This window comes from Mirounga angustirostris, unplaced genomic scaffold, assembly GCF_029215605.1.
Source record: "Mirounga angustirostris isolate CCGP_5_RB_7025 unplaced genomic scaffold, mMirAng1.0.hap1 SCAF_5, whole genome shotgun sequence".
NCBI lineage: Eukaryota > Metazoa > Chordata > Mammalia > Carnivora > Phocidae > Mirounga > Mirounga angustirostris.
In genome coordinates this window covers 68,702,389-68,990,746 of record NW_026991713.1, presented here as the reverse complement: position 1 = coordinate 68,990,746, position 288,358 = coordinate 68,702,389, and the positions used below count along the sequence as shown (strand labels likewise).

Here is a 288,358-nt window from a genome sequence, read left to right as displayed (position 1 = left end):
TGCTCAGGTCATGCTCCCAGCATCCTGGGATTGAGTCCTCCCTGCTCAGTGGGGCATCTGCTTCTCCCTCTGCTCCCCTCTACCCTGCTCATGCTCTCTCTCTCACTCACTCTCTCAAATAAATAAAATCTTTTTTTTTTTAAAGAAAGAAATGGAAAGTAATACAATAGTAAGGGATCAATGGATACATCAATGGATAGATCATCCAGACATAAAATCATTAAGGAACCAATTTCTTTGAATGACACATTGGACCAGATGGATATAACAGATATATACAGAACATTCCATCGCAAAACAACAGAATACCTATTTTTTTCAAGAGTGCATGGAACATTCTCTTTTTCAAAAAAGATTTTATTTATTTTTCAACAGAGAGAGAGTGAGAGAGGGAACACAAGCAGGGGGGAGTGGAAGAGGTAGAAGCAGTTTTCCCGAAGAGCAGGGAGCCCAATGTGGGACTCGATCCCAGGACCCTGGGATCATGACCTGAACCAAAGGCAGAAGCTTAATGACTGAGCCATCCAAGTGCCCTGCATGGAACATTCTTCAGAATAGATCACATATTCTGCCATTAAAAAAAGCTTCAATTAATTTAAGAAGACTGAAATCATACCATGCATCTTTTTTGATCACAACAATATGAAACTAGAAATAAGTCACAAGAAAAAAACTGGAAAAAAATACAAACATGTGGAGACTCAATAACATGACAATAACCAACCAATGGGTCAACAAAAACAATCAAAGAAGAATTTTTAAAAATATGGAGACAAATGAAAATGAAAACACAGTCGTCTAAAATCTTTGGGAAACAGCGAGAACAATTCTAAGAAGGAAGGATAATGTGATACAGGCCTACTTCAAGAAATAAGAAAAAGCTTAAACAAATAATTTAACCTCACACCTAAAGGAACTAGAAAAAGAAGAACAAATAAAGCCCAAGGTGAGTAGAGGGAAGGAAATAATAAAGATCAGAACAGAAATAAATGACATGGAGACTTAAAAAAAATAGAGAAAAATCAATAAAACCAAGAGGTATTTTTTTAAATAAATAAAATTGACAAACCCTTAGATTCATCAAAAGAGAGAGAGAGAGAAAGGCCTGAAATAAATAAAATAAAAAATGAAAGAGGAGTAACATTTGACACCACAGAAATACAAAGAACTATAAAAGAATACTATGAAAAATTATATGCCAACAAACTGGACAACCTAGAAGAAATGGATAAATTCCTAGAAACATACAATCTTCCAAAACTGAGCCAGGAAGAAATATAAAATCTGAACAGACTGATTACAAGTAAAGAAACTGAATCATTAATTTAAAAACTACCAAAAAATAAAAGTCCAGGACCAGATGGGTTTGCAAGGGAATTTTATCAGACATTTATAGAAGAGTTAATACCTATTCTCCTCAAAGTCTTCCAAAAAATAGGAGAAGAAAAGCTTCCAAATATATTCTACAATGCCAGTATTACCCTGATACCAAAACCAGACAACGACACAACAACAAAAAAGAATACTACAGGCCAATATCCCTGATGAACATAGATACAAAAATCTTCAACAAGATATTAGCAAACCACAAACAACAATACATTTAAAAGATCATTTACCATAATCAAGTAGGATTTATTTCTGGGATGCAAGGATGGGTCAATATTTACAAATCAACCTTATACACCACATCAGCAAACAAAGGATAAAAATCATATGATCATCTCAGTAGATGCGAAAAGAGCATTTGACAAGATTCAACATCCATTCATGATGAAAACTCTCAACAAAATGGGGTTAGAGGGAACATACCTCAACATAATAAAGGCCATATATGAAAAACCCAAAGCTAACATCATCCTCAATGGTGAAAAACAGAGCTTTCCAACTAAGTCAGGACTAAGACAAGGATGTCCACTCTTGCTACTCTTATTTAATATATTACTAGAAATCCTAGCCACAGCAATAAGAAAAAGAAATAAGAGGCACCCATATTAGTACAGAAAAAGTGACACTGTCATTATTTGCAGATGACATACTATACACAGAAAATCCTAAAAACTCCACCAAAAAAAACTACTGATAAACAAATTCAGTAAAGTGGCAAGATACAAAATTAATATCCAGAAATCAGTAGCATTTCTATATACTTAATAAAAAGGTAACAGAGAAATTTTAAAACCCCACCATTTATAATTGCACCAAAAAGAATAAAATATCTAAGAATATACCAAGCCAAAGAGGTGAAAGACCTGTACTCTGAAAACTATAAAATTCTAGTGAAATAAAGTGAAGATGACACTAACAAATGGAAAGGTATTCCATGCTCATGGATTGGAAAAATTAATATTGTCAAAATATCCATATTACCCGAAGCAATCTACAGATTCAATGCAATCCCTATCAAAATACCAACTACATTTTTTCACAGAACTAGAACAAATAATACTAAAATTTATATGAAACCACAGAAGACCCCAAATAACCAAAGCAATCCTGAGAAAGAAGAAGAAAGCTAGAGGTATCACAATCCCAGATTTTAAGATATACTACAAAACTATAGTAATCAAAACAGTATGGTACTGGCACAAAAATAGACACATAGATCAAGAGAACAGAATAGAGACTCCAGAAATAATTATATGGTCAATTAATCTATGACAAAGGAGGCAAGAATATACAATGGGGAAAAGACAGACTTTTCAATAAATGGTGCCAGGAAAACTGGATCACTTTCTAACACCATGCACAAAAATAAACTCAAAATGGACTGAAGACCTAAATGTCTGAAAGACATTAAAGACCTGAGACCACAAGAATCCTAAAAGAGATGGAGGTAGTAATTTCTCTGACACCGGCCATAGGAACATTTTTCTAGATATGTTTCCTAAGGCAAGTGAAACAAAAGCAAAATTAAGTTGGGACTACATCAAAATAAAAAGCTTTTGCACAGAAAAGGAAACCATGAACAAAACAAAAAGACAACCTACTGAATGCAAGAAGATATATGCAAATGATAAGTCTGATAAGGGATTAATACCCAAAATATATAAAGAACTTATATAACTCAAATCAACAAAAAGAACAATCTGATTTAAAAATGGACAGAGGACCTGAATAGACATTTTTCCAAAGAAGACATTCAGATGGCCTGCAGACACATGAAAAGATGCTCAATACCATCAAACATTAGAGAAATCAAAACCACAATGAGATATCATCTTACACAGTTAGAATGGTTAAAATCAAAATTACAAGAAATAACAAGTGTTGCTGAGGATGTGAAGAAGGAACCCTTGTGTACTGTTGGTGAGAAGGTAAATTTGTACAGCCACTGTGGAAAATAGTTTCAACAGTCCTCAAAAAGTTAAAAATAGAAGTACCATATGATCCAGTAAATCCACTATTGGGTATTTACCCAAAGAAAATGAAAACACAAATTCAAAAAGATATATGCACTCCTATGTTTATTGTAGTGTTATTTACAATAGCCGGGATAAAAGCAACTTAAGTGTCCATCAATAGACAAATAAGGAAAATGATAAGGAAAATGTCACACACACACACACACACACACACACACACACTGCAATATTACGCAGCCATAAAAAAGGATGAGATCATGCCATTTGAGACAACATGATGGACCGAGAGGGTATTGTGCTATGTGAAATAAATCAGACTGAGAAAGATAAATACCATATGATTCCACTCATAGATAGAATCTACAAAAAAAAAAAAAAATGAATAAACAAACAAAATCCTGAATTAGACCTATAAGTACAGAGAATCAACTAATGGTTGCCAGATGGGAGGAAGTGGGTGACTGGGCAAAATGGGTGAAGAAAAGAGGGAGATACAGGCCTCCAGTTATGGAATGAATAAGTCACAGGAATGAAAGACACAGCATAGTCAATGATATTGTAATAGCGATGTAACAGGACAGAAAGTGGCTACACTTGTAGTGAACATAGCACAATGTATAAACTTGTCAAATCACTAATTCATACACCTGAAACTAATGTAACATACTGTGTCAAGTATACTCAAATAAAAAATAAAGTAGATTTAAAAAAGCAAAGAATGGGGGAATCCCAATTGTTAGCTTGTATCACCATCTTCCAAAGTTCTTCTTTCTATCCTGTTGCACGTCCATAAATTAAGCAGTAGTACTATTGTTTTATGATTTACCTACATATTTACCAATATCTTTAGATTCCTTTTTTTTTTTTTTTTGGCATTCCAATACACTAGTTGGAATTTTTTTTTTTTTATGCTTGAGCATCTCACAATTGCTTTAGTAAGAATCTGTTGGCTTTCATTGGTGTGATTAAGAAGTTGATCATCAGTATAACTACCATTTTTTTAAGGATTTTATTTATCTGTTAGAGAGAGAGAGCACACGAGAGCACAAGCAGGGGGAGTGGCAGGCAGAGCGAAAAGCAGGCTCTCCACTGAGCAAGGAGCCCAATGCGGGACTTGATCCCAGGAGTCTGGGATCATGACCCAGGCCAAAGGCAGACACTTAACCAACTGAGCCACCCAGGCATCACATAACTACCATTCTTTTATGACCTTGCCTTTTTTGTTTCAGTTTTACTATAATGTTTTAGGAATAAATTTATTTTTATTACCTAAGTTCCATTGGGCTTCCTGTGTCTAAGTGTTGATGACTTTCAAAATTCTGGAAAATCTTCAACCATTGTCTGTTCAAATATGGCTGCTTCTTCCTTTTATCTCATTCTGAATCTTCCATTAAATGTATGTTAGACCTTGTTATTTTATCATCTTCAACACTTAAGTTCTTTTAATTTTATATCATCATTTCTACTTGGTTTTATGAACAACTTCTTCAAGCATAACTTTTCCACATCTAAATTTAACTAGCTCTTCATTGGTTATTTTACTTTACCATTTATATTTTCTCAAATTTCTAGAATTTTTTTTCAAATTTTCTTTGCATTTTTGAGTCTTTCTGTCTTGCTTACATTTGCATACTTCTCTTTAATTTCTTTGAACAGATTAGGTAAATTTGTCTCTCATGATTTCAATATTTTATATTTGAGAGTTAGATATTCTTTGCTCTTTTTCATTCTTTCATTTAATGACTTATTTCCATGTGTTTTATGATTTTTGAGTGCAAATTGTTCATTTTCCTTAGACTTCTTAAACTTTAAAAACAGTGTTCCTCTAAATAGATTTCACCTTTGCTTTTAAAAATTGGCTTTAAACTAAACCAAAATGACTCTAAAGTGAATTTTAATCCTAACCTTTCACAGACCACATAGGTAGTATTAATTCAGGTTATAAATTCATTAGAAGGCTGCCTTCTGGGGATGAAATCTCAAGGAAACTTTTTGTTATCCTTTTTACAGAATTTAAATCTGAAAATTATTTTCCTCACTACATCTTCTGCACAATTGGTTTATTTCTGATACTGAGTGTATGGTCCTTTAAGGCCATACTTTTATGATGAGGTCTCCAGGTAGAATCTTAATCCCAGAAGGGCCTTAATCTTTATCATTTGTCCTTTCTCCTTTTCAGCTATCAAGCCGATTTAAGATTCCTTGAACTGAAATGCTTAGGGCAAATTAATCTTTGGTATTTAGTTATCTTACTGAGTATTTGTTTTTTTTTTTTTTTAAAGATTTTATTTATTTATTTGACAGAGAGAGACACAGCGAGAGAGGGAACACAAGCAGGGGGAATGGGAGAGGGAGAAGCAGGCTTCCCGCGGAGCAGGGAGCCCGATGCGGGGCTCGATCCCAGAACTCTGGGATCATGACCTGAGCCGAAGGCAGACGCTTAATGACTGAGCCACCCAGGCGCCCCCTGAGTATTTGCTTTTGCTTTATTTTTGGCTTCTGAAGAATTTTCTGCATGCTAATTCAGCAACGCATTTAAAGTAAAACATTCTAAAAAATATTTTTATTCAGCATTTTTCCCATTGGGAAGTTTATTCAGATAACTTATTCTGTTATATGCTAAAAACTAAAGGTATTATTTTGATTTTTTTTCTTATTTGAGTTAGTCATAAATTTTTAAGGTCAATTCATGTTGCTATCTCTTTCTTAAATGTCTTCTTTTTTTTTGTCTTCTGATTGGAATGTTTTCCACTGTGGGATGGAACATATGGGAAAAAAATTAATGTCTTTCATTATAATGTCTTTCACTATACACAAAAATTCACTAAAAATTGGTAATAGGTCTAGATGTAAAATCTAATAATATAAAACTTGAAGAAGAAAATATAGGGTATTATCTGTTACTTTGGGGTAAATAAAGATTTCTTAGGACATTAAACACAAACCATAAAATTGAAAAAAAAAAAACCAGATGTAATCAAAAGCAAGAACTTCTGCTATTAGAAGATAGTAATAAGAAATATTAATGGCATTTTATCCTATTCTTATTCTTCCCTATGGAAATGAGCTGAGTTACTTGGGTGGTTGATGACAGCCATGGGTCAACATTTCTCCCCTAGTTGGGGCTAATTTAACTAAAGTTCTAGCACAGGGGATTTGGTCTTTTTTTCTTTCTTTCCATTATTCTCCCCAAGCAGGTCAGGTCAGAAACTGAGCCCATTTGTCTGCTTTACAGATTCAAATTTGCCTTCAGGTGGGACAGAGAATTAGCAAGACCATTTGACCCTCACATTAGGCTTCATCTTATAACTCAGCCTTCATCAGTAATAAAGATGATATTTTGATCTTCCCTGTGCCTCATTAATTTGTTTTATTTCTTATTTGGTAGATTATTAGAGTGAGGCAGAAGGATGCTTTTTGAGGGGCTGCCTTTAAAAATGCATATAGTAGGGCGCCTGGGTGGCTCAGTTGGTTAAGCAACTGCCTTCAGCTCAGGTCATGATCCTGGAGTTCCTGGATCGAGTCCCGCATCGGGCTCCCTGCTCAGCGGGGAGTCTGCTTCTCCCTCTGACCCTCCCCCCTCTCATGTGCTCTCTCTCATTCTCTCTCTCTCAAATAAATAAATAAAATCTTTAAAAAAAATGCATATAGTAGATTCTTATACAGCAATTTAAAAACATGAACTTGAGATACACACTAAAATAAGTTTCAAAAATGCAATTTTGAAAAAAAAGGGAAAGTGTTACAAAACATAGTATGGTACTACTTATATAAAGTTCTAAAGCATGAAAACTACTGCTATAAATTTTTAGTACATAATCATGTTGTAAAATTTTGAAATTATACATGATAATGATAAACACTCACTTCATAGTAGTTGTTTCTTCTGGGAGAGGAAAATAGGAGTACCCAGGAACTTCCATTTCATCAACAGTGGTTTATTTATTTTTTTTTTTAAGTTCTGATACATCAAGATTTGACAAAAAGGTTGCTGCATACATAAGTGTTCGTTATATAATTTCATTTTCTTGTGTGTTTGAAATATTTCAGAGTAAAGTATGAACTAGAACAAAACATAAATAGTATCAACTAATTCCCTTGCTCAGAACTTTACAATACCTTCTCATTCTACTTCAGATGAAATCTAACACCAATGCTCAACTAGGTAGAAGTTATAATTAGACATGTCAAATAGGATGGCAATATAATACGCATTCTAGAATATTAAAGGTGAGTGACACCTTAGGAACCATCAGACTCAACATTTTCCCCATCTAAATAATTACCCAAATCAGAACCTCCAGACATAGAGCCCCAGGAAACTGTTTTTGGTTTTTGTTACTCCTAATGTTTTGTTTTGTTTGGTCTTTAATTTCTCCAGAAGTTTCTGATAACTTGCCAGGTTATAACTATTGATTTCTCCCATTTTACAGAAAAGCTGGAGCTGAGAGTAAAAAAACATGCAGAGAAGAGGAGCAAGGCAAATTCACATTTACTGAACACCTATCATGAACTGAGTGTTGTACTAGGGTCCAATATTTCATTAAACATAGAATTCCCTTAGCAACCATTAAAAGTAAAATGTTTTAGCTTTACTTTTGAGAATAATTATACAAAATTTTTAAAATATAGTGCATACTGTTTATAAAATTTTTAAAAAACTGTAGAAGAATATAAATTAGAATGGTTTGTATTGATTATTTTATATTCCCCACCCTGGATAAACACTTAAAATTTTGAGCAAACACCTTTTGGCTATGTATTTATACATATGTTCATGTGTAAATAAACTACTTGGGATCAAACCATGAATCCAGTACTCTAACATTTTTATTCAAAAATATGTCAAATATTTCAACAAATATATATCATGGAATTGAATATAAGTATCTTTACCAGTCCCTAGTGAATGGAAATTTGAAGTTTTGGTGATTTTTTTTGTTTTAATATACATGATCATCACCTTTGTGCATAATCTATAATTCAGAGGTCAACAGGTATCAAGTTTCATCTTAAGATCTAGACATAATTTGTTCAATTTATATTCCACAAATTATGGGAAGTTCAGTGCCTCTCCAAGGATTTCTATATATTCAGATGGGGTGTTACTTTCATCATTACTCGTAGGTTGAGTTCCTGCTTCCACTGACTTGGTTTACTGTTGTTTCATCACTCTGCTTATGTTCTTTCTCTTCTGTTCAAACTCATCTTCCTGAACATCCTCCCAAAATACCCTACTTACAAGTTATCATTTTTGTGAGGCATAGAAGGTTTGGGGAGATGAAAGGAACTGTATCATAACAAGGCAAACAAGTCCACATTTTATATCATGTGTTCATATTGTTAAAAATGGCTTGCCATTCTTAAACTCAGGTTTCAACTTCCCATCATGCCACTCCTTCAATTCTTCTGAGTTTTATCCCTCTCCCCCATATTACTGTTGATTCCCATTGTTGACAAATGGCTTTCTCTTTATAACCTTGCCTCCAACCCCAACTTGAACAAATTATGGTATTTTCTATCTGACAGTTCTTCTTAAAGGATAGATTACTTTCAAAATTGGTAGGATTATGTCCTTTGGGTTACTTTCCAACCTGATATCCATTTGTTTGGCTCTTGTATGCTTAACTTCTTAGACATTTCTTACATAAATGGTATTCATCTTCTACATTTTGATACACCTTACCAAACTACCATGCTAAATTTGAACCAATCTTTATGATATTTTTCAGGTGAGCTTCAAAGAAGTAGACTCTAGTTACAAAGCTAGCGACTTAGTAGATGGGATATTCAAAATCAGCCTCTTCTTGGGGTGCCTGGGTGACTCAAATGGTGAAATGACTGCCTTCAGCTCAGGTCATGATCCCAGGGTTCTGGGATTGAGCCCCACATTGGGCTTCTGACTCAGCGGAGATCCTCCTTCTCCCTCACCCTCTGCCTCTCCCCCTGTTCATGCTCTCTCTCTGTATCTCTGTGTCTCAAATGAATAAATAAAATATTTTTTTAAAAAAATCAGACTCTTCTCTGTTATATCCATAAACATTATTGAAATTTATGATCACCTTAGATGTTGTAAGGATTAATTAGGATAACATGTGAATGTAGAAGATCCTCAATGTATCTAAATACTAAATAAAAAATTCTACATTTTCCACATCACTACTACAAATTGTGTGACAGCACTAGAGTATTCCTATTTCTCCACTTTGATCTTGTAAGGCCAGCATAACTTTGGCATTCTTATACTACCTATCACATTGGAACAAAACCATTCTAGACACATGGATAAAATCTACCACATACCCTATGAGCTTGTTTTGGTCCTTTCCTAAAATCCTATACATCTTTCCTTAACATCTTGAAGATGATTCTGCAAGCAACTTACTTCAGTTCTCTACACACTGGTTCTGTATCAGTTCCTGCACAAATTTTCCTTTAGGTCAAGTTATTAGTCTCTAACGTATTAGCTGTATAATATTGTGAAAGTAACTAACTCTGAACCTGCTTCTTCATCTATAAAATAAGGTTAGGGTATCTGTAGGATTTTTGTGATGATTAGACAGGCAACAATAGGTTAAAACCAATGTGAATAACCTTGCCATTCAAAACACATCAATTTCCTCTTTTACCTTATCCTTTATGTTGACTATTAACTGCTTCTTTTTAACAATGATTAAGTCCATTAAACATGGAGGAAAATACTTTTTTGAGAGTTGATAGAATGATAGAGTATAAATAACAAAAGATTGAAGTCAAATACGTCTAGGTTTGAATATTGACTCTGCCACGTCTTAGCTCTGTAACTTTGAATAAATTACTTAACCTTTTAGAAGTCTGCTTCTGACAGAGCTAATAAAACCTTATTCCTAGGGTTGTCATCAGACTTTAACTTAAAAATGGCCCAGAGAAGGTTATGCATAGTTGCCTACTTATTCCAACTGAAAGGGTGATGTGGATTCACCTCTGTTGTGTTTAAAGTGGTTGCCAACTCAGACCTAAAAATATCAAATTAGTCTGGTCCATTAAAGCATCAAGTCTATAAAATATCTACTTTCAATCTTCATCTGATTATATATGTATCTCAGGAACAGAAAACAAAATCCCATAAATGTTCTGTTTCACAGCAAAGACATTCATATGCAGTTACAGATGAGCCAATAAATGAGGAACTAAGCAGTGACATCAGCATTTTATTTGGGGGACCGGTCCTCTGACATATTGGTCAAAATACTATGCAGTCACTTACCTAAGATACTAAAGTAGTCAAGACAACTGATTTGCAACCTGATTAAAAACAGGAAAGAATACAGTAAAATATTTGAAAAGGAAATTGGTAATGTAAACAGTCTTCCGCTTTTTGTTGAAATAAAGCAAATTATTTCTAGTGGTGCCACATATGGAGTTCTCGTCACCATCTGCTCACTTGGGAGTCACCTTCTTATGGGACCAACAGAACTTTGCTTTTTGTTTTTGTTAAGAGAGGCATAATCTATTAAATGAGTAAGGCTAAAAGTGATTAGTATATAGATAACATTCCTTCATTGCTGAGCTGTTTTAAGAGGGGATGTGTGTGTATGTGTTTCATCTTTCCCTTGAAACTATCAAACTCCACTATCAAACACCATTCACTATGAAAAACAATGTCTTCATCTCTGTCTTAGCCTTTGGGACTCTGTCCTGAATCCCCAAAGAGCCTATAAAGAGTGCCCGTTGTCTAGATGGATGGAGAACAGGTGTGCAAGTGTTATTCTCATGGGCACTTTATTCTCCAGCTGAAAAGTGCTCAATCTGTTCTTGTGTCACTGGTGCAAACCCATAAAATCTGAGACTGGGGGTCCTATATGTTCATGGAAAATGATTTAAGCCAAGAAATTAGGTCTGGAATGATGACAATAGCCTGGATCTCAAAATTGGTATGCTATCAGCTTTGAGGTCCTCACAAAGTTGATAGTCATTAATATCAACGATAGGTTTATGTTGACTACTTCCTCCCTTGCAGTGACAACAAACTAGTTCAGGCCTCAATGAAAACAACAAAGTGACCCTGAAAACAAGAGCATTAAAGCAGATGACAGGAAGAGCTACTATTTATTTCTATCTAAGCGGTAGTCAAAGAAAAATTGCCAGGAATTTTCAGAAATGAGTAGCTTGTTTTGCTTAATCTCAGACCACCTACTAAAACATTGAATGCATTTTAATTGCTAAATTGTAGAATTTATTCTTACTTTTTGTTTCTTTTTTAATGAGGACTCCAAGACTTCCAGAAACCAGAAAAAATGACTGATGATACAATATTTGTGAAATATAATTTAATAATTTTACTTTGAGTGGATTTATGTCTTATCAGATATACTAAGTAGATTCTTTGACTCCAAAATTTTGTGACACAGAAAAGATAAGTTGAACTATATAAAGCCCTCCCTCTCTGAAGAATTTTTACTGGGAAGTACATCAGTACAGCAAGGCAGAAAGTAAATGTTTCTGCTAGAAAACTGGAAAACAACTCAAATACATTCTCTTGTGATTTAATTTTTAGGACATAACATGTACGAGAGGATCTTTTGAATAGAGTTGTTATGCTTATTAGGGTCCTAAGACAACTATCAAAAATTGATTTAGGCCTGTTAAAGCAGTAAAAACAATTTATGTAGAAAATTTTGAAAGATACTCAGAATCATGTGGAAGGTTAGAGAATGGAGCCCTCAAATCAAAGGGAGGCTGGGTGGCTGGAACTCAAGGCAAATAAGGCCACACCACTGTGCCAACAGGGTTACGAATCTGCACCACTGAGTACTGGAGGCTCAACTTGCTTCACTAGCACAACTGATGCTGAGCCTTGGACATCACTCCTGCAACTCACACTCCTGTCACTTCCTTCCTAGAAACTGAACACTGCTGTCAACACTACTGCCCCCAAAGGAATTTGCCATTGTCTCCGTACAGGGGCCTGAGAAAGTAAGTATGGAGTGGTGGGGTTTTATTTATCTATTTATTGATTGATTGATTCTATGGTAGGAGAAATGAACCCCTTTCTCCATAAAAACCAACAAATAGCCCCTTCAATTCATCTTGGCACAATATTAAGATCCCTGGTTTCTTCCTACTTTAAATCTTAAGAATGACAACTTCATAACAAAATGCAACCATTGTTCATATAAATCCAAGCACCTTTGCCCTCTCAACAAATGAAACACCTCAGTTTCTCATTAGGGGGAGCTCAATTCCATGTTCAGAATTTTGAGGGTGAGATCTATTCCTCCTCTAGTTCCATCAAGATACTGATTCAATATCATACCAGCTATGGACAAAATTCTAAAGTTGATAACCATCCCAATACGTACACTATAAACAATGACATAGGAAAAAATTATGACGGTGTATGTATGCACACACACATACATGTTGTGTATAAACTTAAGTGCTCACACAAGCACATAATATATAGATACATCTGCGCGTATATGAATGCATGTAAACATACACACACGTATATATAAACACTTAAGGAGTAACTATAATTCTTATTTCTACAGTTTGTTGTAGGTCTTAGCTGTCTATTTGAGTTCCCTTTTCTACTTTATATTCCAAGTTCCTTTAACTCTGATGTACATTTCAGTTCGTTGGGATCTAATCCTTTTGTAGTATTCTTCAACATTTTGTACCAGACATGGCAAATCCCCAGAGATTACCTGTGTCCCACCCACAGTCCTCTTCATCCTCACCAACTAGTAGCTATCCCACTTCTCCCTGATAGTAAGGATCAATTACCCAAACAACATCTTAAATCTGCTTTTACCTATTCAGCCAATGGTGTGAAAAATCCCCAAATGGTAGCTGGCAGTTTTATCTTCCAATAGAGACACTGTGTGTCATTTGGTTAAATATAAAACAACAGAGCCAAGAATCTTGGGAATACAAAAAAACATTTTGTGAGTGGATTATTTGATATGAGAAATTTCCCATGTCCACCTTTTTATTCTCTGACTCCTATATCATGTCTACAGAAGAAATAGTATAATTATATTGGTCACTGGTTCAGAACCTATACCCTTGCCTGCAGGACAGCATCCCAACCTCACAAAGCATTGTTCCCAGATGGTGGGATACATGAGTCTTTTACAAAGCACTCAGCCATTTCATAAGGCCAGCTGCTTGTAGGAAATGGAGTCTTCTTAAGTATGAATGATGAATTTATGGGTTCAGCCCTAGGCTTTGAATCTTTAATTGTAAAATGAGGAGAATACATGTGGTATGAAATATGATAATGGCATATAAAGCATTAGTAAGTCCACTGATAATGGTGCTGGAAGCAAACTCATATTTACAGTAACTATCTTCCAAGGAGGACAGATTCGAATAAGTGCTTCCACCCATGAGGAAAGCATTCCATTATAATTAACCAGCCATCAGGTAACTAACTAGTTGCCCTGAGACTATGAAAACTCCTGGTAGTTGGCTATTGCTTGTAAAGTGAGAAATCAGTGATGGCTGAGTCAGCCTTAGTGAAAGCAAGTCATTTTGTGGAGTCTGTGCAAATCATTTATCCCTGAGAATATGACCCTTTCCATCAAGGCCCTCTTCTACTATGAGGCAATGATAGAGGAGTTTCTTTACATTTCGAGGCAATGGCTATTACACAGAGGTATAAATATAATACTTTATCTTTGACCTGAAAGCCTATCACTTTTGACTAGGTCCAGAGCAAGAGAAGGAGTTCTACTTAGCCCAGAGTGCAATGCATGAAGTTATTACACTCAGAACTTCTGCTACTCTGCCATGAACCCACTGGCAATGATTGAGAAATGAGGCTAAAGGACATCTACAGAACTTGTCGACAAGTGTGGGCTTTTTGGTGGGCACTCATATGGGACACATTCTACGATCATTCTAGGAATTTTATCTCCATATCTCTTCCTAAAAATTTGCAAGTCACAAACTTAAGATTTGTATGTATGCTTGATTTAGACCATCATCTCTCCTTCCACTGAAAAAGAAAAATGATGATGGTTACCAGAGGTAGGGTGGGTGGGGGAATGAGTTAAATAGATGATGGGGAGGGGAACCCTCCTACACTGTTGGTGAGAATGCAAGCTGGTGCAGCCACTCTGGAAAACAGTATGGAGGTTCCTCAAAAAGTCGAAAATAGAGCTATCCTATGACCCAGCAATTGCACTACTGAGTATTTGCCCCTAAGATACAAATGTAGTGATCTGAAGGGGCATGTGCACCCCAATGTTTATAGCGGCAATATCCAAAATAGCCAAACTGGGAAAGAGCTGAGATGTCCATCAACAGATGAATGAATAAAGAAGATGTGGTGTACACAACACACACACACGCACGCACGCACACACACAATGGAATATTATTCAGCCATCAAAAAAAAAAAAAGGAAATCTTGCCATTTGCAACAATGTGGATGGAACTAGAGGGTATTATGCTAAGCGGAATAAGTCAATCAGAGAAAGACAAGTATCATATGATCTCACTGATATTGGAATTTGAGAAACAAGACAGAGGATCATAGGGGAAGGGAGGGAAAAATGAAACAAGATGAAACCAGAGAGGGAGACAAACCATGAGACTCTTAATCTCGAAAACAAACTGAGGGTTGCTGGAGTGGAGGGGGGTGGGAGGGATGGGGTGGCTGGGTGATGGATGTTGGGAAGGGTATGTGCTATGGTGAGCGCTATGAATTGTGTAAGACTGATGAATCACAGACATGTACCTCTGAAACAAATAATACATTTTTTGTTAATAAAAATAAATAAAATAAATAGATGATGGGGATTAAGGAGTACACTTGTGATGAGCACTGGGTGCTGTATGGAAGTGCTGAATCACTAAATTGTACACCTGAAACTAATATTACACTGTATATTAACTGGATTTTAAATAAAAACTTTAAAAAAAGAAAGAAGAGAAAAATGAAATATTTTACTTAATTTTTTTTACACTGGACGAATATCCCTTCTTCATCATCTACTATTGTCACACTTTACTGGCCATCCACAGGCCATTTCCAGCTGGTGTCAAAATATCATAAAAATATACTTATAAAATAAGTTAAATTAATTATTCCTTCTCAGTCATCTCATCCTGGGGAATACCTCCATGAAACCACAAGTGGAATAAGGACTGGCAAAGCAGTAGATATGGGAAGGCAAGAAATATAAGCAGCTGGTTTATACAAGTTATTTGTTTCCACAGTACCAAGTCAGATCCAGTCCCTTTTTTCCCCCACTTCTACTTGTTGATGAAGTACTGCTTAGAATGTCTGAGTTTATGTCTATGTAGATTATAGAGCATTCATTTCATGGTAGGAACGTTAGGTTGCATGGTCACCTAGTTGTTAAATGCTTACTGGATCAACACTGTTCAAAAGTAAATAGTTGCCACAGAATTTAAGGCTGTGCTCTGAAATCCTAGGGCCCTCCACTACAATTTTGCTACTAGTTCATGCCATGTGCTTCACATGGTCTTTTAATCTGTGAGAAACACCCTGAGAACCACTGAAATTACTATGTCAGGTGAGTGGCAGAACTCCATTCATTGTTGCCTGAACCAACTGGAGCACTTTTTCCATGGGCCCAATCAAACTGGCCTTTTGGGCCAAAGATAAAAATGTTATATTTATACCTCAGTGCAATATACCTTGCTTCCAAAATGCAAAGAAACCCACTGATTTCTATTTCTTTCTTAGGAGCAACCTCTTAATTTTAAAGGGGACATCTTTACATGCTCTAGTCATATAAATTAGGGATTGGCAAATTACAGCCTACAGGTCAAATCTAGCATGCCCTTTTTTTTTTTTCTTTTTTTTCTTTTTTTAGTATCCTGTGAGAACTGCTTGAAGGGCTAGTACTGTGAGCCACTGGAACCTACCTAACACTTGCCTCTCTAGTGAATCTCTTGCAGACAGCATATAGTTGGATCGTGTGTTTTTATCCATTCTGCCAATCTCCGTGTTTTGATTGGAGAGGTTAATCCATTTACATTTAAATTAATTATGGATATGGAAAGACTTACTCCTGTTATTATGCTTTTTATATGCTTTATAGTTTTGTCCATTTCTCACATTGTTTTTTATGTTCAGTTGATTTTTTTTTATAGTAAATGTTTAAATTCTTTTCTCATTTCCTTTTGTGTATATTCTAAAGCTATATTCTTTGTGGTTACCATGGGGATTTCATTGAACTTCCTAAAGGTAGGACACTCTAATTTGAATTTATACCAGCTTAACTTCAATAACATACAAGAAGTCTGCCTCTCTAGCTCCACCCCCACCTCTTTGGTTGTTGGTATCACAAAATTACATCTTTATACACTGTGTGGCCCATTACATAAACTAATAATTTTTTTAAAATGTACTGGGCTCTTAAACTAATAAAAAAAACAAGATTTGGAGAGGCAAACCAAAGTTACAATAATGCTAGCTTTTATAATCACCAATGTATTTACCTTTATTAAGATCTTTATTTTTCCATACAGCTTTGAGTCACTGTCTCATGTCCTTTCATTTCACTTTACAGGACTCCCTTCAGTATTTCTTGCAGGGCAGGTCTAGGGATCTTGAACTCCCTCAGCTTTTGTTTACCTGGGAATGTTTTAATTTCACTTTCACTTTTGAAGGACAGTTTTACTAGATATAGGATTCTTGACTGACAACTTGTTTTGTTTTGTTTTGTTTTGTTTTGTTTTGTTTTTAGCATTTTGAATATATTGTCCCACTATCAGTTGTTCTCCAAAGTTTCTGATGAGAAATCTGCTGATATTATTGAAGCTAGTTTGTATGTGATGATTCACATACACTGATGCTTTTAAGGCTGTGTATTTGGCTTTTGAAAATGTGATTATGTGTCTTGATATGGGTCTCTTAGCTCCTCTTACTTGGAGTTCATTGAACTTCTTTGATGTTTATATTCATATTTTTCATCAAATTTGGGGAGTTTTCATCCATTATTTTTTCAAATATTCTCTCTGCCCTTCTCTTTCTCTTGTCCTTCTGGGACTCCCACAATGCATATGTTGGACTATTTGATGGTGTTTCACAGGTCCCTTAGGCTCTGTTGACTTTTCTCAATCTTTTTTCTGTTTCTCAGCCTTGATAATTTCCATTGTTCTATTTTCAAGTTGATGGATTCTTTTGCCTGCTCAAATTTATCTTTGAGTCTCTTTAGTGAATTTTTTATTTCAGTTATTGTACTTTTCAGCTTTTCAGAATTTGTTTAGGTTTTCTGCCTCTTTGATATTTTTATTTTGTTCACACATTGTTTTGATTTTCTCTACATCTTTCTTTAGTTCTTTGAACATCTTTTTAAAAAATTTTAATAGTCTTTTTCTAGTATATCTGCCATTAAGTCTTTTTCAGGGACAGTTTCTGTTGATTTTTTTTTCTTCTGAATGAGCCTTTGTTCCTTTTTTTGTATGCCTTGTGATTTTTTGTTAACCATTGGATATTTGAATGTAATAACGTGATAACCCTGGAAATCAGATTCTCCCCTTCCCCTAGAGTTTGCTGGTTATTGTTTTTGTTTGTTTTTATTGTTCCTGCAGGGTGTCTGCCTGCCAAGGATCAGCCTGAAGTATAAACATAAGGTCTTTTCAAGTCTTTTCTGAGCCTTCTCCTGAGCATATATGGTCACTTTCAAATTTTCCTTATATATGCAGTTATTTTTGAAAGTTCTAATCTTTAATGTCTGGCTCTTCAAAGGGAAAAAAATGTGAAAACTAAAGGGAGGGAAAAGGTGCTGGCCCTTTAAATTCCCTGGAAGACACTTCAGTTGGAGGGGGAGGAAGGAAGGGACTTACAAGGGGGGGGAGGGGAGAGGGTATAACAACAATGGATGCTTCTTTGTCTATACCTCTGTGACCAGAAGCAGCAAATAGCAGTCAGAGCACAGATTCCTGCTATTTGGAGGATAGGGTCCTTTTTACCCTTCTTGGATCCCAAATGCTATGTGCTGGCTACTCTAGGACATGTGCACAGCTGCCTGCCAAGTAGCTGATGGGTAGCTGCTACTGTGCTCAGAGCGAAAATTGACCAAAATGAACTACAACTTACCATCCACATCTTCCTTTGGAAGTTGTAAGCCTTCAATAGACTGCAAAGTTCCAAAATACTTACATCAGATAGATTCTGCCAGTGAGATTTTTGTCTAGGTGGGGGGACCAATTCCTGGTGCTTCCTATTGTCATCTTCTTCTTGTAACAGTTTTGAATTCAGGTTTTAGTCAACCAACTAAGTGAATTAGAACTACTTTTACATGTTTAAAATAGTACATGGAATTTCTGATAAGTGCTCACAATGTGTAAACTCACCCTGAACTAAATAATGCTTTGCTCTCATTTGTCTAGCACCCTTTTAATTCATTTTCACAAATATTTACTGATACAAATTAGCATTCTTTGCCGTTCTTTTTCAGCTTGATTTGTCATTTTCCTCCTTTATTAATTGCCTCTTTTTGACAAGAGCTGTACTGGGAAGTCATGATAAAAAGTCCACACGCTCAAGGAGTCTGTAGTTTGGTGGTATTGTCATTATTTAATCCACTCAAATAAAATCCACACCTAAGAACTGAAATCCATTGGTTTAAAGCTGTGGTTTTTAATTTAGGAAGATTTTATACACTAGGAGATATTTGCTAAAGCCTGGAGCTATTTTTGGTTGTCCCAATTGGAGGATGCTAATAGCATCTAGTGGGAAGAAACCAGGGATGCTGCTAAATATCCAAATATCCAATAGCATCTAGTGGGAAGAAACCAGGGATGCTAAATATCCAAAAATACACAGGGTCATTATACTCGCCCCAACAACAAACACTTTCCAGCTCCCAAATCAACACTGCTGAGTGAGAGACCTTGATACTAAGATTGCAATTGGCTATCTTCACTCCCCTTATCAAGAATATTTTACTGATTGCTTTTTAATTATCATTCAAAATATATCTGAGGAAATCTGATTTATCTGACTCTTAATGACAAAGTACAAATAAAGACACTTTCTTAAACTATACTTTATGTAAGTCCCTCAGCAAATTTCCTGTCTTTAGATTCTATTGGATAGGTGTTAGTTTAAACATAATCTGTTCCACTACAACAATATGCTTGACTTCAGGTGAGACAAATGTATTTTAAACTCATAAGGGCAGATCGCTAACTAACCTAACAATTAGCCTTTTGTTGAAGCAAAACTTCCCTTGAAAAGTTAATAGTATTCACTTATTACTTTTAATGCTTAGAATTTTGCATTTGTATTTTCTTATAGTCATATAGAACCCCTACCTAGTGTATTATTTTACTCATCTAAGTGAAGGAAAAGAATTACCTTGTTGTTACTATTCTTCCATCTTCATCTAAGGTGTTTATTAACACTATAAGTTAATTACCATTGCACTTAAACTAATACTCTTCATCCCTACCTTCAGATGCTGACTTTCAAGCTAATAACCTGTTTAATATTTTTCTAGATATGCACGAATCAGATATATAGTTTCATCAAACTGTTGGATACAAGTTATATATTTCAAACTCTATTTTAAACCAGGCTTTAAGTCCTCATTTCTTCATAAGATCTGTTAAGTCTTATAATAAAAAAGATGATACTATATCAACCTAAGGAATTTTCAAGATTAACTTCTCGTCAAATCCTTCTTAAAAGATTTATTTCCTCAAACAAATAAAGACAGAGCTTAAAAATACGACGCTCTTTCGGAAAGTTTAGTGGTGAAAATGTGTTAATGGATTAATCGTTGCTCCAGGGGAAGGTGTAATTCACATTCTGAGAGGAGCAGCTGTTCCATGATAAATGTACTGGGGGTTATGCTTCTGATTTTTGAGATGGCAGAACACCTGATCGACAGCTAGCAAGAGTTGATCAGGGGCGCCTGGGTGGCTCAGTTGGTTAAGCGACTGCCTTCGGCTCAGGTCATGGTCCTGGAGTCCCGGGATCGAGTCCCACATCGGGCTCCCTGCTTGGCAGGGGGTCTGCTTCTCCTTCTGACCCTCTTCCCTCTCGTGCTGTCTCTCATTCGCTCTCTCTCAAATAAATAAATAAAATCTTTAAGAAAAAAAGAAAAAAGAGTTGATCAGATCAAGTTTTGGCGTTTTTATTGTTTCTTTCTATCCCCTACAATATGGCTAGTTGCATTAGACTAAAGAGCCTGATCATTATGCCTTTCACGTAGCAGTGGTATTTCAGCTGGTATTAATTTTGTTGTCAGAGATACAGTTCTTGTAGGAAATATTTTGAATTTTTAGTACCATCTGGTGTGCTGAAGGAAGAAGTAGTGCTCTGAGCATTGGCATCAATCCACTTTCTAAGTGGGAAATATTAGTGCTTTGAAAAGGGGGCTATCAAAATGGGAGATGAGAGAGTCCTTAATTTAAACTGTTTTCATCCTTGTATTGCACTACAAATATCGCAGTGCACCAATTAAAAATTTTTGCATGTGTGCATGTTAAAAATCCTTCAGGATAGAATGTCATTTATATGTATTATTAGTAGTAGTTCATGTCCAGAAACTTAGATATCACAATAAAATACAACTAAAATGGTAGGCACCAGTGAGAAAAGGAGGATGTGTGAAGGTTGGTCCTTACTTCGTTAAGAGAGGCAATAATTTGGTACTCAGAGTTAAATTGGTTTTCCCTTCCGGCATTCTTTATCATTGGATAGCTTATTGAGAGGTTCACTGAACTCATATTTTCCCCCAAAATAGATATTGAGTCAGTATAAACTAAAAACATGCAATTACTTATGACATAATTTCTTTTGCCTCAAAGAGTTGGGGATCTTTTTTGCAATTATGTCAAAGATGCCCAGAGATCAAAATATAGTATAAATAAGATAGGCACTTGCTTAGAACACAAGCCTACACAGAGTTCTAAAATGTCATTGGGGAATCATACATGTAATAAAATAAAGAAAATGTGTATACCAGAATGCTTATACAGAGAAGTATAGGTGGTCAGGGCACTTTGGGTATGGGATGAGGAACACTCTCAAGGGGCATACTTAAATAAGTTTCCTATTAAAGTGATTTTTATGATAAGTGTATCGGCTTTGTTTATGGAGTAAGATATGATTTGAGGGATCCATGGCTAAATTTTTAGAGAGAACAGTTTGAATGATGGTGGTTTACTTCTGTCCATTCTCCATGCAACACTCATGCTGTTCTCCAAATAAATGAAAACTTACCTGAAGAGTATCTTTTTGAACAAATACAAAATGAGTAGCTTCGCAGGGCACTTAGAGGTTTTATGATAACCCTGAGTCAGAGAGACATTATATGAATTGTAAAGTCCTCATGCAAACCCCTATGGGCTAAGGGGTACATCTGAGGCTTAAAGTGCTATGAAGTTTCAGAGGAAAGTAGACTTTTTATTCAACTGGTCAAATGGGCTGAATTAAGGAAAAAATATCATAGAAGAATAGATACTTTAGCTAAATCTTCAGAAAGAAATAGTATTCAATCATGAGAAAAGATGTCTAAGCAGAAAGAAAATATGAGCTAAGACTCAGAAGAAAATTCAGAGTGTTTCTGAAGCAGCTGGTAGTCTAATGTTGAGATATGAAGTCTTTGTAGGAAAATAATAGGAAATAAAATCATAAGAGTTGGATATAAATAGGACATGGAAGAGCTTAAGGGGTGGATGTGACTATTTATTGGGACTATATTGACTATCTCTAAAATTTTTGAGACAGTATACAGCAACATGGCCACAAGTAGGAAGATGCTGGGAGGGGATAAGGAAAGAGTAAAAGTGGGTTACTCATTAAGTGGCTACTGCAATGATTTAAAGTTGATGATGGTTAAAGACTTGATAACTTGAATAAAAATAAATGAACATGGAAATGCAGAGACAAATACAAGCAATACTTTGGAGATGGTGGCAGTAAGACTTAGCAACAGAGCAGATGTTGGACTTCTAGTGGGTTGGGGGAAATTGATGAATGATGGAAAGTCTACAATGGTAAATGGAATAAAGCAATCAGAAAATGAAGTGGTCATGGAAAAAATGTTGAGGTAGTGATATGATGAGTAGAGTTTGGTATAGATTAAGTTGGTTTTCATATGACTTAACATCATTCCTCCTTTGTAGCATATTATGATAGAGGGGCATCTTGGTGAAATAATAACTACATTATTAAGCAGCTATAGTTCATCAGTTATAATGTAAGATGTTTTACAAATGCATCCCTTCTAAACACCAAAACAACTCCAGAATATTAATGTTCACACATCCTCATCTTAAGATTATGGAACTAAACCTCTGATAGGTTAAATTATCTGATCAAGGTGATGTTAATAAAAAGGAAATGTGGAATTTGAATCTATGTCTACCTGACCTTATTTTTTTTTAACATATAATGTATTATTTGTTTCAGGGGTCCAGGTCTGTGATTCATCAGTCTTGCACAATTCACAGCGCTCACCATAGCACATACCCTCCCCAGTGTCCATCACCCAGCCACCCCATCCCTCCCACCCCCCTCCACTCCAGCAACCCTCAGTTTGTTTCCTGAGATTAAGAGTCTCTTATGGTTTATCTCCCTCTCTGGTTTCATCTTGTTTCATTTTTCCCTCCCTTCCCCTATGATCCTCTACCTTGTTCTCAAATTCCACATATCAATGAGATCATATGATAATTATCTTTCTCTGATTGACTTATTTTGCTTAGCATAATACCCTCTAGTTCATCCACGTTGTTGCAAATGGCAAGATTTCATTTTTTGATGGCTGCATAATATTCCATTGTGTGTATGTATGTGTGTGTGTGTATATATATACATATACATATATATATACACATATACATATATATATATACATATACATATATATATATATATATATATATATATATATATATATCACATCTTCTTTATCCATTCATCTGTTGATGGACATCTAGGCTCTTCCCATAGTTTGGCTATTGCTGCTATAAACACTGGGATGCACATGCCCCTTTGGATCACTACATTTGTATCTTTAGTCTACCTGACCTTATTAAACAGAAGAACTAAAATACGATGAGAAGAAGATAGTCATAGGAGACTATCAGAGGAGCATTTAACTTTAGACAGGGGGTTTTATCTCTAAACTGGAAAGAAAATAAATAAGAGGGACTGAGAAATTCTCCTGAAAGACAGACTTGTTCTACACAGTTAAGATAGCACATGACAGTCTTCTGATTGATGGCCAGTAAGTTATTGAAGTCTTCCAGTACTTTCAGGACACACCTGACTTTAGCTAAATCTTCAGAAAGAAATAGTATTCAATCATGAGAAAAGATGTCTAAACATTAAATCCTGAAATAGGCATTTTAAAAATGGAAACTATATTGTTGTATTGTATTGTATCCAACTTGTATATTGTATCCAACTACGTTTTATGAAACTATATTATGTTATATCCAACTATGTTTTGTGAAACTATATTATGAGGTTGGCTATTGTTTTAAGATTAATACTGTCACTAGGAGGAAGAGTCCTTCTATTCCTAGCTTTATAAATTTTATCTATTTTGTTGTTTTTAAATAAGAGATGTTGGATTAAATAATTTTATTACAGCTTTTAGATAAGCATATATTTATTATTTTCTTCTTTTAATTCCCCTTTTTTGCCACCACTTACAGTTAGTCAATCTACACGGGTTCCCCATTTTACTCCCTAGATTATCTCCTAAAGCTCTCCATTTGTCCCAGTCCCCAATACTGTTGTCCTCCCCCATCTACTATTGGTCTTGAACACATTCTTGCTGTTTTACAAGCCACTCTCTCCACTGCAGTCCTTGTGATTATTTAAAAGTGTAAATCCCTCTCTTGCTTAAAACCCTTCAATAGATTCTCACAGCATTTTAGATAAAGATCAAAATCCATAAAATGACCCAAATTGAAGTTTGTGGGACTTGGGATCTACCAGGCACAGTCAGTGGATATGTCAAAGAGAAATACTGCCTTCTGGGGCTGTCTTTCCTATTCAGGATCATGAAAGTTAGGCATATTCATGGACTGCAAAAAGGATACAATTAGTATCAATATTACCTGGATTTTTGACACATTGGTTTTTCTTTACTTCTTGGGATTGATGCCAGTTTTGGTCTCTATGTATACATCCATGGACATTTTAACTAGAATTCAAGGGAAAGAGGTTGACAGTTGGAGTTAGGAACCAACATTTTAGATTTTCCATATTAAGCTAACAATCCTCCTTGCTGTTTCAAAGGCCTGTAGCAGGTTTAAATCTTTGGTGAGCATGTGTTAAGTCAGAATCAAAGACAAATAGTTGAGATAATGGTTCCAGTGGAGCTAACTAACTTCCTTCTCTTACCATATTTTTCTCTTCAGAGTTTCAGAGTCAGGTTCAGCCCCCCAGGGTACACAGATTGAAGGGAATCTTAGAAACAAGCCAACATAAAGGCTTTGCTCAGCTAAGATCTGTGTTTCTGTAAACATCAAACTTTAGAGCTCGATTGTATAAGCAAGGATGTTATACGTTCAAGTTATATTTTATTATACAGCTTATATCTAACTTAAACTCAAAACATGAAAGCATCTCATTTTTTTTTATTGGAAATATTTACAGTCTGTACAACCAAAGACCTTTACTTTGTTCCATGTTCAAACTATTTTCTGAGGGTTAAAATCACCAGAACATAAAAATAAACTATGTTACGGGAACATACAGAGAAATGAAAAGGAAGGTGGCAAGAGAATGGAACTGGAACAACCTGACCAAACTCTTATTTTGGAGATAAACACAACATCAAATGGAATTTACCAGAACAAGCCTAACAAAACACTGAATTAATTAAGTAGGCACCGTTCTCTCAAGAAAGAGTGGGCAGGGCTCATGTTTTCTGTGTTGAGCAGGGCTTCTCTTGACAACACTCCTTCTTGGATCAAAACCCTTGCCATATACCAGGTATGTGCCCTTGAGTGGTGTTGTAATATATAGAGTAGTGTTCCAGAGGGTCCTCTAGCAAAATATTTCCCTGCCCAGGTCCAAAAAATTGGCTAATAATGATGTTGCATGATTTCAGGAAAACTATGGAAATTGCCCCTCCTGCTGACCCCAAATATATCAACACCACCTTAATCTCCTTTCCCAACTTGTGACTGAATCTCAAATTCTAGAACTGAAATTTCACTAAATATACCTCCTTTGCAATGAAAATTCAAATTCAAATTTTAAATTTGTAAACACCTAGGAAAAATAACAAATTAGACTGCTAACAACAGAGTAGTATTGTGAGGAAATTAGGTATCTAGAAAAGGGTTTGGGATATGTGGGATAGATATCTGTTTTCCTCTCTGAAGTATTTCTCCTCAGCCTAAACTTTGAGCCCAATAGTAAATGAAATGTCTTTAGATCCTTGGATTCATCAGAGATCTTTAGAGAACAAAGAAGATATAGGTGTGGCAGGGCGGGGAGGGGTGTGAGGACATATACAAGGAGGAAGAGGAGGAATGTTAGAGCCTACACATTTGAATTTCTGCTATACACTAAGCCAAATCACTTTGCCTTTTAATATCACAGAAATAAGAGACACCTCTAGATAGTCCACATAGAAGATCCTTGTAACAATATCTTAATAAGCCTCAGACAGGGCTCAGGGACAGAAAAATAAATACAGGAGTTGAAGCGCATTTAGTTTCATGCAGGAACATCAACTCAGCAGGGACGAGACATGAAAGAGACCTATGGTTCAAACATACCACTGAGTATCTAGACTATTTCCTGAAATGAGCTTCTTGGATATAAATAGCATGGTAATACAAATATACATACTTTTTACTAACCTAACTTTACAGCTTCTGGACTCTGCTTTGTAAAGAATCTGAAAATGCAATGCACTAGGTTAAGGAGAATTGCTTTTTGAACCTTAATGAACATTATGGCTAATGGAACCATGCTTTAAAATTCTACTTAGAGACAAGACAGTGAAAAATAATATGTTTTTTACTGATAATCCCTTCTGTTTTTATTTGTATGTTACATGTAGACAAATTCTTCACAAATTAATGTAGTAGGAAAAACAGACAGCAACAGTTAATAATTTGGTTACCATTATTAACTGATCAGACAGATTTCATTGAACAGATGCATCATTATTTATAATCATGAATGACTGCAGTGGTCCCTTGGATATTAGAAAATTTAGAAAATTTTTAGATGGCATAAAGAGACAATTTTAAAAGCTTTTATTTTGTCACATGGAAATAAATATTTTAGCATTTTGATGTATTTCCTTCTAGAATTTTTCCTAGGAGATTGAGTATATAGTTGGTTTTCTGATTGCAAATCTAAATGAAAATAACAGCTACAATCATCCTGATTTGAACAAATAAACTTTTTGGTTCAAATCACCAAAAAGATATTTGATCACATTTAGTAATAATTGTTGTTTTAAATGTAATAATGTTATTAAAATTATGTTTTAAAGATAAAAAGTAAATTTTAATAGTTGGAATGGTAGGAGGGCTGGGATTTGCTTTAAAATATTCCAGAGTGGGATGAAATGAAGAGGATAATTGAAGATGAATAATGGGTACATGGAGGTTCACACCTATTTTTTAATAAAAGGTTTAAAATATTTTGTTACAGTCTATGATTTGTGGTATGTTACATATACATTTATCAACACCTTTAACCTCACTAATTATAACTTAATTTCTATACTCATTTATTTCTATGCCAGTTTGAGTTGTTAAAGCTGAAATAGGTGTGTAATGTCACTCAAAACATTGTGTTTGGTTAAATTTTTTTCCAAGGTGTTTTTGGTTTGTTTGTTTGCTTGCTTTATCCTGAAATTAGGTTATTTATTCTAATGAAATAGGTCATTGTTCTTTCTTCATTTATGTGTATACAATATTTTGTTGACAGGTCTCTAGTCCCACTTAATTTTTTGCCTTATGTTTTAACTTCTACACTTATTTTTTCTTTTGGTTTTTGCTGGATAATTCTTGAGTATCCTTTTGTTGTTCTGGTTGTTGTTTAATTTCTCTGACATTTTGTCTTTAGATTTTCTGCTTAAAAAAGTATTTTTTTAAATAAATGTGATTGTATTGAGTAAAACTGATTATTGTTTTCTTTCATAAATTCTATGTTAAAATTATAGTTTTTATCTTGAGTTGTGTATTTTTCATTCACTAATACTCCACATGGATGAATACACATACACATACGTATATGTATAAACATATGGACCATTTTTATTTTCTTTTAAACTCTGCAGAAATTTGGTAGTTATATAAACTGCTTTTAGTTCTCCTAGTAATAAAATTTAAGTACTGTAAAACATTCCTTAACCTTGTTTCTATAAATTTGAAATCCAGGAATGAAAAAGTTTAGCTTAACTTTGAAGATGAGAAATTCAACATATTTTTATTTCCCTCTCCACACCCTGCCCATTTACTATTATTTGTTGATGTAATATAGGGTGTGGTTCCAAAATATTGTTATTAAATTGTTTATACAAGAAATCTTCCCTTTCATGTTGTTTTGATTCATAATTCATTTCTGTAGAATGTATAACAGAAGTATCTAGATAACATATTTTATTGAACTTTGATGCTTATCTGTAATTTTACATTATGACAGATCTTTTATATGAAACATCACAATGTGTATATTATAATGCATTATGAGACACAGAACTCGAATCTCACTTTGTAGCTTTAATTTCTAAACCTATAGTATTAATAGAATTTATTTTCTTCAAAGGAACTATAAGAGGAGGGTACACTTCCCTACTCATTCTGTGAGGCCAGAAATACTCAGATATCAAAACCACTCAAAGAAATTACAAGAAAAGAAAGCTACAGACCAATATACTTTGTAAACTTAAGAATTTTGCATTTAAGGAAATTTAGCAAATGGAATCCAGAAATAAGTTTTAGCAGATAATATAGCATCACTAAGTAGGGTTCATTTCAGAGATACAAGGTAGTTGTATCATTTGATAATAAATCAAAGAAGTTTACCATATTAACAAACAAGAGGGGAAAACCATATTTTGTCAGTAGATACAGAAAAACCATTTGGAAAAACTTAACACTCATTCATGATAAAAATAGTAAACTACTAATACACTGGAACTTCCTCAACCTGATAAAGGCCATCTAACATAAACCTACAGCAACATATTTAATGATTTTTTACTATAAAACAATGAAGTTGGTGCTCATCCCTAGATGAATTGGGAAGGTAGAAGTAAAACAATTTTTATTCAGAGGCAATATAATCATCTATGTATAAAATCCTAAAGAATTCACAAAAAAAACTAGAAATGAGAGTCTAGCAAGTTCACAGAATGTAATATCAATACCTTTTTCATTTCTAGGTACCAGCAAAAATGAGAAATTAAAATTTTTAAATACTATTTATAGCAGCACCAATAATATGAAATATGTAGGAATAATCTGACAAAATATATGGAAGACCTATTTACAAAACTCTAGAAAATATCACTGAGACAAATTAAAGATCTAAATAAGTGGAGAGTTTCATCACGTATATTGATTGGAAGACTCAATATTGTTACAATGTCAATTATCTCTCTTTTGATCTATAGATTCAATGCAATTCCAACCATAAAGCTATATTTTAGAACTTGAGAGTTGCATCTAAAATACATGAGGGAAATGTGAAGAATATAGAATAGTCCAAAGAATTTTTAAAATGAAAAACAAAGTTGGAGAATGTACCCTTCCTGAGTTCAATATTTACCGTAAAGTTGGTAATTGGGACGATATGTGATTGGCATAAGAATAGACTTATGAATGGAACAGAGATATCACAAATAGATCCACAAGTATTTGATAATAGGATTTTCAACACATGTTCTAAGGTAATGAGGAAAGGATAGTCCTTTCATCAAATGATGCTGAGACAAGAGATATCAATGTGGAGAAAGGAAGATAGGTAGAGAGAAAGAGACAGAGACAAGGGGAGGAGGAAACTCTGATCTTTACCTAACAACATACCTAAAAATTAACCAAAGTGGATCATAAATTTAAATGTAAAAGCTAAAACTATTAACTTTCTAGAAGAAATCAGGAGGAAGGCTTTTAACTTTAGAGTACACAAAGATTTCTTAGATAGCTCATAAAAAGTACAAACCATAAACAAGAGAATGAATAGATTGAACTGCATCGAAATTAAAAACTTTTGGGGCGCCTGGGTGGCTCAGTCGTTAAGCGTCTGCCTTCGGCTCAGGTCATGATTCCAGGGTCCTGGGATCGAATCCCACATCGGGCTCCCTGCTCGGCGGGAGGCCTGCTTCTCCCTCTCCCACTCCCCCTGCTTGTGTTCCTGCTCTCGCTATCTCTCTCTCTGTCAAATAAATAAATAAAATCTTTAAAAAAAAAAAAAGAAATTAAAAACTTTTGTTCTTCAAATGGCACTTAAAGACAATCCACCAATTGAGTGAAAATGTTTTCAAAATATATGATAAAAGACCTATTCCAGAATGTATACAGAATCTCAAAACTCAGTAATAAGACAAACAACTCAATTTGAAAACTGGGTTGGAACACTTTTCCAAAGAGATATGAATGGCAAATTAACATACGAAATGATGCTTACTATCCTTAGTTATTAGGAAAATGCAAATTAAATACAATGTGAGATACCATTTCACGTTCACTAGAATGGCTGAAATGAAAAAGACCGACACTACCAAACGCTGACAAGGATGGGGAGCACCTGGAACGCTCATACATTGCTGATGGAGATGCAAAATGGTACAGTCACTTTGGAAAACAGATTGGCAGTTTCTTATAGCATTGAATATTTACCTATAAGATGACCTAGTAATCCAACTCCTAGGTATTGGTCAAAGAGAAATAGAAACCCATGCTTGCACAAAGATATGTTCCAACGTTCATAACAGCTTATTCAGAAGAGCCAAACTAACAAATTGTCTATCAGCTGTGGAATAAACAAATCATGGCATATCCATAAAAGGAAATACTCAGCAATAAAAAAGAACTACTGGTACAAGAAACAAGAACAAATCTCAAAAGGATTGTGCTAAATGAAAGGACATGCTGTATGATCTTACTTATGCCACAATCTAGTGACAAAAGTAGATGAGTAGTTTCCAGAGGCCAGAACTGGGGGGAAGGAATTAACTATAAAGGGGCATAAGGGAACTTTGCAGTGCTGGAAATGCTTCATAGCATAATTGTGGCACTGGTAACATATCTGTATATATTTGTCAAAATGTACGAAAATGTAGATTTGGATTTTATTGTATGTAAGTTACAGCTCAATGAAGTTGTTTTTTTTTTTTAAGAAGAAAGAAGTCTTCTAAAATGAAGACATTTCAGACCAAAAAAAAAAAAAAAAATCCTGCAAGTCACTCTTACTCTAAATACATCAAATTTGAATCACTTTACATTATCCCACAGCAATGAAGGCAGATGAGATGAGAATAAACTAATGCATTTATTAATATCTTAATATATTCAAGTATTTACTGAGTAGCTATTATGTATATATAACATTGTACAAGATAATGGAGATACAATAATTAATCATAGCATTGATTTCCTGTGCCTGAAATTTTAGTTGAAAGATGGACCCATAAACAAGTAATTGCTTTACCATGAAGGCAAATGTTGAAGATATTTTGGGAGTGCACCACAGGTATAGTGGACAGAGTGACCTTAGCCCATTCCTCATTTTATTAGGTAACTCAATACATAGTGATCTGTTGATTCAGTTCAAATGCTCTTGACAGAGTCTATGCCCTGTGCCTAGGACTGTCACTGTTGCTAAGAGGGATATGTCCCAGTAAGCACTCAGTTTCTGTAACTATTTCATCTTCCCTGAAATTTCTTGGAACTCGATATTGGACACATCACCCTTACCTCTCCTTTAGGAGGACAGAATAGGAGAATGAAAATGGAAACTAGTCACATGACTGTCCTACTCTGGGATGTAAACATCTCAGTTTGCCTTGCCATTGTGATAATGTTCTGTTTTGTTGACAGTATCACCCAGTTCCCTCCCTTGGGGTGAGCACTGTGGCCATTGGCTGCCACTGTACTGCCTAAGACTCTTCCCTCCAGGCTTCCGGGCTCTGGCAGTGACCTGAGTGCTCCCCTGGGACCATTGCTCCCAATTCTCTCCACTTGCTCCTACTTCCTGCGCAGGTGTATTTCATCTACAGAGCATTTACTGTTGAGCATGACTTTTTTTCTCTTCAAAGTATTAGTGTTTTTCCTTTTATGAAAAAGCTTTCATAGATTAATTGCTTCCTCTTTTGTTATAAAATTTCTTGGAATGTCAAACGTATTGAGGAGCACAAGCTCTTTAACTCCCTTCTGTCTCAGGGAATTAAGATTCCCAGCAGACTGCAGACTTCCTCCCTAGTATGCTCTCTGCTTCGGCAAAAAATTAACAAGTAGTTGAGTGATGAGTTAGTAATACTCAAAGTAAGACTCCAATGTTTTAAAAATCCATATTTTAGCCATATAATGTTTTCCATCTTCTTTACAAATATCATAGAGTTTCAGAACTAACTATCCTTCTCTTCAAGTAAAATTATGAATCATGCAATAGAGTTTATCTGTATATTTCTCACTATTGGTAGCTAAATGCACATACCCTTATCCCCCATATGAATAGCTTCATACTTTTAGTTACAAACATAATCACAGATCTTTTATTTTTTAAATTTCCTTGATCCTTACATGCTATAATAGCAGAAAGTCTAATTTCCTACTCACTTCTTGTCTAAAAACTCTAAGGGCTACTGAAAGGGCTCACTACATCTTATCTTTTCTTACTAGCATGTACTTGTTTTATTTTCCCAAATATCCTGACAGATAATACTTGTCCACTACTGTGAAGGATGATTCCATTTCCTTGGTAATTCAGTAAAGGGTGCCCTGTGCATGCATGAGCTCCTATGGGCGCAGCTTTAGTCACTCATCTCTTTTAGTTCAAATTTCCCAGCAGCTCCCACCACATAAGCCTAGAATCCTCATCCTCCATTTCTTTCTGGCAACCACATGCATTCCACTGGGGCCATTCCTCATACCCAGAACTATTAGAACTCCCCTTCAAAGGGACACTGTCTTCAGCAATCCCAAAGTGATTTCCTATTCTCTGCACCTTGATATTGCTGGCCATTTTTCTTGTTAAAAAAGAAACACACATATTTCTGGTGGGACAATGCCTTCAATGGGATATCTTCTCATTTGTGAATGGAATGGTATTATATACATATGTATATACTTATACATACACTTATATATACACATATGTATTTAAATGTGTGTGTGTTGATTTGAGCTCATTAATTGACTAAAAAAATACCTGCTAATTGAGTACCTATTATATACCAGCTACTAGATATAAAGATTGTAAGGAACAATCTCTAAAGAAATGTAGGAAATCATATAAGCAATTTTGATCCTGTCTGATAAGTACTGTTTCAGAGTTATGCATGGCATACAAATACCTGGAACAACATGCAAGGATAAATTTTACAACGAAGGAGCAAATTCAGTAGAATCATGTTGTTATTGGCAGATTTTACTCCATAATTAGGCCATGAATATGTCACTTCCGTCTTGGGTTCCTGAATACAGAGAATTGTTCTGTGTGTTTTGGTTTTTTGTTATTGTTAAGTTTTATTTCTAACAGCATACAGATTCTAGTTTAGTACTTGCATCTTTATTTCTGGTTAAAGCATACAGTATAATCTAAATAACTATATATTTTATAAGGCTTGAATGAATGGACACATTGCATTTTGGGTAGTGATGGTATAGGGGACCTGTATATTGTAGAGGTTTGTGATCTAACTGTATTCAATTTAACTAAAACTTCTGGCACAATCCATTTGTTACATTCAATGAGATTATTTGTCAAAACATGAGCTGACCACCACTTAAAAAATACAGTGTCTTATAGCTTTGTAATAACAAGCACCAAGAAGAAGTAAGCTTATTCTACTCTTTTTCGTATTGGCATCCATAATTCTATATGAACACTGACAGTGGCAATCATAGCAAAAGATCCAAATGGTGTCAACCCCATGCACATATGGACATGCAAGTTATTTAACAAAGTTTCATTACTATTGCTCTATTTTGACACAAAATCTTGGTAAAAGTTAGAAATCTTGGGGGGTTTTTTTAGTGATAAAGGAATTATTGTTTTTAAATGTTTTATTCTATTTTGGATTTTTATTATGAACATTTACATGAAAAGGGGAGAAGAGAGAAAGAAAAAACACTTCATAATTAGAGTATAAGGATTTTGAAGATTTATTTGAGAGAGAAAGAGAGTGCGAGAGAGCGAGAGCATATGTGGGAGTTGGGGGAAGGGCAGAGGGAGAGGGTGAGACTTGGGGCTGGATCCAGGACCCCGAGATCATGACCAGAGCCAAAACCAAGAGTCCGACACTCAACTGACTGAACTACCCAGGGACCCCAGTATATAAGGATTATAATCTATTTTTTGTAACCAAAAATGACTGGCCTGTTTATTAAGTACTTCTGGGAACTTCATCAAACGCTGAGCAACACCAGAAATACCACGAAAGTGGTTTAGCCCCATTTTACTTGTGTGCGATTGTGTGTGAGTAGGTCTGAAACACTCCATAAACAGGTCTTTACATAAAACTTCAATGACTACATGTTCATTTAGCAAACTGTGAATAATTTTGAGTGGAATAAATACCTTAATGATTTCAGCGATTGCATGATGTCATCTGGGGTGGGGTCAGAGAAGGGTTTGGAAAGAGATCAGGCTAATATTCACCTCAGTCATGCTTAACCCAATGTCTGCGTTTAACAACGATTTTCAAAATATGAGAATATGATGCCGTTTTTCGCCTATTGTGATTCCACTTGAAAACTTCAGTTCGATGGGTACCTCTTTTGCAAGCCGGAACATTGCTGGGGAAACGAGCAGTGCTCCAGTCACAAGCACTAATAAAACGATTAGGTCAGAACGGACGTGTGTAGGCAGTCTTGGGGGCATGTGTATGCACCCTGTTGGAGGATAGGTTTTGGCAAGATGTTGGCAAGATGAGCAAGTGTTGGGCAACATGTTTACAGAATTCGCAACAGAGCCTCCAGGAGAGCACCGACAGCAATATTTACTCAACACTACTTTTCATTCTTTTAATGTTCTTTCTCCCAAGAAGAGGTAAAGACAAGGCGTTTGGCATTTGTTTTGTTTGGTTTTAAAGTAACAGCTACCTTGTTAAACCTCAAGTTTGACAGTGTGCGCTTGTAGGTCAGGTTATACTAGTTCAGCTTTGTCGACTTGTAAGTGGGAGGAATTCAAAGAAACTCCCTGAAGTAAAGCTCAAAGTGAAAGCAACTTCCCAAAGTACGGGGGGAAATTATCCCAAAAATAAATAAATAAAACTACAACATTTGGTAAAACTTCTTTCTCCCAACTGCTTGAACCGTATTTGCTTTATTAGTACCCAAAATTATGGTTGTGTCAGTTCCGCAACTGAGAGTGGTTTGGTTCAAACCAGAGTCAGCGGCAGCTGCAAAAATAAGGAAACATCTCGTCTGCCACCCCGAGAGGATTAGAGTCTAACTCCCAGCAAGCCAGCTTTATGCAGCCAATCTCGGGTTTATCATGTAAGAATCAAAGTCACATGTCTCTGCATGAGCCATGTTAGCTGAAAACCTTCCAGCCTAATAAGCAGAGAAACGTAACCACAAAAACCATGAGGCTTTCTACATTTCAAGGACAAATGAGCGAGGGAGACATTTTCTTCTTACAGAGCAGTTTCTACCCCAGAAGCCTGTCCCGTCCCATTCCGGCAGCCCATAATTGCCCCCTTACCTCTCTTCAAAAGTTCTCCAACGAGAAATTGGTTAGGTAGTTGCTTCCAGTAATACAGGGCTCTCCTCCGAGAGAAGTGCAGTCTGCTCTTTAGCCTCTACTGCTCATTCATAACCCCTAGACTAGTGTTCAAATGCTTTTGTGCATAAGCACAGCAAGAAATCCATTTTCATCCAGATCCAGTATACATATAAAACTGTAGTGAGAGCTTCATGAAAAATATTTACCTTTACTGCATGTGATGCACTCTGAGAGTTTCCATTATATTGTTTAATTTTTATATGGTTTTTGCAGACCACCAAATTGACTTCACTACATACAAATACATCATGACCCACAGTTTATAAAATACTGCCAAAGTTCATTACTTTTCATGTCCAGCTGTGTATCAAAATCACCTGGGGAGTGTTCTCAAAACAAGAAGCCAGGGCTGGGGAGGGGAGAGTGGGGAGTGACTGAACTAAAAGAAGGCAGACCGTTTCTCCCAATTATTTGCTGTGTGACCTTGGATAAGTTACTTAAGCTCTCTGAGTTTCAATCTCCTCACTTGCCAAATGATAATAGAATCTCCCATACAGATTTGTTCTGTGTATGTAATGAAGCAAAATGCTTTGGTAAGAAGGCATTAATACTATTTTTAATAGTTAGGTTGCATTACTGATGTCTAACGGGGTTTTTTCATAACATGCCCTAATCTGCCTTACACACTGTGCCTTTCCTAGAGCCAAAAGTGGATTAGAACTCAGCCACCTCATTAATACCTTGCTGGGCTACTAAATTGGAGGTGCCTAAATAAGGTAATAATGAGTTGACCAAGTCTTAACCTGATTTTGGCCCACACTAGAGGTATTAATGAGGTGACCAGGTTTTAACCTGTTCTTGGCCTCATGTATATGTTGGTTTTCAAAGCAGGTGAGAACCTGTTTTTAAAAGGCTATTAAAACATCAAATCATGAGCCTAGTTTTTTGGGTTTTTTTAAGGGAACATCAATGAGAGATATAAAGGAAAGAACTAGAAAGAGTTCATCACAAACTCCTAATATTAATCATTCACTTTGCCTTGTACCCATTTTCCTAAAGAACTAATGTAGATAGCAATTCACATTAAGTAAATATTGGGCTTCTCCCGTGAATAATTTTCAATCTTGCACAATATTCTAAATCCATAGGTCCTAAATTGAACCAAGTAGCAAGTATTTATTGGAAAAACCTACACTGGCCACACTAAATTAAGTACTATGAGGACACCAAGAAAATTTGAAACGTAGTCCCTTCCCTCAAGGTGCTTACAATCCACTTGACAGAAACTGCTTTAAAAGGGTATTAATAGAGGGCGCCTGGGTGGCTCAGTTGGTTAAGCGACTGCCTTCGGCTCAGGTCATGATCCTGGAGTCCCGGGATCGAGTCCCGCATCGGGCTCCCTGCTCAGCGGGGAGTCTGCTTCTCCCTCTGACCCTCCCCCCTCTCATGTGCTCTCTCTCTCATTCTGTCTCAAATAAATAAATAAAATCTTAAAAAAAGGGGGGTATTAATAGAAACCTTGCAGCACAGTAAGACCGCCAGATCAGGAGACCGTTGCCATTGAAAAGAGTCTGTTACTCACAGTTCCCAAGCAGAGGAGGACACACACAGCATGAAGGGCCACTCCAGGAAGCATCTGTGGGGAGGCAGGGAGATGGAGGGACTGCGGGGCAAGAGGCTTTGGTGCAGTTCCTACGGGAAGAAACAGGTGAGGCTGGGTAAGCCGCTGTATGATTGGCTAGTTTGAATCATTTGAGCATATTTAAGACATAGGAGCTCTCTCTCCCTAGTTGTCTGATACCTGACTCGGGGGTATGGGTAGATAGTGCAGTCGGAGTGTAAAAGCCCAGTGAAGGAAGTGGTTGGAGGGGTGGGCTCTGAATTGCTTGGTTTGTATTGGAAAAACCCTCTTGCGGGCGGAGTTGTTTACCACTTCTAGGAATTGACTAAACCTAGGGAGGAGGTCTCTCCGGGGTCAGCAAAGCCCCAGATGTCAAAGCACCAGGATACAGAAAATAAAAGACATGGTGAATACAGAAACAACCCAAAACTTGGATTAACAACACAGTTTACCACTAATACGTGTATCATATACCAAAAGAATAGAGGAATTTAGAGAGAGAGAGTTCTCAACCTTGGCAATACACTGGAATCACCCAGAGAATTGTAAAAGTACTACTCAAATCTCTATCCCGGATTCTGACTTAATTTGTCTTGGGTGCAGCTGGGCGTCAGGAGTTTTAAGAGCTCTCCAGGTGACTTTAAGGTACAATCTAAGTTAAAAACCACTAAGTTAGAGCAAATGTGAACAGGACAGGTGGAGACAAGTGTATTTGGACCTTTAATACCCTAAAGCTGGCCAGTTTATGCCTTATCTTTTGCAGTAGACAGGAGGGACAATAGAGAAGGAAGATAATAGAGAATAATGGATTTAACATGTATTGAGTAACTGTTACGTGGCAGGTCCATTTCAGTACTTCAAATACATTATCTAATTTTCTCCTTAAAAGCGTAAAAGAAAAAGAAAAATTCTTCCATTTTCCTGAAAGGAAACTGAAACCCAGAAAGGGTAAAGGATTTGCCTATAATCCACAGCTAATGTGTTGATAAGTACATATTTCTTCTCTTCCAAATTTGAATCAGTTGTTTTTTTTTAAGAGGAAAGCCTGTTTTCTCCCCAAGTAACCAATATTTTTCCTATCTGATAAACCAAACATAATGTTTTCCTTTGTATCCAATTTTAAATACTTCTTGCCTTGACCAAAGAGCCCAGAGAAATCTGTGAACCTTGACACAGTCATTATTTATCATCTTTTTTCTGTCCAGCATCTCAATTCCTGTTAGGCTTTACCCCACCCTCGTCCCGCCTGGTTATGGCTGGCCCGGGAATGACGGTAGCGGGCATGGGACTGGGGCTTATCTAACCACGGGACTCCGATGTTTTATCAGTAATGATTGGGCGAAGGCATGGTCACGTGACACAAGCTGAGCCAATCGGAGTGCTTCCACAGAGACTCCGAATGTAGGTGCTGGAGAGTGTGTTTATTCCTTGCGGACTGTAGGCTGTAAGCACAGAGACCAGACTTTCCTTGATACCCTGTCTCAGGCATGAAAGAATGAGGCCAACAGGAAGAGAGACGAAAAAACAAATAGATGTTTGGCTAGATCCAAGAGATGGATAAGCTGCTATTATTGTTTGAGCTTCTGGATTTAATCAGGCTTAAATGCAAACATCTCCACCCATGGACTTAACAATTGTACGAGCCAATAAATTTCCCTTTTACTTAAGATGTTCTGAATTGCTTTTCTGCCATTTGCAACTGTTACTTACAGAAAAGTACACATTATTTGGGGCACAGGCCTATTCAGTTTAATGGAAGGTACTCAGTGAATGAACTCAAGAAGAGTGTGAACTAGAGTGTGCTTTTCTTATATGGACAACTATTGCCTTGCAGTTTGCAGGTACTCCAGATGAAAGTGTAGTATAAGACTGTAGGGCAAGTTCAAAACCAATGATATATTATTTTGGAATGAGGCTTTAGACAAGAAGACCTGAGATCCCAATGACAAATCAGCAAGTTAAATTCAATTACTAATCATCTGCTATGTGTCAAGGAGTATGAATTGTACAGGGAGGCTCTAAAGCTGAAGAGGACATGGCCACTATTCTCACTGGGGCACTTGGGTGGCTCAGTTCGTTGGACGTCTGCCTTCCACTCGGGTCATGATTCCCAGGGTTCTGGGATTGAGCCCCATGTCAGGCTCCCTGCTCAGCGGGGATCCTGCTTCTCCCTCTCCCTCTGCCTGCCGCTCCCCCTGCTTGTGCTCTCCTGCTCTCTCTCTCTGTCAAATAAAATCTTTAAAAGAAAAAAAAAAAAGCTCACTGCTTGTGGGAAAAAATATGGACCCAAAATAACCAGTGTTGTAAGGTAATGAATACATGATATGTTGCCAAATAAGCAGTATGAAAATATTTTAGAGCTACGTATGTTCAAAGGAATGAGCAATAGCCAGGATGGAGGCGGTCAGGAACACGCCTTTTTTTTTTTTTTTTTTTTTAAGAGGCCCTGTAAGCCGACCTGTGCCTCGCAGAATGGGAAGATTTGGGAGAGAGATTATCTTTGCCTACAAAGAGAAAATTCCATACAACATACTTGGGCTCTATCTGAAGAATGTAATACTAGATTTTATTAGTTCAAGAATCTAATACTAGACCAAAGGAAGTAGAATATAATGTAGCATAAAAAACATCTCTCTACCTCTACCCCATACTATTATTTCTTGGTTTTTATTCTTCAAAGTGGGAAAAAAAATCCCAGCCTTACTTTAAAAATATAAGTTACATAATGATCCAGACAGTCATGATTCTTGCCTGTTAGGGGTTTTAATCTATTTAGAAATTTCGGGAAAGTAGAAAAGTCATGTTTTGAGCAATACCCAGAGGACAGGGCACCTCATTCAGGTTAAGGAAAGTCAGAGTAGGATGTTTAGAGAAAGTAGCATCTAAACTAAAATTTTACTGAAGGCCAAGTAGGAGTTAGCAAAGATTCTGAAATGAGAAAAAAGTGTGACATAGTTGAAGGAAGTTCAAAGTGGTGATAGCAAGGTACCTGTGAGAGTAGAAGGGGTAATGAATGAGTTTAAACTCTGTAGAGGAAATAAAAGGCATAAGGCTGCTGTTGTCTATGAGCATGGGCCTTTTGGGCTCCCTGACACACTTTCAGGGAATCTGTGAAGTCAAGTAATTGTTATAATAATGCTAGTACATTATTTGCCTATAAAAGCTCATTTTCTTATGAGTGTATAGTGGAATTTTCTACTGTACATTTGGCAGATCTACATAAAAGAATGAACCAATATGTTCCAAATAACAAGTCATGATGTTAGAAAGAGCATGCATGGATAAAAAAAATATATTCAAGGTGCAAGATAGGCCAATGTAACAGACTACAAAAAAAAATTATGAATATGGCTTCAGAATCTAGATGACAACTGACCTTTAAGAAACTCCCACTTTTTGAATTTTGAAAGGATAGTATGAAAGGATAGTCATAATTATCTAAAATGGCTATTAAAATACTCCTTCCTTTTCCAACTCTTTATGTGTGAGACCAGATTTTCCTCATATACTTCAACCAAAATAACAGATCATAACAGATTGAATGAAGAAGCAGATACGACAATCTAGCTAATTTTGTTAAACCAGACCTTTAAAAGAGGTTCAAAGTATAAAACAATTCTACTCTTACAAGTAATTTTTTTGTGGGGGGGGCAGGGAGGGATGTAGTTGTTTTGCATAAGAAAATGTTTATTACTATTATTATTTTTTTAAGTAAATTAAATATTCAATTTTTTTGTTTTAATTTCTTTTTTTTTTTTTTAAAGATTTTATTTATTTGACAGAGAGAGAGAGAGGGAGAGAGAGCATAAGCAGGGGCAGTGGCAGGCAGAGGGAGAGGGAGAAGCAGGCTCCCAGCAGAGCAGGGAGCCTGATGCAGGGCTCGATCCCAGGACCCTGGGATCATGACCTGAGCCGAAGGCAGATGCTCAATGACTGAGCCACCCAGGCATCCCTGTGATAATATCTTTTTTTTTTTTAATTTAAGCTTTTTTTTTTTTTAAGATTTTATTTATTTATTCATGAGAGAGAGAGAGGCAGAGGGAGAAGCAGGCTCCCAAGGAGCAGGGAGCCCGATGCGGGGCTCGATCCCAGGACCCTGGGATCATGACCTGAGCCGAAGGCAGACGCTTAACGACTAAGCCACCCAGGTGCCCCTCAGTTTTAATTTCTAAGCTAGTTAATATAGATAGATATAACCCACATAAGCTTTTTAGGGTCCTCATCATTTTTAAAAGTAGAGATTCTGAGACCAAAAGTTTGAGAATGAGGGCCACAGAGAGTGTCAGGGATTCTGTTTCATGTCTCTTTGAGATCTCTTCTCTTCTTGACCCTGTGTGATTGATGCGCACTCAGTAAGCCCATCGATAAACGTTGAGTCACTTCACTTCCATTCACTCACTCCCTGTGTCTAACTGCCCATTGTTGTAAGCCTGAATAAATAAATGGATCTTGCTTTCACATCACTACCAGCTTCTATTTGTCCTGAATCCTCATTTCCCATTGATAATGCGTCAGAAGTAATAGCCGCTATTAGGACAATTTAAGAGAATCATGTAAGGATCAATAAACAAGATCAAATTCACAAATGCATCCATATCTCTGTCATGATAAAAGCTGAAATTAACTGGGGAGACAGTGCTGTTTCCCTGTGGTTTTGAGCGTCTTACATTATAAGAGGCAAGAGTAAGAACATAAAAACATTAGAATATTTAAAGGTAGCAAAAGTTATGACTTGTTCTCCAACTCTGAACCAAATACTTGTGGAAAAGATTATAATGAATAATCCCTTATCTTTAGGGGGAAAAATGTCTGATTTCTTTCTCTTCTTTGAAGCCTCTGATGAGTTCTGGCTGTTTGCCCCACATTTTGATCTTTGGATAAGGATGTTGTCCTCCGGGCTCCTTTCCTTCTGAGGTCCACCAGGAATGTCTGTCTGAAGGCTTTTACTGGGATTTTATATTTAACACTTGGCGGGTAAATGATTTCAGGAGAAGTGTAAGCCTCCGCTCACATGCAAGCTCTGTGAGCCTCTGCAGAAAGTTGGACTGGACATGGACTCGAGCGGCACCAGGGGCAAGAAATGACATGTACAGCAAAGCGCTCAGCGCCGGCTCTGCCCCTCACCGCCCTCCTGGCCTGGGCAGGGAGGTTCCAGATGCCCCTCAGTGGGCTGGTTCAAAGGCAGCATTAGGCTGCCCTTGGGAAAGGGTAAGGTCCTCTCTTTGCAACTGAGTTGAGATGACCTCATTCTTTTCAGTTACAGATTTTGACGATTTTGATTCCATGTTATCAGTCAGAGGCCATCCTTCCTTTCAAGTCCAAATCTAGCTTCTGCCAAATTTTGATGAAACAGAAGTCTTTCTCGTTCTTTTCAAGTAGTATTTTTTTTAAGGCATGCTCATTTCAGATCGAATTAAAATCAAGTTTAGTAGCAAAAAATGTTTGTTCTTCTTTGAATTTGTTTGTCAAAATCCCTTTAAAGTGACATATACAGTAATCTTCCAAAAATTCTCCTTTCCTGCTCGCTTTTATTTATAAAAAATAGTATGTTTGTATCACTGTCATATATTAAGTTTTCATTTTTTCCCAAGCCTTTTTAAAATGTATTTTTAAAAATGCAATAAGGATGGTTAGTCAGTCCTTTAACAGCTGAAAAAAAAAATTATGCACAATTATATATGAAATACATGAGTGCCCTCTCTTGTCCACTTCAAAGTAAAACAGTTTTAGTAATCAGAGAACTTTCTCTCTGTGGTGGCAGGAAACAAAATCAGCCCCCTCTAATATAAGCGAAGTTATTTGTCTTCCTTCTTTGAAAATCTGATCTATAAATGCATGACATAGTCCATGGAGAGGAGTGAAACTTATTGGAAGAAAATGAATTTTAAAGTAAACACAACATTTTTTCTGAGAAGTTAAAATGCTAGCCTCTTTTAAACAATGCTGGTACCACTTTTCATTTTTCTTTCTTAAGTCTCAGGGGGTATTTCTGAATTCAAGTTAACCTGGCTTTTAAAATGAGTTTAGTTTTCATTTTGACTGAAATGATTGCACTGTAAGCAAGTTCTAATTTCCCAGGATGGGAAACCTATAAACAGTCATATTCTGATTTTTACTTTTTTTATTTTTTAACAACTGAAGGAAAAGCAACAAATAAGCCGGTTGTTTGGAGCCAGTTATTTTTTATATTGCTGCTCGGTCACGAAGCTGCACAAGAGGACATGCTATGGTGCTATTACTTTTAAAGTTTACTTCCCATTTCTATAGCCCTCCAGTCTTCCCAAGAAGTTAGTGAAGTGGGCAAAGTGTACATAGGTCTTCGTGCCTGGTATGGAAGGCCGACTTGAGGTAGAGGTTTCAGGATAAAAGGATCTTAGATCCGAAGAAATTGAATGACCAGGACTAACTTTCATTCTACAGTCAGTGAGGGTAATGAGGAATGTTCTGCAGTTTCAAGAATCAAGCCATTTCAATAGCAGTTCCTTGAACGTTTTGAGTAAGCAAAAAGAACATTCGGCCCTGCTTTGTTGCCTCCTAGAGCCTCAGATGAAATAATTTTCATCATAAATTCTTCACATCCTATGAAACACGTTTCCTGAAGGCATGAAGGGGAGTTGTATTTAATGGAGAGGTTTTTCGAAAGAGCAGTGCAGGTTTCTAAATCTAAGAATCTAGACCCCTCTCAGCTCCCATCCCCCCTCCACCCCATAGTTTTACACTCCTGTCAAGTGCGCCGTTTGCCAAATGAGGTATCATAGTGCTGCTGTCACTGCGAATGTTGTGTTGACGTCCATCGGGTTGTAGACAATCCTGCTGGGGATTAGATCTCTCCACACTGCATCGGAGAGGAGAGTCCCTCAGTAGCTGGCCTGTAGTAACCATTGGCAGAGTCCAGGATTACATGCTCAAAGATGATGGGATGTTCATTTCCTTCTAGAATATGCTGCTGGTGGTGTTACCTGAGTCATTTCAGTATTCCACTTCATAAAGAAAGCCTGCCAACTATGGTAAAAGTGAGATCACCAGTAGGAGAGGTGAGCCAGCTATGGTGCCGTTATCAGGAAAATCCACATAGTGACCAGAGTTACCTTTACAACTACCCTGGAAAGCAGAACTAATTATCGCCATCTTACCCAGAGTAGTTAAGTAACTTCACCAGTGCACGTGGCGAACTCCACTGGATGGAGCTAGAGTTTGACCTCAGCGGTCTAGCCCCGGCGTCTATGTCATACCTTAGCTCTTCTCACCCCACTGAGCTACTCTTTAGGGCTCTGCCCGAACACCACATCCTCTCAGAAGCTTTCTCGAGTCTCTTAGCTGAGCATCATCTCTCTCTTCTGAACTCTCATAACACTATCTTTGGTCTTCCTCTAATGCCAGCTTGCGTCTGGTGGGTTTATTGTTTATCCATTTCTGTCTTCGCTCGCCACCTAAATTGTAAGGTCATCAGGGCAGTACCCAAATGTAATTCATTTTTGTAGGAAAGGACACTTACAAATCGGGTAGGTAATTCACCAAACAGCATTTTAAATAAAGTTATTGGACCAATAAGCTCTCATCAGTCTATTCCTTCATTCTACTAATATTTATTAAGATCCAATGATATGGCAGACCTCTTTCTGGGGGTTACAGTGATAAGTCAAACTGCAGATGAGCTATTATGATATAACTAATAGATTAACTGTTCCAAGATTTTGAGTCACAGGTCTTCCATTAATGCACCTTTTTAACTAATGGTTAGTTATTAATAGAAAAGTAGTTTGCTGATTGAACTTACGCCATTCTCGACAGAGTAACTCAGAGATTGTTCATTATATGTAAGGAACTTCGTTTTAGTTTTAATTTTAGCATAAAATTTAGAGGCAATATAGACAGAAAAAGGAAACAAATCATTTATACAATAGCAATGGACCAACAGTGCAAATAATATAGAATTTTCTGATGTTAAGATATGGATAACCACTTGGAAATGAGCTTCAGATGATATTGTAAAAAACTGGCAGAAAGCATGCAGAGACCTGGAGCTCTTAAGAAAAAATGAACCAGGATCCAGTTCTGTTTCATTCATCCAGTAGATCAAATATCCTCCTTTATGGGTTCAATTTGACTGGGAATTTAACATTATTCCTTTCTGGGTGAAGCTCTGGGTGAAGCTCCACCCCCCGCCAAAAGAACTCTCTTTAAGGTGCTGTCCAGACCCAATCCTGTTTATCAGATAAAATTAAACCGAGTAGTCTCAAGTTGTTTTGACTGCCGATGGATGAGATTTGGAAAATGACAGTCTGGGGTCCATGAGAAATTGGTTATGTTGACTTGATTATGACTGTGTATGGTACACATGTTGATTTCTTCTGCTTGGTCCATCTCAATGGATAAATTCTAGCAAATTCAAATTTGCAAAACAAAATAATCTGACAACTTGTAAGGGTGGGAAAGGATGTTGGTTCATTTCCCTAAAGACTTATCTCATAGAGAAGCCATATATTATATGAAAAAGAAATATAATTCAACATTTCTCTGCCAGAAAAGGCAGCCACATTTTTTTATATTGTTCCAGGAAGAAAATGATCTTTCTGCAATTTCCATTTACTCCTTCCTTACCAAGCCTAGAACTTTACTCTTTTGGAGATGGTGATGGTATTGCAACATTTTCAGGAAGTGAAACTTTAAAGTACAAAAAAGTTTTATTGCACAATCCCCCAGCCTCCATCCTTTTTCTCAGTGGAGACCTACTGTTGTCTTTAGTCTCTCCGCTCTGGGTTTTGGCTTCCTGGTTACCTACATTCTGTTTCTGTCATGTCTGACCCTTCACCGAAACACTGTGGTGTTCACTGTAATAACAGGTGGGCCAAAATGAGCTCACGCTGATTAACATAGAGCATGTAATTTCATAGGAATTTTATTATAATTGAGCAATAATTCTTGGATACCCATTTTTAAAATTTATCTGGAAAGCAAATTAGAGTAGAGTATTTCCCCAAGGCTTCCAATAACATTATCTGTTTTTAGGAATTCTTATTCATGCTGGTACTCTAAGCTAATGAGCTCAATAGTCTTGATAAGAAAAAAGATGAAAGAGGTAGAATTGTTTAAAAGTTATTTTTAGTCCAACTCTGGGTTTATTACTATAGCAATGTGTCTCTATTGTGCTACCCTAGGGCATCCAAAATAACCAGAGTGGAATGGGTAGGAAACTAAATTAAGAACCAATAATCTGCTAAATACCTCCATTATTTTACCCCTATCCTCTTTCTATATTTCTTTCTTTATTACAGGAAGGGTAAGCAATTAGTTCTCCCATTCAGTAGCTTGCTGTAGGTTATTTTCTTGTTTGTTTTTCCTGGGTATGTTGCAAAAGGGGATGGCTATCGGGAAAGGGCTCAGGGTGGAAAGGTGAAAAAGAAATATTTATTTGTTCCCGTATAGATATTAAAGTATGCTTTACACACATCCTCTCATTCAAGCCATGAGTCAGTTAATACTGCCTCTTATAAATGAGCACACTGAGTTTTTAAGAGGACAATGCATTCCAATCTATTGTTAATAGTTTTTATGTGTTTAAATGCTACAATTCCAAGCAGAGATTTATGCAATAGAAACAGTTTTCTTCCCCATTCTTCTCTCTCCTCAGTTGCTCTCCCAGACGCATGCAAAGACACACTTGTGTGCATGCACACGCTTAGAAAATTATAGACCTATACCCACAAGGCTCAGGAAAGCCTACCATCCTGAAGTGGAAATGCAGTTAAGCATCTCAATTTGTAACCCCTAATAAAGCAGTTGAACTCTCAATATGATTAACAATTAACTGCCCCAAATGGTACTTCTTCACCCCCGCACGCTAGGCCTTGTCCTGTTGTTCCTCACGTTCCATGGAGCCATCCCTACCCCTCTCACATCACCAGTTCTTCGAATGTGTTGTCCCAGCCAGGCTGGATGATTTTCCTACGGATTCTAATAAAAAGTCAAGTCGAGCAGGCCTGGCCTTGGGGAAATGACTGGTAACTCTCTCCACACAGTATAAGACCCGTCGATGACAGAACAGAACATTTGCTTTCTTTTCTTTGTTCATTTTGTTATTTCTCCAGCAATCCAATGAGCTCTTTCTTTCCTAATTCGCTTTCTGCTCAGCGGCTTATCAACGTTGTCTCTTTTAAATGGCATAGATCAAACAACGCGAGATTGTTGTCAAGAGAAAAAAGTTAAATCGTTTAGGGAGAAGGTAAAATAGTTCTAACTAAATCTCTGCTGGGCTTTGGAGAAAACTAAAATATGCTCATTTTTCTTTCAAATTGACTGGCTGGCTTCATTCTTCGTTTCTAGCATGACAGTAAAGTGCATTATTGTTATTATTATTATTATATATTTTTTTATCAACAGCATGGTGGTGCTTAGATAAAGCAGGGCAACCCTAGTCAAACTTTTCCCTTTCCAGACAAAGACAAACAAAACAGCATGCTTTGTCAGTATGGATTTTTCTCCACCAAGATAGTCCTCAGCTCAGTTCTATGTAAATGTTATTAAACTCCACATTAAACAGCATGTGTGTGTGGGTACTGAGCCCAGAAGTGCTTGACAGCTAATGAATAAACATATACTTTATTTCTAGCAAGTCTTTTTTAAGGATACGGTGCCTGAATACTTTTTGGCAAAAAGACCCATTTATTTTGTTTAAAGAACACATATGCTCACATGGAAACGCAAGTAAACCAGGCAGAGGGTATCATTCCAATTCTTGAGTCTTGAAGTAAGTCAGTGTCTGATGATTTTACCTGAAGCATGTCGGGGACTAAGTCCCGTTCAGGTCGGAGAAAACACTGCTGCAGCACTTCCTGTACCAATCCCACCGCTCAAGAGCCTGGTGTCACTTACCCGTCTCAGGCACTCTCCGGAGTGCCTAGCTCTTTTTCAAAACACAAGCACTTGTGAATACAAAGTTCAAAGGGTTTTCCAAAGCAGAGCCATTTAGCCCTTATTTGGAAAACGAAACACGGTTAAAAAAAAAAAAAAAAAAAAAACCAACTCTAACAAAGACAGCAGGTATGCTTAACATAGAGCTTAGAGCTAGAAGTTTCATCCCATCTCTGTGTGTAAGTATCTTTATTCGTATTCCTTGTTGGCTCACATTATTTTACGGCTTCATGAAACATATATGTGCCTAGATTAAAGAGTTTACCTTCTTTTAGCATCATGGTAAAATAAAGGATTACTTTTATTTTCTTCTATCTCACTATTACTGAATTTATTCTCCACGTTTCCATAATTTATCTGGGGGATCTCAGGTGGTTGATAGCCGAAGATATTAGCACAGAAAGCTACTTACTCTAAATGTACAGCATGAAGTTTATGCATCCAAATGGTGTACGGGGAGCTAATAAAACTCGAACGGCAAGTGCCGTATAAATATTACATGTATGCGGAATTTTCAAAAACCAAGACTACTTCTAACCACACCATAGTCTCTCCTGGTTTACCAAAATAAGAGGAACTATTGTGGTAACAACTGCTTTTATGGATGGCTGAAACTTACATCACCCACCAAGTACAATGCAGCGTTTGGGAGCCGAATCCCTGAACCGATGAGGACCTGCTCTGAAGGAAATCCAGGGCAGTCACGGCTGGTGACCGTTCCGTGGACAGTGTCCTGGGCTCATCTTTTCATCATCACCTTGGCACTGGACCTGTGATTAACAACCGGTCAGCCTGGGTCTGTGAGCCTCTTAATGAACTCTGAGCTTTAGAACAAAGCTATCATTCTAAGGAGTAGTTTAGTGTGTTATAATGAACTGAAGGAAGGCAGAAAGTAAAGGCAGGGAGACACGGGCACTCTGCTGGAAAGCACGGTCATTAAAAATAATGAGCAGTCTTTCACTTCCTTCTTTTTATTAACTTTCTGCAAAGGACAACCCAACACTTTATTATTTAGCACAGTCTCCACTTTTACTAATATCCGTTAGCAGATGGCTAAGAAATTTTTCCACAACATGCTCCATAATACTTGGAACCATCCTGGAAAACACTCAGGGTCTTTTCCTTTCCCTTTTTTGTTCTGTACATCTTAGAATTGGCTTTTCCAATAACTGCCTCTAAGCTAAACAAAAATTTGCCATCCGTCTCTACTTCTAAAAAACCCCACAAAGGTAGCATTTTAGGTGGAGAGTTGAAAACAGAGGGCAAGGACAAAGAAAAGGACTTCACGTGCTCATCCTAAAGTACTATTCGTTCCAAATTTCTCCTTCCAATTGCCTATGCAGTGCTAATTTATGTCTAGGAAGCTCTAGGAATGGTGTTGACACTTAATTGCTGGCATCGTTTTGTATTCAAAATTCTGATAGGAGAGGATAAGGCTGAATGAACCGGATGGTTGGTAAAAGGCCAGAATTTTAGTCTGGAAGAGATTTCTAGAATGAATTATGAAGCTAACTGCTCTGAGTTAGTACTTTGTTCCCTTGGTGCCAAATAGCAGAGCTGAACTCTGATCTTTTTCCCTTGTAGTTAATAACTTAAGCCAAGCTTGTGATCAAAGGGAAGGAAGCACAACAGCTGAGACCCAGGGAAATTGTTGGCTTGACCAGAAGTCTCTGTGACTTGTGGATCCAAGTGACTGAAGGTTTCTATTAAGCAGAGAGTGAGAGAGGAAAGTAGTATTTGAACACCTATTATGTATCGGGCACGTGCCAGGTACTTTATTTACGCTATGTCATTTAGCTCTCACACTCACCCCAAGTAATTAGCTTTTTTAATCCATGAGTGATATATAGAAAAGTTAGGATTCATCCATCCATCCATCCATCCATCCATTCATTCAACAAATATTTATTGTGCAATATAACCATGTTCTAGGTGTCATGCTGGATGCTGGGGATACAATGAGAAATGAGACAGAGTGCTTTCCTTCACCGAACTCACAATTTAATGGAGATGATGGAGATTGCATAAATATTCAGAAGCCTGATGAACATTACAGAAGGGGCAGCAGGTGCTTGAGCAGGTAGGTATAGAGAATAGAGGATTTACTGAACTATTCAACACAGGATTATTGGAAGGCCACAGGAACCACTAACTTTGAAGTTTACTGAAAATGTTTATCTTGCTCTTCTGGAAATGTTTTTGTATCTGTGTTAATACATAGACATGTGACTATTGAATTCCATGTAACTGAGGGACTGAATGTTTTATTTTATCTAGTTTTAATTAATTTAAAATTTAATTATAATAGTGATAGAGGGTTGGTAGCTACCGTATTTGACAGCATAGAATTCCCATGGGGCTGAGAGTATTTTGAAACTTGTCTTCTCTACCATTGCCTTTGGAGAGATTTTGGTATGAATCGGTCTAGGAAGCCTAGGGAATTTGTTTCTGTTGTAGTTATATTGAGACCCCCTCCAATTTACAGGAGACTTATATTTCTGGGGTGGCCCCAAGGAAGATATAAAGTAGCTCTAAGAAACCAACTCCAATATAGACTCCAATTAGAGTCAACCCCAAATAGACCTGGATGAGTTCTTATACCAAAGTATTCTGCTGGGTTAGTCAATCTAGAAATAATTCAGCATTGGGTCATTTCAAGCAAGAGCAGAGTCCCAGGTTACCCTGCAACCCATCAGATATGGTGGGTCCCAAGCTCTGCTTTAGTCCCAGTTAGAGGAAGAGATGAAAAGGCTGATTAATCTCTGGTATATCAGTGACATAAAAGGGAAGAGGAGTCAAGTCTTCCCTAAGGTCAGAGCAGTAATTGTAGGAAAATATCACACACGTGCACAAAAATGGAAACACGGGCACATATATACTCAAGGCGGGCACATACACACACTTGCCTTTGGGTGTGGTTGTCTCTATCAGAGTTGGTGATATATGCCAGATGTGCATTTTTCGCTGAGAGTTTTAATCAGGAGCTCAAGTAAAAGAGTGGTTTAAGCCTAAATAGAAATGGAACTGAAAATGCTTTAGATCCTTTTGCCAAAGCACCTACTTATTATCTGAGCTTGGTTTAGGTTAAAAAGAGGCTATCTATCAAGCAATAAATAAAATTAGTCTTTCCAGATACTTAATCATTTATGACAAAATTTACTACTTCGCTGCTGACTGAAGCTCCCATATTTGATCCGTCATTTGGCTTCAGAGACATATTCTCTTAGCTCCAGACTACTTTTTAGAATAACATACAGTCAGATATACTTCATATTGCCTCTTGGATGGAAAGAACTATTTGTCTTTCTCTACCAAACGTTATCTTCTCAGCCAGCCACTTGACCTTACAATCCCCCACCGCCACCGACTATAAGATGATGCATCGTGCTTCTGACATTACTGCACCTTATTACTCACTCAGGCCATGACTGACGGACTACTGCCTCCAGGCTTGCCATGCAATCTGGCAGCCACATCAAGAAGCAACAGGAATCAGTCACAATTATATCTTGCTCTATTCTTACAGAAAGGAAAGGAGTCAGACCATTAAAAATATGATACATATTGTATTTTCGTATGCTTGCTAGTTGCCAATTATATTCTCAGAAATTGGTCTTATGCAAGCACTATTCAGCAGTAAATTGGCTTGGTGCATGACTGACCTCAGATCATTTCATGAGATAGTAGCAATAAAAGCTCCCATTTATTGAAAGCCAATAATGTGCTAAGATATTTATTACACACATTCATCATTGTATTCAGTTTTTACAACAACCCTAAAATAGGAACTATTATTCCAGTTTTTCAGGTGAAAAACACAACATCCATGGGCCAACACAACTCGTGTAAGATCACACAGTTTGGAAGTCACAAACCCATTAACTCCTGTACAACTCCATGCTCTTCCATTTCACCAGCCTCTCTTCCTGTGAGTCAGGTCCTTGGGAGGAGGGAGGTAGAAATGAAAGGGACAGAGGGGCAGGGCAGAATGCCGAGTTATCTCATTTCTTCAAGTTAGTGGAAAGTGGTAAAATGGCTGTCTTTCAACATATGTCCCTTACCTTTGCCTAGCACAATGAGGTATTTATTGAATGAGACACGTTTTTAAAAATCTGTTCTCAAATATTCATCTGAAATATATTTTTGAGTGTGTATTATATGTAAGCATTGTGTTAAGTACTAGAATACTGGAGAGAATAAGAAAGAAAAGGTCCTTGCCTTTGAGGGCTTATATTCTGGTAGAGAAAAGAGAAAAAAAAGGAAAAAAAAAAAAGCACGGCAATGAACAATATAATTCCAGGTGGTGCTGAAAGGTGTGAAGAAAGTAGAACAGAATGATGTGATCTGAGGCCCAGGAGTGACTCTGAGGGGCAGGAGTGCTAATTCAGACGGAGTGGTCAGGAATTGCTCACTGGGGAGATGGCCTTTGAGCTAAGAGCTGAATGCCAACAAAGAAGCATCAAGATCTACGAGGATCTTGAGGTGCCAAGGAGAGGGTGCCAAGCAAAGGGATCATCCTCCTGCATGGACAGTAGGGGAGGGGAGGAAGCAAAGATGCTGCTTGGAGTTTGGTTTCAGCAACTGGGTAGGACATTGGCCATTCACAGAGACTGGAAAACTTGGAGGAAGCAAGCGGTATGAAGGAGAAACGAGTTCTATTTAATTTCCAGAGGACATTACTGTAATGCTTACTTTTACCAGGTAGACCGAAAAAAAATCTTCACTCTGGTGATTTTATATGAAGATTTTATACATTTAGTGAATCCGTCAGATATTTCCATTTGAAACAAACAAACAAAAAATACAAGAAATGTTTGTAATTACTCTTTTATCATTAGCTTGATTTTGAAGTTTGCCAAAAGGTACAAACTTCCAGTAATAAATAAATCAGTCACTGGGATGTAATGTCCACCACTATGTCTATAGTTAATAATACTGTATTGCATATTTAAAGTTGCTAAGAGGGACGCCTGGGTGGCTCAGTGGGTCAAGCGTCTGCCTTTGGCTCAGGTCACGAGGATCCTGGGATCGAGCCCCATGTCGGGCTCCTTGCTCAGCCGGGAGCCTGCTTCTCCTTCTGCCTGCCCCTCTCCCTCTCTCTCTCTCTTTCTCCCTCTCTGACAAATAAATAAATAAAATCTTTTTAAAAAATAAAAAGTAAAAGTTGCTAAGAAGGTAAATTTTAAAAGTCTTTATCACAGGAAAAAGAATTTGCAACTTTGTAAAGTGACAGATGTTAACTAGACTTATTGTGGTGATCTTTCACAATATATACAAATATCAAATCATTCTGCTGTACACCTGAAACTAATAAATTGTTACATGTCAGTTATAAGTCAATTAAAAGATTAGCTCTATTTTACCAGTTTTAATAGAGGAAAACAGAAATCTTTGGAAATGTCATTTGCACTTTTTCAGACTCTAGAGTATTTTTTAACTACTCAGTAGCATTCCTGAACATGCTTTTTTTTTTTTTTAAGATTTATTTATTTATTTATTTGAGAGAGAGCGTGTGTGCGTGCTTGTTCAAGTGGCAAGGGGCAGTCGGGGTGGGGAGGGAGAGCAGGAGGAAGAGAATCTCAAGTAGATTCCCTGCTGAGCAGGGAACTCGACACAGGGCTCAATCTCAGGACCCTGACATCACGACCTGAGCCAAAATCGAGAGTTGGACACTTCACTGACTGAACCACCCAGGCGCCCCTGTGAACACGTTTTGAAAAGAAAGTCTGTGTTCAATCAAAATTCAGTTTTTTTGTTGGATCCACTCAAAAAGGTACATAAAAGTTCATAAGAAAATTCCTTTTTTACATGCACCTTTATTCCTTAAACTCGAAGATTACGAATTGGTAAAATCTTTCATTTAAAAATACAATGACTTATAAAGTCAGTCTGGAAGACAGAATGTCATAGCTACATTACTACAATGCACTAATTACAACAGATGTGGCAAGGAAGAGACTCATCCATCCTTCGTGGGGAAAGGAGTCAAACCTCTTAACCCAGTCTTGAAAGACAGTGTTTCCTTAGCAGCAAATTGTTGGTGTTGTGGGAAAGACATCCTGGGCCAACACAAGCACAAAAGCTTGAATTTGGGGGGGAGCACAATATGCCACATAATTTAACCTTCTCCAGGAATATGTACCTTAAAAGAAAAAAAAAATCATTTGAAAGCCTTGGGCAAACAATGGGAATCATGGGAAAAAAAAAAAAGAAAATCAAAGTAATCACCACATTAACAAAATAAAGATTAAAAAGAAAAAAAAAAGAAAGCCTTGGGATCTGATTTTCTTGAAGTTTTGTTGAGTTTTATAAAGCTCCTTTTCTTTCCTATATTTAAAACTATTTCAGAACATCAGAAATGATAGCAGAATTTTAAAGGTAGATTGACTTTTCAAGTCATTACTTATTCCTTTAAAACTATTCCAAAGATATTATTTGATAATTATAAACTTAATTATCTACTTATTTGGAGAGATATTCATTTGTTGTCAGCGTTCTGACATTTTAATAGACAGAACAAATGACAATTGGCTGAAGTTTTTATTTTTTTATGTTTTTACTTTTTTTTAAGATTTTATTTATTTATTTGCGAGCACATGAGTGGGGGCAGGAGAGTGGCAGCCTCCCCACTGAGCAGGGAGCCTAGCAACCTGACATCAAGACCTGAGCCAAAGGCAGACAGACACTTACCCAACTGAGGCACCCAGGCACCCCTGAAGTGTTTATTTTTTAATGAAGTATTTTGGATTTATGCAATACTATCCTCTCTAATTGTATCATTTTTTAATATAAATGCCTTGTCATTGTAACTTTTCATGTACTTGGGGATTCTGCAAGTAAAAAGACATTCAGATACAAACTTAATTTGAATATAAAGAGTATCTTAACTAGTTTCTTGGCCTAATGATTCAATCTCCCTAAGTTATTAGGAATACTGATTCTATTTAAAGATCATTATAAAATCTAAATAATTTAAAGCCTGTATGACTTGGTCAATTTCTGCTGGCTAGTAATTATAAAAATTAAAAATATATATTTGCTAATGATAGTAGTCTAGATAAATTCTAATTTCCCTTCTATACTTAGATTTAGCTGGTAGTCATTGTTTATAGAGTTTGATGATTCCTCGTTATTCTAATTGTGCATGCAGTAGAGTATGCAAATTACCAGAAAAATCTCCTACTGACAATGCAAATGAAACATCAGGTGAGTGGATATATTCTTTTGTGTCATTAATCAGTTGATTAAACTGTCCTAAAATGCAAACTGACAGGGCTGACCCCACCTTCCAAGCCTCCAAAGAATCATTTATGTTGCCAATAATGTAGCCAAGACAATAAAGCATATTCTGTGTGTTTCCTTTTAAAAGCCTGAAGGCTTTCAGTTATCCTTGGGAAGAGCCCATACTATAGATAATCTAGAATAGTATTTATAATAATAGCATTAGAATCCCAAAGCAAAACCTGGAGTGAGTGAGCTGCCCAACATGCAGTGCGATAGTAGATGAGTTTTCCAGACAACAGTTCTGAGGAAGAAGACCTGTAGGAAAAGAGAGGGAAGGAGTTCAAGCATTGTTTGTTTTCTTTTTTAACTTGGCTTTTCTACACTCCTTCTACTAAGATGCCATTTGTACGTACAAATCACTTCAGTTTATTTTCAAAACCCACAGAGAGAGATATTGTTTTGTTGTGGTTACATCCTAGTCAGTAGAGGCCCAAAGCCTCCCATTGTGAGAGGAAATGAAGCCTGGCTGAGTCTTTAAGAGGCCTCGGTCTACATGTGGCTCCTTTCATCTCAGGCTTGTAATTGCTGTGATTCAGCCCCAGACTATTTCCAAAGGTAGCCTACTGAGAAAATCCTCAGTATCTAACCCAAGATACATTAAAGAAGTTTGGTCCCACAAATGAAGCAAAGATGGCATTTAGGTTAACAAGCAAAAGGGCAAAGTCACTTCCCTCCCTCATCTGAAGCTGTCAGTTGTCCCAGTAAACTGCATTGCTGAAGTCATCCCCCTACCTGGAGAACCAAGGCACGTTGATAAAACACAACAAGACATCAAGACAGATCAGATCCCAAAGCTTCCAAATGAATTCTTTTTTTGAAGGTGCACGTCCTGGGGAAGGTTGTGTTGTAGATTACGTTCTCTCGGTAGTTCACGTATGCGTGCCTGTGTTGGCCCAGAATGCCCTTCCCACAATCCCAGCACTTGCCTGCTAAGGAAATGCTTTTCTTCCAACATCGGACTGAGAGTATCCTCAAATCAGATTCCCTTCTCCTAAAGGGTAGAGGATTGCCTTCCCTCTCACTACCATTGTAGCAAGCGATTGTTATGGGTGTGTTACTGTTTTGCAACCCGGCCTTCAGATCAGATGCCACCATAAATTCCCTGAGGACGGTGGCACTCTTGCCCCGTTTGCATCCCTTGCACACAGCACGGGCTAGACCTAAGTAGGGATGTCATGAACTGAGAAAGCATGGTCTGACCAGGTATTAAAATTTAGATTCGGAAAACTGGATCCCTCCAATGCTGATTCTAATGTCTTTGGGTGATGATCCATTTTCTGACAACACTATCAAGTGAGTACAAACGTGTCTCCCCTGAATGGGGCATTTAACCACTTCAGAACTGCAGATGTTCCTTAGAAACAGAAGAGGAAACAAACAGCTAAGGAAAATGAACTGAAGAAGGAGGGAATGATATTATTAAACAAAAAAGAGTAATGTGAAAAATCTTTTTTTTATTTTAAGATTTTATTTATTTGTTTTTGAGTGAGAGCACAAGCAGGTGGGAGGGGCAGACAGAGAGGGAGAAGCAGACTCCCGCTGAGCAGGGAGCTTGACCCAGGGCTTGATCCCAGACCCCGGGATCATGACCTGAGCTGAAGGCAGACATTTAACTGACTGAGCCACCCAGGCGCCCCTAATGTGAAAAATCTTTATAAACTGTCAGCTCTTACACTGTCATTTTTAGAATATCTGACAAGGCTAGCAGATTTCCCCACCTTCCTTTATTCCTTTTTGGGCACTGCAACTGCAGATTGCCTAGAAAACAACATTTTGGGTTATTTGGGAGAAATTATTCCATCCTTCTTTGTAGAAATATATTTTAAGAACCTATGTGGGACATTGCTACCCTCGTACCATGGTCTCTCTAATGCCTATCCTTGCTTGTAATTAAACATATTTAACAGCTGGAAATAAGAATGTAATATAGAAGTAATTGCTAAATCAAAAACATTTGAAATCTTTCTTATTTTTGGAATAAACCAAGGTACAGATAATATAGAATTCCTTGCTAAGTGATATGAGTCATTGTGCCCATAGATCATCAAAGCATTCTAATAATTCAAATCATTTGTTGAATTTTAGAAATTATTGGTGGGCTCTTTTGTTTGATGTCACTGTTACTAGTTCAAAGATGCTGCTATCTGGGGGCGCCTGGGTGGCTCAGTCGGTTGGGCGACTGCCTTCGGCTCAGGTCATGATCACAGGGTCCTGGGATTGAGTCCCACATCGGGCTCCCTGCTCGGCGGGGAGTCTGCTTCTCCCTCTGACCCTCCTCCCTCTCATGCTCTCTGTCTCTCATTCTCTCTCTCAAATAAATAAATAAAATCTTAAAAAAAAAAAAAGATGCTGCTATCTGAACTACAACTGGACAGAGGGAGCCTGATTTCTCCCCATTAAATTGGTAGTATTCGGTTCCTGCTGGTACTGTGTTGCTGCTGGTGAGGGGCTGCGCACTCTGAGTCTCCATCCAGACACCTGACCCAACCAGTGTCACTCCCACCTGTCTGCTCGGTTATGGGCCTTGCCACCCTCATCAACTCTGGGCCACTCCAGAGCAGCAGATACGGGACGTGGATGTTTCTGTTATTGGCCATCTCAGTCCACTCTGCAGCTGCTGAGAGTCGCCCTCACCTGCAGGCACTAAACACCTGGGCTCAGTATCCGACATCATTTACCATCTGGTACGGAAGCCCTGTATTTCACTACTCGTGTGGCCAGGATGTTTGTAGAGGTGCTTACCAGCTGAATAGCAGCACTGCCCAGCAGGCTCGGGTCTTCATAGCTAACTCCGTGGTGAAAGTCTAATTTTCTTAAATTAGCCAAGTAATCATCTAGAGCCTGCATCATAATTTCTAGAAACTTGGCTTTGACACTCGGGAACTGAAATGAGAAGGCCAAATAGACAACTACTTACACTGTCCAATTTCCATGAATCAAATAAAAATAAGTGCTTAGTACAAAGCAAGAACTAGCTATCTTTTATCGCATTTAATCCTTCTATCATCTCTGTTTTGAGATATCATTATGATCATTTTATAGGTGGGAAAACTGAAGCACAGAAGAGTTGATGAAATTGCCCAAGGACCAGTACCCTGGAGGGAGAAAAGACAGAATTAAAATTCTCATGACGTGTCTTCCGAGTCTGTGCTTTTAACCACTGGGCTCTACTGTCTTCCTAGTAAGTAAAGTCATTTTCTCTAAAGGACCAGCTCTGTGTGGTGAAATGCACAGAACTCTCGTCTCATCACTTACTGGTTGAACCATTAGCAACACTATTGCATCACTGTAAATTTCCATTTTCTCACCTCTAAACTGAAAAGCATAAAACTTTCCTTGAAACAGTTGTTATAAGAGTTAGATAATATAATTCATATCATAATTCTATTGTACCTGGAACATAAAAGTACATCTATTGTACCTGGAACATAAAATTCTATTGTACCTGGAACATAAAAAGTACATCTATTGTACATGGAACATAAAAAGTCTTTGATGAATATCAGTTCTACAGTCTAAATACAATGCCTCTCAGTGCTGTGAAGGCAATTGCCCAGATCTGGTTCCTTGCCATAATTATAATGACAATCATTCTCTAACTACTTCATGCAAGCTTAATAAGGTGGCAGGCACTGTTCTTAATCTTTCACTTACATTGATTTGTTTGATCTCAATTACCTTCAATATGCATGAGATGTTATTATTATTACCATCCCCATTGTACAGGTGAGGAAATAGGAGCAAGAAAACGAAGAAACTTGCCCCAGGTCACACACAGAGAGTGAGTGGTAGGGCCTGGATTTTCACACAGACAGTCTGGCTCCAGAGTCTGCACTCTTAGCCATTCTGTTCATTCTTAGCATTTACTAGGGTTTCAATAAATATTTGTAGAAAGAATGTATAATTCCTAAAATTGCACAATGATTATTTCTCTCGTTAGCTTTATGCCTTCCAATCCCGAAGTAATATGAATCCTAACCGTAGACTGCTATGATTTTTGACTCGAACTCATGAATTTGTTTATTGGTCCCATAAGGATAACAGATTTTGATAGAATAAGAGAGAGAAAATCACAAACAACAACAAATACGACTAACAGAGACCCATTTAAGAAGCTATATTAAAACATGAGATTCCAAATTTGGGTTCCAAATTTTCAGCAAATGGGTAAAATAAATTACAAATCAGAAAATAATTGAATTGCCATTCATCTTTTGGTCTGGATTGTCTCCGGAATGAATCAAATTATTGTAAATAATTGTGCATTTTACAAAAGGAAAATCTTCTTTGATAAAAATATATTTTTGATTACTTCACCTAGATTGTCCTTCAACTGACTGGCAATTTAGAACTTGTTTATACATCATTGTCCAAGTTAGCCATCTGAGAACTGTTAGATACAAATACTAATAAGCCTAGTTCTTCCTAAACATAAAAACCCATTCTTTGCCATGGTTCTTTAATATCTGTTGGTACTTTTGAGGACTTAACACAAAAAAGTATAAGTCCAAAACAAACTTCTAAATATCTTCAATGATTTTTAAAAGATAAAGCTTCCCTGATTAGATCTATTTTCTCCCCTTTATTGATATTATCAGTGAAATCATTCCATGTGTTAAATTTGCCACTAAATTTTCTCACATTTACTGTGTTGAGGACCCATAAACCTGACAAATGGGAATTGATTTTAACTATACTATCCTTTATGGTGGTAAGAATTCCTTTTAGACCTGAGAGGTTGTCTAATTGACCAAAGTCACATAACTAGTAATTTCTGAAGCTAAGCATCATCCCAAGGCCATCTCAACCCAATGCTGCAGTACTAAGTACTCCACATGTGTCCAAATGTCCGACTATCCAAAAAGTGTTCCATGGGTAAGGAAAGGATCTAAAGACTGTCAGGCCTTAACAAACTAATAACCCAGAATTTTGGCACACATCAATTTTTGAAGCCAAAGTTCTTCAGGAGAGATGTAAACAATGCTCATTTCTTTAGGTCCAATTTTGAACTCTTGGGTGAAAAATAACAAATGAGAAATCAAGTACAACCTATTTTGAGCTTCAGACATGCTTTCAAGCGGAAAATTCAGAAGTCGTTTAGAAAGACAAACTACACACTGGTACGATCATGGGTTCTGGAGTCAGGCCATCCTAGGATAAGTCTTGCCTCTCTCTTTATTGAATCTCCTCTTAGGTCTCCTCATTTTTAAGGAATGCTGTAAAAATTAAAAAGAAGGAACACATGTAAAGTGCTGAATACAGTGCCTGGCCGAAAACTCTCCAACCCTCCCCCAGACCACCCATCTGCCAGCTATTTGAAGGTGGGCAATTCACATACTTCACATACTGCCTCAATTTCAATTCTTATGTAAAAATAGGAAATACAATACAAATTTTAAGGGTTTGTTTTAAGAGTTAGGAAACATACAAAATTTCTGACATTTAGGAGGGACTTAATAAATAGTAATTGTGATTAGTATTAAGCAAGTCTCAATTCTGCAACATATACCATGTATGTATATAGTGTATCATGTTTAAATTTTACTCTACAATTTTTAAAAGAGCTCTTGCAAAGCTAAAATGCAGCAGGGAAAGTGAACTTGTACCTCTGCAATGTTGATGTGTATTTGAATGAGGAAAATAGTTAAATAAATCCCGTTATTTTAGCTTAAATATTTTCAGAAGCAGTCAAAGTACAGTCCTAGAGGAGAAGCTGTTTTCAAAGGTCAGGCATCCAAATGATTTCTTTAAAGGTATCTTCAAAAGCTCCACATTATACAAAAGGCACAAACTCCTCCTTTTGGGTTCTGAATTAGTCAAGCAGAATACTTTATAATTTAAAAAGCAATTTTCGGGCGCCTGGGTGGCTCAGTTGGTTAAGCGACTGCCTTCGGCTCAGGTCATGATCCTGGAGTCCCGGGATCGAGTCCCGCATCGGGCTCCCTGCTCAGCAGGGAGTCTGCTTCTCCCTCTGACCCTCCCCCCTCTCATGCTCTCTCTATCTCATTCTCTCTCTCAAATAAATAAATAAAATCTTTTAAAAATAATAAAATAAATAAATAAATAAAAAGCAATTTTCATATCTCTGTGTTCTGGATGTTCCTTTTGATTCTTTTGAATTCCTCTTCTTGATTTTTGGCCCTTTGAACTATGGTCAGTGTTGAAATGATTCATGATTTTGTCCCAATAAGGGAGGACTTCTTGAAGTCTTTCTTGTCTTTTCTTGGTTTTACTTCTACTCAACACAATACTCTTTGGTGAGAAGCACCACCTGAGCATGAGAAACTATTTTTTTAAAGCTTGTTACTTTGTTGAACACTATAGAAAAATAATAAAAATTTGACTTATAAAAATAAAAGTACTAGCTATATTCTCCCCAAACTTAAGCAAACAAAACATGCAAATTACAAGCTAATGTGGTTTCATTGTCAGCCCTTATGAAGGCACAAGATGGCTACGGCATATCCAGATCCTTCATCTTCATCGCAGAAGAATGACACCAATGTACGAAGTCCCAGATCCATTTGGATTGGAGCTTCATGGATGGGTTTGAGTCACAAGCTCATCCCCAAATTTGTGCTAGAAGGATGGCCTTTGTTGATTGGCTTAGGCCTAGGTTACAATCCCTCCCTTAACTGGTCAGTGGGGTCCATCAAACCACCTAGTCAGAGAGGGGGAAAGAGTTGGATCCCTAAACGAAAATCAGGGGTGACTGCCATACAAGTCAACAATCAATGTCTATCATTAGACATACATACTATTTACAGAATCAGTTCAAGTTTCTCTCTCATGACGAGAAGGTTAGTTCCTGAGGGCAGGGTTACCATCCCAGCCCCTGACATGCAATAGGCATCAAAATAGTACATTTCTGCAAGCTTTCTTCCCTTTAGGTTTCTTCTCAGCACAGTAGGCAAAGTGATCTTGTAAGGGTACAAATTAGATCTTGTTGCTCCTAGTGTCTTTCCAGTTCACGCCAAGTAAAAGCCAAACTGACTGCAAATGACCCAAAGGGCACCACATCCCACCACTGCCCTCATCTCCTATTTCTTTATCTATGCTCTGCTCCAGCCAGTCTGGCCCCACCACTGCTCCTGTGTCCAGCTTCCAGTGTCCCTCTGCCTGGATGGCTCTTCCTTCAGATAGGAAGGAGGCTCACGCCTTCTCCTCAAATTCCCTTCAGTTAACCCCTTCCCAGCCAGCCTAGCTCTGTTCTATCTACTCCATAAACTCCCATTCCTTCTTCCCTGCTGCCTTTATCACCACTGAAAACACCTATGTTATTTATTATGTTTGTTGTTGTTCCCATCACTAGAATGTAAGTGCCGTGAGGTCAACGGCTTCAGACGTTGTACTTCATGACTCTATCCATTGAGTAAATATCCACTGAATGACTGGACAATGTTCATTCATTCCCTCAGGCCTTAGTGTGGGAAATGTCCCTGGCACTCCATGTCCTGGGAAAAGTGAGGAACTCCTATCCTGTACTTCAATAGCACTTTCTCCATCACTCTTGTCTCCACAACATGGATGCTTTTACCCTCACTCACTTGTGTTTCCCTAATGCCTAGCACAGTGGACATGCTCAGTAGATATGTAAATAAAGTTGCGTGAATAACGGATGTTTTGAGTGTAGCATTAACGGTGAATACTCAGAGAGATTTCAGGAAATCTTATATTGTACTGAATTGTCAGTTATCCCAGAGAGAATAGTAAATTCACATGAAAGCAAATTTTGTCATGTGACTATTTGGGCTATTATATCATCCCACTCACAAGAAGTTAGGTATAGGCCCTGATGAGCTTACTCTAAATCAAACCAAAGACTCAAACTTTTTCTAGCCACTTCTGTTGCCTATTTTTCCTTCAATGCCCTTCCCCAACATACACACGCACACACACACACACACACACACAACCTGAGAGTTAATCATCTAATACAGCATATTGCAGCAATACATTCATTAACATGAGTATAGTGACAGGAACTATAAAAACTGCTAAGTCTCTGTTGCTTTCACAAAGTATTCTGAATAGTGGAATAAGAGGTAGAAGTCTGATCTAACATGAGAGAGGGTGGGAGGGAGGAGGGAAAGGCCCAGAGGGGATGCAGCTACGTAGACTCCCACTTTGGTCCAGTAAACCAGGCTGGCCTCCAGCATGACTCAATTTGAACCCCCCTCAGAAGACTTGGCTGACATTACTTCCTGCCCCAGTCAGAGTTGGCTCAAGAACTGGAACAGGCCAAAACCTGCTAAAGAGCCCATTAGTAGATCCAACAGGAACTGGGGGCAGGGAAAGAGGAATAAGGCAAGAACTGAAACTTTCTGTTAAAACAATATTAATTTCCCATAAATGTCATCTTTTATCAACAGAGCTCACATTGAAGACTTGTGAAAGGTCTGAAGTTCTAAAAAGGATATTTTGTGCTGGACACTCTTCCATACCTAATATATCCAATATAAGACCCAGGATAATGTTAAATTTCTAACAATTATAAACTTGAAAGTTTTAGAACATCAAAAGTTCCCCAAAACACAGGGTCCACAATAATCTGACCCAGTTATTCTAGTCCACCAAGACTATATATGAGTAGTTTAAAGATATCTTGTTTAGACATTTGACTACATCTTTAGAGAAACAAATACATCTATAAATGTCCAGTGAATTGGGACAGAAGCCAGTTACATATGCAATTGCACTGAGAAACAAATGTAGGTCACTCAGAACATCAGCTTCCAATACTGCTTTTAAGACCTTCTAGGTAAACACTGAATTTTTAAAAATTGCAGTGCTATCTACCTAGAGTATTGGGAAACTTCTTGATTTTCTTGGATGATAATACTATTACAATATGTCAGAAAAGACATCCTGAGAGAGTGGAGATAATTCATTTAATCCTCGTGACAGCTCTATAATGGAGGCATGTTAACGTTATCCCCCCATGTATAGAACTGAACAAACAGAGGCACAGGGAAAGTAAGTAGCTGTCCTCACACAGCGAGCCCCCTGCAGAGCCAGGACTTAAACCCACACTGCTGGCTCCTAAGATAATGATGTCAACCATCTCACTGTCCATCTTCTCAGTGAGTAATAGCCATTTTTAGTCATCACTGAATCCTTCCAGCATGGAGATTAAGAGATTCTTAAATTGAAAAGCCAAAGATGCTGCTTAGGCATTCAAGGCTATCCTCCACCCTTTGAAAAGAGCTAAATCTCAGTAAATTACTGCCTTGCTGGAAGCATGTTGGGCCATCTGTATGTCCTTCCCAAATTCCCATTCTGTGATGATGTGCTACTTTTTGGTTGTTCTTGGCCTTGGCTCTTATTCATATGTCACACTATTATATTTGTTCTATTTGGCTCTTGGATCTTCCTCTCGTATCAGAAAAATGACTTTGCTTCACATGTCTAATGTGACTTATCTCTCAGAACACACTTAGGATCTGCTTCTCTCTGTTCTGCAGCTGAGATAAAACAATCTGGAGACCTAGAATCAATTTGAATATTGACAGTTCCATAAACCAATATACAATATGCTGGAGTGTCTTACAGACACATTTTTCCCCATGGGCCATGAGTATTTATGTTTAGGAACATTCTAAATGATTTTATAACAATTTCTCAAAATGACTGAGCTCATCCTTAGGCTCTTCTCAAATCTTCTGAAAAGTGACAATTCTGTGCCAGGCATTTGCAACTTACAAATTAGCTCTCCTTTGGCTATTTAAGCTTCGTTGAATTGTAGAATGGAGATTTATGCAGATGTCACTGTCCTATATCATTCTAAACCAGTCAGTGGCTTACTGGGAGAGGTTAAATAGCCACCATTGTCAGCTTTCTTTATGTCCCAGCTATGATTTTTATGAGCAACGGCGCCAAGAGTTACAAAAAGGGAGCCTGGACATCTCACTCACTGGTCTCTAACCAGATTTAGCTAAAACTTAACAGACAATTATTATTTTGACTTTGGAATTAATTCAACAAATATCTGTTAAATATAAATTATACACAAAGTGAGGTGGTAGGGTGTGGAGATACAAGAACAAACCATAATAGTAATAGTAATGGTAATAGTTACTATTTTTACATCTTTCTATGCTGAGCACTAAAAATTTATTTATTGCCTTTGATCCTCATAACATTATAATTATATTATGATGATCCTATTACCTCATTCTATAATGAGGAAACTGAGGCACAGTGAAATAAGTTATCCAAAATCACACAGCTAATATGTGAAGGAGCTAGATTCTAATTCTGACTTCAGTCTGAATCCAGGGTCCTCACTTTGACCACTCCATGTACACACTTATTTATAGACTAGAGATGAAATAGATGTGCATTTAAATAATTTTATTTATTTAGGACTGTTTCTGCTTGTTCTTGGCTCACGAATTTAAAAATCCCTCTCTGGGGGCGCTTAGGTGGCTCAGTCCGTTCAGCAGTCTACACTGAGAAGTATGGGAGCCATTACTCTCCAGTTATTTTAAGGCAGCAGAACAGATAGAAGCATCTTATCCATGACTATGTGACCTTGGGTCTTGTATTATAAGTTGTGTTGACTAAGGCCTCAGAGTGAAGGAAACAACGGCTGTTGTTTGTTGTTCGTTTACCACTGTAGATCCTGCCGTGTAGGGTCACATACTACTTCCCCTCCCACCAATGTGTTACCATTGGAGCTTCTCACTGGACTGTCATCAACCCGACTGAAAAAGGTTTCCCTGAGATACAGGTGGCTATGGACTACTGGGCAATTCTGTCCATGATTGGTAATGTTTTTATTTCTTTTCGGTTATTAGAGCTGTTGACTAGAGAGTTAAAGCCTAGAATCATGGCCAGATACCAAAGAGCTTTGCAGGCCATGCTGAAGAGTTTAGGATTTATATCTTATATCATTTTATTCCAAATGCTTGACACTCTAACATGGTTTCTTCCCAAGGGCTAGCCACATATTTATACTAACATTTGATAAAGTCTCTCTCTCCTTGGCCAAACCTGAGTCAGATTCCTCAGAGACCCTTTTTGATTAGGTCCCAACCTTAGGCTCTGTCCTTGGCGGACTTAGGCCGGTCTTAGCAAGAATCCTACTGGGTCAGTTTAATGATATCTAATCACTCTGGCTTACCTTCCGCAAGAATCCTGTCCTGACAAACCCCCTTAGCTTTGGTATTCCCTCTTAGTAATTTTCCATCCACTGTCCCCCATCCTGTACTTTGGTTATAAATCTCTACTTATCCTTGTCCTATTTAGAGATAAACCCAATCTCTCTTCCTAATGCAAAACTCCCTTGACAAAAATATTTCCTACCATCTTTAGCAAGTATCCTGAAAAATTTTTCGTTAACACTTTTTAATGCTTTTCTTCTGTTTCATTAAAAATATCTTTTGGAATCAACCACTTTTTGTGAATTTTTGATTCATTGTGACAGCTGTGCCATGTGTTCCTGCAGAATTTTAAACTTCATACCATTACCTTTCCAAATGTTCACAGAACCAAAAGAAATTGATTTTTAAAAATACAGACTCAGTAGAATTTTATCTAGTAAAGCTGCTTGGAATATTTTATAAATAATGGTCTGAAATCTGTCAAGTCCCATAATTAAGCTTGCAAATAAACTCATAATGATTGTCAGTTTTCTTTGATAAAGAAGTAATACTCAACAGTGTAAAAAAAAATTTGGTCTGTAAGTAAACTCAAAGTCAAGTAAAAGAGCTGAGCATCTTTAATTTGGAAAAGAAACATTAGGGCTCCAATCAACTTGTAAACTTATGCCGTTTTTCCTCAACATGATATTGTAGTTAAAGTAGTTTTAAAATCTTTTTAATTTAAGAAATTTTCACATAATAAAGATGTTGTTTTGAAAACTGTATTTCAATCCAGAAAGTGAGACTTATTATAATCATACCAAAAAATAATATTTCCTTTCACTAGAATAGATTTTCATGTTTTCTTCTTACTTTCTGAAAATACGCGTTGGTAGGTTATAACCGATGGACCAAACCCAGAGAATGGAGAAGACCAGTGGAATAGTTAACATTCCACTTTCCTGCCTTAATCTCCTTAATCTGATTGTTCAGATCACTCATACAAGGGTCCTAAACCACATTTAAATTACTACCCGGGGGGCATTTCTAACTACTAATGAGATAAACAGGATGTGTTGGTTGTAATTCTAAGAGGCTTGCATAACTCAGCTAGGGCCTCTGGCAGTTAGCTTACCAAGCTGTTTTTAGACTTCAGGATCTTCTCTTCTTTTTCTTCAAGAACTTCAAGCATAGGAGCAGACTCATTCCATATAAACTCTACCTAAAGTCTACTTTTAAAGCTGGCATGAGGTTGACAGACCCCTCTTGCAAGGATATTATTTTATGGGTGATTCCAACTTTTACTACAGGGAGCTGTGAGTAGACTTTCTCCAGAGGATGAAGAAGGATTCCAAAAGATTTTGTTGTGTAAGTTCCTGAAACTATGATTTGATTTTCTAGAATTATGAAAAAAATCAAGCATCAAATATAAATAATAAATAACCACTCATGCACCCACAACTGAAATTTATCAAATGTTGGCATTTTTGCCTTAATTTTTTTAAAATCTTTTTTTAAATAAAGTATTTCAGATTGTTGAAGCTTACAGTGTACCCTTTCCCCAGTTTACTTTCTTTCCTTCCCAGATGTAACCACTATCTTAAATTTGTAGCCAATTATGCCCATAAATATTTTATAATTTCATCACAAATATATATATTCATTAACAATATGTTGTATCTTTTGTATGTTTTAAAGAATTCTATTCTACATATATAATCTTTGTATACTTAAAATTATATGCCATATATATAATTTCGGTTGGTATGTTTTTAATGTTCCATATTGTTTTATACCCATTTTCCCCTGCTGATGGACATTTAGGTAGTTTCCAACTTTTTCCCATTATAATAATTCGATTTAGGTAGTTTCCAACTTTTTCCTATTATAATAATTTGACTTTGATGCTTTCAAGTTGAATGCAAACAATTTCGCAGAATGTCAACATCAAACATGGCCATTCCATGGTGGTGATGGATCAGACCACAATTAGCAGTGCTTACTACACAGTTAAGTAACTCATGCCTGAATATAGACAAAAACATGAACACTGGTCAACAAAAATGACCAAACATCCCTCTCCAGCTAATATGACTGACAGCTTCTTCTGTATCAATTACATCTTTAGACTCATTCTAGACTTCTCTCCTTCTAAATAAGACTTAATAAAATACATGATCATTCATTTGTCCCACTCCTATACAACTCAGAGTGAAGCCACCCTTCTTAAGCCCTCTCCCAAACCACCTAACACAAGGCTAAATCCACAAGGTCTTTCTAGCCCCTCTTACTTGAGTACCTCCCGGTTCTCCAAAGTGAGCATCGTCCTTCGTGCAACAAGTAAGAAACCCAAATTGTTCAACCCTGGGTATGTTCCTGGTGGACTGTGACTGGAGAGCATGGACACTAATGAGGCTGAACATCTTTTCACACTTACACTGGTCAGAATAACCATCAGAGGTGCAAGTTGATTTTGTCTCCAAGATAATCAGAGAGGCCAAAGCTCTCTAGGGTCTACTTTTGTTTTGTTTTGATTTTTTCTGAATTGTCTGTTTAGCCCTTTGACCATTTTTCCATTGCCTTATTTTTTCATTTTGTTATATATTTATAGTTCTTCATATTTTCTAGAGATAAAAACCTTCATCGATTATACTGAAAATGTATATTTTTATTTAGTCATCCTTATAGATATTTTAATGGTATACGATCCTTGTGACCCAAGAAATTCTTCCCTATATAAAGGTCAGGAATATATTCTATTTTTCTTCTATTTCTAATACTGAAGTTTTTCTTTTTTTACAGTTTCACTACTAATCTCCTGCAATTTATATTTGTGTATGGTGAAAGGTAATAATATGATTTCATTTTTTCCCAATCTGAGTAACAAACTATTCTTTTCTTTTTTTAAGTAGGCTCCACACCCAGTGTGGAGCTCAATGCATGGCCCGAACTCACGACCCTGAGATCAAGAGCTGAGCTGATATCAAGAGTCAGATGAGTAACCAACTGAGCCATCTAGGTGCCCTGAATGACAAACTATTCTGATAAAATATATTGGATAGTCTTTCCTTTCTCCATCCCTTTACCTGACATTTATCAAGTTTCTAAAGTTGTGTGAATCTGGTTCTTGATTCTATCCTGTCTTATCCTAATATACATTAATTTACACTGTTTTCATCATCATTGTGCCCTATTCCTTTCCTTCAAAACACCTATAATTTGTAGTTAAATGTTTATGTGTAACATCTAACTTCCTCATTAGACATTAAGTTCTACATGGTAGACTCTGTTTTGCACAGTGCCCCACACACAGTAGAGACTCAGTGTATATTTATTGAATAAATGGATAAATTAGTGGAAGAATAAATTAATATTAGAATAGAGCCAAAATATGAAGTCAAATGATCTGACCTTTATTTGCCTGTGGCCCCCTGCATGTCCAGTTCTCAACTCTTCTGATTTGGGCAGATTATTGGGGTTCTACAGATGCCTTCTCAATTTACTTCTTTTTGTTTTTGCTGTTCCTCAGAAAGAAGAGTTCCAAGTTTGGTCTTATTGCTTCATTTTTATTGCATCCCACCTATATTTTATCAAAACAGAGATACTTAAATTTTCATGCAGGTGAAGATTTTCTTATTTTTTCTTTCATGCTCTTCAAAGTTTTCCCTGGTATTTGCAACAACTCCTTCCTTTATATAATAATTCCTTCATAATAACAACCCTAATACTAATATAGTGAGTACTATGGGCCAGCGTCTGCTCTATATACACTGTAAGTATATTAGCTCATCTAATCTTCACAAATATACCATGGGGTATGTGCTCTTTTTATAGAGGAGGGAACTAAGGCACAGAGAATTGAAGCAGCTTGCCTAAGGTAACCCAGCCACTGCATGGTTAGAACAGGATGTGAACCCAGGCAGTTTGGATTGGGGAAAGGAGAGAATTTAAAGTCTGTGTTTGTAACTTATTTTATATAGACATTGCTGATTCTATACTTTAAAATGTATTTCTAATCATATTACTTTTATAAAGGTAATTTGTTAATTACATAAGGGGGGTATCCAGGGGATGGATCTTGCTTCATTCCTGGAAACTGGAGCTGGCCTCTCCAAGCCTGCACAGTTATGGCTTAAAATCCTAAAGGAAGAAGGATCCTCCCTCTTTCAGAATCTCTATATTAAATAGTATCACACATACACATGCACAGATATACATTAGCTTTTATTCTCTTCTCTGAATTACCTGTTTCCTCTCGAGCAGATGTTCTCGAGTGTTCAACTGATAAGCTTCCTTTTGCATTGCATGGGCTGGGAGCTGGCAGGTGAAATCAGGACTAACCACCACTAACCCCCCTAACTTGCCCTCCTCTGCATAGTTTTTCATCTCTTTTAGAGGATATTTGTTTAGCCTGCTCTTAAGGTCTTTGTATGCATTAGAGTTGGGGTTGGAGTTTGTAGATTTAGTTTGTATTTAATAATATCTTGTTTTCCAACAAATGTTAGCAAGGATGTGGAGAAAGGGGAAACCTCTTACACTGTTGGTGGGAATGCAAGCTGGTGCAGCCACTCTGGAAAACGGTATCTTGAGGTTCCTCAAGAAGTTAAAAATAAAGCTACCCTATGATGCAGCAATTGCACTACTAGGCATTTATCCCAACGATAGAAATGTAGTGATCTGAAGGGGCACCTGCACCCCAATGTTCATAACAGCAATGTCCACAATAGCCAAACTGTGGAAAGAGCCGAGATGTCCATCGACAGATGAATAGGTATATATATATACACACACACACTATACACACACACACACAATGGAATATTACTCAGCCATCAGAAAGGATGAATACTTACCATTTACATTGACGTGGATGGAACTGTAGGGTATTATGCTGAGTGAAATAAGTCAATCAGAGAAAGACAATTATCATATGGTTTCACTCATATGTGGAATATAAAAAAAGGGCAGAGGATCATAGGGGAAGGGAGGGAAAACAGAATGGGAAGTCATCAGAGAGGGAGAAAATCCATGAGAGACTCTTAACTATAGGAAACAAACTGAGGGTTGCTGGAGGGGAGGTGGGTGGGGGTATGGGATAACTGGGTGATAGGTGTTAAGGAGGGCACGTGATGTGATGAGCACCTGGTGTTATACGCAACTGATAATTTATTGAACACTACACCTGAAACTAATGATGTACTGTAAGTTGGCTAATTCAATTTAAATTAAAAAAAGGAAAATAAATAATACCTTGTTTTCAAGCATACAGTCCCTTAATCAATTTATAGCCTTTTTTTCCCCCTCCCATCACTGTCCCAAACAGAAATAGTGGAGGTTCTATCAGGAAGAATGAATTCCCACTGGTTTGTGCTTCAGAAAGTTTTAAATCTCACACCTATCTTTCAGTTGGGATTCCTCATCATCTCTGGGCCACTGATATCCCTGTGCTGTTATAGACTTATTTTCTTTAGTGCATCTTTACTGTACTTTAATGAGGTTGAGGGGCATGGTAAATTAAACACATATGCTCTATCTGCCATCTTGAACTGGTGATCAGAATAGAAATAATTTACAAATCCTTGAGAGAGATTTCAAATTTCCTTAGATGAGTCATTTGACTTTTACAAGTATAGAAAAATTAATTTATAAATGAATACCCTAAACAAAATAGAGCCATCTACTATAACATAACTAGAAGTATGCCAAAGTTCACAAACTAGGTAATATTTTGCAGGAGATTTTTGTGATTTCCCACTTGCTTCTAATACGTTCTGCCCCTTGATTTCATTTGCTCATTTTATTTTGGAATTAATTCTAAAGGGTGGTGTGAGCTCCTTTTTTCCAGAAAAGGTGAAACAAAGAATAAAACATTTTTCTAAAAATGTACTAAGGTAGCAATGTATATATATATTTTTAAAGATTTTATTTATTTATTTATTTGAGAGAGAGAGAAACAGCATGAGAGGGGAGAGGGTCAGAGGGAGAAGCAGGCTCCCCACTGAGCCGGGAGCCCGATGTGGGACTCGATCCCAGGACTCCGGGATCATGACCCGAGCCGAAGGCAGTCGCCCAACCAACTGAGCTACCCAGGTGCCCCAGCAATGTATATTTTTAAAAATCTGTCCACAGCCTTTAACATAGCTAGTTCGATCTATCAACCTCAAGGCAAAGTATAGGAAATTATTTTTAGTAACTTTTTTTACTGATTATAAAAGTAGTTCATGTTCATTAGAGAAAATTGGGGAACACATACAAGCCTAATGAATGAAATAAAAACAAAAATATCTCCTAATTCTATCATTAGAATGAAGAATTTCTTGAATCTCTGCTTGACCTGTGACTTCTCAACGTGTTTAATAATGATGCCAAGGAATGGTTCAGACATTTTGCTCATCTGGTCTTACTAATGATCAGTCAGTAAGTTGCTTTCTCATAATCATACAGAAAGCTGCCCTAATGAAGACTGTAGAATCACTTTTCTTTTTCAAAGGCATAAGTTAGGCTCTAAAAGATTTGACAAATTATAATTCTTTTAAACATTCTCTCTTTCTCTCTCTCTCTCGATCAAAATAGGGATTCTTCAGCCATTTGGTACTGACTCTAAACGTCAGCAATTCCAAACCTGGTTTGTCTGTATTTTTCCTCTTTTTGTTTGTGCAAGTAAGATTTGAAAAATGCATGTGGGTTTTGAAACTCCTGCTGCGCCAGCCACGATTTCCCATAAAAGGGGGAACATTTATTTGTGTATATGAAGTCCTGGACAGCAGTACTTGGTCAGACGTGAGACAGATGTATGTGTGCACAGCTGTTTGTGTTTAAGGACAGAATACAGACATAAATAAGGTTAGATATCCTTGGTTTGATGCTAGAATATTTTCATACACCATATTCAAAGGAATATCTGTCATAACTGAAAACAAGGGGAAATTTATCAGAAACAGAGCACAGACCCTTTCCCCAGAGCCAGGATAAACAAAACCAATATGGGTCTATCAAGCTATGGTCTTGTAAAATAAACTTCATTGTACAAAAGAAAACCACCTTATTTATTCATAAAAATATTGTCAGATATTAAAGTCAGATAGGACTGTCTTCTATGAAATTAAAGAGTAGAGCTAGAGTTTTCTGGCTTGTCTGTCGGTATCAGCATTACCATTATGTTTGAAGCTAATAACTCTAGAAAAGAATGCTTCATGAAAGAGGACCATGGCTGTTTTTGCCAGTAAGCTTCCTTTCCTAAGATAGACTAGCAACCTTTTTCTTTTCTATTAGAAAAAAAGTTTATTTTGAAACAAAACTGCTGCTTCTATGGTATATTCCAATGCAAAATAATTCCCAGAAAGATGTTTTTCTCTGCATGACACAAAAAGCACAGAATAAAAATGACAAATCTGAGACCTAAGGTCACAGAGATTTTTAGTCTTAGAATTTATTTTACAGCTATGATGACCCAGAAATTTGAGGAGTGCCTCAGAAAAAAAAAAAAAAGGCCAACAGGGAATTTTGCTAATTGCTTTATTTATTTAAATTCTAACTCCTTGGCCTAATCTAATTAAGAACAATCATTCACATTACACGCTAGCTGGGTAAAATAATTTATTTGTAAAGCAAAATTCATTCAAATGAATTTTTCTAATGGATGGTCTAAATAATACTCATTTTCACACTATATCAGCCAAGATTTTCACATCTCAAACTCTCCTTTCCCTCTCCCCAGGTTTTCCCTCCAGGAAAATCCCATTAAAACTTCAGAGCAGGCCTTCAAAGTAACTGCACACTTTGTTTAGAAGGTACTCTTATTTTGATGAAAATCCTAAAACAATTCCTTTAAAGGGTTTGTTTAAAAGAATCCAAGACACAGAGATATCCATAAGACTGAAATGCTACACTTTATTTACATAAGTTTGGACTTTGAAGAAGTGTTTTGTTTTGTTTTCTTGTCAACCCAATAAATCATATTGAGAATCATGGGTGACTTACAATGTTCAAGACCCAAAGAAGACAACTTAGTCTGTCCTTTTAACCTCACTCTGGTAACTTGGCCATTATTAGTTTAAGTCATATGATGAAAACAGAGGACTAAAAAATAGAATTTGCTGTTGCAATCTTTGCCTGGATAATTAAGGTATTCCACACTGTGTCTAAAAGTGGATACTTGCTAAACTTTTATAGGCCTTCAAAAATTATAAAATCTCTTTGATACATATCTATATCACTTGTGTAACATAATTTTTAGAAGTACATATTTTGTGTCATTATATATACAGAAAAATATAACAGGAAAACAACTTGAAAAGGGAACAAAATTATGGAGCAATGAAAAGTCCTTTTTCCCCCCCATAAACTTGAAATTAATACATGAAGTAATGTTAGAAAGAATTTTATACTATAAAATAAGATGTGCTTTTTATTGCCATAGATAAACGGTAGCATCATAATTTGGAGGGGGGACGATTACCCTAAAGACTTAAATATTTTCAAGAGGAAGCTTTTAAGTTATATTTTGTATAATTTGTGTATGTTCATTTTCTGATTTGATTATTTTATTCTCAATCTATTGTCACTCAGAGTATTGTGTCAACAATAAAGACTGAAAGCTGCTAGCAGAGAAAGAAAATTTGCAAATTTACAAGGTAAAACACTCTTTCAAGTCAAAGGAAAAACCATGCAATCTATGGTGATGCAAAGGATTTTTCTGACACCTGCTTAGTGCCACGCCCACCAGCATAACACTGACAACACCTCATAACAATGGCTTATTTGCTTGTCTGTCCTTACCCCGCTTCCTATGTACTGTGAGCTCCACGAAGGAAGACAAGACCATATCTTAAGTCATTCTTTTCTTCCACACACTTGGACAATGTTAGTTTTCAGATAAAAGAGCCAGTTCTCCCAACATGGAAAATAAGAAAAATGTGTCACATTCCATCTGCTGGTGTCCCCACTCCCGAGAGTTCTGTGTGGAGCCTCCTTCATATCACTGGAGCATCATCACTCCATCCTGCTTCCACAGACATGTGTCATAAATAGACCCTCTTCTTTGGTCCCTCTCCCTATGACCCCATGCCGACACAGACACACACACACACAGACACACTCACACACATACACATACCATTTACTCTAAGATCCCTGAGTCACCAGGAGAATAACTGGATTGGGCTCTGATTTCTCCTCACTGGGCCTGAGCAGTCTCTCTGAAGCCCACCCTTTGGTGCATTTGACTCTAGAGTTTTGTCCAGTGGCTACTTCCCTGCCATGACCCATCAGTGGCTTGCCTACCCAGCTCCTGGCCAATGAGATGTGAGTGTGGTAGAAAAGAGTGACTGAGAGCTGTGTCCACCTCATTTTAAAAGAACTATCCCAAACATACAGTAAATTATGATATAATGAATATCTGTGTGTAATCACCACCAGTCCTATTAAATCTCAATATTTTGCCATATTTTCCTCAGATCTCTTTCCTTTTTTTATTTTTTAAAAAGATTTTATTTATTTATTTGACAGAGAGAGAGAGAGAGACAGTGAGAGAGGGAACACAAGCAGGGGGAGAGGGAGAGGGAGAAGCAGGCTTCCCACTGAACAGAGAGCCCAGTGTGGGACTCAATCCCAGGGTCCTGGGATCATGACCTGAGCTGAAGGCAAACACTTAACAACTGACCCATCCAGGCACCCCTTCTTTCCTTTTTATTTTTTTTTTTTTTTTTTTTTTTTTTTTTTTTTTTTTTTTAAAGATTTTATTCATTTATTTGAGAGAGAATGAGATAGAGCATGAGAGGGGGGAGGGTCAGAGGGAGAAGCAGACTCCCCGCCGAGCAGGGAGCCCGATGCGGGACTCGATCCCGGGACTCCAGGATCATGACCTGAGCCGAAGGCAGTCGCCTAACCAACTGAGCCACCCAGGCGCCCCCTTCTTTCCTTTTTAAAGCATAGAATAGATATGGTTAAGCTCATCATGCCACCCACCCAGAACCCATCTCAAACCTCCACCCATGACATATATGAAGGTCAACACTAATCCAAATTTGGTGTGTATTATTCCCTTGCATGACTTTGTACATTTACTAGAACTGAATACATCTATAAACATTATATAGTACTGACTTGCTTGTTTTATACAAATATATAGGTTTCATATTTTACATTGAATTCTACAACTTTTCTTTCAACATGATATGTTTGTGATTTATAGATGTTGATTTTGAGTTATCTCTATGTTTGTACTCAGAAGTATATAAATAATTTAGAACCTAAAATGTGCTCTTTTTAATGTTTATGCATTCTGGAAGGAATACATTCATTGTAAATAACTAAAATCTTTTTCCAAAATATTGCATGTAACTTCAAAAGTATGTCTTGTTGCAAAACTGCCAAATTAAACTTCATGTTTGTCCATTTTGCTAGTAGACAAGAGATTATTTTGTAGGAAATTTCCCCAAGAATGAACAAGCAAGTTGACATATGACACTAAATGGCATATTCATTCCTTACTTAGTGTTTTTGTTTTCTTTTGAGAGAGAGAGAGAGTACGAGCTGGGGGAGGAACAGAAGGAAAGGGTGAAGCAGACTCCCCACTGAGCAGGGAGCCCCATGGGGAGCTCAATCCCATGACCCTGAGATCCCATGACCTGAGCTGAAGGCAGACTGAGCCATGCAGGTGCCCCTCATTCCTTACTTGTAAGATACCAAGAGTCTGGATAACTGCCAATATTCATCAGAATAATTTAGCAAAAAGGGTTTTCTTCAACAAAAATATTTTTTAAGCAAACAGAAATAAGAGAAACTAAATATATGCACGTATATCTATACTATTTGGAGTGAAATACATTGACAATATTAATTTTAATTATTGAAATGTTATTTGGTACCCAAAAAATATAATTATCTTTCCTCAATTTATGTGAAAGAGTACATCTAGTATTATTATTGGTTTTTACAAATAAAGAGTACACTGCTTATATTTCTTAAATCAGTTGTAAAACTTATAACCACAGGAGAGAGCCTTGAATGAAAAATCCATGGATTCACATTTTTGTTCTTAAATTAGTGATGCAATGATAGTAAAGAACCAAACATAAGAAGGAAGTGGTGGACAAAAGATAGAATATTGAATCAGCTGTTTTATATGTTCCATTAACACATTGTCTGAAAGCTTATATGTTGTCAATTTTTTTTTAAGATTTTATTTATTTATTTGACAGAGAGAGACACACAGAGAGAGGGAACACAAGCAGGGGGAGTGGGAGAGGGAGAAGCAGGCTTCCCGCGGAGCAGGAAGCCCGATGCGGGGCTCGATCCCAGGACCCTGGGACCATGACCTGAGCCGAAGGCAGACGCTTAATGACTGAGCCACCCAGGCGCCCCTATGTTGTCAATTTTCAACCAACGGTTTTTGTTAACTAGGCTTAGAAGTTCCCTTTGACTTGTAATATATTATTAGCACTGGCAATAACAATAAAATTCCTCTTGTTGAGCTTTTAATATATTCCAAACACTATGTATAGTGTACATAGTATACACATAGTGTCTTATATGCAGAAAGATAACATTTTATAATAAATATCGCATAATTTTCTCAATAATTCAGTAAGAAAGGTTTTTGTGGGATTTTTTGGTTTGGTTTTTCATTTTGTTTGTTTTTTGTTGTTGTTGTAGTTGCTGCTTCATTTTATGGTTTGGGAAGTTGAAGTTTAGAAAGGTGAGGAAAGGGGAGCCTGGGTGGCTCAGTCGGTTGGGCATCTGCCTTCAGCTCAGATCATGATCTCAGGGCCCTGGGATCGAGCCCCACGGCAGGCTCCCTGCTTTGCGGGGAGCCTGCTTCTCCTTCTCCCCCTGCTCATGCTTTCTCTCTCTCTTGCTCTCTCTCTTTCTCTCTCTCAAATAAATAAAATCTTAAAAAAAAAAGGTGATGAAAATAGTAGAGAGCATGTGTAATCCCACCTACCTGGTGAATTCTGGATCCTTTTCCTTTCCACCTGAGTTTTTTGTAATAGGTTTATCAATTTCTTCAAAAATGCCTGTTAGGACTTTAAATAGGATTGCACTGAATCTACAGATTACTTTAAGGAAGATTGCCAAGTTAACAAAATTGAATCTTTATTTCATAAAAATGGCCTTGCAATTCATGAAACAATCCCTCCATTTATTTAGGTCATCTTTATTTTATAAAGTTTATTTTTCAGTCTCTCATTTCCATTTGGTTCTTTTTATGGTTTCCTTTTTTTTAAAGTTTTTTAAAAATTTATTTATTTGACAGACAGAGAGAGAGATCACAAGTAGGCAGACAGGTAGGCAGAGGGAGAGGGAGAAGCAGGAGAATTCTTTATGTTTCCATTACACCATAGTCTTTCCTTTTTACTATGGCCGTTGACCTACAACATCAAATAATAAAGTTGGAAGTAATAAACTCCTGGTCATTACTTTCAATAAAAACAAATAGGAGAGAAATTGGCCAGTTTTGACTATAGTGAGATTTAAGAAATTCCACAGGACCTGTTTTCCCACATTAGCCTTCATCCTTGTCCCTGTTTTAGGTGTACAGCCTGCTCTCCCAAGTTTCTGCTTAGAATTAACTTTAATCTCTCTCTTTTTATTTGGTAGGATTCACCAAATTACTCATTGCATATTTATTTTCTCAACTTTTACATCTTCCCAATTGTATTTTTTCTCTGCTATTTATCTCTATTTTCCATGTTTACTTCACTTTTAATGGACCACCCACCAAGCTTGTGGCCTACCCATGATAAAGCCTTTTTAATTGAGCAGTCCTTGTATTCTTCTTTCATTCTCAAATCTCTATAGGTTTTTGGCAGAGACAGGTTATGAAAGCCTAAATTTCTTTCCTTCTTGACATCATCCATTTTCTCCCCACTAACTGAGAGTAGTTCTTGAAATAGTGTAAATATTTGCTTAGGATTTTATCCTAATACCCCACTCAGTGAGACATCAGTGCTAAAAAAACCCCAGCAGGGACATGTAACAGGGAATTTTCTACATTCTACAACTTAATGAGTAAAGGGAATCTTTATTTAATTAAAATTTTATATCTGTCTTATTTCCGCTCATAAACAACACTGAATTTCTCAGGGCCCTTATTTGCATTTTCCATTTCCTTTACATTAATGATGTCTTGAATTCTTGGCTAAACCTCATCAGAAAAGTCATTTTCCCTTGAGTATGAGTAGCAAATGAAGTATACCTCTTAGACATACTCTACATTTCCCAAAAGCTTTGGAATACAGCAGGTCACTGCCAGGGCCATCATCAAGGGGTGTCCAAAATCCCATAGGTCTAGACATCTAATCAGAGAGGTCAGAGAAGACAAATAACCTGTCAATAATTATGTTTTTTTTTACCTGTAGGTTAAAAGAAAGATAACTTGCAGTTCTATATGAATTGAAAATAGTTCTGCAGTCATACTCCATGTGAGACACTGTTTAAGCACTTTACCAGTATTAGCCCAAACGTGGTGGGTCCTATTATTATCCTCATTCTGTTAAAGTTCAAAAACTTGTATAATATCATACACCTAGATTTGGCAGAGCTGGGGTCTGAATCCTGGTATTTGGCTTTAGAGACTGTGTCCTCATACACTACACAACACTGCTATCTTAGTTTGTGTCATTTATATCTTAATAGAGAAGAGCACTCGCCAAGAAAGGACTCAAATCCAACAATCAATGAAATAGAGATGCCAAGATAAAATAAGGTACTCAAAAAATCTTGGAATAGATAGGTAAATGTAAACGAATAGTAATAAAGTGAATGGAAACAGGTAATGTAAGTATCAGATTGCACCATATAAAATTGCTATTTTTATATCTTGAAATGGTCTGGATATCAACAATTTCAAATGGTTCAAATATTAAATCAGGATACTTGAAATAGATATTCAAAGGAAAAATTGAATAGTAGCTTGGAATTAAAAACATTAGGCATTTTTTGGGGCGCCTGGGTGGCTCAGTTGGTTAAGCGACTGCCTTCGGCTCAGGTCATGATCCTGGAGTCCCGGGATCGAGTCCCGCATCGGGCTCCCTGTTCAGCAGGGAGTCTGCTTCTCCCTCTCACCCTCCCCCCTCTCATGCTCTCTCTCAAATAAATAAATAAAATTTTTTTAAAAAATTAGGCATTTTAGTACGATCTGAGAGTTAATAAGATGTGGCTGAGTGAGATGGCAGAAGTGAATTATTCTTAAAGGTCTCCCCTGTCAACGAGGAGGCACAGGGAAGTAAAACTGTGCTCAGGTTTTAGCTTAGTGAGGAGACACACAGCTGGGAACAAGAATGCCTTAGTGCGGTAGGCACTGGGTTAGTATCTTATTTTTGCAGAAAAGGGGAGAAATATGTGTTTGATTACAAGCATCAAAAAAGGAAGGGTGTTTCTGAGGAACTGACCTTCACTGCAGGCATGTAGCCAGAGTCTGGAGAACAGGCAGGTCAGGAAGGGTGGTGGGTGTTCAGGACCCCACCCTTTGCAAAGCCCGTTGGGAATGGCAAAAAGGAATTTCTCACACCTGGTCAGAGCCTCACTCTCTGTGGGTGGTATCATCCACAGCTGTACATAATCTAAATATGCTAGTGTCTTTTATGAGCTGCCTCTGGTGGAACACAACGACGTAAAAAAATTGTGACCTAAAGAAACTGCCCCACTTTGAACTCTAGGCAAAGTTGTAAACATTGCCGACATTTCTTGATGTCAATTTGATTGTATTTTCTAGCATTCTTTCTTAATTGGTTTTGACTGGACTGAGACATACTGATGACTACAGTAGTCTTAATTACATCTACAAATTTGCAAAAGTCTTCAAGAAACTAGAGCACACTACTAAAACTGCTTGAGATAAAAATTTAAACATGATGTTAATGCTAATGAACATGAATAGTTAGAAGAGAATTTGAGGTAAAATCCAAAGAACTGTATTTGTCTCTAATGGCCATTAGATTTCCCTTATCCATTGAACAGGATGCTGAGCTATCATGCATTCTTTGCTTGTGTGGTATTTAGAGTGTCCTTGAAGAGTTGGAATTTCCTTTTTACTTTCTGTACAGAATTAGTATACTTAATGGAAACAACACACTTAGATCCAACTCCAGGATTATTGAAGAGGGAGATGGACAATTCAAAAATAGGGAAAATACTAATTTGAACACACTGTTTGATATGTTTATTCTAGCGTGGTATACCAAATCTAGTGAAAAGAGAAAGAAGTGTATTAATAAACTCTTATATTAAAACAGAGTGAAAAAAGAAAGTTACTTGAATCAGAAATAGTAATATGATTTGTGACCTTCTGGGAAAAGGGGGCTAATTGAAATCAGTTGAGCCTGCCATAGGCTACATGTACATTAGAAAGCTTGAAAAAGACAAAAAATATAAAGTATGCTAGAAAAAAGTCATACCTACTGATCAAGTGGTCAGTGATTGATTTCTACTAAAAATGGAGCAGGTTCAGAGAAGATAAATCATTCCATTAATGACAATGATCAAATATACCTAACCCTTGAACACAACGTGGGAGTTGGGGCACCAACCCCCAACACAGCCAAAAATCTGGACATAACTTTTGGCTCCCCAAAATCTTAACTTCTAATAGCCTACTATTGACTAGAAGCCTTACCAATAACAGAGGTGATTCACACATAGTTTGTTGTTATATGTATCATATACTGTATCCTTACAATAAAGTAAGCTAGAGAAAAAATGTTAAGAAAATCATAAGGAAGAAAAACTACATTTATAGTACTGTACTGTATTATTGAAAAAAAAATCCATAAATAAGTGGACCTGTGCAGTTCAAACCAATGTTGTTCAAGGGTCAACTGAATTTTGATATGTTTAAGTGATAAATTACATCCTCTTCCTTATACTCTGGCTGTGATGTGAAAAATATTAAGGAGACAACCCAAAAAAGAAAGAAAGAAAGAAGAAGAAAAAGAGAAGATGAGGTCTGTTGAGTTGACACAGATGGAATTTTAGGGACTGGAATGGGTAACAGCAGCCAAATGCAGAAAAACTGAAGCCTGAATCTGCTGAGCAATGCTCTGGTTTTTTTGGGAAATTGATCTTTGTTTCACCCAATATCTCAGTAAACATTCTGGAATGTGCTAGAATTGTTTACATCAGCCACTTGCTTCTCATGAGCGGGCCAGTCTTCCAACAGCCAGGTGTGAGGGAGCTCAAGAAAAAAGCCTTCCATGAGAATTACAAAAGGAGCTTCTCTGTCCAGTAGAATCCTCATTCCTTGTTAGCCATATTCACATTCCGTATCCTTTGTCATTAAAAACATTTTGCATCTTCTTCTGTTGGCATCTCTCCATTAATAACACCATCACCTCATTGTAGCAAACATGATAAAATTTAATGACACGTGGAGTGGATGCCAGAATTAAATTCTAAATTAGCAAATTGAATAAAATGTTTAAGTAGCAAAGTCAAATATACAGCAATATAAAGAGGGCAAAAATAAAAGCATATACATTATTTATGTTGGGGAGAAAGCCTTCCCCTGCCCCCAGGGTCTTTCGAGCTGGACTTAGAATCAAATTGACATGAAAGAGATAAACAGGAGAAAATGAAATTTAATAGGCAAATATTCAGGGAATCCACACAGAATGAGATTCCAAAGACAATGAGGCAACATGAAGTTTATAAGGGCTATGGAGAGGGGCAGGACCTGCGGATTCAACGGGGAGAAAGGCCATTAGCAGGAAGGTGAAAGGAGGTGTTTGGAAGAACAAAGGCTATCCTATTATCCTATTATCCTATTATGCAGATAAGTCCCTTAGTTAGAGGGGAGCCTCTTCCTGGTACAGCCTCTTCTTTTCCATGTAAATTTAGGTCTTGAGGAAGAGGCAGAGAGCTTTTCCTGCTTTTGCTGGGTTTTTATTACTTTTAACTCAAAATAATCATTACGCCAAAGTGGCGCGTTCTGCGTGTCTCATCCTGCACCCCTTCAACCGAAAAACTAAAAGTGATCAAGATTAATTTCTCTCTTTACAGGTTTTAAATTGTACTGATATAAATGAAAAATCAATTATTTTGCTACACAGGAAGCCTAGATGAAATCAAAATAGTAGAGATTTTACAGATCATAAATCATAAATGTACTGATCATAAATCAGTAAGATATAAAAAGGTAATGGGGAAACTTAATTACATAGAACTATCTGGAAATTAAGAATTATCTTTCTAAAGAAACTTTAAGTCACAAGCTAAAAACTAAAATTTCAAAGCTATATACTGTAAAAAGAGATAATATTATACCAAAATATAGGGTAGAGCTAAAGCGGGAATACGTTCAAATTTAAAGAAGTTACACAGTGTAAAATTAGAAAAAGACCAGCAAAATTAACCAAAAGAAAATACATAAGCAAAGTTAATAACAAAAGTTGGAAAAGCAGAAATAGAAAATAAAATATTTAAGAAAGTATAGATACACCCAAATTGCATTATTTGGAAAGGCCAACAAGAAAACAATTCCTAGCAAGATTGATTAAGGGAAAAATACAGAAAGAAAAATGATACAAGTTTAGAAGTGAGAAGATATCATGCAGTTGATAATATAAGAATTATAAAAGAATGCCATCTACAAATTATGATAAGCATTTTCAAGACCCAGAGGAAACTGATTTCTTTGCAAAATGTAAAAATTAACCCAAGGAGTAGGATGCTTATCTAAACTGATTACAAGAGAAGGGATTTACAACATGTGGTAGATTCCTCACAGTACATACATCCACACCCTAGTCATTGTGCATTTTTTCACCTCTTGACTTTAGGCTTGGCAGTGAGACTTTCTTTAACCATGAATATATGGGTGAAGGGAAAACGTGGCACCCTGAGCCTAGCCCTTCAGAGGCTTCAGGTGTTTCTGCTCTCTCTCTTTGCCTCTGACACAGCCCCACAAAGGATATGGCCTCGCTAGCCATGTCTCTAGGGAGGATGTGAGGGACACATGAGACAGAGGTGCCAGCCAAGCCCAACAGAAACCAGTGATCCCCAGCACATGTGTAGATGAATAAGCAATATCTCTTACCCTGAGATAAGCAGAGCTGCCTCAGATGATGTGCAGAACTCTGAGAGCAAAACACCATTGTTTAAATTTCTAAGTGTAGGGTTGGTGTGCTAGGCAAGCATTACTGAGTAAAAGGGAACACATACCAATGCTATTAAATTTCTTCCATCATAAAGGGCACAAATACAAGGTTTCACAGCTGATTTTCCCTAATCTTACATACAGATAATTTCAGGATAAATTGGATCTTTCCTAGACCATAGCAGAAGAATGTAAAGCTTCTTAGTTCATTTTATCAAACCAGACACCTTAATACCAAAAACTGCTATAGCAACAAAGAAAGAGGGAAAAAGAAAGAGGCAGAGAGAGAGAGAGACAGAGAGACAGAGAAGAGGGGGAGGGAGGGAAGGACAGAGAGATAGAAAAAAAGGGGAGAGAGAAAAAACTATAGGTCAATCTCATTTTTTAATTCACAGCACAATTTATAAATACAATATTAGTTTAAAAAATCTGATTAGTAACTGAAAAAATTAACATATTACGACCAAGAGTGGTTAAGGAATGTAACATTAGTTCAATTTTTTCGCTCTTCTCCTTTTCTATCTTTATTAAGCTGACTGATGTTGTCCCACAGCTTTTGAATGCTCTGTTCTCGTTTCAATCTTTTCTGTCTTTGTGTTTCAGTTTGGGCAATATCTTTTAACCTGTCTTCAAGTTCACTAATGCTTTCCTTAGCTTGTTGAGTGTACAAATGGGCCCAACAAAGCATTCTCCCTTTCTGTTACCATCCCTGTTACTCCTAGCATTTCCATTTGATTTTATTTTGATAAGTGTACCATGTATACTTGAAAAACAATGTGATTATGTTTTATACATGTGCTAATTAGATCTTCTGTACTTTCTATATCCAACTGAGAAAGGTGAATTAAAGTCTCCCCTAAGATTGCAAGTTTGTGTTATTCATATTTGGAAACTATGCTATTGGATTCATACAGATTTATGATTGTGATATCTTCCTGCTGGAAGCTATCATTATGAAATGTTCCTCTTAATCTCTAATAATGCTTTGTGCCTTAAAGTCTACATTTTCTCTGTAAGTATAGACACACCTGCTTTCTTTTGGTTATTATTTGTATGATACTGTTTTTTCCCATCATTTTCTTCTTGAGCTTTTTTGTGTACTTATATTTAAGAGGTCCCTTGTAAGTTGCCTGTAATTATCTTTTGGTTCTTTACCCAGTCTGACAGTCTTATTGTTTCTTTTCTTTTCTTTCTTTTCTTTTCTCTAAGTAATCTCTACACCCGTCATGGGGCTTGAACTCATCACCCCGAGATCAAGTGTCTCATGCTCTACCAACCGAGCCAACCAGTCACCCCATGGCAATCTTATTCTTTTACTCAAATTATTTAGTCGCTTTGCTGGTGGACACATAGATCTTCAGGAAAGGTCTTGTTGCCCTGCTGCGGGGAGCATTATCAGCAGATAGCCTCCTGCTGTTAGCTCCTTCAGTGTCAGCCTCAGCTGCAGAGAAGCACTTCACCCAAGTCCTGCTCTTTCTAGTGTCACATGCATCTGGGGATTGAGCAAGCTCTAAAGGCCCTGGCCATTTCAATCCAACAGTAGACAATTCTGTTGGCTATACCTGCTCCAGAGCCCCCTGTCAGTTGGCAGAGAATTTGTTGGGCCTGAATTTCAGTCATCCTCTCCCCTTGCCCTATTCACCTACCTCTGAGTCTCCCCTGTTCCTAAGCCATGCCCTGTGATGGAAACTTGACAGATCTCTGTCACCTCAACCCTGTCTGTTGGAGATCCAGCTCTGTTCTTCAGAGTTTCTAACCTCTGTGCAAAGGAGCTCAAATCTGTCAAATTTCTTGAAAGAGGGCCTGTGGAATCCTTTGAGATGGGTCTGTGTTTCCTAAGTACTACAATACAGTTATTCTGCCTATAAAGCCTGCAGGCCTAACTCCTGGCTTCCTGCACATAGCAGGATTCTGCAAATCTGTGGTGGCAGTGGGGGGGAACAGTGAATTTGAGTCATCACACCAAACCCCTAAACCAGTACAAGCTTTGCTGATTATCTATTCCCCGAGCAGAGATTCTTTCTGCTTAGGTAAGCCCAAAGTTGGCCTATGCCCACACTCAGAATCAGCAAAATCTCCAAGCAGGAAAAAAAGAAAACGATGAGGATCATCAGCTCACCTCAGGAAGGTTCTGTCTCTTTGGAATTCCAGTTGTTCTAATAATCTGTACTTACACAGCTGTCTGATGATTTTTAAAAATTATCCAGCTTCTCTAGTTGTTACAGCAGGAATATCGGTTTGCTGTTACCTCCTACGTCTTACTCAAAGTGGAAGTCCCAGTTACTGATAAATCTTAATATTATTATGTTCCTTCTTGATCCATTCCACTGCCAAGTCCCATTGATTCTGTTTCCCCAAGGTGGCTTGAATCTTGTCCTGTCTTTTTCTTTCTGTGGCCACCACTTTAGTTTGGTCATTCCCAGATGATCACCAATGACACCAGTTTCTCCTGCATGCCTCCCTAGATTCTTCTGTAGACTATGCATTGTTAAACACAGATCTAATGATTTTGACTTCCAGCTAGAATTTTGCCCCAAGATCTCTCTTTTTTTATGATTCCTATTGTTCATGCTTCGCTCAAACCAGACTAGTTAGGGTTCCATTACCATGCTCCACAAACTGCCACTCGTTGCCCTTTGTCCATGTTACTCTCTCTACTCGACAAGTTACATTTAATCATTTTCCCTCTGAACATCTGCTTATAGAAATCCTCCCCATGATTCAAGCCACTGTTTAAATGCTGCCTCACCCATGAAATCTTTTATTTATGCGCCAACAAGTTCTCCTGATTTTGCCTTCCTTTAAATCTTCCTTTAATCTAGTTTTAACTTGTCTTCTGGTGCTTACTAAATCTATCTTACCTTATATTTGTGTACCTCCACTACTAAAATGTAAAATTTCAAGGTCAGGGATGTATTTGTACTATGCTGTATAAAATACACATTAATTAAACACATTTTGCACAACGAAGAATAACTAGCATTTGTAAAGGAAAAAGGGAGTCACATGGGTGATCAAAAATAAGCTGGTGTGTAATTGTATAATATATACATTGTATATATTGTACAGAATCATCAGCATTTGTATAGAATTCTATAAAATTGTATAATTTTAATAAATTTAATTTATATATGGATAATTTATTAAAATTGTATAATTGTATAGAATTGTATAACATTGTATAGAATAATCAGCATTTGTAAACGAACAAGAGAGTCACATGGGTAATCAAAAATAAGCTCATGTCTAATTGTATAGAGAGATTTTCTGATGTGGGAGCCCATTCTCCCCCTTTTTCACTTTTTTTTTTTTAATCGTATCTCTGTGATATTGGGTGTGGGACATATTCAGATTATCTGCAGTGGGTGCTTGGACCAAGGTAAACCTGCTTGACTTTTCTTTTTAGCTTGATCACCTTCAAGCCATTGTTAGAGAGAAGCATGCTTTGGAACAAGTACAAAATATTGCTCTAAGCAGCATAATATGTTTGTCTTAATTTAAAAGTCAAAGTTTAAAGATTCAGTATTTGTCCGCAAAGTGCTTTCAGCACCTCAGAGGAGTAACATAATCCAAATACAAAGCACCATTATGTTGTTATCTTCAGCTTCCCAGTTTATGAGGTCATGCCTATTACTCATGAAGTTGGATACTTCACATTTCTACAAATCCTTCCCAGAAATAGTCCCACCCTATGTAAAACTGTTCAAAGTGAAGATCCTTAGTTTTAAAGTAAAAATAAATAAATGATGAAACTGGGTAAAATGATCTGTTAAACTCCACTAGGAACAAAGGAACATCGATGAGAAACTGCACAAATGAAGCAGAGAGACATTTACTTGTGCATCAGCTAAACTCCTTTTCTATCGCCTGCAGAGCATCAACTGTCATGTTCTCTAAAACCGTGAGTTATGAGTTGCCAACAAGCACTTATCATTGCCCGTCATCAGCCTATGTGGACTTGGACTTGGGGGAAATAAGCACAAGGGTCTCAAGTTTGAAATGATTAATAACATAGTCGAGAGAGATTACAAAAGGAGAGTTCTTTCCGATCGTTGCATATTCTGGTATAAGCTATTTTGGTTGTGTCTACATAAGAAAAAATAAAACTACGTAATTCAGTAACTTGGTTTAAAAATAGACAAATTAATAGATAATAGAAGCTGTGCAGCCTATATTTGATAATGTAAATCACGTAAATAAAACAAGATATATGTTCCACAATTTGAATAATTTTAAACCAAGTACCTTTATCTCCAAATTTCAGGATTAAATTGAAAAGCAGCTGAGGGTGAGCAGAAGGGTCAAGAGTGTGGACTCTGAAACAGGACTGCCTAGGTTCAAATTCCCAGATCAACAATTAGCTAAGCAGCCTTCAGCAAGTTAATTAGAATCAAGGTTCCTGAATACTGCTTGCCTTGATTGGGGTGTTGGTTACTGGGTGTTTACATTTATTAAAACCCATTTAACTGAACACTTAAGATCTGTAGACTTTATCTTATATAAATTTTACCTCAATAAAAAAGAAAAAAGTTAAAATTCAGCATTCCTGTAGGAAGGGAAAAATCACAGCAGTTATTACATATGTTTGTTGTATAGATTAAATAAGATAATGCATATAAAATGCCCCCAAAATCATAACTAGTATCATTTGAATAAGTGATCAAAATTTTACAAGGTAAATATTCCTTTTTTTCCCCTTTAAACTAATGAGGAAACAAAGTCTCAGAAATGTGCACTACCTTGTCAAAGATTTGAAGTTGAGCTTTAAATCCTGATCTGTTAAATGCCAAAGTTTTCTCCATTCTAAAAGAAAATTAGTATGGACTTTTTAAAGGAAGTTCAGCTGGAATGAATAAATAGTTTAGTGAAGATCCTGTTCTTTCCTTGTAGCTTAACCCTGGGAAAAGAGCTCAAATGATTCAAATGTTTTAGTTAGAAATATTCTGTTCACAGAAAATTCAAATTTGAAAGTTTGCAATTGAAAACCTTAGAATAGGGTACAATAGGGAGGGAGAGTAACATTATGGAAGATGGAAACTTCCATCTTGCTTTCTGTTAGCTGCTAAAGGAATATTTTGTTGTTTCAAATATGTTTAGACTGGTAATTTTCAGACTGACAGACTAGTGGATGATACTACAAAACAGATAAAGACACTTTATGGATGTCTTCCTTCAGCATGTGGTGGAATATACATAAACATGGAATTGGCTACAAACATGTTGTTTATATGGTTTGAATAAAAAGAAAACCACCATGAACTATTTGGTTTGCCTATGTGAACCTACTTCCAAATGATACTTTGCAGGTTATAAAATATTCACCTAAATTATTCCTGTATAAAATATTTCTGTAAAAAAGGTTCCCACATTTCTGTTAAATCACAGTTGAATTTAGTTCCACTTTTTAGCTCATCACCTTTTGCCATATGAATGTGATCTTGAGAATTAAATAACATTTTAAATATATCATCAGCTTTGATTCTATATAAGTATTATAAACTTATTCATATCTTACAATTCATTCCGATTTTTGAAATTCTGACATTTTAAAGAAATATGTAAACGGTTTGGCTATTCTTTTGGAACCTCATTTAAAATACTTAAGTATCAACATCTTCATATAAAAAAATCAATGTGTTTCTTCTATTCACTCATTAAAATAGGCTAGCAATCACATGCAGAAAGAAAAGAACCTGCACTAAGTGTGGTAGGTGTACAAAGGCATCCTTAAAGAACTTTCAATTTAGCAAAGGGAAATAGAATTTATGCTGAAGTGGCTATAATAGAAATCAGTATTTAAGGACATCATGTAACCCAAGAGCAGTGGGAGCAAAGCAAGAAAGGTATTTCTGAAAATGCAATTTATTCTATACAGAAAAAGTACAAATTTGAAAATCTTATATTTAATAAAGTAACTAAAATAAGAAGAGACAAAAGAACACAAGAGCAGAGACTCAAGAGTAGGAAAATAAACAGGAAGATTAATAGCAATTAGTCTACACAGTTCAGGTAGTAGAGAAATGGGAGATAAGTATTAGGATGCTTGCAACCAGATTGTGAAGGTCTGAGAATGCTACAGTACATAGGCTGGACTTTTGTTCCCCAGCCTGTGAAATCCTGGCATTATCTTTGTTCTATGTAGTGGTTCTTAAAGTGTGGTCTAGAGAACACTGGGGGCCTCCATGAGACTTTCAGAGAATCAACACTTCAAAATTATTTTAATTACAATACTAAGACTTTAGTAGTCATTGTCACTCCCATTGTCTCACAAGTTTACTGTGGAGTTTTCCACAATGTGTGATATTACAAAAGATGAATGCAGAAGCAGATATAAAAATCTAGGTGTCTTTTCTTAAGCCAGACATTAAGGAGATTTATAAAAACATAAACACATACCATACTTCTCAATAACCACATTTTTGGAGATTATAGTTTTTTTTCATAAGAACATTATTTATATTAACATGTAATGGTTTATTATAGTTGACAATAAATATATTTTAAGTTGTCACTTTTACTCTTAATTATATATCTATATATATAATATATAGATATAAACCTCAGTAGATATAAACCCACCTAAACCAATGCTGTTTGGAGTCTTCACTAATTTTTAAGAGTTTAAAGAGATCAACCCAAAAAGTATGAGAACTATTACTCTAATAGTAATTTGGCTTTGATATAGACTCAATCGTGACCCCTAGTGGATACATCCAGCAATTGTGGGATAAACGGAATCTGATTCAATCACCAAAATAAAAGGACATCATTCGGAATTCCACAGTCAATTTTTCCTGAGACTTCACTCAAACTCTTCCATCAGGGGTGCCAAATCCAGTTTCAATTAGATTGGTTAGGGCAAGGATCCCCCAAGATATCCCTGGACTGGACCTTCAGGATCACCTGTGAAGCTGGTTTCAGAGGAGGAATCTTGGGTCTGCCCCAGGCCTCCCAACCATCTCTTGTGGTAGATCCCCTCTGTGTTCTATCAAGAGTTCCATATTGTTCTTATGAACACTGCTGCTTAAGATTCTCATTTTCATATTTTGTGGTGTACTTAAGTTTACAAAGCGGCATCACAAAATGGTCATTAAAATTCATGTGATATCAGACATTTCCACTCAGAATCTCAGTTGCCATAGACTTAGGTGTTTTGCCACTAGTAGGTAACTTATTGGGCAAAAATTGAGAACCTTGAAGTTTACAGGGCTTGTTCAGGGAAAAACGAAGTACCTGTGCTGAGACCTTAATTCATCAAACACCACTCTGCCCTCATGGAGCAGGGAAGTGTGGATTAAACCTGACCGTGTAAGATTTGCATGTGAAAGGGAATCACCAGAGACTGCAAAACCTAAAATATTTACTACTGACCATTGACAGAAGAAGTTTACTGACTCCTCTTCTAGATCAGTGCTTTTTAAACTTCGACAAATTAATCTTCCAGGGATCTTGTTAAAATGCAGATTTGAGGGGCTGCTGGGAGGCTCAGTAGATTAAGCACCAGACTAACTCTTGGCTTCGGCTCAGGTCTTGATCTCAGGGTTGTGAGATGGAGCCCCAGCTGGTCAGGCTCTGAGCTCAGTTCAGCGGGGAGTTGGCTTGAAGATTCTCTCCTTCTGCCCCTCCCCCCACTCACATGTGCACATGTCTCCTCCCCACCCCACCCCCAAATAAATCTTTAAAAAAATACAGATTCAGATTCAGTGGACCTGGGGTCAAGATTCTTATTTCTAATTAGCTCCTAGGAGATGCTGCTGGCTTACTGGCCACCACAGAAAAGGTTTGAAATGCAGAACCTCAGGCCCCACTGCAGTCCCACTAAATTGGAAGCTGCATTTCACCAGGATCCACAGATGATTTCCGTGCTCATCAATGATTACACCAGAAGTACTGGGGTAGATTTAAAAGAAAGAGAACAGCTTTTGACTTCAGACAAAGCTGAATTGGAATCTCAGTCTTCCTTACTAGGTGTGGGAATATCAGCATGCAATTCAAGTGCTCCACATCTCCTTTTCTTCATCTTTTAAAGTGGGGACAAAAATACTTTCTCCATATACTTTATAACTGTTAGGAAAACCAATGTGACCACAGAAACAATTTATAAATAATAGCTAACATGTCTTGAGGGTTTACTCCATGTAAACCATAATGGTGAATAATTTACAAACAAATAGAGGTTCTGAGAGGCGAAACAACTTGTTCAAATTCACATAACAAGCTGGAGAAGGGCAGAACCGGTATTCAGTCCCAGCTAGTAGGTGCCTGCTCCTACACGCCTTATAATCATAACTGTGCCACCTTGAGGGGCTTCCAGCCCTATTCAAATATCTGTATCAATGATGACTTTTCTTCCTTTTTTGCAAACATATCCCAAGACACATCTCCCTGCATAAGTGAAAGAAATATATAATCTGGGCCTCTAGGCAAAATGCTGCAAACTATAGTACACACATTGACCTTCCCCAAAAGTCAAAAAGCAGTGGAGTAAATCAGAAGTTGTCCTAACCCACGTTCAAACAGCTTTGTTTAATTAAGTTCAAGCTTTCAGAAAACCAGGAATGGTCAACTTTTATGATGACTAAATCATATATTGAAGAAGATAGCAGTGTGCAAGTACCTCAATTATGTCGTTTCCTTGTCTTTAAAATCACCTTCGAGTATTATTCTCAGGACAGTTTTGGCACCAAAGCCTCCATCTGCTTATAATTTCCCTAGTGTTTTCATGGCTTTTGCAGTCCTTGCTGTTTTGCTCAGCAGGAAGTCAAATTGCATGAATCATTTTCACCAGGCAGTCCCCATCTCCGCAACTCACTTTCATTTTTCCTTCCTGCCCTTCCTAAAGGGTCACAGCCCTGGGAAGCTTTCTTTGAAAGAACTCTTTATAAAAGATGCAACAGCATCCTCTACTGACAGTGGCTCAAAGTGTCAACAAGGGGCACTAACTCACTTCAGTATTTGGGTGTAGCTTGGATCATTCCTCCTTTAGTGCGTTTATTAGATTTTATTTTCTTATTTTATGGGGGTTTTGACTGAAAATGAAATATTGCTTTTTAATCTTTCAAACCACTTTACTGAGGTATGACTAACATATGAAAGCTGTATGTATTCAATGTATACAACTTGATTAGTTTGGAGATAAGTATACATCCAAGAGACCATCACCACAGTCCATACCATCACATCCAAAAGTTTCCTTCTGTCCTATTTATTATTATTATTGTTATTATTGATAGGAATACTTAATATCTGCCCTCCTAGCAAATTTTTAAGTGCACAATACAATACTGTTAACATGGGCTCAATGCTGTACAGTAGATCTCTTAAGATTTATTTATTTTGCATACCTAAAACCTTGTACCCTTTGACTATTGCCTCCCACTTCCCCCTCCCTCAGCTTTTGGTAATTGCCAGTTTACTTTCTGCTTCTATGACTATTTTAGATTCCTCATATAAGTGGCATCATGTAGTATTTGTCTTGTGTCTAGCTTATATCACTTAAAATAATGCCCTCCAGGTTTATCCATATTGTTGCAAATGGTAGGATTTCCTTCTTTTTCAAGGCTGAATAATATTCCATTGTATTATATACCACATTTTCTTTTTCCATTTATCTGTCAATGTACATTGAGTTTGCTTCTATATCTTAACTACTATGAATAATGTTGCAATGAACCATATGGCTTCCCTGGCGAATTCTACTAAACATTTGAAGGATTAATGCCGATCCTTACATTCTTCCCAAAAATAAGAGGAAACACTTCTAAGCTCATTTTATGAAGCCAGTATCACCCTGATATCAAACCCAGAAAAAGACACCATAAAAAAACTACAGGTTAATATCCTTGATGAATATGGATGCAAAATTCCTTAAGAAAATATTAGCTAATCAAATTTAACAGCCCATTAAAAAAAACGCCATGATCAAGTGGGATTTATTCCTGGGATGCAAGAATAGTTCAATGTGCACAAATCAGTCTGATACACCACATTAACAGAAAGGATAAAAATCACTTGATCATTTCAAAAGATGCAGAAAAAGCATCTGGCAAAATTCAACATCCTTTCATGATACAAACTCTTAACATATTAGGTATAGAAGGAACTTCTATCCACACAATAAAAATCCACATATGACAAACCCACAAATAACATCATACTCAAAGGTAAACACTGAAAACTTTTCTTCTAAGATCTGGAACAAGGCAAGAATGCCCACTTTCATCACTTCTATTCAGCATAGTACTAGAGGTCTTAGCAATTGTCAAGAAAATAAAAGATATCCAAATTGGAAAGGAAGAAATAAAATTATCTGTTTGGAGATGCCATTTTATATATAGAAAACCCTAAAGACCCCACCAAGAAACTACTAGAACTAATAAATGAAATCAGGAAAGTTGCAGGATACAAAAATCAACATGGAAAAGTTGGTTGTATTGCTATACATTAACAACAAACTATCTGAAGAGTGCTTTTGAACAGTGAAATATAATTGTTTTCAGCATACCAATGATTTTGAAAAGCATACAGTTCTTCTCTCCAGATGGCATAGTCTTGCTCCAGAACCTCAGGGCCTTGCACTGTGATTCTTCCACTAAGTCTTGTTACAAAATTCACATATTTTCCCCCGCCACTGATACCTCCAACACTATAGATTCTGTTGGATCACATGGCCCAAGTGGCAGGGTTACTTTCCCAGCTCTCTGCTCTGGGATCCATTCAGAGATCTCAGACTGTCACATAACCTAGTGTAAGGGCCAAAGTAAACTCACATAGCACCTACAGCACAATAAGTATGTAAGCAATATTTCTTAAATGAGGGAATAGTTGAATAAATGACATGTTTTCAGTCTACTTCTGAAATTTAATTATAGTTTAGACATTTCCCAGACTTTCTTATTAAGGTGCATAGAATAGAATCTCAATAAAATAGAGCTCTGCCATTGTCAGATATATGTTTAACTCAATAAAGAGAAACCATAACCTTCTTGATAACAGTAGTAACAGTATAACTAACATTGTAGCACTTCAAGAGGAACATTTATATTGTGTTTACATTTGATACTCATCCTCAAATGTAGCTGTAGAAAAGCTATCCTTGGAACAGACAAGATTGGCAGCAGATAGGTCCCACTAAAAATCTTCAATTGGATATCAGGTTTTTATTTTTAAATAAGACTCATGTATTTTTAACTTTAAAAATCTTTCAGAGACTCAGGCCTTTTATCTTGCCTAATTGTGAAACTCTTATCTCTATCCTCAAATTTTATTTAAGAAAAAATCTAAAAGACTCAAGAAAACCATGATGCCCAAGAAAATAAATTTAACTATTTTGGTGGATTATGATTTGACATAAGCTTAGAATTAGAAAAAGAGCTCTCTCTCTCTCTCTCTCTCTCCACTATTCAGAGAACTATCTCTAGCAACAGATTGATACTAAGTAGGCCTGCATAGTAATCGTTTTGTGTTTTGTTCCTCCTTGCTTCAGAAACTGATTCTGATTTATTCAAGACAAAAGAAAGTGTATCTGGTTGAGCCAGGAAAAATGGCCCAAATCATTCCCATAGTTGGTGTATTGAAGCTTCACTGACATAACAGCAATGCACGGGTCTCCTCAGCTTGTTCTACTGATACAGGAGGCTCCCACGAGAGCTCCCACTGCTGCCTCTGGGCCTTGATGGTAGCCATCACCAACATCACCACCTGTTACTGATCTGGATTCTGCACTGCGTCCACTTCCTGGAGTCACTAACTTCTCACTAAAATCAGAGATGGTGCTTCTGATTGATAGAGTAAGAGTCATATGACTGAGTCTTAGCTGCAAGAAAGGTCAGGAAAGCGAATATGTGATATTTTCAGCCTCTACACAGGGAAACATGGCCCACCTGGTAAAGTAACTTTTATTTATTTATTTTAAATATATTTAAAAATGTATGTTAGAAAAGTTACTTTTCTAACATAGAAAAGTTAGTTTAGAGGCTGTGCACCAAAATAAATGATGACTGTCCTCCAGAGTCTGTCTCCGGCAAGATTTTAAGGTAAACTATCCTTGTTCTAGATTCTGTGCAACTTTCCTTTTCAGTTTCTTCCTCTCATATCTCAACCAAAACCCCAAGTCTAGGATTTGCCCTCCTTATACTCCAAAGACACAATGATTCATATGTTTTTTATGGCCAGTCCTAACTAAAACAAAAGGGAAGCAGAAGAAAACGCACACGCAAAAATCTCTCTACTGCTTACGTTATTAGAAGGTTCTGAAAATCTATGTACCAAATTACATACTGTGTGATGGCAGGGACTGGGTCTATTTGCGCAACCATTCTTAGCATAGTGTCTGGGCCAGAGTTGGTTTCTATAAACATATGCATAATGGCTTAGGGAAATTCTTCTCTCCCTAATTAGACCACAAGCTAGGCTCTGGAAAATTCAGTTCCTCCTGGCTAGCTACATCTTATTTAGAGAGAACAGAGAGGTATCCCATTATGTGGCAAATGTGATAAATTGGTAGTGGTTACCCATGGAACTATACTAAGGAGAATTTTGAGGATACAGCTGACTGATTAGTAGAAATGACTTGAATGATTAATGCTTACTGGGTGTACCAAATGGAAGAGTGTTGGCACATTTCCTGGTATCTGCCATCTCTGGCATAGATATAGAGAGATTATTATTATTTTATATTTTATTAGTGCAAAGCAAAATAGGGTTTCTTCAAAAGACCCCTTTTATAAAATGATGTAAAGACAGAACCAAAAGGAAAAATGAATACTAACTTATGGGATAGATAAGTGTCTCCCTCTAAAGGTAGTCTTTATGCTAGTGTAAAAGAAGTTGACTATCTTCTGGCTTGGCGGGCACTTTAACAGACATCATACGGAGATCATCTTTTTCTGTCATCCAGGTTTGATGAAGCTGCTGAGAAATCACTCAGCATTACCTTCTAAGATGGTGTTATAATAGGTCACACTGTTGCATTCATTATGTGGTATGTTGAAAAGGAATAGAAATCAGGCAAGGGAAAAGAGCAGATGAATAGGGGAAAGCGTAGAGTCAGAAGGGACAGAAATGGCAAGTGCTAAGTGAGACCAATATTGAGAAATCTAATCTACAAACTGGACTGTGGCAATTATTTCCAAAGTGAGGGGCGGTACTTAATTTAGAACAGATCAGGAATATAAGTAGTGGTGTTGAGTAGATGAAAGCATCAGATTTAGGTCAGATTGCCCATGGAGATCTAACTGGAAACAACATATGAAAAAGCAAAAAGCCTTTCCACTACCCTGAGGCTTGAGGTTACCAAAGAAGCACACCCACCACCTCCCTACACATGTTTGTATATGAGCTGCTGCTGATCACAGAGGTACAGAGAGAGAGTCAGCCAGCCATTGTTGCCCACACCCTTACACACACACCCATTGTTTCAAGCCCTTCATCCTCAGGCAAAGCAATTTCCAGGAGATTTAAAAAGCCAGTTCCTTTCTCCTTTTGGGAACTAGATATTAAAGAGTAGGACAGTAAAAAAACAAAACAAAACAAAAAAGCACAACAACAACAACAACAAACAACTGCTTTTGAATTTACAAAGCTAACCTGCATGTTCAGGGAAAGGCACAGACTCAGAAAAGACCTGAGAGGACTTTAAATTTATACCCAGGCTGATTCTTGGCACAGAAACAGCCTATGTCAATTAAGATCAAAACAGAAAAAAATAAATAACAAACCCTGGGTAAAGAGGAGAATCTGATTACCAGAATTATCACATAATTTGAATGCCCAGTTTTCAACAAAAAAATCATAAGACATACAAAAAACATAGGATGGTATGGACCATTAAAAGGAAAAAAATAAACCCATGAAACTACCCCTGAAAAGACCAGATGATAGATCTACTAGATAAAGACTTTAGAATAGTTGTCTTAAAAATGTTCAAAGAGGGGTACCTGGGTGGCTCAGTGGGTTAAACATCTGCCTTTGGCGTCAGGTCATGATCCTGGGGTCCTGGGATCGAGCCCTATGTCCCTGCTCAGCAGGGAGCCTGCTTCTCCCTCACCCTCTGCCACTACGCCCTGTTTGTGCTCTCTCTTTCTCTGTCAAATAAATAAATAAAATCTTCAGAAAAAAAATGCTCAAAGAACTAAAAGATGACATAAAGTCAAGAAAACAATGTATAAACAAAGTGGAAATGTCATTAAAGAGAAAAACCTGATTAGAAAAAAAGAAATTCTAGAACTTAAAAATATAATTTATGAAATACAAAATTCACTGGAGGGATTCAATGGCAGATTTGACTAGGCAGAAGAATCTATGAACTTGAAGATAGGACAATTAAAATTATTAAGTCTGAAAAACAAAGAAAAAAAGAATGAAAAAGTATTAATAGAGCCTAAGGGACCTGTGGGATGCCATCAAGTGGACCAACATATAGATTGTGGAATCCTAGAAGGAGAAGAGAAAGTGGCAGAGAAGTAAGGGCCAGAAAAATTCCCAAATTTGATGAAAGACATTAACAAAAACATCCAAGAAGTTCAATAAACCCCCAGATGAATTAAAAGAGATCCACACTGACACACATTATAATCAAACTTTTCAAAGCCAAAATCAAAGAGAAATATCAAAATAGAAGAGAGAAGCAATTCATAGTGTACAATAATCCTCAGTAAGATTATGAGCAGATTTTTCATCAGAAGCTTTGGAAGTCAGAGGCAATGGGCTGATGTATTCAAAGTGCTAAAAGAAAAAACAAAAACAAAAACAAAAAATTGTCAGCCAAGAATCTTACATCTGGGCAAAACTACCCTTCTGAAGTGAGGAAGATTAAGACATTCCCAGATAAATGAAAGCTCAGGGAGTCTCTTACCATTAGACCTGACCTGCAAAAAAATAAATAAATAAAATTTTTAAAAAATGCTAAAAGGACTCCTGAAGGTTGAAATAAAGAACACTAGCTAGTAATTCAAAGCCATAAGAAGAGATAAAGATTTCAGTAAAGGTAAATAAATGATATATTATAAAAGCTAGTATTATTGTAATAATGGTTTGTAACTCCACTTATTTTCTACATGATTCAAGAGCCTACTATATTATAAAAACTAATTATCAGGTTATGTTTCAAGACACACAATGTATAGATATAATTTTCTGACATCAGTATCTGAAAGTAGTGGGAAGGAGCTGTAAAAGAATAGGGTTTTTGTATGTTATTTGAAGTTAAGCTGATATAAGTTCAAATTGATTGTTATAACTTTAGGATGTTAAATGTAATCCTCACAGTAACTTCAAAGAAAATAGTTATAAAATATTGCAAAAGAAAATGAGTAGAAAATTAAAATGTCCACTACAAAAAAAAAAAAATCAACTGAATACAAAAGAAAACAGTAATACCGGAAATGAGGGACAAAAAAAAGCTATGAGGTATATAGAAAAAATAGCAAATAGAAGACGTCCTTATCAGTAATTACTCTAAATGTAAGTGGATTAAACTCTCCAGTCAAAAGACAGGTTGGAAGAATAACTAAAAAAAACATGTTGTCCTGTTTTCATGTTGACTGCTATCTACAGGAGACTCACTTTAGCTCCAAAGACACCAATAGGTTGAAAGTGAAATGATGGAAAAAGATATTTCATGAAAACAGTAATCAAAAAAGAACAGGAAAGACTATACCAATATCAGACAAAATGAATTTTAAATCAAAAAAGTGTATGAGACAATGACATTATACATTAATAAGAGCTTCAACAGCAAGATATAATATTCAGAAACATTTATGCACCTAATAATTGACCATTGATATACATAAAGCATATATTGGCAAAACTGAAAGGAGAAATAAACATTTCTACAATAATAGCTGGAGATTTTAATACTCAACTCTCAATAATGGATAGAAAAACTAGACAAAAGATATTTGAGGACTTAACACAATAAACCAATTAGATATAACAGACATATATGGAACATGCTACATAACTACAGAATATACATTCTTCTCAAGTGCACATGGGACATTTTCCAGCAAGGACAATGTGTTAGGCCACAAACTAAGTCTTAATAGGGTTTAGAAGACAGATACCATACAGAGTATCTTCTCTGACTACAATGAGATGGAGTTAGAAATCAATAACAGAAATAAAACTGGAAAACACACAAATTTGTGGAAATTAAACAATATACTCTTAAACAACCAATGGAACAAAGAAGAAATCACAAGAGAAATTAGAAAATAATTTGAGATAGATGAAAATGAAAATAAAACATGCCAAAATTTATGGCACGTAGCAAAAGTAGTGCTAAGAGGGAAATTTACAGCTAAAACACTTACATTAAAAAAGAAGATCAACAATCTAACTTTACAACTTACAAAACTAGAAAAAGTACAAACTAAAATCAAAGCTAACGGGAGGAATGAAATAAAGATCAAAGCAGCAATACATGAAATAGGTAATAGAAAAAGAGAGAAAAATCAATAAAGCCAAAAGGTGGTTCTTCAAAAATATCAGTGAAATTGAAAACCTTTAGCTAGATTAAGGGGAAAAAAAGAGAAAAGACTCAAATTACTAAAATTAGAAATGAAAATGGAGACATTGCTACCTATTCTATAGAAATAAAAAGGATTATAAGAGAAAAATATGAACAACTGTGTGCCAACAACTTGGATAACCTAGATGAAGTGAACAAATTCTTGGAAACACAAAACCTTATCAAGATGGAGTCACAAAGATATAGAAAACCTGATCAGACCTGATTAGAAAACCTGATTAGATTAGAAAGACAAGCATCGTATGATCTCACTGATATGAGGAATTTAAGAAACAAGACAGAGGAGCATAGGGGAAGGGAGGAAAAAATGAAACAAGATGAAACCAGAGAGGGAGATAAACCATAAGAGACTCTTAATCTCAGGAAACAAACTGAGGGTTGCTGGAGTGGTGGGGGGTGGGAGGGAAGGGGTGATGGACATTGGGGAGGGTATGTGCTATGGTGAGCCCTGTGAATTGTGTTAGACTGATGAATCACAGACCTGGACCCCTGAAACAAATAATACATTATATGTTAAAAAAAAAAAAAAGATAGTAGGAAGGGAAAAATGAAGGGGGGGAAATCGGAGGGGGAGACGAACCATGAGAGACTATGGACTCTGAGAAACTGAGAGTTGTGGGGGTGGGGTTGGGTGATGGGTTAGCCTGGTGATGGGTATTAAAGAGGGCACGTGGGGCACCTGGGTGGCTCAGTTGGTTAAGCGACTGCCTTCGGCTCAGGTCATGATCCTGGAGTCCTTGGATCGAGTCCCGCATCGGGCTCTCTGCTCGGCAGGGAGTCTGCTTCTCCCTCTGACCCTCCTCCTTCTCATGCTCTCTGTCTCTCATTCTCTCTCTCAAATAAATACATAAAATCTTTAAAATAAATAAATAAATAAATAAATAAATAAATAGGGCACGTATTGCATGGAGCACTGGGTGTCATATGCAAACAACGAATCATGGAACACTACATCAAAAACTAATGATGTAATATATGGTGACTACCATAATAAAATCTAATTAATTAATTAATTAATTAAAAAGAAAACCTGATTAGACTTATAACTAGTAAATAGATTGAATCAGTAATCAAACACAACTCAACAAGGAAAAGTCCTGGACCTGAAGACTTTTTTGGATTCCACCAAACATTTAGAGAAGAACTAACACCAATCCTTCTTAAACTTTCCCCAAAAAATTGAGGAGAGAGCACTTCCTGCCTCCTAATTCCTCCTTTGAAGCCAACACTGCTCTGATACTAAAGCCAAACAATAATGCTATAAGAAAATTGCAGACCAATAATCTTATGAACACTGATGCAGTCTATGCAGTGGGAGAAAATATTTGCAAATCATGTATTTGATAAGGGACTAATATCCAGAATATATAGAGAATTCCTACAATTCAACAACAACAAAAAGCAAACAACCTAATTGAAATATGGGCAAAGTATTTGAATAGACATTTCTCCAAAGAAGATATAAAAATGACCAATAATCACATAAAAATACTCAAAATTACTAATCATTAGGGAAATGCAAATCAAAACCACAATGAGAAACCACCTTATATTCATTACTATGGCTACTATCAAAAATAAATAAATGTTGGTGAAGAGAAATTAGATCCCTTTTGCACTGTTGGTGGGATTATGAAATGGTGCAACCACCATGGAAAAGAGTATGGTGGTTCCTCAAAAAATTAAACACAGAACCACCATATGATCCATCAATTCCATTTCTGGGTATACACTCAAAAGAAATGAGTGCTGGGTCTCAAATATTTGTACACCCATGTCCACAGCAGCATTACTCACAATAGCTAAAACATGGAAGTAACCTAAGTGCCCATCGAGAGATGAATGGATAAACACAATGTGGTATATTCATGAAATGAAATATAATTAGCCTTAAAAAAGGGAAGGATATTCTGACATATGCTACAACATGGATGAAACTTGATTAGGGCATTATTATTTAACAGATAGTGTTTCGGTTTTACCAGATGGAGAGTTCTGAAGATGGATGGTAACAATGGTTGCACAAATATGAATATACTGAATACCATTAAACTGTATATTTTTTAAAAAATGGTTAAGGTGGTAAATATTATGTGTATTTTACCAAACAAAAATCTAAAGGAAAAAAAAAACTAACTTAAGTTCATGACCTAGTACCAATATTTTATAGATTAATATTTTCAGCAACAAAATGAGAAAGATACTATTAATATCTCAAATTTATAGCTGCTACCATGAAATTTGGAAAGACTGAGGGATTTTTTCCAAAGTCACAGAGCATATATAACCAGAGCTGGAGTTTAGACGCCCCCCACCCAGAGCCTGCCTTCTAGTCACTACAGTACTTTCAGAGCTATCTTCTCTATTTAAAATGAGGCGGTGAAGCTAATTTAGTACTTTCTACTATTCAAAACACTTTCACAAACAGCTCATTTGACCTCATAATCTTTATGTTAGGAAGATAAGCAAGGCAATTTTTTTCTATCCATTTTACATTTCACAATATTTAGGTTCGGATCTCGGGCTTTGTTTTGAGACACCACCACTAGAAACGAGCAGAGCATGTCAAAAACTCAGGTCTTAACCATGAAACACTGGGTATTAAACTGCGAGAGGAGCTTATCTTTGCTTTGTTTGCTAATTTGAACACTTTCTGTATAGTAAAAGTGGAAGAATATAGAGGTGATTACCCTCACACAGAACTGTGTTTTTTACTCACATTAAATACTAAATAGCTTTATCTATATAACAAAGAGTAACTGCCAATGAATATATCAGACACAAATTATATGTATAAACTTTTAGAGCTGAAAAGCAACTTAGAAGTTATTTATTTTAAACCCTTTATTTTACAGCTGACCAAACACACTTAAAGTTTAATGTTACACTATTTATTAATATTAGAGTATGGTCTAGAAAGCTGGGGTATCCCCCAACCCTTGATCCCATTTCAAGTTTCCTTTGTTTATATCATAAAGATTCGCCCCCCAAAAATTATTGCATTCAGAAACAATTTCTTTATTTGCTCTTGGAAGCCATGGAAGATTTTATGTTGTTAAGAATGTTGTCAGATTGAAGGAGTGAAAAGAATACATGTGCATTTATAGGACAAGGATATAGATATAGATATGATATGGATAGAGGTATCATTGTTAAATTGTGTTAAGAATAACTCAAAGACATTGGGGAGGGTATGTGCTATGGTGAGTGCTGTGAATTGTGTAAGACTGTTGAATCACAGACCTGTACCTCTGAAACAAATAATACATTATATGTTAAAAAAAAAAAAAAGAAGATGATAGTAGGAAGGGTAAAATGAACGGGGGGAAATCGGAGTGGGAGACGAACCATGAGAGACTATGGACTCTGAGAAACAAACTGAGGGTTCTAGAGGGGAGGGGGTGGGGGGGTGGGTTAGCCTGGTGGTGGGTATTAAAGAGGGCACGTGCTGAATGGAGCACTGGGTGTTATACGCAATCAATGAATCATAGAACACTACATCAAAAACTAATGATGTAATGTATGGTGATTAACATAACATAATAAAATTTTAAAAAAAAAGAATAACTCAAAGACAGTTTGCCCAGTGCATAGCAAGCAGTTGCTCCTCAATCTTTTCAGAAAACTGCAGAGGAAAATCCATTTGACATTTTTCTTTATTCCACTGAGAAATAGTTAAAAGTGGCCAGCAGATGCCACTGTTGTCAGTTGTAAATAATTTTTTACATTTCATTCCAATTTTAGTATACGTGCTGCCGAAGCGAGCACAATTTTTTACATTTCAAATAAAGGAGGTGAGTCATTACAGAAAAAAAGAAATAGGTTAAGTAACAAAAATGATCATGTTATCTTAAAAAAACAAGTGACAAAAGTAATGCATAATTGGATGTTTTTGTTTACCTTTAGTTAGACACTTGGCAACTAAAAGACATGAACTAAATTATTATAAAAAATTAAGGAAAACAGTCTTCTTTGTTGGAAAAAAATGCTCATGCTTAAAAATTAGAAGTTGACGGGATGGCCAATGTTGACTGATAGCTGTATCTGATAGCAAAGACAGACTGTATCCTGATGAGTGACAACAAAGAAATGTAAAATTAAAAAAAAAAAAGAACTTCTGTTGTTATTTTGCATGGTAAAACAGTTTTGTATTTATCAAACCTATACTCAATTGAAAACGAGTTGTTACTGCAAATTTATTATTATGTTACTATCTTGTATTTCCATCAATGTTTGTAGGTATTAAATCTTTTTAAAATAATTTAAAACATATAAATTAAGGCAGACCTACATAGCTCATTACTTGAGGAAAAAGTATTCATGGTGGCTCTTGCTTACTTCTAGGATGATCTCACAAATTTCACAGTAGCACCTGATTAAACTCTCTAGGAATACCTGTATTTTCCTGAACATATTCTTGGGATGCCTCTTCATCATTTTTTAAAATATCAATCCCACCAAAATCTGTTAATTATAGTTCATATAGATTTTCTCACATATTTTCATATGGAATTGAATTCTTGAGTATTTTAATTTATTCACAATGAAATATCAAATCTATACTGTAGAGTCAACACTCTAATAGTTGCTATGAGGGATTCAAAATAGAACAAACATAGGTTCTGTCCTTAAGCAAATAATAAGGTGGAGTGAAAGAAAGGCTTTGTGTTTGAACAGAGCCGCACTTTGCTAGTTTCTGTCATCACACGAAATGATCTGTAAGATGGTGATGTTGCATACCATTGTTATAAAGACTGAATTAGATAAGGATGTAAAGTGCCTCTCAGTATCTGGCACGAAATAGTAGATAAATAAGTGCTAATTTTTACTCAAATATCAGTGACCACATGAGTGGTCAAAACCCTAATCATATACAGAGTAACAAAAAATAAGGGAGATAAGGGATAGAATATATGCAAAATTAAAATTAAAATATTCCAGGGAAACCTGGGTAGTACAGTCAGTTAAGCGTCCAACTCTTAGTTTCAGTTCAGGTTGTGATCTCAGGACCATGAGGCCAAGCCCTAAGTTGGGCTCTGTGCTCAGCAGGGAGTCTGCTTAAGACTCCCTCTCCCTCTACCCTTCCCCCCGCCACTGTCTCTCTCTCTCTCTCTAAATAAATAAATAAATAAATAAATAAATAAATAAATAAATATTAACAAAATAAAATAAAATATTCCAGACAGAACAGTCCCGGAACTTTTATGGACGAGGTCACATTGAGCTCATACTTGAGAGAAAATCAAGCATTTAAAGTGCAGAATAATGTGAGATAATTTAAGATAAAGAGTAGAATATGAGAGAACAACCAATGAAGGATGGCACTCAACCCAATCATCATTCCTACTAGCAGATCCAAAATAGTGTATTTTAAAGTCTGTTTAGAAATTAAGTGGTGAAATTTCTGAATTTCATAACTATATTATGGTTATTTTAGAGATTACCTGTTTTCTTAACAAATACCTACTAAAGTATTATGTAATAAAAAGTCATGAGGTACTCAGTCTACTCTCAACTTATTAAGAATAAATAATATGTGTATATATATGTGGGTGTGTATATATTAAAAGAGGAAGAATGGTGGAGCAAATGTGGCAAAATGTTAAAAATTAGTGAATCCAGCTAAAGGACATATGGGAACTATTTGTGCTATTCTGGGAAGTATTTGTAAGTTTTAAATTATGTCAACATTTATAGATGAAGTTTAAAACTATGAGGGTGAATTAAAGACATTGAGGTAAATGAAAGCTAAATTTGTGCCAGCAGACTCAAACTGAAAGAAATTATGGACAAAGTTTTTCAAGCTGGAGAGAAATTATAATAGAAAGAAACTCACATCTATAGGAAAGAATAAAGATCAGGAAATAATAAATATGTGGATATATATAAAGAATAATTTTATGATATCTTATTTATTTTAAAAGACACTTGGCTAAGACAAAATTTTTATATAAAATGTATTTTGGATTTATAACATTCGACGTAGACTGTGATATGTTAGGGATATATGTTGGAATCCCTAAAGCAAACACTAAAAAAAAGCAAAAGGGGGATACATAAAAAGAAAATATAAAATTGAGTACAAAAATAATCAATAAATTCAGGGCGCCTGGGTGGCTCAGTTGGTTAAGCGACTGCCTTCGGCTCAGGTCATGATCATGGAGTCCTGGGATCGAGTCCCCCATCAGGCTCCCTGCTCCCCAGGGAGCCTGCTTCTCCCTCTGACCCTCCCCCCTCTCATGTGCTCTCTGTCTCTCTCATTCTCTCTGTCTCAGATAAATAAATAAAATCTTTAAAAAAAAATAATCAATAAATTCAAAAGAAGGCAGAAAAGGAGGAATAATAGAAGAATGTATGAGACAAATGGAATACAAATAAAATGGTAGACTTAAGTCCAACTATATTAATAGTTGTATTAAATGTAAATGGCCTTATATTCTTCAAGAAAAAAAACAAATTTCAAGCTGGATTTAAAAATTTAAAAAGCATAGAACAATTATAAGCCATTTACAAAAGACATTTTAAATATATAAAGATATATATTGGTTAAAATTGAAGGATGGCAAGAGATGTATCATGCAAATGCTAATTAAAAGAAAGCTGATGTAGTTATTTCACTACCAACGTAAACTCTAAGGGAAGGAGTATTACTAGAGATATATAGGAACATTTCATAAGGAGAAGGGTGTCAAGGTATACGCAGACAATGAATCATGGAACACTACATTAAAAAAATTAATTAATTAAAAAAAAGAAGAGTGTCATTTCATCAAAAAGAAATAACACTCATAAGCATATAGACACCTAATAACAGAGCTTCTAAATTCATGACAAAATTTGGCAGAACTAAAGGGAGAAATAGACAAATCCACAGTTATAGTTGAAGGATTTAACATTAATATAATAGAACATCAATATTAGCATTATACTAATAGAATAATTTATCAGTACTATAGTTAGAAAAGTAATCAATATTACAGTTAGAAAAAACTCAATACTATAATTGACACTACAATTTTAAAAATTGTATCTCTCGATAATTGATACTGCAATTAGAAAAATAATAAAAATATAGAAAAGATTTGAACAATAGAATATTTGCTTACATAAATCTACACAAAATTACTGCAGAATATGCAGTATTTTCAAGTGCACATGGAACATGCACCGAGCTAGATCATACACTAGACCATTAAACAAATCACAGCATTTCATGGAACTCTCCCTCTCCCTTGCCAAATGCTATTCAGAAGTTAAAAGGGAAAAAAACCAACAACAACTCAGAATATGTAATTGGGGACAGCTGGGTGGCTCAGTTGGTTAAGTGTCTGCCTTCGGCTCAGGTCATGATCCCAGGGTCCTGGGATTGAGCCCCGCATCGGGCTTTCTGCTCCATGGGAAGCCTGCTTCTCCCTCTCCCACTCCCCCTGCTTGTGTTCCCTCTCTTGCTGTATCTCTCTCTGTCAAATAAATAAATAAAATCTTTAAAAAAAAAAGAATATGTAATTGTGCTTGGCAATTAGGAGTTCATTATGATTTTAGTGAAAGCAGTATCAATAAAATATTGAGGGTTGGAAGTCATGTTATAATGGACCAATGCTTGAATGAAAGGTGAAGATGAAGAGACCATGAGAATAGTAGTTTCTCTCAGAAGTTTCTCTCAGAAAATAAGAGGAAGAACAGTGAGTAGTGATGGGTGAGGGGGGAGACATATTTTTGTTTTAAAATAGAAGAGGACCTAGTGTATCATGCTAAGTGACATAATTCAGACAGAGAAAGACAAATACTAAATGATTTCTCTTATATGTGGAATCTAAGAAACAGAACAAACAGAAACAGACTCATAAATACAGAGAACAAACTGGTGGTCCACAGAAGGGAGGGAGATGGGGGGAATGAGTGAAATATACTTCATAACTCCTAGTTATAAAATAAACAAGTCACAGGGTGAAAAGTGTAGTTTAAGAAATAAAGTCAATAATATTGTAATAAGATTATATGGTGACAGGTGGTGACTACATTTATCATGGCTAGCACTGTGTAATGTTTGGAATTGTGGGATCCCTATGGTGTGCACCTAAAACTAATAAACATTGTAAGTCAACTGTACTTCAATAAAATTTTAAAAAATAGTAAAAAATAAAATAAAATGGAGAGAATTGAACATGTTGTGTTTTGGATAAGAGAAAGAGCCAGTGGGGAGAGAAAGGAAAGGGAGGGAGAGAGAATAATCTCTGGGGAAAGGTTCTGGAGAATTCAGAGTGAGAAGAAATCAAGAGCAGAGGTTGGGGGACTGGACTTCAACATGAGCAGAGAAATCCTGCTCCTTAAAGAGTGGGAAAAGTAGATAAAATACATGTAGAGAATGCTTCATCTTAAATGATAAACAAATATAGAAAATTACTATATACTGCATATTAATATTTGCAATTAATTTAAGGTAGAATCAAAAGTATGCTTTTTGATAGGAGATTCTCAAATGTTTTAAATCACATTCACATAAAATGCTTTACTCCCTCATGTTTGTTTCTTTTCTTTTTTTTTTTTTAATGAAGTGAAGAGTGGGATGGGGAGTATAAGAAAGGGGGTATGGGAAAGTTGGGGGAGAAGAGAGGCAAAGAGAATAAAAAATGATCAAGCAATTCTCAGAAAAAGAAACCTAATAGCAAAATATGTATATAAGAATCCTCATCCAATCTAGTAATCAGATAAATATAAATATTCAAATAATGCAATACTATGCTATACCCCAGCAGATCAGATTTTTTAAAAATTCATGTACCATTGAGGATGTGGATACTCTAAAAATTTTTACACCTTACCAGCAGTGATTTAAATTGATTTAACTGCTTTGGATAGTACTTTGACAATTTCTAGGGAAGTTGAAGATGGATGGGTAAAACATATTATTGTTTACAAGAATATGCTCCCTCCCCTTAGGAGAGAATTCTAAGTCCTCAATTCCCCGTGCCTGGCAGTCCTTCCCTGTAGGAAGAATATATTTCCCTGACCCAATGACTAGTTTCCCGTGCCTGGCAATCCTTCCCTGTAGGAAGAATATATTTCCCTGACCCAATGACTAGGATTTGGTTATATGATTGCATTTGGCCAATTGAATATGAGTATATATTCAATGACATGAGTATCCCTTGTATAAACAGAAGCTTTTAAAAGCATTGCAAGTTTTTGTCAGCCTCCTGCCCGTATTCCCTCTGCCATGAGAAGGGTGTATAGCAGACATGAGCCATTTCCATTCCAATTGCAACAATTTGAATAAAAAGTTATTTGAGGGTGCCTGGGTGGCTCAGTCGTTAAGCGTCTGCCTTCGGCTCAGGTCATGATCCCAGGGTCTTGGGATGGAGCCCTGCATCGAGCTCCCTGCTCAGCGGGAAGCCTGCTTCTCCCTCTCCTACTCCGCCTGCTTGTGTTCCCTCTCTCTCTGTGCCTCTCTCTGTCAAATAAATAAATAAAATCTTAAAAAAAAAGTTATTTGAATTTCTGGAGTGGTTTTAGGGTTATAGATTTTTTGGTAAAGGATTCTTTTTTTTTTTAACATGTAAGGAAAATGAAAACAAAATGCTAATGTATCACACAAATATGTTTATTATTTAAATGTTTATAAGCTATAAGATTTTATGAATGAAAACTTTTCTAGAAAATGTTACACATTTTGTATTAATGGTTGTAACTGGTTTAAGGCACATAGTGCAAAATACTTCATTTCTGATACAGAGATCCCTAAATGTTTATCTAACCACATTGGCACAAAATTGCTTTAGTACCTTATATGGTACAATATATGTTTGGGGAAAAAATGTTTGGGGAAAAATAAATAATAATAAATCAGAAAAACACTTTGTGGATAAAACTAGTATACTACTATTTACTGGCAAAAATCTATTAGTAGATTCATTTTTTGGTTTACAAAGTAAGTTGCCTTAGAAAAATATTGTCTATGATTCTTTTAAAAATCATATTGTTATATAATACACAAATTATTCACCTGAAAAAAAATCTCTTACAACCTGAGAATTTGCCCACGAATAGTTAATTTTTATACTATCTTTTAGGTTTTGGCTTTGAGAAACCTCAGATATAAAATAACTTGAACATCTCTAATAAAAATTTTGCTTATGTAAACATAATTTTGTCTACCAAAATAAGAGTTTCAAAATTTCAATAATTCTAATTTCTTTACTTGATTAATAAAATACAGTACATAACTTTGAGAAAATAGATTTTTTAAGAGTTAATATATACATATATGAGTTATAGAGACAGAATATAAACATTATAAAAACAATGTATTGCTCTTATAAGTACAATCAAATTAGAGGTAGGTGTTTTAAGGAAAATTCTATTATATCGTATCTTCTTCTGTTTTATATCCACAAATTTTCATATTTAGTATTTAACCCAAGCATGTATTTTTAATATAAAAGTGTACTGCATTTTTAGGATGATTTTTATTTGAAGCACCATAACCCACAATTTAAAATTTAAGGAAATATAAAACAAGGTATCTAAGCTGTATCAGTAGAAAGTATAATGGCTATGTACTTTTCTGATGTGACTATGGATTTGCTACTTATCTGACAGATTCAATAATGTTTATAGGCATTTTAAATAAATTCATTTTCCTAATTTTTACTTGCTCCATTTTAACAAGTAGAATAAACATTCATTGTACAGTACAATACTGAGTAGAGATTTATATGTGTGTTTGTAGGCGTAATATAACTGTGATCCAGTCCAAGCCGTTTGTTAACAGCAACATTATCTTGGTATAATTCATTCAAATATCTCTGTACATTATACCATAAATTATCCTGTCCTTTTAAAGAGTTCCTAATTAGAGTCACATATCTGTTAAGTTTATTTTGAAGGCTTTGGAAATATTAAGCAGTGATTTGATTCCCTGATGAGCACCCTGAAAGAAAAAAAAAAAGCACAGACATTTTGGACATGGAAATCTCAGGAAGGGAAGAGTAAGGAAACAAGCACCAGTTATTTGCAGATATTCCAGAGAATATCTCCTCATACTTCCCACTTCTGAACGTTCATACTACTTGAATTGGGAGACCAGTAGTCATGTGAGGAACACACTTTCCACAGAACCCTCCACATCTGCCGTAGACTTTGATTCCATCCTGAAAATAGGAAGAGGCAGAAATATAGGAGAATCGGGCACAAGATGGTATCATCGTACATAGGCAGAAAAAGCAAATGCTTTGAATCATGCGGCTGAAATCATTAGCCAAAGTTTCCTATATTACATTTGAGGTCAAAGATCATACCATTTCAGGATTAGTTGAAATTGGTGGTCATGGGAATCAGATAATCTGAGATTCAGATTAGCTACTTGATGATTATAAACCATATTAAAATTTAGACAATTCATCTCAATCCACATATTTTTCATCAAGGTGTCTATTTGCTTCAGTGAGGTTGTTAAAACCTCTCCCAATTTGCTGTCCAATATTTACATGATGTTATATAAGATTCTCACAGGCTAAATAAGAAATATACAAATTTATAATATAATTACTGCTTTCAGTCCGGTTTTCTCCCCCCATTTTATCACAAATTCTATACTTCAAGCTGTGTTTCTAAGGCTTCCATGAGATGTTTGAGGTTAATGGGGGAAAATATGACTTGTATACAGTTAAGGTCAAGTATTAAAGAGGGCACGTACTGAATGGAGCACTGGGTGTTATACGCAAACAATGAATCATGTAACACTACATCAAAAACTAATGATGTAATGTATGGTGATTAACATAACATAATTAAAAAAATTTTTTAAATAAAAAATAGAAAAGAACTAAGAAGGGAGATTTTTGTTTGTTTGTTTGTTTGAGAAAATCAGAGCTGTTCATTGAGGAATAGGTTGACAGAGGCTGGTGAGAGGGGTGGGACGATGTTCTCTCTAGACTCCTTTCCATCCTTGGTCCAAAAGTCAAAGGACTGAGGACAGTTTGATAGGATGAGGCAAAAACAGTTTGAGCTCCTATATGACTTTCTGGAGAAAGTGAGGGTTTTTTTGTTTTGGGGGTTTGTTTTGTTTTTGACCTAAAGAGGGGGAGCAGAGAAGGAAACTGAGTTCCTAGAACATTTTGGGATAAAGACTGTTCTGAGATCAGGGGCTTTTGAAGTTGCCTTTTCTTTCAGAAATTTTTCTTAGCTCTCAAGAATCTAAGTAAACAGAGAAGAAAAGAATGGCAGTAAAAATTCCCATTTATGTACATTCCTATTCCCAGATTGTTTAAGTAAAAACCTAATCTTGATTAAATGTCCTGGCAAATGAAAAGAAGTTTGCATTTCCATGTGTACATGTGGGTTCCACCAGTCTCCGCTTCATACCAGGCCACAGGTTTCAGGAAATATTTTCATGTGCAATATTTTTGGATCAAGCTAGAGATTCTCGGTAGATTAAATAATTACTTAATCTTTAGAATGGAACTTAAATAGAAGCAAAAGGAATGATCATACTGAATATTCATATCTACTGGTGACCTCTTTATAATTAACCAAAAGATATCTAAAAGCTGGATAAGTAAGGTCAAACTATTTCATTGAGCTCTTTTACACTGAGACCTGCTCAGAATATACTTTAATTAATTTATTCCCATTCTTCTACCAAAAGGGATTAGACCTAAATATGCCAAATAAAAATTTAAAAATAGCTGTTTGTCCTAAAAGCTGACTTCTTACCCAAATGACAGAAACAATACAAAATTTAAATTCTTCGTTCATTAAAACTCAGTTTTGTAGTCTTCAGAAATAGAATGTTTTAGTCTATGAATATTAGAAAATTGAATTTCATTACAAATAATATTGATACAAATGTAAAAAAAAGTCACTTGTATCCAAAGAAAGAAAAACCATAAAACAGAATGGGCAGGGGCCGTTGACGGTGCTGATTGACTAGCAACATAGGTGAGAACACTTAGAAAATAGCTCCTAATTTATGCTAGATAGAGTCAAGCTATCTGAGACACGGTCACTGTCAGTAACAGGAGCCATCTCGTGAAGTGTATGTGCCAGGACACTATTCCAGCAAAATTAGATGTGTCCTACCTGTAAAAGCCAAGTATAATGTTATCCGCATAAAGGCAGAGGAAAATATGCACACAATCATAAAAATAGTCCTAATTCTTACAGAAACTGTAAAGACTACATGCTAAATGAAAAATGGCCACCCCATCACTAAATCCAAACAGTGAGGTAAATAAACCAAACACCTACTCCTCACTTTGAAATATTAAAACCAACAAATCTTTAATAATTAAAATATAGCTAACAGTACTACCTCTTTTTGAAGTACATGGATTTCAAGTCATTAGCCCCAAACTTGAGCTAGATAGAATCTATATGCCCTGGCATTTGATATTTCAGGTTCAGATATCAGTAGCCTATACATGAATTTATATGCATATAAGACCACCTATGTATATTATAAAAATCACCCCAGTCTCATTATTTCATAGATTAGTATTATGCCCCATCATATGTAATATGCCTCATCTATGCAATAACTCATTAGTCATTAACTTTGTAACTCTAAAGTTAAGGTAAAGGACCTTTAATTCTAGTTCACAGCACAGAAGTATTTCAAACAAGCGTTTTGGTCCAGCAGGACTTACTTGTGACCTGTGTATGATGACAGAGGCATAACTGCCCTGAGCAAGCCACTTTGCTGTGCTGGATATCTTCATTCCAGTTCCTGCCAAGTTAATGCTGAACTGTCCCTAGATGGTAAACAAAACAAAATAGATGAAATTCATAAAATATTTAAAAATGCTCGAAAGAAACACCTGAATTTGAATTATATAAGAAAGGCCTCAAATTGCTTTTGAGGAATTTGAGGAAAGGAGGACCTTTAAAAAAATGAAAAAATTGGGCGCCTGGGTGGCTCAGCTTGTTAAGCGACTGCCTTCGGCTCAGGTCATGATCCTGGAGTCCTGGGATCGAGTCCCGCATCGGGCTCCCTGCTCGGCAGGGAGTCTGCTTCTGCCTCTGACCCTCCCCCCTCTCGTGTGCTCTCTCTCTCTCATTCTCTCTCTCTCTCTCAAATAAATAAATAAAATCTTTAAAAAAAATGAAAAAATATATTTTTTTAGAGAGGGAAAGAGAGTGGGCACAGAGGAGGGGCAGAGGGAGAGGGTGAGAGAATCTTAAGCAGGCTCCAGGCCCAGTGCAGAGAGAGAGGAAGGGCTCAATCTCCTGACCCTGAGATCATGGCCTGTGCCAAAATCAAGAGTCGGATGCTTAGGTGACTGAGCCACTCAGGTGCCCAAAATGAAAGAATACGGATACAACTTCACTCTAAAGGAAATGGACCAGCTAACATTTTTTTTAAAAAATTGATTACAAATAAAAAAAAAACTGATTACAAATAACGTCTTCTCAATACGAGGTATCTGAATCAATACGGTATAATGTGATTTGTGCACAAGTAACTCCGTCCAACCCTAGGACTCTAAGACTTGACAGCTAGAGTTAGTGTTCTCGGAGCAATAGGCAAATCTTAAGAAGGGATGTTCGTAGGGACTAATACCAGACTTAACATTTCTCCAATTTCTATTTTTGACCCTTTCTTGCTAACTTCCCTGATAATAATTCCCCTGTTTAATGTATTTTCTAGAATCTCCTGTCAATGTGCCCTTCTCTGTTGCCATAAAGATATTACTTCTTAACCCCCCACACAAAACTACGGAAAGTATTATCATTGTCCCAGCTATTACGTTCTTTTTCAAGTACGCAGAAGTGTATATGGGATGTGCGATGCCACATGATTTACACGCAGTGCGTGAGCCCCCTAGTGGCTTTATGATCGAATTCTTTTCAAGACACAAGAACCTTTTTCATGTCAAAATACTTCAGACTATCTCTGTTAAAAATTAAACCTTAAATGTCTGCTAATTGAGAAAATGTGTTACTAAAATGGGTAAAATTCTGGCACATTTATATGATCTTGCAGTACAGCATTACACATTGAAAAATAGAATTAACTAATGCTAATTAAGCCTATTGCCAATGTTCAAATATACAATAGATTCAGAGTGATAATCTTGGATCACATCACTATATCCCATAACAGCCTAAGCCTCATGAATCTTGAGCAAGACTGTGATAAAATATTAGGGGTTACATTACATTATATGAATGAAAATATTATCTTGTCATGAAAGCAAAAGTAAAATAGATTTCAAATATATATATTGTAAATTATTACTATTGCTAAAATAATTATATATCAATTTAGTTTATTGCTAAGAAATCTATTTCTTAATTAAAATAAAAATAAATTCAATACATTTATAATACAATTTTAATAAATGGAGAATTTTCCCTATAAGAGAAATAATGTTTAGACAAATTTCAAACAAAAATTTATTACATACATCATTTAATTATAATTTAGAACATGACCTAGATATTTCATTGCTGTATTCTCAGAGTCCAGAATAGGGCTTGGGTACTTAGTGGTTTTGAATGAATTAAGTGCATTATAAATATTAAATTTTAGTATTACACATAAATACACAACCTACACATCTAAACCTTTCATATGCCATGATAATGAATGACATTAACACTAGACACGTTGGTATTTTATACTGGTAAATACTTAAAAAAGAACTAATTCTAACTACTCTAATACTTGATAGTCAACCTGATACAAGTTTTGCATTGAATATCTTCATCCTACATTAACTCATAAGTAGGTTTCTCACCAAATAAAGTTCCCTTAAAATAGAAATATATTCTGTGATGTAGGTTTCCTATGACCAGGCACTTATTGAATGCCCCACTGGGGTCATAGAATGTTTTCACAACCTAACATTCTACACTTTCACTAATCCTTTACCGGCAACCCCCCCCCCCCCCCCCCCCCCCCCGCCAAGGTTGTTAGGAAGCATTCAAATGTACATACACTGGAAGTGAAAGGAAAAAATCCCAACTGACTATTGCGAGACTTAGGTGGTGTTAACACAATTGGTTGGACTAGAAATATCTATTGCTCCATTTCTCCAGACTAATTTTCATGAGCTTTACTTATGTCCTTAGTCTTCATTAAAAAGCAACATAATATAATCTCAAAGAAATGGTAAAACAATTCATCTGAAATTTGAGATAGTATTGATAGACATAAAAATACATTTCACTTACTCGTTCAAGATTACCTGAGTGACAGACATGGTGTCAAGTACTGTGGCAGTACAAAGACATATCTCACTCTAAATCTTTTTTTTTTAAAAGACTTTATTTATTTATTCATGAGAGACAGAGAGAGAGACAGAGGCAGAGGGTGAAGCAGGCTCCCAAGGAGCAGGGAGCCCGATGCGGGACTCGATCCCAGGACGCTGGGATCATGACCTAAGCCGAAGGCAGACGCTTAACCATCTGAGCCACCCAGGCGTCCCCTCACTCTAAATCTTTTAAGTGAAGAACAGATTGGTAGTTGCCAGGGAGGTTCAGGGTGAATAGGTCCTCACCCATGGTCAAAAGATACAAAGTTCCAGTTACAAGATAAATTCTGGGAATGTAATATGCAGCCTGGTGATTATAGTTAACAATTCTGCACTGTATATTTGAAAGTTGCTAAGAAAGTAGATCTTAAAAGTTCTCATCCCAAGAAAAAGATTTTGTAACTAAGTGAGGGGATGGAAGTTAATTAAATTTCCTATGGTGATTATTTTGCAATATATACATAATTAAATCATTATCTTGTACACTTTACACTAATGCAATGTTATATGACAATTGTATTTCACTAAAACTGGGGAAAAATAAATAAGTAAAATAGTATATGTATATAAATAAATGTAATGAACTGTAGAGAATTACAGGACATATTTACTTATTTCCATATAACATAAAAAAGGTACTGGTATGTTCCTATGGAACTTCAGAAGTAATAAATGATTGAATAAATTAATTATTTCAGTTCCTTAAACCTAATCTTTAACTTAAAATTAGTTCAACGTAGCTACTAAAAATTTGTTTTTTAAAAAGTAGTATGAGGTTTACCACCTCTTCTACTCTCAACATTTTTTTAGATTAGGCAACCATAAGGAATAAAATTCTAATAGCAAAATCATGAGTGAAAGGTGATCCAAAGATCCAATAATTCAACAGTTTGGAATATCTGTCCTTGAGTTATTAACTGCATCAAAGAAAAAAGTACTAATGGGTATAAGAGAAGAACCATAGAGGTAGATACAAGTTTTAATGTTCTACTTCTCTTATTGACTGGTTGGTTCATGGGTGCTCATTACACCATCATGCTTTTATAATTTTAAAATGTGTTGTACATATTTTATTATGAAAGGGATCTATAATCTAATGCAATTATAATAAAAATTCCACTGGGGGGACGCCCGGGTGGCTCAGTCGTTAAGCTTCTGCCTTCGGCTCAGGTCTTGATTGAGCCCTGCGTCGGGCTCCCTGCTCAGTGGGAAGCCTGCTTCTCCCTCTCCCATTCCCTCTGCTTGTGTTCCCTCTCTCACGGTCTCTCTCTCTGATAAATAAATAAGACCTTTGAAAAAAAAATTTCATTGGGAATTTTTGTAGCTCTAGAGAACTGATTCTAAAATTTATGTGAAAAGACAAAGAAATTAATATAGTTAAAACAATTTTTAAAAAGAATAAACTTGAAGGACCCATACTACCTTATTTTAATGCTTATCAAAAAGCTACCATAACCAAGACACTGCCATGAGAGGTAGGTAGATCAATGGAACAGAATAGTCCAGAAATAGACCCACATAAATATGTCCACTTGGTTTTTGACAAAGGTGGAAAGGCAATTAAGTGGAGAAAATACTGTCTTTTCAACAAATGGTTTTCGGACAATTGGATGTCTACATGTAAAAACCATCAGACTTCACACAAAATTAATTCAAAATCAATCATAGGTCTAAGTGTGAAACTAGAAAACTATACAAATTTTTGAAGGAAACAGGAGAAAATCTTTGTAACTTGGAGTTAGTCAAAGAGTTCTTCAATATGAAACTACTTGCATAACTCATATAGGAAAAAAATAATAAATTTGATTTCATTAAAATTTAAGATTTTTGCTGTGTGAAAGACACTTAAAAGAAAGACCAGGAAAAAATATTTGCAAATGTCATATGTAACAAAAGACTTGTATCCAGAATATGTAAAGAACTCTCAAAATTAAACAGTAGGGAATGAACAATCCAATTTTTAAAATGAGCAAAAGACTCTAACACACATTTTACCAAAGTAGATATGCAGATGACCAATAAGCACATGAAAGATATTTAACATCTTTAACCATTAGTGAAATGCAAATTAAAACCACAATGAAAGTCCACAGAATATTGGGGGGTGGGGGGCAGAGGGACAGAAAACTTGACAATACTAAGTGCTGACAGGGAAGCAAAGCAACTGCAATTTAAATCTTCACTAGTGGGAATACAAAATAATAAAGCTACTCTATAAAACAGTTTGGTAGTTTCTTATAAGTTAAACATACACATACCATATGACCCTACAATCCCACTCATAAGGTACTTATCCCAGAGAAATGAAAATGTATGTTCACACAAATACCTGTACACAAATGTGCATATCAGCTCTATTCATAATCTCCCCAAACTGTAATCAACCCATAGTCTTCCAGTGAATGAATGGACAAACTATAGGACAACTGTACAACATCTGTGTGATAGAATTATTTTCTCAGCAATAAAAAAGGAACAAATTACTGACACCTGCAACAACACAGATGAATCTCAAAGGCATTATGTTGAGTGAAGAAAGCCAATCTTAAAAGGTCATATACTGTATGATTCCATTCATATGACATTTGTATGACATTCCAGAAAAGGCAAAACTATAGCAACAGAGAAGAGATCAGTGTTTACCAGGAGTTAGGTCCAAGGCAGAAATTGACTCCATGAAGGGAGTGCGAGGGAACTGTCCTATATGCTAATTATGATGATGGTAAAACAAATCTGTACATATGTTAAAACTGTATACTAAAAAGGGTAATCTTTCTGTATGTTACAAAAATTTTTTTAAATGTGAATGGGTGTAACATTTTACTTAAAGAATAAATTTTTCAATTCACTTGCAAATGAAACCCAACATGTCATATGTAAGAGACACACTTAAAGTGATTCATAAAGGCTAAAATTAAAAGGATAAGCAGAAAATGTATAAGGAAAATGAACACAAACAAAGAAGAGGGGCAGCAATCCTAAGGGACAAAGTAGAATTCAAGCCTCAAATCAGGAAAACATGACAAGTAAGTATTAGAAACCATTATCTACAATGAAGAAATAACACATAAATATTATGAATTGAATAACACAGCAAATTTTATGAAGCAAAACTACAGAAGATGAAAGTATACATAGATAGATAGAAACCCCCAATAGGAAATTTTAATATACCACTTTTAGTAACAAGACAGATCAAGCAGGCAAAGATAAGGAGAGAGATAATCTAAACAATGTAATAAAAAAGGTAGACCTTGCAGATATATATCAAACTCTATTTTCTTATAGTAAAAAAATACATGTTCAAAATATTTAACTGGCTCTGAATATTCAAAATAGATGCTGGCCATGATCTACTGACATTGGCTGAATGTGGTTATTTCTCTTGCTCTTATGTGATCAGTATTAATTACAAAACAGCTGAAGAAATACACATTAGGTTTTATTGTCAAAGTTTTGCGGCTCTTTGAAAAGTACCAAACATTTTACTTTACTTCACTTTTGATATATGTATTCTAAAGTCACATCACACTCCTTAACTTCATCTTATATTGCAATGTGGCAAAGTTTATTTTCCCTAAAGAGTGCCATATGTATCCATTCTCTTTTTAGCATTCATGTCCCAGAGTGCCCTGTCATATGCAAACACAGAGGATGTGGTTTTGATGAATCCCAAACAAAAGAAGTTCTTTCTGTGACATCAAACATCTGGAGAGTATTCATGCAAATGTTGTATAACTTAACACAGAATCTGGTTTATATATTTGACAGAACATCTCTAAGAATACTAGATATTTTTTTAAAGATTTTATTTGTCAGAGAGAGGGAGAGAAAGAGCACAAGCAGGGGGAGCAGAGAACCCAATGCAGGACTGGATCTCAGGACCCTGGGATCATGACCTGAGCCGAAGGCAGATGCTTCACTGACTGAGCCACCCAGGCTTCCCAGAATATTAGACATTTTGTATTTTTGGTAACAGAAACCTCAGTCAGTTGAATAGAGAATGAATATAGATGGGCAAAGTTCCTACTGACAGCACATACCTATCTATGCCCGATAACATCTAACATGGGAAATAAAACTTTGCATTCTAGAAATACTGGAGAGCTTTGTGAGGGAGGCATCTCACTTTGATGAGTAGAGAGGAATATTTTATTACTGTACTGGTTCTGCCTCTGTCTTTCTCAAGGATCTTGGGTAGGTTATTAACATGGAATGCCTGTTTCTCCTAAGTATAAAGTGGGATTACCCAGTTTACATCTTTCTCAAGATATTACAGGGAGGAAAAAGGGGTTACATTGAAATTTAAGAAAAGGAGTTAGAAATTAATGGAAATAGCTATCTTACCATTTGAAAACCTGATTGTGCTAACATCTCTTATTCAGATTCCATGCTCATCAAGAAATATTCTATTTATAATAATTAACTTTTCTGTTATTTCCCATTAGGAAAGTTAAACGAGATAAGAGTTCTGATTCCACTTGACAGGTATATGATTTACTTGAATATCAGCTCTCTTGTGAATTTTGTTGATGTCTCAGTGACCAGACCTTACTCAATTCAACATGTAATAAAAAGGACTGGATTCCCAGAAATGGTAAACTTTCCAAAGTAATGGCATCTTTGAGCCCTTGTATCAGACTTTCCACAACTCTATGTGGCATTCTCAATTTACTTCTCCTTAATCACATTTTTTTAAAAGATTTTATTTATTTATTTGACAGAGAGAGACACAGCGAGAGAGGGAATTCAAGCAGGGGGAGTGGGAGAGGGAGAAGCAGGCTTCCCGCCGAGCAGGGAGCCCGATGCGGGGCTCGATCCCAGGACCTGGAATCATGACCTGAGCCGAAGGCAGACGCTTAACGACTGAGCCACCCAGGCGCCCCCTTAATCACATCTTTGATGAAAAGGCACAGCTTACAAGAAGGATGCGTTGCTGGACAAACTTGATCAGTCTTGACATGGGTTGATCATTGGAGAATGAATAATCTCTACTTAATCTCTATTAAATCTCTACTTAAATGGAAATGTTATTAAAAAAATCCAAACATGAGTAAAAATTTTGCTGAGGGGCACCTGGGTGGCTCAGTCAGTTAAACATCGGACTCCTGATTTCGGCTCAAGTCATGATCTTGGGTTGTAAGATCAAGCCCCAGGTTTGGCTCTCAACTTAGCAGGGAGTCTGCTTCTCTCCCCGTCTCCCTCTCTGTCCTCTTGTGCACTCTCTCTCTCTAAAATAAATAAATAAGTCTTTTAAAAAATTGCTGAGAGTGCTAAAAAGTTTAGATTACACATCTTGACTTTAGAAGACGTGTCTAAAAAGACACAGTATAAGACTTCAGAGTTCATCAAGGTAAGGACAGTCTTGGGAAGAGAACTGAATAGAAGATGTGGGTCAGAGAGTCATATTATGGGAAGTAGACCTATCATCTGGCAGACCAATATGAACGAAGTGGGAAAGAGGAAGAATGGACATGGATAGAGCTAACCAGCTTCAAAGAGCAAATAAGAACATGAGCCTCCCTTGCCAAGTTATTTACCTTTAAAAATATAGCCGAGGAAACATTCTTGGAATGGCAACTTGAGGAGCCCTGTGGCCTCACTCTCCAGCGAAACAACCATAACTGGTGAAAATTATAAAATATAACAACCATTTAAGGTCTCTGAAAACTATCCTAAGGTTCTACAACAAATGGAAAACACTAATTCACAAAAATTTATATCTAGGTAAAAACAGTGTCTGTGACATTTGAACCATGACCTGCCCCTCCTCCTACCTCAGCAAGATGACAGTTTTACTCTTGATGGGAACACAAGACTCTATTTCCCCAGCTCCCTCTTAGGGTTAGTTTTCTCCCTGGGAGGGACAAACCACCAGCAATTCTCATCTCACCCAGTTCACAGAAGTTTTATTACAGGCAAGAGTGGATGAGGCTCTGCCACTCAGTCCCTACTCATAGAACAGAAGATCTACCCCAGGCATAGTAGGTTAAGAGCACAAGACTCAAATCAACCCTGTTCAAAATCACTGGTAGGGCAGAGGTTCTGTGCTGAGAAGGGCAAGCCAAGAAGACCAGGGACTACGGCTATGACTCAGCATTCTGCTTAAAAAGTGGGATTGTTACTCTGAGAAGTTGGTCCTATCCCTAGATCCACAGAATTGGTGCAATGTATCTTCCTTAGGAGAGAGTCAAGATGTAAGAACAAAAAGTTCCATAGCTTTTTCTAAGGGATATGAGCTTATCTGAGAGAGGCCATGGGAGAATTTCAAGCCTAAAGATGCTATTGAAAACAAGATTTTAATGGTGTGCAGCTAAGAGGAAAGGGGTGATAGTTCAATGAGAGCAACAAGCAAAATGGTAGATCAAATTGGATTTTAACAGAGAGAACCAAGGAAAGAGACAGCTAAGAAGGGCTCCTTTTGAGGTCTTACCTGACCTCAAAGACTGACCTGTAATACTACCCTGGCCAAAGGGCTTAAATTTAGTTGAATCAGACCATAGAGTAATTTACTCCTCTAGGATGTTATTGAAAGAATAGAGCAATCATCTAGCAATTAGGGGAGACTAAGAGCTGAGTATGGTATCAGTAGATTCAGACCAGCTTAAAAACTTAATGGGGAGTTGGGAAAGAGACAGAGATCCCAGCTAAAAACACTATCATTCCAGGAGGATCAGAGTGACTGTGTACATGTCCAAGGCTGTGCCTTCCAAGGAGTGACATCAAAGACTGCACAGGGAAAATAGATGTCACTGAAATAGTCCCGCCAAGGAACTAAGCAAATAAATAAGCAAGCAAGCAACAAGTCCTATAGGGGAGGGGGAGATTTAGTGTCCACAGTTACTAAAATATATGATCTAAAATACCCAGTTTTCAACAAAAAATTGAGATATGCAAAGAAGCTGGAAAGGATGACTCATATTCAGGGGGAAAAGGCACTAGAAACTGCCTTTGAGAGGTTTCAGATGTCTGGCTGAGCAGATAAAGACTTCAAAGCAGCTATTATAAATATGTTCAAAGAGCTAAAGAAAACCATGTTTTAAAGAAAGGTATGATAATAACGTCTCATCAAATAGAGAATATCAATACAGAGATAGCAGTTACATTTAGAAAAAGAGGAAAAGGAAAATTCTGGAGTTGAAACGTACAATAACCAAAAAGAAAAACTTCACTAGAGGGGCTCAAACAGTAGATTGGAGCAGACAGAAGAAAGAATTGAACAGATATCAATAGTGAAATCTGAAGAACAGAGAGAAAAAGAATTAAGAAAAATGAACAGAGCCTCAAAGAAACAAGAGTACACCATTAAATGCACCAACATATGCATAATGGGAGTACCAGAAGGAAAGGAGAAAGGAGCAGAGAATATGTTTGAATAAATAATGCCTGAAAAATTTCCAAATTTGGTGAAATTCATTAATCTATACATTCAAGAAACTCAATAGATTCCAAGTTTGGCAGATACACAGAGATCCACATACAAATAGGTGATACTAAAGATGATGAAAGTCAAAGACCAAGAAAATCTGAAAGCATCAAGAGATAAATGACCACATATATAAGAACCCCAAAAGATAAATAGCTGACTTCCATGTTTTTATCTAGAAGCCAGAAGACAGTGGGGTGACATACTTAAAGTGCTGGAAAATAAAAACTATAAGTTGAGAATTTTATAACAAGCAAATCAATCTTTCAAGAATGAAGGCCAGGTGCCTGGGTGGCTCAGCTGTTAAGCGTCTGCCTTCAGCTCAGGTCATGATCCCAGGGTCCTGGGATTGAGCCCCAAATCAGGCTCCCTGCTTGGCGGGAAGCCTGCTTCTCCCTCTCCCACTCCCCTTGCTTGTGTTCCCTCTCTCGCTGTCTCTCTCTCTCTGTCAAATAAATAAGTAAAATCTTAAAAAAAAAAAAAAAAAAGAATGAAGGCCAAATAAAGACATTTACAGATAAACCAAACAGAGAAGATTTGTTTATTAGTAGACCTGTTTTACAAGATATGCTAAAGGAAGTTCTTCAAGTTGAAATCAATACCACACATTAATACAAAACAACCAAAGAGTACTGATAAAGGTAATTCTGCAGGTAATTATAAAAGATGCTGTAATTGCACATTTCTTTTCCTTTCTACCCTTAACTTATTTTAAAACAATTGTAAAAGCTAATAAGTATACGATTATATTAGTGATCTATAATGTATAGAAATGTAATATATTTGATGATAATGACAAAAATGAGGCAGGTGGAAACAAAGCTGTTTGGGAATAAGGAAATGACACCAGCTAATAACGCAAATCCACAGGAAGAAAAGAAGAAACCTAGAAATGCTAACTATAACAGTTCAAATAAAAATTTCTATAAATATGTAATTTCTCTCATTACTTCTCCCATACTCTCTAAGAAACATAAAATTATATAAAGTTATTATAAAAATGTATTGTGGGTTTGTTACATATGTAGATTGTATAACAAACATAACATCACAAAAGGAAGAGGAAATAGAGCACATAAAGGAGTAATGTTTCTATATTTCACTGGAATTAGGTAGTATAAATCTGAAGTCGATTCTGATAAGATGTATTTTGTAAACTCTTAAGCAGCAATTAAGAAAGCAATTAAAAATATAGTGAAAAATTTATTAAGGAAATTAAAATGCTATACTCAAAAACATTCAATTGATAAAAAGAAAGCAGTAAAGAAGAAATGGAGGAAAAAAACAACATGAGACATATAGAAAACAAAGTAAAATGGCAAATATAAATCAAGACATAATATCAATATCATTAAAGAATTCAAAGGCAGAGATCCAATAAAGTGCCCTCTATAGAAGATACTCTTAAGATCCAAAGATGTAAATAGGCTAAAAGTAAATGGGATAAAATTATATATCATGTACTATCTGTGAGCTGAGTGGCCATTCTAATGTCAGATAAATTAGACTTTTAAAACAAACAAACAAACAAAACATGCTACTTCAGATAAAGAAGAACATTTTTTAAAATTTCTTTTAAAGATCTTTTTTAAGAAGAATATTTTATAATGATAAAAGTGTTGATATATCAGGAAATTATGAAAATTATAATCATATACCAAAAATATCCCAAAGTAAATGAATAAAATACAAAGTAAATGAAACAATAAGATTAAAGTGAGAAATAGACAATTGAATAATAATTGCAATGTTTCAGTGAATAGAACAGCTAGGCAGAAGATCAACAAGGAAATGGAAAAGTTGAACAATACTTCAAACCAACTAGACCTGACAAACGTCTATAGAATATTTCACCAACAACAGAATATACATTCTTTCCAAGCACATATTGAACATTTTCCAGAATAGCCATATGCTATGCCATAAAACAAGACTCAATGCATTTAAGAGCATGTATAAAGAATACAAAGTGTATTTTCCAATCACAATGGGAAGAACTCAATAACAGAAGGAAATTTGGGAAATTCACAAATATGTGGGAATTAAACACTATACTCTTAAAGAACCAATAAGTCAAAGAAGACCTCACAGGTGATCATGGAAAATACTTTACGATAAATGGAAATGAACACATGGACATTGTACACGTACAATGTACCAAAACTCAGAGGATGCAGCAAAATAAATACATAAGAGAAAATCTAAATCGGGAAATGCTTAAATTAAAAGAGAGAAAAAAAAATAAGATATATCAATAACCTAACCTTCCACCTTAAGATACTGGAAAAGAGCAAATTAAATCTAAAGCAAGAAGAAATAAAGAAATGATAAAGAATGGTCTGAAAATTGATTAAATAAATTAAAAAATAGAGAAAATAAACAAAATCAAGTGTTGGTCTCTTTGTTCTTACATATAACCTAGCAAAGTTAAAGCAGGAAGAATAGAATATTTGAACAGACCAATTAGCAGAAATAAAATGGAATCAATAATCAAAAACTCTCCCAAAACAAAAGTCCAGGACCAGATGGCTTCACAGGTGAATTCTACCAAATATTTAAAGAGTTATATTCTACCGAATATTTAAAGACTTAATACCAACTCTCCTCAAACTGTTCCAAAAAATACAAGAGGAAGGAAAACTTCTAAGTTCATTCTATGAGGCTAGTATCACCCTGATACCAAAAACCAGATAGACACCACAAAATAAAAGAGAACTAAAGGCCAATATCTCTGATGAACACAGATGCAAAAATCCTCAAGAAAATACTAGCAAACTGAATCCAACAATACATTAAAAATATTATTCACCACAATCAAGTGGGATTTGTTCCTGGGATGCAGTGGTAGTTCAATATTCATAAAACAATCAATGTGATACATCACATCAACAAGAGAAAGGATAAAAACCATATGATTATTTCAACAGATGCAGAAAAAGAATTTGACAAATTACAACATCCATTCCTGATTAAAAAAAAAAAAAAAACCTCTACAAAGTAAGTCTAGAGGGAACATACTTCAACATAATAAGGACCTTAGGTGAAAAATCCACAACCAACATTATATTTAACAGTGAAAAATAGAACTTTTCCCCTAAGACCAGGAATAAGACAAGGATGTCCACTCTTGCCACTTTTATTCAACATAATACTGGAAGTCCTAGCCACAACAGTCAGACAACAAAAAGAAATAAAAGGCATCCAAATTGGTAAGGAAGAAGCAAAACTCTATTTGCAGATGACATGAGACTATAGAAAAGCCTAAATACTCTTCCAAAAAAATACTAGAACTGATAAATGAGTTCAGTAAAGCCATAGGATACAAAATCAATGTACAGAAACCTGTTGCATTCCCATATACTAGTAATGAAACAGCAAAAAGTGAAATTAAGAAAACAATCCCAATTATAAGTATACCAAAAAACAATAAAATATCTAGGAATGAACTTAAACAAAGAGGTAAAAGACCTATACTCTGAAAACTATAAAACACTGATGAAAGAAATTGAAGACAATACAAAAAATGGAAAGACATTCCACACTCAAGGGTTGGGAAAAGAAACATTGTTAAAATGTTTATACTACCCAAAGCAATCTACAGATCTAATGCAATCCCTGTCAAAATACCAACAGTATTTTTCACAGAACTAGAACAAACAATCCTAAAATTTGTATGGAACCACAAGAGATTTCAAATGGCCAAAGTGATCTTGAAAAAGAGGAACAAAACTGGAGGTATCACAATTCCAGACTTCAAGTTATATTACAAAGCTGTAGCAGTCAAAACAGTATGGTACTGACACAAAAATTCATAGATCATTGGAATAAAACAGAAAACCCAGAAATAAACCCAAGAATATATGTTCAATTAATCTTTGACAGAGGAGGAATGAATATTCAATGGGAAAAAGATGGTCTCTTCAACAAATGGTGTTGGGGAAACAGGACAGCTACATGCAAAAGAGTGAAGCTGGGCCACTTTCTTGCACCATACACAAAAATAAAATAAAAATGGATTAATTACCTAAATGTGAGGCCTGAAACCATAAAAATCCTTGAAGAGAGCCTAGGTAGTAGTTTCTCTGACACTGGCCATAGCAACATTTTTCTAGATATGTCTTCTAAGGCAAGAGAAAAAAAAGCAAAAATAAACTATTGGGACTACATCAAAATAAAAAGCTTCTGCTAGCATAGGAAACAATCAAGAAAACTAAAAGGCACCTACTGAATTGGAGAAGTAATTGCAAATGACATATCCAATAAAGGTTTAGTATCCAAAGTATATAAAGAACTTGTATAGGGCACCTGGGCAGTTCAGTCAGTTAAGTGTCTGCCTTTGGCTCAGGTCATGATCCCAGGGTCCTGGGATCAAGTCCTGCATTGAGCTCCCTGCTCAGCAGGAAGTCTGCTTCTCTCTCCCCTTCTGGTCCTCCCCCCTGCTCATTCTCTCTCTCTCTTTCAAATAAATACATTCTTAAAAAAAAAAAAAGAACTTATATAACACAACACCAAAACCCCCAAATAATCCAACTACAAAATGGGCAGAAGACATGAACAAATATTTCTCCAAAGAAGACATATAGATAGCCAACAGATACATGAAAAGATGCTCATCATCACTCATCATCAGGGAAATGCAAATCAAAACCACAATGACATATCACCTCATACCTGTCAGAATGGCAAAGATCAAAAACACAAGAAACAACAGGTGTTGGTGAGGATGTGGAGAAAAAGGAATCCTCGGACACTTTTGGTGAAAAGGCAAACTGGTGCAACCACTGTGGAAAACAATATGAAGGTTCCTCAAAAAATTAAAAATAGAACTACCATATTATCCAGTTATCACCCTAGTGGGTATTTATCCCTAAAATACCAAAACACTAATTCAAAGGGATACATGCACCCCTATGTTTATTGCAGAATTATTTACAATAGCCAAATTATGGAAGCAGCCCAAGTGTTCATCAACAGATGAATGGATAAAGAGGAGATCATGTCAGCTATATACAGAAGAATGAAACTCCACCGTTCTCTAACACCATACACAAAGATAAACTCAAAATGACAAAAGACCTCAATGTGAGACAGGAATCCATCAAAATCCTAGAGGAGAGCACAGGCAGTAACATCTTTGACATCGGCCACAGCAACTTCTTTCAAGATACATCTCCAAAGGCTAGTGAAACAAAAGCAAAAATGAACTTTTGGGACTTCATCAAGATAAAAAGCTTCTACACAGGAAAGGAAAAAGTCAACAAAACAAAGAGGCAACCCACCGAATGGGAGAAGATATTTGCAAATGACACGACAGATAAAGGGCTAGTATCCAAGATCTATAAAGAACTTCTCAAACTCAACACCCAAAAACCAAATAATCAAGTCAAAAAATGGGCAGAAGACATGAACAGACACTTCTCAAAAGAAGACATACAAATGGCTAACAGACACATGAAAATATGTTCATCATCATTAGCCATCAGGGAAATTCAAATCAAAACCACATTGAGATACCACCTTACACCAGTTAGAATGGCAAAAATGGACAAGGCAAGAAACAAATGTTGGAGAGGTTGTGGAGAAAGGAGAACCCTCTTACACTGTTGGTGGGAATGCAAGTTGGTACAGCCACTTTGGAAAACAGTGTGGAGGTGCCTCAAAAAATTAAAAATAGAGCTACCCTCTGACCCAGCAATTGCACTACTGGGTATTTGCCCCAAAGACATAGATATAGTCAAAAGAAGGGCCATATGCACCCCAATGTTCATAGCAGCAATGTCCACGTTAGTCAAACTGTGGAAAGAGCCTAGATGCCCTTCAACAGACAAATGGATAAAGAAGATGTGGTCCATATATACAGTGGAATATAACTCAGCCATCAGAAAGGATGAATACCCAACTTTTACATCAACATGGATGGAACGGGAAGAGATTATGCTAAGTGAAATAAGTCAAGCAGAGAAAGTCAATTATCATATGGTTTCACTTCTTTGTGGAACATAAGGAATAGCATGGAGGACATTAGGAGAAGGAAGGGAAAAATGAAGGGGGCGGAAATCGGAAGGAGAGATGACCATGAGAGACTATGGACTCTGAGAAACAAACTAAGGGTTCTAGAGGGGAGGGGGGGTGGGGGGATGGGTTAGCCCAGTGATGGGTATTAAGGAGGGCACGTACTACATGGAGCACTGGGGGTTGTACGCAAACAATGAATCATGGATCACTGCATCAAAAACTGGTGATGTATTGTATGGTGACTAACAAAACATAATAAAATTAAATTAAAAAAAAAAAAGAGGAGGTCGTGTATATAAATATATACACAATGGAATATTACCCAGCCATAAAAAAGAATGAAATCTTGTCATTTGCAATAACAGGGATAGATCCAGAGAGTATAATGCTGAGTGAAATAAGTCAGAAAGACAAATTCATATGATTTCACTCATATGTGAGTTTAAGAAACAAAGGAAAAAAGAGACAAACAGAAAAAAAGATTTTTGACTATAGAGAACAAACTGATGGTTACCAGAGGGGAGGTGGGTGGGGAGAATGGGTGAAATAGGTGATGGGGATTAAGAAAACATTTATCATAATGAGCATTGAGTTTGTATAGAATTGTTGAATCACTATATTGTACACCTGAAATATAACACTGTATGTTAACTATACTGGAATTAAAATTTAATAAAAAGAAAAAAAAAAGAATTAATTATTCACAAACTCTTCCAAAAAAGTAGAAGAGGAGGGAATACTTCCCAATTCACTTTAGAAGACCAATATTTCCCTGATATCAAAACTGGATAAGGACCTCACAAGAAAATGACTAGGTCAGTATCTCTTATGAAAATAGTTGAGAAATTCCCAACAAATCAAATCAAATCTAGCAACATATAAAAAGAATGATATTACATGGCCAAATGGGATTTCTCCTAGGAATGCAAGGTTTCAACATACTATAGTCAACCAGTATGCTATATTGGTATATCTGGTACAGTAATGGACAAGAGCCACAGGATCACCTCAGTACATGTGGAAGCATTTCAAAAACCAATACCCTTTCATGATAAAACCACTTAAATTAGGAATAGAAGGGCACTTCCTCAACTTGACCGGAGGCATCTACAACACATTCACAGCTAACACACTTAATGATGGACTGAATGCCTTTCCCTTAATATCAGGAATAAGAGAAGTATATCTACTCTCATCACTTTTTTTTTTTTTACTCTCATCACTTTTATTTAGTGATGCTCTGGAAGTTTTAGACAGGATAATGAGGCAAGATAAAAAATAAACAGCATCCATATTGCCAAGGAAGAAGTAAAACTATGTTTATTTGTAGATGACATCACTGTGTATATAGAAAATCCCAAAGAATCCAATTAAAAACTATTACAACTAATAAATGAGTTAAGCAGGGTTGCAGGATATAAGACCAATTTATTAAAAACTACAGGTAAAAATTAGTGAATTATTTGGGTCCCACATCTGGGGGGTCTTTTTACTGGACAACTCTCCCTTGTCAGAAACCTTCTTTATCTTGAGCTGGAATCTTCTGCTCTATTAATGCCTCCTGGAATAACACACTGACGTCATTCCTCTTTCATGGGTATCTTTAAATATTTAAAGATAGTTACCATAACCTCCCATTATATTATATTATAAGAGAGGGCTCTGGCAAACCATTAGCTACTTCTCTTGAAAATATCAATATTATAATTATTACTTCTTGCACACGATTTTTTCAATTAGTGATGAATCTGCCTAACCATGCTACATTAATCTAGCTTACATTTCTCCATCTTATCATAACACTGTTGTTCACATAGACTTTATAAAATCTCTTGTTAAAGATGAGATAGTAAATTTCTTCTAGAAAGCATACTCTATACTAGAAATCACAGAGATGGCATAAAGAGTGTGTGAAGAGAATTCTGGAAATAAAAAATAAAACAAGAATAAAGTCATGGAAATACACTATTTCACAAATAAAAGTTACTCTGGGATTGGTACGGACCCAGACAGCTAATATAACCAATTTTAGCAGCAATGTATGGAGAGGCCACATGGTTGTGATCCATTCCTTTGTTATGTATATCCATTCATTTCCATAGACTGGGTGGAAAGATTAAAAATGAAAATGCATGACGGAAGGAGACATAGGCTCTGAACAATTTGAAATCCTTGTAATGGCACCTTTCAAACAAACCTAAAATTGGCAGGGAGATGTTTTTCCTCCAAAATTTATCTATAACCTTTGAAATAAAATTCATATAGGAAATTTGCATTTTTCTATTTACTTATGTTTCTTGCAATATTCTGGTCAAGAAAATTCAGAGAAACAGTATCCGTTTTTTTTCATGGTGAGGGAAAAACAAACAAATATGAAATACCTGTGGGCATCTGGCAGCACTATAGCAATCTCCAGCTGTGGCAAATGGCACTGCTTTTCCAAATACTGTCTGGGCAAAAAGAAGATCTGTGGCTAAAATAAATAATTGAAACTTTTTAGCACTGAGGTATTGCATATTTTTGAATCTTCATTGCAAAACATACAGTCTTCATATTATATTCTTAAATATATTTATATAATTAATTCAAAATTTTAAGCAAATATGCTATGCAGTTATAGTACATGTGTCAGGTTTTCAATAAATAATGTTTAATACAAAAATGTTTATCTCAAAGACCGCCCTAAAAATGGCAGGCACATGTGTAAATTAATCCAGAAGTTTAAAAAAACTAAATATCTTGTTATATTTTACATTATACTGAATATCTAAAATAAAGTGGGTTCAGGAGCAAATTATAGAAGAAAAAAACATTAAAGGTTAATACATCACGACAAAGCCACACATAGGTGCTTATAGACCATATATATATATGATGTATATATATCAATTCATTTAGGCAACTCAAACAAAAACATCCAGCTAAAATATTTGTTATTTTGATTTCTAATATTACTGCATTATATTATTATTTTCTTTTGAATCTTACTTTTGCTAACATCGTTAGCAAAATTTCCCGATTGGCAATAATGCTGGAGATTCTATATGAAGTATCAAAAATAGAGTCATAGGATTAAAGACAGGTTGGAAGGAACCCTAAAAGTCCATTGGTCCAATCAGTTATTCATGCTTGAATCAAATAATAGTCTAACCAACAGTCTTCCAATCAGTGGCTCTCACCTCCACTAAGGTTGTTTCAAATCACTTCACTTTTCAACAAGACGGAACGATCACTGCATGCCCCCATGATGACACCAGTTCCCTACAGGCAATCCCCAAAAGTAGCATTCCTAGAGATACCGTATCACCACAGGCAGTTTCCAAGGCTAGGAGGCTTTCAGTTATGTGCCAGAGTCAGCTTGTACCAAATCATGAGAACCAGCTGGGTGTGTCTCTTCCCAACATCATGTACAATGAGCTCGTGTTGGTAGCTTAAGGTTGGCATAGTGGGAATATATATAACCATGGACACTGGCAAATGCTATAAATCAGACTTTGTTTCCTGGTTGTTAAATGCTGGTTGTTAAACATTTATCCACACATCACTGCTTATGCTGGCACTTACAGGTTAGGCTGAGGCACAGCACACACAACTTTCAAATCAAGCATCCTTTGCTACTGTCTTCCCCCCATCATTACCTGGATAACTCACAGATAGCTCTAACTCAACATGCCCAAACTAAATACATTATCTTTTTTTCCAAACTTATTTCCTCTGCTATATTTCTCATTTCACTGAACTATGTCACCATCCACCCTGTTATTTTGGAAATCTTTCTAAATATTCTTTGTTGTTAATCCCCATATTCCTTGTCTAAAAATGCTACAGAGTGTACCTCTTTAATATTTCTCAAAGGCTCCCTATTCTGAACCATGCCCCTATTTTAAGCCCGTATCATTTTCATCTGGATTATTATATTAGCTTCTTAACTATCTTCATGGATATAATTTGTTCTCCTTCCAATTCTGGTTCCTCTTCTGCTGAAACTTTCCCCCAGTGGCTCTCATAATTTATAAAATTCAATTGTGTAGTTAGTACACATTGTTCTTTATGATCTGCTCTCTGGGAACTTCTCTAACAAGCTGCAACCCCCCAATATCCATTTAATTTATGTTTACAGAAAAATGGACTTTTTTAATGGAACCAAGATGACTCACCTTTCCAGGCTTTTGTTCATGCTGTTCCTTCCTCCTGAAACTCCTTTTCTCCACTTCAGTTAACTCAAATTTGTCTTCAAAATTTCCTCAAGATAGCTTCTTGAGGAAAGTTAAAGACTTTTTACTCAACAAATATTTATTTAAAACCTATTGTGAGGGGGAGCAGAGCAAGATGGCAGAGGAGTAGGAGACCTGGATTTCGTCTGGTCTCAGGAATTCAGCTGGATAGGGATCAAACCATTCTGAACACCTACAAACTCAACAGGAGATCGAAGAAAATAGCAACAACTCTCTGAACAGAAAAGCAACCACTTTCTGGAAGGTAGGACGTGCGGAGAAGTGAATCCAGGTGATATTTGGGAGGATAGATGGCGGGAGAGGGGGCCTCCGTCCTCCGCTTCTGGCAAGTGATAGAGCCGCAGAGCACAAAATCCGAACTTTTAGAAGTCGGCTCCGCTGAGGGATGTCACTCCAGTGGCTAAGCGGGGGGGGGGAACCCTCGCTGGGACAGTGTGGTCTCAGGACCATTGGGGTCACAGAAAGACTGGGCATGCCTGAGTGCGGCAGAGCTCCCAGGTATCAGAGTGGGGAAGCCGGCTGCAGAGATGGAGCCAAGGCATGGGCTCTCAGCTCGGGGTTGCCATAAACTGTGATCTGCGGCACAGTCGGGCCACTGCTCTTCCAGCGGGGACCCAACAAGCGGCAGATCTGGGGAGACCCCCATTCCTCCCCCAGGAGGAGCAGCGCGGGAGCTCACCACAGGGATCTGCTGGGTTTGGAGACTCCAAACGGGGTCATGTGCCAGAGATATAAATGCTCGGTGACAGGCCGGGTGAGCATGGACTGCAGCTGGAGACCAGGGAGATGGGAGTGACTGACTGCTTTTCTCTGGGGGTGCACTGAGGAGTGAGGGCCCGAGTTCTTGGCTCCTCCAGGGATGGAGATTGGGAGGCCGCCATCTTCATTCTCCTCCTCCAAAGCTGTACAGAAAGCTTGCAGGGAACAAAAGCTCCCAAGAGCAAACCCAAGCAGATTACTTAGCCCGGACTGGGCAAGGGTGGGGCAATTCCACCTCCGGCAAAGACATTTGGAAACCATGGCAACAGGCCCCTCCCCCAGAAGATCAGTGAGAACAGCCAGCCAAGACCAAGTTTACCAATCGATGAGAACAGCAGAACTCCAGCGCTAGGAGAATACTGCACATAGAATCCATGGCTTTTTTTTTTTACCATGATTCTTTAGTCTTTCAAAGTTAATTTTTTTTAACCATCTTTTTTTTTTTTTAATTTTTCTTTTTCCCTTTTTCAACCAACATCTTATCAATTCCTTTTTTAAAAAACATTTTTATTTTTCATTTTTAGAGTCATATTCTATCCCTTCATAGTAGTTACCCTTATTTCTGGCATATATATATAAGTTGTTCTCTCTTTAAAATTTTGAGACACAGTTTCTTCTAACAGATCAAAATATACCCTAAATCCCTAGTGTTATGTCTTTGTTCTAGTCTCCTGCCTGATCACATTCTCTCCCTTTTCTTTTCTTTTTAAATCCTTTTCTTTCTTTTTTCAAACAATTTCGTATCAATTCCTTTTATAAAATTTTTTATAATTTTCATCTTTACAGTCATATTCCATCCCTCCATTGTATCAACCCTTATTTTTGTACATATATAAGTTTTTCTTTCTTTAAAATTTTGGGAGGCACTTTCTTCTAACAGACCAAAATATGCCCAAAATCTAGTGTGTGGAACTGATCTATGCACCAGCCTGATCACATTTGATCATATTCTGGTTTTTTTTTGTTTGTTTTGTTCTGTTTTTGTTTGTTTTTATCTTTTTCTTTTTTTTTTCTTTTTTCTTTCTTTCCCTTTCTTTCCCCCCGGTTTCAGGTCTTTTCTGATTTGTTTAGAGTATATTTTCTGGGGATGTTGTTACCCTGTTAGCATTTTGTTCTCTCATTCATCTATTCTCCTCTGGACAAAATGACAAGATGGAAAAAATCACCTCAACAAAAAGAACAAGAGGTAGTACTGACTGCCAGGGATCTACTCAATACGGACATTTAGTACAATGTCGGACCTAGAGTTCAGATCATGATTTTAAAGATACTAGCTGGCCTTGAAAAAAAACATGGAAGTTATTAGAGAAACCCTTTCTGGAGAAATAAAAGAACTAAAATCTAACCAAGTCGAAATCAAAAAGGCTATTAATGAGGTGCAATCAAAAATGGGGGTGCTAACTGCTAGGATAAAGGAGGCAGAAGAGAGAATCAGTGATATAGAAGACCAAATGATGGAAAATAAAGAAGCAGAGAAAAAGAGAGATAAACAACTACTGGATCACAAGGGCAGAATTTGAGAGATAAGTGATACCATAAGATGAAACAACATTAGAATAATTGGGATCCCAGAAGAAGAAGAAAGAGAGAGGGGCAGAAGGTATATTGGAGCAAATTATAGCAGAGAACTTCCCTAATTTGGGGAAGGAAACAGGCATCAAAATCCAGGAGGCAGAGAACCCCTCTGAAAATCAATAAAAATAGGTCAACACCCTGACATCTAATAGTAAAACTTACGAGTCCCAAAGACAATGAGAAAATCCTGAAAGCAGCTCAGGAGAAGATAACTGTAACCTACAATGGTAGAAACACTAGACTGGCAACAGACCTATCCATAGAGACCTGGCAGGCCAGAAAGGACTGGCATGATATATTCAGAGCACTAAATGAGAAAAATATGAAGCCAAGAATGCTATATACAGCTAGGCTGTCATTGAAAATAGAAGGAGAGATCAATAACTTCCAGGACAAACAAAAACTAAAGGAATTTGCAAACACGAAACCAGCCCTACAAGAAATATTGAAAGGGGGCCTCTAAGCAAAGAGAGAGCCTAAAAGCAACACAGACCAGAAAGGAACACAGACAATATACAGTAACAGTCACCTTACAGGCAATACAATGGCACTAAATTCATATCTTTCAATAGTTACCCTGAATGTAAATGGGCTAAATGCCCCAATCAAAAGACACAGGCTATCAGATTGGATAAAAAAAACAAGACCCATTGATATGCTGTCTGCAGGAGACTCATTTTAGACCCAAAGACACCCCCAGATTGAAAGTGAGGGGATGGAAAACCATTTACCATGCTAATGGACACCAAAAGAAAGCTGGGGTGGCAATTCTTATATCAGACAAATTAGATTTTAAACCAAAGACTGCAATGAGAGATGAGGAAGGACACTATATCCTACTTAAAGGGTCTATCCAACAAGAAGATCTAACAACTGTAAATATCTAGGCCCCTAACATGGGAGCAGCCAATTATATAAGCCAATTAATAACAAAAGCAAAGAAACACATTGACAACACTACAGTAATAGTGGGGGACTTTAACACCCCCCTCACTGAAATGGACAGATCATCTAAGCAAAAGATCAACAAGGAAATAAAGACTTGACATGACACACTGGACCAAATGGACTTCACAGACATATTCAGAACATTTCATCCCAAAGCAACAGAATACACATTCTTCTCTAGTGCCCATGGAACATTCTCCAGAATAGATCTCATCCTAGGTCACAAATCAGGTCTCAACCAGTACCAAAAGATTGGGATTATTCCCTGCCTATTTTCAGACCACAATGCTTTGAAACTAGAACTCAATCACAAGAGGAAAGTGGGAAAGAACTCAAATACATGGAGGCTAAAGAGCATCCTACTAAAGAATGAATGGGTCAACCAGGAAATTAAAGAATTAAAAAAATTCATGGAAACCAATGAAAATGAAAACACAACTGTCCAAAATCTTTGGGATGCAGCAAAGGCAGTCTTAAGAGGAAAGTATATAGCAATACAAGCCTTTCTCAAGAAACAAGAAAGGTCTCAAATACACAACCTAATCCTACACCTAAAGGATCTAGAGAAAAAACAGCAAGTAAAGCCAAAACCCAGCAGGAGAAGAGAAATAATAAAGATCAGAGCAGAAATCAATGAAATAGAAACCAAAAGAACAGTAGAACAGATCAATGAAACTAGGAGCTGGTTCTTTGAAAGAATTAACAAGATTGATAAACCCCTGGCCAGACTTATCAAAAAGAAAAGAGAAATGACCCAAATCAACAAAATCATGAATGAAAGAGGAGAGATCACAACCAACACCAAAGAAATACAAACAATTATAAGAACATATTATGAGCAACTCTATGCCAGCAAATTAGATAACCTGGAAGAAATGGATGCATTCCTAGAGATGTATCAACTACCAAAACTGAACCAGGAATAAATAGAAAACCTGAACAGACCTATAACCACTAAGGAAATTGAAGCAGTCATCAAAAATCTCCCAAAAAACAAAAGCCCAGGGCCAGATGGCTTCCCAGGGGAATTCTACCAAACATATAAAGAAGAATTGATACCTTTTCTTCTGAAACTGTTCCAAAAAATAGAAATGGAAGGAAACTTCCAAACTCGTTTTATGAGGCCACCATTACCTTGATCCCAAAACCAGACAAAGACCCCATCAAAAAGGAGAATTACAGACCAATATCCTTGATGAACATGGGTGCAAAAATTATCACCAAAATACTAGCCAATAGGATCCCACAGTACATTAAAAGGATTATTCACCATAACCAAGTGGGATTTATCCCTGGGCTTGCAAGGTTGGTTCAACATCCACAAATCAATCAACGTGATACAATACATTAACAAAATAAAGAACAAGAATCATATGATCCTCTCAATAGATGCAGAAAAAGCATTTGACAAGCTACAGCATACTTTCTTGATCAAAACTCTTCAGAGTATAGGGATAGAGGGTACATATCTCAATATCATAAAAGCCATCTATGAAGAACCTACAGCGAATATCATTCTCAATGGAGAAAAACTGAGAGCTTTCCCCCTAAGGTCAGGAATGCAGCAGGGATGTCCACTATCACCACTGCTATTCAACATAGTATTAGAAGTCCTAGCCATGGCAATCAGACAACAAAAAGAAATCAAAGGCATCCAAATCAGCAAAGAAGAAGTCAAACTCTCACTCTTTGCAGATGATATGATACTTTATGTGGAAAACCCAAAAGACTCCACCCCAAAACTGCTAGAACTCATACAGGAATTCAGTAAAGTGGCAGGATATAAAATCAATGCACAGAAATCAGTGGCATTCCTATACACCAACAACAAGACAGAAGAAAGAGAAATTAAGGAGTCGATCCCATTTACAATTGCACCCAAAACCATAAGATACCTAGGAATAAATCTAACCAAAGAGACAAAGGATCTGTACTCAGAAAACTATAAAATACTCATGAAAGAAATTGAGGAAGACACAAAGAAATGGAAAAACATTCCATGCTCATGGATTGGAAGAACAAATATTGTGAAGATGTCAATGCTACCTAGAGCAATCTACACATTCAATGCAATCCCATCAAAATACCATTCACTTTTTTCAAAGAAATGGAACAAATAATCCTAAAATTTGTATGGAACCAGAAAAGACCCCGAATAGCCAGAGGAATGTTGAAAAAGAAAAGCAAAGCTGGCAGCATCACAATTCTGGACTTCCAGCTCTATTACAAAGCTGTCATCATCAAGCCAGAATGGTACTGGCACAAAAACAGACACATAGAACAATGGAACAGAATAGAGAGCCCAGAAATGGACCCTCAACTCTATGGTCAACTGATCTTTGACAAAGCAGGAAAGAATGTCCAATAGAAAAAAGACAGTCTCTTCAACAAATGGTGTTGGGAAAATTGGACAGCCACATGCAGAAGAATGAAACTGGACCATTTCCTTACACCACACACAAAAATAGACTCCAAGTGTTTGAAAGACCTAAATGTGAGACAGGAGTCCATCAAAATCCTAAAGGAGAACACAGGCAGCAACCTCTTCGACCACAGCTGCAGCAACTTCTTCCTAGAAACATCGCCAAAGGCAAGGGAAGCAAGGGCAAAAATGAACTATTGGGACTTCATCAAGATAAAAAGCTTTTGCACAGCAAAAGAAACAGTCAACAAAACCAAAAGACAACTGACAGAACGGGAGAAGATATTTGCAAATGACATATCAGATAAAGGGCTAGTATCCAAAATCTACAAAGAACTTATCAAACTCAACACCCAAAGAACAGATGATCCAATCAAGAAATGGGCAGAAGACATGAACAGACATTTTTCCAAAGAAGACATTCAAATGGCCAACAGACACATGAAAAAGTGCTCAGCATCGCTCGGCATCAGGGAAATTCAAATCAAAACCTCAATGAGATACCACCTCACATCAGTCAGAATGGCTAAAATTAACAAGTCAGGAAATGACAGATGTTGGCGGGGATGCGGAGAAAGGGGAACCCTCCTACACTTTGGTGGGAATGCAAGCTAGTGCAGCCACTCTGGAAAACAGTATGGAGGTTCCTCAAAAAGTTGAAAATAGAGCTACCATATGATCCAGCAATTGCACTACTGGATATTTACCCCAAAGATACAAATGTAGGGATCCGAAGGGGTAGGTGCACCCTGATGTTTATAGCAGCAATATCCACAATAGCCAAACTGTGGAAAGAGCCAAGATGTCCATTGACAGATGAATGGATAAAGAAGATGTGGTATATATACACAATGGAATATTATGCAGCCATCAAAAGGAATGAGATCTTGCCATTTGCAACGACGTGGATGGAACTGGAAGTTGTTATGCTGAGCAAAATAAGTCAAACAGAGAAAGACATGTATCATATGACCTCACTGATATGAGGAATTCTTAATCTCAGGAAACACACTGAGGGGGTGGGGGGGATAGGGTGGCTGGGTGATAGACATTGGGGAGGGTATGTGCTATGGTGAGCACTGTGAATTGTGCAAGACTGTTGAATCACAGATCTGTACCTCTGAAACAAATAGTGCAATATATGTTAAGAAAAAAAAAAGATAGCAAGAGGGGAAGAATGAAGGGGGGGAAAATCGGAGGGGCAGATGAACCGTGAGAGACGATGGATTCTGAAAAACAAACTGAGGGTTCTAGGGGAGGGTGGTGGGAGGATGAGTTAGCCTGGTGATGGGTATTAAAGAGGGCACGTTCTGCATGGAGCACTGGGTGTTATGTACAAACAATGAATCATGGAACACTACATCAAAAACTAATGATGTAATGTATGGTGATTAACATAACAATAAAAAATTTTAAAAAATAAAACCTATTGTGAATTGGATATTATTTTAAGTACTCTAAGAACGTATCAGTGGAGGAAAGAGACTGATGGAACCTGAGTCCTACCAGAGTGAGACAGGTAATAAAGTAAATATTACATTATATTAAGGGTGATAATTGCTATAGAAAAAAATAAATCAGTTAAAAGAAGGAGAGAAAGGGATTTTAGTAATGGAGAGTGGTCCAGGATGGCCTGGTTGAGAAGGTGAAATTAAGCAGAAACCCAAAAGAAATGAAGGAGTAAATCATACAGGTAACTGTAGCACAATTGTTCCAGGCAAATAGAACAAAGTGCAAAGGCCTTAAGGTGAGAGCATGCTTGGTGTGTTCAAGGAACAGCAAAGGGACAAGTATGTCTGGAGCAGAGTGTGCAAGGAGGGAGCAGAGAAGTGATGGAGGTGGGGAGGTCATGTTGAGCTTTGTTGACCGTTGAAAGGATTTTTTATTTTACTTTGAGTTTGATGGTAAATGTTCAGAGAGTTTTGATCAGAGTTCAGGTTGTTAAAAAGATGAAATATGGAAATGTATAAAATATGATGTGGCTTATGTTTTATAGGATTACTCTGGCTTCTCTGTTGAGAATGTAGGTCAGGAGGCAGGAGAGTGGTACAATACTGAAATAGGAATTCTACAATTTTAGTTGGCTTAATAATCCAGGGGGAAATGGTGTGGACTCAGATGAAGGTGGTAGCAATGAGGTAGTGAGAAAGTGATATTTGATATGTGTCTTAGCTCAAGCTGCCGTAACAAACCACTGTGAACTGTGGCTTAATCAACATAAATATATTTCTCTAAGATCTGGAGGCTGGAAGGGGGAGATCAGTGGGCCAGTATGGTCACATTCTGGTGAGGGCCCTTTTCCTGGCTTGCAGATGGTCATCCTTCTTGCTGTCTCCTCATATGGCAGAGAGCGCTCTGGTGTCTTTTCCCCTTTTGATAAAGGCATTAATCCCATCAGGAAGGCCCCACCTTCATGACCTTATCTAAACCTAATTATCTCCCCATAACCAAATATCATCACATTGGGGATTAGGACTTCATCATATGAATGTTGGGAGACATGATTCAGTCCATAGTAGCATGTATGCTAGAGATTCACCTGACAGAATTTGATGATGGATTGCATGTAGGTGTGAGAGAAAGGGAGGAGCTAAGCTGTTGCTAGATTTTTAGCTGGAGTATCTAGGAGATTATATGTGCCATTTCCTGAAATGATAAAAATTTGAGATAGAAAGAGTGGATGTGAGAAGAAATACTGAAAGTACAGTTTTGGATACATTGAATTTGATATGCCTATTAGACATTCATGTGGATTTGCTGAGTCAAGAGCTGAATATTGGAGTTTAGAGTAACAGTCCAAATTGAAGATATACATTTGGGACCATCCCTTGAAATCTATAAATAGAATGAGATTCCCAAAAGGATCTGTGTCCTAAAGCTCTTCAACATTCAGTGTTGTGGAAGATGAAGAATAACCAGTCAAGCTGAGAAACTGTGAAAAAGACAGGAGAGAGTGTCCAGGACAGGAATCAAGTAAGATGAAAACCAAGAACTTGTCACTGGATTTCGAGAAATGGAGGTAGAATTGGTCATTTAAGAGGGAAGGGAAAGTTTGCTGAGCAAATGTTCTCGAAACTTCCCCAATGCAGGAACAGTGGGTGTTCAGTTTGCTGAGCAAATGTTCTCGAATAGGTACAAAGTGATGAGACTAAAGAACAAGAGAGGGTTGCCTTAGGTGGGAGTGGGAATAGTTCACCCACAGTAAGCAGGAGAGAAGGAAAAGTCTGTAGGTGAAGATTTGGGTAGCTTGTAGATGGGATGGTGGTAGGTTGTGGAAAAGCTCTTCCGGTAGTTTTATTTTCTTAGTGAGACAAGAAGCAAGATCATCAGCAATGAGTAGATAAAGTGGAAGTGTTGGAAATTTTAGAAATTTGAAGCTAGAGGAGAAGGTGTTAGTTAGGCATTTAGGGGTGTGGGGGTGGAAATGAACTAGGGAAGGGCAACAGGATTACCCAAGCAGCATGTAGCTTAGTAGTCATGCATTTAAGGGGAGATCAGTCAGAAGGGCAGTATATAAGGGGCTACACTCATGTTTCATGTTGCAAGTGCAGTACAGGGGAAATGTTTAATCAAGACCGGGTTTTTGCCACCCAAACTGGAGGAAAGAAAAGAGAGACCAGAGAGTTGAAAATGTATACATTGTATTCTCAGGGCCCAGCCTAATGCCTGGCAAATAGCAGTTGTTTGATAAAATAACAAAATATAACTGCTTAATAAACAGCAAATAAGTTACCAAGTTCCCCTTATGTACTTAGCAATGCTACAAGATACATTATTAAGTAACAACCAGCATTTATCGAGCATTTACTATATGCAAGGCACTTACTAGGTATGTTACAAGTATTATCTTTTAATCCTCAACCGAAAGGAAAAAGAAAAAAAGAAGAAAGAAAAAACACCTGAGAGGCAGCTTCTCACTTTACAGATTGGGGAATTTAGGCTTAAAGAGATGGTTCCGAGGTCATGTAACTGGTAAATGGATGCAAAGAATTTACTCCCAGATGGTCTAACTCCAGAGTCGTAAACATAACAGTATAATGCTTCCCCGATGCAGTAACAGTGGGTGTTCAGTAAATGGTAGCTATTATTACTAACAATAACAGTTCATCATCATGTGATTGTGATATAGAGATTATGTACTCATGCATTCCCTGTCTCAATAAATTTTTTGTTTCTTTCTATAGTTTATGGACCATGCTAGGTACTGGTGATTCAACTGCAATATAGAGTTTCTGCTTCTGAAATGAACTTCATTGCCTTTTCTTGTAGGTATGCAAGTTCCAGGATGAAATGCTGCATCATGTTCAGTGTATATTAGCTTCCATAAATATGTTTTGATTTTATTATACTCTGAATTACTTCCTAGAAAGGCACCAGGTATGGGCGCCTGGGTGGCTCAGTCGTTAAGCGTCTGCCTTCGGCTCAGGTCATGATCCCAGGGTCCTGGGATTGAGCCCCTCATCGGGCTCCCTGCTCCATGGGAGGCCTGCTTCTCCCTCTCCCACTCCCCCTTGTTTGTGTTCCCTCTCTCGCTGTGTCTCTCTCTGGCAAATAAATAAAATCTTAAAAAAAAAAAAGAAAAGAAAAAGATCAAATGAGACAATTTATGGGAAAATACTTGACAAATTGTGAACTGAAACTAATGTTAATTATTACTTTAAACCCTGCAAAAGGCTTAACAACTATATTGAGGATATTAACTTCCTTGTCCTTAAGGTAACTGGGGATTTTAAGGTAGAGGCTTATATCTTAGAAGGGCAGCATCTTATCACTGTCATTACCACTACATTTTTATTAAGGGTCCCTGTTATTGCAAAGGAATTATGTACCCAATAAGTTCTTTTTAAAAAATTAAGTAATTATTGTACAATGCTAGGCCCTTCTCTCTACCCTGGTTACCACATATGCCAACTTATTGTTAGAATTTCATTAGCAAATAGAAACTTTCTATTTTAGAGATTCAGCACTTACTTTTAATTTGCATGGAATTGAGATCAATTCTTATTTTGCTGAAAACAGTGTGCCCAGCAGCCAGGTAGTCATTTTTACACACACAGTCTTGCCTCCTACTTCCATTAAAAGGACATTCATATGGATTTTGTAGTCTGAAACAACATTAGAATATTTTTAGTATTAGATGTAGTAATTCCCCCATCATGTAGATAAATGGTAAACTTTGGAAGTGAGAAGATACACTCTTCAGTATGATAGTGTCAGTAAGTTAAATGAGAAAGAAGTAAAAATCACTCAAGATTAACATATAATTCTCAATGGGAAGTTCAAGAATGGTTTATGGAAAATAATTCAGCTATAGTTCTCCTAGATTTTATTACTAGTATTAACTTTATTTCTATTAAAATACACCTAGCTCTTAAACTCTTCTCTGTTGTTTCACAGCTCACCCTCAGTATTCTTCTTAGTCAGTCTCTCTGTGAGCACATGTTAATACTCAAGTCCTTTGTATTCAACAGACATGGACAACATCTGGCTTAGGTCCTAATATGTCCACATGCTCCTAAATTACTTGTCCCACTTGTGAGACACCCAAGTGTCACTCTGAAAGCTGGAACTTCTAATTCTCTTGATGGACCATAAAAATCCACAGATAAGCCAAAAATCACATACCTAACACCATACACTTCAGAAAAGTTGTCTTCTTCACCTTTGACCAATGATATGTATTCCTTGGGGTTTTCCAAGTGCATGTCTGCACAATAGATCTAAAGGGAAAATGTGAACATTTAGAAAAGCTTTTTCCAGTCAACAGCCAATGTTAAAATCAAATGCAAACTGTTTTCAAAATACCTTTAGTATTCTCCCATTAATGTTAAGGTAATAGTCACCATCCTTGGTAATGTTGTTTTTCACTTGGATTTCTTTGCAGCTGGTAAATGTTTTACCTTCAAGGACAAGTGAATACAACTTATGGACAATGAACAAATTACAAACAGAGCATGAATTTAGCTCAGTCACACAAATATTAATCTACTCTGAAAAAACAAACATCTTGTTTTGTGGAGCATATGACTGCTACAAATATTTACCTTCAAATTTTAATGAAAACTTCCTAGGAACACTTAGGTACTAGGTAGATTTTTAAAGTCTATTACTTACAGTCATTGACGTAACATTTCTTTTGAGCATCTGGTTTTAAACGCTTTAAACATAAGTTACTGGACCAGCCACTTTCAGCCATGCATTCTACTCTTCTCTCCATTGTCCCAGCTCCACAAGTCACTGAACACTGTGAAAAGGGTACAGTTTGGCGGTGAAGTATATAATGGTTAAAAGGACGCTGGGATCATGACCTGAGCCAAAGGCAGAAGCTTAACTGAGTCACCCAGGAATCGCCTGATATGCATTAATTAATGATGATTATTAAGACTACAGAGTTTTTCTCATTGTTATATGCTAAGATTGCAATGCAATATTCATTGCTTTCTATCAAATTGGAAATGGAATATAGTGCCAACAACTTTCATTACTCATACGTTAGATCTATTTACTTCTTTACTTAACCAATAAATATTTCTTAAGCATCTACTCAAAATGCAAGCCACTGTGAAAGACTCTCAGAGGAACAGAAATAAGTTATGAGCTATGGTCCCTGCTTATAAGCAGATTATAGGAAGCATAGAAAAAGAAATATTTATACAAGTAACTGATAGTGGTTTTTATAGACAGAAGGGGTAGGAGACAACTCTGAGATCTAGTTAGACATGCAGATTACCAAGCATTCTACACCTAGAAAATCTCATTCAAAAGACTTTCAATTCATAATTATATACTAACCTTGCTCCATTTCCCCACTTTCCAAGTGGCCACATGCAAACAGTTCCTAAAATTGCATTTGTAAACCTGAGGAGAAGGCAGCACAGGACATTCTTGATAGTCTATAGGCCAAAGTTGATGAAGCTTATATTTCTCAGTAGGCCAGATTGCAATGCAATATGTAATCCTTTGTCGGTAACTAAATCCACAGTTACCTGCACACTGAAAAATACACAATTATAAGGGGAGAAAAAGCCCTTAAACTTAATTAGAGCCTACTACTTGCCTATACACTAGGCTATATCATCCCCACAATAATAATCTTATTCTTTAGCGCAATTTATAGATGAGTAAACAAATATTCAGAGACATTAGGTAACATTTCCAGAGTTGAGCCAGTAAATGGAAAGGATGCAGATTCATGCTAGACTGTCTATTTGTAGTGCCTATGTTTTTTGGTTTTGTTTTCCATTACACTGCTAAGAATAGTTTAATTGGATGAAGCTTTATCTCTGGTAGACACAACTTCAGAGAAATGGAACATATTATGAGTTCTTACCTGAAATAAAGAATAGTTATTAGCCTTAACTTACTAGTAACTATATATGTCAGCATACATTTATCTTAAACCATATAATGTGATGTATAATACCATTTGACTAAAATAGGTAAGTGATGTAGACATCAATTAAAGATCAAAAAATGGGCAAACAGATTTTGGCTTCCAGCAATAATGGAGTGACAAGAAATAAGTTGTCTTCTAACCTGAAGCAATAAAAACATCTGGAAAAAATATATCAAACAATGGCTTTTCAGACACTGGACACTAGGCAATAAAATGATACCTGGGAGATGGAAATAAAACAAGTGCTCCTATAACTGCTCCAGTCTGCTACCTTGAGAGAGCTTCCAGGTCTTGGAACAAGAAAAGGAAACACAAGGGGACAGCAGAGTTCTGACCAGTGCATACACACATGTGAGGACACCAAGTGAGGCTAAAGAATGAACCAATTAAAAGACAGAAATTACTGTATCTGGTACTCACATGGGACCAAATAGAATGCCAACTGCCTCCAGCCAGACTGGAAAACTTTATATACATGGGATAATAGGTAGAGTACTCAAAGGGGTCTTGCCACAGAAGAGGGGAATAATTAACCTTAGAACAAATAATGCACTGATCCGACCTAACAAGTCTTAAGAGCAAGGCAAGAAAGGATCAAACTGTTCCAGAAAGAATAACTTCATTCCAGAATGAAGCTCATGATATATGCATAGGAATAAAAATATCTGATAGCCAAAAAGATAAAAATTCATGTCTAACACGCAATCAAAAAATTAGCTGGCAAAAAAAAAGTTAGCTGGCATGCTAAGAAGCAGGAAAATATAACCCATAATGAGGAGAAAAATCCATCTCTCAAAACAGACCAAGAAGGTGAGTGAAAAAACTAAGTAAGGGCCTCTGAAAATTCTTTCCTCCATAAAAGCAATGAAGAAACTGGCAAAATTTGTCGAATTAACTTTCCCAGAACATTGAAAATTAACCAAAGGCTTGCAGCAATCCAGGAAGTATTTATTTAAGAAACAAGGCTGTCCGGCGCATGGGTGGCTCAGTTGTTAAGTGTCTGCCTCCCGCTCAGGGCATGATCCCAGGGTCCTGGGATCGAGTCCCACATGAGGCTTCCTGCTCAGTGAGAAGCCTGCTTCTCCCTCTCCCACTCCCCCTGCTTGTGTTCCTTCTCTCGCTGTGTCTCTCTGTGTCAAGTAAATAAATAAAATCTTTAAAAAAAATAAAAATAAAAATAAAGCAAGGCTGTCTCCGAATGAAGAGGGAGATTTGTGGTCTTTTGACTCACGCTATATGCATGCTTCCCTCTCTAGCTCCATAGTAGCCTTCAAAATCAATAGTCCTTTTTTTTTATTATGTTATGTTAATCACCATACATTACATCATTAGTTTTTGATGTAGTGTTCCATGATTCATTGTTTGCGTACAACACCCAGTGCTCCATGCAGAATGTGCCCTCCTTAATACCCATCACCAGGCTAACCCATCCCCCCACCCCCCTCCCCTCTAGAACCCTGTTTGTTTTTCAGAGTCCATCGTCTCTCATGGTTCAATAGTCCTGCAAACATGGCAAAACCCAGCAGCCTGGCAGCCACAAGAGAGGCGGAACTGGGTTGAACATCCTTCAAAGTCTCTTTCCCATAGAATTGTCATAATTTGAACTGTTTGATGGTTTTCTAGAAAATCCTGCTTGCAAGACTATCTTTATTTGACTTGATTCAGAGCTTGCCCAGTGCTAAAAGCGTTTTCCCTAAGGGTATTTGTTGAACCCAATTAAAGGCCACTGTTTAATTTTGCAGCTTCCAGAGCAGGGACAACAGATGGAGCAAAAAATAAGCTAGTTGAAAAGGCTTAAAAGGAAAATCTGGGAAATGAAATGTCTGTAACAGCTTTGAAAAGCTCCAATATATTCATAGTAATCTAGAAACATGTGAACATGCATAAGGTTGTGCACCTGTCCAGGACTCTACACATGCCCAGGAAGCACCTGGGAAGGGCCTACACTCTCATCTCTGACTGACATCCAAGCTATGCACAAAAGCAGGACATTAAGCTTAAGGAAGAGTTGTCAACTCCCTGGCTGAGTGTTAAACATGCCTACACATACAGAGCTTCTTAGCAGAGGCTAGAGATTGGTTCTAGGTATGTAAGGAAATCACTATCCAATTATTAGCTCACAATTAAATTAATCAAGCAAAAACTTCAGTGACTACATGTGACAAAGGATACAGACTTTACAGTGAGTTAAAAAAAAAAATCACTAACCAAGCAAACAGCAACAACAATACACTCTAGGATGGAGAGAGAAAGAACAGAACTATAACAAAGAGATTGAATTAATAACCAAAAACTTTACACAGAGGAAAGCCCAGGACCAGAATCTTTGCTGGTAAATTCCATCAAATGTTTGAAGAAGAATTAGCATTAACCTTTCCAAAACTCTTGCAAAAGAAAGAAGAGTAAGGGATACTTCCTAATTCATCATACAAGACCATTATAGCCCTCATACGAAAACCAGGTAAAGATACCACAAGAAAACTACAGACCCATATCTCTTATGAATGTAGATACAAAAATCCTCGACAAAACACTAGCAAGCAATTCCAGAAACAAATAAAAAGGATTATGCACCATGACCAAGTGAGATTTATTCCAAGAGTGTGTAAAATCTGTAGGATTGCAAAATGGTGCAGCGACTGTGGAAAACAGTTTCGAATTTCCTCAAAAGATTAAAGAGTTATCATAATACTCAGAAATTTTACTTCTATGTATTTACCCAAGAAAACTGAAAACATTCATTAAAAAACTCGTACACAAATGTTCTTAGCAACATTATTCAGAATAGTCAAAAAGTGAATCAACCCAAATATCCATCAACTGATGAATAAACAAAATGTAGCATATCCCTAAAATGGAATGTTATTCATCCTTAAAAAGGAATGAATGATGGCTATATACTACATCGTGGATGAACCTTAAAAAATACCATGCTAAGTGAAAGAAGCCATATACAAAAGACCACATATTGTATGATTCAATTTATATGAAATGCCAAGAGCAGGAATATACATAGATGCAGAATATAGGTAGGTGGTTGTCTGGGACTCAGGGGAAGAAGGAAATGAGAAGTTACAACTAATATATATGGAGTTTCTTCTTGGGGTGATAAAATGTTCTAGCATTAGATCATGGTGATGGTTGCACAAACTTGAGAGTATACTAAAATTCTCTCAATTGTAAATGTACATACATAGATGTCAGAATTAGCAGAGAAAGACATTAAAAAGTTATTCCTAATTGTAGCATATTCGAAAAGTAGAGACATGAAAGAACTAAAAAAGCTAAAATCAAACTTCTAAAGATAAATATTACACTGCCTGAGATTAAGAAAAATAGAGAGGATGGGAATTAATGGCAAATCAGACATCACAGAAGATTAGTGCCCTGGAAGCTATCCATATACTGGAATATTATTTAATAATCAAAAGGAATAAGCTATTGATACATACTACAACCTGACTGAATCTCAAAATATGTAAAATCATCAAAATAATTAGACAGGGGTGCCTGGGTGGCTCAGTTGGTTAAGCATCTGTCTTTGGCTCAGGTCATGATCCAAGAGGCCTGGGATCGAGTCCCGCATCAGGCTCCCTGCTCAGCAGGGAGTCTGCTTATCCCTCCACCCCTCACCCCACTCATGCTCTCTCTCTCTCAAATAAATAAAATCTTAAAAAAAAAATCAGACCAAAAATAGTACATACTGTGTGATTCTGTTTATGCAAAACTCTAGAAAATGCAAAATAATATAATGAGGGATCCCTAACATAAAAAAACAGATTAGGTTACCTATAGTTGGGAGGGAGAGGGGAAGGAAGTATAAAGTAGCACTAGGAAACTTTTGGGGGGATGGAGATGCTCTTTATTTTGAATATAGTAATGGTTTTATGGGTGTGTACACCCATCAAAACTTAGCAAGTTATACACTTTGAATATGTGTGGTTTATTGTTTGTAAATTATGTGTCAAAAAAGCTGTTTTTAAAAAGCAGGCAACTCCTCAGGGCCAATTTGCCAAACTGTTCCTGGTAGTTGATTTCACAGTTGGTCCCAACTAACACTTCAGAACTGAACTAGAACAGAACTGAACTACAGTTTAACATACATGTTGCTATTACTCTCTCTGCACCATCCAACTGTCAGTGGTTCCATTCCCTAGATTGATATGCATACCATTATCTGCCCCTGTATTCAAATTTATTTTTTTAAGATTCTACTTATTTATTTGAGAGAGAGAGCACATGCGAGCAGTGGGGAGGGGCAGAGGGAGAAGCAGACTCACGGCTGAGCAGGGAACTCCATGTGGGGCTGATCCCAGGACCCCAGGATCGTGAACTGAACTGAAGGCAGATGCTTAACTGACTGAGCCACCCAGACGTCCCCCTGCCAAGCCCCAGATGCAAATTTAGACCCAGTTTCAACTGCATCAAATTTGAGACTCAGGTTTTTTTTTTTTCCCCAGGAGCAAAATGTCTTAACTTTCTTTCTTTGCCTTACCTGTGATGAGTCTCCTGTTACCACAATATACCTGCAGGAAGGGTTCCTGCACTTTTTGATTGAAAGAGGTCTGGTTGAAGGATCACAGAAACTCTCATTCACGTGAACATTTTGTGCATCGGTGCACTTCACTTGCCGATGTGTCTCTGTTTTGGTACATGATGTTGAACACTAGAAGTGCAATGACAAAATGAATAACACATTCTTTCAGGCAGTGTCTTTGAAAGTTTGCTTGTCAGTACTCACGTTCAGCCACTCTCCTGCTACCCACTGGTACTGTTTGCAGTCCTGACGCCAACACTGCTGCTGAAAATAAGGCCGGGTGGATGGATCACACACTTCGTCAGCCACCCGACCAACGCCTCTGAGTCTACAGTACACATCCCTTTGCTGAACTCCCACGCCGCAGGTCACAGAGCACTACAGAGAAGCCCAAAGGGTTTGAACAATTAGCTAACAAATATCAAATTACGTAAAGATGGTAAAATAGTACCATGGCCTATTTTCTTGTTTCTTTTAAACATAACTTAACATTACATCAGGTACTAGATAGAAAATATTATGCAATTAGAATTTTTCTAAGACTGTCTAGTGTGAAGCCTCCTTACAAATGTGCAAATAATTTTTTTTTATTTTGCAATACCTACTTAAGCCTTATGGAAACTATGACAAGTTATATGACAAGTTGTATCAGTCCCTCCATCCCAACAGATAACTCTCTATTCTGACTTAAACGCTCTTAATATCTTTTCAACTTGCTGCACAATGCAACTATTCTGCTACATTGCTTTAAAACATCATTTAAATCCTTAGGCTATATGCATAATCTCCCTCGAAGGAACAAAAATTTCCAAGATTGTGTTATACTCATCTTTATACTTGCAGCATCTACTACAGTTTGGGGGTCCGAATATTTGCTAATCTGTTGATTCATGATTATCTGTCAATGGACAAGTGCTTGGGGAAGCTGGTTGTATAAACTAAACTTAGACCATCTTGTCTTAGCCTCTCCAGGTCTCATTTTTCTTATGTGCACAAAGAAGATTCTGTATTATTTGTAAAATTCCATAGAACACTTCCATACATTTATTCTTGATAACAGTTCTACCTCTGACAAGCAGTGCTGAGGACCTGAGGCTCAGAGATGGTAAGTCACTTGCCTGAGCTCCTGCTTCTGGTTAGCAAGATGAAGCTCAGTTCTTCCTGATTCCAGACGCCGAGCTGTCATTGTGCTGAGGGGGATGGGGAAGGATTTGGTAAACTCTCAGGGCCTTTGCAGCTCTAGAATGCCAGGTCATCTTACAACAGAGCTTGGCTACAACCAAAAGCTATGGTGCCAACATTAAAAAGTGTGGAGAACGCCCAGGGGTATTTATTTAATTTGCAAGTTTGGTTTTCTATACCCCTTGTGATTCCAGAAGGGATTGGAAGTCCTACTGAGGAATATCTGTGGTCTCATCGTTGTTCCCTGTGATACTGTAAGGGTAAAAAATCAGGTCCTTTGGGGCACCTGGGTGGCTTAGTCAGTTAAGCATCTGACTCTTGATTTCCACTCTGGTCATGATCTCAGGGTCGTGAGATGGAGCCCCATGTCAGGCTCTGCAGTGAGCGGGGAGTCTGCTTGAAGATTCTCTTCTCTTTGCCCCTCCCCTCATTTGTTCTCCCCCTCTCTGTCTCTCTTGAAAATAAATGAATAAATCTTTAAAAAAAAATCAGGTCCTTCACCAAGTTCTATATTTCTGCAGGAGTCTCAGAGCGACCAATTTCTTTTTCCACAACAATAAATGTATATCGGCAGAATATGGATTTACCATGAATGAAAAAATATTTAGATCCCACAATAACTAAGAACTTGGTTCACCTTGTAGACTTGAATTCCTCGTACAAACTGTTGTAGCATTTTACTCTAAATGAACTTGAAAATTTACAATTACAAGCAATATAAGCGGTGGGTATAAGCAATGGGTATAAGCAGTAATCGCTGACTTGAAAGAGAATTTATATATATATTTTTAACCTATGAAGAACAGTATTATCTACATAGCTTACACTTACTTTCATTTTATGCTTAGGCAGTTGAATTTTGCCCCCACTGAGTGTTTTCACAAGAAAGAGCTCCATTGTATGGAGACAAAAATAACTTAGTATGTGTTTTATGCAGGGCACAATGTTAAGTAGACTAAAATGTCTGGAGGTAGTTTAGCTTATCTGAACCTCTTGTGAAAATGTTTAGCCTATAAAATAAGGCTCCTGCAAACATTTTCCAGGGATAATTTCAGAAATATAAGCTACATTTCGAAAACTTCCTGGCTCTAAACCTGAAAAAAAAATTTCCTGGAAAAACATAATTCACAAAACACAGCTTAGCAAGAAGTTCTAGCAGACAAATATAATTTTCTAAAATTCAAAAATCCCCATAGTTTATTGGTCATAGCACATGTTTAGAAAAATCTACTGTGACCATGGGTAACTACTATTGTGGATCTCTTCCATAAAAGGAAAAAAAGATGGTCTACAGCTTGGAAGAAAACAAGTAACTTTCTGTTTTTCAGGTTTTTTTTTAAAAGAGTACAAAAAAGTAAAGTGATGCAATTTTAGATTTGAACAGAAAAGAGAATATATGGCTTAAATGAAATATTTCTTAACCCAATGTCATCAATAACCCTAACTGCCAGATCCAACAAAAACGTTTCAAATCTTTTCTTAATCTCATGGACACATTCAGCAGCATTGACCACTTTATGTGGAGCCATTCTGGCTTCTGTGATTGAAATCTCCTCAGGTTCCGGGTACTCTACTCTTCTTAGATTGCTCCTTCTCAGAGTCCTTTACTGACTTTTTTCTCAGTTAAGCCTTAAATGTTAGCATATCCTGGGATTCTGTTTATAACCTGCTTTTCTTTATACCCTGTGAGTACTCTGAGCAGTTTCTTCTATGCACCAGTTTTCTAAATCTGTTTTCTCCAGCCTTGATCCTAATTCTGACTTTGACATTTACATTTGCATGTGTTTACAAGAATGTTCTATGTATTTACAGAAATTTCATGTGTTTTCTCCATTGATATGTCAAAGGTACCTCAAATTCAATATTTCCAAAGCAGAATCTTTGCCCGGCCAGGTCCCCCTACAGTGGTGGATGCTGTGAAGATAGGATTACTCACTCTTTAGTCGAGTGACTTACTAGCATGAATTCTCAAGGTACACCTCTAACTCTAAAACATGCACCCTTATTTAATAGCTTCATAGAACTACATACTTAATAAGCATGTTCTATATTTTTAAAAAATCCAGATATCTAATGTGAAGGTAATGTGAGACTATAATTACAACACAAATGATTGAATACACTAACTCACCAACACTGCATAATTTAATTCAGACGGGAAAAATCAGCCAAATATCCTATTTACATGTAATATACTAGAACACTGCACAGACTGACACTTGAAAGACTGGACAGTGGAATTGGAGAAGGTGAATTCTAGCCAACCCACAGGTACTATAGACATTTTAGCTACTGGAGAGCAGGCTTAAAGAAATGTTAGAATGTGCATTGTCAAAATAGGTTCATCAAACTGCTATTTCATAAATCATTTAAAATGCAAATATGCAATGTTCTCTCTGGGTGCATTATTTCTTATTTCTTATTAAGATTTAGGTCTTGATTTCCTCATAGTTATTTGTAACTGTGCCTTATTTCAAGTGAGTCAATAGTGAGGCAGTAATATTAGCAATAGTAGATAGAGCATTTGGAGTTAGGAGAGACTCTAGGAATATGTAACTTCAATTTCTCTTCAATTTTGAAATTCCTTTTACAGCAATAGTAAACGAAGGGCCATCAAACCTACCCATACTTTCCTACCCTCAATCCGGGTACATTCACTACATCCTGAAAGCAGTCATTCCATTTTTGGTTGACTCTAAGGTTAGCGAATACTCAGCTATTTTGTGCTGAAATATTCTTCTTCAAACATTTACCATGGTCCAGAATCTGCCCTCCTTCCCAACACAGAACAAATCCATATTCACTTTCATGGGAGAAAGTATGAAGGTATAAGGCCTAAAAGAGTGAGAGCTATTTTCTGACCAATAGGAGTTGACCAATAAAATTGCAGAAATGCCAGTCCAGCATTCTGACATTATGAAGCAGCTGAATCAAACCCAAAACCAGTGATCTAGTTTTGTTAGGTAAAGAGGAAATGTCTTTGAGTTTAAGCCAATAATCATCAGGGCTTTTCCAACTTGCAATAGAACACAATGGACCTGACAAAATACTTGTAACCTTTTGATTGTACTTCTCTGGGGATTTGGGAAATTTGTCATTGCTTTTCTTAAAGCGTGGGTCCTCTGGAATAGGCACTGCTCCAAAAATGTGAGCAGGATCCGTGCCAAAGATTTGAATGCTATCCATCAATAATGTAGCCTAATATGTTGCTAGTAATTTCAGCAACTACATCATATTTAATGTATGATCAACTAAACTCTGTTATGCTCCATAAGCTGCAAAATGCATATATATGTTATACTTATGCAACATACGTTTTAAAAATATAAACAGCTTGCAATGGATTCAGTAAAACATAGACATTTCTATCGAATGCATTACTATGTGTGATGCAATGGCAATCTACAATTGTTGACTTTAGGTGCCCTCGTAAGAGTGACAGTATGTTGCTCAGGAAATATAAGGATGAGCTGATGTATAATGATAATAGTGAAATGATTATGACAGCAACTATAGTAAGGAAAGCTCAAATAGACCTGTGTTCAAGTGCTTCCCCCCCCCCCCCACACACACACACTTTTGGTCTGTGACCTGTACAAGCTACGTAGCCTCTTTAAGCTGTTGTTTTCTCCTCTCCAAGCAATGTCAGGAAGTGACTGTCCCTTGTTGCTCCCTTCCTATTCCCATTTCTTCACTTTTATTGCAGAGATAAAGTTATTTCTGCCTTGAAAATTTCTAGATACATGCCTTAAACCAGAGAGTGAGTCATCTCAGCCCACTCAAAGAAAGGCCATCTTAAGTATCAGGAAAGAGAAGAAAGGGAGAGAGAGAACAGGCAGCACAGAAAGGTAAGAACAGAGTGGCTGCACCAGCCAGAAGAGAGTGAGAAGCATAGTTTGCTCAGCCCCAGAGCCGAAAAGGACATCTTCCCCATCCTAGGGCTCCAGCCTATCTTTGATGGTAGGAACATCGCTTGGGAAGAGAGAAGAGGTTCTGGGTTCTTGCCCAGTGGCTATGGGGACTCAATTAAGATTTACTATCTTTTTAGGTTATAAGAGATATATGTGTATACATCAGAAATTTCTGAAAATAAATACAGGTTTATGTCTTTTGGAAATATAGAAAATACGGAATTATAGAAATATAAAATCACTTAAAATGTTAACATTTAGAATATAGTTTCAAAAATTTTCTTTTTTCAGGGGCTTTGGGAGAAGGGGGCACTAGCTAATAGATTGGTGAGATTTTGGAACTTCTATCACCTTTGGTTCCAGCTCTGATCTTAAACTAGTAGAAAGAAAATGATGGGTCTCAGAGAAGGGGAATCAGGCAAGTGGTTGGTATCAGGGGACTCTAGATTCAGCAGGGTTGAGTGAGATTCTTTAGGTCATCTTTCTAAGTTGTCCAGCAGATTTGTCATGATCAAGGGGAGGCAAGAATTTTGGACTTTTTTTTCCCCCTGAGTATGAAAACTACATTTGGATGGTAGAACTAAGTAGATGGAGCATGAGACAATGAGGACTCTAGCACCATGCTAGCCTTAAAAACTTGAATATGCAAACGAAGCTAGTATTCCCAAATAGGTAAAATTAAGTTTAAAAACAAAACAAAACAAAAAAAACCTTTCTGGTTTCAGAAAGTGGAGGGAGTTATTTTTTTTCTTTTAAATGATTCTAGTATTTACTTTACCTCTGAAGGTGTACATCTGGAAGCAGAGGACAAATGGCCCTCTATACCAATGTTTGTTTCTGTTTAGCACCAGTCACTAAACTGCATTACTAAATCCTTTCATTGAAAAATGGTATCAAATACCAAAAGAAGAGTGTTACTTCAAAACTCATTTGAGCACCTCTGTAGTCACAATTTGCTAAATGAGTATTCCCTTTTGAGGTAGAATGTAAAATAGTAATAAAATGAAATTGTTTTATAGTGAGTGATTCTACTAAAGCAATGCTACAATTTATATAGTCGGAACAAAGTAGCAACCAGTGATTATCTCGTAACTACCTCTGAAATTACACTTCTGTTGAATATATTATTATATGTAGTGCAGGGACAGCCTGCAATTGTTAACTTCATGTGGGTACTTTTTATAGAATAAATTAAAAGCCAATGACTTCACAAATGGTCATTGTTTCTGGCAGAGATTTGAGGACTGTGTGGGTGTATGAAGCTAATTTCTATGACAAGGAAAACCAATTCAAAGAGAAGAAAGCAGACTCTGTACCAAAGCATCTGTGTTTTTTTTTTAATAATCTTTGAATATTCATATCTGTATCTTAGAAACCGCTTAAACATGTTCATGTAAGTGAGTCTTATATAATTTCATACTTGGTGGTAAGTAAGCCAAGGCCAATTTGTTAGCACCGATGATTGATTCGCTGTTGAGGGGCTGGAGGTCAAGGGTCAGAAAGCGTCTCGTGAATACCGACCACAGCAGCTGGAGCAGCTGCAGGGCTGCAAGGGAATTCTGGGGAGTCAACAGGCATGCTGGTGGCCAAGAAGCAAAAAGCCTCTCCCACTTCTACACCCATTCCCCTCCCCCCCGTCCCCCTCCCTGTAGTTCCTGGCTGATGTCAGAATTAGGAAGCCCCTGCCACATGCTGGGTTCAGTGACTTTACAGTGTTTCACCCTTTGGGAGAAAGCCACTTTGCCATAATTCTGGCACATCCTGGTCCAGATAAAATAAGGCAAACCCCGACCTTAAGCAAAAACCCGCAATACGACAAATACATAAATTAAGAGTTGGAAAGTGTTTTTTGCAACTAAATCACAATATTCAAGATAAGAAGTATTCAACTAGATACTAAGTTAAGTGCTTAGTGAACAAGTTATCCTTTGTCCCTGAGATTCAGTGGCCTGAGACAATGCTGAAGAAGTAGGCATGGGTTAGGTTGTAGACTGACCATGTAAAGACAATGGCCAATCACAGAAGACAGGAAGAAATACAAGGAATTTGAGTTATTCTAGAGCTCACACTATATGCAAGTAAATAATGGCAAAAATACATATAGGGAGGCCATTGCACACTTGGGAACAGGTGATGAAATAGACTGGAGTGTTCACAAGGAGATTCAAGAGTTACTTTGAAGGAGAATTGGAAGAACCTGTTGAGTGACTGACTGCAAGGTCAAGGGAGAAAGAGAACGATCTAGTGTTCCTTTCTTAAACAGCTTAGTAGGTAGTAGTGGCATTTATAAAATAAAATAGATTAATGGGAAATCTTTTAAATCATAGCCTTTGCTAAAGCATGAAAAATAATTTTATTACTTTACCAAAATTCAATGTCGAAGCAAATGCTTAAGATATATGGGTGTTTTTTGTGTGTGGGATGAGAAATAAACATGTTTGCTCCCAGTTCTCAGTCAAGTATTAAGCATTATTCTCAGCCTGTGAGCACTTGACAGAAGCTATCTCTTCTACAAAGAAACCTGCTCAATTTGGGAGCTTTTAATTCAGTAAAAATGATGCGCTGACACAGCACCCCGCAAAAGCTAGTGCCCTGCACCGAGGCCCTAACCTCACAGAGTAAACTGCGATGACTTAGGAACCCAGAGGAACCCCACTTCTTCTAGCTCCTCTCTGAACCCTTATCTTTAATAGACATCATTCCAACACCACACAGGAGCAAGGAAGCTGCATCAGCAGAAGAGAGGTTTTTCTTCCCTTCTCAGGACTATGACCTTTAAGAAATGGCGAAGCCCCCTGAGGTCCTGCTGAGAGCAGCCAGACAGCTATGCTGAAGGCCTATCCCCATTGAGATCAGGCCCCCAGAAATTATTCTAGTGCAAATTTCCAACTTCATTCATGGCTTTTACCTCTTCGCTACTTCCCAAGCTGGTCTTTGTTTGACAACCACGATCAAATGCATGCCACCCCCAATTTAGATTTTGGGCTTACTCCCCTGAGTATGCCAGGGCAGCTATCAATCACCCTTCTTTTATTAACCGAGTTCTCAGTCTGGATCTCATGTATATATCAGCTTCATTTTGGCTAAGTCTTTCCAAGTGTGTCCACTCTAGCCTTAGGCTAGCCCAGGCTCCCTGGTTCTGACATGTCCCTAACTCTTAAACAACTCCAATCATCATCCTGTTTAGAACATACCAGTCCTTTCTCCAAAATGTAAGCTTAGCTCAAATCCAAGACTTTGGTGTGGAAACAAGGCAGTCACTAAATATATCATCATCTATACTTTCCTTTTTTCTCTCTCTCTCTCTCTCTCTTTTTTTTTTTTTTTTTGGTGTCGTAGTGTTCAGTGATTTATTAGTTGCATAGAACACCCAGTGCTCATCCTAACACGTGCCATCCTTAATACCCATCACCTGGTCACCCCATCCCCTCACCCCCTCCCTCCTGTAATCCTCAGTTTGTTTCCTGGAGTAGACTACCTGGAATAATAATATGATTATCAGTAGCCCCCCACCCCTGGTATTCAGTAACAGAATTTCTTGTAAAGTTTACAGTCACAAAAAAATCAACTGACTAATTTGTTATTTAACTATAGACTTAGCAAAAGTGTTAACACTGTACATTAATTCAGAGCATAGTGCAAATAAATGTATAACAGAATAAAACACATTTTAGTGGAGTAAAAACTTCAAGGTTATCAAAATAGACTTGAGATTTTCTTTTTAAATGCAAAAATACATTTATAATTATAAAATACATCGCATACCTCCTTCCATCTATTGGCTTTCCATGAAGGGCATCTGACAGATCTACAAGCTTTGTGAGTTCGAGGTTTCTGTAGATGACTGCAATATTTTTCTTCTAATTTCCCTTGGAATTGGTCAATGCAAAGCACCTCACGGTACTTTAAACCTTTACCACAAGAAGCTGAGCACTAGAAAATAAACATGAATACATTTAATTTTATCTTGACTAATTTATCTTCAAAATGTATAAAATGAAGAATCAAAACATCATTGCTTTGATGTTTTCATTAAGATATACTTTGATATTTTTAATTAGAAAGAATTTATAATCTGTCCATCTGCCCTGGACCATCAATGGATATTGATACCATAAGGTATTCATTAATTCCATAGAAAGTACTGATTGTCTACAGTATACCAAGCATTCTTCTGGTATGTAAATGTTTTAGATCTTTTAAGGGTAAAGACTATCTGAAGCTAACTCCTGTTATCACACATGATGGTTTAATTTTAATTTTGTATGGTCACCACCTATTCTATTTTTAACCCCATGTTTCCCACACTGCAAAGTATACTTTGGATGTTAAAAAAAAAAAAATGCAATGATTTCTCAATGCAGGGAGGGAGAAAGGAGAAAAGTCATTTTTTTAAGTGCTGAAATTCAGTTCAACTTTGTTTTTTGCATCAATCTCAGAAAATATCTCTCTGTACCATTAACCTTCAAATATATTCAGTTAAAAAAATAACTAAAATCTCTGTAAAGATGTAAGTGAAATAATAATTTGACTTCATTTTTCAGCCAGTTGCCATTTAAAGAATGAGGCCAGGACAATGTAGTGGGAAGAGCTTGGGCTCTGGTATTGAATACCAGGTTTGCCTGTTACTACTTGCACGACTCCAGACACATTTCATCACCTGTCCAAGACTCCATTTCCTCATTTATAAAATGGAGATAATAACCGCCAGTATTACAGCTTATTATGCAGATGAGATTAAGAATACGAAAGGTCTAATCTAATCCTGTTACATGTGGTGCATCCTCAGTAAATATTAGCTTCCTCTTCTACTATTGTCCTTTATATAGTCTCAGAATGTTGGCAATTTTCAGCATGATATATGTACCAGGGAAAAGTTAAGCAAAGACATGGATTCCAGACAACTCCTCTCATACCTCTGAGACAGCTGTTCACATATGGTTTCATTTAGAAACATATACTGAGTTCAAAGAGCATTAGATAATATATTATACATTTTATCTATCAGTTCAAAGACTGTTAGACTATCTAATACAGATATTAGATGCTTAAAATATTTTAGATAAAAAATAGTGAGGGTATAATTTATCTTTTTATATTATCTGCAATACTATATCTCATTTGTGTAGGCAACTAATTTAATACAGTGCCTTGATTATTAAGACTTATTACCATATCCAAACTGTTCTCTTTAACACAGCCTTACATGTCACTTAGAACATACTTAATTCTGTGAAAATCTCTAAGGGATCTTCATAACCTGTATTAAGCTTGCATTCTTCCTGTTGACTTTCTCTTTTGGATCTACTTATATGCTCTACTCTTCCTGACTTGGGTTCTTCTCAGTTTTTTCTTGTTTTGTCTTCACTGTCTATTTTTCAAAGAGTATGGTACGATTTACACCAAAAATATCACATATTATTGAGTATCAAGCATATATCATCAAGAAGTATATGTACATGTTCACAGATGGAAAAAATGTTTTTCTCCTTAGGTATATATTATTTTTTCTAATCTTTGGGATCTTTAGAACAGAAGAACGTTCATTACTCTTCCTGTTAGCCTCTTTTAAAAAGTAAGCATTACTGTGAATATTTAAGATCAACACAGTTGTTCTATGGAAGATGTAAAAATATTTAGTATCTTATTCATTCTGTGAATATTATTGAGTTTCTACCATATACCAAGAGTTGCAGACACAGATTCATTAAACATCTCTTGCTTTTGCCCTTGATTTATTCTTAAAGTGCTTAGGATCTAAATGACACATATCATCGATTAAATGAATAATACCAAAATAGATCTTAGATAATATTAAACCCAATAAAGACCAGGAGAAAACACATTAAAATAATACAATGAAAATTATGGATTTAAGGAATTCTGAAAAGTAGCCATTCCTTTCTGGGATGTTTGATAAGTACTCGAGGAGAAGGTGGTATTTAAACTCAGTTTTGAAGAGTTAGGCTTGCTGATGGAAAAGATGGATGGTCATATATTTGTTTAATATCCTTAGCTGGACATTGCCCACATGTCTGGTTTTGTAAAATTCTCAGAGTTCTAACAGTGCCAAGAATCCAAGAATCACACAGTAAGTATGCAGTACATTATTGATATTTCTGGTAAGAATGATCAATTCATTTACAAAACTATGTAATATAAGAGGGAATACTGAAGATTCTCCTTTAGAATTGAGCAATATATTTCCTCGATCAGCAATATCTAAGAATGGAATGTAAACTCACACATTGTAGTACACTATCAAAGACTATTCTTCACAAGACTGAATAGTGTCTCCTACTCTCACTCAAGATCATCTTTCTCTTCTTCATTATTCTAATCTTTAACCAAGACTATTATTAAACATAATTTTAAACATTTTTTTGCTCAAAAACTGACAATGGCTATTATCTTTAATAGTAAATCAAAACATATTTTTCTTTGTTTTCTTGATCCACTAAATTTCAGTCAACATACCTTTCTGACCTTATAGTCTGTTACTTTTCAACATGTAGAGTTGCTCTACTTAGGCATATTATATTCACTCAACAAGAGTGCCCAATTCATGTTACTTCCTTTTACCTCAACTAATCACTTCCCCTGGTGCTTTCTAAATGTGACTTATCCTTAAAGCTCTAAGTCAGTCCCATGTCTAGGGTAAATACATATCAATCTTTCACTTCTCTGAATTCTGAGTCTCACTCTGTTTTTTAGCACTTGATCATTTTCTACTTTTGTCACATACTTTATCTACCCAGACTTCTGGAGGTCAAGGACCTTTTACAGATTACCCACATCACCCACAAAATGGCAGGTACAATAAATATTGGCTGATTAATTGATGTTGATCCTTGTGTAAGCAATTCTTATTTGTTTTTGTTAAACTCTAAAGTAATTTATTAAAACATTTTAAATTCCTTGAAATATATTTATTGGTTTATAAACACAAAGTTTCCCAGGAAAGATAGACAAAAAGTACAAAATCAAAGAATTACAAAATAAATTATGCTTGGTCACAATTTTAAAGTAGAGCTTTATTTCCTCAAGTTTTGAAGAGGAGTAAATACATAATTTTATCATGTCTGATGAATTCCATGTGAGTATTTAAGTGAAAGAGAACATGTTATACAAAGAATAATGTTTTAGATGGAATGAGGTAGTCATAAAGTAAATAACTAGAGAAATGCTACCCTCTTACTCTCAAACCAGAATACATTCTGAGTTGTAAAGATACCACAAAAGAGTTCACTTGATGGGATATTCAAACATGACAATTCTTTTCTCTGGCACCCCAGCAATTTTTTTTCTCTATTTTATATTCCTGATACCATCCTACTCCCTTGAGATTTTATTAACACTGTATATTTTCCAGCATTCTTGTCAAAAGAGCTCTTAAAAATCACCCCTATTGTTCTTAGTTGACACAGTCTTAAATTCTGAGATATATTTTCATGAGTACCATGGAATGGTAGCTATAGGATACAATCTACTTCAGCAGTAGCAACACTATGGGGCGCCTGGGTGGCTTAGTCGTTAAGTGTCTGCCTTGGGCTCAGGTCATGATCCCAGGGTCCTGGGATTGAGCCTGAATTGGGCTCCTTGCTCAGCGGGAAGCCTGCTTCTCCCTCTCACACTCCCCCTGCTTGTGTTCCCTCTCTCACTCTCTCTCTCTCAAATAAATAAATAAAATCTTAAAAAAAAGAGAAAGGAAAATGTTAAAAAAAAAAAAGTAGCAACATTAAATACAAGTAACCTGAACTATTCCTGTAAATTAGGTAAAGACAGATGTGTCTGTAAGGAAAAGAAAACATTTGAAACAAATGTAGAATTTGCAAGCCCTAAAAATGCAATAGAATCTCCAGAATTGTGCAGGTTGGATGGCACTTTCAATTCCAAGATGGAATTTTGGAATTAAACATTCTAATATGATTGACTCTGGAACAAGTCTATTTTTGTTTTTAAAGTTGTACATAATTCCAGAATAAGATTACTTTTGATATTTGAGGTGTGGATTATAATTTTGTTTGTTAAGAATATTACAGAAGAGTGAATTGACAGTTTGTGAAAGATGTTGATTCTAAACACTTAAATTGTTAAACAAAATAGAACAATGAAGTTTATTTAGCTCCCATTCTAGGAAATGGAAAACATCACCATTGGGTGCATAAGAAGGTACTCAACATCACTCATCATCAGGGAAATGCAAATCAAAACCACAATGAGATATCACCTTACACCTCTTAGTATTACCATCATCAAAAAAATGAGATAATTAATGCTGGTGATGATGGGGAGAAAGGGAACCCTTGTGTACTGCTGGTGAGATTGTAAACTGTTACAACCACTATGGAAAATAGTACAAAGGATCATCAAAAAATTAAAAATAGAACTACCCTATGATCCAGTCATTTCTTCTGAGAATTTATCCAAAGGAAATGAAAACATAAACTTGAAAAGATATCTGTACCCCTACATTCATAGCAGCGTTATTAACAAAAGCCAAAACATGGAAACAACCTAGGTCCATCAATGGATAAATGGATAAAGAAGCTGTGGTGTACATATGTACTATGGAATATTATTCTGCCATAAAACTGGAGAAAATCCTGCTATTTGCAACAACATAGATGGACCCTCGGGGACATTATGCTAAGTGAAATAAATCAGAGAATGATAAATACCATATGACCACACTTATATGTGGAGTCTTGAAAAAAAAAATGACTCAGAGATCAGATTTGTGGTTACCAGAGGTGGGGGGAGGTGAGAGGTGATTAGGAGAAAGGCGATCAAAGGTACACACTTCATAAGTACTAGGGATGTAATGTATAGCATGATGATTACAGTTAACACTGCCATAATATATATAGGAAATTGTTGAGAGTAACATCTAAGAGATCACAAGGAATTTTTCTTTGCTTTTTTTTATCGTATCTATATGAGATGATAGATGCTAATCAAACTTATATCAATGATCATTTCATAATGTAAGTCAAACCATTATGCTGTACACCTTAAATTACAGTTATGTATGTCAATTATATCCAATAAAACTGGAAAAACTTAGATGAAGTGAGTTTTTCTTTATTTCTAGATATAACATCATCTGTTAGTTATCTGCTGAAAATGTAAGAACTCACAACCATATGGCTGGGTGTCACATCTATCCAATTGCTCATTGTATGGCAGGTATTTGCTAATTTCCTCAGACAAACAAGAAAAACCTACTACCAGGTGGCAAAATTGTTCACACAATCTTTTTGTTTTAGATGAGCTAAACACACAGAAATGCAATCATTATACATTACAAATCTAAATTCAAATATGCTTTATTACAAACCAGAAATCATTTCTATCACATGCAACTGAAGAAGCATCAAATTATAATATAGAAAATGGAGCGGTTTTGATTTAAACACAATTACAGCTAAAATATAATCAGGTATTGAAGTGTCCTTGAAATAATTTGAGAGAATTAGTTGTGTTTTCCTTAGCCTTAAGTGGCAATTCCAAAACAATCAATGAATTTCTCAATATAGGGACATGTATTTTTTATCTTTATTTTGATCTTTTCCAAAACTGAACTATGTTATGCTTCTGTAGTAAAGTTAAATAATCTAATGGAAAATTTTGACCATAGCTATTTTGCAAGAGAACTTTTTTAATGTTTTGGTGATTATATGTTAAATGTCTTTATAACACTACTACAAAACAAGATTTATCTATGAAATGATATAATAAGGAAATGATAGTTTCAGATCAAGACAGGCCATAAATTAGATATTTTGTGAAATAAAACACTTGTGTGTATGCATTCATGCATGTATGTTTTATCTATTTTTTTTTTTTACTTTTAAGAAGCCTGTAGCATTCTCTAAATAAAATAAAGAGGCTGCATCTGAACCCCAGGAACAGCATGGTTTTTGAAATCTTCAGCAAGCTAGTAACACCTACTTATCTAAGAGAAGAACCCAATTACAGTAAAATCTTGGGTATGAATTTTATACAATTAGTCAGTAATTAGGGGCGTTCCCCACATTGGTTGAACACTATTTTAAATTGAGCTCTCCTCAGTTATTAAAGAAGTAAAACATTAACATAGTTAGAATAAATAGCCAGAATATACTAGAATAGGGTATTCCTGTGTTTAAACAAAAAAATGACAAAATATGGATATTAAGAGTAGGATGTCAACTCTGCAAAATAGTACTGCTACTGTTCCTTTAATTCAATGCATATGTGCACTAAAAAGTAAGATATTAAATCTATCAACAGAGACCCTATTCATAGTATTTCCTGAAAGATTATACTTAGAGTTTTAAAGTTAAATGGAGTTTGAAAATTCTTTTTAACCTGTTACAGACATTCTTGACTATGCAGCTTTAATAAACAAACCAAGATAGCATTTGGTCCTAAAAATAATCACTACCGAAATAGTTCATATTCTATTGCATTGCCTCTAATTTAAAATTTGCACTTCAGATGTTTAACATTTTTTAAAGTCAGATTCATTTGCAAAAATGTTTTGAGTTCCAACTTAAAGGACATAGAAATATATTATTAACAAACATATCCAGAAAACTTTCTTTACATTCACATCATTGTGCTAATTATAACATTTTAATTTCTATTTCATGTGCTAAAATGTTATTTCTAAATATATATGTATATTGTACATATGTATATATTTAATGTACACAATGAATTTACAGTTCTAAGCTAATATGATTATCTCATGTGTAATTAATTTGGCTAATTCAATTGGAAGTACTATTTAAAGATAATTTATTATAAGATAATTGTTCATATTTTCTAAATTATGGCTTTGGAAAATTTCTGTGATTATTTTCACTTTCAAATTTAAAACCTGAAGTTGCAATAATTAATGCTAGTAAGCTACAGAAATTTTCACTTATCATATATTATTTTCTACACATAAAATATTAGAAAATCAGAATGAAAAATCACCTCAGTGAAAGATAACTAAAATACTCAATTATTGGATTAGTTTTCTTCAGTAATAAGATTTGATGAACAATCACTACAAACATGGCCAAAGTTTATTTTGCTGTATGAAATAGTAATTCTAATTCAAAATGTAAACACTATCTGTAGCAAAAGAAATAGGAAGAACTATCATTAGTTTAAGTCTTGTAATTTATTGTTTTAGCTTTCTAATAGTATAGTTTGTATGTACTAAAAAGGGGTAATGAACACTTCAGACTCTTCTATAAAATCTGTTTAGCAAGTGGAACTCATCTAAAGAGTTCCTAAACAGAGTTTTTATTGACTCATTGAGTAACATAAATCTTTGCAATCATATGGTAACAAAAAAAAATGTTATTGTCAATATGAGAATAATATAAATCTTGACTAATTTCAATAATTCTATTGGGGCCATTATTGTAAGTTTACTTTTTCTTAATGTCTTTATACAAATCACAACCACTGGGACATTATTTTGTAAGACCATACGGTATACTCTGTGATGAAAACCCCACTCTTGTCCTCTGGGAGCCTACATCCAGAATCATGAGAATCTGCCTCCCTGGGTGGAACAAAGTAGAAAACTATTCAGTGTGGGTAGACCATAAAAAGATAAAGATCAGAAAAGTAACTAAAACATACCTTTAAAAAGATATTGACTTTTAAGGCATTACTATGGTAATATTTACAAAATGCTTAAAATCAAGCGCCAGCAGACTAGCAGGATTTACCATTTCAAGTTTCTACAAATGTTTTTGTGCTAGCTGTGGGAGTTAACAGAAATAAAGCCAAGAAGTTTGCTTTCAAGTAGGGTTATAAAGGTCTGAAAAGGAATATGCACAGAGAATTCTCAGATGAGAAGTAAAAAATGAGATCTATGAATGCTTTGATATGACAAAGTCAGAGTTGAAATTAAAAGAACAATATCCATTGAACATATTTATGTCTATTTATCATATGTAATAATAGTTGAGATGCAAGAATATTTTAGGGATTAATTTCAATGAATTTAAGCTAATTTCAAAATTATCTTAGATTAAAAATGAATTCTTTGTATCAAGTTTCAGGTGGGGTTTCATGGCTTTTACTATTGGAAGCAGAGGACAGAATAAAAGGGCATGGGATTTGGAATTGGACATGTACATTTGAATCTCCATTGTCAGTAGTTGAGTAATCTTGGGCTAGATGCTTAACCTTGTTGATCTTCAGTTATCTCATCAGAGCATGGCAATAATAATACCTACCTCAGGGTAGTTGTGAGATTAAAGGATAACATATGAATAACCTAAAACAGTGCTTGACACAATTCTCTAAATGAATATTAATCTTCCATTCCCTTTTCTTTTTCTTCCTTTCCTAATCCTGAGGAGATATAAAGTGGTGAAAATACAATCAATGATATGGATTTCTCTATGAAACACTTGAATGGAACACAGGGATTGTTCAAGGCTCATACATTCAGATTTCATTCAATGGTAATCACCCCAATGGAATTCCAGTAAGAGTCTATCTTGCTTTCCCTGAAAAGAACTCTGCTTACCTAGATACTGAAAAACACATCAGATACACGTTAAATTATAGTCACAGTGGGCATAAGGAAGAGAAACTGGAAGGGAATGCAAATAGACATCTGGTTAAAGAAATTAACCAGTTTCAGGTAAAATTGGTGGAGTGACCATATGTATTCATCTCCCCTTCATCAGTTTTTTTCATCCCACAAAGTCAGAGTGAACCAAATAGATTTCAGTAACTATGGAAGATCTAAAGAGGATAAAAGGAATGAAGAAGACCAATATGAAGGAAGACAAACTTGTACCTGCAGAGACAAGAGGCTCAGCAATGAATGCAAGGAGGGGTGCTGCAACTCTTCCACTCCTCATTAGCCAGATCAGGGGCTTCTTCTCTGCAGAAATTAAATGTGTGCGTGGGGGAGCTTTTGCATTGGGAATGCTGAAGGAAAAATAGTGGAATTCCACACATCAAACTCTTGACCCTTACTTAGTCTCTCTGCCCATATTATTCTTGCTTGCAGACAGGGTATTAGAGGGTCCTTCTCTGAGAAACTGGGTCTCCAAAAGAACAGACCTTCAAGTATTGACTTATAGGGAAAATCAGTTACTAAACTCTATGCAAATGCAGAGTTTCCAATCAATTCTCTAGTGCCTTATTTTTAAATAATAATGAGCTGCAGAAAATCATCAACTTTTGAAGAAAATCTTTGGTAGGAAAAGCAGAAAACCATTCTCACCATCACCTTATGAAGATTAAAGAGATAATCAAGAATCACCCCTCCAAAAACTATAATTAATGTAAGAGAGCAAATATTGTATGATGAAATAAGAATAGGTTACTATGACCCCAAAATAATCAGAATGCAAGAAAAACCTCCTGGTAATTAAAAATATAACTAAAATAACTCAGGAGATGGTTAGATATTGACAGTTACCCACTGAGTAAAACCAAATGACAAAGATAGGAGAATATAATGAGAATTAAAGGATCAATCCAAGAATCCTAATATCCAACTAGAATGAGTTCAATAAAGAAAAACATTGCATAGAAATTATAAAAAAAAATTTCTGAACACAAGTCTCCTTAATGAAAGGGCCTAAAAAATGACTAGCAAACTGAATTTTAAACAAAGTTGCCTCATCATGAAATATTAGAATGACAGGGATGAAGATACCAAAAGCTTCAGCAGCATAGGGAGAGAGATAATGGTACATAGATCAGAATTCAGAATCACCAGATTTCTCAATAAATAGGTCAAAATGCTGGAAGATAATGTCTAAAAAATTCTAAGGGAAATTTTTTTATTTCACTCATGTAGAATTTAAGAAACAAAACAAAGAGAAAAAGGCAAAGAAAAAAAAAACCCACACCAGACTTTTAAATATACAGACCAAAATGGTGATCGCCAGAGGGGAAGTGAGTGGGAGATGGGTGAAAGAGACACAGGGGGTTAAGATGTATGAACTTCCAATTACAAAATAAATAAGTCACAGAGAAGTATAGCACACTAATTAGATGTATGCACCCCTATGTTTATTGCATTATTTACAATTGCCAAGATATGGAAGTAACCCAAGTGTCTATCCATAGATGAATGGATAAAGATGTTGTGTTTATATACAATGGAATCTTACTTAGCTATAAAAATGAATGAGATCTTACATTTGCAGCAACATGGATGTAATGCTAAGTGCAATAAGTCAGACAGAAAGACAAATACCATATGATTTCACTCATATGTGGAATTTATGAACAAAGAAAAAGCAGACAAAAAAACACTCAAATACAGAGACTTGGTGGTTGCCAGAGGGGCAGTGGGTGGGGAGATGAGTGAAATAGATAAAAAGAATTAAGAGTACACTTATTGTTGGGGCCCCTGGGTGGCTCAGTCGTTAAGCATCTGCCTTCGGCTCAGGTCATGATCCCCGGGTCCTGGGATCAAGCCCCGCATCGGGCTCCCTGCTCGGCAGGAGGCCTGCTTCTCCCTCTCCCACTCCCCCTGCTTATGTTCTCTCTCTGTCAAAAAAAAAAAAAAAAAAAGAGTACACTTATTGTTATGAGCACTGAGTAATGTATGGAATTATTGAATTATATTGCACACCGGAAACTAATATAACACTGTATGCTAATTATACTTCAATAAAAATTATTGAAAAAAATTGAGGGAAATTATTCTCAAACTAGAATTCTATAACCATTCAAATTATTAATCAAATACAAGGACTGATTAAAGACCTTTTCAGGTTTCCAATATGGAAAAATGTTATCTCCTGTTTTTCTTTTTTTAGGAAGATGTGTAAAGTGTTTGAGAGAGGAAATTTTAAAAAGAAATATCTGATGCAAGAAAATGTCATCAAAATTGAAGATGAGTAAAATGACTTTCACTTTTTGAGAGAATGGGACAACAAGGTTAAGTTCATCCAGGCCAGATCAGAGAAGGAAGATTTTATCTTGGAGGTGGGTGTCTGTCTGCAAGGCATCTAGGAAAGAAGAAATATCTGGGTATTTAAGAAAAAATGTTCATGGAGATTTTACATACCTGTTCAGGCACTTGAAAGAAACACTAGTGGTTGGACATTTAAAAACTAAGCAATTTTTTAAACAAAGGTATTATTAACTCCAGGAAAATTAAAGAGTTGTGTAAGAAAGGAACAGAGCTCAACAGTATACACACTGGCATAAAGAGCACTATTAACTGAAATTTATTTGGAAGATAGGATTAGTGGCCATATAAGAGAATTAAAATCTCAACCTCTATTAAATGAAACCAATAGGTAATGTTTTTTGACACAACAAGAAACAGCAGAAAAAGCCTATTAATTTGAAATACGGAAGCAAATACCAGAAAACAGAAGGATTTAAAGATTATTTCTGGGGTAGGAAAGACTGCAACAGGAGATAGCTTTTTCTTTATCAGCATTTTAGTACCATCTCTTAACTATGTACATGTGTCACATCAATAAGACTATTCAAAAATTATAATCAATGAGGGTGCCTGGGTGGCTCAGTTGGTTAAGCAACTGCCTTCGGCTCAGGTCATGATCCTGGAGTCCCAGGATCGAGTCCCACATCGGGCTCCCTGCTCGGCAGGGAGTCTGCTTCTCCCTCTGACCCTCCTCCCTCTCATGCTCTCTGTCTCTCATTCTCTCTCTAATAAATAAATAAAATTATAATCAATGATATTTGTTTCATTAATGAAGATTAAGGTCAAACTGGAGAGTTGTCTCTAGAGGTATGTTCTAGAGCCCTAGGCCCACCCTGTCATGGAGGATGTTATTAGCTATTTTATGAAGACAGAGTATGCTTCCTGATTTACTTGTGACATGAAGTTGAGAGAACTTATTTAAAAGTCACATATGAGATTTTAAATAAAAACTTGAAACTAACAGAAAAAAGTCAGGCATGAGAATTAAAAAGTAAATGAATTGAGGCTAGAATGAAAAGAAATAGAATAGAAATCAAACTTCTACACCCTGGCTTAAAAATATTATCTACTGCTAAGGATAAATAAAATGATTAATGACAGTATCACATATAGGTTTATACTGATGTAAGATCAGTATAAGAAAAACTGGGTGACTACTAAAAACAAATTTGATACAATATTGTATATATTGGGTGCAGCATTCACACCAAGGATTGCAATATTCTTTATAGCTATACCATTTTGCTAATAAATGAGATGCTAAATGTCACATTTTAAGAGTAACAACAAAGGATTTGGGGATGGTTAAAGAGTTAAAATAGATATATTTAACCAGAAACACAGAAGAACAGCTGTCTTCAAATATTTGTCCTGTGAGGAGGAATTTAATACATTCTTCAGTGTGCAGAATGAGAATTGCAGGTGAATCTTTCATACATAACGGTTTCAGCTCAAAATGAAGAACAATCATATAGTTTTCCTGAAAAGAAGTAGGCTATATTGTGTTGTGGTATGGTCTCCAATTTTAGAAAGATTCGCTAGACATGGAAACTGTGTATACTTCAGCTGAGAAAATTGAATTTATGCTTTGTGTAGAATATGAAAATTGAAATTCTCTCCCAATTTTAAAGATGGGATACCAAAAAAAAAAAAAAAAGAAAGAAAGAAAGAAACACCACAGTGTTTTTCAAGTATTTTAAGAATCACAATTTAACTCTTTAGATATGTATTTAATGGGCTGACTTTAAAAAATTCTATTGTTTGCTCAAATGAGAAAATGTAATTTTTTTTTTTTAAAGAGCAAGCAAGCTTGGGGGTGGGGAGAAGGACAGAGGGAGAGAGAGAGAGAGAGAATCTTAAGCAGGTTCCATTCTCAGCATGGAGCCTGATGTGGGGCTCAATCTCACAACACTGAGGTCATGACCTGAGTCGAAATCAAGAGTCAGATGCTCAACTGAGCCACGCATGCACCCCGAGAAACTGCAAATTTCTGCATACCTGGATTATGGGGGCATCTTTGGTAGAAGGAGAATAGGTCATTCCTTAGTTCTTAAGAATTATCAAATAAATCTCACAGTTTTAAACCTCTTTTCTTATGACATCAGTTACCTGAATGAAATCCTGAAGTTATTACCAGACTTTAAAAATTTAGTTTCTGAGAAAATAGGCTTCCAGAAAGAATCTGCTTTTTATTATCTTAACCACAAGCTAAAATTTTTCCAACTAATTTCTCTTTTTAAAGATTTTTATTTATTTATTGAGAGAGATAGTGATAGAGAGAGAGCATGAGACGGGGGAGAGTCAGAGGGAGAAGCAGACTCCACGCTGAGCGGGGAGCCCGATGCAGGACTCGATCCCGGGACTCCAGGATCATGACCTGAACCGAAGGCAGTTGCTTAAACAACTGAGCCACCCAGGCACCCAACTAATTTCTCTTTTAAAAAGTTCTGTAGAGTTTTCCTAAGCATTAAAAAATATATAAAAAACCATTTCCATATGTATGTGATATTTACTCGTAAGTTTTCTCTATGTTTTGACTTACAAACTATAAAATATTCTCACAGCTCGAATGACAAATTTGAAGACAATATTGAATTTCATAAAATGCAAAAAAATATCCAAAGCTCTCAATATAAACCATAATCTTAAGTGACTTACTCTACCATATCTAAATAAAGGGAATATCTTAACATAACAAAATTGGATATTAGATTATTTTCATGTATAAATTGTGTGGCAGCAAAAGCAGCTAGACTTTCTACCAAAATATACTCACACACTTAAGATGTTGAAGAATTATGAGAATTCTAAACTTAAGAACAGAAACCACATCTATGTTTACTGAACAAGTATATGCCATGTAGAAAAAAGAAACATGAGAAAATATATACAAAGATCTTTTAAATATGCAATCTGTTTTATATGAATGCGATAGAGTTGAATTTTGTTGTACAAAAATAACACAGAAAGGAAATCTTCATGTAATAGAGCTCTTTCTTCAAAATTTTTGTTGTTGTTCTGATACTATGGGGTGTCCTGTGGATCAACATAGATAAGGGCATCCTCCTGGTTTCATCTAAAATTGAGATCTTGCCAATTTCAGCAAAGAAATGCTGGCATGGAGACAGTAGCCCATATGAGCTACTGTTTTTGAGCCTGGTCCCTAATACTGAAGAAATGCTCAGGAGTGAGGAAGGAGCCATGCCTGATTAACTTCCATACTACTAGATGTGAAAGTCCTCCAAAAGCCCAGGAATCAACACTAAAGAAGTTTCCCTTAGATGGAAGAATGGGGACTCTCTCTGGTGGCAGAATAGGGAGTCTTTTTTATTAATGTGGCAGTACAAATAGACTTTTATTCTTTCATTCTCCTAAAAATATAGCACATTACCATTTAGAGAGCATAATTCGCATTTTAATTCTTACACTATATTTAATGGTATCCCAAACAGAATATTAAACATAGAAAATAGTTTCTGGTTCTACCTATCAAATATTATATTTGGGTTTATGATAGATAAAATCTATAATGGAAAAAAGTTCCATAAATATGTTTATACCTTGAAAAATATTACAAGCTAGTAACAGAAATGATTCTGCTGTGGGCAAGCCTTCTTCTGACGATCTTTTTTTTTTTTTAAGATTTTATGTATTTATTTGACAGAGAGAGAGACAGAGAGAGAGGGAACACAAGCAGGGGGAGTGGGACAGGGAGAAGCAGGCTTTCTGCCAAGCAGGGAGCCTGATGCGGTACTCGATCCCAAGACCCTGGGATCATGACCTGAGCTGAAGACAGAGGCTTAACGACTGAGCCACCCAGGCTCCCCATTCTTCTGACAATTTTAATGACTGCACCAAAGTTATGTTCCACAGAAATCTAACTGCTTGATACAATAGTTCAATTGTTTATATTTTGGAACTAATTTATAGTATTTGCTACTAAATAAGATCCCATTTAAACGAACATTTGTCTCAAAAATAAATTATGACAATCATCTCTACTTCTTGTGATGAATACTGGGTGTTATAAGTGATGAATCACTAAATTCTACACCTGAAACTAATATTACATTGTATATTAACTGGAATTTAAATAAAAATTTGGAAAGGAAAAATAAAAACATGTATAGCTAAAAAAAAAGGCATTTATATATGGCCAACTTTTTTAGCCTTCTGTAAAATTCTTACATGTGACTCAAAGATTTTTATCTGATAAAATGTTTTTAATTTATAATTCTCAAAGGCCTTTTTGTTTCATATTTAGTTTACATAATTACTAATTATTAATATTATGCGTTTATATTTCAAATCTTCATATTAAGAGCCAATTAAAATCAATTATTTGTCCTAAAATAATCATTTCAACTTGCTTCAATATTAGTTTTTTCATTGCTTTTACTTATACTTGGTTCTTTCATATTCAGTCATTAAAATCTTTTCCAGATAGTAAGCAATAGCAATCTATCTGTCAGTGTATTGAACAGCAAGTGTAAGATATATAAAATGTATGCTTTAAAAACAATAAAACAGGGCACCTGGGTGGCTCAGTAGGTTAAGCATCTGCCTTCGGCTCATGTCACGATCCCAGTGTCCTGGGATCAAGTCCCACATTGGGCTCCCCGCTCAGCGGGAAGTCTGTTTCTCTCTCCCTCTACCCCTCCCCCCTGCTGGTGTTCTCTCTCTCATGCCTTCTCTAATAAAATCTTTAAAAAAAAATAAAATAAAAACAATAAAACAAAAATGAAACAAAATATCTACCTTCCAAGTCAAGACAGAGATATTATGTCCAAAACCTTCCATGTCCTTCACAATAGCACCCTTTCCTCCTTTTTCAAGGACTACTGCAACCCCTAATTTTTATTAATTATATCCTTCCTTTTCTACATAGTTTTAAAATTATGTTGTATCTGTAAGGTTTCAAACTGGAAAGGAAAACCACTATGAATATTATGAAATGAGTTGTATTATATGAATTAGTCCTTACACAAGTATGGGAGGAGATGAGGAAGAAGTCAAAAAAGGATCAGAAAAAATAACTAACCATGGTATTATTAACAGGTCAGACCTGGCAGGATGCTAGGCATGTCCAGCTACTAGAGCGGAAGTACAAAGAGGCTTGGTGGAATATTCAAGGGAAGGTTATCGGCTCTTGGGCTATTGCCTCACATGTAATATGCATGTAAGTTTCCTCCATATCTTCTGTAGTCTGATAACTCACTTCTTTTTAGTGCTGAATAAAAGTCCATTGCCTGGATGTACCACAATTTATCCATTCATCACTAAAGGACATTTTGATGCTTCCAATTTTTGGCAATTGTAAATAAAGCTGCTATAAACAACAAAAATGTATTTTTTAGTCTCTACTAGCTGCGATATGTAATACCTAATACCTCTTATCTCCTGATCCATTCCTATTGTTCTCCCCCATACCAAGTGCTTTGTAAATATCACTAACACACAGTAACTGCTATGTAAATATCTACTGAATAAGTTTAATAGAAACTCAGGGAGATTAAAAATTTTAAAGTCTGATAATATCAAGTGTTGACAAGGATGTGAAACAATTGGAATTCATTCAACCACCCTCAGAAAACGGATATTTACTAAACCCAACCTATGCATACACTAAGATTCAACTCCTGTCTACATATCCAAAAGATCTGCATACATATGCTCGCCAAAAAACAAACGTGAGACATGTTCTTAACAGCATTATTTGTAAGTCTCAAAGTTAAAACAATCCTAAATGCTTGTCAACTGGAGAATAATCATATAAATCATATTTGCTTATTTATAAGTCATACAATTGTATATTCCTACTAGATTGCAATGACAAACTATAATTACATGAATTTCACAGATGTAATATTTTGACTCTCAAATTATCTAAGTTCTATGTATATAAAGTTCAAAGGCAGGCAAACGTATCTATGATATTTGATAGCTGAATAGGAGGGGTTACTCTTGTGGGGGGATCGTGACTACAATGGGGTACATGGGGGAATTTCTAGGGTGCTAATATTCTTGGTTTGGGTGCTGACTACACAAGCGTGTTCACTTTGGAAAATTCACTGAACTGTAACTTTGATTTGAAATTTTGCTGGATATAATATTTCCAGAAAAGTTTACTTAAAAAAAACTCCAGTCCAAATTGATTTCTCTTATACTAGAGTATAACTTTCTTCAGTAGATCTTGTTTCAGATTGTTCAGTGTGTTATCAGCCTAATATCCTATGTGGTTTTTCAGCTCCTTGAAGAAAGAGAATTATTGGATAAGTGATAATAAGCAAAATACATCGAGCCTCTATGTAATAGGCAGTAATGCTAACCACCTTACCTACTGTTCCATTTAACCCCAAAAAAATGTTCTCTTTAGGTAGTCATTGTTTTTATTCCAAGAAAACAAAATCTTAGAAATATTGATTTGCCAAAGTTCCTTCCATGAACTCAAACCTAGGCATGCCACAATGCTTACTCCTAACCACAAGATCTAGGATAAACTTAATATGTATATTGCAGCAGGCTTAAGAATAATGATCTCTCTCCAAATTCTTCTGGTAAATTAAAGTTTACATTTCTCTTGGTAAAATCAAGATTACATTCTCTTATGTAAGACTAATGTAAAACCAGTTTATGTACCATCAAACTGCAGTTTGTAATGCTAGTACTCCAGATTAACTTTCTGACTCATTGTCCAAACTTAATTGATCTTAGAAGCTTCCATCATGACTTTTCTCAACTTTATTCTCTTGACAATAAAGCTCTTGATAGGATTTTCGCTTGTATATCTTTTCCTTCCATCTCCAAATGCCATCTCACCTCTTGACCAAAAATAGTCCCATCAATACCCCTCCTGGCTGCTTCTACCCTACAATTTAAGTGTTATAACTATAAATATGTGAATAACTGAATGGTCCCTAAATCATCACCCTTAACTTTAAGAAGAGTCCCCTCTTGGGCTCCCCATCTCCAGTCTGTCATTTTCAATGTGCTTATATCTTATGAGAATTGCCTAATAATCTTCCTAAAACTCAGCTTTAACACCCACTCCAAAAATTTAATGGCTTATATTCAGAATTTTTATTTTTATTTTATTTTTTTAAAGATTTTATTTATTTGACAGAGACACAGTGAGAGAGAGAATACAAGCAAGGGGAGTGGGAGAGGGAGAAGCAGGCTTCCCGCCGAGCAGGGAGCCCGATGCGGGGCTCGATCCCAGGACCTGGAATCATGACCTGAGCCGAAAGGCAGACGCTTAACGACTGAGCCACCCAGGCACCCCTATATTCAGAATTTTTAAATTTTTAAAAATCTCTTAAGCATGATCCTTATTAATCCTCCTTGATATGACCCCAAGTCATAACTTTTTCTTCAAGTCATTTAAATTTCAGTTAACATACAGTGTATTATTAATTTCAGGTGTAGAATTTAGTGATTCAACACTTACAACACCCAGTGCTCATCATCAACACCCCTCCTTAATCCCCATCACCTATTTAACCCATCCCCCACCCACCTCCCCTTTGGTAACCATCAGTTTTCCCATAATTAAGAGTCTGTTTCTTGGTTTTCCTCTTTCTATCCTGCACCGCCCATGTACATTTGTTTTCTTAAATTCCACATGTGGGGGAAATCATATGGTATTTATCTTTCTCTGACTGCCCAAGTCATATTTCTAAACTTATGCTCACCCCATGTCTCTCACAAACCAATTCGTATTAATCAAGATGAACCACTTTTTTGGTCTCTGGTTTTGCTAGGGAATGGTCTTCCACCCCAACTCAAGTTCTATCCACCATGGCCAACGCATTCTCCTCCATAAATCCTTTCAAGTTCCTGCAACTGAAGGCATACTTTCTCTGACTTCCCATGACATGTTTCTGCCTTGTTATTTGTGTGTATATTTAATTTCCCCTGAACTGTGAGTACTTTGAGGAGAATATGTCATTCTTATCTTTAGTTTTCTACAAATCCTAGCCCAGTGCCTGATATAGATAGGCTCTTAATGATCTTGAGTGGATCGATGGATTTTTTTTTTTTTTTTTTTTTGGCAGTTCAGTGACTACCATTGCCTTCATAGTTACTTCCAAAGTCTGAGTTTCTCTGGGTCACAACTGCAAAATATCAGAAGTCCAGGAAAATAAAAGTCGTTCAGAATGGTCTTAGAGGATCACTTCAGAACTCAGTTAACTGGTAATGAATTTATGTGGTTTACCAAAAACTTTGCAGTATTTCAGCTAATTCTCACAAATATATGTATATCATGAGACTTAATGCAAAGGTCATATTACAATATGATGTGATAAAGTACCTTATCCTTAAACATATCCTGCTGGATTTAGGATTGAGATAAATTGGTGCAGGAATTTAAGAACGATCTTTTCTCAACTTTATTCTCTTGACAACCAGGAAGCAGATGGTATCTATGAAAATAAATCAGGTAATTCCAATCTTAACTGTAGTTTGAGGTTTTAGAGAGGATACTAAACTTTTATGCTTCATATAAGCCTATGAGGTTCTAAATCACAGTTTTTCAAAAGTCTTTCTCAGAGGTGGCAAGGTGATTCAATGTAGTACCAACAGAATTTCTTAAAAGAATTTTATATTTATGTTTATCTAAAATAAGCTTTACCATATGGGTTTTTATGCTAACCTGACACATACTTTAGGTATCCTGACCGAGATCATTACTCTGCCATTCCACTTTGTGTACCAACTGCAATCAATTAATGTATGTCCACTTAGGAAGATAAATGGATTAAATGTATAGACTCAATACTCTAATGAGTGACACAACAAACTTTTTTCATTTTAGGCTAAGAGTTTTGCTGGTTATGTTCAAATTATCAAATGGGCTCATAAAGATGAATTGCTAATTTTTCCATTACAAAAAGAGGCTTGTTCCAAATTTTTTTCTATAATGAGTGTAATACCTAATACTTTAAAAAATAGACCCATAACGTCTCCTTTAAAGGAGACACTTAAGAGTAGATGAGACAGCAATGGTTTTTGGAAATTTTTTTTCTTTCATCAACATGGATGGAACTTGAGGAGATTATGCTAAGTGAAATAAGCCAAACAGAGAAAGACAATTATCATATAGTTTCACTTATTTGTGGACATAAAGAATAGCATGGAGGACATTAGGAGAAAGAAGGGAAAAATGAAGGGGGTCGGAATCAGAGGGGGAGATGAAGCATGAGAGACTATGGACTCCGGGAAATAAACTGGAAACTACTTCTTAGAACATTTTTAAACACTTGGAAGTATTTCTAGTATTATGTGATTTTGTTACCATAAACAATGTATCAACTATCAAAACTTTCACATGTGTATTTTTAAAGCTTTGAAACAAAATTGTTTAAATGGCTTCCAAATCTTTCAAAGTTTCATTTTTAACACTATTTGTTAAAATAGAAATATATGGGGCGCCTGGGTGGCTCAGTTGGTTAAGCGACTGCCTTCGGCTCAGGTCATGATCCTGGGGTCCCGGGATCGAGTCCCGCATCGGGGTCCCGGGATCGAGTCCCGCATCGGGCTCCCTGCTCGGCAGGGAGTCTGCTTCTCCCTCTGACCCTCCTCCCTCTCATGCTCTCTGTCTCTCATTCTCTCTGTCTCAAATAAATAAATAAAATCTTTAAAAAAAAAATAGAAATATATGAAGTTACACAACACTAAAAAAAAAATAATCTGATTAAAAATGGCAGAGGACCTGAATAGACATTTTTCCAAAGATGACCAACAGGCATATGAAAAGATGTTCGCTATCACTAATCATCAGAGAAATGCAAATCAAAACCACAGTAAGATTTCACCTTATACTTATCAAAATGACTAGCATCAAAAAGACAAAAAGTGTTGGTAAGGATATGGAGAAAAAGGAACTCTCGTGCACTGCTGGTGGGAACGTAAACTGATGCAGCCACTGTGGAAAACAGCATAGAGGGTCCTCAAGAAATTAAAGAGAGAACTACCATATGATCTGGTTATTCAACTACTGATATTTATACCCCCCAAAATGAAAACACTAATTTGAAAGGCTATATGCACCCCATCTTTGTTGCAGAATTATTTACAATAACCAATATATAAAAGCAACTTAAGTGTCCATTGATAGATGGAGAAAGAGGTGGTATATATACACATGGAATATTAATCATAAAAAGGATGAGATCTTGCCATTTGTGACAACATAGCATGATACCCTGTGGGTCCAAGTGAAATAAGTCAAAGACAAATATGATTTCACTTATATGTGGAATCTTAAAAGGAAAACTAACAGAAACAGACCTATAAATACACAGGATAAACTGGTGGTTGCCTGTGGAGGGAGGGGCAAAATGGGTGAAGGGAAGTGGGTATAGGCTTCCAGTTATGGAATTAATAAGTCATGGGGGATGAAAGGTATAGCACAGTGATATATAGTCAATGGTATAATAGCATTGTATGGTGACTGATGGGAGCTACACTTGTGGGGAGCATAGCATAGTATATAGAGCTGTAGAATCACTATGCTGTACACCTGAAATTAATGTTAACATTGTGTCAACTATACAGCAACAAAGAAAAATTACAAACCTGAAAATATATCTCATTCTAGTAATTTTCAGTAACTGAGTGACATCGTGGAGAATGGAAATTTGTCACACAAGTTTCGATGATTTTTTTTGCATAATTGGTAATTGGATTTAAAAATCAGTTACTAATCTATAACAGTAACACCCAGTGATTAACTTTTCTGTATGGAGGTATGTATTTTCATGTGGTAATTTTTTCAGCTATGGAAGCTACTGAAATGACAAATTGGGATAAATGAGATTTTTAAACTGCTAGAGGACAGTGTTGAACCAAGATTTTCAAAGCTAATGAAACACCATCCTTCTTTAAAAATTTTAATTCCAGTGTAGTTAACTTTCTATTAGTTTCAGGCGTACACTATAGGGATTCGTCACTTCCACACCTCACCCAGCGTTCATCACAGCAAGTGCACTCCTTAGTCCCCATTATCCTACCACTTTTTAAAATGGGATTACTATCACAGTTCAGTAAGAAATTATTCATTAAAAAATACTCTAATTCATGTTTGTAGGTTTCATAAATCATTTATATATTAGCTTGTAATGTCTAAATATAAAAAGGGGACATGTTCAAAACATGTTACTGAGAAATATTATCTATGCTCAAAAGATTAGAAATCAACTATCTAGAAAATGTCAAAGAGACTTCACAAGATTAATGCCAAAGTCTTTGTTGTTCCTGTGATTTTATAGGAACTAAAATGGTTTTCTCAAACTACTGAAAGGTGACAGAAAAATTTTGGCATCTAAATGAATATTAACAATGCCTATATATCCTACATAAATAGGATCATCGTCGAGAACAGAGATATTGTAGAATACTGAGAATATGTGGTTATAAAACATTTAAAAATCTATTTCCAGAGATTCTTAAACATTCTCAAGCATTATGTCTGGGAAAAGAGAATTACCATAGAAACATGTCCATTTTAATATAGATGCATAAAGAAAAACATGGCATATTACCATTTCACATTGAGTTTATTTTAGATTTAACATTCTAACTTCATTCAATATAACACACTCACAAGTCTCTTATGATCGCATCAGTATATTATCTACTTAAATTTTTCCTAGGTTTTACATTTCAAACCTGCAAGTCCCATTTGTATCTCCAAAATTACTTTCATACCATCATATATCTTGGTCCATGTTCTTTTTGGTGAGACATGAAATCCACCTACATAAAGGAGGAAGATGCTGCAATTATGCAAAAAACTATTCTAGCACAGGGACTCAGGATGCCACTCCTCTCTTGCCAGGTTATAATGGAATAGATTCTACTGGTTTAGGCTTTCTAGAAAGATCAGCTGGCAGAATTATTGTGTTGTCAAGTACCATCCTCATTATCCAATTCTTGGATAATTACAACCTATTAAGGTCCCAGTATTGAGTCCTCAATATTATAAATCACATGGTTACTGAAATCAGAGAGGACCCCGTTTTACATTCCGACCATCTATTTAGTACATTCATCACTTCACTGCAAACTTCTTGTACACAGGGATTGTGCCTGATTTATCCACTGCACAATGCCTAACATGTAGGGGATGCTCATCTTTGGGAGAGTCAATGAATGTACTATAGAAAGATAGAGTAACAAATAAATGGAAACATTAGTTCACTACTTACTAATAAGGTATGTGAAACTATGATAAATTAGGAATAAAATAGATTTCCAGCTTTTTACTATGGTTATGTATAACTTTTCCAAATTTAAGAAAACAACTTATTACTATAAATAGTTTTACTGAGTTCTACACTCCACAAAGAATTGACAGTTTCTTGAAACCATTGCCCCACACATTACCATCCTCCCTGGCTACTCCTGGCCTTATGAGCAACAGAGGCAGTAACAAGTTTCTTCCCGAGTGCATTTCATCCTCAGTGAGAGCTACAGTGGAAGGAGCCTCCCAACCCAAGTTCAGACCTTCAATGTTTTTTTGTTACACAAAACTGTGAAGGTGACAAACTGCAGATTTACTGGGTGTATGCTGCTACCACATGCTCATTGCTAAAAGTGCTTCTGTTTGTTGCATTCCATCGTATCATATTAGAGATTTAGTATAGTGCCTATGTATATACATTTTAAAAAGAAACACTTTGGGGAAAGCACTAGAATCTAGAAGATTCAAGTATCAAGCTTTCACTTTTTTAAATGAATTTTCTCATTTTTGGAGGAAAAAAACAATCCTTAATGGAAAAAAATATGCTCTTTAATTCTCTGGGATCATCATTAACCCAGAACACAATGGAATACACATTTTCATACCAAACATGATTGCATTCTAGGTAGAGAATAAAAGCATTTAGGAAAATGAATCAGCTAAATGAGACTTAATGGGAAAATTAAGAAATTATTATAAATTTACTTAAGAGCATTTGCTAGAACTGTTTGATTACATATGTAATGTTCCTTAGTATATATGAGAGAGAAGAGAAAAATAAAATTTTACTCACCTTTTAGTTAGTACATGTGCTGCCGAAGCAAGCACTCTACTCACCTTTTAAAGACTATCTTGGTCATGAGCTTTTACCTTACCAATAAATAAGTTTACATCATAGATTTTTATTGTTTATAAAATATAAATTTTTCTAGTATTTAAAATTGATATCTAAACAATAGATCTTATGTTTTTAAACACGAATGTTAGTTTCTAATGGATTTAAAATATAACAATAGCTTAAATACTCAAATTATGAAAACATACACTATTCAGCAATTAAATGTTTAATAAGAAATTAATAGTTTGTTAATTTAAGAAAAACAGCACCAAGAGAAAAGAGGGATTCATTACAATACAGGATCTGTTCAGGGACTTAAAACATTTTAGGTATTGATCGAAGTAGTAAAAATACAACATACATATGAATTATGCAAAGCACAAAGCCACAACACATGTCATTAATAAACAAGGGTTAAAATACAAACATTTCACATTGACTAATCACAAAAATACAGTCATTAAGTTAACAGACATAGGTTAAGTTTTATTTCCTTAATCATGCTTATAAATTATTACAATACAAGATTTTCCACAAGATGGAGAAAATTTAAATGCATATTTACAACTTTCTTCCTAGTTACATTTTAATGATTTAACGCTTTATAATTCTGCTTTAAAATGAAATGTTTGAGATTTCATGTTGTTCATATATGTATATGTATACATACACACACACATTGTAATTTTCTAACCTAGTGAGTAGGATCTGCTGAAATTAAAGTTACCCTTGAAAGAATATTAATCTGATATGTTAATAAGAGGTATTCTGAAGTTTGGCTAATATGTAGCAACACAAAGAGGTAAAAGGTTATATCTAGTTTTAACAACAACAAAAAAAACTTCAGCTCCCTTAAACCCTTTTAATATAAAAGGCTAATTTAAGGAATAAAATTCTTCATATAATAAAAGAAATCCAGGCACTTTAATATATATGTACTTTATACCTATAAAAAGTGAATAAATAAGTTTGCAAAAACTCTGATATAAACATTGTGATTTTTAAAATTTCACCTTCAATTTATGAAAAAAAAAACATTACAGTTTCTCACTAGTGCAAAGACTGAATTATTCAATGAGCTCCTTTCGGAACAGGCACGTAGTAAACAATGAAGACTTGTGTACTTCTGTGTTACTATTTTGTAACTGCGGTCATTTTCTTGGTTATTGGTTTTTGTCAGATTGAAAAAGTTATCTATACACAGAACTTTACTGAACATTCAGGTTCTTTTCACTTACAATATCATTTACATATAAAGAGCATGACACGAATATATTCGAATATAGTACTAGATACCTTCCAACACCATATATAAACATCGTGTGACACTGTATACCTCAAAGTTACACAATGTTACACACCAAGTATATCTCAAAACTGGAAAAAAAAATTGTCTAAATACCCTAGTGAATATGTGGAGAAGGCTGATAAACCTTGTAACATGTTTTAAAATATCAAAAACATCTAAAAATGACCCCAAATGAATATTTGTAATTCTAATAGTCTATAACTTTAAGTACATTTTATGCTAAATTTAAAAAGCATCATGTTTATTAAATAAGGGGTCAGCAAACTTTTCCCGAAAGGGCGAAATAGTAAATATTTCAGACTTTAAGGGCCAGTCTCTATTGCAATAACTGTAGTATCAAAAGCAGCCATAGATAATACCTTAAAAAAAAAATGTGTTCCCATGAAACTTATTTACAAAAAAAAGCAATGGGCCAGATTTGGTCCATGGGCCATAGTCTGCTGACCCCTGAAATAGAAAATATGATTGAAACAATTTTAGGTATTTTGATACCTAGCACAAATGTTTAATGCTTTGCGAATTAATGAATTGATGAATGAGTAAGAAAATAAAACTTCTGTGCTCAGAAACAAATGCCATTACAATTTAATCCTCTAATTAACTGGTCAGGAGCTTGCTTTCCTAATTGGGACAAAACTCCAAGAAAGCAACCCATAGCCTTATTAAGAACTAGGCTTGCAAACTACAGCCAAAAAAATGAAAGACAATGTAACAGATCTAGTAAAGAAAAAGTGAATTTTCAGTGTAAGATGGCTACCAAAAAAGGGTATCTTTTTATAGTTGAGTTCCTACTCAAATCTCTCCAACTAGGCTATAAACTCCACAGGAGTAAGAAATAGGTCTTTTTTTTTTTAAATTTCTGTAGCACAGTGCCTAGGATATAGATGGTCAATATTTTATTAATAAGTGAATGCTTTCTATGGCAAAATATGTTTTTTGTTAGTTCCAACAAAGTGATGTAGCAATTTAGGATCCTCCTATGAAGTTACAATTTCCTTTTGTTTTATATCAGTCACACTGACTATAGAGATGCATTTCAGCCTGAACTAGAACTTGACTTACTCATCAAACAGCAGGAGTCTGAAACTTAGGTCTACATCACAGTGTAAAGCTTTGACTTGGGAAAAGCAAACCAAGTGCAGGCATCAGGTTTGGTTGTAAAGAGTTATAATTATTTTCCAAATAAAGAACTGTATAACTTTATAAATTATAGATAGATATCTGTTTTTCACCTGGAAAAAGTGTACTTGGTTGTTTAGGATTTAAAATGTCAAAAGTGACCAACATGCTAATGTCAACACATTTATATAGTAATTATTCTTCAAAGCCTGGATATTTGAAATATACTAAATTAATCAGTCATGAACAATACTTAATGAATTTTGTCTATGGCTCCAAAAAAATAAATTAAAACATCCCCAAAACAGAGTAACTCCACACAGTGAAGAAATACTCATATAAATTACTATACAAATATTTTTCCATGATGTATGTAACAAACTGTAAACAACTCACTTTAAATTTCTCTTTTAATATTTTCACATTTCCAAACAAGATACTAAGTTTAACAATGATAAAAAAAAAAAGTTTTAAAGAATGTGACTTGCTTTTGGATCAGTTACTAGACATTGACAGACAAAAGCCATACAGTTATACACTTAAACAAGACACAGCCTTAATTTGCCATTGTAACAAGCACAATGTTAACATTATATACAAATGCGTATAGTCAAACATTTACAATTAGAGGACAAGCCAAAGATGTACTGGAGAAAATATATCCATTAGAATAGTGCTATGGTTCAATATTACTTATAAAAAATAAATACATATAAAACTATTATTTATAGTACAGTACTTGAAATTGAATGGATTCTTCTTCCAAACTACCAAATTCAATACCACGAGCCAAGATGGCCAGTAATCTGCTTAAAGTAAAAAAATCGGAAGATACAGTGTGTACCACAATTTACAAACAAGCGATTAAAGGGGGCACAGTAAAACAAAACAAAACAGGCAAAAATAATACTACTATCGTACCGATTTCCATGGTCCCCGATGCCATGTCACCTCATCAGGGCAAGCATGCACATGACATTGTACCACACTAGGTGGCTTGTTTAAGATTTCACAGTTTTGCTCTTGTGACATTTGGCCATTGGGAAATTGACATATTACGAATCTTGACTTTATTCCTCCTCCACATGTTTGTGTACACTAAAAATAAGAAAATTCATAACTATGTGGTTTTAAAGACAGTATTATATTGCTTTATTCAATGTCTAATACATAAGTATTAATGCTAAAATTTTCTTCCTGGGTAAAAAAAGTTTTAGTTCTATTATTAAAAAAAAAAATACTACACAAAATTTTGAGAATTAGTACCATGTTTCAGTAAGATACCAAGGATCTGTAAGATAGACAAGTCAAATAAAATGGATTTACTTAAGTAATAAGTATTAACTCCCTAATTTATGATAACCTATCAATAGATTCCTGGGTATTCACGAAAGCTAGTAAGATAGACCTAAATTGATAAACAGGGAAAAATGTTCAGTATGTGTTACATGAAAGCGGTGGGTGGCAAAGCAGCCTATGTAATATGAATCTGTTTGTGGAATCCACATAAGACCAAAGTCTGGAAGGAAATGTATCAAATGTTAAAAGTTCTTACCTCTTCATAATTTTTCCTATCATTTCAATTTTTACAATGAGTTTGCCTAACCTCAGGAGTAAAAATGTCATTTCCATTTTGGAAACTGTAAAAGAACATTTTTAAAATGGACTTGGTATTTAATAGCACCTGGTCAGAAGTGTATCTTTACGCAAGGATTTCCAAATGCTCTATGAGAAAATATATACTAAAAATCATTAAACAAAAATATTTGACTAAATTAGTTGATTTTATTCATCCAAAGCCAGTATAAATCTTTCTTGTTCTTTCTCATGCACAATATAGGTGGAATTAGTATTCATGAGAACTACTTTAAAAATTATCTTCATATCCCCAGTGTCTAGAAGAATGCCAGGACATGAAGTGCTCGATAATTGACAACTATCTGCTTAGAAAATTCACCACATGAATGGCTCAGTAATAGGATATCAGCATGGCTATATATTAATCTAATTTTCTATCTTTATATCAACCAAATTTTCTAAGAAAACAATAATATACTAATTTTAGAGAGACATTACGGGTTCACAGACATATTGGCTAGCATATTAGATTCTGTTAAAAAATCTGGAGTACTTCCTATCACACAGGAGTGATTTATACCAAGACGGTCTATTAAAAGAACAAGATTTTCCTAAAAATAAACCTTTCTGTGTAGTATCATGAAGTAAGATTATCCCACAGTAACAGTGTGAAGTACTTAACTTTCAGTCTTCAGAGATTCATCATCTCCACAAGTTTAGAAAACATCAGGACTTACTTCTCCCCAGCTTCCGTAGCTCCACCGCGGACAAGGACCTGAGTCACAATGCTTGGCCTCTGGGGGCCTGGAGGCTGCATCGCAGTAACTGGCACTCTGTCCATTTTCATCCTGGCAGACCACAACCCTGTGCTGAACACCTCCAGCACAGCTTCTAGAGCACTGACGAGGATAAAACAAACTGTGGATGCCACATCATGCAATTACATAGTGTGTGTGTGGGGGGAATCAGTGTTTGGACTCAAATGCAAACTCCCCCTGCTAAAATTCCCCTCACTGGAATAATCTGAGTTGAAAAATCTGCCAAAAACAGGAGTGTATTAGAATTTGTCAACGAAAGGGGAAATAGTAAAGGTTGCAAGAGCCAATTCAGCCCCGTCCTAAGTGTTAAGTAGAAAGGAAGCAAAAAAAGATGAAGTCACTTAACTTTGATATTGTTTTTGTCTCAACTTTTATGCAAAATAAGAGCTACAATTGTACCTTTGTAGTTTCATGGTTTTACACCCGCCTACTGCACTATTACAGTAATTTCTAGGTTTTTTTTTTTTTTTAATAAACATTTGCAGTCTTAACCTCTTAAAAAATTCTTTTTTTTATTATAATGGACTCTAATCAGATTGTTTTTAAGTGCATTCCTCTGTAATCATAATATCACATTAGTGTATAGTTCAATAAGAACTCTGGGGACTTGTCATCTGCATCAAAAATCGCTTAATCCTTTTAAGATTTAAACTGTTGATCTTCAGATAAATTTAGCATTAAAAGTATTTGATGTCATTACATACATATCTGTTAAAAGGCTATAATATAACAAAATTACAGAATTAATATAACTCAATAAAGATCACTTACTGATCCCCATGGTCCTGTTCTCCATTGGTTTCCTCTGATAGACGGATGGACCCCCTTATTTTGATGATCTTCTGGTTTGTGAGTTAATGGAAAATTCCTGCCTGGAAAATGGCTCGGCTGCTCAGAGGAACTTGGAAAGTGACTGTACATGGGTGGGCAGGCTGCCAGGTTACATTCTTGTTCTATCAAAGGGCGAACTGCAGGGTCACAGTAATTCTCATTAATTGGCTGATGGTAGTTGATGCATAAAACTTGTCGCGTTGTTTTCCCATGGCCACAGGAAGCTGAACACTGATCACAAATTTAGCCAACATTTATAATGTAATAAGTTATATTATTATACTAAATATCAATTATATTTAAACTTTTTAGTTTTATTATTTTTTTTCTCATAAAAATACTTACAGGTGACCAATTCCCAGTTTGCCACTCCCCACAAGGGTTAAAACAGACAGATACTTCAGCAGGTCGGGGTAAATGGCCACAATAGGATTCATCTGCTATTCTATCATAAGCATCACGACAACTTACATAGCGTGCTTGATTACCTCGTCCACAAGACACAGAGCACTTAAAAAAAAAAAAAAAAGGATTAAACCAAAGTGTTACACAGTACCTCTCTCAGGTAGCTTTTGCTCAGATTTCTAAAACATGAAGTTTCTTGAAAAAAGATTTTAAATGATATCACTTGGTTTCACTTTTGAGTCAAATAAAGACAGGGCAATGAATACCCCACTCAGTTTGGATCCTACATTTGCAATGAGAATAAGATTCAGGAAACATTTTATGAGACAATCTTATTTTAAATAACTTTAAACATCTAACAGGGTCGATATGATCCCATAATTAAGATATTCAGAGAATACCTGAAGTTTACTAATATAGCTTCTATATAAGATTAAAACAAAGCATATACTCCAAATAAAGGCTGATAAAAAGCCTAATTTCATGTCTGCTTTGCATAACCACTTGTGAGATAAATATTATCATCCACATTTTGTAGATGAGAAAACAAACCTAGAAAACTTCAATTTCTTGCCCACAGACACAGAGCTCTGGGTAAGAGCAGGATAGAGCAGCATTTAGCCACTAAATTATCTATTTCTGAACCCTACATCACTTCTACTCCATTAAGTTACCTGAGAATGAATGCATAACATTAATTTGGCTAAACTGAAGCAACCATTATTGATGTGTAAAAGCCTCCATAATACAAAAACTGTATTTTTTTTTTAAGATATTTATTTATTTGGGAGAGACAACACTAGTGGGGGGATGTGTGGGCAGAGGGAGAGGAAGAGGGCCAAGCAGGCTCCCCGTTGAGTTGGGGAGCCCAATGCGGGCTCCATCCCGGGATCCCGAGACCATGACCTGAGCCGAAGTCAGACACCTAACCAACTGAACCACCCAGGTGCCCCCAAACACTGTACTTCTTAAAGGAATTCACTTACTGGGGTCCAAGAACCATGTCGCCATTGGGCTATCTTTCCTATGGGAACAGCTGACAATGAAGTGGCCCCAATTTTAGGGATAACTGGGCAAGGTATGACTATACAGTCCTGTTCAAAAGAAAAATGTATCTCAAAACATCAATGAATTCACTCTGATTTCTATTAAAATCTTCATTCTTCCACATGTCTAATTCAAGAATAGCTGCAGAATTACAAATTAATAATGTAAAATTTAAATTTTTCAGAAGTACAAAGTACTGTCAAGGGCTACAAGCGGATAGTACAAATCTGAATCCTAAGGTTTGGATCATTCTATCCGGTGGTTGAAAAGAAAAAGAGCAATAGTCCTTCAAAAATACCACTAAGCTGAAATATCCTGAGGTGCACACAGAACACTACCCGCAGGAAGTACAACATGCCATATTCACAATAGATACTATCCTTCTGCAGTGTGAAGGATGAAAACATCTACGTTAAATGAGTGATTCAATGGCAGATAAAGACTAAAAAAGTTAATAAAGCTATAAAGCTGGAAACACTTTTAAAAAGATAAATTCTCCAACACACATGTGCACAAACATGTTTGCAAGGGATATTAGTAGGACAAATACGTATGAAATAAGTTTAACACATTCATCCTCCTGTAACAAAACTTTTTGTTTATAATCCACGAAGAAGTGTCCTTTACCTGCCTGTCACTTGGGCGGCTGGCTCCATGGCAGACCCCGTCATCTAACACTGCACTGAGCAGCTCATTGACACATTTAACAGCACGTATCTGATACCCACGTCCACATGTGGCCGTGCACTGGAACAATACAAGCCCGTATCCAACACCGTTACTCAAAAATTGTACAAGCCTAATTTTCTTAATACAATTAACATACTTTCAGATCTTTTCATTAGTTCTTTACATCGGATCCCATACCAAATTAGCAAATGTAATCAATATACATTTATTCCAAGGTAGACAGATAATAGTGACGTTAAAATGGACAAGTGTTATCGTAGCCTTAAAAAGTTATGTAAAAATGTCAATAGAGCCTTGATATTTTGGGGGCAGAGTTAATGTAATTTAGGGGGACTAAATACTTTTTCAAAATCTACCTGGTGTATGTATGTCTTTTAACATGCTAAATAAATTTCAAAGAGATGAAGAAGGAAGAGCATAAAGTTAAATGGAAGATGAGACAAGGTTTCCCATCCACAGTGGCAACCTCCATGGGTTAACAGGCTGTCCATCTTCATCCAGCCTGACCACTGCTCATCCTGCAAATTCCTAGCTGCCTGTTTGGCAAAACTTCTAAAACAATGCCTACTCTAAATGCAGTAAAGCTCATTTAGACACAGAGCATGAAAATATTTATAGTTTAAACAAAGCTGAAGAATATATTTGCAGCATTTTGGTTAATAAGTGAGTTCAAAAGCAAAGCTGAACTATTTACCACAGCAAAATTAGCAGCACTGATAAAATTGTATAGATGAGAGGTTACATTTCAAAGATATTTTCCCAAAAAACCAACCCAAATTTAGCTGCCTCCATTAAGAGAGTGAACACACCGCAATTCTGGTGCTATTCTATAAAGATGAATTAAATCAGGAAAACCATTCTCATACTCACAGAACCCCACGGTCCTACTTGCCAGGAAGCACATGTATGAAGCTCACATGGTCTCAGAGATTCAGGTTTGGTACTTGGATTACAGAGACCATCACTCAAGTGATCTTCATTCAGCTGACACCACACTTGCCGCTGTTTTGTTCCTTTTCCACATGTAACAAGACACTGAAAGAACACAAATGATCATTATTTTTAATATTAGTCAATATAAATGCCTAAAAAAATGACACAATGATCAAGTCACACATTAAAATGCACATGAAAGACCATTCCTAATGACATTTTCCCTTCAGTCCTCCAGAGATATTCACCAGGTAAGATCAGCCACCCCAAATTTGCTGCTCAAATCCCAGTGCAGCATCCATTTGTCCTAGAAACAAAGGTACAAAACTAACCTTAAGTATATATCTCAGGCTACTGTGGACACTGGGACTTTATGAAAATGGTTAGTGATTAAACACCAATCAATGTTATTGTTAGCCAGACAGAATAATTTAAGAACAAACCATTAATTTGTTATTGCCTTGATAATAGTTATTTACAAAGCAAGAACAGATTACTTTTGACTTCTTTAAAGCCTTAAATTGCAAAGCTTTCCTACAAAATATTGTAACAGTTCTTAGCCTCATCTGTTCAATGTTACCTCACTCCACTCACTAGTAGCCCAACTGGGACAGGAAAATTCATTGCAATTCTCGGTTGTCACTCGGGGAATATCTTGGCATTCTCTGTTAGCAAGATGGTGGCCAAAGTTATTTATACAGTAAGATTCTCGAGACCTTTCCCCTCCTCCACAACTCCTGGAACACTGATTAAAAGGACAAAAACAAAAACCAGTGGTGACAAATGAAAAAAATAACATTTTAACAAAAATATAGAGTAACAAATATTTAACAAAAGGGGGGGGCAACTTTTCTTAAGCAATACTGGTTATTTGTACCTGAGACCATTCTGAATAATGCCACCTTGTTAAGACACAGTCACCATGGCAGGGTTCTCGTGTGGGAGGTTTAAGTTGGTCACCACAGTAGTGGTCATCTACTGGAACAGTTTGTCCTTTATGAATGGAATACTTCATGCAGTGGACGTCCAAGGACCTATATCCTTGACCACAGTGGGATGAACATTCACTTTTGCCAATGACGTGCCACCTAGAAAAAAGGATGTTATTACACTTAGGGATGCCAATTAATGCAATTTAAAAATACGGATTCAGAGAAATTCATGCATAGGATTCAATTTTGAAAAGACTGACAAGCCACCTGAAAATACTTGATATATCATTAGATGAAAAATTCTGACATAGCCCAAACTTTCATTTTTATAGATGAGAAAATGATGCTCAGAGATATGTGTTCACGTAATATAAATGCTTGACTTATGTTAGAAATCATTTCCCCCACCGACAAAATAAAATTTAACTTGCTCTCCAAACATAAAAATGCAGGTGGTCTGGTTAAAGCTGGAGATACGGAGGCAGCACTGTACCTTGTGACTGCACTCTGGCATCTGGTGGTGCCTTTGGAGGTAGATCCAAGGAACCCCAAGCTTTCCCAAAAGCCTTTGAAAACAACTGCGTAGATCAAGGTTACCTAGTTACTTAGTGGCAGATTTAGGACTGAATATATCTGACTCATAATCAGGTAGTATCTCTCTATGCAACCACACTAAAGTATTTCATTATCAGGAAATATCTGGGAATCTGTATCAATAAGACCAAGCCTTTAAAAGTTGGCAAAACTAGGTTTTTATAGACCCTATCACATTTTCTCATTCTTGTAACCCATTTTTTTTCTGCAAGTAAAAATCTGCTAATTTTAGCCAAATTATCCCAATTATAGTCTAGCAATCTATCAAACAATATGAGTGCAACAGTATAACAGAGCATAGAATTCACAGTTTGTTTCAATTCCCAATAGCATCTGGAGGATTTCATTGTGCTTCACTCCACGGCAATAATTGGATGAGATTTATTCAAGCAGCTCTTCCACTATGCCTTCAAACAACATAAATATATAAAAGTGATCTTCCTTGCTGAATGAGAGGTTCTGGCCATCCCTGGATGCTAATGGTCACTCACTAGATGGGGTTGTTCTTAGCTTTTCTCTAAGACCCCCCACATGACCCCCACCAAAAGAGAGGAAATTTAGAAGTGGATACTTCCCTGCCCATAATCTAGGATCATGTTTCTTAATGTTTAATGGACAAGATATTGATAAGATCAAGAAACCAATCTACTGATTCTTCAATCCTTAAACTTTTAAAAGTTTATTGGTTCATAAGTTCAAAGGGAATTATACAATCATTCCACAAAATTTGTTTCAGATCTTTAAACCATGGATTTTAAGATTAGAGTTTACCCATATATTTTACAAATTTCTTTCCATTTCTTACACAAAATTTTGAGGCCTATATACTGGTATTCATCAAATACTATGAACAAACATTCAAATCAGTTGCCAAGTCTCATAATAAATTAGTGAGCCTGAAATTTTATACCAGCAGGGACACAGGATAGACATTAATTACATATCCATCTGAGCAGGCTCTGTACTAGATGCTTTATATCTTATCTCACTTATTAATTTTAACCTGGTTACATTATACATACACTGGTTACATTACACATTTTTCTTTTACCTTAGTTCACAGTCTGTATTGCACCTTTCAGTCACAAACAATGGAAGTGGTAACTGGTCACATCTTTGATCAGACACTACCACGTGATCACTCTTCCGAATGCAGGTAATTTTTCTTCTGTGAAGACCTTGGCCAAAGTCAAATGAAAATTAAACGGAAAGTTCTTTTAAGTAGATGTTCTAGAATTATTTAATTCTGCTAATAGCCTAAAGGATTCAGCTAAGAAAGCAAAAAAATTCCAACACAGGATACAGGATAGACTAGCATATTAATTTAGTCAGGAATGACTTTCTGGAGTAAACAAGCTGAATCCTGAAAGATTGAGGAGTTTACTTAGTAAAGAGATACAAGGAGGGTGGGCCAGATAAGGAATAGAAAGAGATTCATTAGAGCTGGCTGGACTGGGTAGTGGAGAGCTGTGGTCAGGGTTGGCACTGATGCTCTGTAGTACATTATGGGTTCCCTATTATTTGCTTCCCTTTTCCTCATTAGAGAATTGCATGTCTCCACTTGCTACAATGTTACTATAACTTCCCGTGAGAGGAATATACTTCCCTGTTCATTGACTTTGGGCTTACGCCAACCAACTGCAAAAGGATGTGACTCTTTCCACTTCTAAGCAGAAGCTTTAAAAGCTACTATATACTTCTGCCCAGCTCACTTTCCCTTTCCCCTGTCTCTAAAACAGCCTTTCCAGATGGGGTTGATCTTTCAGCCTGGAATCATGAACGGAAAAGACACAGATATTAAAAAGATCATTGGTTATTAGGTTCGAGGGGGCATGGAGGGAGGGATTTTTAGGGCAGTGAAAGTATTCTGCATGATACTGTAATAGTAGATATGTGCAATTAAATATTTGTCAAAACCCGTAGGATGTATAACACAAAGAGTGAACCCTAATGTAAACTATGGACTGTAGTTAATAATGCATCAAGTGTAACAAATGTGCCTCACTAATTCAAGATGTTAAAAGGGGAACGGGAGGGGGGGAGGTAAAAAAGAGAATGTGTGTGTTTTCTGTACCTTCTCAATTTTTCTATAAGCCCAAAACTGCTCTAAAAAATAGTCTTAATTTTTTTAAATGATATGGATGCAGATACCAAACTTGGAAGAGTCATAGCCAATTAGCAGCTAAAACATAGTAGGACAAAGAATAAACGTTGGTCTTTCAAAGCCATTGAGATTTGCTGGTTGGTTGTATGCAGCATAACCACAGCAAAAGCAAAAGTGATTATAAAGGGCCAGAGTAAACAGAACTTTCCACTTTCTGCAATGAGGAGACAGGAAAAAATTTAAGCAGTCAGTGACATGATCAAGTTTCTGTTTCATCAAAGTTCCACTGTATACTTTCAGTTAGCCAAACATGAACATGCATGTTTATCTTTGCTCCTTCCTAAATACCATCTGAAAAAACCATAAGGAATTTTGAAAAGGAATAAACCTAAAAGAGCAAAAGAATAAAAAAGGAAATACAGTGAGTAAGAAAAGGAGATTTTGAATATGAAAAGTAGATGGAAATCACAGAGCCAAGAAAGCTGAAACAAGCCTGTGGAGGAAACAAGTGAATAATAAACCATTCATGCCAAGGAATCCAAGAAAATCCCAGGGTTGAAAACACCAGGTTCTGCTGAAGAGGTGAATGTGTGAAGGGTAGGCCTGAAAAAAAATGGATAATAGATTGAAAACCATTTATGAAGAATACACTCCTACCCTTCTAGTCAAGAGCAACACTATCCAATAAAAATAGAATGTGAGCCACGTAGGTAATTTCACATTTACTAGTAGTCATGTTAATAAACATAGGTGAAATATTTAATATTAATGTGTTTAACCTCAAGTATCTAAAATATCATTTTAACATATCAATATAAAAATTGGTATTTTTTTCATACTGAGCTCTCAAAATCCATTGTGCATTTCAATGGGCTAGCTCCATCCGGCTAGTGGCTACCATACTTGACAGCAAAGCTCTAGAGAAACTGAACTTGAAGGCACAGACATAGCTCAGGGAAGTTGGGGAAGCACTGTTCCAAAAATAGGGGAATTAAGAAAATGTCTCCATACTGAATGATAAGAACCAGGCCTACTTGACTCTCTTTCCATTTCCCTCTGGCTCCAAGCTTTGATGGTTCCCAAGCCTCCCTGCTGACCATTAGAAAATGAAAAGATTCCTCTCTTGAGAGGTTCCTTAACCCCCAAAAGATCAACTGACAATGACATCTGGGGCTTTTCCTCCAATGACACATGAAAGGGCTACTGAGTGATCCAATTACTCTATAATGAGGCCCTACTTGACTTATCTGACCAACCCAGAACTTTCAATCAGCATTTTAGGCTTAAATATGAACAAATAGCCAAGGATCAACAGACATTTCGGGAAATCCACTAAGACACACAAGACCAAAATAAACAAAAATAAAATAAAACTAAAATGAAACAGATTATGTCAGAAGAAAATTTAAAGACTATGAGTAATACTGCCAGAGACTACACATCTATGAAACAAAAGCAAGATGTTAGGGGTAAAAACATTAATGTAAATTCAGAAAAGAAATTAGCAAATAGTGATCAGTCGAGGAGGTTGAATGTCTAAAATATACAAATTTCAGAAACATGTAAAAGAAAATTCAATGTGAGGAAACTACCAAAGAAATCATACAGTAAAATTTCTCAAGTCAAAGAATCTGTCTCCAAATGTGAGTGGCATCCTAATGACCTAGGAAAATAGATGAAAGACATACCAACATCAAGGCAAATTGATGTCCTAAAATTTCACACTAGAATTAAAGAGAGGAGTCACAAACTTCCACAAAGGAAAGTGTCATGTGGAAACACAGGAAACCAGAAAACAAGACTTTCAACCCTCTAAAGTATAATAATCTAACTTAGAATTTATTACAAACTACTGATCAAATGTGAGAGTAGAATAATGCCATTTTCAGATATGAAAGGTCACAAGAAACTACTTCTCTTTCTCAGGAATATCCTGAGGGATCTATTCCACCAGTGGGGGAAGTAAAAAGAGGAATTCATGGGATGTAGAAAACAGGGAATCCAACAGAGAAGAAAATCCCCAGAACAATAATGAAGGGGAAAGTTCAAGATAACAGCCATGTAAAAGGACTAAAAGCAACAAAACCAAATTGGAGCAAGAGAAAAGAGGGCCATATTAACAGTAGACGGATTAAAAAGTAAAGGAAAATTGAAACCCATAGACAATGCACTTGAAAATATGATAAAATTTATAGCTCTCACAAAGTTGGGGAACTCATGGGGTGCCTGGGTGGCTCAGCCAGTTAAGCATCTGCCTTCAGCTCAGGTCATGATCTCAGGGTCCTGGGATTGAGCCCCACGTGGGCTCTCTACTCAGCGGGAAGCCTGTTTCTCCCTCTCCCTCCCTGTGTTTGCTCTCTGCTGCTATCTCTTTCTCTCAAATAAATAAAATCTTAACAAAGTTTGGGAACTCATTATATTCAGTACACAGAATAACAAAACTGAGGGAATTTCATTTTTTAATTTTTTTTTAGTGAGAGAGTGCACGTGCTCGCACACACGGTGGGGGAGGGGCAGAGGGAAAGAGAATCTTAAGCAGGCTCCATGCCAAGAGGGGAGCCGGATGCAGGGCTTGATCTCATGACCCTGAGATCATGACCTGAACTGAAATCAAGATTGGGATGCTTAACCAACTGAGCCACCCAGGTGTCCCTGAGGGAATTTCCTTCTAGAGACACTAAAAAGTTACACACAAAGAGGGAATATAATCATAGTATACTATGTGGCAACTGAACTAATCATTTTTCTCCCCCCAGCCCAGAATTGTTTAAGAGATCTCTTTCTGGTTCAGACTCCCAAACTGTTTCATCATGTCATGTCCAACTTTCTATTTGGAGCTTGCTATTCTTTACTTTGGGTGTTCCCCATATTTTTTGCGTGTTCCTTCACTCACCTGATGTTTGGATTTGTTCCTAGCTCCCCATATCCACTGCCACAGACCAGTGTACCCACTTAGTGCTGGAACACTGCTCCCTGCTCCCTAAATCTCCATTCCCTTTGTAAGGCAGATCTAGGATCCTTCTGTCAAATGAATTTCTCCTCCATTACCAAAGCTTTGTTCCTCCTTCCAGTGTTTATGCCAGTCAGTCTTGACCACCTATGGCAGCCTCCCTCCAGAGACACTGTCCCAGTGAAAACATCTGTTCCCATGCAATCATTCTGAGCACCTCTATCCCAACATCACAGGACCAAGCCTGTGTTTTTTTTCTGAATGGGGCACCACAATTTCTTTGGCACCTTGAGGTCAGTTTGTTAGTCTGTCCCTCACATTCCCATAATCCATGGTCACTGCCTCTGGCTACCCACCTTATTTCAGCTCATTTCCATATGGTTCTAAGCACCCTCTCCTCTGGACCACCGCTCCCCTAATTCCCAAAACTTTTCTCCAGTCCCCATGAGAACTACTTTCCACTGCACCAAACCTCCCTGTACCTTCAGATTGAATCTCCTAACAAATGGCTCCATCTTCTCTGTGGTTCTCTGTGCATACCTGTAGCATTGCCTTTGCTACCTTATGGCAAGAAAATCTACTCATGCTGGTTTTATCCACTAGAATTTAAAACTTGAATGCAGAATTGGGGTCTTAATTCAAAACTAAGTAGTCGGGCGCCTGGGTGGCTCAGTCGTTAAGCGTCTGCCTTCGGCTCAGGTCATGATCCCAGGGTCCTGGGATCGAGCCCCGCATCGGGCTCCCTGCTCAGCAGGAAGCCTGCTTCTCCCTCTCCCACTCCCCCTGCTTGTGTTCCTGCTCTCGCTTTGTCTCTCTCTGTCAAATAAATAAATAAAATCTTAAAAAATAAAAAAAAAAAACTAAGTAGTCTCTCAAACTTACTGACTTGAAAAGTATTACACAATTAAGTATCCATAATTACAGATTTCCCAAAGACTCCAGTCTCTTCATTTTCTTGCTCCATGGTAAATGTCCCTGCTTTTCCATTTCCCACTATGCTCCTTTCAGTTATTGATGCCAACAGTACAAATGTATTTTCTTGTGGTCATGGAAGGAAAGTAAGAGAATGAAAAGATGTCAGATACCCCAACACTGAAAAGAAGAGATATGTTACTGGGAAAGTATATGGAAAGGAGTGGGTGAGAGCACTTATTTCCCTGAAAAACAGTATATATTAGTACCCCCTCATCTGTGGTTTTGCTTTCTGTGGTCTCAGTTACCTGCATCAACCACAGTCCAGAAAATGATCCACTTTCTAATGTACCACCTGAAGGTCAACAGAACCTAATGCTGTCAAAAGCCTACTGAATTCAGCTCACTTCATCTCATCACGTGGGCATTGTATCACCTCACATCATCACAAGTACAATACATTCTGAGAGAGACCACATTCACAGAACTTTAACTAAGTACCGGTGACCCTTTAACAACATGAGTTTGAACTGTGCAGGTCCACTCACACATGGTTTTTTTCAATAAATACACTTCAGTGCCATAGATGTATTTTGTCTTCTGATTTTCTTAGTATTTTTCCCTAGCTTGCTTTATTGTAAAACTGTAGTATTTAATACATATAACATAGGAAATATGTGTTAACTGCTTGTTACTGGTAAGGTTTCCAGTCAACATTAGGCTATTAGTAGTTAAGTTCTTGGGAGGTCTAAAGTTTATGTGAACTTTTTTTTTAAAGATTTATTTGAGAGAGTGAGCGAGTGAGAGTGCATGAGCAGGGGGAGGAGCAAAGGGAGAGGGAGAAGTGGGCTCCCCGCTGAGCAAGGAGATGGACGGATGTGGGGTTCCATCTGGGACATGACCTGAGCAGGACGCAGCTACTTAAACCACTGAGTCACTCAGGCGTCCCTATATGTGAAATTTTTAACTGCACGTGGGGGTTGATACTCCTAACCCCTGTATTGTTCAAGAGTCAACTGTATATTGTTACAATCGTTTGATTTTATTATCAGTTATTGTTAATCTCTTACTGTGCCTTATAAACTTTATCGTAATACATATGTATAGGAAAAAACATAGTACATATGAGGTTCGATACTATCCACAGTTTCAGGCATCCACTGAGGGTCTTGGAATGTATCCCCCCCAATAACTGGGGGAGAGGGGTGGATTACAAGTTAGAGAAACTTCTTTCAACTGCAAGAAAGAATGAGAAAAAAAGCAGTAATTGAGAATGTTGGAAAGGGGAGAGACTAATGAGGCTGTTAAGTATCAGAAAAAATGAATGGGGAGAAAAGTAGAAGAAAAAGGGTAGGAAAACTTTGTATGTTGATGTGGTGATGTGTGTGTGTGTGTGTGTGTGTGTGTAGACAGTTGGGGGACTCCATAGGCAGACTGCCTCCAAAGTACTCCAAGTTATACCAGCATGCACAGGCAAACTTCTCTTTTACTTAATACCAGTGTACCTTGACACATCTTGGTACAATCTTGCCATGGTCCATATGGATCCCATGTGAATAGGTCACTCCTCTCTTCCACAGGAATATTGAAGGAATATCGTACATCAGGGTTGTATAAATTACCCACACACAAAACCTCAATAGAAATACACAGGAGCATATAATTAATTCATAAAAAGATATTCTTGAAAGACATCATTTTTATGTTTAATAGATGCAAAGTCCTTAACCATCAGTTTACTAATAGGATTAAAACTAAGTCTTATTAATGACTCCTGAGAATTTACCTGCAAAACAACTTCTTCTTCCAGCCGATCAGTACTATTAATTCTTTCAATTGAGCTGTTTGAACCACTGTATTCAAAAATAGCTCCTTGTATGTTGATTTCTTTTTTTGACATACTTACAACAAAATTCCCATTCAAAAGAAAATTCCCTTTAGTGTCAGATAATGCTGTAAAAGAACAGGACTCATGAAATAATAAAACAATACAATTAACAATACAAAAAGTATTTTAACTTTTAAAATGCAAATCCGTTTCTGAAATTAATGTAAATGTAAATTATTTTTGAGGAAATAAATTGTATTTTACTATAATGTGTTATCTAATCCATACGAAGGGAAGCTACAGCATATCAGCTAAAGATATTAAATTTACCCTATACTTTTCTGAGAATGTCATCTTTCAAGAGGCCTGCAGCCTCAGGAGGGACATGTAGGAAGAGGAAAAACAGAACTCAGGGACGCTGGAGAAACATCAGCTAAACCAGTCCTGGTCATTGATGGTGAGGAAAAGAACACCACCCAGACTGCTGCAATAGTCCATTTATGCTTCTCTTGGAAAAAACGTACAAAGCTATAAAATTCTAGGGGCCAATATCCTAAGGAGCCACGCAATGACCATACTATTCTCTATATAACTGTCTGGATCTTTTTCATGGAAGGGCACTCTATCACTATTGACATACACAGAACAACAGCTTTCCAGAATTTCCCAGACAGAAGGAAAGGTTTGTAAAGCATTCTTTTCATCTTTGGCCCTAGGTGAAATTCTTTAAGGCTAAAAGCTAATTTCTAAAAATAAACATAATGAAGCCCATACCCTAGAAGTAGCTAAAGGACAATATACTGTGGCATATTCATTAACATTTAAAAATGAATATGCCACATCATATTAATCAATTCTTTTTCTGTCTTGCTTTAACATAAGCATTTTAAGTTTTTATTTAAATTCTCATTAGTTAACATAGAGTGTAATGTTGATTTCAGAACTCAACGGTTAATCATTTACATACAACACCCAGTGCTCAACACAACAAGTGCCCTTCTTAATGCCCATCACCCAGTTACCCTATTGCCCCCATCCCCCTCCCCTCCCAGCAACCCTGTTTGTTCTCTGTAGTTAAGTCTCTTATGGTTTGCTTCCCTTTTCCCCCCCTTTCCCTATGTTTATCTGTTTTGTTTTTTTAATTCCACATATGAGTGAAATCGTATAAGTGTTTTTTAAAGTCTATAGTTAAGTACTTTTGATACACAGTAAAAACACTTCAATTCTTTAAAGAACATTTAACCACAAAGAAGTTCTATAATTAATTTTAGATAAAAAGAATTTTATTCTAAATATACATGCAACTTTAACTGAATATAACCTTCGGTTATTTAAAATACTCTTATGGGGAAAAAGCAAATTTTTCAGAATTTTGTTCACTGTTTTTAAAATAAGATATATTATATAACTCAAGAGGAGAACATGTATAGGAAGTCAGATGACTTAAGCTCAGTATGAACTGAAATGTGTGTTTGTTAAAGGGGCTCTTCTTGCCTTCTAAGAATTTACATCAATCACAGACCTCCATGAAATTGCACACAAATCACATATTGCTTGTTTACTAGAAATGTTTACCAAGGTAATTGTCATCTTCTGGTTTTCCAGAATAGCTGTGCTGAAGAATATCAATGTTTGTTGCTCCTGTGGGAATCTTGACAACAACATTATAACCTGCAATATAATTTTATACATGTTAACTTTCATAAGCTGATGGCCCAGAGGCTATTATGGCTGAATGACTGCAAACATTGAATAGCACAGACTTAATTTCATTTTATCTTTCAAAAATGATACAGTGTTTTTACTCTTTTTGAATCAAGGCATTACACAATTACTAAGGATTGAGGAAAAAATGGTTGTCTAGAAATATACAGTTTGGGATCCTTAAGTATACTTATTTTTTCTTCTAAAATTCTAAATATAGAATGAGAATGGAGTTAATATTACAGTTCCTGAGATATTTAAGAATACATTCATTTTTAAATTTAACACTAATACTTTTAGATTTTATACTTCGCAGTGGGGAAAAAATAGAGGATTTCAAATGTTATTCACTAATCCAAAAGATATCAAAATAGTTAGTCATTGTGCTATGTTTACACCAAGATTCAGTGAACAGCAAAATAACAAAAGTTAGTAACATTTTTTAAGCTTTTCATTTCTAGTGTAAGCAGGGATTCCTATAGCTACCCCCAAATTTTACATTATTTTCAAAAGTCTGCTAACAAATTGTCATGAGAAAAGTAAAGCGTTTATGTGAAGGAAATGAAAATAGTATTTCTATTTTATGAGACCAAATTCAACAACACTGGCAGTGCTTGAAAGATGAGGAAATACTACATATTAAACAAAAAAGAATGTTTCCCCTACACTACACTCATTACATAGTTTTCCAAATACTATGATTTTAAACAGCAATTTTGCTCTAGTGATTATTCTAAGTTGTTCCTTTTCCTTAGTTTTTCCTTCTATTTAATACATGAATAAAAGGAGTTGTATGAGTTTTTCTTGTACACTAACTTTGATAAATATGTAATGAAATTAAGAGAAGTTTTAAAAAAGGTTAAATTTTCAGCCCTGATGTGAGATTACTTGGTATGTTTTTAGAGTGCTTTATACCCCTTTAAGGCATCACATTTTAAATATAAAGTGATAAATGGTCTGTTAATTGTGATTACACTACATGCATATTGGTTGTAAGTCATCAGTCTACAAGAATTTTATGATTTTTTTCACCATAAGATATTCCTACTACCTTCTATTTATGTCTTGCAGATATGGTTTTTGAAGAAAGCAATTCTTAGACATTACAAATGTGAAAGACAAAGGCTACCACCAGGGGGCAGAAATGTGCCAATGCTACTCTACAAACGAGTTTAGTATCTTTTTCCGTTTGCAAACTGATTAATTCATAATACAATTTTGGCAAGGTTATATATTTGATCCTAAGTTGGCACATGTGGTTTTAAATAGAAAAAAATGTTCTTCAGTGGATAGAGCCCAAGCTTCAATAAATGTGCCACTGTTTTTAACAAGGGATCAAATGTGCCATTGGTTTTAACAAGGGATCCCATGAAATAATGAATCCTAACTACAAAAATGTCATAGCTAGCAACTAAGATTTATAAGTGTCACCAGAGTATAAATGTAGTATACTTTTGATACCGATAAAAATACAAACTTTGTGTTTTAAATTATACTGCTTTAATTGAAGCAATTCATACTAACTTAACTGTGTTCAAACACATGTGAACATAATTTAAGGCTGACAAAACTGTAAAAAATATTTTTCATTTTGCAAGGAAAGTTCTAAAGGACTACATTTGTTACCATACAAAGCAAAAGGTTTTCCTAGAAAAGTCTCAGAAGAGAAAATATCCGATACTTTCTCATATCATTTTTAAAGCAAAATGAATTCATGGCCAAATATCAGTTATATATATAATCCAGATACTTCCTGAAAAACCAAATAATTCCAAATCAACACTGAAATGGTTTCATCCTTCACCTTCAATCATTTTTAGTATATCAATAAGAAACACAACAGCTAAGACAGGTTATAGAAAAAAGTGGTACAAATGATGAAAAGTAATTGAAAGCAAGTTTCCTGAAAAAATTATAAGTATATACATTTCAGATTACAGGAACAGCAATAAAGACTCTATTAATTGGGGAACTATGCAAACATCATTGTCAAATAGCACCGGATTTACTCTAATAAATGAACCTACTGTATTTTCAAGAATCAGATTTGCCTTTAGCAGATGAATTCATTGATTCAAGGATACATCTGGTATAATTTTTTATATTTAGGGATATAAAATATATTTCATTTTTAAATACTAAGGGTACAGAGAGGGCAAAACAATAAACCATTATTATGCCTTCATTATATACTCCATTATTATATCAAATATAAGGGAAAATTAAAAACAAATACACAGCTTACCATAATGAGCACTGTTGAAGACACCTGCCATTGTCCTGCATGAAGAGTTATCCCCACCACATACTCCACATTTGTCTCTCTTGGCCTTGGAGTTTAACACATGATCACAGCCAGCTTGCTTCAAAATAACAATGATTATAATCAGTATTATAAAAGTGACTAATTATAAGTACGGTGCTTTTACAAACTTTTCACAAATATTCTTTCAATTAATGAGATTTGGTACAACGGGATTTTTCAGAATATCTACTGGTTTTGTTGTACATCAGTATTTTCACACACCTTTTCATCACATGGTTGAAAAAAGTGTTTGCAAAGGGTTATCCACATACCCCCCTGCATTAAAACCACATGGGATGGCATTTTAAAAGGCAGATTCCCAGATTTTCTGAATTAAAAATTCTTGGAGGTAAAAAAATAGGAATTTACATTGCAACAAACATGGACAATAATTCCTATGTCCACTGTCCGTTTAAGCCATTCTTTAAAAAAATGTATTTCAAAGAGACAAAAAGTATGATTAGGTAAGTAACACATTTAAAAAAAACTTCAAAAAGATGTCTTTAATGATTTTTTAACTCATGATCTTAGAACTCTGGGAATAAATGGAGTCTATTTGAAAATTTATTTCTCCAAAATTAATAACCAGCCTAGTAAGCTGTGTTTATGTCAAGAATGAATAACTGGATAAAGGCTGAAAGTGAATGGTTTGGTTCAGGGGTTTAAAAGAACAAGTGCAGTTCTCCATGCAGATACACTGCAATAACTCTTAGTTCTTTAAAATACTCCTCTAATGTTTCATGATCAGAAGAGAAAATTTCATAAGTCTCATTCTTTTATACACAAGGTGAACATTTCCAAAATGAATTTCAACCAGATGTTTTCTGAAAGTAATGTGCACCTATAAACTCAGATCATCATTGTTTTTCATTGTGTAGGACTTTGTGCTGTTAATTTAGATAAAACTTAAGTTTTCAGGCCACTGAGTACCCTTTTTCTAGTCTCTTGTTTCCTTTTCTTTGAACATCTCATTAGACCTTTGAGTACAAAGCATTTTATCACCAGGTAACTGATAATAGATGTTTGGCTAAGAGAAAATTGGTGTCTTAACCCACGGAATGAGTTCATAATATTACATTTGTATTCTTTAGATGGAATTCATTATCCTAGTTCTCAAACTCACCATTTTTAAGAACACCTTCTGCAATGTGTGTGCTTTAATTCTGGGTCTCATCTACTTCTCACCTAGAATCCGAAGTGGCCGACCTATCTCTGATTCTCTCCTAACCCAGTATATTCTGAAGATTCTAACATGCAGATCAAATCACATCTCTCACTCAACTCCAAATCCTTCTGGGGGACTTCAGAAAAAAGGTGCATTTAACAGCTAGCCCCTATGTCCCACCAGTCCTTTACTTCCTCACCTTTCTAAAACCTATTCATCCTCAATAACTAGCTCAAGCCTCACACCCTCCATGAGCATTCTCTGAACCATTTACACACTTCCCCACAAAACACTCCTTCCTCATTATCACTATGCCACCTTGCTGATGACTCCATAGCCCTACATTTGAGTTGTTCACGTGTCCATCTCCCCTACAAATCTGTGACCACCTTGGAGTTTATGGCTCTGTTGCAGTCTTTCATCCAGGTGACTAGAACAGTATCCAACATTTAGTAGGTAACTCAGCGAATGTCTGTTGAATATACCCAGGAAGTCAAAGACAAGGAGGAAAGGGGGAGGAAGGAGGGGTGCCTGGGTGGCGCAGTTAAGTGCCTGACTCTTGGTTTCAGCTCAGGTCATGATCTCAGGGTCATGAGATGGAGACCCACATCAGGTTCCACATGGCATCTGCTTAGGTTTCTCTCTCCCTCTCCCTCTACCTACCCTCCTCTCAAATAAATAGATGGTTAAAAAAAGAAAAAAAAAAAAAGGAAAAGAAAAGAGGAGGGGGAATATCATCACAAATCAATGGGGAGGGGTCACCAGGGAGGTCACATTTGAAGTAGCCAAAGGACTTTACAACCCTGTGTCCCAATATTTTCTATCTTTTTAAGAATGATTAAATGATTAATGTTTCGGGGCGCCTGGGTGGCTCAGTCATTAAGCGTCTGCCTTCGGCTCAGGTCATGATCCCAGGGTCCTGGGATCGAGCCCCGCATCGGGCTCCCCGCTCGGCGGGAAGCCTGCTTCTCCCTCTCCCACTCCCCCTGCTTGTGTTCCCCTTCTCGCTGTGTCTCTCTCTCTCTCTGTCAAATAAATAAATAAAATCTTTAAAAAAAAAATGATTAATGTTTCAAGAGTCACTCAGGATGACAGAAAGCTGCCTAGTAACAAGGTCTCCTGACCTTACTCCTAAAGAATGGGTCATAGCACTAAAGGGTGCTACACTGGAATTCACAGGAATGTATTCTAAGGTAACAGACGTAATATTTGGCGAGAGAAAAAGAATACTCTGACAGTCACGTTAAACCTGAGTTTACTTACCCGACAGAGGCCTTGAACACAGATGTCATTGGTTTCGGTTCCGCAAGGAGTACCATCAGCAACCCTGTCCTTCAACTGGTAGAAGTTAGTGGTTCCAGCAACCCGACAATAGAGTTTACAGCGATCTTTTATGGCAACTGTAAGAAAAAGTTAAAATTGGGGCATACCATAAGACAGCTGTATGTTCCTAGGTCTCAAGAAATTTTTACATCAAAAAATATTCTAACTACTTACTCCCACTGTATTTTGGAAGCCACCTCACATTAGGGGAAAGACCATTGATGTTGAAATGTTTACCATCAAAATCAGAGCACTGCTTCTCTCGAAAGCCTTGCTTGCCTTTTGGACATGAATCGGTATTACATGATCGAAATTTCATCCTGCGGCCCACACAGTACTTTCCTCCGCTTCTTGGCCTAGTCAAATTCATTACATTTTAAAGCACATCAGTACAATATTCTTTCTGCCATTTACTTCTAAAACTGTTCCATTCTGTCCCAGGATCTGGAAAACCACCTCTGTCCCACTGACACTTTTTTAACAGAAGTACGTTACATGGTTCTTAAGCAATTCAGTGGCTAATGAATTGTAAAAATACTCATCTTCGGGTGGACACTGTGGTCTGGAGGGCAGCAATGATAACTTATTCGTGACTTGGTTAAGTCACAGGGAACTAATCATGGGAATTTGTTTTAAAACGTCAAAATAAAATAAAATAAAATAAAACGTCAAAATAGGGTTTGTTCATTTTGGGGGGGGTTAAAAAAAAAAAAAAGACCTAGTGAACCATAGATGATAAAGATGATACCATGTTAAAGAAATATATAGGCATCTTTGTTGTGTATATACTACTTATCACTCACTTCAAAGAGTTTAATGGTATTAATCTATATCCATCCATCTCTTTATTTCAACTTACGCTGGAAAATAAAAACTCCTTGTCAGCATTTTTTTAATATAAAGAGTTCTAGCATAATTTAGATATTCTGAAATTCAAATGAACTAAGTTATTTCGGAGTGTGTCCTATCTCTGCATTGAAAATTCTTTATTGCTTACCAATTTATATATCATAACAAAAGGGGACTGGGGGGACATTTAAAAATCTTTATGGAATCTCTACATGCTTTGAAATATTTTGATGAGGAGGAAAATATGCTTCATACTTATTCAAGCTAAACACACTGATGCATCTATAACATGAGAAGCAGAGAAAGAAAATAGGACATGTCAAATTACATAAAACAGTAAAAAAATGGGTAATGAAAATACAGGTTTTATGCAGAAGAGCCAAGACATGTTCAAAGGAGCCAGGAATTTCGATGGAAACACAGGAAATGTAAAAATGCCATTACAGAACTGTCATTTTTACAACTATTTCTCAAAGTTATATAATCAGAAAAAAAAAACGATCCTGTCTTAATTCATATTCTAAAGATTAAGCTGGTTAATATTTTTTTCAAGATTTGAATCTACCAAGATAAGGTAAGATGGCTAGATGTATTCCAGAAGTTTTCTAAATCTCAGAAACTTACAGACTGACCTCCAGTTTAGAAGTGAATGAAATTGGTGTTTACCTTCTGGTGCCTTGAGATAATCTTAATTTACAGTGACATAAAAAAGACATACTCGGGGCGATTACAGAGCCTGGTGGTGCTTTTGATGCCACCTCCACATGTTCTTGAACAAGAGCTGTATGGTCCCCACGGTCCCCATTCACCATCTACAGGACGTGCTTCCATTTCCTTGTTTACACACAGCCCATGGTGGCAATGCTTTAAAAACAAAAACAAACACAGATAATGATTCGTACGTACCCAGTTAGAATATCGGTAATTATAACGGCATAAATATCAACAAAGAAAATGATACAACTGAAAGCACAGTATTAATCCAGAAATGTGATTCCATTTGACAGTCATAAATATTTTCTAAATATCTGCTAAGTAACTGTAAAAAGATCTGTGGAATGAAGAACGAACAGGAAATTTCCCTTGCCTTTGAGATTTTGAGTCTCATTGGTGGAGGGAAGAGCTGCTGTATGGGTAAAGTGTAGTAAAATGAAAATTTAAGTGAATGATCTAGATCTGTGATTCTGGTTTTCTATGCAAAGATGTGCTCTTTTAGCTAACTTTCTGCCTCATCTCATCCAAAGTCTCAGTGATCACTTTCTGAGTTCCATTAAGAAAACGGAAATGTACAGAAGAATCTGCTCACAATCTCCTCGTACTCCTGTTACCCACCTAATGGCATCTGTGCTCAGTACTCAGCCTTCCCACCTGTTAGTGCACATGAAAAATCAAGGATCCTATGGCAAGTCAATCCCTCTACCCGTGTACTTAATGCCAGCCCCTCACTGCTCAAAACAGCACTGCAACAATTCTCCCATCTCTCCTACATCATCACTGTTCCAGTCACCACTAGCTCAAAGCTAACAAAAAAAAGTCCATGCACTGTTGCCAGTCACTGTGAGTACAGAAATCGAAAGTTAGCATTTAGAAATGTTTATAGGATTTTGACAGTAATTTCATTGTTTGTCAAAGTTAATTTAAACGTTGGCTTATATTTGTTTTCATTGTGGCAAAATACACAAACATAAAATTTACCATCTTAACCATTTTTAAGTGTACAGTTCAGTGGCATTAAAATGCATTCACATTGGGCGCCTGGGTGGCTCAGTTGGTTAAGCGACTGCCTTCGGCTCAGGTCATGATCCTGGAGTCCCGGGATCGAGTCCCGCATCGGGCTTCCTGCTCGGCAGGGAGTCTGCTTCTCCCTCTGACCCTCCCCCCTCTCATGTGCTCGCTGTCTCTCTCAAATAAATAAATAAAATCTTAAAAAAAAAAAAAGCATTCACATTATTGTGCAACCATCACCACCATCAATCCACACAATTCTTCATCTTCCCAAACTGAAACTCTATGCCTTTGAAACAATCAACTCCCCATTCTCTCCCTCCCCCTGCCCCCAGCCCCTGGGAACCACCATTCTACTGTCTGTATTTGGCTACTCTATATATCTCATGTAATTAAAATCATGCATCATTTGTCTTTTTGTGACTGGCTTATTTCACTTAGCATACTGTCCTCACAGTTCATCCATGCTGTAGCACGTGTCAGAATTCCCTTCCTTTTAAGGCTGAATAATATTCCACTGTATGTGTAGATCACATTTCATTTATCCATTCATCCACGGATGGCCCCTTGGGTTACTTCCACCTCCTGACTATTGTGAATAATGCTGATATGAACAGGAGTGTGCAGAGATCTCTTCAAGACTCTGCTGTCAGTTCTTTGGGATACACACCCAGAAGTGGTGCTGCTGGATCAGATAATTCTAGTTTTAATTTGAAGATCTGCCACATTGTTTTCCATAGAAAAATTTGGCTTACATTTCAAATGTCTTTTTTCCTTTTGTTTTCCTAGTCATTTTTATCATTTTGTAAAAGTATCAGTTTAAATTATCAGAAATTTTTAAAAAGACTGGTCCTTTCCTAGAGATAATTTGAGAAGTACTCCACTAGATCATTCTCAATATACAAACATACTTATTTCCCCTATTTTTTAAGCATTTATTTATTTAGAGAGAGAGAGTGTGTGTGTGTGTGTGTGTGCGCGCACAAACAGGGTGAGGGGCAGAGGGAGAGAAATCCTCATGCAGACTTCCCAGTAAGTGCAGAGCGTGATGCGGGCTCTATCCCTGAGATCATGACCTGACTCGAAATCAAGAGTCGTATGCTCAACCAACTGAGCCACCCAAGTGCCCCTATTTTCCCCTCTTTAAAAACAACACTTAGATCTCACTTTTCTCACTAGCTGCTGTCCTGTTTCTCCTTGAACGAGCTGTCTGTGCTCATTGTCTAATGCTCAATGCCTGTGCTCTGATGGTCCCACCCTCCATGTATCTGCTCATGTGTACATCACCAGTGGCCAGCTCTGTCTGTCTTTCTTGATGTAGTAGTATCATTCTTCTTCATCCCCCTTGGTTTCTAGGGCTCAACTTAATGCTGGAATGTCCTGGGCTCAGATCTTGGTCCTTTATTCTTCCCTATCAACAATCACTCCCAGCCCAGATCCCTTTCCTGAGCTCTAGACTCATGTATACAGCAGCTTATGCATCCTCACTTTAATGTCTAATAAAAATTTCAGACATCATACCCAAAACTGAACTGCTGACCCCTCAAAATTCTGAGTTCATCTGAGTTGATTAGCTAAAAACAGTCATCTTACCTCTAACGGTTCACATTTAATAGGTTAGTAAGTGATCTAATTCATTCAAAAACAAACAAAACTGACTTTCAATCATCACCCCAGTGACCCCAACTCTGGTGTAATCCATCATCTTCTCTCATCTCTATCACTGCCATGCCTCTCTAAGTAGATCTCCTGTTTCCAACCCTTGCCCCCTATAGTTTAGTTTCAACAGTGATCAGAATGGTCCTTTTCAACTTATATTTCAAAAATTGACTCACGTTAGGTGACTCCTCTGCTCAAATCCTTCAATTACTTCACTTTGAATAAATGCAAAGTTCTCACAATGGCTCGCAATGCCCTACATAATAGTCCTCCAGTTACTTCCTATACATCTCTCTTCACCCCAGCCACAATGTCTTTCCTTGTTCTTCCTTGAACATTCCACCAATACTCCAGGATTTAGGAGCTCACCTGGTCCCTTTGCCTGGAGCTCACTTCCCCCATAATATCCTCCATAGCTAACTCCCTCACTTTCTTTAAGACAGCTCATTGGCAACTTCCCGTAAGATCTTTGACCACTACATTTTAAATTGTAATCAGCCCTATCCTACCACAAAACTTCCAGTCCTTTTCTTTTTCTATTTTTTCTTGTTCATGGCACTTATCGACTTTATGGTAGTATTATATTGTTTGTAATATTGTAGTCTCCCCCTGGAATGTAAGCTCCATGAGGTCAGGGATCTTATTTCTTTTGTTCACTGGTGTATCCTAATCACCTAGAATAGTGCCTGACATATAGTGGGCCCTTGATAAATCTTTGTCGAAAAAATGAATCCTATAACCAAGCTTATTAGCAGAAAAAATACTTTGTGCCCTCCATTAGAACAAATCATTCAAAATGAGAAAGCCATATTAGAAAATCTCAGAATAGAATGTACTATGTGCATGTAAATTTGGGGGGCATCTGCAGAAACATTTTAAATAATCCTTGAGCACTATTTCTGATAAATCCAAGAATGAAAAAAATAGAATATTACATTGTTCACCAGGTACTAAATTAAGTCATTGTCAGGTGAGTTCCACCATATTTTCATGCAAATGGATTTACAACCACTTTTAAGTATTTAAAAGAGAGTGTTAAGGCAAAATATAGGACATTTATTTAAAATTTCTCTTGAATAAAAGGCCCATCGAATATTGAAAATGGCTAATGCATAGGAGCTCACTATTTTCAATTAATAAAAAATAAGGAGTTTATATCTATCATGATCCAGATGTTTTTACCCCAAATGCCATTTCTGCTTTTAAACTATATAGGCTTTAAAGTAGGTCCCAGTATCTGAGCACATTTACCTTGAATTCCAACAAATCCAAGCCCTTCAAACCACCTCACTGGGGAATTATTCAAATGGCTAGTGAGCAAATGAAAAGATGCTCAAGACTGACAATAATCAGGAATACAAACTAAAACCACAATGATATTCCATTTTGCACCGAAAATGGCTATTATTCTGTTAAAAGATTAACAATATCAAAAATTGGCAAGAAATACTGAGCAACTGGAACTTTCATACATTGCCTGCAAGAGTTTAAAATGATACACATATTAAAGATCAAACTTTAAAATTCAGTTCTAGCTCCAAACTATGAACTGAAGAAGTCCACTAAAATTTTGGTCCTAAAATAATTTGGGTGCTCAACCATTTCAGAGTACTTCAGCTTCTGCAAAAATTGCTGAAGTCCCAAATACAACTTAAATATTCAATTCATTTGTGATGCAAGCTATATTCATGGAAAACACATGCCTTTTGATGGAAGGCATCAGAGACAAGGGTAGTAAGCACAAAACATTTCAAAAAGCAACAGCTGGTAAAGCACAAGGTCAGCTAGTGAACCCATCTCAAGTTTCCACTTGCGGAGTTAACAAAAGAGGCAGTACTCGCTAACCCATCACCAAGCAAGTTCTCCATTTTTGCTGAGGTAGCTCAGAAAAGGCGTGGAACAGACTAAAATTTATTCAGTGCAGACAACACTGGCTACCAAGGCCAAAGGAAGTTGCCTTCATCCTGAAGCACCAAGTACAACCTGACTTCATCCTTACATATTTATCACGCCGATCCCTATCACTCAGCATCATGTTTGCAGATTTAGATTAGTTCATGCTGATGTTAGAATGGTAAAAATGTTGGTAAAAATGTTTTGGCAATTTTAAGGGATATATTTTAAGACATTTACAACCAATAAATATCTGAAGAAGCCACTTAAAACTTTCAATTATACTTAACTGGATTTTATGGGAAAAAATGTATATAATGGTAACATCTTGAATTTGGGGAAATTGCTGAAATATTAGGACCTTTATGTCTATACTCACTCTTAACAAGTCTATAATATAATTAGATAACTATCCATGTAGTTACCTATATAACTGTAACTTTAACATTCATCTGCTAGATCTTGAAAAAAAAAAAGGGTGAAATTAAAAATTCAATTCACTTGACTGTGTACTACATCGAACCAACATGGCAACATTGATTCACTAGCACAGCAAGAGCTGACGAACAATGAAGAGCGTCAAAATGCAGAGCGATCACATCCTTGGATAATCTCTTGATACAAGACTCACCCTTCGAGAAAACCTACCATCCCAGGACCACAGTTTGTCCCATCTGCCAGGGGCATGTGCTGAGTGCGACAGCCCTTGTGAACTCCTTCTGCGCTCGTACACCAGAGACGTCTGCATTGCTTCTGCAGGGAAACAAAAAGCAGACAAGAGTAAAAGAACACGACAACCACTGGATCGATTTAGTGCAAGGCATTCGTTTATACATTGAAATTACAGGTTTCATGGTTTCATGGTCAGAGCTAGAAATAATCAGCAAAAGAATCTTTAAGTTCTAGTCATCGATTTACCTCTACACACACAAAATGGCAATGTTTACTTTCTAAGACCTTTCAGATTTTCACCATACATTGAACAACGGGAGAGAGAAATTAGGGTGGAAATATTCACAATTATGGGAGACATTTTTCTCTTGGCAAGACATTCTTCTAAAGAACTTTTTGTTGTTAAAATGTTATTCACAATGAGTTTCCAAAAGCTTCTTTTGATAAGATGATAGAATGTATGAATAATGTGCATAGAAATACTGTATAATGTACTGGTTTCCTACTCTGTGAATATAATGCATACTTTCAACTTTTGAACAAAGGGTTCTCAAGTTTTCACAAGAAACAAAATCCACAGAGGTTCACGGGAGCTATACCCAAGATAATTCTCTTCTTTTTCTGAATTTAAATTCAAAGTTTATTTAGTGTGTAAGTCAGGTAAAAAAGAAATGTATCCTTAAAAAAAAAAAAAAATTTAAGTTAAATCTTCCCTCCTCCATAGTGGATATTTAAAAGCTTAGTAACATTTTTTATTTTAAATTTAAGATTTTAAAAACAATACTACTATGCGGAATATGCTTTGCCTATCTCTGCACTTACTGTTTTGTTACTATCATTCATTCATTCATTCATTCATTCATTCATTCAATGAGCATTTAGTTGGTGACACCTAGTTTGTGGCAGATCCTGAACACTGGGGATACATATTTCAATGAGTGAATGAGGCTGCATTCCTGGTCCAATGATCCTCATGACCTAGGAGTATATCTGACCTATGAAAAATCCTCAAAGTTGTAAAATAAGAGTTTAGTGATAACTAAACAACAGGCCCTAAATTTCGTTTCTATGGATTCAAATCTATGTAAATTAAAATGTAGTCTATTAAGTTCCCTGGGCCTTTAATATAACTCATTATCAAGACACTTAAATTTTCTCCCCCTACCCCAAAAAATAGTATTTGAATATAAATATTTGAATGCTTTTAATTTTCAATAACCTCTCAGTGTCTATTTTTTAAATGGGAATACTTCACATAGGATTTTTTAAGGTTAATGAAGATAATTTTTAAGTACTTAACACAGTACATGGCATATAATAAGTACTCAGTTTTAGTTTCCTTTTTAACCCCTTTCTGGCAAACAGCAAATTTCTCAGACTTACAAACTTCTAAGATACATTAGTTCACCTTCTGTTCGAGAGAATAAATGTACATTTTTGAAATATATTCTAACTATAACTTTGTAGTTTAAAAAAAAAAAAAAAAGGACAGAATTTTTCTTACCAAGTAGGGACATACTTGTGATCCAGGACCAAACATAAGTTCACATTGCTTGTTTACATCATACATTAATCCAGGAAGTTGTGAAGACAGATCATACATTCTCCCATTTGGTTTGTCAAGAAGGCATTCCCCATGACCAGTACTGTACCAATGACCAAAAATATTGTGACATATATGGATGTATAAGATTCTTTGTCACATTTACTGTGTTCTACACTTTCAAAAAGAGTATCAGTATTTTTTCATAATTTAAAAACCAATTCATATCAAAGTCAGGAAGAAAACCTCACAATTCACAAAGGACTTTTAAGGTGTTTGTTCTCATTTGAGCCCCACAACTGCTTTGAAGATACAATTTTTAAAAAGAACAAGGACAAATTCATCAGAATATAATTTATGAAAACTATTCATATAATCACTCTACACTTTTGATCTATTTTGTTGCCCAATAGTAATGCCTTATATTTAATGCCCAAATTGTCAAGGTGTTAAAAGTTTTCAAATCATTTGAGAAAGTACATTAATAGTTCTAGACAACAAAACAAAGGAATTTCAGTGTCATGTTGTCTCCACTTTAAAAAGGTAGAGTTTGCGTTTTGGTTCTACCACTTCCCAGGATGCACGGCTCTGGACAAATTAATTTCCCTGAGCCTGAGTTTTTCTCATCTGTGTTAACAGTGATACTATTCACCTTGACAGTTTCTATCAGAGTATATGTATAAAGGACTTAGAAAAGTGGTAAATAGCAGGGGAAATGTGTGTTTATTACTCCTAGTTTGTAATGCAGTATCTAGTGTCTAGGAAACTGAAAATGCTCAATCATTCCAATTGGGTTAAAAACAATTTGTTCCAAAAAGGTAGAAACAATTTGTTTCATTGCCATAATTTAAAAATTTAGAAATTTTTACTGGCTACAAAGACATTCAATTTCGTCTAAAAATGAACATATAAATTTTTTAAAATTCCCATTGTAGAGAATCCCATTAACTCCTTTCAAAAATAAGCACATCCACTGGTACTGTTAATCAATAACTCAATTAGCCGTTGAACAAAGCTATATGGAAGCACGTATAGATCAGCAACCATGTATTATGCTTTTACTTATTTTTTTAAAGATTTTTATTTATTTGACAGAGAGCGAGAGCAGGAACAAAAGCAGGGGGAGTGGGAGAAGGAGAAGCAGGCCTCCCGCCGAGCAGGGAGCCAGATGTGGGACTCGATCCCAGGACCCTGGGATCATGACCCAAGCTGAAGGCAGACGCTTAACGACTGAGCCACCCAGGTGCCCCCGTGTATTATGCTTTTAAATTAACTCCCCATACAAGGATAAATAATCACTGATAATTTGGGGATGTATTTATGAACATATATTCCAAAGCATGGTTACATTCATTCCCACAGTTCTCATAAGTAGAGGTAAACAGAAACTGCATAGATCGGGGATTATAATATATAGAAGAAATGAATATCATATTTATACAAAAAAAAATTCCCTGGAAAGAGCTTGGCCTTGCCTTTTGGCAACTTCCAGTAACTAGGATAGAAATACCATTTAAATAAAAGTGGGAAGTAAAGAAACCTGGTGGGAGATGGAGAGACGAGGCAAGAAAAATCTGGATCTGCTTCCTTTCTTCAGACCTAGGAAAATCCTCCAAAAGAATATGTAAACATATAGACTCTACATCTCTCTGGCTGTACACAGCTATTTGGAATGTGCATAGTTTGACTTCAGCTATCGTCTGTCCTTCAAAGACACCTCAAACATGAGCTACTCAAACTCCTCTCAAAATACTACCCAGTAGCTTCTGAAAAAATGCAAACATACACAAGGAAGCTGTGAATCTCAGTAGGGCTCCCCTCGAAAAGGGGTGATCCTAATAGAGCACCTAAACTGTTAAAAAAAAAAAAAAGATAGCTAGGTCTGACCTGTCCCCCTCCTAAAATATTTTAGGAGTGAAATATGTATATACAGCTCTTTCCTTTTTTAAAAAACACATTTGTACAAAGTACAGTTAAATTTAAACAGAAAAACTAAACAGAAATTGAACCACTTTAAAAGAACATATAAATTTCAAGTTCTATAGTCTAATAAAGGTTTCATTATTTAAATAAAGTAATATAATTTCAGACTTACTCTAGGAATTCAGTGATATATTTCTGACTACATTTTGACCAGGTCCAAGGACTTGTGTGGTAATTTAAAGTTGGAGCCATTACATGATATTGATGTTTAATTCCAGTTTCCTTACATTTAAAACTATCATCATGTGGAACATTAAATCTAAAAATAAAAATAAACACTTAAAAAAAAGAATATGAAAATATGAATACAACATTAATAACAGATCTCTTACCCTAATAAGGTAAAATACAGATAAATCCAATCACATCAAAATTTATACTCTTGATCTCTCCCATAAAGCATTATAAAACCAAGGTTATCTTCATGTTCAGAAGCACATCATCTGAGAAACAGCAGATTATAACTTTGATTGGTAGCACAATCTGCTGATTTGGTATGTGAGTCCAAACAATCAAAATATGTGGACTCTGGCTCACCTCACCACGATAATGGATATAGCATTCACATAAATACTTGCAGGTTTCAGCATGCATATCCTAAGAGATGTGTGTAGGTAGATCACATAAAAGTGATACCACATTAGTTTGCAGATCACTATTAATACAGTATCAAAACTTCTTTAATCGCTAATTCCTTATCATTCTATAGTATCCATCTGTTTTATATGAAACAGCCTCAGTACTGTTTCTGGTCTATACTCAGTAAGTGATTATTGATCGAACTGGAATAACAAAAACGTTCCAAAATCAAATCTTCCTAAGAGCAGGATATTAAATAATTAGCTGGCCAGCAACAGAGCCTATGCATTCTTTTGAGGACCTAAGTATGAACTTGCATTTAGAAGGAACACTGAAACCACCTAGCTCAGCTCTTTGCCTGCTGAGATTTGTACTTAAAAATCAGTCCTTTAATTAAACTACTTACCCATATTCTAAAGACACCTAAAGAGTTTTTCAGGAAGAAAATAAATGGCTAAGATGGTAGTCTCTGCAAGAACAGTTTTCCATTAGTTAGTAGCCTTGGAAACCAGCTAATAGTGCTTCCCAGATGTTGCTGCTAGACAGCGACAGCCCTCAGGTAAGCTCCTGAGCCTAATTCACTTCAACAATTTGCGTGTGCACCTTGCTGACAATCATGAAACATAACCGTGCTAAAAGGGAACTGAAGACGCACTAGTTTAATAAAAATGATTTCCACTTGAAATTATTCCTGTTGAATACTAATGATGTAGGGCATGACCAGGAAAAGAAAATGTAGTCAAACTAAGAGAGGCAACTCTAGCCTCAATTCCTTATTAGCATATAAACAAGAAATCCCAGGAGTGCTGGGGGTACACATATGGAATCCCTTTCAGAGGATGAGTTTGTAGGGGTTTCTGACTTCCCATGGGAGCTCCGAGGCTATCACAGGGAATCATGGCCTCCATTCTTAGAGCATAGAACCCCAGTAGAATTTTTAATAATGCAGGAACAGATAGAACCCCTCATTTTTACAAAAAAAAAACAAAAACAAAAACAAAGAACAACAACAACTATGAAGCTGGAGAAATAACTTTAAAAAAATCTTTTAATGATTAAGAAATTCCCACATGCCACATTCTCTGCTGGGGCTCTGAGCTATAAGAGCAACGAGTTGGTATTACAAATATTATCGGGAGTTCCCCAGAACCAGAAGCCCCTGCAGGCCCTCCCATAAGATGGAAGAGGACAGTACCTGGTCATGTATGGGATAACAAGGGATAGAGGCCAGAAGTGCTTGTCATGTAATCCAATACAGTAAATGAAATAAAAGAATTCCCAAGTTCTAGTTCTTTGCTTAGTCTGTTGATCTGTGCAGCCTGTCTGACCTAACATAGATCACAAAAGAGCCAGAGTTAGCATTTCAGGGATGAAAATTACACTAACAATATTTTTAAAGACATAAAGCTGCTAATTACTCAATTGAAGATGGAATTTTAGGCATTCTGTGCAATGATTAATAGAAAGCACATTACTGAGGTAGCAGAAGGTACTTACACATGCCCAAGCTCATGGGCTATGGTAAAGGCAGCACTGAGTCCATTTTCTTCACTAATAGAGCAGCTCCGTAAAGGATCACACAGGGTACCTAATTCTGCTAAACCTGAAAAATTTCATGTTTTTATTTCAAAATGGGAAACATCAAATCATAAAGAACTAATTATTTTTTATTACATTCGTTAGCTCCCATAGAGTACATCATTAGTTTTGATGTAGTGTTCAACGGTTCATTAGTTGCGTATAACACCCAATGCTCATCACAACACTTACCCACCTTAATACCCATCACCCGGCTACCCCATCCCCCCACACCCCTCCCTTCTGAAACCTCTTTTGTTTCCCAGAGCCCATAGTCTCTCATGGTTTGTCTCCCTCTCTGATTTTTTCCCATTCAGTTTTCCCTTCCTTTCCCTATGGTCTTCTAGTGCTATTCCTTATGTTCCCCATATGAGTGAAACCATATGATAATTGTCTTTCTCTGCTTGACTTATTTCACTTAGCATAATCCCCTCCAGTTCCATCATGTCGATGCAAATGGTGGGCATTCATCCTTTCTGATGGCTGAGTAATATTCCATTGTATATAGGTACCACATCTATAAAGAACTAAATGTTAAAGCATTTACTATTGCCATTACTACTACTTAGAAAGGGATGCAGAGTTGGCTGTTAATATCACAAATATTTTATAAGGTGAAGGAAAAAAGAACAGAATGATTTATCTGCAGTTGAAATCTTTTTACCAATTCCTGGATTCTTTTACTGGAGAAAATAACCCAAAATATGGGGTGAATAATTGTTTAAAAAAAGGAAGAGGAAAAAAAGTATTTGTTACAGGAAGGATGAAATTTTAGGCAACATTAGTGTGGATACTAGAAAAGGCAATGAATGTTTAAATTGGTAACAGAACTAATATAGAAAATAGCACAGAACACTATAGATCAATGAATTTGCTTTAATATTTAAAGTTTTGAGGCAGTATACAATTATGTACTTATAATTAAATGAGTGATTATATGTTAAGTGCATAGAATAGCACCTGGCATCTAATATATGTTAAATAAAATGATTCACTTATTTAAGGCATCCAATAATTTTGAAAATATTTTAGAAAATGTATCCTCTTAAGATCTATTCACTCTTTAATATAAAGAATATCATGCAATGCCAATATGCTGCTGAAAGATACAGTATGAACAGACTGGACAGCAAAGACAAAAATTACAGCTGATAGAGTCTTTAAAATACTCTAGAATAAGAAATTGAAAATAAATGTTCCTTACAACAATCCATAGTCCATCAACTCAGTTGGCATTTATTTACCTTAATAGCATAGTTTCTGCTACTATTTTCCTCCAGTATTTTCTTGTAAATTATCTGCTCTCCTAGGACAATTCCTTTCATTAAAAAGAATTTTTCATATATAGCCAGTTTCTTACTGGAAAGTTTTTGCATTTAGAAATTTCTTAATATAGAGTAAGACCTGTATCAACTATTGTGCTTTAGCTCTATACTCCTCTGTATTCTTTCATTCATAAAACTTAAAAGCATGGACATTTTCCTAGCATTAAGGTAAATTTCCTAACAATGAGAATGTTTTTGTTGTGCTTTAAAAAACTTTGAACTGAGGATCTAAAAGTGCTGGACAATTCAGACTAACAAGTTCAATCACCAATACTTTTTTAATTTTAATAAACAAAACAAAAAGTATTTGCTCTCTTTCTGAACGCACAGCCAAAGGGATGGCTTGGGCAAAGGTCCCCCCCAAAAGCATTTTCTTAGAATCAAGGCCAAAAATGAGCAAGGAAAAAAATATTATTTAACAGTGTGCTATCCCAAGAATGAAAGAATTATTGTTTTCCTAAAGTATGACTTTCTACTTGTATGTGCACTTTTTTACTCAATTTTAGTCAATTTTATATTTCTCCTTTAGTAGAAGTTAAAACTAAACACATTTTTATTGAATATCTTGCTATTCCTGTGTCACCTTTAGTATTTTCAATCTGTTAAAAATGGCTCAATTTCCATCTATTCATTTTCAGGACTATGTAGATATTTCAAACAAAATATTGACTCTATTATCACCCAAATTTTATGTTTCACGCTTTAAGGGACTATATTCCAAGCTAAATGTTTTAATCACATAACAGATCTATGGAAGTATGTATTGTATATGATTAAAGACCCAACTCAAATATGCCCATAAACAGACAAGAACAACAACAAATCAAAGTGAATATATAACATGGCACCAGGCAGCTAATTGATGGTTTGTGCCTAAATTCATTCAAGCTGATATTGGGTTCTATAAAAGTGGTCAGTCAGAGACAGAATAAAGTAGGATGGGCCGAAATCTGATACAGGTTCCCTGTGTTTGGAAGTTCAAGAAACTGCACAATCACCCAATCTAGCCATTTTAAAGAATGAAAATCATTTTCAACATACTTTGCAAAAAGGGCTCAGAGAGTGGGACAATGATATCTACGGAAGATAACATATATCAAGATACCTAGTAATTTTCCCACCTATTTTAGAAGAGAAAATAAAATACTAATATTTGTGCTAATACGAGTTGTGCAGCCTTAGGCAAATTATTTATTCTTATCTATGAAACTGAAAGTTGTTCTTACTTCATAGGTTTGCTGTGAAGATTAAATGAGTTAAATCACATAAAACCTTACAATAGTGTAAGATACACAGTAAGCACTCCAGATAGGTCAGCTATTATTATCATTACCCTAATGAATGATTTCAGGGGTGCCTGAGTGCCTCAGTCAGTTAAGCGTCCAACTTCAAAAAGTTAAATTATTCATAAGCATTACATATTATTAACAGACATGTCAATATTATTAAGGATCAAATCTCAAAAGACATACAAATTGTCAACAAATATATGAAAAAATGCTCAATATCACTAATCATCAAGGAAATGCAAATCAAAACCACACTCCACACCGGTTAGAATAACTGTCATCAAAAAGACCAAAGATATGGGGCATCTAGGTGGCTCAGTTGGTTAAGAGCCCAACTTTGATTTTGGCTCAGGTCATGGTCTCAGGGTTGTGAAATCAAGCCTCATATTGGGCTCTGCTCTGGGCATGGAGCCTGCCTAAGATTTTCTCTCTCCCTCTGTCCCTCCCCCGCTCTCTCTCCCTTAAAAAAAATGCTTTCAGGGAAGGAAGAACAAAGCTGGAGGTTTCATAATCCCAGATTTCAAACTATATTACAAAACTACGGTGATCAAGAGTATGGCACTGGCGCGTATACACACACACACACACACACACACAGATCAACAGAATAGGATAGAGCCCAGAAATAAACCACACTCTTATGGGCAATCTATGAGGAGGCAAGAATATGAAATGGGGAAAAGATAGTCTCTTCTCTAATGGTGCTACGAAAACTGGGAAGCTAGGGTGCCTGGGTGGCTCAGATGGTTAAGCGTCTGCCTTCGGCTCAGGGATCAAGTCCCACATTGGGCTCCCTGCTCCTTGGTAGCCTGCTTCTCACTCTCTCTCTCTCTCTGTCTGTCTCTCATGAATAAATAAATAAAATCTTAAAAAAAAAAACTGGAAAGATACATGCAAAAGAATGAAACTGACCATGTCCTTACATCATACATAAAAATAAGTTCAAAATGGATTAAGGACCTAAATGTGAGATTTGAAACCATAAAACTCCTAAATGAAAACACAGGCAATAATCTCTTAGACATCAGCCTTAGCAACATGTTTATGGACATGTCTCCTGAGGCATGGGAAACAAAAGCAAACGTAACTATTGGGATTACACCAAAATAAAAAGCTTTTGCACAGCAAAGGACTCCATTAGCAAAATGAAAAGGCAACCTACTGAATAAGAATATTTGCAAATGATATATCCAACAGGAATTAATATCAAAAATATATAAAGAACTTAACTCAAAAAACAATCCAATTAAAAAATGGGCAGAGGACCTGAATAGACATTTTTCCAAAGAAGATGTACAGATGGCCAACAGACATATGAAAATATGCTCAACATCACTAATCGTCAGAGAAATGCAAATCAAAACCATAATGAAGTATCACCTCACACCTCAGTCAAAATGACTGGTATCAAAAATACAAGAAATAATAGGAGTTAGCAAGAATGTGAAGAAAAGGGAACACTCATGCACTGTTAGTGGAAAGGTAAACTGGTACAACCACTGTGGAAAACAATATGGAGGGTACTCCAAAATTAATAGAAATACTGCATGACCTAGTGATTTCCATTACTGGGTATTTACCCAAAGAAAACAAAAACACTAATCCTGGGGCGCCTGGGTGGCTCAGTTGGTTAAGCGACTGCCTTCGGCTCAGGTCATGATCCTGGAGTCCCAGGATCGAGTCCCGCATCGGGCTCCCTGCTCGGCAGGGAGTCTGCTTCTTCCTCTGATCCTCCCCCTCTCATGCTCTCTGTCTCCCATTCTCTCTCTCAGATAAATAAATAAAAAATCTTTAAAAAAAAAAAAACAAAAACAAAAAAAAAAAAAAAAGAAAACAAAAACACTAATCCAAAAAGATATACATACCCTTATGTTTACTGCAGCATTATTTACAAAATAGCCAAGATATGGAAGCAACTCGTATCTGTTGAAAGGTGAATGGATAAAGAAGCTGTGGTGTATATATACAATGGAATATTACTCGGCCATAAAAAATAAAATCTTGCCATTTGCAACAATATGGATAAATCTAGAGTGTATTATGCTAAGTAAAGTAAGTCAGAGAAAGAGAAATATGATAGGATTTCACTAATATGTGGAATCTGAAAAACAAAATACTCTTCAGTACAGAGAACAAACTGGAAGTTGCCAGAAGGGAGGTAGATGAGGGGATGGGTGAAACAGATGAAGGGGGATCGAGAGGTACAAACTCTCGGTTATAAAATAAGTCACAGAGATGGTAAGTACACAGCATAGGGAATACAGTCAATAAAATTGTAATAATATCTTAAGGTGACAGTGACTACACTTATTGTGATGAGCATTGAGTAATGTATAGAATTGTCAAATCAGTATGCTATACACCTGAAACTAATGTAACATTGTCAGTTATATTTCAGTAAAAAATAAAGGAAAAATGTTATGAAAATTTAAGCTAATAAATTTTACTAATAACAGTGAAATATCTAGTAAGTAGTGCTTTTTAAATACATTCAAGAAGATAAAAAATATAGTCTGATTACCACTGGAGAAATTAGTTAAAATTTTTTCCCAAAAAACCCCATAAAACAAAACAAAACCCCATGAAACAGATGGTTCACTAGGTGGGATCACCTAAGCTTCAAGATATAGATCATTAAAATATTCTATAAAATCTTCCAGAGAATTAAAAAAATAGTATACCCTGACCAGTTCTAAAAGGTGAATAAAACCTGGTATCAAAATTAGACAAGTATGATAAAAGGTCACTTCATTCCTGAAAATACATCCATGGAATGGAATCTAACAGTTAAAAAAAAATTCCTACGAGATTGGTATAACATTAGAAAATCTATAAAAGGAATTTATTATTTTAAGTAAATACTCATATCAATGTCTGCAAAAATAAAACCATTTAAGAAAAGAAAGCACATGCCTGGGCAAGGGGGAACTGAAGGAGTAGGAGGAACCTGAGCTCATTTCCTCCCACAGACACATCAAGGCTGCAGCTACATACAGAGGAACTCCCTAAGAACAAACCGAAGACTACTGGAACAGCAATTCCAAAGCTAAAGATATTAAGAAAAAGCCACATTGAGAAGAGTAGAAGGGGCACTGATAACAGGCTTACTGGGAACCAAATTCCTAGGAAGGCAACCCACAAGCAGGAGGAATATCACAGGTACAGGGTTCCTTCCGGAGGAGTTAGGGTTTCAAGCACCACCACATCAGGCACTCCCTCCCACCTGGAAGATACGCACCAGGAAGATGAGCCTCCTTGTCTGGCTGTGAAAATCAGCAGGACTCCAGGAGAGCTAGAGGGTAATAGAAAATGGAGACTCTGCTCTGAAAGGACCCACCCACAATCTCACTCACTCTAAGACCCAACACAGAGGTAGCAGTTTGAAAAGCACCTGGGCCATACATGAAGGAGATTTTGTTTACTAACTTTAGGGCATGTGCCAAAGGGGCAGGAATCTGTAGGAACTTTCTCCAGGAACACAAGCTTTGGGAGGCAATATTTCCTAGCTGTCCTTCAGCCTAGTGTAGGATGCTAGCCCTGTCCAACAGCACAACTACAATCCAATCACAGTGTGATTGGAACCAATCACACTGGGTTCTAACTATACTGACCAGCACACAACAGCAACCAGTCCTATCAGTCAGCCATATCAGGGGCCAGCCCACCCACTAGTGTGCCCATGGCACGGAGAGCCAGGCATTATAGCCATCAGACTACAGGCCAGCCTCACCCACTGGTGCACCCACAGCAGTTGTAGTCTAAACAGTAGAGTGCATGCACTTCACACAAAGGACACCACCAGAGCACCTAGTTCTAGTGACCAGAGGGACTATACTTCTGGGATGCACAGGATGCCTTCTACAAAAGGACAATACCTTTAACACCAGCAGATACAGCTGACCTACCTAATACACAAACACAGAAAGTCAGACAAAATGAAGAGACAGAAATATTTTCTAAGCAAGAGAACAAGATAAAACCTCAGAAAAAGAACCAAATGAAATGGAGATAAGCAACCTACCAGATAAAGAGTTCAAAGTAATGGTCACCAGACTTCAGAGTAGATGAACTCAGAACTTCAACAGATAAAAAAATATACAAAGGCACCTGTCAAAACTGAAGAATAACCGAAATGAAAAATACAGTAAAGGGAATCAACATATCAGAGGATGAAGAATTAATCAGCAATCTGGAAGACACAGTAGTGAAAATCATCCAAGCTGAACAGCAAAAGAAAACAGAACTTAAAAACTGAGGATAGGTTAAGGGGCCTCTAAGACAACATCAAGTGTACTAACATATGCATTTTGGGGTCCTAGAAAGAGAAAAGGCAGAAAACTTATTTGAAGAAATAGCAGAAAACTTCCCTAACCTGAGGAAGGAAACACATCCAGGTCCATGAAGCATATAGCCTCAAACAAGATGAGCCCAAAGAAGTCTACACCCAAACACCTAATAATTAAAATGTGTAAAGTTAAAGAATCTTAAGAACAGGGGCGCCTGGGTGGCTCAGTCGTTAAGCGTCTGCCTTCAGCTCAGGTCATGATCCCAGGGTCCTGGGATCGAGCCCCACATCGGGCTCCCTGCTTGGCTGAGAGCCTGCTTCTTCCTCTCCCACTCCCCCTGCTTGTGTTCCCTCTCTCGCTATGTCTCTCTCTGTCAAATCAATAAATAAAAAATCTTTAAAAAAAAAAAAAAAAGAATCTTAAGAACAGCAAAAGAAAAACTACTTAACATACAAGGGGACATCCATTAAATTAACAGCTGACTTTTCAGCAAAAACTGCAGTCCAGAAAGGAATAGCATGATATAGTCAAAGTGCTGAAAGGGGAAAAAAAAAAAACCTACAACCAAGAATACCCTATACCAAACAAGGTTATCATTTAGAATTGAAGGAGAAAGAAAGTTTCCCAGAACAAAAAAGTTCATCACCACTAAACTGGCCTTACAAAGTAGTAGAGCAATCACTTATAAAGCTGCACTGAGGATTAAAAGACAAAAGTAGTAAAATCAGCTTTATCTTTAGTTAAGGGATACACAAAATGAAAGATTAAAAAAAATGACATCAAATACATAAACATGGAGTATGTGGGAGTAAAATGTAGTGAGTTTAGAATGTCCTTGAATTTAAGAAACAAACTTAAAATACTGCTATATATGTAGGGTGTTATATACAAAACTCATAGTAACCACAAACCAAAAACCTATAATAGATATACATACAAAAAAGAGAAAGGAATCCAAGCATAACATTGAAAGTCATCAAATCACAAGTGAAGAGAGCAAGAAAGGAACAGAGAACTACAAAACAACTAAAAAAAGTTAACAAAATGGCAATAAGTACATACCTATCGATAATTACCTTAAATGTAAATAGATTAAGTGCTCCAAAGGCATCAGGTGACTGACTGGATAACAAATAAGACCGATCTATTTGCTGCCTAAAAGACACTTCAGACCTAAAGACACACAGACTGAAAGTGAAGAGATGTAAAAACATATTCCATGCAATTGGAAGTGGGGGGAAAAAAAGCTAGGGTAGCAATACTTATGAGACAAAATAGACTTTAAAACAAAGCCTAACTAATGGGAAGCCATCAGAGAGGGAGAAAAACCATGGGAGACTCTTAAGTATAGGAAACAAACTGAGGGTTACTGGAGGGGAGTTGGGTGGGGAATGGGGTAATTGGGTGGGGAATGGGGTAATTGGGTGATGGGCATTAAGGAGAGGGCACATGATGTGATGAGCACTGGATGTGTATACGCAGCTGATAAATTATTGAGCACTACATCTGAAACTAATGATGTACTATAAGGTGGCTAATTGAAATTTTATTTTTTTTTAAAGATTTTATTTATTTATTTGACAGAGAGAGACACAGTGAGAGAGGGAACACAAGCAGGGGGAGTGGGAGAGAGAGAAGCAGGCTTCCCACTGAGCAGGGAGCCCGATGCGGGGCTCGATACCAGGACCCTGGGATCATGACCTGAGCCAAAGGCAGACACCCAGGCGACTGAGCCACCCAGGCACCCCTGGAAAAAAATTTTTAATTCAAAAAAAAAAAAAAAAAGTAAGAAAATGACAACCACCACAGTGGAAAAATAGGTCATATTTCTTTAATTCCTCAGAGTAAAGGAAATATAAATGGCCAGTAGATATGAAAAGATGTTCAAACTCAATAATCATAGAACTGAAAATTACTACTATAATGAAATATATTACATTTAGATTGGCAAAAATGATAAATCTGGGGCGGCTGGGTGGCTCAGTTGGTTAAGCGACTGCCTTCGGCTCAGGTCATGATCCTGGAGTCCCTGGATCGAGTCCCGCATCGGGCTCCCTGCTCGGCAGGGAGTCTGCTTCTCCCTCTGACCCTCCTCCCTCTCATGCTCTCTGTCTCTCATTCTCTCTCTCTCAAATAAATAAACAAAATCTTAAAAAAAAAAATGATAAATCTGAAGGTACATTGTGTTGAGGACATAATCAAAAGGAATGTTTATACATTATTGATAAAGATGTAAATTGGTACAACCACTTTAAGATATACCAAAGTTGAACATCAGCAAATTTAATAACAATTTCAATTGTAGGAATATACCCTAGATTTTAAAGTGAAGTTCATTATGAAAACCTGGAATTGGTCCAAATATCCACTAATAGCGTATAAATATGTAAACTGAGGATGAATTATTATACAGGAGTGAAAATCCATGAAGTACAACTACAATGCTCAAAAAGAAGCAAAACCAGTTTCTTTTATGAACATATAGATATATAGGATTATTTTTCAATATGGATGAAAGGAACTGGAACATATAAAATTCATGGTATTGGCTACCTCTTGGGATAGAATAAGGACTTAGCAAAGGCCATATGAGTGTATTAAGTTTTGGCTCTTAAATCTGGTGGTGGATTTATGGCTATTCATTTTATTATTTTTTATTATTTTGCTTTAAATTTGCATATATTTTATATGTATGTAGTAATTGGCACAATATCAGTTCTTATTCTTTAAAATGTATTGAGGCAGAAGCTAATAATGACAATCATTAATCAAGACAATCAAAATGATTACAATGTAAAAGGAAAATAAACATTTTAAACAATTCAGTAAAGCATATATTTATTAAAGATTTTTTTATTTGAGAGAGAGAGAACACACAAGCTGGGGGGAGGGGGAGAAAGTTTTGAGCAGACTCCATGCTGACCGCAGAGCTGGTTGCAAGGCTCTATCTTACGACCCTGAGATCACAACCTGAGCCAAAACCAAGAGTCAGATGCTTAACCAACTTGTGCCACCCGGGCATCTCTAGAAGTTATATTTAATTTGCAAAGTAACTTACCCAATGTGTCACATTTCTCTCTAGCTCCACAAATGTCTTCCCTTAAAACAAAAAAGTTTGAAGCATTTCAGAAAATATTTTTACAAGTCAAAACAAAGATAAAGAAGCTTGAACTATGATGTGACTATTACCACAAACTCACTTCCAAATCCAGATCTTATTAAGCTCTCAATAATTTGAACCTAGGATAATACACCATTTGTATATACCAATAAGCAATGCATGCTATATAAAAGTGACTGCTGAAAAGAGCTGAAGCTTTAACCACGTTCAACGATAAACTTTCTAAGTGTATTTTTCACTTCTGCCTTTATTTATGCTCTATGTGTAATATAGTTTATGCTTTTCTAGATGTTCCAACATCATTATGAGCTTCAGCTATTATTCTCCACCACAGATAACGTTCTCAGATATTACCAAATTGCTTACTTTTTTCTTCTGCATTACTTAGTCTCTACGCATTCAATTTGACAGTTCTCTTGTCATTTCTTATGGTCTCCCTCTTCTAGCTTCCTTTGTCTACCTCCCATTTTATAATTCATTATCTCCAATCTTTGTTGCTTGGCCTCTAATTACAATCCAGGGAAGAACCATGGACTGATAATATAATATGGTGTATAAAATTAAGTCAATTTTGCTTTAGTTCTAAAATTTTACAGCTATTTTATATGGACTAAGTGTTTCATTTCAGAGTTCTAGAAAGCAGAGATTTCGGAGTCTGTCCCTTAAGTGGAAGAATTATTTCCTTTTGTCAACCAACCAATCCTAAAATCTAAATATCCTGGTAGCCATCAGTGTTGCTGAAGCAAAGGCATGAATTAACAATATATAGTGGTGCTTGTAAAATGCACAATCATTTTATAATAGCAGAAGTTGTTTTCCTTAAGCAGGTTGAGCAATACCCTCATAAATGCACTCTAGTAATTAAGACATGTATTGAACATCAAAACACAGATTTTTTTTTTAAAGTACAAGAAGTCCAAAAAGTAGACAACCAATTAAATTCAAAAGCTCTTCTTTCCAAGCAATTAAAATATCAAGTGGGGAATGAACATAACCTATATTCAGTTCCACAACTATGTTTACTTGCAATTATTTTTCATAATTCTGTCCCTAAGTAAGGAAATTATTTTGTTTTGGTCAATCCATTACTCAACAACCTAACATTGCTAATTTCCTAAGGAATCAACTAGCATTCTGGTCTGCAAGAATAATGTTTTCATACAATAGTATCTTTTGCAATACAAGTTCTCATAGAACACTTCTGTGTATTACTGATAAAGAATTAAGGTAACAAGAAGTATCAGTGATCATGCAGGAGAGAAAGGGTAAACAACTGCAGTTGGAAGGGTTATTTCTAAAACTGTACCTAGTGATAAGAACAGCAGTGTCATGGTGAGAAGGGTGAGCATCATCAAGAACATTCTGAGTTTGTTGCCATAAACAGAAGTTACGCAATGTGGTAGCTGCATTGTAACTGATGACTGGTCCTTCCTACACAAAAAAATGAGCAATTCAATATTACATTAAAACATCCATAGCCCCTTTTCTCTCCAAGCTTGTCAGCATCCTTGCAATTTATTAAATAGCATTTTCAGAGGCAAGTGAAGTGGCATTTCTCCCTCGTATTTATTCAGGAATATTTTAGCAATACTTAAGACATGGTCAAAAGGGGATCTAGTGAGAACTTTTCAATGTAACCATCCAATACTGAGGATCAAAAAAACTTCTAAAAAACTGTATTTTAAATCCTTCAATGACAGGATTATAAAAGGAATACCTCATTGTTTTTAAGCCTTAAGTTTTTAAGGTGTTTTTATTACTTCCTTTCTTTTTGTTTCCATCACAATATAAAAAGTTAATCTCACTCCTTTTCAAATCAAGTTTTTAAATGTAAATTTTAGGAATATCTCATTTCCAATAACAATTTTGTGATCTATATATATTGTTACTAGAAGCCTACTACAATTAAGATTACTAACTTCAGGCCTGTTTCTTACCTGTTCATTATGAATTACAACTAATTTTACAATTACTATGTTGATAAGATTTCCAATACTTGAGTCCTTGTAGATTGCTGCAACCTGCAAGGAAAAAAATGTAGGATTATCTGGATTGTAGAATGTTAAGCAGCACCGGAGTTTACTTCTAGTTCTTAATAGAATTGTACTTAATTAATATTGTGCTGTGCTATAATGAGAATATGTTCTATCTTCTTAGTGTTAAAGTCTTATTACATATGCTCTTCTAAGACAGTCCTTTAGATGTTGTAAATGTAAATTTTGATGTAATAACTGTTAATAAAATTATACTGAAAGTGTTTTATTTAAAAAGTGTAGGATTAGATGCCTAAATGAGTTATTTCTTCTCAAACATAAATTGAAACCAGTCCTAGAACATCAATTCTCTGATTCAGCCGCATGCTGGAACCTCCTATGGGCCTTTTCACAAATCCAGACGCCCAGGCCACATCCCTTACAAATTAGATCAGAATCTCTAGGGTTGAGATGCAGGCATCAGTATCTTTTAAATTTCCCCAGCATTTTTTAATGATTCCAACGTGAACCTGAGCTTGAGAACCAGTATCCTTTAAACCTACTACTGAGATCAGCAGCATACCCTAGAGCTGATTAGAAACGCAGAATTGCAGGCCCCACCCTGGACCAGTGAATCAATCTGCATTTTAACAAAGTTCTCAAGTAACCTGAACACTGAGAGCTTGGAAAATAGATGATTCAGCAGGAATTTCACTTCATTCTGTGTCACAATCCATAATTTACACAACTATTATTCTCCATAAAAATATATAAGTTTTACCTATTTTTCTGGTAGTTTTACCTAATATTTTCCACAATGGCTACATATTTCCAATTCTGAGTATGCTTATAATTTTTAATGGTTAGCACTACTGGAATCCACGGAAACAGATTCATCCAAAAATCACATAAGGAACCCTAGAAGAGGTCACAGGTCACAACCTGGTCTTTAATTCTCCAAGACTGAAAAAAGCAATTCTATGAGGCCCTCTCCCTGGGCTCAGTTTGTGATTCCTCGTTAAGGTGCTAATTCACCAGATTCATCTCCTCTACTTGTAGCCATCATAAAGGTTCCTCTGCAGTAGAGGTTTCTTCCACATCCAATGCCTCAGGGTCTTGCACTCCTTCAGAGACATAATCCCCTCAGGACCCGGGCCACCCATGTAATGAAAATTTTTTCCAAAGATAGGCAGTAGTCTCTTTGACAATGACCTCAGTAACATCTTTCTTGGTAAGTCCCCTCAGGCAAGGGGAAAAAAGCAAAACTAAACTACGAGGAATACACCAAAATAAAAAGCTTTTGCACAACCAAGGATACCATCATCAAAATTAAAAGGCAACCTACTAAATAAGACGTTTGCAAATGATATATTCAATGGGGATCAGTATCAAAATATATAAAGAACTTAAAAACAATCTGATTAAAATAAGGCAGAGGACCTGAATAGACATCTTTCCAAAGATGACATACACATTGCCAACAGACACATGAAAATTTGCTCAACATCACTGACCAGGGAAATGCAAACCAAAACCATAAGATATCAAAAAGACAAGAAATAAGTGTTGGTGAGGATGTGGAGAAAAAGGAACCTCTGTGCAGCATGGATGGGAATGTAAAGTGGCTGCAATCACTGTGGAACAGTATAAAGGTTCCTCAAACATTAAAAATAGGAATACCATATGATCCAGTAATTCCACTACTGGGTATTTACCCAAAGAAAACCCTAATTCAAAAAGATATATGCACCCTTATGTTTATTACAACAGCATTATTTACACTAGCCAAGATATGGAAGTAATCTAAGTGTCCACTGATAGATGAATGGTTAAGACACGGTATATACGTAACAGAATATTACTCAGCCATAAGAACAATATCTTGCCATTTGTGACAACATGGAGGAACCTAGACTATAATGCTAAGTGAAATAAGTCAGACCAGAAAAGACAAATACCATATGATTTCACTTATACATATAATCTAAAAGGCAAAACAAAGCATTAATAGACTCGTAAATACAGAGCACAAACTGGTGGTTGCCAGAGGGGAGGGGGTGGGGAATGGGCAAAATGGGTGAAAGAGAGTGGGAGATACAAGTTGCCAGTTATGGAATAAGTCATGGGGATGAAGGGTACTGCATAGGGAATACAGTGAACGGTGTTGTAAGACCATTGTATGGTGACAAATGGTAGCTAAGTTTGCAGTGAGCATAGCATAACATGTAGAGTTGTCAAATCACTCGAATCACTGCTGTACACTTTGTCAACTATACCTCAGCTTAAAGTTTCTGAAACCTGAACCACCATCTCCCGGACCACTACCCAAACCAAGATAGCAATTGCTTGAGGAGTTACTACTTGTTTCATCTTTTTATAAATGTTCAGCATCAACACCCTGCTTTGTTGGCTAGCAACCCAGAGAGCTAAGGAAGACATGGACCCTGACCTTCTGAAGCTTAGAATTTGCTGGAAGTACTAGCAGCCAAGGCGGTTTCAATATAACTAAATAATATACATGGTTGCTGCTGTTTTGCTACGTGGAGTACAACCACAACCAGAGCCCAAAGCATCTCTGGAAATGCGGACACTGTAGGGTCAGCATGGACTTCAATACACATTCCAGCACCTTTTCTGTTGCTTTAGCTGCACGGCCACAAATGTTTACAATGGTCTACCAATGGTGGTGCCTTCAGCTCCAGCAGTAGCCCTTTTTGGCAAAAGTGGGCATCTTGTGGGGTTGAGAGTACGTTAAAACAGGGACAATCAAATGGTTGGCAATTTCAAGCAGGTCTGTTAACACTGCAGTACTGCTCACTTGAAAATGGGAGCTGTGGTAATTTGTAGCTGAACTGATCTTTTCCATGTAACTTAAAAAAAAATACTTATCTCCCAGGGAAAATAAAGTATACCCATACTTGTAACTACCGAGTTATCCTCTGATTCAGTGAGTTTAAAAGTGGTTGTTTTTCTAAGTCAAATTACAAAGTAAATAATACACCTCAAAGGTATGCACAAAGGCTCTCCCCCTGCCTTGAAAATGAACAGTTGTGAGCTTTGCACTGTGGCAGTATCGTAGCCAACGAAGTTTATCTGAGGTGCGATTATTGCTGATTGAAAAATGAACAGTTGTGAAGACTTCTATGCCACAGGAAACCATGCATTCCCAGTTACACCACAGAGAAAAAAGCTTAAGTACTATGAAGTATCTACATAGCTAATTTCTCTACTCATTGCCCCAAAGATGTTGACTATCAATGACAATCCGGATATTTTAGTATCAGCTACGAAATATACAGTCTTAAAAATATTGAGTTTCAGAAGGAACCAGATACTGCACCTGTAACGTCTCTATAAGATGTGGCATATATATCTACAACGGAATATAACTCAGCTATACAAAAGAATGAAATCTTGCCATTTACAATGACATGGATGGAGCTAGAGTATTAGGCTAAGTGAAATAAATCAGTCAGATACAAATACCGTATGATTTCACTCAAATGTGAAATTTAAGAAACAAAGTCGGAGGGGGAGAGGCAAACCAAGAAACAAACTCTTAACTATAGAGAATAAACTGATGGTTACCAGAGGGGAGGTGAGTGGGGGGATTAATGAGCACACTTGCTATAATGAGCACCGGGTGTTGTATGGAAGTGTTGAATCACTATATTGTACACCTGAAACTAATATTACACGGTATGTTAACTGGAATTTAAATGAAAACTTAAAAATAATAAAACCTTATTCTTTTAGAGGCAAAAATTACAAAAACAGAGGGCTCAGCTTAATTCTTCACACACACCTCTCCCCCAAAAACTCAGATATTTTGCTTTTATACTAAAATGGTATCATGAAGTAATTAAGGATATCCTATTTAATTGTATGCATTTCCTACTGTATGTGCTGACCATCATCTATGTGCTCATATTCAATATATATATCTTCTACTATATTTGGATATTTAAAGGTTTATGGTATAACTATTCAATTAAATGGAATCGTGGAGCAGGCAGATGACAAGGCCCATTTCATTACTCAGAGGCTTTTCTAATTGGCATGTACAATGTGCTTCTCTCATTCCCAAACTACCACCCCATATTAGATTTCCATGATGGTAGGGTACCATGTTTGCTACTTCTTCATGAATACATTTATAAGTTTATTGGTTTTAGCTCTAACCATTGTATCTATCTTAGGGAATTTCAGCATTCCACTCTAAGCCCTTCTAATTAGCTCTTGGTACAAAAATTTCTTTCAGAACCCTAATGTGTTTCATGACATTGCCCTGCTATGGTCACTTGACCATGGCCTCAGAGAACTGTTATGTAGTCAAGAGACCCTGGTTTTAGTTCTAGCTCTATTACTAGTTACAAGGAAGTTTCTCAACTCTAGAAATGGGTCTATCTACTTTTTGTCTCAACACCTGCAACCATGTTGAGGCACGGAGCACCCTTGGTCACAATGCCCTAGCGTATTTAATTAGTATTTACCAGGTGCTGTTGGGGGAGGAGTGTAGAGGGCATTTGTTCTAAAGAACAAAATCATTCCACAGTTAGAGAAATGTTGAGTAAAAAAGTTAAGTAGCTATCTTCAGGGTCTTGAATAGGCTAACATACACATAATCTAGTGAGAGGTGTTATTTCACACAAATGCTTGAACATTATCTTCCCCTTCTTGCTATGGAGAGTGCTGCATTTTAGAATTTTTATTGATCTAATTAAAATGTATTGAATCTTTTATTCTTTAAGTGTTTGTTCTTCTGGCATATCAGGTTTATGTTTCTTTACAGGTCTCACAAAACAGTAATTCACAGACATTTATCAAAAAAAGGTAGAGAAGAAATGATATACATTCTATTGTTTAAATATTAAGAAAATTCTAGGCAAAATACACTTCATGCAAATCATGAAGTTACTGTCACCATTAACTGACCAACTATTTTGAAATAATTTGTATATAGAGCTTCAGCAAATGTACATATATGATATGTTTAGAGGCTATCTTCATTTTTATCATTTTTGCCATTTTTGAGATAACTGACATATTAGTTTTAGATATACAATGATTTGATATATGTAGATATTGTGAAATGATCACATTAAGTTAACATCCATCACCACAGTTATAATTTTTTCTTGTGATGAGAACTTTTCAGATCTACTCTAAACAATTTTCAAACATAAAATAATCACCATGTCAACTATTCACCACGCTGTGTGTTACACCCCTAGGACTTATAACATCAGTGAAAGCAATATTAAGTCAGTGTAATGCAAGTGAGGGTTTTAGTTGATAAATGCCTCTATTTTAATAAACAGGGCTAATTCCTGATGATCACATGTTACTCCTTAAATTTACCCTATTAAATCTGTAAGAAGGTGAATATTATAAAGTCAAACCTTTGTGAACCCAATGGAGTATAGAAGACTCTGACCTAGTAAATATTTTCAAGGTTTATTAAATATGTCACTGAATATCAAAGTAAGTCTGTTGAAGAAAGTAACTCCTCTAGATGACAATTACTTTGGTAGTTTAATTATACGTAAATGCCATTTTAGTCAAATACTGTCACCCAAATTCTTTAAAGATAAAAGCTCTGGTATAGAAAATAGTTGAACATCTCTGATCATTTAACACAAACTCATTTCATTAGACACGTTATACACAATTCTGTTCTTTCCGGTTTTAATGTTGAAATCACTCTTTAAGATTTTGTTTATTTATTTGAGAGAGAGAGCATGAGCAGGGGAAGGGGGAGGGGCAGGGGCAGAGGGAGCAGACTCCACGCTGAGCAGGGAGCCTGATGCAGGGCTCGATCCCAGGACCCTGGGATCATGACCTGAGCTGAAGGCAAACAATTGACTGAGCCACCTAGGTGCCCCTTGAAATCACTTTGAATAAGAGATCACTACACTATTTGTACAGCACTCTAGTGAATTAAATCACACAACATTTCTCTATCACTGTACATAGACATTTTGTTAAATTGTTGAAAGTAAAGAAAAAGTTTAAGACACTACAAAGGTTTACTTCGTGCAAGATGGTTAACGGTAGATAATCCTCTCTCTAAATGATGTATATAATCCATTTGCTCAGTGTTGAAGCATTCAGCTATTTCCCCTATCTGGAGCCAACACACAAAAACTTTTTTGTGACTTTGAACTCTTAAGTGGTTCACAATTATACTTCAAGTCTAAATCGCATTTTCTTGTCTTTCTCCTAAATCACTATCACCAAGAACATTACCAACATCCTGTGTGTGTTTGAATAAATGCAGTTAATACCTTCTTAAAAATGAGGACAGAATGTGCAAAATCTCAATGGCTCCTTCCTCAGTTGGAAACATCCGTGGACACTTACTTGGAGACAGCATTCCTCTTACCTCTTCAGAGCAATTTTGGGAAATAGAATTCAGTTGTGGAGATAAAACAAGTTGAACTAAATTTGACCAGCTCTATAAGGTGTGCCCAACGGTCCCAGTTTGCCTAGGACTACAGGGTTTCCAGGGACATGAGTCTTAACATCACAACTAGGAAAGTCCCAGGCAAAAAAAGGAGAGCCTGTCATTCTTGCTCAGAGTTTCCTTTCGCGTGGTTTATATCTGCAGGTTTTTATCTGCAAATATAATTGTGATCACGGCTTTTCACTAATATATATATATGCAGAAAGTCTGCTTACTTTCCTGTATCCTTGTCTGAACATTCTTTAACTTTTTATTTAAAATTCCAGTTAGTTAACATACAGTGTACTATGCTCACCACAAGTGCTCTCCTTAATCCCCATCACCGGTTTCCCTCATCCCCCCAACCCACCTCCCCTCTAGTAATCATCAGTTTGTTCTCTATAGTTAAGAGTGTTTCTTGGTTTGCCTCTTTATCCCTAACCTCATTTTTGTTTCTTTTTACACACATTCTTTTAATAAAAAAGGTAATTTATAAATCACCTGAAATTTGACCTCTGAAGAGGAAAGAAAATATATACAAAACCCAAACCACCTCAAAAGAGAGACTCTAAATTTTTCCTCCTATCCATCTACATTTGGAATGCTTCCCTCTTTTCTAACCCCACTGTGGTCCATCTCCTTGTGAATGAGAGCTCAACACAACCAGCTGACTAGATCTATAAACTAATCTTCAATTGAAATTGGCTGTCCTAGTGGGACTAAGAACCTAGAAAGTGATACGTGCATACATTGGGCTACTGTTTCAAGCAGTCTGAGAAGCTAATTTACTTTCTATGAAGTCAAAAGATCTGTTTTGCCCTTGATGAACTGTGGCCTTAAAACTCCCACGGACAACTTCAGTAATCTCCAGGTTATGTCACAGTATCTTCCAAACAGTGATTATATTGATTTTTATGTGAAATACAGGTAACAAAAACTCTTCTGAGGATGCCATTATCACCAAAACTGCATGTAGCTATTCCAAAATTTTTTCAATAAACATTCCTCTTGTTCTCCTTTCCTCCTTCTAGTCCATATTTCCATAGCACAGGTATCAAAGTTGCCCATCATTAAGCAGTCTTCACAATCTGATGCATTTACAAAATCTAATATTTTCCTTCAGTATCCCTACCCTCTTCCCCACAATTTTCTTAATGAATATCTCCTTTAACCATTTAAAATTACAAAGTTTATCCTATACTGGTCCATATAATTGATTCAATATCCTATATTATCAACAAACATCCTCTGTGTCCGTGCTCTTATTAGAATCCCCTCATAATGATCATGCCACACCCACATGTAGATAATTATACATCTAGATAATTACACATCTAATTACTTCAGATTCAGAGGTAAAAGCATGTTATCAGGACAAATTTCTATGTATAGCTCTGTTTTGATTTTAAATTTCAAGGCCACAAGTGTCCATTTTGTACAATTTCAGAAATCATTTTGAATCATCTGTTTTTGGGGTCTATTACGATGTCATGCTTTCTGAAAAAAAAGTATTACTTTAATCACTATTCATTCTATCTTTCATTAACTACTGGATGCCCACTTTGTACCAGATACTGTGCTTAGGCAACAGGGGCCATGTATTCTTAAGCACATATAATCATAAGAATTTAAGGTGAAATGTTATATATAAGGAAAATAACAGGGTCTTAGTTTCTTCAAGTCAAAACGTACTTAGCTGGGCATTTCTAGCTAAGAAAAATTTACAATGGCCAATAGATGTATCCTGGCCAAGTCTGTTCAATCAAGTGGGCCTGAATTCCCTACATGTGAATAGAGGTACGTCTAGCCATTAGATAAGTTCCAATACCCTAAATCTATATAAATAAGTGACTAATTCATTAACTAAACCAGGAGACTTCTGAGCACAAAAGGGGGGTGGCTTTTAGTAATTACTTCAAAACAGGCCTAAATCCAGAAATGTCCCAGACAACAGATTTAAATAGGTGTATGTATAGAATCTTGTATAGGTCCTTCACTAGGACTATAATTCTGTTCCACGGATACACCACCACCCCTGCTCAACAGAGATGTTAATATCAGATCAAGAGCTCTCACAGCTACGGTGATCTTATGTTCCAAATTTGCTAAAGCAGCTCTCAGTAATAATCTATCCTTTTATCCCCATAAATACATTTACAATTTAAAATATCATTGGAGCCTGCTTCTCCCTCTGACCCTCCTCCCTCTCATGTGCTCTCTCTCATTCTCTCTCTCTCAAATAAATAAATAAAATCTTTAAAAATAATAAAAATAATAAAAATAAAATAAAATATCATTTCTCCCAATGAAAATGAAGACAATGGTCCAAAATCTTTGGGATGCAGCAAAAGTGGTTCTAATAAGGAAGTCTATAGCAATACAGGCCTACCGTAAGAAGAAAAATGTCAAATGAACAACCTAAGCTTACACGTAAAGGAGCTAGAAAAAGAAACAAAACCCAAAACCAGCAGAAGGAAGGAAATAAAGATTAGAGCACAAATATAGAAATTAAAAAAAAAATAGATTAATAAAACCAGGAGCTAGTTCTTTGAAAGAACAAAATGGGTAAGCCTCTAGTCAGACTCATCACAAAAGAGGATCCAAATAAAGTCACAAATGTCACAAATGAAACACCAACACCACAGAAATAGTTTTAAGAGATTATAAAAAGTTATATGCCAACAAATTGGACAACCTTAAAGAAATGAATTCCTAAAAAACATATAACCTATCAAAACTGAAGCAGGAAGAAATAGAAACTTTGAATAGACTGATTACCAGGAATGAAATTGAATCAGTAATCAAAAAACTCCCAACAAACAGAAGTCCAGGACCAGATGGCTTCACGGGTGAATTACAAATATTTAAAGAGTTAATATCTATTCTCCTCAAACTATCCCAAAAAATAGAAGCAGAAGGAAAATTTCCAAATTCATTCTATGAGGCCAATATCATCCTGATATCAAAACCAGATAGAGATACCACACAAAAATAGAACCACAGGCCAGTATCTCCGATGAACATAGATGCAAAAATCCTCAACAAAATACTACCAAGCTGAATCCAACAATACATTAAAAAAAAAAAAAAATCATTCACCATGATTAAGCAGGATTTTTTCCTGGGATGCAAGGATGGTTCAATATTCGCAAATCAATCAATGTGATACATCACATCAGTAAGGATAAAAACCATAGGATCATTTGAATAGATGCAGAAAAAAGCATTTGACAAAGGAAAATATCCATTCATGATAAAAACACTTAACAAAGTAGGTTTAGAGAAAACATTACCTCAACATAATAAAGGCCTTATATGAAAAACCCACAACTGGGGTACCTGGGTGGCTCAGTTGGTCAAGCATCTGACTTCAGCCCAGGTCATGATTTCAGGGTCCTGGGATCGAGCCTCATCTTGGACTCCCCATTCAGTGGGGAGTCTGCTTGTCTCTCTCCCTCTGCCCCTCCCCGTTTGTGTGCTCGCTCAAATAAATAAATAAAATCCTAAAAAAAAGAAAGAAGAGGGGAGCCTGGGTGGATCAGTTGGTTAAGCGACTGCCTTCAGCTCAGGTCATGATCCCAGGGTCCTGGGATGGAGTCCCGCATCGGGCTCCCTGCTCTGCGGGGAGCCTGCTTCTCCCTCTCCCACTCCCCCTGCTTGTGTTCCCTCTCTCGCTGTGTCTCTCTCTGTCAAATAAATAAATAAAATCTTTAAAAAAAAAAAAAAAAGAAAGAGGAAAGGAAAACCCACAGCCAAAATCATACTCAATGGGGAAAAACAGAGCTTTTCCTATAAAATCAGGAACATGACAAGGGTGTCTACTCTTATTACTTTTATTCAACATAGTACTGGAAATTCTAGCCATAGCAATTAGACAACAAAATAATAGGCACCCAAATTGTTAAGAAGTAAAACGTTCACTATTTGCAGATGGGGTGATACTATATATAGAAAACCCTAAAGACTCCAAAATACTACTAGAACTGATAAATGAATTCAGTAAAGTCACAGGATACAAAAATCAATGTACAGAAATTTGTTCCATTTTATTTTTTTTAAAGATTTTATTTATTTATTTGACAGAGAGAGACATAGCGAGAGCAGGAACACAAGCAGGGGGAGCGGGAGAGGGAGAAGCAGGCTTCCCGCAGAGCAGGGAGCCCGATGTGGGGCTCAATCCCAGGACCCTGGGATCATGACCTGAGCAGAAGGCAGACGCTTAACGACTGAGCCACCCAGGCGCCCGAAATTTGTTCCATTTTTATACACCAACAATGAAGCAGCAGAAAAAGCAAGAAAATAATCCCATTTACAGGTGTTCTAAAAAACCAAATATCTAGGAAGCTTAACCAAAGAGGTGAGAGGTCTATACTCTAAAAACTATAAAGCACTGATGAAAAAAGTTCAAGAAGATCCAAAGAAATGGCAAGGCATTCCATGCTCATGGACTGGAAGAACAAATATTGTTAAAATTCCTATACTATCCAAAGTAATCTACACATTTAATGCAATCCCCATCAAAATACCAATGGCATTTTTCACAGAGCTGGAACAAAAAATCCTAAAATTTGTATGGAACCACAAAAGACCCTGAATAACCAAAGCATCTTAAAAAGAAAAGCAAAGCTGAAGACATCACAATTCCAGACTTCAGGTTATATTACAAAGCTGTAGTAATTAAAATAATACAGTACTGGCATAAAAATAGACATGTAGATCAACAGAACAGAAAACCCAGAAATACATCCACAACCATATGGTCAATTAATCTTCAGCAAAGCAGGAAAGAATATCCAATGGGAAAAAAATCTCTTCAACAAATGGTGCTGGTTAAACTGGACAACTACATGCACAAGATTGAAACCAGATCACTTTCTCACACCATGCACAAAAATAAACTCAAAATGGATTAAAGACCTAAATGTGAGACCTGAAACCATAAAAATCCTAGAAGAGAACACAGGCAGCATTTTTCTGGCATCAGCCATAGTAACAGTTTTTTTAGAGAGGTCTCCTAAAGCAAGGGAAATAAAACCGTTGGGACGACATCAAAATACAAAGCTTCTAAAAAAAATTACAAAGCTTCTGCATAGCAAAGGAAACAATCAACAAAACTAAAAAGCAACCTATGGAATGGGAGAAGATATTTGCAAATGGCATATCCAATAAAGAGTAGTATCCAAAATATATAAAGATCTGATACAACTCAATACCTTAAAAACAAATAATCCAATTAAAAAATGGGCAGAGGACATGAACAGACATTTCTCCAAAGACATCCAGATAGCCAACACATGAAAAAATGCTCAACATTACTCATCATCAGGGAAATGCAAATCAAAACTACAATGAGATACCACCTCACACCGGTCAGAATGGCTAAAATCAAAAGCACAAAAAATAACAAGTGTTGGTGAGGATGTGGAGAAAAAGGAACCCTCTTCCACCATTCCTGGGAAGACAAACTGGTGTAGCCACTATAGAGAACAGTGTGGAGGTTCCTCGAAAAGTTAATAGAAATACCCTACAATCCAGTAATCATACTACTGGGTATTTACCCAAAAATACAAAAACACTAATTCAAAGAGATACACACACCCCTATGTTTAAGGCAGCATTATTTACAACAGCCAAATTATGGAAATAACCCAAGTGTCCACTGATACATGAATGGATAAAGAAGAGGTGGTGTGTATACACACACACACACACACACAATGGAATATTACTCAGCCATAAGAAATGAAACCTTGCCATTTGCAACAACATGGATGGAGCTAGAGAGTATAATGCTAAGCAAATTAAGTCAGAGAAAGACAAATATCATATGATCTCACTCATATGTGGAATTTAACAAACGAGCAAAGGAAAAAAAAAAAAAAAAGAAACCAAGAAATAGACTCTTAACAATAGAGAACTGATAGTTACCAGAGAGGGAGGTGGATGAAATAGGTGATGGGGATTAAAGAGTACATTTATCACAATGAGCACTAAGTAATGTATAGAATGGTTGAATCACTATACTTATTCACCTGAAGCTGATATAACACTATGTTAACTATGCTGGAATTAAAAACTTAAAAAACAAAATATCATTTGATCTAATTTCTGATTTGGCAAGTGTAGCAACAGCAAAATAGTATCCCCCTTCCTTCTGTTCAGAAATAAGAGGGTTTAAAAATCAGATTCAAGGGGCAAAAGATCAGTGCTACCCTTCACTAAGGGGTAGAAAGTATTCACATGATAAAGAATAATTCAAGTATTTTTAATAAGTGTTTTCAGAGATTTTCAAGTGTTAAAAAGTTGCTCAAGTAACTCTTAAGTTAACTGTGAAGAAAACATTAAACATCTTAGAAAGCTTAAAGGATGAGTTTACTTACAATTGACATTAGAGTTAGTACATAATGCTGCAGATTCTGTCCATGATGATGAACCATTTTAGCGTCAGCTGTAACCATGACTTCCACGTATCTTGGATAGGATAAGAAACGTTTTTTCCTGGAATGTAATTGACTTCTTTCATCTTCCAAGGATTTATTTTTTGAAGGATACCCTAAAACCATTTCCTTCTTTACATTAAGATCTTCGTTCATGTTGCTGTGGTTTTGAAGGGGTAAAGTGGTTTGCTTTATTTGACTTTCTGGGGGGAAAAAAAAGAATATAATGCAGAGCCATTAAGTCGGATGGGACTAAAAGTATTGCACAAAATAGATAGCCAAAAATTTAATACATACACATCTGCTTCCAATGTGAAATACAAGGATAAAAAGAAGTTAAACAGTGTTATTATATAGCAGTATCACGAGGATTACTATTACTAGTAATAAAATATTCATTTTCATAGATTGCCCTAAGAAAAATCAAAATCCAAGTCTTTTTTTTTTTAAACAGCATGACTGTTCAAGAGGCTGCATATGGGTTGCTCTCCAAGTCCTGCATTTCACACTGATTCATATATTCATGGTATTTTTTATTAAATTCTTAAATAGTAACATACCAAACTAATAGGTATTAAAATATGACATCTCTCACTACTACCATGTAGTATTGTTTTGGTAATGCTACCTAAAGCAGTAAGACAATAAAATGAAATATACAGTATGAATATTAGGAAGAAAGTTTTCATTGTTTTTCTTTTGCATATAAATGGCTTTTATAACTAAAGTCCAAGAGACTCAATTTATGACTTTTCAGACTAACAACCTCAACACAGGAAAAACTGAATAATGAAATGTTATCCAGCTATTAAAAAATGAATTAGGTCTGTGGGTCTGATACGGATGTCCATGTGTTGTTTTTTTTTAAGTAAAAATCTAAGTGTCAGTAATATGTATAGTATGATCTTATTTTTGTAGCACTTCCAAAGAATACACAAGTTTTTAGCCATAAAAATTTATATAATGAGCCAAAAAGGTATATAAGTATACACCTCAAACTTTTAACATTGAGGTATTGGAGGGGGACTAGAAGGTGGGTAGAACTATTTAATTCTTTAACATCTCTGTGTCCATTATGCCATTACAATAAATTTGTTTTATTATTGTAATTTTTTAGTTACCCATGTTTTTAAAAACAGCATCTTAACTTTTATAGGCTAAACACTTAATCTCATTATGTTTTGATATTCATAATTAAGCAGTGTAACAAATGATAAAATGACCTTTCCAAATACCCAACTGGGCATTATTCAAAGCTCATTTGTCAATTACATCATCTTTATGAAATACTTGTCTTTATTTATGTTCCAAGTCAAATGCTAAAATGATGTGCCATCTTTTATTAATAGCAAGTGTGTTATGACCCAAAAATAATTTAGAGCAAACCATACCCATCAAATCAAGAACACCATACAATGGATAATCTGCCCACTAGAACATAAAATATTTAATTACATCTGTAAAAATAACACTTTTAATAGTGTATCATAGAATGCAAGGAGATTGTTGAAAATAATCCCTAATATAAACTACTAAAAAATTTTCTGTTAAACAATGTAATTAGAAACCCATAATTCTACATAAACGCCCTACTGGCACTTCATATTCAAATTATACAATATTTAATTTTCTTTTTTTTTTTTTAAGATTTTATCCATTCATTTGAGACACAGAGATAGAGAGAGAGAGAGAGAGAGAGAGAACATGAGCAGGGAGAGAGGCAGAGGGAGAGGGAGAAGCAGGCTCCTCGCCGAGCCAGGAGCCCGATGTGGGGCTCGATCCCAGGACCCTGGAACCATGACCTGAGCCGAAGGCAGACGCTTAACCATCTGAGCCACCCAGGCGCCCTAATTTTCTTTTCTTATTCCCAGATTTGCTCTATTATTATGAGTAGTAACTTCCTAATATGCATAACTCGCGCTAAACCATGCACTACCATTGAGTTCTTCCTGTCCTTTTACCCTTTGTATCTGGTCACCTTGTTTTGTCATTTCGCTTTTAAATTTTTTCCTTGTTTTGTTCCTATTGTCAACAGTGTCCAGGTCTCTAAACTCTTGTAGGTCCTTCTCACCTTAGAATATTAGAATAATTAATGCAAAATTAAACAAAGTCTCCAAAATGGCTTCACCAACTTCAATCCCTGTCCCACCCCCCTTCATTCACATCCAAAAAATTCATTTTCAGGAGCATCCCTTTTATCTCAAGAAATTACCACCGATCCACATTGACCATAAGTCCAAGTCCTTCCCCACAGCCCACCACTAAACAAGGTTGTCATACCAGCACTACCAGCAAGCTATAAACTCTTTAAACACTAAGAACACTGTTGGGCAATGGGTTATGCCTTTTGTAAGTGCTCAACAAATGTTCATGGAGAGAAAAAAAATTAGGAAAAAGGATGGATAGAAAATTGGGAGAGAAAGGGAAGAAAGGAACACACTGAGGGACAAAAGGTTTGTAAGACCAGAAATTCAGGGTATGAATACTTCTAATTGTGATATACAATAGCAGCAATTCAAAGATGGAGAGATTGCTTTTGATTTTCCTGAAAGCAAGTAAAATACTCTGGTCTCTACATAGGTTAGAACTGATACTTAATGCTCTGTATTTGACCACATGAACAAATTTTATACTTCTCCAATAGCATGTAACTATTTTGAAAATGAGCATAAAATCAAATGAAGCTTATTCTGGATCGTCAGAATTTAAACCACTTGTTAAACGGCCAACAGGGCTCCCGGTTCAAAGAACTGTGTGTGCCCTAAAATAGTGATCATATCAGATATTATGAAATCTAACTTATTTCCTCAAGATTTAAACTTTTCTGGATTATATGTCCTATTATGCCATGCTATGGAGTTGTATTATTAATACTACTATGAACAATAATAAACCTAATAAGCACTTAAGGAGTAATTTACCATGTACCAGATACTGGTATACTTCATATAAGTTATCTCCTTTATTATTAATTCCGTAAGGTAGGTACTATTAGTATCCACATTTTATATGTGAAGAAAGTGGGGAACAGGAAAGTTAAAGTCAACTATCCAGGTAACAGGTAATAAAATAACTCTGGAACATTTTTTAAAATATTAGTATTCAATTACAAAGACTTATGAAAATCTATAGTCTCCATGATTTGTCAATTTTAGAAATTACCACCACCCTTATAGAATTATAGCACATAGCGGGCGCCTGGGTGGTTCAGTTGGTTAAGCGACTGCCTTCGGCTCAGGTCATGATCCTGGAGTCCCGGGATCGAGTCCCACATCGGGCTCCCTGCTCAGCGGGGGGTCTGCTTCTCCCTCTGACCCTCTTCCCTCTCGTGCTGTCTCTCATTCTCTCTCAAATAAATAAATAAAATCTTTAAAAAAAAAGAATTATAGCACATAGCTTATAAAGCATTTTATAAAGCTTTATTTCAAAGAGGTTCCCCAGTTAATTAGAACCCCACCTACTAGCAATAAATGTACAGAATATGGACTTGCCCGTGACCAGCCAAAACTTGAAACATAAAAGAATCATTACATCACTAGTCCTCATTGCATCCCTGAATCAGTTTCTATTATAGTGCACATTTTAAAACAGACATGTGACACAGGTTATACGCAATTGCAGTAGCCACCAAATAAATGGCATAACAAAGAAATGAATTCAGATTTCCTCAATATTACATGAGAATTCCAGATCACATGACTCTTCTAAAGGTCATATGTGGTAATACGTGTAGAATGTTAAGAATTTAGTAACCAGGGTCATAACAGAAAATGCTGTCTCCTACAGAACTAAAAGAAGAACTAGCTAGTCATATTCATAAATATATGGGGTCTAGTCCTTCTTGAATTACAGAATCAGAGCTGAGCCAAGATTTGAATATAAAGTCATTCAGCTCTACCGTGCATAGACTTGGGACAGATCCAGTACTGTCCTTTCACTCTAGAGGCCCTGAAAGAAAGAACACTGGAAACCCCCAAATTATGCCCGTTAATCCTACACCCAGCAAGAAATTCTAGTTCCATCTGCTATGTGGGCTGACATGACAAAGAGCACCCAAGTCAAGCATTAAATACCCTTTCTTCACCTACATTCTCAAGAAGCCACCCCATCAGTTCACTCCAAAGATGCAGAAGACAGGTTTCCCTAATAAGCTGAATCAAGAATCCTTACACAGATCAGGAGTTGAAAACAGGTACACATTCATTCATAAATTCAAAACCTTTAGGATTATCTTTCTTGGAAAGGGACATGCACTGGCGGTCTCTTTCGAGCTTTTGGCATCCCAACCTTTGCACTCGAAGAGTATAGAAAAACTGTGTAATCTTTTGTATTTTATGAAGTACTTTTTCCACAATTTCAAATCCTGTCCCTTATCAGAAATTCTAAGCAAAGTGAGACTAAGATAAATTAGACAACTGACACGAGTGTAAGAATTTAAAGAGACAACTATGCACATGCCAATTATGATACTCCAAACTCCTAATCTACGGCTTCTTGAAGGGGTTTGAAAATCTCAGGAGTTAAATTTATCTGAAAATAGTATCTGAAAATGCAAATAAATGTAACATTTCATTCTTTAAAGAAAAATCACTTATTCAGAATTCATGTTGAACATTGATCTCTAGTGTGTTTTTTTTTTTGCAAGTGTGGCTGAAGTTAGAATATAGCATAACACTAATAAAACTGACAATAGTACAGAATTCTACCTTATTAATCTTATCTTTCTACCTTCAGATGAGCCTTCAGGGCAATCCAATTCTAACCCATATCCACTTACCATGATTTTTTTTTTTTTTAAGGGAGAGAGAGGGTGCACAGGTTGGGGCAGGAAGGGGTAGAGGAAGAAGGGGAGAGAGAATCCCAAGCAGGCTCCACCCTCAACATGGAGCTCAATGCGGGGCTCAACCTCACGACCATGAGATCATGACCTGAGCTGAAATCCAAGAGTCAGACCCTTAACGGACTAAGCTGCCCAGCCAATCTACCACTTCTCATAATTTAACACAAAACCTTTTAACTGTTGTCCAAACTTTAGAGGAGTTGCTCCAGAACTACAAGATTTCCCACATTATTGGACAGTCTGCCTCGTGCTGTGGAATCATTCCAAAAATGCACTGAGGTCATTTTAAGTACTAACTATTCTAATACCTCCCAAAATGCAGTTAGATTAAAGTGGGCATTTGTAATTTATTAAAACCTCTATTTGCTCTATCACCATTCAAGTGTTGGTGTAATACTATTTTTCCACACTAGTACTAACTTGTTAAAAATATCAGCATGAGTATTTCCTATTAGTTTGTCTTGAATGTTTTTTTGGATAATAAAGTTATAACTCCCAAAAATCAAAAAGGTAATCTAACCTTCTACCTTAACTCATTCTTGTCAAATGCTAGTCTGGCCATTATAATTTATTCCTCCTAGATCTGTCATTCCTGAAATAACTTTTGACTGAAAGTAGAATTCTCATGTGAAATATTCTTCTAATCTTTGATATTTGCTTAAGGTTTTTTAAGAAGAAAACACTAATGGTATTTTTCAAAGTAATTTTAACAGTAAAAACTTAGGTCTAATGAAAGCCAGTCACTGACTATAAAATGTTAAAAATTAAAACTCTGAAATCATAATAGTACTTAATACCTGTATTATGGAATTAACTTATTCATAGTGCTTTTGTCAGCTTTTATTAAGTCCACTAATTTTGGTTTGAGATACATGAGAAAAAAAACTTAAGTCACTGATAAACTGAATTCTTATTTTCAAATAGGTATTTTATGGTACATCTCAGAATTTAATCAATCACTGCATTTTAAAAAGAATGTTTTTGTCAATCTTGACATCAGGATGTTAATCTAACATCTAGGTACAGTTATGTATATGCAAAGAAAGTTGTAGACTGCAGACTAACAGGTCACAATGAGGGAGTTTTATCCCTTCAGTTTTCTGGCTCTCTTCCAAGAAAGAAAAGCCCAAGAAAGCAGCCTTCTTGGGGGTAGGTCCAAAGGTCTGGATATTCTCCACATGAAACAGTGTATCTGTCGCCTGACCTGGCAATGGGCCCAACTCTTACTCCAGCAGTAATGATCTTCACAAACAGTAGAACACAGGCAGGTACCAGCCAAGAGCATGGACCATGCTTGCGCAGTTTCCCCTGGATTTGTACTCATTGTGAGAGCAGCCCAATCTCCCGTCTCCAGGTCTTTAAATATGGCAGCAATACTAAATCAGATTCTAATTGCAAATAATTAAAGTCTTTACTTCCTTTTCATGAGGAATTATCACATGGGTAAGCAGTAGAGAGCCAAAGATTAAAATGTACTTCACTAAGCATTTGCAATTAAACTGTGTTTGGTAGACCAAAGGAAAACTGTAAAACGAGCTATATGGTTGATTAGTAATCTAAAACTATAGATGGAAAAATTTACAGTTCTTGCTCTCCACAAGTCTATTGAGTTATTTTCACTTGTTTAGTCAGTAGATCTATAATATTAAGTGAGCAAAACAAAAATGATGACATTCTTATACGGCTCACATACCCATCATTTTAATCATTCCCTTCAATAGGCCATCTTCTTGCTTTCAACACAAGGGAAAAATTGCAAACCAAATTGATGCATGAACACACATACAAAAATTCTAAAGAAATTACCAAACCCAGTCTGGTAAAAACAAAGTGGACTTGCCATTTGAAAATCAATTATCTGAGGGCACCTGGGTGGCTGAGTCGGTTAAGTGTCTGACTCTTGGTTTCAGCTCAGGTCATGATCTCAGGGTCATGGGATTGAGCCTGTGTGGGGCTCCACACTCAGCATGGAGTCTGAGTTTCTCTCCCTCTCCATCTGCCTCTGCCCCTCCCCCTGCTCACGCACAATCTAAAAAATAAAAACCTTTAAAAAAAATCAATTATCTGAACAAAGGAGAAAAATACATGATCATCATGGTATATGTAGAGGAAAATAGTTTTGATAAAATTCAACATCCATTCATAATAAAAATTCTTAAGCTAGAAATGTAGGGGACTTCCACAGACATTGCACAGATTAGAAAATGTTGAAAGCTTTCCTTCTAAAGTTGGCGATGAGGCAAGGATTTTCATTGTTGCCATGTCTAGTCAACTTCATTCTAGAAATCCTAGCCAGTGCAATAAAAGAAATAAAAGGTAGAAAGATTGGAAAGAAATAGCTGTCTAATCCGAAGGGCTACGTGCACCCCGATGTTTATAGCAGCAATGTCCACAATAGCCAAACTGTGGAAAGAGCCAAGATGTCCATCGACAGATGAATGGATAAAGAAGATGTGGTATATATATACAATGAAATATTATGCAGCCATCAAAAGGAATGAGAGCTTGCCATTTGCAACGATGTGGATGGAACTGGAGGGTATCATGTTGAGTGAAATAAGTCAAACAGAGAAAGACATGTATCATATGATCTCACTGATATGAGGAAGTCTTAATCGCAGGAAACAAACTGAGTGTTGTTGGAGTGGGGGGTGGGGTGGGAGGGATGGGGTGACTGGGTGATGGACACTGGGGAGGGTGTGTGCTCTGGTAAGCGCTGTGAATGGTGCAAGACTGTTGAATCTCAGATCTGTACCTCTGAAACAAATAATGCATTATATGTTAAGAAAAAAAAAAAAGAAGAAGAAGAAGAAGAAGAAGGTAGCGGGAGGGGAAGAATGAAGCGGGGGAAATCGGAGGGGCAGACGAACCATGAGAGACGATAGACTCTGAAAAACAAACTGAGGGTTCTAGAGGGGAGGGGGGTGGGAGGATGGGTTAGCCTGGTGGTGGGTATTGAGGAGGGCACATTCTGCATGGAGCACTGGGTGTTGTGCACAAACAATGAATCATGGAACACTTCATCTAAAACTAATGATGTAATGTATGGGGATTAACATAAGAATAAAATTTAAAATATATATATATAAGAGAAAAAAAATAAAATAAAATAAAAAGGAAAAAAAAATAGCGGTCTACATGATTGTTCATGTACAAATCCAAAAGCATCAACAGATAAGCTATCAGAATATATGATCAAGGTTGAATATTAAAAACAAAAATTGCCTGCATTTTTATGTAGAAAAAAATGAAATTTTAAAAATCATACCACTTAAAAAATCTCACCCAATACTCAGTAACAAAAAGATACACAACACCTCTATAAAGATGTATAAACTATTATGTGGGAAATAGAGGATATACCATATTGATGGGTTACAAGACACACTATAAAGATACCACTTCACCAAACTGATCTCTTGATCAATAAAATCTAATTTTTTTTTCCTTTTGCAGAAACCAACAACCTGATTCTAAAATTTATATGTAAATGCAAAGGGTAAATAACCAAGACAATCTTGACCAAGTCAAGGGCTTCTTCCACCACATTTCAGAACTTAGAATTTGTTTGTTTTAAATATAGTATGGTAGTAGCACATTGAATAGACCAACAGAAGTCCAAAATAAATCTACATATAGGGACACATTTCTGAACAAAAGTGATACATTTTTAAAGTTCCTATGAAGTATTTGTTAACTTTAACAAAATGAATTTTTATTTACTATTGCTTTTCATAGTTTTTTTTTTTTTAAGTGCACTATTTTGGGATTTTGACAAAAATAATTTAAAATTGACAGATTGAGCTCTTATTTTCAGATAGGTTATTTATTGCTATAGCCCAAAGTTTAAACATAGGACTTTTTTAAAGAAAGTTTTCACAACAGGATTAGTTCCCAACAAAAGCAGTCTAAAAATAATTCATCTAAGTCTCTTCACAATACTTAAGTTTAATTCATGCCAAGAATATTGAACCCATTTCAAATAGCACATTTGAGGTCACCAATCATCCTACTCTGCAAAATTCAATAATAGTTTCCAAATCTTCATATTCTTTGAATTCCTACCAGTTAGCCAATTAATCTGTCCTACCTTTTTTGAGAAGTCTTCACATGGCTTTGGGGCACACATTCCTGTCTTCTTACTATCTTCCTGGCCTCTTCTCTTAAATTTTCCTAGTTTAATCCTCGCCTCCCCAAGTGCTAAACATTGGCATGCCCCACAGTTCAGTTCTTAGACTTTCTCTTCTGTATTCTAGTCTATTCCCTATGCGAATTCATACAGCCTTAGAATATAAGAGGATACTCTAATTCCTGTTATTTCAAGTCCAGACCCCCTTACCAAACTTCCAACTTATCTATTGCCTACTTGACTTGTCTCACTCTGGACATCTAACTAGCAGCTCAGACCCAAAATATAAAACAAAAACAAAAAAACAAAAACACTCCTGATATTCCTTCTAAACCTGTAGTTCCCACAGCCTTCCCCATTCTCAGTAAAACTCTATCCTTCCATTTGCTCAGGCAAAAATTAAAAAACTACTTAGAATAATCTGACCACTCTTAAGTCTCAACACTCACCTTCACCCCCAGTTGTCAGCTTGACCATCAAAACATATACTGCATGTGGCTACTTCTAACTTTATGGCTACATCTAAATCCAAGACCTCATCTTTGCTCGGCATGATTACTGCAGTATCCTCCTAACCCTCCTTGCTCTTCCCTTGTTCTGCTGGTCTTTTCTCCATTTAACAATTTGTGTGATCCCTTTAAAATGTAGGCTGATCAGTGTCCCTCTTCTGTTCAAAATCCTTCCAATATCAGAGCCAAAATCCTTACTGTGATTTACAATGTCCTATGTGTTGGGGTGGATTCACCATGAACGAAAAGCAGCTTAAACTTCTGGCCTCTCACTTACAAAATCCCTTTCCAAGGCCTTGAAAAGAATCCTAGAGATTTTACACTCATAATTTTTCTTAAAGCACCCCCCCATCTGTTTAGTCTTCAGGCCCCACAACCTGGATCCACCCATTAACTACTCAATCTAGCCTCCCACTACCACTGTGACTTCATCTCCTACACCTCCCCTCCCTCCCTCCCCATACTTGTACAGGCTGGTTACGGGACATGTTAAACAGGCCCCAGCACCTTTGTAGCTTCAGTGAAAGAGGTACTCAATAAATATTTTACAAATGAAGGAACAAATGAATAAACAAATCCATGTTGGGGCAAGGTTGAGGCCTCAGCCTCCAGAGTTATTAATGTAGAACAAGAAGAAGCTCCCCTTAGCAGCCTTTTTTTCACTTATACACGTGGAACAGGGAAAACCTGAACATGTCTGACCACTGAGCTCCTCCTGCTTTCCTTCTCCCTCTCCCAGCCCACCAGGAGGTGCGAGAAAAAGGGCAGACTACTGACCCTACACCATCGATTTTCTTCCCAGCTGAATGCTATGAACTGAGGCTTCCAGGACTAGTAGAGGATACACTAAGGAGAATTCAGAAATTCCTATTTGCTGTTGCAAAATCAGATTTTGAAAATCATAACCTGAATATTACCCTTGGCCTTCCAATTGAGGAATGTGTGTCCCAAAAAGCCAGTGGATAATCCCAATTTGCTAAAATATATACAGAATTACTGGATACAGCAGTAGAAAAGTGAGTTAACCTAAAACCCGAGAAACAGTTTCACACTAAGAATGTTACTGGTCCTGTATGTTAGTTACTAATAGCTCAGTCCTGTATCCATTCCACCTCTCAGCACAAGTAAAGTTTAGCTATTAATCTATTGATGTCAAGAATATCCTTCATTCTGTACTTCCATGTTTTGGGCATCTCCTTTTGTAGTGCTCAAAGTACCTCAGTTTTCCCAATACTAATCACAATTCTTCACCTGTTGGTGCACATTCTCGTTTTCTCTACCCAGCATCTATTCCTCTAACAGTCCCCAGTTTCAATTTGGATACCTGCACCCCCACTCAGCCTATGATTCCAGTTGCATCGTCTTGACCCCACAAGCAGGGCCGGTTGGGCTGATTACAGCTCTGCTACCAATAACAGCAAATAGTCCAGGCCATGTCAGGTCAGGGGAGAAAACAAAACAAAACAAAACAACAATCAGACCCTATACCAGGACCTTAGTTTGAACTACTGGGGTAAAGAACTCCCAATACTCACTGGATTAGTGTTGGTTAAAGCCCAAATCCCTTAACAAAGCTTAGAGATACCTTCACTGGCTTGCCCCTCCTTACATCTCCAGCATCACATCATCTTGCCATCCCCTGGTATCCCACAATTTACTACTTTTAGTTCCCTAAGTGGTTCAAGCACCGTCTCCTCTCCAGGCATTTGCAATGCTGTTGCTTCCATCTGGAATACTTTTTGCCCTCCCTTTCTTCTGACCAATTCCGTGCTCAGCTTTTGGGCCTCAGGTAAGGAGTAATTCTTTCAAGTTAGCCTTCTCTGACTTCCCCATCTGATCTACATCTTCGTATGAGGCCCCAAATCATCTTCTGAATGAACCTTGTCTTACATACCTGACTGAGCAGAAAGGTTATTTTGATACTAACAAGTCCTTTTCTGTCTGTGCAGCAGTTATTACATACATAATGCAGTATTAGTTGCTGCGAAGAACGTAAAAAAAAATGGAATAAAATTCCACCTTTTACCTTCAGGAACAAACAAAATCTTCAAATAGGTGGGACAGCAGAGGTATATAACAAATTTAAGAACAATGCAAGACAGTGTTAATTACATGCAGAACAATATAGCCCCTAAATTGTGAGCTAGTCCATAGCTCGGGATTCCAGAGACCACATTTTTTTTTTTTTGAGATTTTATTTATTTATTTGACAGAGAAAGACACAGCGAGAGAGGGAACACAAACGGGGAGTGGGAGAGGGAGAAGCAGACTCCCTGCCGAGCAGGGAGCCCGATGCGGGACTCGATCCCGGGACTCCAGGATCATGACCTGAGCCGAAGGCAGTCGCTTAACCAACTGAGCCACCCAGGCGCCCCCAGAGACCACATTCTTAATCTTACAAAATTGTAAGCACGTACATTAGCCACAAAAAAATAATTAAGATGCTAATTATAAAACAATTTAATAGCAATTTTCAACAAAGCAAGAGTCTAAGAATGTACAATTAGTGAAAGACCTAAAAATGAATGACTAATCATATTTTTAATCATATTTTTATTTGTATAAATGAAGAACATCTTAAGTATTTAAATCAACTCCTATTTAGAGTAAAGCAGGGTTTTTTTGGTTTTTGTTTTTTTTATAAATTTGAGATGGTATGGAAGGAAAAGATTAAGAAAAATTGCATAAAGACTAACTGATGAAATATGAAACAAGCCAAAGGACATACAAGGTGGTAGATCATTGAAGAATAAGCACTGCTAGGAGGGTAAATGGAAATGTATCCAATCCCAGCAGTGGAGGCTTACATTGCTGTCAAGTGAAAACTCACAGGAACTTTACCAAGTTGCAAAGGGACTAGAAACCTTACCTAGGAATTTCAAAAACAGGAAGTGCACCAACTTAAAGCAAAGATGGAAAAAAATTTTTTTTTTAAGATTTTATTTATTTGACAGAGAGAGACACAGCGAGAGAGGGAATGCAAGCAGGGGGAGTGGGAGAGGGAGAAGCAGGCTCCCCGCAGAGCAGGGAGCCCGATGCGGGACTCGATCCCAGGACCCCGGGACCATGACCTGAGCCGAAGGCAGTCGCTCAACCAACTGAGCCACCCAGGCGCCCAAAGATGGAAAAATTCTTAATGGAGGTAGAACAGAATAAAAGCAGAGTATACTTCAAAGGGTTCATAGTCTCAGTCCCTCCTCAGCAGATTTGATAATTACATGAACCAGAATAAGGTGACAGGAGTAAAAAAAACTAAAAACTAAAAATTAAAACTAGCAGCAAATGAGAAGCTCTTATTTTACAAACCATGGAAGGGAATAAAATTGTAACTGATTTAAAGTACTAGGACACAATTATATTCAAGGCATTGGCAGATCTTACTCTCCAGTTAAGGGTTATGATTAGGATAGCTTCTCTTATACCTTAAGATTCAGAATCCTCTCTTATTCATTTCCAAGCTAGCACAGAGAAATCACCAAGGAGAAAAAAACCTTGCTTTCAAAACTGACAATGAATTTCTACCCAATTTTTCCAGTTTAATGATATCGTATAAATAATCCTTGTATAAAGAAAAGATTTAGAAAAACTTTATTCTTAAGAGTGGACAGGTAGTTCTTCCTAGAAAGAACTGTTGTTACTGCACCTAAAATGTAAGGGATTCAAGTTACTTTCCATGTTCGGTATTCAAAAACTGAACCTGGAACCTGACTCTGGTTCCTAGCATATGGATTCCCTTCCCCATTTACCCATTTCACATAATTCACCCTGATGTGGGAATTAACCGCATCATTAGAAACACTAGATAATATAAGATTTCAGGCAAAATAGAATTTCAAAGCTCTGGGACACTGTCACAGATTTAACACAAAATAAGCATCACATATGGCAGATCAGTTCTTCTCTTTGGAATACACTACTACATGTAAATTTCGTTACAAGGCAAAGTAGGCGACTGGCAAAGTCAGTCCACTGGTAAGAACCCTGTGTGCGTGGAACAACAGTCACACCACTACTAGGCTTTCCCCCTCAGACAGCACATCTGTTAAGAACGATCGTAGCTCAGAGTTACTTTGAGGATCAGTAAGAGGACCAAGAAGAGCACTTTTCTAATCCGCATTAGGCAGCCGTACTGCAGTGGATTCACAATCTCAAAATCTTAATGTGTCAAATTTCACAATTTAGGATTTCTCTTTGGGGACAAAATTTAACTTGAGAACCTTACTAGTAAGACTGAAGAATAACTACTTAAGAAAATATTCTGAAGTGTACAAACGTTAACAAAGCAAAAGGGAGATCTGAATGCCTGAGGCAGATAATTTGTTACCCAAATACACTTCTCTAGATAATAGGACTTTTTCAAAAAGTAACACTAAGTTTCCATTAGAGCAGGTGTTTGGATTCAGATAAATCTGGACCTCCCCACCACCACCAAAAAAAAAGGCTGCTTTGGTGGGGATGGGTACAGATGGAGAAGGAGGTGGAGGAGAGAGGTGTGGCTTCAAGATTTAGATGTTGGATCCGAGTGCCACTGAGACACCCAACAAAACATGAGCAGCAGGGCGCCTGGGTGGCTCAGTCGGTTGAGCGACTGCCTTCGGCTCAGGTCATGATCCTGGAGTCCCGGGATCGAGTCCCGCATCGGACTCCCTGCTCAGCGGGGAGTCTGCTTCTCCCTCTGACCCTCCCCTCTCTCATGTGCTCTCTCTCATTCTCTCTCAAATAAATAAATAAAATCTTTAAAAAAATAAAAATAAAATAAAAATAATAAATTTTAAAAAAAAGAATATATAGGGGCGCCTGGGTGGCTCAGTTGGTTAAGCGACTGCCTTCGGCTCAGGTCATGATCCTGGAGTCCCGGGATCGAGTCCCGCATCGGGCTCCCTGCTCGGTGGGGGGTCTGCTTCTCCCTCTGACCCTCGTGATCTCTCTATCCCAGTCTCTCTCTCAAATAAATAATTAAAATCTTTAAAAAAAAAAGATTTATTTATTTGACAGAGAGACACAGCGAGAGAGGGAACACAAGCGGGGGAGTGGGAGAGGGAGAAGCAGGCTCCTGGCCGAGCAGGGAGCCCGATGCGGGGCTCGATCCCGGGACCATGACCTGAGCTGAAGGCGGACGCTTAACGACTGAGCCACCCAGGCGCCCCTCTCAAATAAATTTTTTTTTTATAAAGGCATTTTAGGGGCACCTGGGTGACTCAGTTTGTCAAGCATCCACCTTCAGCTCAGGTCATGATCCCAGGGCCCTGGGATCGAGCCCCACATCGGGCTCTCTGCTCGGCAGGAAGTCTGCTTCTCCCTCCGACCCTCCCCCCTCTCATGTGCTCTCTCTCATTCTCTCTCTCAAATAAATAAATAAAATCTTTAAAAAAAAAAAAAAACATGAGCAGCAGACACCTGTAGGCCTGAGATTTATTCTTAACAAGGTGGAGTTAACATTTAAAGGGTGTATCCTTTAATTAGGGAAGTAGAAAAAAAAACATGCAGACTATTAAAAATGGTCTAAAGCAGTGGCCACAAAAAGCACTTATTAAAGAAGGCACGTACTGAATGGAGCATTGGGTGTTATACGCAAACAATGAATCATGGAACACTACATCATATGGTGACTAACGTAATAAAATTAAATAAAAAAAAAAATACTTAACTTAGAAGATGGGAGAGCAGTAACCAGCAGGGACAGAAATGGGAAGAATGCTAAGAAAGAAGCCAAGGTGGAAGCAAATTAGGTCACAGAAGCCAAAGGTACAGGACAATTACATTAAGAGTTGATCAATAGGGGCGCCTGGATGGCTGAGTCAGTTGAGCGTCCGACTCTTGATTTCGGCACAGGTCATGATCTCAGGGTTATGAGACGGAGTCCCGCATCAGGCTCCATGATCAGTGGGAAATCTGCTTTGAGAGTCTCTCCCTCCCCCTACTTGGGTACTCTCTCAAATAAATCTTAAAAAAAAAAAAAAAAAAAAAAAGTCATCAATAGTGAGAATTATTCCCTAAAAATGGTGAGATTATTACTTTTGGCAAGTAGGTCATAAGTGATCTTTGAGAGTAGTTTTAGTAAAGGGTGGGCAGAAGAGTGAGTTCTCTGTAGTTATTTATGTATTTAAAAGCTTGAGCTGACTCTTAAAAACACCATTAACAAATTAATTAGCTCAAAATATTGGCCATGGTCAGAGACCTTGGAAAGTTAAGATTCTGTAAACAGGTGGCTAACCAGCCAAATGCAGCTGTGTTTCTTCCCCACCCCCCACACAAAGATCTTAGATTTTCAAATTATAAAATACAAAAGATCTGGTAATACTGGTCTCACATTCCCTGTGCACCTTTTGCCGGAAACATGCCCCTATGTCCTGATGACACCTCGCTTTACTCTTGTCCTATAACTGCCTGGTCCCTATAGCCGTGAGATACTGAAGTTGGAAACGTGGAAACCTGATCTTCACTGAAACATTAGCCATTTACTACCTACTCTAGGTTAGGACCCAGAAAGGTAAGGTCTCAAAGCCAGAAGAACTCTTTCCTGGACTCCCAGCTTCCTACATCAACTGTGGCCCCTGCTGACACTAAAGACATCCATATTCCCCCAAACTGATACAGATTATTTCCCATTTAAAGATTTAATCGGCATGTAAATGAAATTTACGGAATTCTCACACGTTCACAGGAATATTATCCATACGGATTACACACAGAACAAGCTTTACCATCTCAAAGCTGAGGAAAAAAGCTTTAAGGAAATTATCTTCAATTTACCCTTTTATGTGCACTGTACTTGACATTCGCATCCTTTGTCGACAATATAGCTGTTTTGATTCAGTCCCTTGGCCTTCGGTCTCTTCTCGTTCAAATCCAAAATCATCTTTAAAAAGTAAAGCTGCCAATTGAGTGATACCTTAAAAGATCACAGGATGTCTCGGCTTTAAAACTGTCTCCTTGATGCTTATGGGACAGCCTACAAAATCCTACAATCCCTCCAGATGTGCATCTGTGGACCCTCAGAGCCCCATGTCCCCTACTTCCCATGCTCTTCTCCACACACGCCAGGACTCCGAGCATACCGATACTATTCCCCTCTACTCTATAGACCCGTTCTAACATTTACAGATTAAATAATTTCTGATTTGACCTTCAACCACAGGACCAGACCGTGCAATGCTTACGTCTACCAGCACACTCATCTTCACAGGCACACTAAAATCATTAAAAATCCTCCAACTACAAACCCCAATATCGGTCTTACTTTCTGCCAAACGGAGGCCCTCCCCACTGAACAACTTCCCACCACTGGAGTAAAAAAACCTTTTGCCTAATGCTTTCCCCACACGCCTTTCTGCCTCCTGACCAACCCAGATGCTTCCTCACGTGGCTTGTCATGGGGCATGTCCCCTTCGCTTGCAAATTTTAAGTAAATGCTTTCAAAGGCAGTTATCTCCATGTCTGTCACTTTACCATACTTGATCAAAACAAATCCTGGGTACTTTTCAATGCAAGTCCCCCTCTATGACCACCCTTTTTATTTTGCTTAGAAAATGCTTAGAAAGCCTTCCTGATAGAGATTAAGTGGTTTAAATATCACCTCCTTGGTAAAAACCCAGAGCAGTTGTTCTCAGCCCCTTGAGCTGCATACAATATTGCTCCTAACACAGGGCTGCCTTGGTTGTTTTGTGATTTCTGTTCTTGTGTTCTTTTATGCCCACTGGGCTTTGAGAACCTGAATGAAGAGAATCACTCAAGTCTTACCCAGTACAATCCTTTGCACATATTAGGGACTCAAAGACTAAGAAAGAATAAATTTAGAAAAAACTAGGAAAAGCACAGAAACTTTAAAGCTGGCCAACATCATCTAAAACCCATTGAAGGACATTTCATTTTCACTCATGTCAAGTCCTGTTTAATAGAACAAATGTTTTAAGCTCCTAACTCCATGACACGGAGATGAGAGGGACAGAGTGGCAGTGGTGAAAGGGAGCAGGGCTTACTGGGTCTGAGAAACACAGTTTCTCTGTGTTTCTTTCTGCTCTGCCTTGGAGGACAAGCAATAGAACTACACTTAAAATCCAGAAGATTTTTCATTCCTGTCAACCTTTTCAGAGCTTCTGCATTCTGAGGTCTTAGTTTTGTTACGGTAGATGGTGGTAGTGTTGTGGGGGGTGCAGCGGTTGTTTGCTCACCTTGTGGGTTTTCTGTGTGTTTTGCCATTTCTACTCAATTTTACTTAGACTATGTCTGAGGTCTACCTGGGAGCCTGGTATCCACAATTACTAGGTTTGGCTACCAAATATAATTTGTATGGCCTCAAGGCACATGGTGAAATCTGATGCTGAAAACAACCTAATTCACCAAGGCTGAAACTGCTATGAATTGCAACATTTTAGGGTCATAATGAATTAAGACGATCAACAGACGTATGGAAAAAATGACTTTTCCTTTTCCACTTAACCTTTTTGGTTCATATGCTAAATCTTTAAGCCAACCTATTGGAAGAGGTTCTCATGAATGTTCAGCTACAGAATATAAGATCCTGCAAGTATTTCTGAATAGTGTGTGAATTGGGGAAGAAAAAGCCTTTGACAACATTTTACTAATTACATTCACAACTCTCCATTTTCACGAACAAAATGATGATTAGCAGCTAATTATTTAGGCCATTAATTGATTGCTTTGTGATTAAAGATATGTATGTTAATTATACTTTAAAATGGAGGTACTTTAAGAATTGAAAAGAATGGATACTGCCTTCAATGTTTTAGTAATTAAATGTTGTGGAAAAGTACATTGTGGTTAAAAAACAATTCCATAGCTTTCTATTTTTTATACTAAATCTTTAGTATAAAAAATGTTTTAAAAGACTCTGGCTTTTCTTGTACCATTCTCTTTCTGATAATGAACACTAAGTGTGAATGCAAAACCCTGCATATCATTATGTGAAACATTTATGCATTCAGAGTGTCTACTTGGTGGTTTTCTCAAGAAGCTAAACAATTCATTAAACAAGCTGCTCCTGAATGGTAGATCAGAACAAGCATAAGCTGCCTTCTGTAGAATTCTATTGTGAAGCTGTACCCATTTGTGTTTTCTTTGAAGCCATAAAAATGAAACCCTTATGCTCATATTAAAAGCATAAGAAAGGCATCTATTATGTCAATAGATTTAAAACACGGCCTTAGACACAGTGAGAACCACTCCAAAATGGCACTCTTATAATAGCAAAGGTTAAGAAGTGCATTCCCAGAGAAAACCTTCAAAGGCCTACATATCATTATATCCCAAAACAGACAGCATTGCAGTGTTTGGAACTATAGTTTATGGACACCTATAATCTCAAATAAATCCTTTCTAATCCCACTCCTTTGTCTAGATTTTGTACTTTGATGATAACTGCAGGTGCCTTTCTCCATTCTTCAGAGAATGACAAGGGTATGAAGATTCATGTACATATATGGACACAACTCTTACTAGGACTTCAATGCACAAATATTTTACTACCAACAGATTTATACTTTATAGATACCTAGGATTCCTACCTTCTAATCCATTATAAATCTTTAGTCTGAATTTTGTAGGAAAAAAATCAAAAATATACGTCATGCTGGTGGAAGTATAAAGTCAAAAACCATTTTACATAACAATGTGGAATTCTCTACCTATGTGTATACTTGGGAGAACCTCAAACACAGCAGATGGGGACAAGATAATTCACAGCAGCATTGTTTATAATAATGACAAACTGCAAGTAGCCCAAAAGTTGGTCAATAGGAAAATGGATAGATGAACTGTAATGTACTCAATACTGCATAGCAATGAAGAATGAACTTCCGCACACACCAACATAAACCTCAAAAACCATGCTGAGCAAGAGTGAGACAACTATAAAAGGGTTTCTTTTACACAAAGTTGAAAGGGTACAAAATTGAGCAACGGGTTATTGTTACTTAGCTTGCTCAATTATCTAAACTTTTGCTAAGAAAAAGCATACTAGTGTGACTAACCGATTGAAGTAAGAAGTTTATGATTATTTGCTACAAATCCCATAGCGAATACTTTTTTGGATCTGAATTTAGTTTACAAAATTGCCCACAGCCACTAATTTCTAATGGGTCCTTATGGGCCAAGAAAATTTGTTTAAAATATCATACTTCCATATTTAAGGAAGATATGTCAATTATAACCTAGAGAAATACTTAAATAGTATAATTTTACCCAAAAAGTTTTACTTCATAGTTTACCTGAAACTTCACAAGGCTTGTGAGATTGCAGAAAATAGTTGCTCTTTAATTCCTGTCTGTATATAAGATGTGGCTTGTTATGATCATCTTCATGTTCGCTCCCATCTGCCTTCATTACAGGTTCTAAGAAATATTCACCATCATGCGCTTTAAATGTTCCCATCTGAAAACAAAGAAAATAATTAACTTGGCCACTAAGGGAAAGCATGCAATGCCACAGGTTAAAGTGAGCACACACAGAAGCAGGACCTCCAGAAGTCTGTTCACTAAGTGTCATCCACTGACTAGAACATTTCCTTTCCGTGGTTCCCTTCATGCTCTTATGTACGGAGTCATGCAGACTGGGCAGTGTTCTCACAGGCAGAGTTGAGATGACAGGCATTCCAGGTATAAACAATGGCTTAGGTAACAACATCAAACATTCTAATAATGAGAAAGCCTGTTTGGCTTGGTCCATATAAGGCAGTGAGTGAGAGACAAGACTTAAGGTGGTCTGGGGTCAGATAAGAGCTCTTAAAGGTGATGCTAGCAATTTAGAATTTGTAAGCAGTGCGGAGTTTTCACGAAGACCTACCTTCTGAATTCCAGAATCCACTATCTAACTTGCCTTTCAACATCTCCACTTACATAACTAGTAGCATTCTCAACCTGAGCATGCCCAAAGCCAAACTCTTGATTTTCAGCCCAAACCTGCCCTTTCTCCAATGGTCCCTATGTCACTAAATGGCAACAGTATTATTCCAATGGTTCAGGCCAGAAGTTCTTAGAGAAATCAAGGATGGGCTCTTGTGCCCATACTAACATCCCACATTCAATTCGTCTGCAAATCCTGATGGTTCAACCTTCAAGGCATAACTGAAATCCAACCACTTCTGAAAATTTTTACTACCACATCCATGATCTAACCTCACATTCTGTTTCCTCTATAAACCAACAACCCCTAGTCTAGTCTCTATGGATGAATCACAGTAATTTCTCAAGTCTAGATCATGTCACTCAAACAAACATGACTAAGTCATTCAGTAAAATCCAAAGTCCTTACCATAGTCTACAATGTCCCTCCAAACACACAGGTGACCAACAATTGTGACTTCTCCCACTTCCACCTTAGCTCATTCTAGAGCTCCGGGTGCCTCTGATATTCCTCACATATGACAAGAAAATGCTTACCTCAGGACCTTTGCACTTAAACTTCTGCCTCAAGCACTCCCCCCCACTGGTTTCTGCTCGACATTCATCACCCCACCTCCTAGATCTATCCTTTTTACCCAGTTTCATTATTCTTCAAAGCAATTATCACTACCTCATTTTTGTCTGATACTACTCACTAAAATCAGGTTCCATAAGAGTAGAGCTTTTGCCTATACATATTGTGTGTTATAGATGGTGGCCAAAAAAAAAAAAAATACTAGCAGTTCTAAGATAAAGGCTGGAACCTTGAATAGAGGTAAAAGAACTGGATTTATAGTGATAGCAATGGTATGACAGTTGGAAGAGAAAGATTACAAGATGCCAATGCCTGAGGAAAGCAAAAAAATAGACCGTGAGGGAGAATTTATGATAGAGATAATTTTCTGGTAAAATAGGATTTATCAAAAGGACTCCAGAAATGTTAAAACTGCAAACAGACCCAATTCAAAGACCACTGACCATGTCTATTTACATAAAGTATGGTACAGCCATACAGTGGAATATCCTGTGGTTACAAAGAATAAACATTCCATGTAGTGTACAAAAAGACCTCCAGTTATTTCTTGGATACTCTTCTAGCGGCCTATGCTCTAGCATATCTAATTCTACCAGTTCCTGTTTTCCAACTATAACTACAAATCACTTATTTTCAATATATAACAAAATTCCACCTCCCTGTAGCTTCCCAGAAAAAATAATTTCAAGTATGCTTATAAGTAACAAAGACACTGTTTTTGAAACCTGAGTAAATGAACCCATGGAAAAATTGCTTTCCGCCTTTTTAAAAAAGCATACTGAAGAAGGGAAATGTGATTGTATCTTGGTAAAAGATACCAATAGACATGAGGTGGCTTATTACATATCTAAATGCATCTACAAAACTACTTTGAATACAAAACTACTTTTCCCAAGCTATAGTGAAGATCTACCTTGGAAATTTTTATACTCTTTTTGGATTAAGATCTAATTTCTATATGTCTATCCTAACGTTCCAATAAGGCTGCACAGGGGTCAAACTTGAATTCCCACATGGACGTGAGAACAGCTCTATCCAGAGTCTATCAGAACCTCCTTTTACGTTGTGCTAGAATATGGCCTTTATAAGTCAAAGGCTTTTCTTCAACAAGAACCTTATGTTTTAGAATACTTCAAGAATAATCAGTCTTCAAAGTGACTGCTCTGTGTTTATACATGAGGAACTTCTGTTACTTCTATCATCTTTTCTATAATCCACCCTGTTGCAGAGGACTTTCTGTTCAAGTAAAAGTATTAGAGCTTTGCCTAAAGGCTCTTAAGGATTCATTTTTTTTTTCAACTTGGAAAGGAACCTGGTAAGAAATTGGAGGACTTAAAACAGGTGGTTCATAGAATTATATTTGGATCATGCCATATTTTTAGCAACCTGCCTATCTGCAGAGGGCCACTGCAATTTGATTCGTGAGAAATGCCAATCAAATTCCAGACACTTTCTTTTAAGGACTATTAAAAGCAGCAAAACTAGTTTTCACTTGGGCAAGGGTTTCCCAGTTATTGGAGCAATGATCTATTTGCCAAGCTGTACTGAAAGGCAGTAAGTGATTATATATACAACTGGTTCCAATTTATTTTCATGGGTCAAAATTTTTATGTTTAGAGTATTTTTATATATGTAATTGTTTTTCCAAAATGTTACTTCATATTGTGGCATTTATACATACTTTTTTCCAAATACATGGCAAACACATGTACTATAGCCACAACCAATAATGTACTCAGATTTCATTAAAGAGTAAAAACAAGTAGAATATATAAATCGTTTGGATGCTTTTCCCAAATTGTTTACAGTTATCACATTAGTATTGGCAACTACAGAACATTCAAAAATAATGTCTGATTGAGTATGGCAATTAGAGCCTCCACTGAGAATTTTAGTAACAAATTGCTCTCAATTAATAAAATTAGATTTTAATTTCAGGGTTGGATCACCAGCAATTAAGTTTTTCAGTCTTCATGGTGGTAGTTATTCATAAGTCATATAATGAGAATCAGTTTAATGCTATTTATAATAGGAGCCTGAATAGGAGTCCTGTGTTTGCACTTACAGAAACTTGGACAAGTCACTTCATATCGGACTCTCAATTCCATGACTTGTAGAGCAAAACAGAAATAAATCTACCTAATTTCCCGAGAAAGGCAAGGTGTTAAAATGTCAATTATTTTGAAATGGGATGAAAAATTCTTCACTAAAAACACAGATGTTACGGGCGCCTGGGTGGCTCAGTTGGTTAAGAGACTGCCTTCGGCTCAGGTCATGATCCTGGAGTCCTGGGATCGAGTCCCGCATTGGGCTCCCTGCTCAGCAGGGAGTCTGCTTCTCCCTCTGACCCTCCTCCCTCTCATGCTCTCTGTCTCTCATTCTCTCTGTCTCAAATAAATAAATAAAATCTTTAAAAAAAAAAAAAAAACACAGATGTTACAGCCACCCTTTTTCCCCTAGGCAGACTGTAACTGTTATGTAATGAAAGATCATGAAGATGAACTCAGATTCATTTTTACTTTGGGATCCTCCATTCGATGCATAAGGTTTTTTCTCCCAAACAGTTCATTATAACACCACTGATGAAGCCTAGGAAATAGCGTATTATACATAAGCACGCATTGAATGAATCAACAATATGAAGAAAATCTAGTTGGTTCCACAATGCTGAAGTAGTAAATTCTAAGGTTTACCAAGAAGAGGAGTCTTTCTTTCCTCTAGCAGCATTCCTTATTCCCCTTTCCATGGGAGAACTCCAGATCTCCAGTATAAAAGTGAGAAGGGGCAATAAAGAAAAAATGCACTACCTATACTTCCCCCCAAAAAGAGAATACTCTCACCAATCCTTGCTCATAAGCGTCAAGAAAAGGACTCTGAACTCATCATCCACCTAAGCCTTAGGTAGCCAAGGGAGTCCGATGCAAGTAGTGTCCCAGCAACATCAATAACAAGGAATAAATTCTGTAATAGTTTTCTTTCTTGTAGGCACACAGGTGTTTTTGAAGTTATAGGAACTCACTAAAAGTGGAAAGAATGGTCAACATTCTTGGGGATCTAGGGAGTGGTTCTCAGGACAGTCTCTCCTGACTTCTTACTGAAATATCTGGATACATAAAACCTAAAATTATAACAATTAAGAACTTGTAAGAAATTATTCAGAACTGTTTTGTAGGTGTATAATGGAAATTTTTTTTTTTTAAGATTTTATTTATTTCACAGAGAGAGACACAGTGAGAGAGGGAACACAAGCAGGGGGAGTGGGAGAGGGAGAAGTAGGCTTCCCACTGAGCAGGGAGCCCGATTTGGGGCTCGATCCCAGGACCCTGGGATCATGACCTGAGCCGAAGGCAGACGCTTAATGACTGAGCCACCCAGGCGCCCCAATGGGAATATCTTCATGATCGATTGTTGAAATATTATGTCAAGTTTACTTGAAAATATGTAAAATCTAGAAGGACACATGCCATACACCTGCCAGACCATGTCATATTTATAGCCTGTTTTTTTCTAGTTTCTTATGATTTACAATTAACATATGTACTTTTCAATTATTTAGGCAAATATTCATTTTCTTATCTCCCACTGTATTTTTCCCTAAAGTTTACCGTATACTGTGGTTTTGTTCTACTTTAGTACAGCTGGACTTCTACTGAGCTTATTGGTGAGGTGAGAATACGATACTTTGCTTTTCAGTAGGAGATATTCTTAACATTCAGTTTTAACATAAATGCCTTTTAGACTTTGGCAACTGTCGCAGAAAACTAACTTGAAGCAATTACCAAAACTTGATCTGCCATCAGAAGTCAACTAAATTTTTGAGGTATTAAGTTGTCAAAGAAGCCATGGCCTAGACTAAAGAAGCCTTGACTGCTTTAGTTGTAACATAATCCATAGACCCTCAATTACCTCAGCATTCCTGAAAACTGTCCCCACTCCCACCACCTGACAGCATCCTCCCGGAAGCTTAGATGTGGCCATGGAGACCCTCGCAGAGAGCAGAACCAGAGGCCTTGGTGACTGGATTTCCCAGAAAGAGGAATCAAGGAAGGGAATCAAAGGACTCTCTTGCCATAGTAGATCTCCACAGCCCCTCTGCAGAAGAAGTCCAAGATTGCTATAAATCAGTTACTAATAGGTGCCTCTTCTTTCCACAGGAAGTTTAAGATTAGGGTTGCAGTCATGCTGTATATAGGGCTGGGGATAAAGACAGTGCCTCTATGAGGTTGTCTCCTTGTAGACAAGATGACTGTGATGTGTAGGAAGAGAACAAATGGACATTTGATGAATAAAAGGACAGCCTGTGGTAAAGACTGGTGGTGATCAACAGTATCTATTCTCTCTTGCTCCTGGTCCTATTACTTGCCCCTCATTTTCTAGCCCTTTGCATCTGAGTAGAGCCAGGCATCAGTAGAATGTAAACAGAAGTAGTGTGTCACTTTTGGACTAAGGTAGACAAGAGCCAATATGGCTTCATGCTATTACTGTGGTAATAAAGCATTCATGTAGCTCATGAATATTTGAATGTTCTTATAATGACATTATTGTACCACCGGTATCTAACAGTGGTTAATATATAATAAATGCTTTCTAAGTATTTGTTGAAAAAAGAATCTTTCTTCCCCTGAATAGTATGAATTGAATAGCTTAAGTATATTTTATAGAAAACAGGAAGTATGAGCAAAACAATAAAGACTCAGGTAACAAGGTACGATATAACCCCATATGAATGATACCACTTAGATACCTAAGACTTAACCTATGCACAGTTTTTTAATGTATGTCCAAGTATTTCAACTAAAATTCCTAAAATAATTTTCTTGCATTGCATGACTGATGTAAAGAACTAGCCTAATTACTTAGCACATTAAAAGCTGCTTTAGCTCATTCATCCATCTATGTTATCAAGCATTTTTATGTTCTGTATTGGGTGTTACAATCATTTCTGCAGTTAAAATCTAAAGTAGAAGTGTGAACAACCAAAATTCAATATATGGTGTATAAGCAGTCGTCCAGTAGTGGAACAAAGGCAGGTCTGGTCAGCTCTGTCTAGAGAAGATCAGGGAAAAGGAAAGGCTTAAAATTGATCTGAAGGATTAAGAGTTTAAGAGAAAGGATATTCTAGACAAAGTAAATATAAACTCAAGGTATCGTGAATAATATATAAACCTATTCTGGAACCAAACACATGTTTCTAGAACTAGCTCTTACTTGCCACCTGTTCTGTCATTATCTTTCTTGGTTAATGGTCACAGGATCATTCTGTCATTTAAGTAAGCCAAAAATCATTTTGATCTCCTTTTAGGGTCCAAAATTCTAATGTGTCTTCTGCAAGGCTGTTCAACTCCAGCACTGACATTTAGAGTTATTTGTGTAGGAGACTGTTCTATGCAGTGGGGGAAGTTTAGCAACATCCCTGTCCTCTAGCCAGTAGATGCTAGGAGCACCCACTATACACACCCCCAATTGTAACTGCCCAAATGGTCTCCAAAGCATCACCAAGAATCCCAAGGGACAAAACTGCCCCCAGTTGAGAACCTCTGGTCTACAGTAGCATACCTTCCAGAGGCACCCACTCTTCCCCTTCGCTGATACAACTATTTTATTTCAAGGGGCTCCTCTTCCCTACGCATGGTACACTAAAAGAGTGGTGCTTTCAGTGACTCTCTGCCTCCCCCATACCCTTCACAGTACTGCATTAGGGGAGGCCCCTCCTACCACATGAAACCAACCCACCATCCCAGCTCCAGCCTCACTCTTTCACAGTGAGTCCAAGCCTTAATGTGAGGTCTGCCTCACCCTCCCTTCCCAATCCACCCGCTTTTCCAGCTGCGCAGGGCCATAAGCAACCCTTGACTTCCCATATCCACATGGAGTCATCCCTGAAAGTCCAGTTGAGAGTCCTATTTCCAGCACAGGTCTCAATGCCCTTACTCCTTCCTCAAAGTTCACACAGCACTTTCCATATTCCTCTCAACAGCATCAAACAGACTCCAAACGTTTGTGTGCCTGGTGTCAGTATATGGTGGCCCTGAGAACGCTAAGCATAATTGGTCAGGAGTCCCAGCTATTGGGGTTTAAACTCCATCGTTTGCAGCCCAGCCATCTCGCTCTCAAGTGCTATTCCCATTTAGTAATGGAGTGTGACGATACCAAAGGTATACTCATCCTTAGGTGGGAGATTCTTCTCCCAGCCCAATTTGGCTTGGGGCAAGCTTTGCTGAACCTTGCTTAGACTCCCCAGCAGGCTTGGATGCCTCTACCCAACATTCTCGTCCTCCCCGTTTCAAATTTCACCACTCTATTTTCTCTGACATGGGCACTTCTCCTAAATAAAATGTTTGCACACACAATCCCATCTTGTCATTTGCTTCTTGGAGACCTAGACGAAGACTAGAATTTTAAGAGGCATAAGAAATTCTCCCTTGTATTGGAGTACTTGATGGAGTATGTGAATAACTAAGAGGTCCTTGTGAATTTTTTCCACAAAAAATTATGAATACAGAATGGCATATGTAATGATCTGGGGCTGTGTTAGTTGTGGGCAAATAGGAAGTTCAGAAAATTTTCCCAGAATAGACCAAAACCAGTAAAGACACAGATAGGAAATAACCGTATGGAAACTGAACCAGAAGTCACTAAAGCAACTGAATAATCAGAGCATTAGTGCCTGACATGCTGCAGAATGGTTAGGAGAAACTTCAAAAAAGTACAGAGCACCACTGCAAGTTAGTGCAGAAGGGAGAACACTGTAGAAGCCAGACGCAATGTCTGGTTTTATGACATCTGGAAACGGTTTCTTTCAACCAAAAAGACTGCATTGCCTCAAATCCCACCAAAAAATAGTGAAGTTAACAGTCTAGGCAGTCGCGTTAGTCCCTGAGGGCCTTTGGAAGAAGGGAACCCAATGGGTAATATGAGAAGAGGCTTAGTAGGCACAGAGGTTGTTGGGAAAAGCCTCTGTATAATTTATACGTGCCATCCTGACAATATACACCCAAAATTCAGCTCATTAAAATACTGACCTCTACTTTGGCAATAGTGCTAACGTTATGAGAAGATCGAGAATAGGACCATGAAAACAAAGCTTAAAGTTGAATATAGAGGTATTAAGACCTGATAACTATACGTTCTGTGAGTTTATCAATGGGCTAAAAAAGTCTGATGAGCCATTATGACTTGCAGGTAACTTTGGGATTCAGTTCCATTTTCATATCTACTGTAGATTTTACAAATGAATAAATCTGTTCAGACATGTTTGAATTATGTTATACTTACAAGAAATTAAACAGAAAAGCAGAAGTTATACACACATGAAACAAGACTTCTGGCAGACCCTTCTGGTTCTTGGCCCAAAACACTTAAAAGTACTAGTCAGGGTTCAGTGATTTAGTGAAATATGTAAATACCAAGACTTCTAAGAACAGGAAAAAAAAATATACAGAAATTAAAGTCTGCATGTTGAGGGTTAAAGCAACACTAGCATTCCACTAAATGGAATTCATGTGTCAATTTTTTTTTAAATGATTGCACATAGATATTTTGAAAGCATTTTGGTTTTCATTCCCTTCCTCTAAAATACATTCCTCAGTAGCCACCAGAGAGAGGGTAAATGCTACCTGAAGTAGGAAGATGGGAGGGGAACTGATCAACTAAACAAGATTCGAAAGGGGAACTTCATGGATTCCCGGAAGAAAAGGGGGACAGGAGACATAAGAAACATGACAAGATGTACATGTGCCAACTTCTCCACCGAGGATTAAGATCCTAGAGACAGAAGACATGTTAGTTTAAGGGAACTGCCAAGAGAAATGCTTCAGCATGCTAAGTGGGATTCAGGGAAGGGACCCTCTGAAAGGGATACCCCCTCACATACACCCCCACAAAGTTAGAGGTGTGGCAGAATTTGGTAAAGGGAAGAACTAAGTCCCCCTTGACTTTCAAATGCCATGGAGGGTTTCAGACCCGTAGAGGATTCTGGAAGGTTACCAACAGCATCACTAAGCCACCTTGTGTGGTGAAGGTACAGCAGCAGAAGCAAAGTGACTGATAAAGGCTGCACAGTGCAGCCGCCAGACAGATCAGGTAAGTGCTGCAGCCAGACCTCGCAGGGAGAGGCAGCACCAGTGAGAGCCCAGGAGGGACGTCCAGGAGCCTCAACTGAGCGAAGGAGGCCACGAGTTCTCAGGCCTAGAATTCAGCTAGAGGAACTGAAGGATCATCTCTCTACCTTCCTCCCAAACAACGACCTCAGGACAAACACTATGGCCTGCTATGGGGTCAGTTTTCATCAGTAGTCAATGTATGCTTGAATCTAGCAATGTAGGGGACAATACACAACAGAAAAAAAAAAAAGAGGAAATCACATGCTCATTTCAATGTATTCAGGAAAATACAACATTCATTGATAATTAAAAGCAAACTTAGAGCAAAAAAAGGAACTAGAAAAGAACTCTAAATTTTAAGTCTGGCTCTAATCTTCAGTAAACTTCAATCTTAATGTTTAATGGACTGACAGAGGTCAAAGCTAGATCACAGTCACATACACAAAGTCAAATATCAGTCCGGAAGCAAGAAGGAGCAGGGCCAGAAGATTAACAGTAGTAACTTCATAGGCATTGTATCAAGATTGATCTGCAAACAATCCAGCTGGTCCAGGTTGTCAGTACAACAACTTTATCCAATCTAAAGACTAAGAAGAATTGCATATAATGAAAAATGGACTGTAGGACCTACCAGAGGTTCAGCTATTTGAGGACACCATTATTCTAAAGGAAGTTAATGACTGATTCGGTAGAAAGAAGGACACAGTCATAAATACATGGCTAGTATCTATTACGTATCTATAGCTAATTCTATCTCTACCATGACTGATGTCCTCAATGCAGCCTTACGAAGAAATTAAAACACATAGGTATAAAATAAAGTTTTTAAAATGTTAAGTGTGATAAGGGCAATAAATCTTTCAAAAGCAAAGTGCATACATGAGTCAGATTAATAATGTATAACTTAGACAACTATATCCAAACTGGCACAGTAATGGGTGAGGATGAACTGCAGTCAAGACCTAAAAACATTTCCAACTGTTTCTCGATTTCAGAAAGGGGATACTGAGTAATAATTTGAACTACACCAGCATTATGAATCAACATGAGCAGAAACATCACTAATAATGCTTCCCATCTGGAATGTTTTTCCATGCCGTGAAATACTAAATCAAGAAAACATTAACCATGACAAATTGTGGTAGTAAATCTAGAATTTTCCAGACGAGCTAAACATTCTGAAAGGTTCTAGAAAAGAATATTTTTCTTTCCTTTGATATATAGGTGGCTGTGTAAATAGTGTTTCTGCCATTCTGGTGTTGCAAGCTTTCTACATTTAACATGGCAGAAAAGGAAATTGTTCAAGGCATTCCATGTAACTGTAGCTCAAAGTAGCATGAAAAAAGAGCAAGGAGATCTTCCAAATTTACTTAGTAATGACCAAAACTCACACCAAGACATCCTACATCAATTAACCTGAGAGGAAGCATTGCATTTGAATGCTAGAATCCAGTAACCAAATTCCTAGTTGTTTCTTCTTGAACAGGTCTTTAATCAGGAGTTAATGAAGTATCTATTTTAACGAAACTATTAAAACCTGGGGTTTCATAAACTTAGATGGGAAAGTGTTAGACCTATTTTCACTAACTTCTGATACTTAACATTTCCTTTAATTATTATTGTAGGTAAAACCACAGACATTGTAACTTTGTTATCAATAAGATACCTTTGTATCAGAGTTGATGTAGCTATCTGGAGAGTTTATACTCATTATCACTACCACAGTAAATAGACCCCTCCCAATAGATCACTTAATGCATTAATGAAGAGTATTGTGAAACCATAAGTTGTAGTATTTGTAACATTTTGATTACTGTTAGTACTACAAAGGAAGCCAATTAACATTTTACGCATTTAAAGTACGTTGAGAAAATGTCCTAAGTTTCCCCAGACTGAAGAAGTTTATGGCTAAGGAGAGAAAAAAAGGTTAGAACCTCTGCCTTCAAGGGAGAGGAACAAAACACAAAGAACCCACTATTTTATTTCATTTCCTCTCTCCACAATAAAGTTTTTTTCTTCCTCTACACAAAATCTCCATTTTTTACTCCTGTCACTCTAATGATCATTCTTACTTGCTAGCACCAGGGCTCTGTAGATGCTGTCATATGTGGTGCATTTTGAACACGGGCAGATTCAGCCTCTATGGCCATCCCCATACGATCAAGAAAACCAACTTTTCCTTTCGAGATTTTCATTTTATATATATTCATTTCCTTCTAAATTCAAGGAGATTTAATTCATGGGAGTGCTTAAGTGGTCAGGAGTTTGTGTGTCAGTGAAGTCAACTGCCCTCCTGAATGAAAAGACATTTCACGTGTGGCACAGGCCCCAAAGGGCCGCTAAGGGCCGCTTGAGACTCCCTCAAGATCGGACATTTTCAGGAGTCTCCCCAGCTTTGCACAGAGGGGTCAGTTTTGCAGCAGGTAGAGACTACGGATCCTCCACCCCCTCCCCACCCCCATTGCAAGAAAGAGCGGCCTCCGGCCTGGGTTCATCTAGGTGCTAATCCCTCTGATAACCTCCTCTGACCTCTGGGGTCACCAACCATCAACTTGGAAAAACCCAACTGACCAACTCCATTAACACAGCCCTTAACTGGATCCCAAGAAAAACGCCCGAGGGGCCCGAGGGCACTTACCAGTCCTCCACAGAGGCTGAAGACCGCTGTGTGATCCTCGCGAGCATTGACCTGGCCTCGATAGAAGCAGTGGCGGAGATCTGGAGGCACCACGCTGCGCTCCTCCGCCCCGCGCGCCGCGCCTCCCAGGTGCACCTCGGTGTAGCCCGCGGCCAAAAAGGCCGCGTCCGCGCTCAGGTTCAGCTGGAAGAGCTGCCCGTAGGCGCTGATTCGGTAGTGGGTCCTGAATGGCGTGGGCTCCAGCGCCTCGGAGCTGCGCTTCCTCCGGCTGAAGTGGTGGCTCTGAGGGAACACTTCGCCAAACTCATTGACCCGCGCGGGGGTCACCACTTCGTAGGAGACCAGCGTCCTTACCAGAGCTTCTACAACCACAGAAATACGGCCACTGAGCCCCCCGTCCACACTCGTTTCCAACTCCACGACCCCAAGCTTCAACCAAACGCCCAGGTCCCAATACACCCGGGGGCACGACAAATGCACACAAGCTGGCGAGCGCGCGCGCGCGCGCACGCACACACACACACACACACACACACACGTGCTCTGCTTTCCCACAGCCCCGACTTGCTCCAACCTTCCCAAGCAAAGACCCTGACACTCTTGGCCCCGAACAACCCATCCCTCTTTGCTTCCCAGCTGCCAACTGGTGCCGTCCTGGCGCACGCGCCTCTCTGCCCCCACGCGCCCCCACCGCGTGGTCCCAGGAGCGAGACCGGTCCCAGCGCGCGCGATTCCTCGAAACCCGGCGCAGCCGCAACCTCTCGGGATGCCTGGGGCTGGCTGATCCCGGAGTCCCGCGAGCCCCTGCAGGACCAGGATCCTCACAACGGGGCTGAGTCACCCACCCCACACCTTCCCCCCGTCCCACTCGGGCCCCTCGCCCCCAACTCGCTGCTGGAGGCATCCCGCAGTGACCTTACCTTGCCTGGGGTGGAAGTGAATTTCCCAAGACCTAGTGATGAAGAGCGAGAGCTGGTAGAGCAGCCCCGTCAGCCACTTGGCCACCCGCATGGTTCCACCGGGGGGATCCCAACGCGGGAGGCCAACCCGAGCCGCCGGCCGCCCAGCCCGGCTTCCCCGCGCTCCGCAGCCTCTCCTCCCTCTCGCCCGCCGTGCTCTGCGCCGACCGCCGCGGCGCCTCAGCAGCCTCCGGAGCAGCAGTCCCGGCCCCGGGCCGGACCGTCTCGCCACACCGCCAGCCTCCGCTCCCTGAGCCGCTGCTTCATCGCACTGCAGCCCCACAGCGCCCGGCTCGCTCTCGGCAGCCTCGCTCCGCTTCCTGCACCCGCACTGCCCTCAAACGCCTTCTCCCTAAGTCCAGATCAACGCGAGGAAGCAACTCAACCTAGCAGGAACGGTGCCAATATAGCCACCCCAGGCCGGGGGACCGCGGGGGAGAGCCCGCCTCTAGGGGCCGGGCCCGGCCAATCAGCAGGAGGCGCGGCCCGGACTCGCCCCCCCGCGTGCAGCCCGCCCCCAACTCCCAGCCGCACGCGGAGTGCGGTCCCCAGCGGGCTCCAGCTCTGGGCGAGCAACGTGCTGTGCCTAGTCCGAGGGCTAGCTGGACGTCATCATCCAGCTGTGTGAGGTCGAGGTCCAGATAGGTGATAGGTGTGTGAGGTTTTTTTAGTTCTTACAATGAAATGAAAAGCATCGGTTGGAAAGTTTCTGTTATTTATGTTTCATGGTAATTTTAGACTTCTTGAGCAAGATAAAATAAGCTACAGCGGGAAGTTTCTGTAGGCAAGAGGTAACTCCAATGAAGCTTAATGACCAGGTCTCAATGAAGGGCCCCTGTGTGTTTTAGGAGTTGTTGGGAGTTTAAGAGCATCATAGGTGCAGAGGGGAATGTGAGGTTGCAGTCCGCAAGCGCTTCTGGGGGTGAATTTCTGGCAGTTGTCTAAAGAAATTCGAGATGAAAAGGATCTCAGTCTCCACAGTTCCGGCACTTGTGATTTTTTTCCCTTTTAATATTCATCTTCATACTTAATTTTGTATAAAGAGCCCCCCCCCGATTATAGAAACGTCAAGCCCCACAAAACTTGTATCTGCCCCTGCCATTGTATCTGCATGTCATTTTACGAGACTTTCTGCTGGTAGTTTCACAGTATTAATATGTCCACTCTTTATGATATCCAAACGACTGCACGTTTCCACAATTATCTTCATCATTCTCAACAATTATTGTAGTGCTGGATCCCGTTGTATCACCTGGTGTCTGTTAAATTAAATAAACCTCAGTAGCAGCAGAAAGCAGTGTCATTTCAGAACGACGTTCTCATTTCTCAAATCCACCTGTTTGATTTGCAGTTTCCATATTGCTTCTCTCTGTCACCTGTGTGGGGAAAAAAAAAGAGGAGGAAGGGGTCCAATGGTCTTGAAATCCAACCAAGGGGGAGAAAGAATGTGAAAAAAAAAAAAAGTAAAGGAATATATGGGTAAATCTTCACAAACACAAAGGAATATACTCTCAATTTAGTTCCTGGCTGCCCTTTCTCCCCTGAACTCTCAACAAATATTCTGTTCACTTTGAATTGACCTCTCATGGCATGCCTCCAGCTTTATCATATCATATCATGGTATGCTTGGTCCATCTGTTGTTCACCACCAATGTGAACAAATCTCGTTTGAGGAAGGAGAGTTTAATTTTACTTTTACCAAGGAAATTACCCAGCTCAGTGATGGTCATTCTTCCACAATCAGTCCTCTTTTTTTGTATCCCTTCCTCACAAGTGTCATTTCATCCATCACAGAATTATAGACATCTAATTTTTCTTCCCCTAAGTTAACTATACTGATACTCTAAACAAAACAAAAACAGACTTTACCCACACCTGTCTATTTAGTGGTTACCTTCAGTACATTGTAATTTAGAGTCATTTTAATTACATTGCAGCTCTAAATGTATCTTTACATCAGGAGCCATGCCTTTTCCCTCATACAAATAATGGAAAATAGAACTGCTATCTACTTAATGAAGGCAAAATAAATACTTCATTTCTGTTACTGAATATTTGTCACTCAAAGTAGTTTTTGCAATGGAATATTTGATTTTCAGCCTGTTCTAGTTTTTTGGAAATTCTGTTTTAAAAATAGGAGTGTTTTAGGGGTGCCTGGGTGGCTCAGTTGTCGAGCGTCTGCCTTCAGCTCAGGTCATGATCCCAGGGTCCTGGGATCGAGCCCCGCATCAGGCTCCCTGCTCAGTGGGAGGCCTGTTTCTTCCCCTCCCACTCCCCCTGCTTGTGTTCCCTCTCTCGCTGTGTCTCTCTCTGTCAAATAAATAAATAAAATCTTTATAAAAAATAGGACTGTTTTACCTTTATTAAAGAAATGGGAAGCTGTATGAGATGCAAATTCTATGGTATGATCTTTATGATGTTCAGTCAAGAGCATTATTTCCCCCATTTTATAGAAGATAAATGTTACATTTTCATACAGTATCCAAGTAACTAAGCTGGGTTTCCACAAATCCCTTCTGGCTTCAATGTCTTTTCATTATATTAGGCTTAACTGTTATGATATTCATATCGTCTGTCTCTCTTCCTTTCTCCCAATGAAAATGCCCTGAGTAAACTAATCTATGCCATTTGAATCAAGCAATTTCCTCACATTGATAATTATAGCTACCACTTACGGAATTTCTTTGACATATAGGTACTATACAAGGGACTTTAGAAAGATTGCCTCATTTCATTTACACATTCCCCCCACAGAACTCAGAAATTAAGTAATTTACCCAGATCATATATCAAGTTAGACTCAAATCTCTTTGGTTTCAAATTCTATACTTTTTATAAGAAAATTATACACTTCATACCAGCTCAAATCTGATGTAGTGCAGCTGTAACCAGCAACAACTCAGAAAATGAAAGCCAAAGTTATATTAAATGTAATCTTGTTTGATTTGTAATTGTGACAATCATCATTATAAATACAAGTTATGCTGTGAGGTTGGCACAGTGTAGAGAAAATATTTTCATTCTTGCAAAGCAGGAATATGCTCACTATACGCAAGATAGATCTTGTTTTTTAATTAATTCTACCACAACCAGCTGTGTAAAGTTCAACAATTTACCTAAACTCTGTAAACCAATTGTAAAATGGAGGTAATAATAGTAATCTCATGCAATTGTTAAGGTGATTAAAAGAGATAATACAGGTAACACACTTGGCATAATATTGGACAAAATGTATTCAACTCATGTTCATGCTGATTATGATTTTTATTACATTATAGTATGGGACTGATATTCATACCAAAAGGAACAGCTACTTGAATAGAAACTGCTTTTCTAATATTAGTAGGTTGGAAGTAGGGTAATCAATCTTCACTGTGTACCTGATACTGGGGAGTTTCCTGAGATGCAAGTCTTTCAGTGCTAAAACTTGGGAAGTCCTGGGCAAACTGGGACAAATTGGTCACACAAGTTTAGGGTTTTTCAACTGAGGCAGTACTGAGTTTTGGGGCTCAGTGAGTCTTTGTTATGGGGGGAGGGGAGCTGCCCTATTCAATAGAGAATGTTTAGCGGCATCCCTAGCCTCTACTCACTCAATGCCAGTAGTCTCCCACCCCTGTTGTGACAACCCCAAATATTTCCAGACACTGTCAGATGTCCCCTGGGAGCAAAATTGGCCCCACTTGAGAACCACTGACCTAATGGGGGATAGAATTGGGAAAATGATAAATGCACAGAAGTGGGTTTGGCAGGAAATCCCATAGATGCCGCTCCATTCTTAATTACAAATGGCCAACTGCTAAGTAGAAACGTTATATATTGTAGCAGGTATGGGAAGTTATCCATCATTATAATTAAAACAGTACAAGCTATGGTCATTATGTCAATTTTTAAAGCATTGTTATTTCCAGGTATGCAAAAAAGAATCAAGCTCCTCTGCCCAAGCAATTATTACACTCTGTTCTAATTTTTTATTTACTTGTCTGCATTCTACACCAGATTGTAAGGGTCAAGTGAGGAGAGATTACAAACAGGCTGTTTGAGGCAGTATCCCCAGCACTAAATGTGTCCTCTTGGAATAGAAAAAAAGTAATTATTCATTGTATAAATAAGTACTAATATTAAAATTTATATAACCTGAAAGAATAAACAAATTACCAGCCAGTCTTACCATCTGCTTTTAATTAGGTATTTATACCATTTAAATTTAATATAATAATTAACATATTATATTCAAGTCTATCATCTTGCTATTTGTTTTCTAATTGTTCTATTCTTTTTTTTTTTTCTGCCTTCTTTTGGATTAACTAAATGTGTTCTATCATCCCACTTAATCTGCGTTTGCTATAACTTTCATTATTTAGGTTGTTACCCTAGGATTTATAACATTCATCTTTTTTTTTATAAAGATTTTATTTATTTATTTGAGAGAGAGAATGAGAGACAGAGAGCACGAGAGGGAAGAGGGTCAGAGGGAGAAGCAGACCCCCCGCTGAGCAGGGAGCCCGATGCGGGACTCGATCCCAGGACTCCAGGATCATGACCTGAACCTAAGGCAGTCGCTTAACCAACTGAGCCACCCAGGCGCCCTATAACATTCATCTTTAACTTATCTCTGACTACCTTCTGGGATGCAAATTCAATTCTATCCCTCCCAACTTTGGTGCTGTTGTTGTCATCACACATTCAACTTTTGCATATGTTACAAATCCCACTTTGCATTGATGTTATTGTTATTTAAACAGCTATTTCCATCTGGTATCATTTTTGTTCTGCCTGAAAGGCTTTCTTAAACATTTCTTGTAGTGCAGGTTCTACTGGAGATGAGTTCTTTCTTTCTTTCTTTTTTCTTTTTTTGACCATGCTTCTTCCCTTTTTAATTTTGTCATGTATTTTTCTAATTTAAATTCAATTAATTAACATATAGTATATTATTAGTTTCAGAGGTAGAGTTCAGTCTTATATAATACCAAGTGCTCATGATATCACATGCCCTCCTTAATGTCCATCACCCAGTTACCCCATCCCCCCACCTCCCTCTTTCAAGTTTATTTTTGAAAACTATTTTTTTCCAGGTATAGAATTCTGGGTTGAAAGGATTATTTTCCTTTTATAATTTGAAAGCTGTTGATCTACTGTCTTTTGCATTTTTTATAACAAGAAATCAGTCCTCATCTTCTGTACATAAGGTATCTTTTTGTTGTAGCTGTTTTTAACATTTTCTATCACTAGTTTTGTTCAATTTATTTATGGTATACCTTAATGTGATTTTTTTTTAATGTTTCTTATGCTTGCAGTCCATTGAGTTTTGGGAGACTATGAGTTTATTATTCTCATCAAATTTGTAAAATTTGGGGTCATTATTTTTTCTTTTTTTCAGATTTTATTTAAATATGTTAGGTAACATACAGTGCATTATTTTTTGTAACAAATATGTATGTTTTTTATTTTTCAAATAAAAGTTTTTGTTCCCTCTCTTCTTCAATGCTCCAGTTATCCATACATGAGAGAGCACACAGTTGTCCCACAACTCTCTGAAGCTCTCTTATTGCTTTAAATTCTCCTTTCTTTGTCTCAAATGGGTAATTTTTATTGCTGTCTTCAAATTCACTGTTCTTTTCAACTACAATGTCTAATTTGTAATTAATTGTATTCACTGTATCTTTCATGTCACACACTGTCATTTTTATTTCTAAAACTTTAGTTTGGGCCTTTTTTGTATCTTACATGCCTCTACTGAACTTTTTGAACATATGGAATGCAGTTATAATCATTCTTTTGATGTCTATTCTAAAATATAGGTCAGTTCTTGGTCAGTTTTGATTAATTGATTTCCCCCCTCAGTACTGGTCATACTTTCCTGCTTCTTTAAAGCCTGATAATTTTAGATTGGATGAATTTTACCTTTGTGGGTGCTGGATAGATTTGTGTTCCTACAAATCTTCTTGAGTTTTGTGCTGAGATACAGTTAGGTTTCCTGGAAATAGATCTTTTCCTGGTCTTTCTTTTAAAATTTATTGAGCAAGAATGAAGCAATAGTCAGCCTAAGCATAATTATTCCCCACTACCAAAGCAAAGCCATTCTATGTACCTTACCCAATGCTCATTATTGGAGAGATTTTCCAGTCTGGTTAGTGGGAATGCGCACTACCCCCATCCCTGTAAGAGCCAGGGGCAGGGTTACTTCTAATTCTGTTGGGTGATTCTTTCCCTATTCTTCTGGAATTTTTTCACATGTATGTGCACTAATTTCAAGACTGAACTATTTGATATTGTTTGAGTATAGTGAGAAAATCAACTTAAAAGGTGAATATTGCTGCACACATCAGGATGGTTCACCATCTCCTCCTGGAAATTTCTTTTAAGAAAACAGAATGATAACTCCCAGATCATATGCCAATTACGATAGCCAAGTAAGGTAGAAGCCACGGGAAGGAAGTAAAGAAAATACTCAGAAAGGAGTAAGACAGCTCAACAGGGACACATATCAATAACACAGGAAAAGAAAAAAAACTAACTTTCTGATGGTGAGTGGTCACCCTGTTTTGTAAAAGCTGCAGTCCTTGTGTGGAACATCGAAGATTTTGTACATGAGCAGGTCCATTAGCAGAAGTCCTCCTGGACCATGTTTGGTCCAGAGAAGCAGAGGAAGTAGGCTATGCAAATAATAGCAAAGAGGAGCCAGACCTACAGAAGCACCCTGTCTCTGTGACAGCAGAGAAAGAGAGTAGCTAGAAGGCTATTCTGTACATCTCAGCCCAACAAATAGCTGGTCCAGGAAAATAAAGTTAATTCAAGGATGAGGTGTGGTTTTTGTTTTGTTTTGTTTTTCTGAAAAGGATTACACACAACCAATGCAGTGTATTATAAGAAAGAAATTGGGAAAGAGCACCAAAACTTATTTACAGGTGAAGAAAACACACCAGAAAAGTCTTGCTATGGAGTGTATAAAAAGTGTGACCATTGTGTTATGGATTATTTAAAAAATGAAGAGATTATTTTTGAAGTCAGACCTAAATCAGAAGTATAGGAACCCAGGGAAGGTATAGGAAGACAACAGGAAGAAATAAAATATGATTTACCAGAATTCAAAAAAGAAGTAGAGAAGGAAAAGCATCTTAACCAAATTGAAAACAGCGTTAGAGAGAATAGAAAGTGTGTGTGTAGAGGGAGAAAATATGGGGAAAAAATGGGAAAAGTGACATTGAAATGGAAATGGAAATAAAGAGAGGAAAGAGGGAAAGAAGGAAGGAAGGATGGAGGAAGGACGGAAGGAAGCAAGGAAGGAAGGAAAGGACAGAGGGGGAATTTGGGAGAAAAAAAGTAGAAAAGATATGCATTAGGGATCCACATACACATATTTGGAGTAGCCTCTGAAGAAAAAAAAAATCAAACAAATAAACAGAACATGTTTTAAAGTTATAATTCAAAAGTGCCTTTGTTGAAATAAAAGACCTGAATCTGTGTATTGGAAAGACACAATGGGTACAAAGAATTGACCAAGAATGGTCAACGTCAAGACACAGTAAAGCTATCAATAGTAAAGCTATTGTGCTTTAAAATGAAGTTTTTGTTTTGGTTTGGTTTTTGTTTTTTTCCCAGTGAGGCAAAATAAATGTTATTTATGGGCATAAAATAAATAGGTTATATTCATGTTTCTCCACTGCAACATTCAACAACAGAAGATAAAGAAGGAAATTCTTGATAGATATACTCAAGGAAAGAAAATGTGAGACAAGGAGTGTATCCAGCTAAGCTGTCCTTTAAATACATACTACAGACAAACAGTTTTGAATATGCAAGAACTCAGAGAATATTTTTCTGGTGGCCAAAATGCAGCCAACCAAAGAATGGGTGAATTATGGCAAAATGATGGAAAATGATCCTTGAATAATTTTAACTTAGAACTAAGACTGATATAAATGTTGAATAACATAATGGAATGAAAATATTTAGAGTGAAATGAAAAAGAAAGATAAAAATAAATGGCAGTTATAAATATATAACTATATATCTTAGTAACCGCCTCATGTAGCACAAACTGAGTATTATAAGAAGACAGGAAAGAACAGTTTAGTAGTAAGAGTTTTTAATTCACATCTATCAGTTCACAACAGAGTAAAAGGGCAAGAATGTAAGTGTGAATATGGAAGACCTATATAATTAATAAAATAGTTCTGTCTTAAAAATATACTTTTTGTGTAAGTGTGTAACATCCATAAATTCCAAAAAATAAAAGTAGTTCAGACAACATTCTCTGATCACAGTTTAATAAAACTAAAGAATAACAAAAGCAGAAAAATCAAAGTTTGTTATAGAGGAAGTTTTAAAAGTCTTGGGTCAAGTAGAAAACGCAAACATATGTTGAAAAATTGGTTTAGAAAATCAGCAATAATAAAAAGCTATATATCTGAACATATGGGATAGAGATA

General features: G+C 36.7%; 1 protein-coding gene, 1 long non-coding RNA gene and 1 pseudogene across 2 annotated transcripts; 1 reads left to right on the top strand and 2 right to left on the bottom strand.

Moving 5' to 3' along the window:
- Window positions 1–59,774: 59,774 nt before the first annotated feature.
- On the bottom strand, window positions 59,775–75,804 carry LOC123843833 (uncharacterized). Its single transcript, XR_006790645.3, has 3 exons — window positions 74,899–75,804; window positions 69,532–69,700; window positions 59,775–60,252 (listed from the first exon to the last, which is right to left on the bottom strand). It is a non-coding gene; the product is annotated as an uncharacterized LOC123843833 (long non-coding RNA).
- Window positions 75,805–110,292: 34,488 nt separating this feature from the next.
- ADAMTS20 (ADAM metallopeptidase with thrombospondin type 1 motif 20) lies at window positions 110,293–281,310 on the bottom strand. Its single transcript, XM_045873599.3, has 39 exons — window positions 279,891–281,310; window positions 278,971–279,332; window positions 267,024–267,186; window positions 247,263–247,522; window positions 234,402–234,485; window positions 233,771–233,895; window positions 232,402–232,442; window positions 222,363–222,468; window positions 220,399–220,545; window positions 218,265–218,406; window positions 216,737–216,841; window positions 211,530–211,675; window positions 210,137–210,318; window positions 209,903–210,039; window positions 207,415–207,532; window positions 205,041–205,136; window positions 203,424–203,590; window positions 203,143–203,272; window positions 196,723–196,849; window positions 195,023–195,233; window positions 194,726–194,890; window positions 194,083–194,247; window positions 193,150–193,269; window positions 192,462–192,569; window positions 191,416–191,580; window positions 191,011–191,301; window positions 190,159–190,320; window positions 188,765–188,941; window positions 161,176–161,343; window positions 152,522–152,695; window positions 152,276–152,446; window positions 147,177–147,377; window positions 146,499–146,628; window positions 146,190–146,284; window positions 146,010–146,104; window positions 145,356–145,489; window positions 132,827–132,918; window positions 114,395–114,499; window positions 110,293–111,898 (listed from the first exon to the last, which is right to left on the bottom strand). Exons 1-39 carry the CDS (start codon window positions 279,979–279,981, stop codon window positions 111,809–111,811), a joined length of 5,748 nt encoding a protein of 1,915 aa, XP_045729555.1. The 5' UTR covers window positions 279,982–281,310; the 3' UTR covers window positions 110,293–111,808.
- LOC123845038 (U4 spliceosomal RNA) lies at window positions 237,491–237,565 on the top strand (annotated as a pseudogene).
- Window positions 281,311–288,358: the final 7,048 nt, after the last annotated feature.

Coding starts and splice junctions, on each gene's coding strand:
- ADAMTS20 (XM_045873599.3), bottom strand. CDS start 279,981: ATGCGGGTGGCCAAGTGGCTGACGGGGCTGCTCTACCAGCTCTCGCTC. Junction 196,850..203,142: donor TTGTACCAAGATGTGTCAAG/GTACACTGGTAT, acceptor ACTTTGGCCAAG/GTCTTCACAGAAGAAAAATT. Junction 194,891..195,022: donor ATTATTCAGAATGGTCTCAG/GTACAAATAACC, acceptor CCTTTTAATCAG/TGTTCCAGGAGTTGTGGAGG.